General features: G+C 39.8%; 1 protein-coding gene and 4 long non-coding RNA genes across 5 annotated transcripts; 3 read left to right on the top strand and 2 right to left on the bottom strand.

The window, feature by feature from the left end:
* Window positions 1-441: 441 nt before the first annotated feature.
* Window positions 442-178,692, bottom strand: LOC141349226 (molybdenum cofactor biosynthesis protein 1-like). The gene is made up of 11 exons (XM_073869476.1): window positions 178,345-178,692; window positions 152,444-152,582; window positions 150,745-150,912; window positions 141,315-141,479; window positions 138,640-138,701; window positions 51,481-51,597; window positions 33,664-33,771; window positions 31,549-31,659; window positions 31,313-31,433; window positions 30,905-30,967; window positions 442-776 (listed from the first exon to the last, which is right to left on the bottom strand). The coding sequence occupies exons 1-10, from the start codon at window positions 178,468-178,470 to the stop codon at window positions 30,912-30,914; spliced, it is 1,173 nt and encodes a 390-aa protein (XP_073725577.1). The 5' UTR covers window positions 178,471-178,692; the 3' UTR covers window positions 442-776; window positions 30,905-30,911.
* On the top strand, window positions 117,910-119,514 carry LOC129439727 (uncharacterized). The gene is made up of 3 exons (XR_012370524.1): window positions 117,910-118,009; window positions 118,126-118,440; window positions 118,579-119,514. It is a non-coding gene; the product is annotated as an uncharacterized lncRNA (long non-coding RNA).
* Window positions 164,667-166,200, top strand: LOC141365287 (uncharacterized). Its single transcript, XR_012370525.1, has 2 exons — window positions 164,667-164,927; window positions 165,386-166,200. It is a non-coding gene; the product is annotated as an uncharacterized lncRNA (long non-coding RNA).
* A 25,799-nt stretch (window positions 178,693-204,491) lies between the features above and the next one.
* LOC141365288 (uncharacterized) lies at window positions 204,492-208,542 on the bottom strand. Its single transcript, XR_012370526.1, has 3 exons — window positions 208,222-208,542; window positions 208,039-208,107; window positions 204,492-204,833 (listed from the first exon to the last, which is right to left on the bottom strand). It is a non-coding gene; the product is annotated as an uncharacterized lncRNA (long non-coding RNA).
* Window positions 208,543-218,976: 10,434 nt separating this feature from the next.
* LOC141365289 (uncharacterized) lies at window positions 218,977-228,543 on the top strand. The gene is made up of 4 exons (XR_012370527.1): window positions 218,977-219,026; window positions 219,727-219,941; window positions 220,926-221,421; window positions 228,174-228,543. It is a non-coding gene; the product is annotated as an uncharacterized lncRNA (long non-coding RNA).
* The last annotated feature ends 59,815 nt before the right edge of the window (window positions 228,544-288,358 follow it).

Genomic DNA, 288,358 nt, shown 5'->3' on the forward strand with positions numbered 1-288,358 from the left:
ACTTGATTCTGACATTTAATTTGGTTTTTCTAGCTGTTTAGAAGTTTAAATCTTGTTATGTTGATTGTTATATTATTTAATATGATTGTTACAAACTTTTTATTTTTTCCAGGATAAGATGGTTTGCCCTGTAGGCGGGCTTGAGCCTATAAACAGGCTTGCTTGCTAAAATGCATTCAGTTTCATTGTGAACTTACAACTAAGCAGTGTTGCAAACTTGGGCCATTCGGTTTAGCCAAAATAGTACATTGCTGCTCTTTGTTTTCATTTTGTACAGTTTTTATTTATTTTTGTTTTCTCATACACTGTAAATATTTTTGCACCTTAAAATATAAAACACCATTTGGACCCTGCATTAAATTTTTAGTACAGCACGTCATTTCAGCCAACTGGTTGGCTCCCTTACAACCAGGAACAGCTTAACAGCAAATAATTTTAGAATCTTGCATAACACTGGTTTTTATTTTTTAGACAGAATAATTTTAATTACAAGTCTTCAGAAAAAAACAATTCAATTACAAGGCAACTGCAGTTTGAGTAAGGTTAGGTATGCAAATACCATTATTAAATGTACTAAATTAATGAGAAATAATCCACTACAAATGCATTGATAAACAAAGTGATTTGATTCACATGTCGTGCTAATATTCAATTTTAATTTTTTAAACGTCTTAAGTCTTAAAACTTTCATCAAGTTCATCACATTTAGTCTTTTCTGCTGCAGCTGCTGACAGTAACTTCCTGGAACTCTTGAGAGGTTCTATGATCCACAATTGCTGTAAAAAAAAAAGGTTTTATTGAAGTAAATTGAGTTAACCCAACTCTCTTCCTAAAGGGCTCTGCACCAGATTAAAGGTTTTTGGGTCTAGGGTGACATTGCCAATAGCTTGATTTAGGCAATATGTTAACACTGTGTAGTGCAAGATCTCCACCAGATGATGTGTATGAAAATGTACCATTGTGTGTTTGAATATCAACTTGGTTGATTATCCTGATTAATCAAATCTAGTGCTTCAGAGAAAGTGCTTGTGTATTACTAATGGGCATTGCCACACCAATGCTGAATGTTATTTCTTGAAGGGTTGTAGCTGAGGCCGCTGAAAAATTGAAGTGGATTAAAGGAAAATACTGCCTGGGATTGATTCTAAATGCTTGCAGATGCCAGGTGCAATCTTTACCTGTAGAAAAGAATGGGAATATTTTAACACCTTTATTTCCAAATACAAATACTAGTTGTCGTTCATTTTCGCAATTATTCGACTAGTCCAACATTTATGATATTCATTTATTATTTAAATATACATATACAGTGGAGGGGGCATCTGATAACGGTTTGGGTTTCAGCTCTGTGTCCTGCTCGCAGTGAAGCCAATGCACGCCCCTTTAAGAACATCCACACTGATGACCTTGAAGAGAGAGATGGAGATGCAGGCGCTTGGCAGATCTAGCAAGCTTATAGCGGTCCTTACATTTTGGCAAAGTCTTTTGCTTTTTGGACACCATACACCAGGGGTCTTCAAAGTTTTTCAGGGCGGGGACCCCTTAGATGAGAGAGCATGGAGCAGGGACCCCAAGTAAGCAGTAAGGTACGAGAGGCTGCTTTTTCATATTAGGCACAACGCAAAGTGGAGTACAGTACAACTATTGACCAATCCGAATCAAGGACTGGTTTTATAAATAGAAACAAACCATATTGTCACAAAGCCATACTATGTTAAGATAGTAGATTAGCACTTTGCGGTTGTTGTACATGCATAATTTTCTGTGTGTATTTTTTTGTTATAGTAGATTTAGTTCAATTATTATTTTAAGGTATTTGCAGTTTTACATTTTCATTTTACTGTGAGATGGGCAATTACACATTTACCAGAACCTGGGCTTTCGGTTTATAAAGATGACTGATCATGGTGAATGGCACAAAGACTATTCTGGTGCGGATAGAGGTTGTTGTGCTACTTTATAATTCTGATGTCTGTTGCCTTTCTTGTGGATCATCATTGTCAGGAGTTTGATTAATGCAGGTTTATTTTCTGCAAAGCATTATACATGTATCAGACTCAGGAGAATAACATGCAACGAGTCCGCATGCATCCCTGTTGGGAACTTTTTGAGGGGTGGATTTCAACCTGGATCGTGCACAACACACAATCACCCCGTGCATTTCATTAATTTTTAAATGTGAGCGATAATCTTGTCACGTGGGGTGGTGTAATTTGCCTGTTGAATAAGCGCTTTAACAAATACAAATCTGAACAGCGTGAAACAGCCGTCCAAGTTCAGAAATAAAGATGACATGTCGCACTGATTCTAAAATAAAAGAAAGAAAGACACGCATGCCTATAAGATTTATCTGTTTTATGATGCCTTTTCTGTCGCTACGGCTGCCTCCTGAGTGGACATTTATAATCTTCAGATCTTTTATTTTGGTCCACTGGCTAAAGTGAACGCGCGTCTTCAAGCCTATGCGGCTGCGCATCTGCGCAACTTAAAGGGGACATGTAACGTTTGGTACATGTTTTACATTTTAGCAAAAAATTGCTTGTGATTAAACATCATTTGGCGGATCCCCTGCAGATCCGTTGCAGACCCCTAGTTGAAGACCCATGGTGTACACAATTCCAAACGAGCGAACACTTAAATATGTGTCTGATAATGGCGCACGTTAGTCAACGTTAGCGCTAGCAGGCATGGGTAACGTTGTATCCTATACTTCTTATATTTAAAAAAAATTATAAGCTATATTTTTGAGGTTGAAAGAATAATACATCAACGTATGCCTGCAGGGTATGCACTTCAACTATTTGGTTAAAAATTATCACCTCACCTCACATCAATCAAGGACTGCATATTTTTCTGCGACTAATCAACTAATGTTGACAGCAGGAGGCGCAATAACTAAAACTGAATAGTGCACATAAATGCCTTCAGTCCTAGAGTCTAATTAAACATTAATTAGAGCACAGATTGAACACTGTATGTGTAAGTTAATGTAAAACATGCCTGTTCATGATGCCTGCAGGTGGCGCCATGACTGTAACTGAACACTGCCATGTTAATGTGTTCAGTCCAGGACTCCCACCAATCACGCGAAATGAGGCAGATTGGACAACGCACAATCAGTGTAAAAATGTCATGTCCTGTTACCAGCTGGTGGCGCTATGACTGTAACTGAATATTGCCATGTAAATGTGTTCAGTTCAGGGACCTCATTTATCAACAGTGCGTAGAAAATGTTCTATATTTTGCCCTATGAATGAAATTTAGTATTAGTCCAAAAAATCTGTATTTATCAAACGTGCACACAGTTCTTAACCACATCAGTAAGTAATCATTGTTGATAAATCCCATGTGTTCTTAAGCACTATGCTCGTGCACGTTCATGGTCATTTGCATTCCAAAATGCCTCCAATGAACCATATATGGTGACAACATCTCCCTTTATAAGTCACGTGGTTGTGCTTTTTCCTCACCGCAATAATGGGAAATAGAGCGAAAAAGAGGAACTTTACAGACAAAGAAATTGAGTTTCTGGTGGATGAGGTTGAATCCAAAAAACACGCACTGTTTGGTTCACTTAGTGCGGGGAAGAATGACTAAAAAAAATTATCTGCATGGAACATGTTACCAGTATGGTTTATTCCATTGGGTATGGGGAGAGAACACTTCCAGAAATAAAAAAGTGGTTTGACATTAAATTATCAGCCAAAAAAATGCATCACAGCACACCGACGTGAAATCAGTGCAATTGGAAGAGGACAGACAACGACAGAACTTTCCACCTTGGACAGACACATATAGCCAGCATCATCGGCACAATCTTTGAAAATGCGCTGAAGATGCAATGGATGATTTGCCAAGTCTTTCGATAACGCAAGATAAGCCATTGCACTGTGTCAAGCATTAGTCAGAGCTTTCTTTTATTGGGGAAGACACCAATTTGACGACAAATCACAAAAAACCTACTAACTTCAACACTGGTTTGCTGTTACTATATTAACACTAATTGTTTTTAACACCTGCTTGTGGATAATAAATACACATTTCTTTACACACTGGGGATGATCCTGTGTAGTATCGCTATTCTACCACTAGATTCTCTGCGTAAGCATAATCAGAGGTTTGGGCATTACTTCCTTCATTTGCTGTTAAGCTGTTGGGGCAACATTGTGACTTCCGGTCTCAGGGTACGCTGGCGCGCTTTGCTGCCGCTCCTGTTACTGTTTTTATTTGTTTATATCTGTTTATTTTAAGTTCCTTTTAGACTATACTGGAGTAGGCCCTGGATTACTGCGTTGATTCAACTGTCTGTGAGGATTTTAAGAGTTCGAGCTCGTAGTGTGCTACGGAGATTTGCTTGGAAAACGTGCAGTGTTTAACTCCGGTTGAGCTGCAACCCGGTTGTGTGTGGATTGCAGGGGAGAACGCCGCTACGGAGGGTCACCTCACTGGACTTGTCTGCAGTGTGTAAACTTCGGTTCATTGCGTCTGCTGGCTGAGGGTGTGGATTGTACGACACTGTGGTTGGTGTAATACGGAGCTCCATACGCCTTGACTCGTGAACGGACATTCGTCGATCATGGCGCTAAGGTACACTACACGTTAGCTTTTGGCTTTAAAACATAACTATTATTCTCTAGCTAAAGACTCCTATAATCTCTGTCGAGATATTGGTCTGTTACGTCCCAAGCGATATATCCATCGGGGCATGAAGCGCAGCTTTGCTGATACATCCTCTCCTAACATCTTTGCCCCCATTTGCCGACGTAAGACCAACAAACTGTCGCATACTGGTGTGGTTTTTAGTAATTTGATATCGGTTCTGCGCATGGATGTTAAACCTCTGACGGCGCCGTTACAATGTCAGGCCTACGCTGCTTTATTTAATGCGCGATCTGTGAACAATAAAGCATTGCTCTTATCGGATTTTATTACAGACAAAAATCTGGACTTGTTGCTTTTAACTGAAACTTGGCATAAGGGAAACGATGGGTTCCTCTTTAATCAGATCACTCCTGCGGGTTTTGGAGTATTAGATCTTCCAAGATTATCTGGTAGAGGTGGAGGCATCATTGTTGTTTACAACTTAAAACTTTGTACAAGCACTGTGACTGTTCCCCAGTATTCATCATTTGAATGTCTGGTTATTAGTATTTCTGCCCCTGTATCCACCATCATTGCTATAGTCTACAGACCACCTAAGACTAGGACACATGCGGCTTTTATTTCTGAGTTTGCAGACTTTTTGTCAATGCTGGCTTTAAAGTTCGACAGAGTTTTAATTGTGGGAGACTTTAATATCCACGTTGACCGGAGTGATTCAGGCGATGCTAAGGAGTTTCTGTCACTAATTGACTGCTTTAATTTCATGCAGTTTGTTGCTGGCCCAACCCATAATAAGGGTCACACGCTGGATCTTGTGATAGCTAATGGCTCCTTTGTATCACAGTTTTTAACTATTGACATTGGCTTGTCTGATCATTCAGCTGTCTGTTTTAACCTTGAATTATATCACTCAAATGAGCCTACCTCCCGAACAGTATCTTTTCGGAAGTGGAAGTCCATCGATCAGACAGCTTTCTCCAGCTCTGTGGTATCCACCCTAAGTGATCTTCATCAACTACCATTGGAGGAAAAAGTCAACTCAACTTTAGCTGCTAATCTTGACATTTTTGCTCCTCAAAGGTCACGCAAGGTCACTTATGCCCGTTCCGCTCCATGGTATAACGACAATCTGCGCTCAAAAAAGTCTGCTTGTCGGCAAATGGAGCATAAATGGCGCCTTACTGGTCAGAGTGTCTATTATCTAGAGTGGAAGGTCCTTTTGGGGGGCTATCAAACTCTCTTGGAAGCTGAAAGATCATCGTATTACACTCAGACTATTGTAAATAATCAAAATAATCCCAGGCATCTGTTTCAAACCATAAACAAGTTGCTTCAAGTTGATTCTGTAACTCATTTGCCTGGCTCCCAGCAGCTCTGTGATTCTTTCTTACATTTTTTTATCTCAAAGGTTGCTAATACCCGCAAAGAAATTGAGGCTAACTCTGACTATGCAACTTCATTTTTTTATACATCGGGGTTCACTGGTGTTCCTTTAACTCTTTTCTCACTACTTGATTCTGAGGCTCTCACAAGGGAGGTATCAAACACAAAATCATCCACCTGTTTGTTGGATCCAATTCCTATGGATTTATTTAAAGCATGCTTCTCTGTTTGGTGCCCCTTTATCCTTAGTATTATAAATGAATCACTGGAAACTGGAGTCGTACCAGCAGTACTAAAGACTGCTGCTGTTATGCCGGTGCCAAAGAAAGATAATGTTCCTATGGATGATTTTAACAATTTTCGCCCCATTTCTAATCTTCCTTGCTTGGCAAAAGTGCTTGAGCGTGTTGTTGCTTCCCAACTCAGTAATCATCTAATAACTAATAATCTGTTTGAACCTCTTAAGTCAGGTTTTCGCAAATGTCACAGCACTGAAACGGCCTTGGTCAAAGTAACCAATGACCTGCTGATGGCTGCAGACTCTGGAGCTATCTCACTTTTAATTCTTCTGGATCTTAAAGCAGCCTTTGACACTGTGGATCACGGTCTTTTACTTGCTCGACTAGAAACTACATTTGGGGTGTCTGGGACAGTTTTGGAATGGTTCAAATCGTATTTTACTGACCGTTCCCAATTTGTTTCGATGGGTGGCTTTCGCTCTGTTTCTTGTCCGGTTGTTACTGGTGTCCCTCAGGGATCTGTTTTGGGTCCTTTACTTTTTAATATTTATCTATATCCATTTGGGCATCTTCTGCGATCGCTTGGTCTTAATTATCATTTTTATGCTGACGATACCCAAATTTATATCCATTCTAAACCTGGAGAAGATATTGATTCATGTTACCTCGCTGGCTGTATTTCTGAGATTAAACTATGGATGAATAACAACTTTCTGTGCTTGAATGGTGGGAAAACTGAGGTTATGTTAATAGGGTCTCGGCATCGAGTTCGCAAAGCGACTACTCTGACATTGTCTGTTGATGGCACTGTTTTAGAGTCTCAAAGCAAATCAGGAACCTTGGTGTATTTTTTGACACCAGCCTCACTTTTGATTCTTCTGTCCAGAGTACTGTGAAGGCGTCCTTTTTCCATCTCAGAAATATAGCTAGAATACGCCCGATGTTAAGCATATCGGTCGCTGAGAGGTTGATTAATTCTTTTGTGATTTCACGTTTGGACTATTGCAATGCAGTTTTGGCTGGAGTCTCTAAAGCCACAATTAGTAAATTGCAATATGTCCAGAATTCTGCTGCCCGGATCCTGACTGGAACTAGGAAATTTGAACATATCACACCGGTTCTGAAATCTCTGCACTGGCTTCCAGTCAGGTACCGTGTTGATTTTAAGGTCATGATGTTAACCTACAAGGCACTGCATGGCCTAGCTCCGCAGTACTTATCTGATTTATTGACCACTTATTCTCCAAATCGTAGCCTGCGCTCCTCACAGTGTAATTTGCTAGTCGTTCCACAATCACATCTTAAATCTATGGGGCTTTCTCTGTGTATGCTCCCACACTTTGGAACTCTCTTCCTCTTGAACTCAGGGAAGCACAGACTCTTGGATCTTTTAAAGCTCTTCTTAAAACACATCTTTTTAAACTTGCATTTGATTGCTGAGCTTGTGATCATTTTACAGTTATTTTTTACTGTTTTTTATTTTTTTTCTTGCTGAATGTTTTATTGTATTGTGATTTGTTGTACAGCGCTTTGAGAAGCTGCTTTTAAAGGCGCTTTATAAAAATAAAGTTTATTATTATTATTATTGTTTGTGTATATTTACACAAATTTCTACGTATAAGTGCAAGTTCCACACTTTGGTAAATTCCACACTTTGCATAAAACTATTCTTACGCACTCATTACACACACAATTGTTTGTAAGCACAGTTGATAAATGGGGCCCCAGGACTCTTATTAATTATCTAAAATGGTGGGTTAAATCAGACATTGACTGTAAGTGAATGTGAAACATGTCACTTCCTGTTGCCAGCCGGCGGCGCCACGACCACAAGTGACCACCGGCATACAGTTCAGTCCAGGACTCTTATCAATCATGTAAAGTTTGGGACAGATTGGACATTGCATAATCAGTGTAAAACATGTCACTTCCTGTTGCCAGCTGGTGGCGTTATGACCATAAGTGACTATTGGCATGTAGTTCAGTCCAGGACTCTCATCAATCATGTGAAGTTTGGGACAGATCGTACACTGTATGCCTAAGTTTCTGCAACCTGTTTCATAGCGAAACAAGAAGTTTGACAGGCCAGAACAGACAAAGTTTCACATAGAATCAAATCCTTAACAATTTAGCATCACAAAGGCCTTAAGATGAGACTCGCCAAATATGATGATGATCCGACGAAAACTCTAGGAGGAGTTTGTTAAAGTATGATGGCTGTAAATGACAACAACCGAGCCCAAATCTAAGAAAGAAATAAAAATACTTGCTGTTTGGTTTAGGGCAGGGGTTCTCAAAGTTTACATTCAAAGGTTCAAATCTTAATTCTCATAATTTTCATTGGTTCAGAAAAACTGGTTATTACAAATATTGTCAAGCATGGTAATAACTTTTTGTAAATCATTTGTTTATATAACAAATCAACACAAATAGTTTGGACAAAAGTATTTTCAATTAAAGTACATTCATAACAAGTGTATTTTGCATTTAATTAGAGAAATGGCATAGTTTGGCTGTTTCTCAATATGCGTTCTTCAGCGATCTTGCGTCCTTGTGTCCTCACTCTACGTCGTCCTTGTGTCCTCACTCTACATCGTCATTAAGGCTGCACGATAAATCGCACGCGTCTGTCAGGCCCATCTCGTCAGCAATGCCGGTTCCTTGATTAGTACTAAATTGCCATCAGCTGTTTTCAGATGGAGCAGCTTTAACTACACAGAGCCATAGTTCACTGACAATCGGGCAATTTCGCATTAATTATCGCGGACGTATCGCCTGCGATATGTATGCAATATGGCCCAGCTTGTCAGGGAACTACGGCTCTGTGCAGTCAATGTCGCGCCATCCGAAAGCAGCCGCCGGCGACCCAATACCAATCAAGGAACCGGCATCACTGACGCGATGCGCGTGGTATCGCACGCGATTTATCGTGCAGCCCTATCATTAACAGTCGAAGTTCAGTTCCAATTCTCAAGAACACACGTACAGAGGACGCATGAAAATCCCCCGATGAGTTCTTGATATCGAGGATGCATCAAGTGCAGACTTGCGCGCTGAAATCTGGGGAGGTTAGGTGACCAGCAGGAAGATCGCACACATCTCAATTCTCACAAGTGCGTTTTGTGTTCTCGCAAGCTTCTGAGTTCATTCTTCCAAGGTCGCCTGGCAAGACCAGTCTCCACGAGAACGCAAGTCTGTTCTTTGCGTTCTTGGAATTGAGAAACAGCCTTTGTTTTCCATCAGATGCATAAACCGTGGCAAAAAAGTGTGGTTGGTAGACTGGAGACACTGACCTAAATTGGGGTGCACCTATAAATTGGCCAATGAAGCTTGCTATGCTTTTTAATGAATTAGGATGAAATGCCGCTACATCCAAACGGCAGAGGGCGCTCTTGTGCAGAAACTCAATATGCGCTGCAGACGAAGAACCATACACATGCAGCTATGGTGGTACAAAATAAAACGTAGCTCTTCTCCAAGCGGACCTAAAAGAGGAACTATATTTTATGGCGTAATAGCACTTTTGGGAGTACTTCGACTCGGCGCAGTAACACCCTCCCTCTCCCATTATGAGAGTGAGAAGGGGAGCGGACTTTTCAGGCGAGTCGAAGTACTTCCAAAAGTGCTATTACGCCATAAAATATAGTTCCTCTTTTAAATCTGCTTAGAAAAGCACTACGTTTTATTTTGTACCACCAAACCTGCTCGTATAACTACTCGTCTTAAATAGGAAAAACGTTGATGTGTTTGGTCACTTCTAACTTTATCTCTAAATGGTACCATTGAATGAATGGGGCTAAGCTAAATGCTATCGAAGCGTCGCAGCGCGCTCCAGCGCTTACGTGCACGCACACAGATGATAGAGGAATGTATCAACAATTCTTAGTTAAGGTAATAACATATTTTAATATTTAAAATGAGTAGACTATTCCTTTAAGGATATATTCATATTCATTCAAACCTTTTCAGGTATTTTCATGATAATAAAGAATATGTATAATGATTAGTGATCGACCGATACATCGGCCGGCCGATACATCGGGACGATTTTAACAGGTTTTAGGTGTATCGGCATTGGCCGATACGTGGCTTGCGTTCGCTGATAGCTTTTTCCCGGCATTAACCAAGTATGCATACGGCAGCTGTTACGAACACTGGTCATAGGAGTATATAATGCTGATGTTGTTCCATGATTCCATGGTATTTGTAGGGGTTTTATTCAGCGACCACCAGTCTGAAGTTTGGACGCATGCTCATAATGTCACAAGCGAACGCAGGTCATTTGATCAGCCGAACAGCTGATCATAGCTGGACAGGGTGGGTTTTTAATTCTCATCTCCATATGTAGTAGTAAAAGGCTAAAAATCAATATCCATTGCTGATAGTTTCTCGTCATTGTGGAGAGCGCAGTTCATGGTTACATACATTCATATTAGCGTGGAATTTCGCTGAATTTTTGTCAGCGAAAAAATAAGAAATTTGACAATAAGCACTTAGTTCCGAGCAGTTCCCACATGGCTTTTATGTATCCGGAGAACTGTTATTGGGTAAGTTTTGTCAACATCTCCGTTCACTGGGAGGGCAAAGATACATGCACTCTCTCATCCATGTCTCTCTCACTGCACCTCTCTCACGTGCACGCGCTCTACTATCTGACCGAAGTCCGAATACAAATCCTCATGTATTTGTTCAGTTTTGTGCGTTTCAAGCGAGCTGAGGCAAACTAACTATCCCTTGCATTTATTATAGGGCCCTAGGGTGTGTGAGGTACAAAAGTGGGGCAATGCGCATGTTATTCAGAATCATTTTAAGTTGTTTTTTGATCAATATTGCTGTTTACATTTTCCTTGTCTTCTTATGAAAGACATTTGCTCTACAAGAGATTAAGTTATGTGCACTAAAACTTAGACCTAAGGATTAAATAGGTTGTAAATAGTTGGTTACTTTCAAGGAAAAAGTACAGTGTTCCCCTTGTTATGCTGCTTGGTTGCTGCTACTGTGTGCAATAGTGTAATCAGACCCGTCGCCAGACCTCAGTCTTAAGGGGGGCATATGAAATGCATGGGAGGGTACACTTATTATTAGCCTACAGTATACTTATAATAATATATACACTATTCGCGCAGCACGTAATCATCACGTTAAACAACCATCAGCAATATGACCAGATAGCCTATAGCCTACACACCACATTACATATAGAAACAATTTTATGAATATCCATAAATCTATACAACATATTACATGTAACACCAGAGACATCTCTCAAACATTGCATTTTAAAGCAGTCAACAGAGGGATATGCATTGCCATAAGACACGTGCGCGCACACACACACAATCACACGCACGCAGACGTTGAACCTACGGTACTGTGGAGGCAGTGCTGTCGTCTCTCCTGTCCCTCCTGTCAGTACAGCGGCAGGCGGCGTTTCTCCGAGCAGATGCTCCTCATTAATAAAGTGTCGATATCTTCTGAATGTAGTAGTCTGTTAGGCCCGGGGTCGGGCTCCACGGTAGAGGTCTTCACGGGTCCACTTAGATCCGAAAACCCGAGGTCCGGCCCGGCCCGAGACCCGATCGGGTTCGGGTCTAAAAGTTTCACATGTGCCTCGGACACGGGTCGGGTACAACAATAGCGGCATCGGGTCTCGGGTAATTTAAAAAAGAATGTGTTTTTTCTGAACGGACCCGAGAAGACCCAAACTCTCTCGCCTGTGTGCCTCAATGTCCTTTTCAAACCTCTCATCTGTTTGCCAAGAGCGCTTGCGACATTGTGTGGTTGTCGGAAGGTTCATGTTCGTTGAGACAAACATGTCAGTCAATTATAAATGTACATTTTAGCGGTTACGTTGGTGTCGTCGTCAGATAACAAAGTAAAACCAATGGAGCAGCTCGTCAAATTGGTTGCAAGGCCACCGGAGTTTCTTTCTGTCTGACTGCTGTGCGTCTTTTGGAGACTGTTGTTGGGCTTTTAACCATTTGCGGATAATATCCATCTTAAAGCAGTATAGCTAAGCGAAAACTCATCCAGTTTAAAAAAAGTGCGGTAACTGTTGAGCGGGTACACTGACGTAGGCTACGTCACGTACGTGTCGTACGTAGCCTCGTGATAGGCTGTTGCAGTGTAGCTAGATTCCTATCAATCAAACAAAATCACACCATTGTTTTTTATATTTTTAATGTTTTAATTATAAAGAATACAACATTAATGCAACACAAAATTAGCAACATTAATAATTTAAAATGACAGTATTTTTTTAAATACTGGGGGGGCACAAGCGTCCTTGAGGGCGGGCCCGGCCCCCTAAGGCCCGCCCATAGCGACGGGTGTGAGTGTAATTATTTTATTTATGCTTAGTATTTTCAGCAGCACTGAATTTTCTTATTTGTTCTACCTCACCTGTTTTTACTATTTGTTAAATATAGTTCAATAAATATTCCTTTTTTTAAATTAAGAGTTGTAACATTTGGTTTTATCATTGTGTCATTTTTATGATGTAAACTGAATGAGCAAAAGCAGTATCAGCTCCAAATATCGGCTAAAGAAAATCGGCAGCCTGTATCGGTCATCGGCTAAGGCTGATGGAAAAAAATCTGTATCGGCACAAAAAACCCCCGATATCGGTAGATCCCTAATAATGATTACGTTTGACAAGTGTTGCTTTGTCAAATGCATGTTTTAAACGACTCAAACCAACAGTGATTTCAGATTGATAAGGACTTACTGATCAAAAGCCGTAGTACATGAAGTAGCTGTGCATAATATCTGGGTGTGATGGCTACACCGTCACACAGGAAATTTTTAAATAACTCGGACTAGGAATAGGGGTGAACTGTGCACAAAATAACGCGGGGTTAATTGTAACACAGCTATTTTACATATTTATACAAGGCCGAACAATCGGTGCTTTTGGTCTTTTTCTCTTACTATCAGAAGATGATCTCCTATGAATTAGTTAAAAGTTTTGATGTGTTTTGGTTAAGATATAAAATAAAGTGTGTTTTGGTGGCATAAAAGTAAATTTCTTCATCTTATGTTTATTTTTGATTTCTAAGTTTTTTTTTTTTTTTTTTTTTTTTTATTCATGCTTGAGCAGATACAGGCTTTAACAGTTCATGTACCGAGAGCCCATCATGATCTGCAGCTACTCAGGACTGAATATTTAGGATAAGTGACGTAATGCATCAGGAAATTACAGTTTTTATTCTAAGGAGGTGTTTATTTAGTCTCTTCTTAAAGGCCTGAACGTTCCTTGAAGTGATTTCCCCTACTACAGTACAGGGGAGGCAGTTCCAAGTTGTTACAGCCGAATGAAGAAAGCTCCTCCCCAGGCATTTGGTGTTGGACTTGGGGAGTTTTAGAGCGTGACTTGGTCGTGCTCTTCGAGTGGTTCGGCAGCGGAGATCAGGAGGAGGTAGCAATGCTTTGAGATCCTCTGGGCAGTTTTCCGTGTGCATTTTAAAAAGCACAGTTATTGCTGCCACAGTTCTACGATGGCTGAGCTGGCTGATTGCATAAGTTGGGTGTGTAAGTCACCAAATCCAACCTTATATTATTTTAATCACTGTTTTGTTACCTAAAACATAATACCATTTTGAAACATGTCAGCAACTCCTAGTAACTGATAGCTGGGATTGACAAAATTTTTACACAGTGGGGTTAGTTGTAACACAGCGTTGCAACTACTAAGCCTCCAGTTTATAATGATAATGAAATGAAAACAATGTAAATACTATTCATCAAAATGATAACTGTTAAAACAATATATTAGGGGAAATAACTATTACTATATAATATACTATAATATACTATTATAATTTTTTTGTCTTAATTGTGCGGCCCTTTCAAAAAATCTATTTATATGCATTGATGCATAATACAAGGATGGTTAGATGAAGTATCATGAACGGATGAATGGGTGGATATCTATCTATTATAGGCAGATAAACACTCACCTAAAGGATTATTAGGAACACCATACTAATACTGTGTTGGACCCCCTTTCGCCTTCAGAACCTTCAGTTGATGGAGATTTGTGGGATGAACATCCAGGACATGAAGCTCCCGTTCCACCACAAAGATGCTCTATTGGGTTGAAATCTGGTGACTGTGGGGGCCATTTTAGTTCAGTGAACTCGTTGTCATGTTCAAGAAACCATATGAAATGATTTGACCTTTGTGACATGGTGCATTATCCTGCTGGAAGTAGCCATCAGAGGATGGGTACATGGTGGTCACAAAGGGATGGACATGGTCAGAAACAAAGCTCAGGTAGGCCATGGCATTTAAACAATGCCCAATTGGCACTAAGGGGCCTAAAGTGTGCCAAGAAAACATCCCCCACACCATTACACCACCACCACCAGTCTGCACAGTGGTAACAAAGCATGACAGATCCATGTTCTCATCCTTTTTACACCAAATCTGACTCTACCATCTGAATGTCTCAACAGAAATCGAGACTCATCAGACCAGGCAACATTTTTCCAGTCTTCAACTGTCCAATTTTGGTAAGCTTGTGCAAATTATAGCCTCTTTTTCCTATTTGAAATGTAGATGAGTGGTACCCGGTGGGGTCTTCTGCTGTTGTAGCCCATCCGCCTCAAGGTTGTGCGTGTTGTGGCTTCACAAATGCTTTGCTGCATTCCTTGGTTGTAACGAGTGGTTATTTCAGTCAAAGTTGAATCAGTCGGCCCATTCTCCTCTGACCTCTATCATCAACAAGGCATTTTTGCCCATAGGACTGCTGCATACTGGATGTTTTTCCCTTTTCACACCATTCTTTGTAAACCCTAGAAATGGTTTTGCGTGAAAATCCCAGTACCTAACCAGATCGAGAAATACTTAGTCTCCAACTATGCCACGCTCAAAATTTGGATAAACGTTTCATCATTCTATTTACTCATGTTTACATTGAATTCATTCATTTGATTACTAATGTGTAGCCCCTACAGTCACATACACAAATCCTTCCCTGTTATAACAGAGGTAACAAATTTTAACATGTAGGGCCCTATCTTGCACCCAGCGCAATTGACTTTGTCAGTGACGCATATATCATTTCGTATTTTGCACCGGCGCACAGCGGGTTTTTCCCTCCACAGACGCACGTCGGCAAACTAGGGAATGAACTTGCGCTCCCTGGGCGGTTCAGCGCAAAAAAGGAGGCGTGCTCCGGCGCAAACCATCTCTTATGCTATTTTGCAGTTTCAAAAAACAATTGCGCTACTAAACAAAAAAAACTAGTCTAAAGTCAGTGGCGCGTTGCGCGTGGTTCATTATGCTATTTTAAGGGCGCATGCTTGACCATAATGTATAGCGTGCAGAACGCGCATTGCTTATCTAATCTACACAGATGCAACAGTTATTTTTGCAAATCATAAATTGTTACAATAAAAAATATAAGATAATGGAAATCATTAAATCATAAATTGTTACAATAAAAAATATTAATACATGAGATAAGGGAAATCATTGTGGTGAGCATTGTGGTGATAGTTTTTATTTATTTTGTGTGGCAGCGTTAAACAATTATCATGCAAATAACGATTAAAATATTTTCATAAGTTTGTTGTGTGGCTGTATTACGTTTATTTTATCTAAATAATAATTAAAATGTTTTCATAAGAAACCTTCATGTATGTGAACTTGATTTGTAAGTGTACTTTGGGGTTGGACCTTGCTTGCGTTTCTTGTGTCCGATTTCAAAGCCCCCAAACCCTTTCAGCGGTGAGGGTGGACGCAGCGATGTCCTCCTGTGTGCCCGGCGTGCCCGATTTATGCTGGCAAGCTTGGGATCCCCCCGTCTCCTGACATCATTGTAGTGCTTGGCGCAGCTGATGAGACAATTGCGGCTATTTCCTCTCACGCCTGTTTAACCGACGCTGATTTGGGCGGGTTTCTCCCATCCCCAAACAAAACAACTTCTCTGTCTTTGACTGCTCTTATAAGAACGTGGGTCTCCTCGGCTGTGAACCGCTCCTGGCGTGCGCCTGTCAAATCCGTCTTAATAATAGCAACCCGCCATGGAACTTGCGCCCTTGCATTTAAAGGGAATGTTGGATAGCGTTCTGATTGGTTTATTTGACGTTACGCCCAAACCACACCTATGAATAATGAACCTACTTCAGACCAACCCCTTATTGATTTGCGCCCGGCGCAAGACTTATTTCTCCCGCCGGGAAAATAGCAACAGCGCCCAAGATCCGCCCACAAAGTCACTTGCGCTTTGCGCTTCGAACTTGCGTTTCAGATCGTTAAAATAGGGCCCGTAGTGCTAATCTTCCCTGCCTGAACAGAGGATAACCAATTCTTCCCTACTATAGCAGAGAATAACACATATTAGCATGTGATGCTAATCTTCCCTGCCTGAACAGAGGATAACCAAAACTTCCCTACTATAGCAGAGGATAACCAATATTAACCTGTAGTGCTAATCTTCCCTGCCTAAACAGAGGATAACCAATTCTTCCCTGTAGTAACAGAGGCTTCCCTGTTATAATAGAGGTTCACCAATATTAGCATGTGATGCTAATCTTCCCTGCCTAAACAGAGGATTAATCATTCTTTATAGTAACTTAGAAGAGTCAATAATACAGAGCAAATTAGAATGAATGCAAAGCATAACAATTTATTAACCAGGTAGGTAAAACATAATTCAGAAGCCAAATTACAATCCAATTAAAATAAGAATGAATAAAAAGAAAAACCATTGCATACCTGGTAAGAATGAAGATCTGGTTACAGATTCCTCAAAATAAAATAAAAAGAAACATTTCTTTTTATTTTATTCTAGATATAGAAAGATATAGAATTTCTAGATATAGAAAGTCCCGCCGAACTATTTTACATCATTCCCTTAAATATCCAGAGACCCAAAGCATATGGGAATTTGGTACTGATTGGTTGTTGTAAAACTCAGGGCTGTCCTTAGTTTGCATACAGTGGATGATTGGTTTATGTTTAGGATATGAGGTGTCTATCAACATTAGAGGAAGTTTTACTTATACTTTAACATTGAATTCTGTTTTTATATGAGTAAGACCATTGTAACCACTTGCAATGAGATATTTCAATGAAAAACAAATAAGATACAGATTTTAGATTCTTTGTGCATATAGCATTTCATATACAGTTTGCTTTGAGAGAAAAGAATACAAATGTATGACACCCTAAAGGTGTGTCTTTGAAACCCAAATGTGTCTCAGTAAGAAGTCCACTGTGAATCGTGGAGAGTTGCTTTCCCGGGCACTTACTTTGCCCCCATGCAGTGCCCTTTTGGGAGGTGCTATCTTTATTCAGGAAATTGTCTTACAGAGTCCTGGACTGAACACATTTACATGCCAATAGTCAGTTATGGTCATAGCGCCTCCTGCTGGCAACAGGAAGTTACAATGATTATGCAATGTCAGATTTGTCCCAAACTTCACATGATTGATAAGATTCCTGGACTGAACACATCCACATGCCAAAAGTCACTTATGGTCATAGCGCCACCAGCTAATCTAATTAATGTTTAATAAGACTCTAGGACTGAAAGCATTTATGTACACTATTCAGTTTTAGTTATTGCGCCTCCAGTTGCAAAATAACATTGCCCTGTTTCTCCTATATTTACCCAGTTAAATGCATATTCCCCACTGTTTACTGCTCTCCTAAGGCCATCGGCTGGCGGTCATTGCTGCTTGCAGCTTTAATCTTTCATTAGGGCCCGAGCACACACCGGGGTGCGAGGACCCTATTGTTTTTGCTCGGTTTATTATTATTATTATTATTAGGGCCCGAGCACCGAGGAGCAGGCCAGAATGGCCTGCACCGTGGGTGCAAAGCCCTATTGTTTTTGCTCCGTTTATTAGGGCCCGAGCACCGAGGAGCAGGCCAGAATGGCCTGCACCGAAAGGTGCGAAGCCCTATTGTTTTTGCTCGAATTTATTATTAGGGCCCGAGCACCGAGGAGCAGGCCAGAATGGCCTGCACCGAAAGGTGCGAAGCCCTATTGTTTTTGCTCGAATTTATTAGGGCCCGAGCACCGAGGAGCAGGCCAGAATGGCCTGCACCGAAAGGTGCGAAGCCCTATTGTTTTTGCTCGGATTATTATTTTTATTATTAGGGCCCGAGCACCGAGGAGCAGGCCAGAATGGCCTGCACCGAAAGGTGCGAAGCCCTATTGTTTTCCTTAGGATTATTATTAGGGCCCGAGCACCGAGGAGCAGGCCAGAATGGCCTGCACCGAAAGGTGCGAAGCCCTATTGTTTTTGCTCGAATTTATTATTTTTTTATTTTTATTAGGGCCCGAGCACCGAGGAGCAGGCCAGAATGGCCTGCACCGAAAGGTGCGAAGCCCTATTGTTTTTGCTCGAATTTATAATTATTTTTTTTATTTTTTTTTTTTTTAACACTTTTGGGCATTTTGGGTGCCTTAACATACTCGAAAACTCTTGAAATTTGGCACAGCCGTCAGAGTCGTCCGTCATTGCGAACGGGCAAAGGCTGGAACACGGGCGTGGCACAGGGGCTCTGTAGCGCCCCCTGTAATGCAAGAAAAAACATTGGTGCACAGAGCGTGCAAACATGTACGCACATGTACGAGAGTTGGTACGCATATAGATCTCATCGATCCGAACAACTTTCGCCCTCTAACATTTTAGCTCCGCCCAACAGGAAGTCAGCCATTTTGGATTGTTTAAAAAATGCATGCAGTGAACTTTTAAATACTCCTTCTAGGGGATTCATGGGATTGACACCAAACGTGGTGATCATGATGTCAAGACATTGGACTTGCTAAATTGCGAAGGGATTTTTGATATCTTAAACGGTTCTGCCATGGCGAGGCGACAAAGTCATGGCGAATTCAGAAAAACAGGAAGTGTGTAATATCTAAGGCAAAAAAAGTCTTATTGTGATGCCATGCGGTGTGTTTGTTCTTCTGAAGATTCCGATCGCATCGATGTGCCTATTGTGACTCCCGGGTATAGCGCCACCACCAGGCGCCAGGAAGTGTGTCAGTCATGAACTTTTAAATACTTCTCCTAGGGAATTCATACGATTGACACCAAACGTGGTGAACATGATGCTGAGACATTGGACATGCTAAATTGCGAAGGGATTTTTGATATCTTGAACGGTGTTGCCATGGCGAGGCGACAAATTTATGGCGAATTCAGAGAAACAGGAAGTGTCTAATATCTAAAGCAAAAAATGTCTTATTGGGATGAAACGCATTGTGTATGTTCGGCCAAGGATTCCGATCGCATCGATGTGCCTATTGTGAGTTTCGGGTATAGCGCCACCAACAGGCACCAGGAAGTGTGGCAGTCACAAAAGGTGGATTTTTGACAGTTCCATGCGATGTTCTTTTAAATACTCCTCCTAGGATTTTCATGCGATTGACACCAAAAGTGGTCAACATGATGCTGAGGCATTGTAGATAATAAATTGCGAAGGGATTTTTGATATCTTGAATGCTGCTCCCATGGCAACACGTCAAATTTTCCTTTCATTTTCAGGCATATTTAAGCACTTGGCATGCACTTTGGGTGCCTTGACATGCTCGAAAACACCGGGAATTTGGCACAGACCTCAAAGTCATTGGCCATTAGGACCGGGCAAATGCTGGAACACGGGCGTGGCAGTAGTGCTCTGTAGCGCCCCCTATAATGCAAAAAAATTATTGGTGCACAAATCGGGCAAACATGTACGCACATGTACGAGAGTTGGTACGTATATAGATCCCATCGACCCGAACAACTTTCACAATCAAACCTATTAGCTCCGCCTAACAGGAAGTCGGCCATTTTGGATGGTTTCAAAAATGCATACGGTGAACTTTTGAATACTCCTTCTAGGGAATTCATGGGATTGACACCAAACGTGGTGATCATGATGCCGAGACATTGTACTTGCTAAATTGCGAAGGGATTTTTGATATCTCGAACGGTGTTGCCATGGCGAGGCGACAAATTCATGGCGAAATCAGAGAAACAGGAGGTGTCTAATATCTAAGGTAAAAAATGTCTTATTGTGATGACACGCGGGGTGTTTGTTCGTCTGAAGATTCTGATTGCATCGATGTGCCTATTGTGAGTCTCGGGTATAGCGCCACCACCAGGCGCCAGGAAGTGTTGCAGTCACAAAGGTTGATTTTTTGACAGTTCCATGTGATGTTCTTTTAAATACTCCTAGAATGTTTATGCGATTGACACCAAAAGTGGTCAACATGATGCCAAGACATAGTAGATGATAAATTGCGAAGGGATTTTTGACATCTCGAACACTGTTGCCATGGCAACGCTTCAAACTTTACTTTAATTTCAGGCATATTTAAGCCTCTTGGCGTGCTTAGATTAACTTTAAATTTGGCACACACATGAGAGTTGTCGGCTGTTAAGTGTTGACAAAAAGGTCAGATAAAGGTGTGTCTATTTAGTGGCTCACTAGCGCCCCCGTTTGTCTAAATGTGGGGTTTCTTTTACCTACAGTACCCAAATTGGTCAGTAGCAACATAAATAGTCCACCGATATTTACCCACTTAATGCACTTGCCCACCGTGCATCGTTTTCTCAGAGGCACAGTGTGGCGGTAAAAATACGTGCGAGGGCCCGCCATCGCTGCTTGCAGCTATATTTTTTATTTTTTTTTTTTTATTATTTTTATTTTTTTTAACACTTTTGGGCATTTTGGGTGCCTTAACATACTCGAAAACTCTTGAAATTTGGCACAGACGTTAGAGTCGTCCGTCATTGCGAACAGACAAAGGCTGGAACACGGGCGTGGCACGGGGGCTCTGTAGCGCCCCCTGTAATGCAAAAACAAACAGTAGTACGCAGATCGGGCAAACATGTACGCACATTTACGAAAGTTGGTACACATATAGATCTCATCGACCCGAACAACTTTCGCCCTCTAACATTTTAGCTCCGCCCAACAGGAAGTCCGCCATTTTGGATTGTTTAAAAAATGCATGCGGTGAACTTTTGAATACTCCTCCTAGGGGATTCAAGCAAATGACACCAAACGTGGTGATCATGATGTCAAGACATTGGACTTGCTAAATTGCGAAGGGATTTTTGATATCTCGAACGGTGTTGCAATGGCGAAGCGGCAAAGTCATGGCGAAATCAGAGAAACAGAAAGTGTCTAATATCTAAGGCAAAAAATGTCTTATAGTGATGACACGCGGGGTATTTGTTCGTCTGAAGATTCCGATCGCATCGATGTGCCTATTGTAAGTCTCGGGTATAGCGCCACCACCAGGCGCCAGGAAGTGTTGCAGTCACAAAGGTTGATTTTTTTGACAGTTCCATGTGATGTTCTTTTAAATACTCCTCCTAGAATGTTTATGCGATTGACACCAAAAGTAATCAACATGATGCCAAGACATAGTAGATGATAAATTGCGAAGGGATTTTTGATATTTCGAACGTTGTTCCCATGACAACGCGTCAAACTTTACTTTCATTTTAAAGGCATATTTAAGCCCTTCAGTTGCATGCATTGAACTTTTCAATACTCCTTCTAGGATATTCATGCGATTGACACCAAACGTGGTCAACATGATGCTGAGACATTGGAGATGATAAAATGCGAAGGGATTTTTGACATCTCGAACGCTGTTGCCATGGCAACGCATCAAAGTTTACTATTATTTCAGGAATATTTAAGCCTCTTGGCATGCTTAGATTAACTTCAAATTTGGCACACACATCAGAGTTGTCAACTGTTAAGTGTTGACAAACAGGTCAGACATAGGTGTGCCTCTTAAGTCGCTCACTAGCGCCCCCGTTTGTCCAAAATGTGAGGTTTCTTTTACCTACAGTCCCCAATTGGGTCAGTAACAACATAAATAGTCCACCGATATTTACCCACTTGATGCACTTGCCCACCGTGCATCGTTTTCTCGGAGGCACCGTTTAGCGGTAAAAATACGTGCGAGGGCCCGCCATCGCTGCTTGCAGCTATATTTTTTATTTATTATTTTTTTTTTTTTCAACACTTGACCTAATTTGGGTCCCTTAACATACGCGAAAACTCTTGAAATTTGGCACACATGTCAGAGTCCCGTACCACTAGGCTCATGCAAAGGCTGGAACACGGGCGTGGCACAGGGGCTCTGTAGCGCCCCCTGTAATGCAAAAACAAACATTGGTGCACAGATCGGGCAAGCATGTACGCACATGTACGAAAGTTGGTACGCATATAGATCTCATCGACCCGAACAACTTTCGCCCTCTAACATTTTAGCTCCGCCCAACAGGAAGTCCGCCATTTTGGATTGTTTAAAAAATGCATGCGGTGAACTTTTGAATACTCCTCCTAGGGGATTTATGCAAATGACACCAAAAGTGGAGATCATGATGTCAAGACATTGGACTTGCTAAATTGCGAAGGGATTTTTGATATCTCGAACGGTGTTGCCATGGCGAAGCGGCAAAGTCATGGCGAAATCAGAGAAACAGGAAGTGTCTAATATCTATGGCAAAAAATATCTTATTGTGATGCCATGCGGGGTGTTTGTTCGTCTGAAGATTCCGATCGCATCGATGCGCCTATTGTGACTCCCGGGTATAGCGCCACCACCAGGCGGCAGAAAGTGTGTCAGTTACAAAGCTGGATTTTTTTGACAGTTCCATGCAATGTTCTTTTAAATACTCCTTCTAGAAAAATCATGCAATTGACACCAAAAGTGGTCAACATGATGACGAGACATTGTAGATGATAAATTGCGAAGGGATTTTTGATATCTCGAACGCTGTTCCCATGGCAACGTGTCAAACTTTACTTTCATTTTAAAGGCATATTTAAGCATTACAGTTGCATGCGATGTTCTTTTAAATACTCTTTCTAGGTAAATAATGTTATTGACACCAAAAGTGGTCAACATGATGCTGAGACATTGTAGATGATAAATTGCGAAGGAATTTTTGACATCTCGAACGCTGTTCCCATGGCAACACGTCAAACTTTACTTTTATTTCAGGCATATTTAAGGCTCTTGGCGTGCTTAGATTAAATTTAAATTTGGCAAACACATCAGAGTTGTCGGCTGTTAAGTGTTGACAAAAACGTCAGATAAAGGCATGTCTATTTAGTGTCTCACTAGCGCCCCCATTTGTCTAAAATGTGGGGTTTCTTTTACCTACAGTACCTAAATGGATCAGTAGCAACATGAAATAGTCCACTGATATTTACCCACTTGATGCACATGCCCACCGTGCATCGTTTTCTCGGAGGCACCGTGTAGCGTTAAAAAAACGTGCGAGGGCCCGCCATCGCTGCTTGCAGCTATATTTATTATTATTATTTTTTTTTTTATTTTTTTTTTACGTTTCGGGGCAATTTGGGGGCCTTAACATACTCAAAAACTCTTGAAATTTTGCACAGATATCAGAGTCGTCGGCCATCAGGTCCGGGCAAAGGCCGGACCACGGGCGTGGCAAGGGAGCTCTGTAGCGCCCCCTGTAATTCAAAAACAAACATTGGGGCACAGATCGGGCAAAAATGTACGCACATGTACGAGAGTTGGTACACATATAGAACTCATCAACCCGAACAACTTTCGCCCTTAAACCTATTAGCTCCGCCCAACAGGAAGTCGGCCATTTTTGATTGTTTCAAAAACGCATGTGATGAACTTTTAAATACTCCTCCAAGGGGATTTATGCGATTGACACCAAACGCGGTGAACATGATGTCGAGACATTGTACTTGCTAAATTGCGAAGGGATTTTTGATATCTCGAACGGTTCTGCCATGGCAAAGCGACAAAGTCATGGCGAAATCAGAGAAACAGGAAGTGTCTAATATCTAAGTCAAAAAATGTCTTATTGTAATAATACGCAGGACGTTTGTTCGTCTGAAGATTCCGAACGCATCGATGTGCCTATTGTGAGTCTCGGGTATAGCGCCACCACCAGGCGCCAGGAAGTGTGTCAGTCACAAAGGTGGATTTTTTTGACAGTTCCATCCAATGTTCTTTTAAATACTCCTTCTAGGATTTTTATGAGATTGACACCAAAATTGGTCAACATGATGCCGAGACATTGTAGATGATAAATTGCGAAGGAATTTTTGATATCTCCAACGCTGTTCCCATGGCAACACGGCAAATTTTACTTTTATTTCAGGCATATTTAGGGCTCTTGGCGTGCTTAGATTAACCTAAAACTTGGCACACACATCAGAGTTGTTGGCTGTTAAGTGTGCACAAAAAGGTCAGATAAAGGCGTGTCTATTAAGTGGCTCACTAGCACCCCTGTTTGTCTAAAATGTGTTTTTTTTACCTACAGTCCCTAAATGGGTCAGTAACAACATTTAACAGCCCACTGATATTTACCCACTTGATCCACTTGCCCACCATGCATCGTTTTCTCAGAGGCATCGTATAGCGGGAAAATAACGTGCGAGGGCCCGCCATCGCTGCTTGCAGCTATATTTATTTATTTTTTTTATTTATTTTTTTTAATTATTTTTATTTTTTTTAACACTTTTGGGCATTTTGGGTGCCTTAACATACTCGAAAACTCTTGAAATTTGGCACAGACGTTAGAGTCGTCCGTCATTGCGAACAGACAAAGGCTGGAACACGGGCGTGGCACGGGGGCTCTGTAGCGCCCCCTTTAATGCAAAAACAAACAGTAGTACGCAGATCGGGCAAACATGTACGCACATTTACGAAAGTTGGTACACATATAGATCTCATCGACCCGAACAACTTTCGCCCTCTAACATTTTAGCTCTGCCCAACAGGAAGTCTGCCATTTTGGATTGTTTAAAAAATGCATGCGGTGAACTTTTGAATACTCCTCCTAGGGGATTCAAGCAAATGACACTAAACGTGGTGATCATGATGTCAAGACATTGGACTTGCTAAATTGCGAAGGGATTTTTGATATCTCGAACGGTGTTGCAATGGCGAAGCGGCAAAGTCATGGCGAAATCAGAGAAACAGAAAGTGTCTAATATCTAAGGCAAAAAATGTCTTATAGTGATGACACGCGGGGTATTTGTTCGTCTGAAGATTCCGATCGCATCGATGTGCCTATTGTAAGTCTCGGGTATAGCGCCACCACCAGGCGCCAGGAAGTGTTGCAGTCACAAAGGTTGATTTTTTTGACAGTTCCATGTGATGTTCTTTTAAATACTCCTCCTAGAATGTTTATGCGATTGACACCAAAAGTAATCAACATGATGCCAAGACATAGTAGATGATAAATTGCGAAGGGATTTTTGATATTTTGAACGTTGTTCCCATGACAACGCGTCAAACTTTACTTTCATTTTAAAGGCATATTTAAGCCCTTCAGTTGCATGCATTGAACTTTTCAATACTCCTTCTAGGATATTCATGCGATTGACACCAAACGTGGTCAACATGATGCTGAGACATTGGAGATGATAAAATGCGAAGGGATTTTTGACATCTCGAACGCTGTTGCCATGGCAACGCATCAAAGTTTACTATTATTTCAGGAATATTTAAGCCTCTTGGCATGCTTAGATTAACTTCAAATTTGGCACACACATCAGAGTTGTCAACTGTTAAGTGTTGACAAACAGGTCAGACATAGGTGTGCCTCTTAAGTCGCTCACTAGCGCCCCCGTTTGTCCAAAATGTGAGGTTTCTTTTACCTACAGTCCCCAATTGGGTCAGTAACAACATAATAGTCCACCGATATTTACCCACTTGATGCACTTGCCCACCATGCATCGTTTTCTCGGAGGCACCGTGTAGCGGTAAAAATACGTGCGAGGGCCCGCCATCGCTGCTTGCAGCTATATTTTTTTTATTTTTTTTAATTTTTTTAAACACTTTTGGACATTTTGGGTGCCTTAACATACTCGAAAACTCTTGAAATTTGGCACAGACGTCAGAGTCGTCCGTCATTGCAGAAAACCAAAGGCTGGAACACGGGTGTGGCACGGGGGCTCTGTAGCGCCCCCTGTAATACAACAAAAAACATTGATGCACAGATCGGGCAAAAATGTACGCACATGTTTGAGAATTGGTATGCTTATAGATCTCATTAACCCGAACAACTTTCGCCCTCTAACATTTTAGCTCCGCCCAACAGGAAGTCTGCTATTTTGGATTGTTTAAAAATTGCATGCGGTGAACTTTTACATACTCCTGCGAGGGGATTCATGCCAATGACACCAAACGTGGTGATCATGATGTCGAGATATTGTACTTGCTAAATTGCGAAGGGATTTTTGATATCTCGAACGGTTCTGCCATGGCATGGCGACAAAGTTGTGGCGAAATCAGAGCAACAGGAAGTGTCTAATATCTAAGGCAAAAAATGTCTTATTGTGATGCCAAGCGGGGCATTTGTTAGTCTGAACATTCCGGTCGCATCAATGTGCCTATTGTAAGTCTCAGGTATAGCGCCACCACCAGGGGCCAGGAAGTGTGTCAGTCATGAACTTTTAAATACTTCTCCTAGGGAATTCATACGATTGACACCAAACGTGGTGAACATGATGCTGAGACATTGGACTTGCTAAATTGCCAAGGGATTTTTGATATCTCGAACGGTGTTGCCATGGCGAGGTGACAAATTTATGGCGAATTCAGAGAAACAGGAAGTGTCTAATATCTTAAGCAAAAAATGTCTTATAGGAATAAAACGCAGTGTGTATGTTCGGCCAAGGATTCCGATCGCATCGATGTGCCTATTGTGAGTCTCGGGTATAGCGCCACCAGCAGGCACCAGGAAGTGTGGCAGTCACAAAAGGTGGATTTTTGACAGTTGCATGTGGTGAACTTTTAAATACTCCTCCTAGGATTTTCATGCGATTAACACCAAAAGTGGTCAACATGATGCTGAGACATCGTAGATGATAAATTGCGAAGGGATTTTTGATATCTCGAACGCTGTTTCCATGGCAACACGTCAAACTTTACTTTCATTTTCAGGCATATTTAAGCTCTTGGCATGCACTTTGGGTGCCTTAACATACGCAAAAACTCTTGAAATTTGGCACAGACATCAGAGTCGTCCGTCATCGCAGAAAACCAAAGGCTGGAACACGGGCGTGGCACGGAGGCTCTGTAGCGCCCCCTGTAATGCAACAAAAAACATTGATGCACAGATCGGGAAAAAATTTACGCACAGGTACGAGAATTGGTACGCTTATAGATCTCATCGACCCGAACAACTTTCGCCCTCTAACATTTAAGCTCCGCCCAACAGGAAGTCGGCTATTTTGGATTGTTTAAAAAATGCATGCGGTGAACTTTTAAATACTCCTCCTAGAGGATTCATGTGAATGTCACCAAACGTGGTGATCTTTTAAATACTTCTCCTAGGGAATTCATACGATTGACACCAAACGTGGTGAACATGATGCTGAGACATTGGACTTGCTAAATTGCCAAGGGATTTTTGATATCTCGAACGGTGTTGCCATGGCGAGGTGACAAATTTATGGCGAATTCAGAGAAACAGGAAGTGTCTAATATCTTAAGCAAAAAATGTCTTATAGGAATAAAACGCAGTGTGTATGTTCGGCCAAGGATTCCGATCGCATCGATGTGCCTATTGTGAGTCTCGGGTATAGCGCCACCAGCAGGCACCAGGAAGTGTGGCAGTCACAAAAGGTGGATTTTTGACAGTTGCATGTGGTGAACTTTTAAATACTCCTCCTAGGATTTTCATGCGATTAACACCAAAAGTGGTCAACATGATGCTGAGACATCGTAGATGATAAATTGCGAAGGGATTTTTGATATCTCGAACGCTGTTTCCATGGCAACACGTCAAACTTTACTTTCATTTTCAGGCATATTTAAGCTCATGGCATGCACTTTGGGTGCCTTAACATACGCGAAAACTCTTGAAATTTGGCACAGACATCAGAGTCGTCCGTCATCGCAGAAAACCAAAGGCTGGAACACGGGCGTGGCACGGAGGCTCTGTAGCGCCCCCTGTAATGCAACAAAAAACATTGATGCACAGATCGGGAAAAAATTTACGCACAGGTACGAGAATTGGTACGCTTATAGATCTCATCGACCCGAACAACTTTCGCCCTCTAACATTTAAGCTCCGCCCAACAGGAAGTCGGCTATTTTGGATTGTTTAAAAAATGCATGCGGTGAACTTTTAAATACTCCTCCTAGAGGATTCATGTGAATGTCACCAAACGTGGTGATCATGATGTCGAGACATTGGACTTGCTAAATTGCGAAGGGATTTTTGATATCTCGAACGGTTCTGCCATGGCATGGCAACAAAGTTGTGGCGAAATCAGAGAAACAGGAAGTGTCTAATATCTAAGGCAAAAAATGTCTTATTGTAATGACACGCGGGCTGTTTGTTTGTCTGAAGATTCCGATCGCATTGATGTGCCTATTGTGACTCCCGGGTATAGCGCCACCAGCAGGCGCCAAGAAGTGTGTCAGTCACAAAGCTGGATTTTTTTGAAAGATCCATGCACTGTTCTTTTAAATACTCCTTCGAGGATTTTCATGCAATTGACACCAAAAGTGGTCACCATGATGCCGAGACATTGTAGAGGATAAATTGCGAAGGGATTTTTGATATCTCAAACGCTATTCATATGGCAACGCGTCAAACTTTACTTTCATTTTAAAGGCATATTTAAGCCTTTTAGTTGCATACAGTTAACTTTTAAATACTCCTAGGGTTTTCATGCGATTGACACAAGAAGTGGTCAACATGATGCCGAGACATTGTAGATGATCAATTGCGAAGGGATTTTTGATATCTCGAACACTGTTCCCATGGCAATGCATCAAACTTTACTTTCATTTTTACACATATTTAAGGCTGACAGTTACATGCTGTGAACCTTTAAATACTCCTTCTAGAATAATAATGCGATTGACACCAGAAGTGGTCAACATGATGCCGAGATATTGTAGATGATAAATTGCGAAGGGATTTTTGACATCTCAAAAGCTGTTCCCATGGCAACGTGTAAAACTTTACTTTAATTTCAGGCATGTTTAAGGCTCTTTGCGTGCTTAGTTGAACTTTAAATTTGGCACACACATCAGAGTTTTCGGCTGTTAAGTGTTGACAAAAAGGTCAGACATAGGTGTGTCTTTTAAGTGGCTCACTAGTGCCCCTGTTTGTCTAAAATGTGGAGTTTCTTTTACCTACAGTCCCCAAATGGCTCAGAAACAACATTAAATAGCCCACTGATATTTTACCCACTTGATGCCCTTGCCCACCGTGCATCGTTTTCTTGAACGCACCGTGTAGCGGTAAAAAAACGTGCGAGGGCCCGCCATTGCTGCTTGCAGCTATATTTATTATTATTTTCCGAAATGAATCGCATTTTTGAAGGCCTAACCATGCTCAAAAACTCATGAAATTTTGCACACGCGTCAGAAGTGGTGAAAATTTACATGTGGTATAGGCGTCAGAAGTGGGCATGTAGAAATGGCTCGATAGCGCCACCTGCAAAATTTCAAAAGAACAGCCCCCCCACTACGAAAAACTTACAGATACGAAATTTGGTAGGATCATCTAGCACCCCAAGACCTACAAAAAAGTCTCTTGGAGCTAAGCTCTAAACCCCACAGGAAGTCGACCATTTTGAATTTTCTCTGTCATTTTTTGACATTTCCAAGCGTCATACTTTAACAAACTCCTCCCAGAGATTTAATCCGATCATCATCATATTTGGTCGGTCTCATCTAAAGGCCTTTGCGATGGTAAATTGCGGAGCTTTTGACTTTTCGTTGGAGGGTGTGTCCGTGGCAGCCTGACAAATTTCAGCGTTTTCGCCATGAAACAGGAAGTTGTTATAACTCAGGCATTCAATGTCCAATCTGCCCCACACTTCACATGTTTGATAAGGGTCCAGCCCTGAACACATTTCAATGCCACCACTCAGATTCAGTCATAGCGCCACCTAGAGGCAGCAGGAAATGCCATGTTTTACGCTGTGATTTACTGCTCTTAGAGATTTAATCAAATCAACATCATATTTGGTCAGACTGAATTTAAGCCCTTTGCCGTGATAAATTGCGAAGATCTTGACTTTTCGTTGAAGGGCGTGTCCGTGGCAGCCTGGCAAAGTGTGATATTTCGCCATGAAACAGGAAGCTGTTGTAATTCAGGCATACATTATCCGATCAGCCCCCAACTTCACAAGTTTGACAAGGGTCCCGGCCTGAACACGTCAACATAACAACAATCAGGCACAGTCACAGCGCCACCTGCTGCACACAGGCGGTGTGGCACATTTTTTGTCCTTTGAATATCCACCTATATTTACCCACTTTAATTTATATCCCCCTGGTTCACTGCTTAACTAATGCCATAGGGTGGCGGTGCACATGCGTGCGAGGGCCCTTCCATCGCTGCTTGCAGCTTTAATTTGTATTTTGTTTCTTGAGTCACACATCACAAAGTTGTATTTTGTATGTCTAATAAATTATGTATCTGGTAATGTGTTAACTTTTAGGTCAAATTTTAGGCATCTCTACATCAAGAGGCTTCTACGTTCTTTTTTGGTTGTAGAGCCTATCCAGGATTAATATTTGGTTTAAATATAGAGTGCTATTTCAGATGTTTTGCAACTGAAAAATCTATTGAACATGTAATTAAGATTCTACCAGTGTATTTGCCTGCTATATGAGTGAATTAGGTTTAATATTTAATCCAGAGAACTGCAGAAGCAGAGAGTTAAATTGTTTTACGTACAGCCACATCACCCACCAATGAGGATCATCGGCCTGTTCTTCATCTGAGATATATTATTCATCCCTAAAGAAAAGGAGTGAGCATTATCATATACTTCCAACTTAAAGAAAAACTAAACAAAACAGGATTAGACGTAAGACCCGAGTAATTGTGACTAGTGAACTTGTATGGGTGTTACTAAATAGAAGGAGATCTACAAAATACATTGATAAAGAATCAGAAATAAATAAGAATTTAAAAAGTACAATTTTACAGCAGAACTTTTGCTTTTATTATTATGTCTAACAGATATGCAACACTGGAACACTGTCCCACATATTTTTGTCTCATTTAACTGAGATAAGTACTTTTAGGAGTTGAAAAAGTGTTAAAATGAGAACACAATGATATAATGAAGTTTGTGTGTACCAGCATGCTGTTTATTTTTCCTCCGCACTGCCGCCCCTATGATGTGCAAAAGTTCATCTTTAGATGCTCCAGAACGCAGACAATCCCTCAAGGATACCTCAGAGTTCCCAAACAAACACACCTACCGCAAACAGAAACATACAAATAAAACACAAATATACAGTAAAGAGACATTAAAACAAACCAACTTGACATTTGACCTTAAAGAACACCATACAAACTCTACATTCAGATACCTTCAGGTTTCCATCAGCCGTGATTCGTAGACGACTGCATGAGCCACAGAAATTGTCTGACATAGAGGTAATGAATCCCAGCTGGCCCTGAAATCCTGGTACTCTAAATGCCTATTATCATTTAGAGTAAAAAATGAACACACAAGGGTATATTAACTGACAACTGCACAGCAAAATCACCAGTGTTAAATCAACACTGCCGGTGTATATATAGGGACGACCAGGTCTGGTGTTACTTATTGATTTAACACCGCTAATTTTGCTGTGTGCTTTTAAATGTTTACAGTTTACAAAAATAAAATGTCAATTGTGATGTTCAACATCGTTGTCATCATGTTGTCCAAAACCCACATAACTTCCTTTCCTTTATCCCTAACTTTATCTTTATTCTGTTTATTCTGCTCTTTTACAATCAAAGCGGACATGGGACAGGGGCTGTCAAAATAACAAAATAAACATCATTAAAGTTTTCAAAACAACTTGTGTATATTTATAAACCTCTAAACTTCAATAGCAAAAGCCAAACAGTTCAAGTTGCTATTCATTTAAAACTCTTGCAGGATAGCCATAGTAAGCATGTTTATTTTATGAAAATAAAAGTAAAAAGTGAAGCTATTCATCCTTCAAGTAACTCCTGTGTTCTAACAGTAAAAATAAATTTCTGCAAATAAGTAAATAACAAAAATAGTTTAACTTTTATTTGTAGTAAATCGTAACCACAAATTTACTAAAATAACCATAGTTTTAAAATTATGGTTAAATTACTTGTAATCACCCACCAAATAAACATGGTAACTAACTACTTTTACTGTAATAAAGGTCATGTATTATAAAATATGATAAAATATGACATCTACACTGCCAATGCTAGCATTACTCTAAATTCTGCCATTTTTTTAACCTAATGCTGGGTAAATATTGGACAGAAGAACACATGTTGGGTTATATTTATCCAGAATTGGGTTAAAAATCCCAGCAGAATTTAAAGTGATTAAACATTGATTGAAATGAAGATACTATTTATACAAAACAAAATTCACTTTAAAGAAAGTCTTTCTACAAAACAAACGTGACTTTAGAGCACGACTTCTCAGGGCTATCAAAATATATCTGCTGTGTTAGGTAGGAAAAATATTGTAATGTTTTTGCATTCTCTCAGATTTAGTTAGGTAATTATATTGTATGTAATTCGGCGTCGTCTTTCATGAAATGAAGTGAAAGCATAATTACACCCATTATTCCTTTCGTGTTCACGTCTGATATATGCACGCTCCTCTGCACATGCTTCTCACAGCTCCGCTCTTCACAAGTACCCGCTTGCTCTTGTGCTCAGCAAAAAAGCGCGAACTCAAGTCATTTAAAAAAATAAGACTAAGATTGTTTGAGCTTGTCCTTTTTCTCTATCTTATTTAGTAACTTAAGAGAACGAATATATATTTGAGTGAGTTCCAATTTCCTCTTCATTTTAAGCATTTAGTAGCCTAATTTATTTGTAATAAACACTTTAATGGGCTATTTAAAAAGTTTTAGGTTTTTTGTGTTCATTTATATTTCCTGTCACTGTGTGCAGGCTTTTTTTGTATGTCAGCCCAATAACTTTCTTTTACTAAAAAGGCTTAATTAATGTCACGTTGCATTACGATTTAAAGCAGAATCAATAATGTCAAAAATGTGACGTGCAGTCAAGTTCGGGTGTGTGTGTGTGTGTGTGTGTGTATCCCGTTTAATTGAGTGCTCTGACCAATACGCTTGTGATTCGTGAATTTTTGAGTTTTATAGACTTCATATTCATATTAAAAAAGTGATGTACATATGCACATATATGATAAGGTACAGTGTAACATAAAAAGGTTTCTGGAAACCAAGTCCTGGATTCGGGACACCCATAGATTCAGGCCCACATCGACTTGATCCATGGCCACTCATATGTCACGTTCTGCATACAGCACTGGTGCCATTGTTTTTTCTTAAGATGCAGTATTGTTATTTTGTATGGTATGTTTGTTAAAACTACTTAAATGTCCTAATATAACTAAGACTTGGTCTGGATTAACCTAATCCCTCTCTGGGACACTGCCCCATAGAGTTTTAAAAATGTTTTTTGGCTTGGCTGACCTTGGATATGTCGGTTACTTCTCCAGGCACCAGCTCCAAATCGGGCCATTTCTGCTTTATACAGTCCAACATTTCCCGATAGCTCACCATCTTCTTGAAGTTCCATCGGTTACCATCAGAAATAGACCCATGTGTAAAGTTACTTAAACCTACAATAGTACAGTTTATTTTTCACCAAAAAATTTAAAGATTGTAGCTTGAACATTAAACATTTTAAATGTATGTGGAAATTTAAATCTTTTCAAAAATTTAAGGAGCTGGATCGGTTCTGTCATGAGGAATGAACAGGAAAAAAATCCACAATAGGATCACATGCATATGTTAAACACCAGCATCATGTGTCAGCCATAGACATATATACACAGATACCTTAACTCGACTGCTCCATAAAAGCGAGCCATAAATGGGGTATCTATGTACATGTATATATAAATTTATGGCTGTCATTTAAAGCATGTGTTGGCTGCTTTCGTTAACTCTCTTCCGCCATTGACAAGTTATCTTGTCACAGTTCAGAGAATTTTTTAAATAATGTCTTTACTGCCTTTCTGGGCCTTGAAAATTGTAGGTTGCATTGCTGTTTATGGGGGACTCAGAAAGTTTTTTTTTTAAAATATATCTTAATTTGAATTCCAAAGATGAACACAAGTCTTATGGGTGTGAAACAACATGAGAGTGAGTAAACATTTATTGTGGGTATGAGCTGATAGTATTTTCCAGAAAACTAAGAAATACAATTAAAAGTGGTGAATCTTTAACATACTCTGAAAATAACCTTCCCAACTTTGTCTGAAACACTAATTCATTTTAACCCTCTGGGGTCCGAGGGTGTTTTGAGTAACTCACAACATGGCTATTTTAGATAACATCTTCATGATTTCCTAACATTTCGGTTAGGAAAACTGTATCCTATGCTTTCACTTTACTTAAAGCCATCAATAATGCATTTATAGAGATTAATAACTGCATTATGACTAACAATAAGTAACTTATAACATGGTTATAACAATATAAATCAAATCAGTTATTTGAAATACTGTAAAAGTGAATCTGCATGTTTAAGTAAATAGTAACTATAATATAATGACATTACACTGATTTATAAGTAATAACTGATCAGTCATATACTTCCATGAGGGTATTTATAAAGGTGCAGACTGCATTGCTATATAGTGGATTATGTGCATGCACATTAAAATGCAAATGCATCACTTATAAGTTATAATAAAAATATTATAAATGTAACTATACTTGTAAGGGTTTTGTCTTGTGTTCAGTTTGGTTTATTGTTAAAGGGATACTTCACCGATTTAGCATTCAGCTTTGTATCTGTAGAAACCCGGCAGTATTACTGAATGACCATGTTTCCCTCCATCATTTCCCCCTGAGAGGAGAGATATCTGCATTTTGGTTCTGCAAAAAAGTCCTCCGATGATGCAAAAATCGTCATATTACATCATCGGAGGACTTTTTTGCAGAACCAAAATGCAGATATCTCTCCTCTCAGGGGAAAATGAGGGAGGGAAACATGGTCATTCAGTAATACTGCCGGGTTTCTACAGATACAAAGCTGAATGCTAAATCGGTGAAGTATCCCCTTAAGGTCTTTTATTTTGAAACTATGTCATGTCACACTTCACCATTCATTTCCTGTTTGTCAGTATAAAGCCGGTTCAATCTCATCATCTCACTAAGTATCGTTTAGTGTAACAGCTGCAATCCTAAGCGTTCATGGTCACTGTTTGTTTCCTGTTCATGGTTTGTTTTGTATTGTGGTTCATGGTTTTGACCCTTGCCTGTTTATTTGGATTACGGTTATGGATTACCCTTTTGGATGTGTTTAACCGCCTTCGTGGATTTTACTAATAAAACCTCCTGCATATGGATTCATCTCTCTCTCTCACTCGCTTTGTGTAAGCAGCACCTGCATTACAATACTGTTCTTATGGGGTATAGGTGTTTGTGTGTCTTTATACATACAGAGAGTGCAGAATTATTAGGCAAATTGTATTTTTGAGGATTACTTTTGTTTTTGTACAACTACAGTGCTCTCGGTCAATTCAAAATGTTAACAAACCCTCAAACCTAAACATTTAAGTAGTACAAGTGAAATTTTGGCTTTATTAAGAGAATATTTCTATGTACATCATTATTAGGCAACTATTAGTGTGCAGAATTATTAGGCAACTAAATGAAAAACAAAGATTTTATCATCTCACTTGTTTTTTTTTTCAACTGTTAAAGTGAGAATAATAAACAAACTCTACATTTACAAATAAACATTTAATAAAAAATAGAAAATAAAAAAATATATAGACTCACTGAACAATATAGCCACCCTTCTTTTCGATAACAAGCCTTCCATTCACGGATTCAGTCAGTTTCTTGATCTGGTCTGAACCAACATTTTGTGCAGACGCAACCACAGCCTCCCAGACACTGTTCAGAGAGGTGTACTGTTTACCTTCACTGTAAATGTCCTGCTTAAGAAGGGATCAAAAGGTCTCAATAGGGTTTAAGTCAGGTGAAGAAGGGGGCCATGGCATTGGTTTTTCATCTCTGGGGCCTTTGCTGGCCAGCCATGCAGTGGAGTGCTTGTGATGCATGTGATGGAGCGTTGTCTTACAAAATAATCAGTCTGCTTGAAAGATGCAAACTTTTTCCTGTGCCACTGCTTGAAGAAAGTGTCTTCTACATTACAGGCAGGCAGGCACAGACAGGTATTATTAAACATGAGCTTGTTGGACCTTTTTGGGTTGAAAATGGAAATAAAAAACAACTCTCAGACCTACTGCCAATTTTTAGAAGACACTTTCCTCAAGCAGCGGCACAGGAAAAAATCTGCATCTTTCAAGACTTTTTTATGCAAGACAACGCTTCAGCACATGCATCAAAGTACTCAACTGAGTGGCTGGCCAGTAAAGGCCTTAAAGGTGAAAAACTAATGACACCTGAAAAGGCCCCTTCTTCACCTGACTTAAATCCTGTTGAGACCTTTTGGACCCCTTCTTGGGCAGGACATTTGCAGTGAGGGTGGACGGTGCACCTCTCTGGGCAGTGTCTGGGGGGCTGTGGTTGTGGCTGCACGGGGTGTTGGTTCAGACTAGATCGGGAGGCTGGCTGAGTCCGTGAATGGAGGGCTTGTGGCTGTTATCGAAAAGAAGGGTGGCTATATTGGTCACTGAGTCTATATATATATATTTTTTTAATCGTTTTATTTTATTTTTTGTAAATGTAGAGTTTGTTTATTATTCTCACTTTAACAGGTGGAAAAAAAACAAGTGAGATGGTGAAATCTTTGTTTTTCATTGAGTTGCCTAATAATTCTGCACACTAATAGTTGCCTAATAAGGATGTACATAGAAATATTCTCTTAAGAAAGCCAAAATTTCACTTTTACTACTTAAATGTTCAGGTTTGAGGGTTTGTTAACATTTTGAATTGACCAAGAGCACTGTAGTTGTACAATAACAAAAGTAATCCTCAAAAATACAACTTGCCTAATAATTCTGCACTCCCTGTATATGTATAGTAATATCTGCCTATAAATAATTATAAAGGGGGTTATTATTCATTATAAGCGTGGGCTTCATAGAAAGTGTTACCCATTTTTTTTTATAATTTACTAAATATTTAGTATAACGGTGCTGGTCATATAATTAGAATATCATCAAAAAGTTGATGTATTTCACTAATTCCATTCAAAAAGTGAAACTTGTATATTATATTCATTCTTTACACACAGACTGATATATTTCAAATGTTTATTTCTTTTCATTTTGATGATTATAACTGACAACTAAGGAAATCCCAAATTCAGTATCTCAGAAAATCAAAATAATACTTAAGACAAATACAAAGAAAGGATTTCTTTAAAATTTGAAACTGAAAAGTATGAATTTGAAAAGTATGAGCATGTATTGTCACGGTAGGAAATCCTCTGTTTCCTCCGTGTCATGTGTGTGTGTGTTTGTTTGGTCACTCACCTCTGCCATGTGCTCGTTTGATTAAGTGTTGTCACCTGTGTATGATTGCCTCGCTCCAGCTGGTCCTCATTACCCATCTGCTACATATACTCACTCAGTTCTCTTCCTGTTGTCAGATCCTCATTCATGTTCCAGCCACACAGTTTGGATTATCGTCTCCCGTGTTCGTGTATTTGGATTAGTGTTTCGTGTTGTCGTCTTCGTGTGAGTGTTCCGGTCCGTTCCTGGTTTCATCCATTGGCCATCTTCACACTCACCACCGACTTCACCAACCAACACTTCTCACGCCACCGTAGACCTTCGATCACCATTGCCAACATCCTGGACTCAGTCACTTTCTATGTTGTTTCACTGTATTACCATCATTCATAATAAATCTGTGTTGATCGCCTGCGCTTGCTTCCTCCACTTTATTGTATCGTTACAGAAGGATCTGACCATCATGGAAGCAGCAGGCGATCGCTCCCCATCTCCTCTGGAGGAGTTTTTGCAACGCACCGTGGGTCGCATGGATCGTCAAGACAAGGCAATAGATGAGATGGGTCGAGCTTTCCAAGCGATGGTGACGAAGGTTTCCGAGCTCGCTCTCCAGGCTCAACAACATCTTCCACCACCGCCCACCGCGCCCCCCACGCCACCCACACCGCCGATCATCACTGGGGGTTTTCCCCAGTCCGAGCCACACCTCCCCATTCCAGAGAAGTATGCGGGTGAGCCAAGATTTTGTCGATCATTTCTTTCTCATTGTTCTCTGCACTTCGCCTTGCAGCCCCGCACATTCACCACCGAGGAGATGAAGGTGGCGTTCGTACTTTCCCTACTTACGGGGAGGGCTGCCCTCTGGGGGACGGCGGTGTGGGAGAACCAAGATCGCTGCTGTGCTTCGTTCCACACCCTTTCGGAGGAGATGAGACGGGTTTTCGACCGCTCCGTCGCCGGGAGAGAGGCGGCCAGGATTCTAGCGGACCTACGTCAAGATGATAGGTCCGTATCAGACTACTCTATTGAGTTCCGCACCCTGGCGGCGGAGTGTAAGTGGAACGAAGAGGCGCAGTGGGATCATTTCCTGCATGGGTTGGCTGACCGCATCCAGCAGGAGATTCGAGCCGTTGAACTTCCCTCTTCACTCAACGGACTTATCGAACTCACTATCAAGATAGACAACCGGCTCAACCAAGCAGCCAGACGGAGGGAGAGCACCACTCGCACGACCTGTCCAGAGGTTCAGCACCGGCGGCCAGAGGTTGCGGTCAGCCCACCTGGAGATCTGGAACCCATGCAGGTGGGGTGAGCTCGGCTCTCCCGGGAGGAGAGGATCAGGCAGAGATCCCTTGGACTGTGTTTATACTGTGGCAGCCCAGAACATCACATCCAGCGCTGCCCAGTAAAAGGATCAAGCCCGATAGTAAATCTGAGGCTACTATCGGGTGGGATCTCTGCCAGGAAGACCTCATCAACATCGACACTCCTTCCGGTGAGACTACGGTGGTCTACCCACACACTGGATCAGCACGCTTTGGTGGATTCTGGGGCCGAGGGTAGTTTCATGGACATCAACTTCGCACATAAGATCAGGATTCCTCTCACCTCCCTCAAACATCCCATTGCACCGTTTGCACTTGATGGACACAAGCTACCAGTAATCACTCAGACCACCATCCCTGTTTCACTCATCACATCTGGTAATCATACGGAGAACATTTCCTTCCTCATCACAGACTCACCTCAGACTTTCATTGTTCTCGGTCACACTTGGCTCCATCAACACAACCCCAGGATTGATTGGCGTCTCGGATCTGTGGTTAGCTGGAGCGAGGAGTGTCATTTGTCTTGTCTTTTGTCTGCTGGTGTTAATGTTTCTGAGTCTGTGTTTCAGGGGGAAGCAGTGGATATGACTAACGTGCCCGGGGAGTACCACGACCTGAAGGAGGTGTTCAGTAAGTCGCGGGCTGATTCTCTTCCTCCTCATCGTCCCTATGACTGTGCGATAGAGTTATTGCCAGGTACCTCTCCGCCTAAGGGCAAGTTATATTCCTTGTCTATTCCAGAGACGGCGGCCATGGAGAAATATATATCCAGTTCTCTAGCAACGGGGTTCATTCGCCCTTCCTCTTCTCCAGCGGGGGCGGGGTTCTTTTTTGTGGGAAAGAAGGACGGATCCTTGCGACCTTGTATTGATTACCGAGGGCTGAACAACATAACGGTAAAGAATACTTATCCTTTGCCGCTTATGTCTTCAGCTTTTGAGAGGTTGCAGGGAGCGGCCGTTTTCACTAAATTGGACTTACGTAACGCTTATCATTTGGTCCGCATCAGGGAGGGGGACGAATGGAAGACTGCGTTTAACACCCCTCGTGGCCATTTTGAGTACTGCGTGATGCCTTTCGGGCTATCTAACTCGCCGGCAGTCTTCCAAGCACTCGTTAATGACGTGTTGCGAGACATGGTCGATCAGTTCATATATGTTTACCTGGATGACATATTGATTTTTTCTTCGTCTCTCCAGGAACACGTGCAACACATACGACGAGTGCTTCTGCGGTTGCTAGAGAATGGATTGTTTGTCAAGGCGGAGAAATGCGTTTTTCATGCACAGTCTGTTTCTTTTCTAGGACACATCATTTAAACTGAGGGTGTTCGCATGGATCCTGAGAAGGTTAAGGCTGTGGTAGATTGGCCATCCCCAGAGTCTCGCAAGGCCCTGCAGAGATTTCTGGGGTTCGCCAATTTTTATCGGCGTTTCATTCGCAATTTCAGCCAGCTAGCTGCACCTCTGACCGCTTTGACCTCCCCTAGTTTGACGTTCAGGTGGTCAGACGCAGCTGAGGCTGCGTTTGCCAAACTGAAAAGCTGCTTTGTTTCAGCTCCAATTCTTGTCACCCCTGATCGCTCACGTCAATTCATAGTGGAGGTCGACGCGTCAGAGGTGGGGGTAGGAGCAGTGTTATCCCAGCGCGCATCCTCAGACGGAAAGGTTCATCCTTGCGCGTATTATTCTCATCGTTTATCCCCTGCGGAGGTTAACTATGACATTGGCAATCGGGAGTTGTTGGCCGTCAAATTGGCACTGGAGGAATGGCGTCACTGGCTTGAAGGGTCGGGTGTACCTTTCATTGTATGGACGGACCATAAGAATCTCAAATACATTAGAACTGCTAAAAGACTTAACTCCAGGCAGGCTCGGTGGGCATTGTTTTTCGGTCGTTTCGATTTTACACTTTCTTACCGGCCGGGTTCCAAAAACATCAAACCCGATGCTTTATCTATTTTTTTTGAGCGTTCCGATCGTAATGCTACTCCCGAGCCCAATTTACCGGAGACCATCATTATCTCCGCGCTCAGATGGGAGGTCGAATCGAAGGTTTTGACTGCCTTAGAAGGGGTAACACCCCCGGCTCGTTGCCCACCGAACCGTTTATTTGTGCCGGAGGGGTTACGGTCAGACGTTCTCCAGTGGGGTCATTGTTCCAGTGTTGCTTGTCACCCAGGGGTTAGTAGAACTAAATTTCTAGTCAAGCAACGATTTTGGTGGCCTGGTATGGCTCGTGATGTCCACGATTTCGTCTTGGCTTGCTCGGTTTGTGCTGTTGGTAAGACTTCCAATCGACCTCCAGATGGGTTACTCTTACCGCTGTCTGTCCCTTCGAGACCCTGGTCCCACATCTCGCTAGATTTCATTACCGCCCTCCCACTCTCTAAGGGTAATACGGTGATTTTAACCGTAGTGGACCGGTTCTCGAAGGCGGCTCATTTCATTCCCTTGCCCAAATTGCCATCAGCCAAGGAAACAGCGGTAACTGTCATTGACCACGTCTTCCGTATACATGGCCTTCCGACAGACGTGGTTTCTGACAGGGGTCCCCAATTTGTGTCCAAATTTTGGCGAGAATTTTGTAAATCATTAGGGGCGACTGTTAGTCTTTCATCCGGGTTCCATCCCCAGAGCAATGGTCATTCCATTCAAAAAGTGAAACTTGTATATTATATTCATTCTTTACACACAGACTGATATATTTCAAATGTTTATTTCTTTTCATTTTGATGATTATAACTGACAACTAAGGAAATCCCAAATTCAGTATCTCAGAAAATCAAAATAATACTTAAGACAAATACAAAGAAAGGATTTCTTTAAAATTTGAAACTGAAAAGTATGAATTTGAAAAGTATGAGCATGTATTGTCACGGTAGGAAATCCTCTGTTTCCTCCGTGTCATGTGTGTGTGTGTTTGTTTGTTCACTCACCTCTGCCATGTGCTCGTTTGATTAAGTGTTGTCACCTGTGTATGATTGCCTCGCTCCAGCTGGTCCTCATTACCCATCTGCTACATATACTCACTCAGTTCTCTTCCTGTTGTCAGATCCTCATTCATGTTCCAGCCACACAGTTTGGATTATCGTCTCCCGTGTTCGTGTATTTGGATTAGTGTTTCGTGTTGTCGTCTTCGTGTGAGTGTTCCGGTCCGTTCCTGGTTTCATCCATTGGCCATCTTCACACTCACCACCGACTTCACCAACCAACACTTCTCACGCCACCGTAGACCTTCGATCACCATTGCCAACATCCTGGACTCAGTCACTTTCTATGTTGTTTCACTGTATTACCATCATTCATAATAAATCTGTGTTGATCGCCTGCGCTTGCTTCCTCCACTTTATTGTATCGTTACATGTATAGCATAAAGACCTATTACAGATCAGTGGGTGGGACTTACGAAAATGTATGAACACAGACGAAAAAAAAACGATCAGCCGCCATCTTTATGCTAAGCTAAGCTAAACAGACGTTGTGAAGCGAGCCAGACTACAATAACAGCGGAAGTTAATCAATATGATATAGAAGAGGGTGATTTCGCAAGCGTGGTGCTCTAATCTGCTGTTCATTGCACCTTTATGAGCCACAATACAGCAAAGAGCTCAGGCAGATGGAGGAACAGAAGCCTAAAGAGTAGGCCGGAGCCTGGGCTTCGGCTGAGTAGAGGAGCCTAGGGAAGACTGGGCGCGTGTTTGGACATGTTTATTTCACAGACGTGTTTCGGCTTACGAGCAGACGCGCTGCGGAGTACAGTATATGAGCTTGGACGGACTCTCGCTGTGTGCTTTCTATTTAACATTTCTCCATCAGATAAGGATATAAACGTTTGTTTTGTGACTGTTTCGGGGCACTTTCCGCGTGCTTATTTCAAAGACGTGTTTCGGCTTACGAGCACAAGCTCCAAGAGCTGAGGCAGCGCGCCTGTGGAGATATTGTGCAGGGGACGCGTTTGTGTGCAGGATGCAGGGATAAACGGACGTCTGACTGTAAAATGAGTGTTTCTATTTTCTTTGTTATACTAAGGTGGCATTTAGCATATCTGAGCGGTGTTTTATATGTCTATGTGAAAGCAATGAGGCTGATATTACACAGATGTAATTACAGTAAACAAGAGACAAAAAGAAAATTGGTAAAACTAAATAAACATTTAATATGCACACCCTTTTTTAAGTACTTGGAAAGCCATTTGTACTGCGGATCTGAAACCGCACGTTACTGTTTGAATAAGACTTTGCTACACACCAGGACAAAAGTGTTATTGTGTGTAAGACAATGTAACATCACGTTTAAAAGTAAGTCATGATTGGTGTCTGTCAGATAAAGTGGTGGCTATTTTCTTTGTTTTACTAACGTGGCATTTATTTGCACAATAGCATATCTGAGCTGTGTTCCGATTAATAGGAGTGGCTTGCAGAGCTGTGCATTGTGGTGCATAGTGGGAGTTGTAGTTTTTCATACAAATGTGCTCTAAAGTCATGTTCTGTCTTTTCTCCGTCAAATAGGCACAAAACTCTAAATGTATGTTACATTTCGACTACAAATATGACCCACTTTCAACAAAGATTAATGTTCCTATCGATGAAATGGCCCTTTAAAGACTTATTTTTTTAACAAAGCATTTACATAACTCATTTTGTAAATATAATTATTCCGCAATAGTTAGCCTGTGTTGGAACAGTGAGGAAAAAACAGTGAGGAAAATAAATATTTGAACACCCTGCTATTTTGCAAGTTCTCCCCCTTAGAAATCATGGAGGGGTCTGAAAGTGTCAACGTAGGTGCATGTCCACTGTGTGAGACATAATCTAAAAAAATTCCAGAAATTACAATTTTTTAACTATTTGTTTGTATGATACAGCTGCAAATAAGTATTTGAACACATGAGAAAGTCAATGTTAATATTTGGTACAGTAGCCTTTGTTTGCAATTACAGAGGTCAAACGTTTCCAGTAGTTTTTCACCAGGTATGCACACACTGCAGGAGAGATTTTGGCCCACTCCTCCACACAGATCTTCTCTACACAGTCAGGTTTCTGGCCTGTCGCTAAGAAACACGGAGTTTGAGCTCCCTCCAAAGATTCTCTATTGGGTTTAGGTCTGGACACTGGCTAGGCCAAGTCAGAACCTTGATATGCTTCTTACAAAGCCCCTCCTTGGTTATCCTGGCTGTGTGCCTTGGGTCATTGTCATGTTGGAAGACCCAGCCTCGACCCATCTTCTATGTTCTAACTGAGGGAAGGAGGTTGCTCCCCAAAATCTTGCAGTACATGGCCCCGGTCATCCTCTCCTTAATACAGTCAGTCGCCCTGTCCCATGTGCAGAAAAACACCCCCAAAGCATGATGCTACCACCCCCATGCTTCACAGTAGGGATAGTGTTCTTGGGATGGTACTCATTATTCTTCTTCCTCCAAACACATTTAGTGAAATTATGACCAAAAATTATATTATGGTCTCATCTGACCACATGACTTTCTTCCATGACTCCTCTGGATCATCCAAATGGTCATTGGCAAACTTAAGACGGGCATGGACATGTGCTGGTTTAAGCAGGGGAAACCATGACGTCTTAGTGTATTACCAACAGTAACCTTGGAAACGGTGGTCCCAGCTCTTTTCAGGTCATAGACCAGCACCTCCCGTGTAGTTCTGGACTGATTTCTCACCTTTCTAAGGATCATTGAGACCCCACGAGGTGAGATCTTGCATGAGCCACAGTCCGAGGGAGATTGACAGTCATGTTTAGCTTCTTCCATTTGTGACCCGTCACGAAACCAGTGACACAAGTCGGCAGCACAATTTTCGAGATAATGATGATGGACATTTGAGCACTACTTTATACACTAAAGATACCGATCGGAACACGCTGTTATTAGCGACTAGCTTTCATCCTACCCCTCTCAAAAAAGGCCTACCTAAGAGTCAATTTTTCAGATTGAGAAGAATCTGTCATTCAGACACAGATTTTATTGAAAAATCGACAATTATGAGGAAGAGATTCTTAGAAAGAGGGTATCCGGTTGAATGGATCGAGGAGGCTTTTAATATTACATTAAATAAGACACTTGCTGAATTATTAAAAAAGAGAACAAAAAAAGTAAGAAACATTCTTTTTCATTCATTACGACTTACTCTTCTAATTCTTTTGCCATGAGATCTGTTTTCAAAAAATATTGGCATTTGTTATCTTCAGATCCTGAACTCAGTACGGTTTTTCAACATCCTCCACTGATTGTATATAAACGGGCGAAGAATTTAAAAGATCTATTAGTTCATGCACGATTTCAAGGTGATACTCCCATTCCGTCACAAAGATTATTGAGTCCTTTACCAAGTGGCAATTATCGGTGTGGTAATTGCGCTCAATGTAACAACACCACAAAAACATCATTCTTTTGTCATCCCAGAACGGGAAAAAAATTCATGATTAAGTCTGTGATTACCTGTGTCTCTACACATGTTGTATATTTGATTCGTTGTCCTTGCGGACTGGGGTATGTTGGCAAAACTTCACGTCAACTAAAGCAAAGAATCAGTGAACATAAAAGCACCATCAGGAGAAAAGATTTAAATTATCCAGTCGCGGCACACTTTCTATCTCATAATCATGATGTGTCAACCTTACGGTTTTGTGGGATAGAGGTAGTCAGAATGCCACCTAGAGGCGGAAACATTGAATTGCTCTTACAGAGATGAGAACTCTTTTGGATTTTTACTTTAAACACGTTATCTCCTTTCGGGATGAATGATGAGGCAATTTATAATGTAATGTTATAATCTTGAATGTATGAGGAAACATTATTTATTATGATGGTGACTGTATGAAGATGTATTCTACCATTCATTGACCTTTATTGTGAGGATGTGTTCTACTATCTATTGTGATATGACGAGTTTATGAGATTATATTCTATTATTCATTGTAATATGATGAGTTCATTAGTTCTACCATTTATTGTAATGTGATGAGTTTATGATGATGTATTTTTCCATTCACTGTGATTGGTTGTGATGAGCTTATGATGATTTTTTATTGCTCATTGTGATTGGTTTAGTTTTGACCTTAACAATGTGATTGGTCAAGATAATTTTTTTTTTAATACACGGAAGTGACAAATGTATGTAATAGATGTTTTGATGCCTGAAGAAGATCGAAAGATCGAAACGTTGCAATAAATCTTTTAAATTTTTTGCAAGTGGATAGTGTGCGGGACCTCTCTTTTTTATCTGTCTATTTGGACTTTCGAGTCCTTTTTTCCTACGCACCTATCGCACACAGGTGTGCGACGTTTAAGTGATTGAGATAATGAGAAGGAAAGTTTTTTTTTTAATTTGTGATTTTCGTTTTATTGCAGAATCTGTTCGAATTGACATTCCTGAACTGGTTAGAACAAAAAAATAAAGTTCCCTAACTGGTTAATAACATTCCATGTTAGCTGTGGGAAATACAAATAAGTAGGCTGATAATTAGGACATTAAACTTAAATTGTTAGTCTACATAATTTCATTAAGTCTCTTGTCATCAAACATTAAAAAAGGGTAGATTATGAAAATGGCATAACTTTAATTTTGACATGCCTACAATTGTTGAGTGCACTTAAACACGCACACACACACAGACGGAGGACAAATTCCAAATGGCGCTTCAGGAAGAAGATGCAGCTTAAACCGTCGCTCCACATAAAGTGATATTCCCCAGATGTATTCTAATGAACTAAAGTATGAGACACAGTAGCGCAACTCTCTCTCAAGTTTATACATCAAGAGTTCTGATCTTTGAAGGGCATAGGGATAATCACGTTTAATGGGATTGGACTGGACACATCTAACCGCATGTGCGTCTGTGTGTACAGAAAATTGCTCACTTTAGCGCCTTTTTGCGGTTAAATTGTTTAAAATCACTTTGAAACACGTGCAAATGATCAACTTTCACCCTATATAAATATGCAAATTAATCCACGAATCGCATGCAAGACGAAACGTGGGTCTTGATCTGTACGGATCACGGATCAGCTCTAATCCTTTACACCACTAATTAGTAAAAAACAAACATCTTGAGATACTTTGTAGCCTACAATATTTATCTGTTATGATTGAGCATTAGAGACTTGGGCTTGAGTAGGCTACTTGCTGGTGGCAAGCTTCTCATTTCTCAGATGAGTCAATGATGACCGGAAGTGAACTTCACCAAGTATTGCAGAGAAATCTTGTCAAAGAAAAAAAAAGAAAAAGAAAAAAAACAATGGTATTAACCGGTTACCATTATTTTAAATAAATGATTCTGTTCTGGAACATATATTTTTTGAAAGTTTCTGGTTTCGTTTCTGTTCCTTGCAAAACATCACATGTTTCTGGTTTTCATTCCGTGAACAGGTTCAAAGCCTTGTGTTTGAGATAGCAGTTTTTTGTATATTTAAAAAGCGTACATTTTGCGGTTGAAATCGGCATTTTTTCCGGAGATTCTAGCGGGCAGCGGGGGGCGTCATTGGCTGCGTTTACACTTGGCATTAACATGCGACCTGTATCCGGATGTTGTCCACATACACATTGAAAAGACAAGTGTAAACGCATCTGTGATCAGAATGTTATCCGATCTGTGTGTCCTGATGCAGAGGTAGTCGAGGACGCTTTGTGATCGGATCTCAGTGTAATGTAAACGCAATCCAGCCATCGTATCTGCATTTACAGGTCAACGTCACAAAAAAACCCGCACACTATCATCTCCTCTCACTGACAACTGTCAAAAATAAAGCACGTTAGGTCATGGAGCGGAGGTGAGAGATGCATACATTCATATTTGTGAAGCAATGCTAGCTAAGCTTGAAAGTATCTTAATAAATAGATATCCAAAAGCATTTTAACACTGCTGACTGTATTTAACTTATTCAGGCATATGTTTAATATGTTACAACTATTCATAGAGAGATTTAATATTTAATGGCAGAATTCAGGATCGTTATAGTGTTTGAGTTTCCATGGTGACATATCAACGTGAATGTTGCGCTTCTTTCTAGTCAATCGGCTGTTTCTGTCTCATTTAACACATTTTAAGTTACTTTAAAACACGTACAAACCATAATAACATTAACCAAATACATTTATTCAGTGTTGGTTTTATGCAAGGTTACTTATATGTTTTTGTAAATTGCATTACTTCTTACTCACTATGAACAGGAAATTTAGTAAATGGTTAGCTCTTTTAATTAAATCATATTAAAATTACCAGGAAACAAAACTAACAACAGTTTATGGTTAAAATATAAATATACATATAAGTTCAGGCAGAGCCAAAAGCCCGTTATTAAGGCAGAATAAAACAGTGGAGTCAGTCATGTTTCACACGGATTTTGTTGTTGATTTAAAGCATGCAGGTGAAAGTCAAGTTCAGGTAAAGTTAAACAGGACATTCATCCGCGGTGCGGACGCTATAAGGCTTTTAAAGATAAGGCTTTTAAAGCTAAAAAATATAACGTGAACATCACGGTTGTTGGGGTTGCTAGTTATTCTCTGCTGTTGGCTTCTCAGTAGCACTGTACAATACGGGATTGCGGTTAGCGCGAAAAACCTAAATCATGTGGCTAAAGACAGCTGTACCCATTTTGATTGACAGCTATTCATCCAGGGCGTCTCCCAGCACGGGATCCGATCACACATCCGGATACAGAAGCCACTTTGATGTGGACAAATGTAAACGCGCCGTGTCCTGATATACTGATGATCCGATCTGCGTGATCTGATCACCGAGATCGCATGTTAATGCAAAGTGTAAACCCAGCCATTGTCTGTGTATATTTACATACTGGATAAGTGGTTGTTTTTGCCCCCGCCCATAAAGAAAACAGCATGGCCCCTTAATAGGGATAGTTCGCCCAAAAATGAAAACAATGTCATTAATGACTTACCCTTATGTTGTTCTAAACTCGGAAGACCTCCGTTCATCTTCAGAACACAGTTTAAGATGTTTTAACATTAGATTTAGTCCAAGAGCTTTCTGTCCCTTGCTTGAAAATCTATGTAGGTTTTCATGTCCAGAAAGGTAATAAAAACATCATCAAAGTAGTCCATGTGACATCAGTGGGTCAGTTTCAGTTAGAATGTGTTGAAGCATCGAAAATACATTTCAGTCCGAAAATAGTAAGAATTATGACTTTATTCAGCATTGTCTTCTCTTTCGGTTCTGTTGTGAACCGCGTGAAGTGTAATCTCATATACCCTTACATGTTACGATGTAAATAGTCCTCAGATTGTATATTATATTCTATTACCAGACGTTCATGCAGAATCTGATGTAAACAATAGACTATATATCTATATTTCATGGATTATACACATTTGTGGACAAAAATGATAATTGGATGATTCACACGTCTGAAACAGACTGGATTCGACTTGTGATCAACACAAAGTGATGTTTATTTTTGCATGTTGTCATCCGGACTTCTGTCACAAAATACTACATATGGTGCTAGAACATCTGTATCTCAAAACGGCTTTACAGGGGGTATGATTTAACTAAATGAGATGTAAATGAGCCCTATTGTCTCTCCCGGCAGGGAAAAGTTAACTTTCCGTCTTTCTATTTCTTGAATGTGTTACATTCAAATGGCCACAACTTCTCCAAATCTTATCAGATTTCCATGTGTTACAGATCGTTGGAAAGCTTAGAACTTTTGGAATCTGTAAATACCTGAAAATGCCCCAGATCCAACTAGTGTCCCTACTTTCCGTGACTGGTCACAAATGTGTATAATAAAATGTATACAATCTTTTAACTACAATGGCAGGTGTTATGATTTATATCTGCATGTACATGGCACATATTTTGTTGCTTACATTTCTGTGGCAACCCACACAGTTGTGCACTTGCTCTTGACCACACAACAAACTTGTGAAATATGTGATTTATTATTTATTTACTATTAGGGCTGGTCGATAAATCGATTTTATCGATTAACTCGAATGTGTAGTTTAACATCGATTCGTTTGAATGAAATTGGTTTCCTCTTTAACATCTGCCAACGCTTCACTCTGGGCTCCCGTAGTTCTGAGTGGGCTCAGCCCTCCCCCCGCGCGTTCACCATAGAGATACAGAAACAACATGGCAGCGAGCAGGGAAGAACGTGTCCCAAGAAAGGCACAGTGTCATCTGTAATTTGTAATTTGTTCGGTTTTGCGGCGTCAGACGCAAAACAAACAACACCCTGCTGCAAAGTGTGTTAGAAGTCTGTTGCTAGCAAAGGTAATTTACGACCAATTTACTGCAGCACCTTAAACAAAGGCATGCTGTCGAGTGGGAGACATATTGCACCCTGCGAAATGAAAAAGACCGCGGCAGCACAAGCACACATGCCAAATAACAACCTACCTTCTAGAAACATTTACAAACTGTATCCAGTAACGTTAGTGATGCGCGAGGGCGGGTAAAGATGTCACTTTATTGCGGAGCGGGTCATTAAAAACAAAATAAAAAACATGTATGTTGCGTGCAATACCCTGTAGTCTTTATTAAATATTTGGGGATATTTATTTTCATATTTTATTAGGTTCTTTGATAAGGTTAAATTACGTAGGCCTACGTACACATGCCTTGTATGTATATTTTAATAGTCGTAGGGCGGGTTGTAAAAAAGATACAGTGGTGTGTGGCGGGATAAATATTTTATAAATGCGGAACCTGAGGGTTAAAAAAAATCCTGATCCCACATCACCTGTATTCAGTATGATAAAAAGGGGCCAGTTGGAAAAAGATCACGGATGCAGTCGCAATGTATATTGCTAAAGATATGGTCCCCATATATACTGTGGAAATAAAGTTAAAACTTGTTTTGAACAATTTCTTTGCAATCTGCAGATAGTATAGTTTTTTAAGGTGGTGGTGGTGGGGGGGGGGGGTTTGTAAATCGTAAATCTGATTTTTTGTGAAAAAATCTGGGATTTTTATTTTAGGCCATATCACCCAGCCCTATTTACTATTTACTAATGATTTGCTCATTATTTCTTCATGATTTACAAAAACATTTTAAAATGATTTCTAACACAATTGAGACATTAACATTACTTTTAGTCACATATAAGAATAAAATAATAATTATTAAAATAATAATTGCCTAAATGCTTACAATGCACTTATAACTGAGCTTATTATTATAAGTGTGTAAGCTAATATTTTTTCCCATTATGTCTTTAATTATTATTGTCTTTAATATGCATTTAAGCCTTTTTCAAACCATGTGTAACTGTGAAAAGCAATATAGAACTAATCGAATTGTCTTTGGACAAATGGGGGAAACCAAGGTTCCTGAAAGAAACCCACGTTAGCACAGTGCGACATGCAAATTACACCCAGAAAGGCCTACCCATTGTGTCATAAGTATATCAGACAAATTTTTAACAAACACATGGGTGAAATAACGAGAGACTGGTACAGCGTCTGTACGTGCTTTGAAAGTCATTGGACACTTAAAATGCAAAGCTGACCCAATCCTTCAAAACACTTTCCATAATCTTACAACATAATCTTACCATCAAAAGGCATGTATTCTATGAATCTCACATCCAAAGGTTTCTTCTCTGTTAAAGCCACAAAGTCCAGTAACTCGTCTTCATTCAGACCTCTCATGACCACACAGTTTATCTGAAAGCAGTCAACAATGAATTAAAATAACTCAATACTTTGCTCAAAATATTAACAAAATAAAACTGCTCTCATTGAAAAAAAATTATAAACACAACACGGTTTTATAAAAAATCTTTGTTAAATATGTGCCACAATAATTGGCACCTATTAAGTCAAGACTTTGTGCTGCCTTTTTTTTGCCAAGATAACAGCTCTACTCTTTTCCTATCAGAGACCATTCTTCCATACGCAATCTCTCCAGATCCTTCAGATTTCAAGGTCCACTCTTGTGGACTCTCCACTTCAGTTCAACCCACAGGCTTTCTATGGGATTCAAGTCAGGTCAGTGCCTGGGATGGGAAGGGCAAGAACTTGAATTTTTGGTCAGTAAACCATTTTTTTGTGGATTTTGATGTACAGATGTGGCCTTTAATGATGCTGCATACAGCAATTTCGTCCCACATAGTAGGACAAGTATTTTTCTTTGAAGTTAAATAAATGTTTTTGTTTCACAGAATATCCACCAGGTGGCGCATGGAACAACACACCAACGCCTTACAAGGTTTCTCTTAAAGGGATAGTTCGGCCAAAAAACGATATTAAACCCATGATTTACTCACCCCCAAGCTGTCCGAGTTGCATATGTCCATCGTTTTTCAGACAAACACATTTTCGGATATTTTAGAAAATATTTTAGATATTTCTGTTCATTAAATGTTATGTTACGGGGTCCAGCAATAGTCCACGACCTTCAAGTCCAAAAAAGTGCGTCCATCCTTCACAAATTAAATCCAAACGGCTCCAGGATGATAAACAAAGGTCTTCTGTGGGTAATCCGTGCGGTGTTTTTGTAGAAATATCCATATTTAAAATGTTATTAACTTTATAAACTAGCTTCCGGTAGCGCCGCCATTTTGGAGTGATGCGCATTCAGGATGAGAGCTTACGCAGCGTACAGAGTTTCTCTGCTGCTGCTCGGTGCCCCCGCCCTCCGAATTTGTCATACGTCACTAAGAAAAGTGCGTACACTACGCTAATCCTCTCTCCTGAGTCTAAGATGGCGGCGCTACCGGAAGCTAGTTTATAAAGTTAATAACATTTTAAATATGGATATTTCTACAAAAACACCGCACGGATTACCCACAGAAGACCTTTGTTTATCATCCTGGAGCCGTTTGGCTTTAATTTGTGAAGGATGGACGCACTTTTTTGGACTTGAAGGTCGTGGACTATTGCTGGACCCCGTAACATAACATTTAATGAACAGAAATATCCAAAATACTTTCCAAAACATCCGAAAATGTGTTTGTCTGAAAAACGATGGACATATGCAACTCGGACAGCTTGGGGGTGAGTAAATCATGTGTTTAATATCGTTTTTGGCCGAACCATCCCCCTAATTATTTTCAAGATTGTATAACATGCTAATAGATTATTACTTTTGAGTTTTTTTTTATTTCACATCACGTCATGATTGTGAAAAAACATCCACAATAATATATCAATTATAAATAGTAATAGACACACAAATATTTACAGTACTGTATATTGTAATACAGACATTTTAACATTTGAAGTAAATCCAAAAAAAGTTCATCAAAGTTGTCCTAAGACAAGAAGGGGTATTGTTCAAAATGTTTAGACAACGTTAATGAAAGGTTTTTATATGATGTGCTTTGTCATTGTGCTGGTCTCCGGGAGATTATATGTAGCTATGTCTCTCAAGGGTTTTTCCCCTCCTAGGAGTTTTCCCCCTGGACTAGCCAGGAGGGTTTTTCTCCTAGGGTTTTTTTTATGCCCTGGAGAGTCCGCCACCTTTGGCTTAACTTAACTACTTTACTGTATATGTTACATTATTACTATGCTCGTTTTTCTATGCTTTTCCTACATCTATTAATGTAAAGCTGCTTTGAAACCATTAACAATTGTGAACAGCGCTATATAAATAAAATTGAATTGAATAATGAGTGCATGCAAAATATTGAACATCACTTTTTTTAAAAACAAGTAACGTTCTTGACAGCGCATAACAGTTGTACAAAAAAGTAAAGATGATTGTGCGTGCGATGCCCATTTATATGAAGTGCAACAAAGAATTTAGTGTAATCCTACATTAAATGCATTTGACTCTGCGTGTAAAAACCCAGCTAAAGTAATTAGGGCCCGTGCACCGAAAGGTGTGAAGCCCTATTGTTTTTGCTCGAATTTATTAGGGCTCGAGCACCGAGGAGCAGGCCAGCATGGCCTGTACCGAAAAGGGGCAAAGCCCAATTGTTTTTGCTCTAATTATTATTTTTATTAGGGCCAGTACACCGAAAGGTGCGAAGCCCTATTGTTTTTGCTTGGATTTATTGTTTTTTTTACATTTGTGGGCAATTTGGGGGCCTTAACTATAGAGACAGATTAATCTAATTAATAATTCACGCAAAAAACATGATTCACACATGCGTAGACAATTTCACATGCATGAAATCTAATTCACATACACAAATATAAATATATATATTTTCACAAAAAACGACGTACATGCACAAAATAAAAATACATATTCATAAAATATGTTTCACAAACGAAAAAAAACAATTTACAAATGTAGAACTGTGTTTGGAAAGTTTTACGTTTTGAGTTTATCATGACTGTGAATGTACGAATCATCTTTTTCGTGTGTGAATTGCTTTGAATTCGTGTGTGTGTTTTTTGAGACTTTGGTGGCAGCGGGCTTCTCCAACCTGGGTCACTCGTACTCTTTAGCAATCAGATGCAAGCTTACCATTCAACCAATCATAACCCGCAAAGACCGCAGCACTCAAGGAGCTCAGCATTGCACACCTTTTGCGCAATCAACTGAAATGAAGCTTCACGTCATCAACAAAGCATGGCGAACGAAGTGCGGGATATACGTGTAAGTTATTACTTTATTTCATATTGTTTCATAATTTAATATTGCTAAAATAACACATATTACACTCGCTGATTACAAGAGATTCCCGCGATTAACGTGAATGACGTTAATCGTATTGCAAGACAGACTGTAGAAGGAGAAGTGTTTTTTTTTAAGTTAAATCAACAACTTTAAGAGTACGTTAAGTATTTTCATCTCATGCTAAATCCTCGTCTCTGTTTCTGACCAGTTAATATTGATCTTTGTATTATTTATCTATTTAGTTAAATAGTAAACACAATATAGTCTTTATGTTATGCCTAAAGTGTTTGTTTTTGCAATGTACGTACAGGAATAAGATTGTTACTGACTACAAATAGTTTTTCAGTAAGGATCAGGTCACTGCATGAGAGATCATGGTGAGGGCGACTTGTTTCAGGTCGATGAGAAAGTCAAACAACATAAACTGAGTGTGTATGAAAACACAAAAGACAGCTAAAATGCATTTTAAGCAGACGTTTTTGTGGGTTCTACATCTGTGCATAGAACGGCTAAATCTGTTCATAAGTGCTTCAGTTTAATGACAGTAGCCTAGTAAATAGAGTTTACATGTGTCATATTTAGAATCAGTTTACATATAACATTTATTCTTAATTCTTGATATTGTTTAATGTCATTTATTCACAGATTGTATTAAAGGACTCTCACTCTTGTTGTGTAATACTGTCACAGAGCAGTTGTTCTTGTGTTGCTGGGACAGCACATTGTTGCACTACTCAGAGCTTGGCATCAGTGAAGTTCACAGCTGTACTGAAACGGAGGAGAGCTGACACAGACCTAAAACAATGGTAATTTTTATTTAATCTACATTTTACTGTAATGTAGTATTCCAAACTTTGCTGTAATTTTTATTAAATGTTAACATGGCCACTGTGTGTTTTCTGTGTATTTTCAGAGGTTCTGTAAATACAGAGAAGAAAGAAAGGAAGCTTGCTGAGGTATTAAAGGTGCAACACAAACATTTTGCAATGTAATATTTCACACCCACACACACCCACCCACACACACACACCCACCCAGGTTTCCATGTTTTGTGGGGACATTTCATAGACGTAATGCATTTTATACCGTACAAACTGTACGTATATTCTATTCCCCTTACCTACCCCATTCCCTAACCCCAACCATCACAGAAACCCTTCTCCTACTTAACATTTTCAAGAAACATCATTCTGTTTGATTTATAAGCTTGTTTCCTCATGGGGACATCAAAATGTCCCCACAAGGTCACAAAAACACTGGTATTCCTATCTTTGTCCCCACAACGTGATAATTACCAGGTACACACACACACACACACACACACACACACACACACACACACACACCATGCACGCACACAGTGTGAGATCAGGCTCATTTCACTGAAATGTTTATGTAACGGATAAAGTCCATACGAGTGGTTATTACAGAATAATCTGTTACAATGTGCAAAACAATAGTCCTGTCCAGATTGAGGCTGCGGTGTGACATTCAGGACGTCAGACGATTAGAAGTACTGCAAATTGCCATGTAATAAGAAGCAGTATTTCATAAAAAATATGAAAGATTATACAGACTAAAATGATAGGAATTGAACTTTTTTCATTTCAGGAGTACCTTTTAACTCTTTCACCGCCAGCGTTTTTTAAAAAAGTTGCCAGCCAGCGCCAGCGTTTTTAATGATTTTCACAAAAGTTTAATGCCTTCCAGAAAATGTTCTTCTTCAAATATACAAACATACAATATGCCAAATGAAAGAACAGACCCTCCGCCCCCAAAAACAAAACAAAAAACGTTTCATCCTACCTTCAGCAGCTCTTTTGTAATCAGCCTTTGAACATGGGTAGGTTTCTGAAAAAACACCACATTTTGAGCAAAAAGCTGAGATAATTCCACTTCCGCGACAGACCCTCCACAGAGATCCCATTTAGAGCGATCTTTAAAACAGACACGGACATGCAGCAGCTTGCCATAGGGCAAAACTTCCGGTATTAAAAAGAAGGGCGGTATTGCGGAAAGACGGAAATACTCGTCATTGGCGGGGAAGCGTTTTCTCTTGATTGACGAGACAATGGTGGGGAAAGAGTTAAAAGAGTGTCACCTGTAAGCTGCCTAACCTCACAGTCCTCCAAGTAGCAGGGGCATTTAAGGACTTTGCCAGTGCTGTAGCCCCTTTGGTTACCACTATCAGGATGTCACATGTCAATTTTTTTGGTGGATTCTGACTTTGGAAAAGTTTAGCATGGAAATGTGTCATCATAACCAGCAACGCAACCTTAATCGCTATCAAGATGCCCCATAACTACAAACTCTGCAACTATTTGGCTACAGCCTTGACACATCTGTTTGCTTGTTAGTTATTTATATTTACATGTTTACATTTCTGAATTGCGGGCAGTTATTTACAGTATATTACATACATACATTAGTGCAATGTAAATGTTCAAAGTCATTTAGTTTTACATTCATGCAGTGCATGTAACACTGAATAAAAGTTATTTACAGTATATTTACATTCATTACTGCATTGTAAATGTTCAAAGTCATTTATGTTTACATGTTTACATTCATGCAGTGCATGCAACACTGTATGAAAGTTATTTACAGTATATTTAAATACATTACTGCATTGTAAATGTTCGAAGTAATTTATATTTACATGTTTACATTCATGCAGTGCAGGCAACACTGTATTAAAATTATTTACAGTATATTCAAATACATTACTGAATTGCAAATGTTCGAAGTAATTTATATTTACATGTTTACATTCATGTAGTGCAGACAACCCTATATTAAAGTTGTTTACAGTATATTTAAATACATTACTGCATTGCAAATGTGTGAAGTAATTTATATTAGCATTACTGCAGTGCAGGCAACACTGAATAAAAGTTGATTATATACATGTCAATATTATTTATACCTGAACAAAACTAAATGCAATACTTGGTTCACTGGAAAAGCGTCCTTTCTCAGCCAGCGACGCACTTTAAGGGTCAATACTGCCTTACAAAGGCAAAAGGCAGTAACTTTGTTTTTGGTCAAAAATTACTTATTGATATTTTTGAGACATTCAAGACCTTTTTTAATATTTGCATTAGTATCTTTGAGAAAATAAAAATAAAGAAGAAATTAACTGACAACTGAAACTCACTATAAGTCTAAGCACGATCAAATCATCACTTTTAAAATGACTGCAGATCCTTGTACGAGATGTGAGGTTAAATCGCTCACGTCGAATGTTGTAAATCAATTTTCTGCGTGTTTTCGTCCACAAAAAACATTTTGAAACTCATACAGAGTTGAACTTTGAGGAGTCCTCACATAACTGGACACAGCAATGTTCAGCTTAACTACTTTCTTTCCTCTGTTGATATTTAAACTTTCTGGAAGCCATTACTATAATGGTTAACTATATAATGCTATAAATATACTTTAGTTATAAATCGCTCTCAAATGAATTATATGAAATCATTTTGCTGCTAGTACACTCAGATACGAAATGCGCTGGAAGTATTTTTACAGTTGGCAGTTGCAAAATCATTTAAAGGACTGCTTACTGACATCAAGTATAAATATATTTATTAAATATCAGAAATCATGCACATTGAAGTAACAATGTAACAGGTTGAATCAATTTGTTTGAATTTAAGACAGAATTTGTAATTTTACAGTACATAAATGAAATACTGAAATGTACATGAACAAAACTACAGCAGTGTAAGAAAAGAAACTATGTAATTGTTAAATTAAAAGTAAAATTATTCATAAATGTGTAAAGTTTTTAACAGAACAAATGTTTTAAGTTACTCCTTGCGAACAAAGATGTACAAAGGAATCGAACAGCAGAGGATTCATCCATTTGGAAAATGCACATTGTGTCAGGATCTGTCAAAATCATGTGTTTAATTATATCTAGTCTTTGTGTTCAGGGTCCTGGCAGTACCATGTTCTATGTGGGAAATGCGTGCTTTTAGTATTGAATTATTCTGACCACGCATTTCCCGGGTCTCGTCACTTTTTCCCGCTCCCTTACTTGTCATTGATTTCAGCTGTGTCCCTCATTAGTTCTCCCTATTTATTGTCCTTGTGTTTGCTGTTCTGTGCTCGTGCGTCTTGTTGAATCATTGTTACATTCCCTGTCGTGTTCCTGAGTCTTGCTTTTGTGAGTATTTAGTATATTAAGTCTAGTTTGTTATTTGTAGTTTATGTTGGTTCATGTTTAGTTTAATGTTAGTTTAGTGTAGTGTGATCCTGTCTTGTTTTACCCCCTCGTGGGTTTTGTTTTCCCTGTTTGTTGTCAATAAATTATTATTTTTAGTCCTGTCTGCATTTGGGTTCATCATTGTCTGAAATCCTCACTTTACGCACGAGCCAAACCAGAACCCAGCAGACGATGGACAATATCATTGCGTGCCGTGATGTCTTGTTGGGCATGCGACAGAAGGGAGATCCAGTTAAGGATTTCGCTATGGACTTTTTGAAAGCAGCGAAGGGCACCGGATTTAATGAGACTGAACTCAAAATCATCTTTTTCAGCTGCTTGGATGAGCCCCTTACTGAGTCTGAGCAATGGGTCGTCGGACCAATGAACTTCCCGGACTCAGTGGAGCTTATCATGAACCGTGAGTTCAGAGCTCATACCGAGGTTTCTCATCCCGCTCCTCTTCGGGGTGCTCCGGAGGGTCTAGTCATGGGAAGCTTGACTCTCGGCGACTCTGAGTTGGTTTCACCTCATCCTCTCTCTGCCCCACGGCCTCGGAGGAGGAAAAAGGGGAGGGGACCGATTATCCAGCTAGAGGCGCCGCCGCATCGCCCAGAGGCGTCGACGCAGACGCCGCAGCGCCCAGAGGCGTCGACGCAGCCGCCGCAGCCGCCGCAGCGCCCAGAGGCGTCGACGCAGACGCCGCAGCAGCCCCAGCCGTGTGCGCAGCCCCAGCCGTGTGCGCAGCCAGCGCAGCCCCAGCCGTGTGCGCAGCCAGCGCAGCCCCAGCCGTGTGCGCAGCCAGCGCAGCCCCAGCCTTGTGCGCAGCCAGCGCAGCCCCAGCCGTGTGCGCAGCCAGCGCAGCCCCAGCCGTGTGCGCAGCCCCAGCCGTGTGCGCAGCCAGCGCAACCCCAGCCAGGTTTTGCCCATTCCTGTCATGCCTCTTCCAGGACTCACTCTAGATTCACCCGGACTTTTTCTCCACCCTCCCACCATGGACCACAACCTTTGAACTCTGTTGTTTCCCCACCCCCCCTCCCTTGTTTATTATTTTTGTTATCCCACCCTAACCCGTTTGTAATTTTGTCTTGTTTGCCCTTAATGTTATTTGTTATGTTTTCTTGGTTGTTCTCTGTCTGTCAGTTGGTCTTGTCCAGAGTTTAGTGTTCCCCCTGAGGGGCGTCTGGTAGCCGCTCCTTAAGGGGGGGGGTACTGTCAGGATCTGTCAAAATCATGTGTTTAATTATATCTAGTCTTTGTGTTCAGGGTCCTGGCAGTACCATGTTCTATGTGGGAAATGCGTGCTTTTAGTATTGAATTATTCTGACCACGCATTTCCCGGGTCTCGTCACTTTTTCCCGCTCCCTTACTTGTCATTGATTTCAGCTGTGTCCCTCATTAGTTCTCCCTATTTATTAGGGTTTCGAGCACGAAGTGCTGAAAACCTATTGTATTTGTCTGTTTTATTATTATTATTATTTATTATTTTTCCACGCTAAAACACATTGCCCAGCCCAAACCGTAAGTCGTAGAAACTTGCCACTTGGTCATCTGGTTGTATATTAGCAGGCTACTCAGATACAGTGAATCAGCCAAATCGGCCCATAGGTGGCGCTATAGCAATGCCCGACGCGTTTGGGCTCATAACTCCTAAACCGGACATCATACACTCAAGTGTTTGGTATCATTGTAATCCCTGGCTCCAAACTTAAAAAATGTATATCTCCGATTTCATTTCCGGTATGCAAATTTTTTCGCTAATTTGCATAATATGCATTTCTAGCCAAAATGAACTAGTCCTAGGTTTTTCGCCCGATCGGAATCGTTCCAATGCAGGAGAAATCTGTGGAGTGAGTAGGTAAATAATTATCGAACAGAATTTGAAATTTCGCTTCAGGGTCACTAGGGGGCACCAAAACTCCATACAGGAAGTAGCCTATCGTCACTGAAATGGCTATAACTCGTGAACGGTTTGAGATATCTTAACGAGATTTGGTACACATATGTACCAGCTCACTCCGGGATCACAGTAAAAAAGATGCGGATTTTGGCCACTAGGTGGCGCTGTAACAGGCTTGAGATCGGGAATGGCTATTACTACACAACCGTTAGCCCGATACACTTAATATTTTGTATTGTATGTCTTTGTGCAATGTACCATAAGGGTCTAGAAGGACATTGGCGTATCTTCAAAAACATGGCCGTCGTCGGCCAATGAAGGTTGAGGACTGATTTGACAGGGTTAACAAAGGTCGATCGGAACGAAACGCACTGTGCTTCTTCGTGTACTGCTCCTGAAGGCCTGTAAGAATTTTGGTGTCATTTGGCCACTAGGGGGCGTAATACCGTATTTCGGTGCCTGTATCACGTGACGTTTGACGTACACAAACAAACATGACATCATATGATAGATCGGCTCATGACAAAAAACTTTGCCTCTGGAAGCGTTGCTGTCAATCAAACGGTTTGTGAGTTATTGGCGATAACGTTCAAACCTACTTTTGCGAACTAGTCCTTGGTTTTTCGCCCGATCTGAACCTAACCAAGGCTGATTGATTCTGTGGAGTGTGAATATAAATAATTATCAAAAAAAAATTGAAATTTACATTCAATCACGCAAGGAGTGGCCAAAAACCAAACTGGGCGGAGCTTAAAACATTAAAACGGCCATAACTCGAGAGTCGTTTGAGATATCATCACGGGGCTTGAATCATATTTGTAGGTCATCGGTCTTAGGCCGTGATATAAAAAGCTCGCCGATCGGACACTAGATGGTGCTATAACGGGGAAAATGGCACTAAATACTGTGATTATGCAATGGTTACAACTTTCACGCCTATAATTTTATCTGTGGTCAAGAGATTTTCATGGGAGTTGTTTTTTTATCATCCTGAATTGTTTCCAAGTCCTACGATACCAAACATACCAGGTTTTGCCTTATGGTTAGTTCTGCACTGCAAAAACTGTGCTTACAAAACATGCGTAAATAACTCCGAGAGCGTTATTCCGATCGACTCGAAAACACCATAGGAAGAAATTAACTTTACCTTCTGAACAAAAAACTCTATTGGCGTTATGTGAAAATTTCCATCAGAAATGGCCGAAAATTGCAAAAAACGAAAAATTACATTCATTTTTTGTGTTTTCTACACATAAATGGTTATAACTCCGCTATGAAATGACATTTTTCTACCAGATTTGATATGCTGATGTCTCAGCAGAGTCTGAGGCAATACAAAGAAAATTGTTTGCCTACACCAGTAGTTGGCCTCATAATTGAACAAAACCTTTGACATTGAGTAAGCCTAATGGTCATACAATTGTTTCTTCACTAAACTAAAGTGAATAGCCGTGATCCTAGCTACATGTAACACAGTCATGACCCGAGGTTACATGCACGAGTTTGACATAGCGCCACCTAGTGGTTATTTGTTATTTTCACTTAAAAATACTGCAACCTTACATCTAAAATCATGAGTCATCATAGATTGTGCCTTTCATGGCTTTGAGTATAATCATTGGTGGATTGCAGTTCACTCCCTAGCAACCAATGATAATACCCTAGCAACCATTTAGCAAGAGCTGTATCTCAGTATCAGAACATCTTAGAGACATGGGGTTCGGCTATGACGACAACTATGAACAAGTGTGTCTGGTAGCTTACTTTTCATCATTTATTTTGTACAATGCAGCAAATCTACTCAGGCATGCCCTTAAAGGTCATAAGATCCCAAATCGCTTGAACCCAAGCGAATGACTTCACATTAAGCACGTGACATGTTTGTCCTATAGGTGCACGTGTGTTTAAGCATACATAGTCTGTATGAACTGTTTCTGACCATCTCTTTCGTTTTTGTGGATGCTGGATCAGCCTGGTCGACGACGTCTGACATCTTTGATGTGCTGTCCACTGTAAGTCTTTGCGGTCTGCTGCGCTGCTGTTTGTGTCGTATATGCACGTCCGCAGTCTGTTTGAACCATTGATGACCATACCACGACTCAATGGCCTTTTAGTTAAACTAAACACAGCCATTTCTGAATTGTATGTTTCCGTATAAATCTGAATAACTAATTCTCGTTAACAAATTATCCTTATAACTTCACATTAAGGACATTACATGTTTGTCTTATAGGTGCACATGTGTGTAAGCATAAATAGTCTGTATGATCCGCTTTTGACCATCTCTTTCGTTTTTCTGGAGCGAGGTGGTCTATCATTCATTGTGTCTGTATTCGGGTGCAACTCCTCAGCCTGGTAATCGACGTCTGACGTTTTTGACGTGCTTTAATGCTCGAAACCCGACAATTGCTGCTTGCAGCTATATTTGTCCTTGTGTTTGCTGTTCTGTGCTCGTGCGTCTTGTTGAATCATTGTTACATTCCCTGTCGTGTTCCTGAGTCTTGCTTTTGTGAGTATTTAGTATATTAAGTCTAGTTTGTTATTTGTAGTTTATGTTGGTTCATGTTTAGTTTAATGTTAGTTTAGTGTAGTGTGATCCTGTCTTGTTTTACCCCCTCGTGGGTTTTGTTTTCCCTGTTTGTTGTCAATAAATTATTATTTTTAGTCCTGTCTGCATTTGGGTTCATCATTGTCTGAAATCCTCACACATTGCCTGGGGTTTTATTTTCAAGCAGGTAAAATGCATTTAAACCATAGACTGTAAAAAAACATGAAAGTAGTGTCTGTGACGTCACCCACTGGTTTGTGAAGAGCATTTTTGAAGCTTAAAGTAGGCGGTGCGTGCCGTCGCCATCTTGGCCGAATTGCAGTTTAAGTCACTTCCATATTGGCTCCATCAGAGAGACTGGTTGAGAAAAAAGATTGAGAGATCTGCTACATGTTTCCCATGGCCAGGACTAAAGGAAAGGGTTTCGAGGATTCTGTCCAGGGAAGAAAGTCCACCACATTTGTTGCAATGTACAAAACAGAAAAAAAAATTAGTGTTCTGAACTGAATGATCAGATTTAAATATTCAGAAAACCATGTGGGCCAAGTGAATTATCAATTTTATAAAAATTATAATGCTTCCTTTTGCATCCCTGGCCGCATTACCACCACGTGTGAGATTTTTTTCCAAAAATGCAATGGCCTGTTGTCGGTTTGCATAAGACTTTGGTGTTACACTCCTTTAACTGTTGTGCCAACAACAAAGGCTGCAAACCACACAGACTGACAAATAGGATGATCTGACTATAAATAATAAAGTGCTGCAGTACTAAATGCAGCAGATAATTAAGACATTCCCAAGATGTCCTTCGAAAAGAGTAGGGGTGTGCCCGGCATCCTGGCCAAACTTGCCCATTGGCCTACTAATCATCCCTCATACTAATTGGCTATATCACTCGGTCTCCTCTCCATTAATAAGCTGGTGTGTGGTGAGCGGTCTGGCGCAATATAGCTGCCGTCGCATCATCCAGGTGGATGCTGCACATTGGTGGTGGTTGAGGAGATTCCCCCGTTCATATGTAAAGCGCTTTGAGTACTGAGAAAAGTGCTATATAAATGTAAGGTATTATTAAATAGGAATTATTAAATGATATACTTACTGGATGAAGTTGTATGAAGGCCTTGCTAGCCTCATCAATGGATGGACGTAAAAACTCTGCACACTCTAGAAAGAAAGAATGGGAAAACAACATCACATCTAATCTCTGCAAAAAACACAATATCTCTGATACAGTATCAGCCACAGATCAGAGGGTTGGTCAATATAAATTTAAAATCACAGGAGACAACTCAAAAATATTATGAAATGAATATAAAATAGTGACTAAATACGACTCAAGAACACATCTAAATTCATATAACACATATTATAAATGTTTGTTAACCGGTCACTTTCACGCAGCCTCCGTCTTGGTGATAATACGTTTATGTTTTCAAGTTCATATCCAAACACTTAAATTATTATTTAATTTTAAAAGAGAGTGCGAAGCAATATACATATAAGACAGCGGTTCTTGGAAACGCGCTGTTTCGTTTTCATTTATTGACGAGTTACCTGCCGTATCGACGGTGAATTGAGTGCTGCTTGTCCCTGCCTCTCACTGACAGTGTAGATGCCGGTTCCGCGATTCTCCCCCACCGGTAAAGTTAACTTGAGCTCGCGGTCTGTCTTTCCATATCGAATGACGAGAAAGCAACTAGTTTGTCACTAAATTTAAGTTAATAGTGTCGCTATGGCTAAGTTGGGTAAACTCTGCGCGTGTGAGACACAAAAAGCCGAAGTGGGGTTGCGGAGGTCGACTCGGTTCCGGTTTTTACTTGCTTTGTTAAAGGCTTACAGAAATTGTCATGAGTTAATAAATCAACCGTGTGATGGGGATTTTGTAGCATCGATTTTAATAATTTTATTAATATGCCATATTAAACATCTTCGAACGATTAGTCAAGTCAATTTGTGTAAATGGCAATCAGAGGGAACAGTCGTCATTCCTCTAAATTACACCCGTAGTCTTAGTCTTTATAAATTAAACCGTTGCTGTCTCGCCAAATGTTATAATCTTGTTTATAGTCATGAAATGTTCACAAAAACATATAAACTTACCTTGAAACAACTGCTTCCAGTGACTCTTTTACGTGGACCGTTGCTGAGCACATTCAACATCAAGGGCGCGAAGCACCTGAGCCTCTTTAAACAACCCAAGTTTTTTTTGTGTATGTGAATTAGATTTCATGCATGTAAAATTGTCTACGCATGTGTGAATCATGTTTTTTGCGTGAATTATTAATGAGATTAATCTGTCTCCATACTTGACATACTCAAAAACTCTTGAAATTTGGCAGAGACCCGAACAACTTTCGCCCTCAAACATTTTAGCTCCGCCCAACAGGAAGTCGGCCATTTCGGATTGTTTAAAAAAATGCATGCGGTGAACTTTTAAATATTCCTCCTAGGGAATTCATGCGATTGCCACCAAACCAGGTATACATAATGTCGAGACATTGGTCTTGCTAAATTGTTGAGGGATTTTTGATATCTCGAACAGTGCTGCCATGGCGAGGCGACAAATTTATGGCGAAATCAGAGAAACAGGAAGTGTCTAATTTCTAAGGCATCTTAAGATTCCTGAAGATTCCGATCACATCGATGTGCCTATTGTGACTCCAGGGCAGGGACGTACTTGGACTGAAATTCAGCCCGGGACTTTAAGATGGAGAGGCCTTTTACGCGAGTGCCCTTGGTGCACGAGCAGGATTTTTTGCAGTTATTTTAATTCTAGTAGTGTTTTTATGGTATGAAGAGAATCAGATTATGCTGAAGACCTTAAAGAAACTTTAGGATAACACCTGCCTCCTCAGGTTGTATAAGCAAGTCACCACTGCACTAAACACAACCAGGTCAGCAAAACCTAATCTCGAACACATAAGTCACAGTATATCTTGCTAACTACCAGTATGTCATGTGTACAGTCAGTTGGAGTGATAAAATTGTTACAATTACTCACACATACCCACTCAGATAATCAAAAACTACAATACAGTCCCATAAAATAGAGATTGTGTGTGTACTAGGGGTGGAACAATACATGTATTCGTTTCGAACCGAATCGGTACGGGGGTCACGGTTCGGTGCATGAATTTAAACGGAGAATACACGGTATGAAAATAAAAAAACTTGCGTGCAAAATAATTAATGTAATGCGGAACTACTGTTAGATACGCGGGTTCTTTATGGACAGCTAATCTGTTGCCCTGCTTTAGCTCTGAAGCTCTGATTGGCGCCGATGCATCCGAGCTCCGCCTATGTATGCGCTCTATCAGAGACCGTCTACATTCTGTCACTCTGCAGTTTTTTGTCAGGTCGACGCCGGTCCAGTCAGTTAGTGAGCAGAGATAGCGAGGATGGCAAGTGGTGTTCCACAAGAGATTAGACGCTCCGCCAGCCATCGCAAGTTTGGCAAAACTTCAGTTTTCCAGTGAGTAACAATAGTACAGGCAAGAGAGTGGTGGAAAAGACGAGGACTTTGCATCGGCGTTGTTCAGCAGTTGTTAGGTATGTCAGTGGAAATACATCTAATCAGGGCTCTCAAGTCTCACGCATTCACCTTGACAAACACGCATTTCAGTCAGTTCAAACGCCACACTTTGTATTTCTCACGCTGAGAAGTAGGAGATAAATTGTCCTGCTATATACAACAGGCATATGCAGGGCAGTTCTGTCGAGTTCAGCTGCTTTCAGTTTTCAGCTTTCAGTCAACTTTACGCAGCGCCATCAGCGTCAGAGTACCGCGAGAAATCTTGCGGAGGAGGCTGATTTCAAATCGCTCTCGCGTTACTCTGACGTCATCCACTTGTCGTTTCTTGCAGCCCCTCGTGAAGTCGTACACACCTATTAATTCATCCTAAGAGCCTTTTTTTGTTCTTTAGTACATTAATATGGAATAAGGCCAAAATGTAATTTTAAATTGTATTTAGGTAACACTTGTAATACAATTGAACCCATATTTGTATGAAAGATGAGTACAAGATTACTTAAAGTGGTATACATTTTTGAAATACAAGATAGTATGTTAAATGCATTTCAGTTCATATTCATGACATCTCAAAATAACACTGATAAGGACACCTATGTTTTTAAGATTAGCTTAAGTACTAAAAAAAATCTTTAATTTTTGTTTTGCTTTTCCCTCCATTGTACCGAAAGTGAATCGAACCGTGGCGACTGAACCGAGGTACGAACCGAACCGGGACTTCTGTGTACCGTTCCACCCCTAGTGTGTACGTACTCACTTTCAACTCTCCCTGGCTCCACTTCCCCTGTGCTGGACCTTGCCTCTGCTTACTGATTGTACAGCTACATATGCATGAGAAGAACATCAGTAATAAATATGACTAAGAATAATTCCTTTTTTAATTGAATCTGTGCTTTAGTTAGGTTTTAATCTAGTAAGTGGAACTATTGCATTTTATCCTATATGTAAATATGTAATATTGTGCTGTATTTGTCTATTTGTGTGTCCTTAATAAAGCTTTGATTGATTGATTGATTGATATGCCTACCCTGCTGAAAAAAACAGCATCAAACCAGCATGGGAATTATGCTGATCTATGCTGGTTTGATGCTGGTTTAGCTGGTGGTCACCAGCATACCAGCACCAAAACACAACATATGCTGGTCAGGCTGGTATGCTGGTTTATCCAGCAGGGGAATATGATTGCCTACACAGCCCTGCACACGGCCCCATCACTGTTTTTGTACTGGTTCCATTCTCCTCCTCCTCTTGTTCTGCTTTCCTTCCTCCTCCTCATCAATATGACTGCAAGGGTCATCATCAACCTGTCTCTCTCCATCAGTTACCTTAACAGCTAATATACAGACATACAGGGATTCCTTAGACCATTTTACTGTTTGAACACAATGATGACGTGGAAACGTATGCACGCGCATGTTGGCAATGGAAGTATGGCAAGAATCAGCAGTGAAGCAACACAGACAGAGAAAGTTATATTTAAAAGTTGACTATCAAGTTTAGGGCTGCAGCTATCGATTCTTTTTGTAATCGATTAATCCAGCACTGAATCGATCGATTAATCGAGTAATCGAATAATTTTTTGTGTGTTTTTAAACAACCAAAACAAATAATGCATAACGAAAATGACTTGGCTGTAAAATGTTCAAGCATTTGACTTTTATTTCTAAAAAAAAGAGGTATTTGGCTCCAAGAAATAAGCCTATTTATTTCAATTTTTTACCCATTTAGTGTTTATAAGTGCCAGTGCCAACAATTAAACACTTTAATTTATTAATATGCACAACAGGTTTCATGCTGTAATCTAGCCCTGACATCAAAGTAAATATCTGGTTTATGTACATTTCTACACCTGCAGCATTTACCATTAGGCTTTTAACATATAATATATCATTTCTGAGGTGAGCCTATTTGCTATGGTAACAACCTGTGTGTATGCGCGCACGTGCACTTGTGTTTGCGTGAGGAAGAGTGACACCCCAGTCAGACATTCAGTTGCTTCATTGCAGTTTGGTACTGCAGAAATACATACATTACTTTTCAATAGAACGCTGCATTTGGTTTGCATCACTTGCATTGCGGTGCATTTTAAGTTAAGAATCCGTTCGAAAAATCACAACATCACGTCCCGCTGTATACAGTGAATGCATGCAGCTAAAATTATTGTTGCGTGGCTACATAAAAGTTTAAGCATATGTGATGCATTGCGCGATCGGTCTGACTCGCGTGAGAGAATATTATTATTGAACAAAATATGTCAGATTACAAGTTGCCCATATATGATTGCACTGTGGTGCCGTTTTTTGGTACACACACCTGTAGTGCATGCGTGTGTGTCAAGGGGTTCTTTTCTAATCTATACTGTCCTGCAATTGAACGTGAATACGTTTACTACTTAAAAACATCAAAGCTAAACATCATATCTAGTCAAACCGCATAATGACATCGCTACAAATACAGTATGGGATTAAAATCAGCGGAAGCTACGTTACCTTGTTTCATCGACGCTTGGTGAAACAGCAGTGGATGTTTTTAGTTCAGATGCTGAATGTAATGATCCCAAACTTTAGACAGTCTCTCTCTGCCGTTTATGGACATATTCGCTCCGCCATCGCGCCAACTAAATTCAAACTGTACTACGCGCAATGATGTGCTTCCTGAACATTGAACAACGGTCCGTGTGAATCAGATCTCGGCGCGTGTAGGGCGCGTCATAGGAATTTAACGTGGCTTCGTGGCAGAATTTTTGCCTCATTGATTTTTTTGATTCGATTAAATAGAGTAACTCGATGAATAGTTTCAGCCCTATTCATGTTTTTCAACACATCTACCAGATCCGTGTACTATAGTGGAGTGAATAGAAGACATTAGCAGATGGCCAAATATAAAGTGACCATATATACGTATATTAGTATATTATTAGTGCAACCAAATGCAATTACCAGACATTTTGATGCTGGGAAACTGTTTTGATAAACTTACTGAGTTGCCAACACGTTAAAACCACTGGGGAACAACACCACTTCTGTTGCCAAAATGCGCACGCTGGCTATTTCATCAATTTCATAAGCGGGATAATGTAGAGCGAGGCGGTTCTTATAGCGAATACAACCCCGTAAGGCTGATTCAAGCTCCGCTTTGCGTTTCATTTCATTTCAGGTTTATTTAACAGGGACAATGCACATCAATAATACATTTAAGTAATGTACAATGTGCCAGAATTAGCCAAAAGGCTATTTTACATCTGTTGTCCCTGGACAGATCGCATGATGTCACACCTAAAAAGATAAAAATATTATAACCATACAATTTTAATACAATAAAAAGGCAAAATATAAGTACAAGTATACAAAAAAATAAAACAAATAGTCAATATAAAAATTTTGACTCAGCACTTTACACATGAGTGACGATAACACAAGTGGCTCAAGCAAACTGACAGGACGGGAAAGATGTGGTGTCTATGTGTAGTGCTGACAGTCTTGATTATCTATTAGCCATTTCTTTAAGTGAAATTTAAAAGAAGCGTAAGTTTTAAAATTCCTAATGTGTATTGGAATGAGATTCCATTCACGAGCTGCCCTAACTGAAAAGGCTGTTTGGCCAAATGCACTCTTCCTCAATGGAACAATACAATCACCTCTTGTTGCACTCCGTGTAGATCTATGTGTGTTTGGTACAATATTTACGAACTGGTTCAATACACGAGGAGCCAGTTCATGTTGAATTTTGTACATTAGACAGAGATTTGTGAATCTTATCCAATTTTCAAAACTTAAAAGTTTATATTTTTTTAAAACATGACAATGGTGGTGATTTATGGGCTTCCTATCAAGTACTTTAAGAGTTTTTTTATATAATGAAAGTAATGGTTTGCAAGAGGTGTTGTTTGCTTGTGACCAAATTGTGGGGTCCTGATAAGCCTGTCGGGGTTGTACTCGCCACAACAACCGCCTCGCTCTACACCATCCCCTATATATGCCTATATTTAAATGCAAATATAAATTATTTCAGTGTATAATAGATGCATCACTAATTGTGCACCTGTCCTGTTCATGCTGCTGGTCCTTCCTCATCTGCACCTCCTGCCACAGCGTCCTTTTGACTGTGAAAAAGGTCTGTTAATTTGGCGCATTTAGCTGCCTCTTGTGCCAACATTTTTATTTTTTAGGCCCCACCCATTTCTTTCTCTTCTTTTCTTGTTTTTGCAATTGTTACCGTCTTGTCTATGTTGCATTCACACGAATCCAAACCTGACCAAAAGTAAACTCTTTTGATCTGCGCTTTTGAGCCAATCGGATGTGAGGAAAAACGAGGATCAGTCCAAGTTGGGAGGGGCCGCTCTTATCCCCCCTCAAGATTTGAAGAATTGGTTTGGCTCGGTCTGAAACAGACACAGCGTTCCGCTGCAGCTGAGCGCCTGGTCAGGCATTTAAAAAAAAAAACTTTTTGACCTCCGGCCGGTTCGGCCTGAAATGGATTGCTCCCGGAACTCCCGATGGCCAGTCCGCCCCTGCTCCAGGGTATAGCGCCACCACCAGGTTCCAGCAAGTGTGTCAGTCACAAAGGTGGATTTTTTTTACAGTTTCATGCGATGTTCTTTTAACTCTTTCCCCGCCATTGACGAGTTATCTCGTCAATCTGCAATACCGCTATTATCCACCAGGTCTCTTCCACAACTTATAAAAACCAGAAGTATTGCCCTAGGGCAAACAGCTGTATGTCCGTGTATGTTTTAAAGATCGCTTTGCATCTGATCTCTATCAAAAGTCCTTCACAAAAATGGAATTATCTCAGCTTTTTGCTCAACATTTGGTGTTTTTGATGAAACCTACACATATTTGAGAGGTGATAAAAACAGAATACATGAAGGTAGGATGAAACGGATTTTTTTTGTTTAAAAGCAGAGGGTCTGTTCTTTTATTTCATATATTGTATGTTTATATATTTAAAAAGGAGCATTTTCTGGAAGGCATTAAACTTTTGTGAAAATCATGAAAAATGCTGGCGGCGAAAGAGTTAAATACTCCTCCTAGGATATACATGCAATTGACACCAAAAGTGGTCAACATGATGCCGAGACATTGTAGATGTTAAATTGCAAAGGGATTTTTGATATCTCAAACACTGTTCCCATGGCAACGCGTCAAACTTTACTTTCATTTTCAGGCATATTTAAGGCCTTGGCGTGCACTTTGGGTGCCTTAACATGGTCAACCCACCCCACAGTGGACGTTGGCATGAACGATCTATGTACTTACTGTGTTTTTTGGCAGTCTGTAAAACGATATCTCCGAATTCTTGTTAAATTCTTGTTAGTACAGTCTATTGTACAACAGCTTTTTCCACATTTAGACGCATTTTCCCCGTGTTTTCGCTGATTTCACACTGTAAACAAATGCTACCGCTCTGCTTTTGCCACTCAGTGGGCGTAACCGCAGTCACTTTCATCGAAGGTGATGACGGACGCGGAAATAAACAGGCATTTCTCAATGTCAAGGAAGGATCCTCTGAAGCCAGAATTTCGAGGATATTGCGTCATCAACATCCGTCGAAGTACTGTTCCAATGTCGAGGATCCTCGGAATTTCAACCAAGGACTGAGTCCTTCTTTCAAAAAATATCCAATAAACAGGAAAGGATGCATGTGTGTAACCTTCGTGCTCTAAATTCACCCACAATCCTATGCACGCAGTGCTGAAAGTACACCTTTTCACTGACATAATGATGCAATGATGTGCACTTGCTAGCCTGTTCCATTTACATGTTCTCCGAATGCTAAAGAGGAGCCTCGTCTAGACTCTGAAGGAAGTGACTTGTAAGGACCAGTCCTGCCAAGGAAGTATCCTTGACATTGAGAAACACCTAAGGTATACCCCGGCCTTAAATTAGTCGCACGGATGCGTGCACGCACAAAAACATGTCCGGACGCACGCTTCTGTCCGTTTAGCCGCACGCAGCCGCATACAATAGTCCAGGTGATGCCACGCGATTGAGATATCTAATGAAAACATAACAAAACTTAAGTACGTTTCTAAATAATAAGTATAAACTTATTTTGACTCGATCACTATTGGCTCCTGTTAATGGACATCAAAAATGTTTCGGGCATGAGCATGAACTCAAACAATTCTAATATCTGGGATATATGTTGGATGACAGCGAAGGGCGCGTCAACAAACAATTTGCGCATGCCCACCCCCAAAAAATTTCTTAATGAATCTACACGATTCACGTGGATCACCTGTTTTGGCTTCAAAACAGCGAATTTCGCCAAAAGGTGAGGGATTTAGATGCCTGCAGTCAGCTCTCAAACAGAGGAAAAATCTCAGGTAAACCTCTGTCAAGTCTATAGGATTGCATTGTTGCTGAGAAAATAAACACATGTATGTGTTATACTGTACAATATTTATGACATTAATATTTAGTTTCCTAACTGTTGGACACAGTTGGCAGTAACAATGACTGGGATTATTTTAGTATAGCAGTCATAAAATGACCAGAACTTGTTGCAGTATAGGAACAGTGGGTTAAGCATTGTAGGGAATTGTATAGGGAAAAGTGATTTCAAAAAGTCCGAAAAAATAGGGGTCCTGTGCCCCAGTACAGCTTTATGTCTAAAAATTTTGACTCGATCACTATTGGCTCCTGTTAATGGACATCAAAAAATTTTCGGGCAAAGCAGGGAAAGGGAAGCAGAAATGAGAGATGATGAGTTTAAGGGAGTTTAATCCTCACCCAGTCACGTTCATTGAAAACGGGTCAGGGATGGAAAAAGTTAAAAAGGGTGCTCGAGGGGCAAAGTGGCCTCTGATGGGGCCGCAAGGTGGGGGGACCCCCCAGAATAAATATTATGGCCTCATTAGGGGACATGCTGTAACATAACTTGTTTATTCTTTAGGCATGTGATTGCCCAAGGACAAAAAAAGAAGGAAGGAACCCAACTTCCCCGCAGAAACAAAACGCACACCATAACATAAGCAAAAAATACATTATGACCATTATAATAAATTTGTTATTTCTGACGGACAATTTAGATTTTAAATTTCAAATGTAAACATTTGACTAGTAACAGAAACCATGTGTAATTAAATGGGTTGATAAATATGGAAAGCTGTAACAAGTAGCATTCCCTTACTATGTTACATCTGCAATGATTTTATTTTGCCATAATCTGACCATCAGTCGCAAAACCATAAAATTTTAAGTGGCCTTGGAATAAGGTGGACCTGAAGGTCTACATGTAATTTAAAATTACTTCATTCTACAATATAGTACTGGTTAAATTAATAACATTATGGTTTTTGAGTCATGGGTTGAATAATTTTTAGATCAGCAAAAAAGTGATGTAGGAAAATAAAATAAGAACAAATCAAGAAATGATTTATGCTTTTGCATATAAAAAAGAAAAGAAAAAAGTTACAAATAAAGTAAAACCTAACATTATTGATTAGGTAGAGAAACGGTATCAAATAAATATAGCACTGTTTTTTCTATAAATTAAATATAATTGATCTTTTTAAAGCTATAAAGGTGATTTTTCTTTTGTCTTCTGTAGTTTAATTAACATAATGACTTAAACATAAGCATTTCTTATAAGAGGAACAGTCATAAAATGACCAGAACTTGTTGCAGTATAGGAACAGTGGGTTAAGCATTGTAGGGAATTGTATAGGGAAAAGTGTTTTCAAAAAGTCCAAAAAAATAGGGGTCCTGTGCCCCAGTACAGCTTTATGTCTAAAAACGCCTCTGCTCAGTCCCTTAATTCTAATTCTATGTAAAATTGACAGAATTCAAGATACAGATCCAACCGTGAGCTTAGTGTATCGTTACACCCCTAAATATGAATAAAACAATGTGTTGACAATGACATGCATTGCATTTGCACGCTGTCTCCTTTCCTTCCTCTGTATGTGAACAACTCCTCCAGGTGCGGCCATGGGGACTCGTCATCCGGTATTTCTTCGGAATTTTCAATTAATTCAGTGTCTCGAATCTCCATGTCCATAACAGCAAAGATATAAGTTCTTTGATAACACTAACATACACCTTCACAGTAAAGGACGTGCGAGGACGAATAGCTCTCCAGAAACCGGCCTTTTTCCCGGTCCAAATACAAGGGCTTTTATTGGCCTGCCCACGATCAGTTATTTCTATTGGATACCCAAATGCTGGTCAAAGACTTGAATATAGTTTAATTTAAATTGTATAAGTGCTCAGTAACGAATGTGATTTTGAAAGTAGTGAAGTACATTACTTAAAGGTGCAGTGTGTAATTTTTAGAAGGATCTCTTGACAGAAATGCAAAATAATATACAAAACTATATCATCAGTGGTGTATAAAGACCTTTCATAATGAACTGTTATATGTTTATTACCTTAGAATGAGACGTTTTTATCTACATATACCGAGGGTCCCCTTACATGGACGTCGCCATTTTGTGCCGCCATGTTTCTACATAAACCCTTAAAATGGACAAACTTTTTTTTACTAAGTTGTCTCTGATGACATGTTTGTCCGGTGGTGGCTACCGTAGCTTCTCTATGTGACTAAAAAACGAGGGGTAAGCAGTGGACTGAGCCATTGGTTGCACCAGCACCTCACCACTAGATGGCGCTAAAATTTACTCACTGCACCTTTAACTTAATTTGTACTTAAGTACAACACTGTAAAATGTAATAGCTAACTTTACTTAAAAATAAATAGTTATCATAACTAGTTGCTCCATAATTTGTTGACTCTACTAGCTTACAATAAGTTGACACAGCATTTTGGTGAGGAGAGTAATTAAACTGATCATACTTCAGTAACCTTTACTTGAGAAGTATGAGTGTCTCCACACCCTCCCAACAGTTGGTGGCGGTAATGCACCATGCTGGATGCCAACCGCCAATACAAATCAACGAAGAAGAGATTGCACATGCGCAGTTCCTCCTGAGACGTTGGATTTGAACCATCACGCGGCAAAAGAACGTTTGTCTGGATTTGGTTTGAAGGTAAGAGCATGCAAAATGTTAATTTGGAGAGGCCATGCATGTAATACTTCAGTCTGTTTGTAGGTTAAATGTATTTCTACAATTTAGTAAAGTCAGGACTATGTTCTGTTAATGTTCTGAGCTGAGTTTTGTTTGTGAGGTAAGGTTTAAGCTAAAGCTAGCTAACCACCTTGTCATAGTCCCACCTTGTAAATCTCAAATTTCTTAAACTGTAAATATGAATTCATATCGCCAAACGCAATGTGCTTGTTAACTGTTGCGTGCATCGGCTATAACTGGCGATGGCACAGTAAAACTTTAACTTATCTGCTAGCTCAGCTGTTAAGCAGGAGGTCTGGATCAGAATATTCATATATTCATTCGATTTTTAATTTTGAGATTCGAATTTTTTTTCTGTTTTTAACATTAGCGTTAATGCAGAGACTGCCAAGCAGGAAGTGCACTTCACGCTCCCGCTCAAGGTTTGTAACTTACTGTTAATGTGCTCCAATATTAAAGGTGGGATATATTTTTCTATTGAAAGGGCATTTGGTATTTTTGTGATTTTAAAATAATTAAGGTTATTTATTTAACATTTTGGCCCAAGCAGAAAATTAAGGGCACCTCAACTCAGCCTGCAATTATTTAAAATTTTCCCAAAATAACTGCATTACTGAAAAATACTAGATACTAAACCTAAATTAATGAAACTTTCAGAATAGAAAGTTATGATATGAACCAAATAATTATAAAACCCCCTTGACTAATTCTAAGCATAAAATACATAACTTACATATACAATTTGTTATATTCAGATAGCCTGTTGTAATGGAATGAGTAGCAGGGCAATATACATACATGTATCCTTTATGCCTTACAAGCAAGCGTTAATTAGAGCTGATTGGATGCAGAAGTTGCAGTAATATATTCATTTTCGAGGCTTGTGTAATACTAGTTTTCTGGCCAGTGTGACCTAGTGATTTGTTATTAAAACGCATCCAAAATGACTTCATTAAATGCTCATTTGTCTGTTTCTTTAGGTTCTGTCAGAGTTCTTTCGCTTAACCAGCAAAAACCTCAAAATCGAGTTTTTCAAAGAACTGGACAAATACACTCCTCGCTGTCTTGACATTTTCAAGTCCAAGGGTGGATGTACCGGCCAGATACTTAAGGCGTATTTGCATCATCAAATCGCACTGGGGGTACGTTTCTCATGCACATTAATAATTTAATGGTGTCAGCAAAATAGTGTAACCACATTGCATTTTCAGAGCTGTTAATTGATGGTCCTTGACCATTTATGGGTGATATGTATGAAATTATCTTTCAGAATACAGATGTTACTGCTTAGTGAACAGCAGTCCTCCGTGGCCTTCCCATCCTCCTTGGAGATGAGAACAAAGACTTCTTCAAGACATACTTTGTAAGTAGTTTCAGGTGCTAATTTACAGTGGCCGAGTAGGCTTGTCGCGATAGTCGGTGTAACGGTGATTACCAGTGTGTCAGCCTCTTACCGGTTAGATCACTTGCCCACCGCGACACCGTCTTTCACCGTCGTTTTGATATTTTTTTGTAATTAAATAATTTAGTTTCGTTAGAGAGAGCAAACATGAATGTGTCTTCTGCCTGAATTCAGCAGAGCTGAACGCGCATCATCACAGAGCAGCCGGTGTCAGATTTCATTTATTCCTTTCAGAGTGTGTGAGGCGAGCGACTGACCAGACGATGGCAGAAGCCGTATGCTTACTCATTTTTGTTATAATATAGATATATGTTGTTTAAAGGAATAGTCTACTCATTTTCAATATTAAAATATGTTATTACCTTAACTAAGAATTGTTGATACATCCCTCTATCATCTGTGTGCCTGCACGTAAGCGCTGGAGCGCGCTGCGACGCTTCGATAGCATTTAGCTTAGCCCCATTCATTCAATGGTACCATTTAGAGATAAAGTTAGAAGTGACCAAACACATCAGCGTTTTTCCTGTTTGGGACGAGTAGTTATACGAGCAAGTTTGGTGGTAGAAAATAAAACGTAGCGCTTTTCTAAGCGGATTTAAAAGAGGAACTATATTTTATGGTGTAATAGCACTTTTGTGAGTACTTCGACTCGCCTGAAAAGTCCGCTCCCCTTCTCCCTCTCATAATGGGAGAGGGAGGGTGTTACTGCGCCGAGTCGAAGTACTCCCAAAAGTGCTATTACGCCATAAAATATAGTTCCTCTTTTAAATCCGCTTAGAAAAGCGATACGTTTTATTTTGTACCACCAAACTTGCTCGTATAACTACTCGTCTTAAATAGTTAAAACGTTGATGTGTTTGGTCACTTCTAGCTTTGTCTCTGATTGGTACCGTTGAATGAATGGGGCTAAGCTGGATGCTGTCGAGGCGTCGCGGCGCGCTCCAGCGCTTGCGTGCACGCGCACAGATGGCGGAGGGATGTGTCAACTCTTCTTGGTTGGGGTAGTAACATATTTTGGTGTTGAAAATGAGTATACTATTCCTTTAAGACAGCGTACGCAAGCACTGCATTTAAACAGTTGCATCTAATTCAAATTGAAAGTACGCCCCTCCCACCCTGTGAAACCGGTACCATCGGGGTTGTCACGCACCGATTAACCAGTGGGAAAATTCTGTCACCGCAGCAACACTATGGCCGAGAGGGGTCACAACACATGCATTGCAAATGCCACAGCACCTCCAGATTTGTAAACAACAGTGTCATAAAAGTGGCCTATTATTTTCATATATGCCATATGCAATTTCGACATGCAATGCAAACTGCACAGTGGAGCTGGGCCATAAGTTGACTGCGATTCTCATGCGTATCTCATCAGTAAAGCTGGTTTCATGATTAGTAGTAAGTCGCCATCACCTGCTTTCAAATGCAGCAGCATTTACTACACAGAGACGTATTTCACTGAGAAGCTAGGCAAAATCGTGTTCGTAATCGTGGAAAATCGCCTCTGATAATGCATGAGATTTTGCCGAGCTTCTCTGTGAAATACGGCTCTGTGTAGTAAATGCTGCTCCACCTGAAAGCAGGTGATGGTGATTTACTATTAATCACGGAGCCAGCTTTACTGATGAGATGCGCATGAGAATCGCAGTCGATTTCTCGCCCAGCCCTACTGCTCAGTACAATGTGTAATGCATAGGTTATGCTTATTGGAAATTTTAGTTAAAAGGACCTCTGGCTAGTTTAACAAATTAGCCTTTTTGGGTTAGCCCTAACGTTTTGCCCCACAAACGTGATAGAAGAACACCCCAATGTTTTCGTTGTAGCGATATTTAAAGACAGCATTTTTACCCATAATGCATTCTGGACTGATGTAGATGGCTCCAAGCGCTGCTACAAACATAAGGCAAATAAACAATAACGTTATCAAGATAAGCTATTACCTCAGTTAGCGAGCGAAATATACCTTCCTCCGTGTTTACGGCATGTTTAGGCTCAAATTGGAAAGTCTTGAATGGCAGACATTTCGCTCGCTAATTGAGGTAATCGCTTCACTTGATAATGTTATAGTTTATTTGCCTTTTGTTTGTAGCGGCGCTTGGACCGGTCTACGTCACGGTCCATAATGCATTATGGGTCAAACAAACAATGGTGACTTACTAGTAAAAAGGTTGTCTTAAAATATCTCGCTACAACAAAAACATTGGAGGTGGTGTTCTATCACGTTTTTGGAACAAATGGTAGGGCTAACTCAATAAGGCTAATGTGTCATCAGCCAATGCCTCTTCAGATGTAAATATGAGCAGATGTGAGATACCCTCAATTGGTCCTGATCAGAACTACCTATCAACCTTCTTTCTAAAGTGGCTGCTTTGTGTTTTCTACCTAAATGCAAGGTTGTATATCAATGTGGAATTGTGTAATAATATCTCATGTAATTTGTGTTTTTAGGACTGTGATGAACCGGAACTGGCCAACACCTCCATTGAGATCCTAACAGTAATCCCGGAAGGTACCCCACCTCAAGGAACACGCCAACATTTTGGGTTTTTGGCTTGTTCACCAGAATTCCCCGGAGTTGGATGGGTCCATGCATGCCATTTTCATCTCTGTGTGTCCTGTGGCTTTGTCTGGCGCGCCCACCGCTAGCTTGGCTTGGCACAGGGATTGTAGGTGGGTGGCTTCAGCTAGCGTACTGCTCCCTATGGGTGACAAAGTGGCGCAAACATTTTCCTGTTTGTATGTTGTGATTTGTATGGTCACAGGGTGTACAAATAACAAGGTCATGTGAGACACAGCCATCTTCTGGCAGTATACATACAGGGAACTATAGAAGCACTGCTACTTGGGTGGAGTGATTTGTTCGCAGCACCTGAGAAGCCCCCTGGTGAGGAGAGAGTTGTGCTAATCACTCCGCCCAAGTATCAGTGCTTCATCTGAGAATATAGTTTCCTGTATGTATACTGTTAAAAGATGTCTGTCTCATATGGCCTTGTTGTTTGTACACGCTGTGACTATACAAATCGCAACATATAAATAGGAAAATGTTCGTGTTGATTTGTCACTTATTTGGAGCAGTGTGCTAGCTGGAGCCATTTACTTCCGGTCTTTTTGCTGAGCCGGGCTGGCGGTGGGTGCGTCGGACGGAGTTGCAGGGCGCACAGAGATGAAGGAGGTGTGTATGGACTTATCTAACTCTGGGGGATACGGTGAATAAGTTTAAACCCAAAATGTCTGCGTGTTCCTTTAAGGCCCAAAATTCAATCACTCAAAAATCTTCTGTGCAGTGAGTAGTGAAGTTCTTTGTTTTACACACACACACACACACTTACATTTATGGTGTATCTACATTATTGATGGAAATATATCTTTTTTTCTTTTTGTCATTTGGTCTTGGTTTTGTTTAATGGTGAATGTGTGATTTGTTGGGTTTTTATGTCTTTTTTCAAAATTCAAATTCTCTCTTATTGGATGTGCAGTTCACTGTATTGATCTGTTTCAATCAAATAAAGTGTTTCATTGATTCATTCAAACTGTTGTCTCTCTTTGTTTCAACAACTTAAAACTTTTGAGTAAAGTTTACTTGAATATTTTAAGGCAATCGGTTTCCTAAGATTTCCTTAGTAATGTGAACACTTAGCCTTGTAAGGATAACTTGCCTTAATGAGTACTGCTAACTGAACATAACTCAGTTGTCTGAACTGACATTTCCTTAGTGACGGGAGCTAATTATTTTTAAGTTCACTGTACTACCATGACATGAGTTGTCTTGACTAACATTTTTTTTGTCATCATAACTAATGATTTTGCGTTAACTGTACTCAAGTGTACTACCATGATATGAGTTGTCCTAACACATTTCTTCTCAGCTACAACAACTTAAAAATTGATTGTCAACTTTACTTTAAAAATTTGAGGCAATCGGTTTCCTAAGTTTTTTTAAGTAAAGTCAACAAATTACATTTTACAGTGAAGGAAAATTAGACTTAAAAATATACTCATAAAAGTACAAGTACGCGAAAAAAACGACTTAATTACAGTAACGCAAGTAGTTGTAATTCGTTACTTCCACCTCTGACTGCTATATTGTTCCTGAGGAAAAACCGAAACAGACGTCGATGCATAGTTCGGTACAGTTGGCAACCAGTATTATTTACAACCAATACAATCAATGTATTATGTAAATGTTCCAGGATATGCAGGGTTCAGATCTAACCATGAGAGGTTTCTGTTCTTCCATGGACTTTCAAGGCCCAGAAATAGACAGAATTTTCATTTTTGTATTACCCAATCTATTAACACTTTCCCCGTCATTGACGAGCAGAGCCGGACAGTAACGGAGTACTTTACTTGAGTACAGTACTTAAGTACAATTTTGAGGGATCTGTACTTTACTCGAGTATTATTTTTGGGGAGTACTCATGACTTTACTCAAGTACATTTGAGAGGCAAATATTGTACTCTTTACTCCACTACATTTCTATCCATAACCGTGAGTACCCGTTACTTCTTCTAAAAAAAAGGAAAAAAGAAAAATCTCAGAAACACTCGATTTGTTGTTTCCCTTTTCTCAAACGTGATTGGATTGTGCAGGCGCCACTGATTGGGACAGCCTATCAGCTATCACCTTCAGCTTTCCGCCAAAGTCCCAATAGTCAGATTTAGATAAGAGAAGAAATCATGGACGAAACAATGGATGAAGACACAGCAGGTCCATCCTGGGAATGTGACAACCCGTGGCTGCACCTCGCCAGACTATTTTAATTTTCTAAACAAGTTAATGATAGTTTTCGCTTTAAGGGTTTGCTTTGTTTATCAAAACAGAGCTTCATCACCAAAAATTCAACCCCTTGAGAGCGGCAGGGATCACTGGTGATCCCGGATTATTGTTGTTCAAAATTCATTGCTCTTCAAAACATCACACTCTTACTTGATCTGGACAAACTCAGCATCACAAGACAGGTTTAAGACTCCAGCTTCGACATTTGACCACTGTTTGTTATTAAACTGGTTTGCAGTGACACAAATTTCTTAATTTATGCCAGGAGTGCAAAATAATTAATCTGAAACGTTCGTTATTATGAATAGAAATCATCAAACATTCATTCTCGTCTTCTCCGGTTTATTTGTATTCAAATACATAAAATATACAGAATCCACCAGGGCTATTAGTACAATGGTGCGCATATTTGAAGAAATAATGATTAATTATCACATGTTAGTAAAATATTTAGATTTCTATTCATTTTCCACTGAATTATGCGATCTGAAGAGCTCAAAGAGCGAACGGAGTGAGATGTGTGTCTCCTCTTCCGGATTTGTGTCAGATTTGACCTCAGAGCTCTATCATTTGCTGTACAGCTGTCAATCATCTCACTTGGTTCAATGTGCACTGTGGTAGTAGTAATGCAAATTAAAAAATTTACTCTTGTACTCTTGGTACTCAAGTACTTTTAAAAACAAGTACTTTTTACTTTTACTTGAGTAGACATCTGACTGCAGTACTTTTACTTGTACTTGAGTAAAATTTAGCAAGGGGTAACTGTACTCTTACTCAAGTAATGAACCTGTGTACTCTGTCCGCCTCTGTTGACGAGTTATCTCGTCAATTAAGAGAAAACGCTTTACTGCCAATGACGAGAATATACGGCTTTCCGCAATACCGCTATTATCCACTAGGTGGATAACTTCCGCAACTTTTACAACCTAGAAGTAACAACTGACATGAAAGAGAAAGAACTCCGGATATGTTTTAAAGATTGTTCTGCATCTGATCTCTATCAAAAGTCCTTCGCAAAAATTGAAGTATCTCAGCTTTTTGCTCAAAATTTCGTGTTTTTGAAGAAACCTACCCATAAATGAGAGGTGATAAAAGAGAACTAATAAAGGTAGGATTAAACTTTTTTTAAAGCAGAGGGTCTGTTCTTTCATTTGATATATTGTGTTTATTTATTTAAAGAAGAACATTTTCTGGAAAGCATTACACTTTTGTGAAAATCATGAAAAATGCTGGTGCTGGCTGGCAACTTTTTTTTAAAAACACTGGCGGGGAAAGAGCTGAGAAAATAAGCATATTAATATATTCTACATGAACATCATTATACTGGATTTGTTTTACTCTATCAAAATATACTACAACACCATAAGTCTAAAATAATGTTTTTATTAAGGTCAAATTGATGTACTGTGGTGTTTGTATCACATTTCTCCAAATCCTCACAAACACTGTTGTTGATATCTGGAAATGAAGAGTTTCGTTGCAAAACGAGATAACTCTGTTTTTTTAATTGTTCAGAAATATTGTTTTTTTAGTTGTGCATTCAAATTAATATCAATTCAACTGCAGTTGGTTTGTTTTGATTTAAACCTTTATAACTTAAAAAATACATCTAAGTAGCACCATCAAACAAAATAATAACATGATAACATAATAATAAACATGTTTTGACAAAAATGTAAAAAAATTGATTTATCTTGTTTTGCAACGAAACTCTTCAAATGTCTTATCCAATCCTGGTTCTCATAACGTTTCCGATTCCACTTTCAAAGTTCCTGCTCAATTCAGTTCTAGGTCAGGCCTGGGTTTTATCCATATGAATGTGAGAAGTTAGCGCCCAAAAATGGACTTGCTGTGTATTTGGGCAAAAAACACAATGTTGCTGCAGGGAGCGGTTAGTCAATATGGTCTTTGGTACCTTCAATTTGTGCTTTTCGGTAGAGAGAAAGGTCACGCATTGACAACCGGTATTGTACTGGTCACAATACTCCATGGGCTACGAATTCACAAGTCAGAGTTCTCCACTTGAACTTTGTCACTCAGCTACCTGCGAAATATCGTCGCACGAGTTTCCGAAAATCTAGTGTGACCGGCCCTTGAGTCAAATGAATGCTTTGCATATGTGTAAAAACCCAGGAGTATGAGAGTGAGGGAGAGCAGGTTTGCAACCTCCTATAAAACATAAAGAAGAATAAAAAGAGAGAGTGTTCAGCTTTTTTTAAAATTTTCACAAAAGTTAGGCTTTTATAAGTAGGGTGAAAGTGCCAAATAGTAACATCGGAATATGGATTGCTGTAAAAATCGTCATTGGTATAGAAGTGTTTCTCTTAACTGACGAGATACAATCAGTGGATAAAAATGTCGGGGCTTGTTAATACTACGCTCTAAAAAAATCCTGGGTTATTTTTTCTACCCAAATGTTGGGTTAATTTTTTTGGGTTATTTTCGCAGTCTTGGGTAGTTTTTTGGGTAGTTTTATGTAACCCCACCACTGGGTTATTTTCTGGGTAATTTTCACTGAGAGTGGAATCAATACACCCCCTTCCCCACCCGGACTCAACAACCCAGCTCATTGGGTCAAATCAACTCGGCGCAGATTCAGGTGCAGCACACGGGCTGACTGAATTTGAGGTGGATGCAACGCACACTAATATTTGGAGAAATAAGGTTCGTATCAACATATTTATTCATATAACATATATTTTTAAACCTATTTATACACGTATCATAATACCGAGGGCTATATAAAGACGTAAGTGCCATTACATTCAGTTTTACATGGCATTAAATACGCCGCCAGCTTCGTTCGTTTAGGTTGACTTGTTTGATATGCCCGTTGAATAGTAAATACATTTTCTACTGTTTTTGTTTAATGTTTTAAACGTCCCCTTTGGACAAAGCCTTAAGTTTTTTTCTTAACTAACGTTATATGACGACATTTACGTTACTTCAAAGCCCAGTTAACTGTTAACTTAAAACGAGATTAATGTAAGTTAAAGTAAATGCATTCTTTGCTTTTTCAGATTATTAAAATGAGATTTTTGACAATTACAGCCCGTAACAAATCTCTGGTAATTATTTTCTGAAAACCATTTTTTGTACACGAACAGTTAAAGCAGCCCATCCCCCGCTGTACAGCAGTGCTGCTGGGTCAAAACAACCCAATTGCTGGATCATCTGTCGCGTGGATTTTGGATCGTCAGCAGGACTTTACAAGCAGACATTCTTCAGCGGTTCTTTTCTGGTGAAATAAAGGTCTGTATTTGTCTTTGTATCATTCAATCGATACTTATTGGCAAAAGTGTTGTCCAACAACGAGGGCATTTCATTACGTTTAGTCAACAACATCAGTCGAGTGCTTGAAATAACTTTTTGTGAGCAGATGCGCGTTTTTTACCACAAAACGGGGTAATGTTGGACAATATATTTAATATGGTAATAATGGCGATTAACATTGGACTATAATTATACTTTATTATTATGAGTATAGACCGTTCATCGGACGCACGCGTGTCGCGGGTACGCAACTATGCGTCTGGTCTTTACTTCCGGTATAATGGTCTGACTAGTGCCTCAAATGAATTCTGGAACAAATTAACTCTTCAAAAATAACAAATGTTTTGGTTTCCTAAAGGCAGGGGGAAACGGCGATAGCCGATTTGTAGTTAACATTGTATACATTTTAATACACATTTTACTTAGCAACGTTAGCTCAGTGTAGTTTTTATACGCTTTAGCTATGAAATAAGAACTGACGTAATTTACTTGTTGTTTATTTTGCTTGGTATCAGAAATTAACTACTCTAAAAATACTTTGTTGTTATTTATTCTTAGCCGAGTTTACCGGAAGTTGTTTATAAATGACAAGATTCAACTAACTTTAATATGTCCATTAAAGCCTAAGTTAATCACACTCTGTGACATTCAAATCTGTGTCCGTGCTTATCCAGCGAAAGCAGTTTACGTGTATGAAACAAACATTCAGATATATGTTATTCCAGTACTTATTCCAGAAGTACTGGAATAAATCTTTATAGTTCAGATATAAACACTGCTGTCAAAAGAGATTAAATCGTCTTTTCGACAGTGACAATGCTTCAAATATAGTTTCTCTTTAGTACAACATTAATGCCAGCAGGTGGTGACAAGTGAATTTAAGGCGGGGTGCATGATCTCTGAAAGCCAATGTTGACTTTTGAAATCACCTAAACAAATGAATGAGTATGAATGGTTTATTACAGAGGTGGCGAACGTCGGTCCTGGAGAGCCGCAGTCCTGCAGAGTTTAGCTCCAGCTCTAATCAAACACACCTGAACAGGTAATCAAGGTCTTAAGAGTTACTAGAAACCTTCAGACGGGTGAGGTTTAATCAGGGTTGTAGCTAAAAGCGGCAGGGCTGCGGCTCTCCAGGACCGATGTTCGCCACCCCTGGTCTATTATCTATATTGATAGACAAAAATGCATCACTTACAGCTAAAAGTTTGTGTTTTTCTGTTTTAGGTGGTCTGAGTTTTCATGAGTTTCCTAGGCTAACTACCCCAGGCATGGTATGTTAATATACTGTCTTTATCATATGGTAACAAGAGTTTTATTTAGTCTTTTTTAAGAAGTTTTTTTTTGTTATTTTTGCATTTAGATTGCACAAGACTTGTACACATTACACCAGGATGCAGCTCCAAAACTCTTAGAGAAATGGCTCCCTTGATATACCGATAGGATCTTGCATTTTTCTAAACCAGAAGCAAAGCTTCCATGTTCAGTTGAGGAGATGACACAAGGTAAAGTTTCTCCACTATTTTGATATTATGGGCCAGATTTACTAATATCAATTTAATAAAGGCAGCCACTGATAAATTAATGAAGAAAATTTTTGGCAATAATTGCTGTTGGGAGATTTAGCACTTTCTCCACTCATCTTCATTTATTTGAAATGCCAGACATTTAACCAACATTATCTGAACATATTGCTTTTCAATTTCTGCCGCTACAGATGCAAAGGGATATCTTGCATTAAAGCTGCTCCCTGTTTTGCTTCCACCTCCACCCTTCAAAACTGCCAGAAAAAGTCCGGGCCAGAATTGATGATGGCAAAAAAGCTTTCATCGACATTCAGCCTGTAAGTACAAATCAAGAAATTTACTTTAATACTTTATTTACCAAGTATTTAAATAAACTACCATTCAAAAGTTTGGGACATTATGTTAGTGGCTGTCTTAAAGTGGGCAAGATCAATGTGTAATAACTCCCAAACCCATCACCCATACCCACACCCTGACACCCCCCAAGTTTCACCTTAACTCATTTGCACTGTGTGTCCTTTAGGTTGGAACAAATATGATGGAGTACCTCCAGCAGGCTGAAGCATCAGGACTTTACGCTTATTTCCTGTCACTTGAAAATGGACACGAGAAAATGAGTCCCAGGCATTCGTCATCCTTGGAGGAGAAACTTTGGACAAGGCACTTAGATTGGGGTAGTAAAAGCACTACATTCTTGCAAGTAAATGACAAGAGGTTTTTTGAATAGACTGGGTTTCAGGTACAAGAGTTATCATTTTAGTTTTTTTTACAGACTTAAAGGTGCTCTAACCGAATCTGTGTGACGTTACTTTTTGTTGATGTTTGAACTGTTTTCAAACAAACGGAGCATAGCTAACTCCTCCCCTCCCTTCCGTGCTTTCATGAACACGCCCAACCCTCACCCCCAAATCCTTCTTGTCGTTAATTGGCTGGAACACTTTGTTATCCTTTCTGATGGTAGGTTTGGCCACTTTATTTTTATTGCAGTTTGTGGAGCCTGGGCTGTCTACAGAGATCGCGTTTTTACAGTTTGATCAGCAGACAGGCAGCAAGCAGATAGTGAGGAGATGTTTGCTGTATGTAACAAAAAATGTTTTATGGTCTAAAACACGTGAATTCGCTTAGAGCACCTTTAAGGAAGAGTATTACTTGCTGAATATTAATGACATGTTTATGAAATGTTACACTGGCAAAATGCTGTATTTCATAGTTTTTTTTGTGTGTGTTCAAAATGTAGACTAAAACAATACTGCTTTGTAACAAACAGTTGTTCTTAAAGGTATTTTATGAATTTCATGAATTTTTTTAAAATGTTAAAACATATAGGGGCGGTTTCACAGACAAGGATAAGACTAGTCCTAGACTAAAGTAAATGTAAGAGCTGTCCAAACTGAAAACTACTTGCACTGACATATCTTAAAATTCATCAATGCCCTTTGTTTTCCCTCAAAATGTTTTCCACCCCTTACACTTTTGCAATTAGAGGCAAGTGAAGAAATTGTTTAAAAATGGAATTTTATTATTTATTGTATTTATAGTTTTGTATGATCTCCTGAATTTTTGATTGAGCTATTGTGTACAAAGTGTACGTTACACACATTGAATTTGTTACATTACACAAAGTGTAATATGCTAAAAAATATTAATGAAAAATAAAGTTAATACAATGTTGACCTGTTTGTTTATCTTGTGGTTTTTAATTTTAAATGATAATCTTAAAAGGAATAAAAATAACCCTATATACATTTTTAACCCATTTATGAAGTCAAATTAACCCATCATTTTAGTAAAAAATAACCCAAGTTTTGGGTAGAAAAACAACCCATTGGCTGGGTTAAAATTATTAACCCAACTTCTTGGGTTAATTTAACCCCATATGGGTTCTGTCCTATATTTACCCAGCAGTTAGGTTAAAAACAACCCAATTTGGGTTGTTTTTAACCCATTGTTTTTTAGAGTGTATAACAAGCTGATTAGCTCAATCGCGTGTGTTATATTGAGAGACATTTAAAAGATTCTGAGAGGGAGAGAGAGAGAGAGAGAGAGAGAGAGAGAGAGAGAGAGAGAGAGAGAGAGAGATTTGATTTTTAACACCTTTATTACAATAGACAAATCATGTCAATCATTTTATAATAATTCATCATTAACAATTTCACACAATTTCACACAATGCCCCTTTACAACACCAAATTAATTCAAACTTCATAAGATCATGCATAGCTTTATAATACTTAAAATCTATTAAAATTCTAGATTTCACAGAATTACCAAACACAGCTTCTAAACTATTAAAAACACCTTGATCAACTTTCTCCTTTCTTGTAATATAAATCGCCATTTTTGCCTGACCTAAAATAAAATTGAACAATTGACATTGATACTTGTGACTCTGGGAATATTTAAAACCGCAAATGAACGTCTTCATTGAGAAACACTCATTGAAACAATTAAAAAGTCTTTTTAAAACAATAAATAATGATTCCAATCTTGAACACTGCATAAAAGCATGAAAAACAGTTTCCCTTTGTAAACAAAAAGGACAATTCTGATCAGTGACAGGGTTAATTATGGAAACAAATGGATCACTACAATCTGGGCTGATAGACCCCAAAGAGTAATCTGTTAACAATTCCAACTCATTAACAGAAAGGGCTGACTTCCATTTATCAAGTACTCTGGCAACCAAACGGGTAGATCTCACCCCCAGCTGTTTAGTCATTAAGTTCACGTCTTTAAAATCAGCTCCTGCTATCCGTTGTACATGTCCAATAGTTAAAATTCCAGTGTTAATAAGGGTCTCTTCTGTCACAGAATAACCCAGATCTTTGGACAAATCAAAACGTGAACCAAAAATTAATGGCTCTTGCAGCAACCAAAACAAAGAGATCCCAGTTCTTTCCCTTGGTACTTCAAACAAAGCCCAAACTTTAAAAAGATTCCGATAAAAAACAGGAAATTTTGAGAGTTTTAACTTTTGAGGATCCATCCAAAATAAGGCTTTATCCAGCCCCAGTCCTTCAAACTCCCTCAATAAAGAGAGAGATACAATCCTCCAGTTTGCATTTTCTGAGTCTTTTAAAAGTCTTTGTATGAATTGAATTCGAAAAGCTGCTATTCGACTTTGCAGATTTACTAGTCCATGGCCTCCTTCTTCCTTAGGAAGATACAGTACATGTTTTGGCACCCAGTGCAGCTTATCCCAGAAAAAGTCTATTAAAATTGACTGGATCTTTCTTAAAAATTCAGCTAGGGGGTCTACGCAAATCAAGCGATGCCAGAGAGCAGAGGCAATCAAATTATTAATAATCAATATTTGCCCCTTGTAAGACATTTTCGGAAGCAAAAACTTCCACTTATTTAAACGCCCTTTTACCTTTTCAATAACATCTTCAAAATTTTTCTTAACAACATTCTCATTCCCCAAAAAAACTCCCAAATATTTAAAACCATCATTGGCCCATTTTAGACCGGCTGGAAGAATGGGCTCACCACATAACCAGCTCCCAACACTTATGGCCTCACTTTTTTGCCAATTCACTTTTGCTGAAGAAACACTTTTAAACTCTTCCATTAAATGCATCATCATGTTTACATCATTTTGGTCTTTAATTAATACCACCACATCATCAGCATAAGCTGATAATTTAACAGTATAAGTGGAATTCGGCATAACCACACCTGACATCTCTGCTCTTAATTTATTCAAAAGAGGTTCTAAGGCTAACGTGTAGAGCATACCAGATAATGCACAGCCTTGTCTAACCCCTCTTAAAACCTTAAAGGGAGAGCATAAGTCACCATTTATTTTCAACATACTCTCAACGTCACAATACAAGGCTTTAATCATTGATATAAAATTAGGATTAAAACCAAAAGCTTCAAGAACATTCCACAAATAACTGTGCTCGACTCTATCGAAAGCTTTTTCTTGGTCGACTGAAATTAAACCAAAATCTGAAAATGTCTTGCCATTATCCAAAATATCTCTAATAAAAGAAATATTATCAAAAATTTTCCGGCCGGGGACACAATAAGTCTGATCTGAATGAATAATTTGATCTAAAACTCCACCTAATCTATTCGCCAAGGCTTTCGACAATAGTTTATATTCATTACATAACAAACTTATAGGCCTCCAATTCTTAATCTCACTTAAATCTCCCTTTTTCGGGAGTAAAGTAATGATTGCTCTACGGCAGCTCTTTGGTAACTGTCCATCAATTAAACTCTGATTAAGAACTTCTAACAAATCTGGACCAACCTCTGCCCAAAAAGCTTTATAAAAATCTATTGAAATGCCGTCAATCCCGGGCGTTTTTCCATTTTCCATACTTTTAAGAGCTCTCTCTAGTTCCTCCATCGACAGTGCTTTGCTAATTTTAGCATTTGCCTCTTCAGATACCTGTGGCATGTTTTCGAGAAAAACATTGTTCAGACCTTGTGTATCCAGTAATTCACTCTTATATAACTCCTCGTAAAACTTAACCGCTCTCTTCCGAATATCTACAGGATTAAGCAAAAAAAACTCCTGTTTCAGAGCGTAGAGCATGAATAAATCTATTTTGACCATTTTTTCTCTCCATATTAAAAAAGAATTTCGAAGGTGCATCCATGGACTCAATAGTCTGAAAACGTGATCTGATTATGGCACCTTGTGTAGTTAAATCCAACAATTCAGTCAAACAAGCTTTCTTTTTCCTAAAAGATTCTACAAGAGTTTCATTTTTTGTCAAATCAAAACGTTCTTGGAGTTTAATTAAATCTTCTTCTAACTTTCTTATAGACTCAAACTTATCTTGTGTAACGTTGAGAGTATATTGTTGACAAAGTTGTTTAATTTGAGCTTTTACAAACTCCCACCACTGCTGTAAAGTTTGAAAAGAAGACTTCATGAATCGTGCATTTACCCAAAAAGACTTAAAAACATCCTTAAAATGTTTATCACCTAACAATGTATTATTAAAATGCCAATAGGCACTTTTCGGTTTTACACAATCAACAAAAAACTCACATTTTACCATGCTGTGATCAGAAATTCCAACTGGGCATATTAAACAATCTTTAAAAAAATTCAATTGATGCTTGAAACCATAAAATCGATCTAATCTTGCCAAAGATAGCCTATTTTCATATGCATGTACCCAAGTGTATTGTCTTTGTGTATAATGAAAATTCCTCCAAATATCAATAATGTCATGAGATTTCATTAACTGAACTAACCTCTTACGTGACTGCATATGTGGCTCAACATGATTCCTGTCTAAACCATTTTCAGTGCAATTAAAATCTCCCCCCAATAATAAAAACCTATCTGAATCACAATCACTTAAAGTTTTGCACAGAGTGTTTAAAGCAACACTATGTAGTTTCCATGTAAAAATGACTTACAGCTCCCCCATGTGGTTGAAAAGCGCAACAGTGCCTGGTATCAGACACTCTTCTGCAGGCAGTGGGAGGGGCGGGGCGGTGTGCTCTACCCTCCACCGCCACTTTCAGAGTGTGCTTGTAGCAGCTAGGAGGCTGCTCAGGTTGCAGCAACAGTACAATTTGTCCAGTTAAAAGTTGTTCTATCACTGAAAATTTTTTTAGAGACATTATTTAAAGGTCAAAAAACTACATAGTGTTGCTTTAAGAATATCATTCTTATAATTGCAGCATTTGGAGCATAAACACAAATTAATATAAAAGAAACACTGTTTTCATAAGAGACATCAACTTTTAAAAGTCTACCTTTAATAATTTCATCAACTTTAAAAGATGTAGGTATAAAACTTTTCGAAAACAAAATAGCAACTCCACCGCTCAACGAGGTGGAATGGCTTAAAACTGGTAACCCCTCCAATTCCATCTCCCAATCTGAAGCATTTGATAAATCACTATGGGTTTCTTGCATAAATAAAATATCAATCTTCTTCTGTGTCATTATCTCAAACAACTGTGCTCTTTTCCTACTGTCCCTTGCTCCATTAATATTCAAAGAAGCAAAATGTATGACCCCCATAAATAGGAAAAGAAAAAACTCCCACCATAACAGGGAGAGTAAACACGAAGTAGAAAAATAACCCTTAACAATTTTGACTATTTTCGCTGAATTCTGATTGAGCATTTAGTCTGGTAAGTATCTTTTTTAAACGATAACCTTCTTGGTCGGTAAAGCAGTTCTCACTCCTAAAAGTTTTTGCCTTCTCAATGAATTGCATTATATCTGGAAAGAATTCTTCAATTTTAACTCTCCTTACATTTTTTGTCACTTTTAAAAACTCTTTGATGTCAGCAACACTATATACTCGAGTGGAGAATCCACCCTGTGGTAAGCTACCTGAAATACTACATTCAGAGGCTTCACTGTCACTTTCTGTGTCTGTATGGGTCACCTCCCGAACATCCCGTCTTTTAATCGGTTTGCAAGTTTTGCGTTTCTCTAATTTTCTTTTCTGGGGAGTTTTAAATGAAAGATCCTCCAATTCAAGCACAGATTCTTCAATATCCTCATTCATCGCGCTCTGATCGCCAGATTCAACCATACTATTGACCTCTTCCGATTCAATCGTTCGAGCTGCTGTTGTCATACCGCTCTCTAAGAGAGTTTCATTCTCTTTATCTTCAGCAACCGCTAATTTTACACTTTCAACTGGTTTTACTGTTGTCGTCTCATTTGCGTTTTTGTCCACATCTATTAATGCAGCGGGCGCACAAACGACACTTGTTCCCGGCCTTTCCGCATCTACAGCGGGAGTTACGTTCTGCAAATCTCTCACAATTGTACTCAAAGCAACTATATCTTGAACTGTCTCGGCGCTTTTATTTGTTTCATCCACTTTCCTGGGACAATTGCGTACTTGATGTCTATTTTCTCCACAACCAAAACACTTCATTGTGTTTGTTGTGGCGAAAATAACATAATTGAAATTCTCATGATGAAAATTTAGAGTTAAATCCAATTCTTCAACATTATCTTTTAGAATCATATAGACATAATGTCTAAACGACACCACATGTTTCAGAAGAGAAGACTTTACCCCAATTGGAATCATCTTTATTGTTGACACCAATCTACCATATCTGGAAAGCATCTCCGCTAAAACCTCATTCTTAATAAAGGGTGGCACGTTAGCTAACGTTACCCTTTTCGAAGGTGTAGAAAGAGGAAGCACCTATGCAAAAGTGCCGCAAATATCAACACCAGTCTCCACCAGTTGATTCCCCAAATCAATCGTCTTAACGAAAACAACAACAGCACCATTCATCCGCGATGCAGACAGGATATTTCCATAACCAATTAACGTCCCTATAGCTAAGCTACATTCTTCAACACTGAAAACTGAGTCAATTTTTACCGCATGCCGTCTCGTTAAAAACCCGAGATTTTGCACACCTGAAGACGCCATGCTCCCAGTATGCAAAAAACTGGGAGCAGAGAGCCCAGCGAATTGACCACTTTACCAACAACCACAAAGACAACACACCACCAAACAACACAAAAAACAAACACACATAAAAAAGAAATAGAAAATAAGCACTCGTACCTCACACTCTCCAAACGCTTCACGCAAACGCTCCCCGCACTCACTCCGCACATGCGCACAGACAGAGAGAGAGAGAGAGAGAGAGAGAGAGAGAGAGAGAGAGAGAGACTTTTGACTTTTAAGAGCTCTTTTAATTTAAACAATTTTTTACCTTACAAAATCATGTACAAAAAAATTTAAAAATAAATAACATTTCACCAGTCAAACAAAAAATTATCATATTCATCAATTGTCCCTAATGCATCTCTCACACCCCACCTCATCATGAAAAAGGTTACATTATCCACTTGTTTGTAATATGCATATTCAATTTTTACCCTGTATTCTACTAATGATTTAAAAAGAGACAACAACTCAACATCTTGACCTGAGTTTTTACATTGATGCGTTTTTAAAAAGGCTAATTTTGCTTGACCTACTAAAAAGTTGGCCAGCACACACTGTTCACGCCATGCCTGTTTATACTTACACCCAAATATAAAAAGGGTATTTGTAAAAGAGAACCCCAATTTTGAAAATATTTGTTGTAAAAGTACAAAAAGTGTAACCAACCTATAACATTCACAAAAAAGATGAAATATTGTTTCAGGAGCTTTACAAAAAGAACACTCAGCTAAAACCATTTCATTAAATTTAGAAACAAACATATGTGTATCCACTCAACTATGAAGTACTCTCCACTGTAAATCACCACATTTCTTAGGAATAGGATGCTTATACAAAACTCGCCATGAGGGATTGACATCTTTAGGGGCAGAAAAATAAGACCTCCATTTAGTATCTATCCTTTCCTTCAACTGGCAAGCGTGCTCAGATTTAACACAAATATGATAAACAGTTTTCTTCTCTATAGCTTGGAAGTCCAAAACCTCAAAACCCTTTAGTAGAAAACCCTCAGTGTTCTCTTCCAATCCTACATTCTTCGGGACAACTTCTAATGCAGGAAATGTCTTCAGAATTAGACCATCAGTTAAGACAGAATCTATAAATAACATAAAATCTGAGGGGAAACCAGCTTTGAAACGCTTAACAATCCCTTCAACTGTTCTCACTGACCTGATCCCAACCTGATCAGCAAGTGACTGTGCCGTGCGCCACTGACCTCTTGTTATATCAAGCAGGTCTATAACTCTGTTATCAAAATGTTTGTAAATGCAGGAATAACTAGAGTCTGATAATGGGGGCTGTACTTTAAATAGTGGGTTGAAAAACAAGGGTTCTTTACACCCATAATGTTCATCATCCACTCTTGATAATTTTAGCAAGCTCTTAAAAATTCTACCAGTCACCTTGTCAATGACCCCTTCCCAGTTCTTTTCCATATACTGGTCGGTTCCAAGATAAATACCAAGTATTTTAATACCATCTTGGACCCATTTACACTGCTTTGGCAGCTGTGGAGGTCCTGTATCATGCCAATCACCAATTAAGAAAGATTCACATTTTTCCCAATTTATACGTGCAGAAGTAGCTTTCTGAAAAACATTTAAACAAGAAATCACATTGTCAACATCATTTGAATTCCTAATTATCAGAGTAACATCATCAGCATATGCTGTGAGTTTTACATGGGGAATTTTAGGGTATCCAGGGACCCCAACACCATATAGTCTCTCTCTCAGCAGTCTTAATAAAGGCTCAATAGAAATAGCATAGAGTAAACCTGACAGAGGACACCCTTGTCTTATTCCTCTTGTCACTAAAAAAGGTCTTGTTAATGTGCCATTTACTCTTAACATGCTATAAACATCAGTATACATGAGCTTAATGAAAGACACAAAACGTTGACCAAATCCAAAAGCCTCAAGAGTTTTAAATAAATAAAGATGGTCCACTCTATCAAAGGCTTTTTCTTGATCTAAAGCCAGAAAACCTATGTCCAGGTTATGTCTTTTTGCCACTGCAATTATATCCCGAACCAAAAAAAGATTGTCAAAAATGGTTCGGTTAGGAATACAGTACGACTGGTCATTTTGAATAACAGTTTCTATGCAGTCCTTCAGTCTGTTGGTCAAAACTTTTGAGAAGATTTTGAGATCCACACACAACAAGGAAACGGGGCGCCAGTTCTTTAAATAACCAAGATCTCCTTTTTTAGGGATCAAAGTCAATACCTCTCTCCGCCAACTTAGAGGAAGAATCTTTCTTTTAATGCTTTCCCCAAAAACATTGTGCAGATCCTGAACAATTAAGTTCCAAAAAGCTTTATAGAACTCTGCTGGAAGGCTGTCCAACCCAGGTGACTTTGCAGAATTTAGCTCCTTAACAGCTTTCGAAAGTTCAGCCATTGATAAAGATCTCTCAAGATCCGTCTTATCCTTCTCTGACAATTGTGGTAAATCATTTAAAAGTACATCAACTTCTACTTCATTGCATGGCTCTGAACGATATAAATCTTCATAAAAAGCAATAGCCGAAGCATTAACTTCAGTTTGTTCTGTTAATAATCTTCCATCTGGGAGTTTCAATTGATGAAGATATTTATGCTCTCTTTGCTTTTTTTCAAGTCCAAAGAAAAAAGCAGTAGGAGAATCCATATCATTTAAGCGGGTAAACTTAGCCCTTAGAAGCGCTGTTTTGCCTTGCTCTTCAGCCAAGCTACGTAGGAGAAATTTATTCCTCTCAAAAAAATCACTTGAAAAAGAACCCGTAGTATGATTACTGCTTTGTCCAAGAATTTCTTGCTCAATAGCTTTCATTCTTCCTATTAGAGTGCTCCTGCTGTGTGCAGTATACTGCTGACAAAATTTTTTAATCTGCACCTTGCCCACATCCCACCATTGACTTATTGATGGGAAATTAACTCTCTTCTCTCTCCAAGCACTCCAAAAAAGGTGAAAAGAGTGGATAAAGCAGTGATCCTGAAGTAGCCTAATATCAAAGTGCCAGAGTGACTTATAAGATTTGGTGGACTCAACAGAAACAGTCATAGAAATATAATGATGATCTGAGAGAAAAGTAGGTGAAATAGAATTCCTAAAAAATCTTCCCCTATGACATGCTTCAGTATAGAAACGATCAAGCCTAGCTCCAGACATATTATTTGAGTTTACTTTTAGCCAAGTATACTGTCTAAGCCTAGGGAATGCTTCTCTCCACAGATCAACAAAGTTATATGTATCAACTACACCTTTAAGGGTTTTAGCTGAACAAGGATGAGGTTCATTGTGATTCCTATCCAACTCCTGATTTAAAGTACAATTGAAATCCCCCCCCCCAACATGATAATATTGTTCTGGGGACACTGTTCCAACGCATCTGACAATTTTCCAAAAAAATCTATGCGTTCCCTACCTTCATTTGGAGCATACACATTAAACATAGAAAAACTTGTTTCACTCACAGTAACATCCACCCTTAATAATCTTCCTGGTAATATATCAAAACTCTTAAAAATACCACTGACTTGCGGTGAAAACAAAAATGCAACCCCTGCACTAATATTTGTACCATGGCTCAAAAACACATTACCCTTCCAATCATTAATCCACTGTGACTGGTTTCCCAGATCTGTATGAGTTTCCTGAAGTAAGATCACATCCCCTTTTTAAAAGTTAAAAAATTAAAAAGGTCATTCCTTTTTGTTGTACTCCGACAACCATTAATATTTAAAGACCCAATATTAAGGAGCGTCATAAAAATTATTATAAAGGGGTATAAAACGACCCACCGCATTTTATTTATAACACTTTTCATGACCTCAATGTTTTTTCAACCGTGAATTTAAAATTTTTCTCACATTGCTAACAAACTTCTTAAGTCTATAGCGTTTTGGTTGGTCAAGTTCTTCCAAAGTCGTTTTGCGCAAAGCAATGGTAGCAGACTCAACAAAAAGCTCCAAATCTGGAAAATATTTCTCCAATTTAGGCTTTCTCTGATTCTTTGTGACATCAAGAAAATTACTTAACTGCTGAACTGTATAAATAGGAGCTCTTAAATGTGCAGTATTCTCAACTGAATTACCTTGAGAATCTGCATCATTTTCCTCTCCAATATCTGGACATTCACCATCAGAATCAATTTCAGACAGGTTCATCCGCCCTCTGTGACAACAACTCTGCATCGCCCTGTGACAGACAACTGCTTTGTGACTGCGAGGCTTCAAGCTCACCCTGCTCTATCGGGTTTAAATCACTATCCACCTCAACGAGCTCCTCATCAACTCACGCACTTTCATTAACTTGCACAATGGTAACAATAGTGCTGTCCATATTTACATTAACGCGATCTTGTTCCGCTACAGTAGAATAATCAATAGGAGGCACAACTTCAATAGGAGGTACAACTTCATTTTGTACAATATCATCATTACTTTCAGCAATAATATCTACGACAGCCCCCTGTTCTGTCACAATATTGCCGTCTTTCTCTTTCTGCGCCTGCATATTCAAAGGGCACGATTGTCTCATATGACCCTGTTTCCCACAAGTAAAACATTTCATTGAATCTACAGAGATAAAGATCGTATAATCCATTTATCTTTAGCTTCACTGAAACTTCCAAATCTTGGAATTCAGCATTCAAAGTCATGTATGTACAGCGTCTGAATTACATGATATGTTTTAATTCTGGCGTTTTTAAACCTAACGGGATCATTTTAATCGGTCCCATTAGTTTGCCATAACGCACCAGAATACGCTCAAGTGCATCATTAGAGATGAAAGGCGGCACATTAGACAGAATGATTTTTTTCGAGGGGTTAGACAATGGTAGAACCGGAATGAATAAATCTCTCACTGATATGCCATGTTCAACTAAATCATCTACCATATATGTTTCTTTTAGAAAAACCACGACTGCCTTGTTCATTCGTGATGCAGACAAAATGTTTAATGAACCAACTGCATTGCTAATAGCAACTAAACAATCCTCCACCGTCACTGTCTCATCAGACAAACATTTACACCCGTGTCGTGCGGTCAATGCCGCGAAGCCATCAGAATTCGAGCCCATCGCTCTCTCTTAAACCAAAAAAGAGCTCAGCCAGTATACTCTATATTCTAGAAAGGGAACAAAGGAAAAGTTTTGAAAACTCACTCAAGCACGCCGCTCAGCCGCTCACAAACTCTTCTCAAACGCTTCGCACATGCGCAGGAGAGAGAGAGAGAGAGAGAGAGAGAGAGAGAGGTTTAACAGATCTTTATTATTACATTAAATACAGGATTTACAACACTATTATCATATCATTTTCCTTCAACAATAAAACAAAATGAATATATTAAAAAGTGAAACATAAAACTCCATCCATAATAACACATAAAACCTCATTTATACCCCAAATTTCTAAAAAACTCTCAACATTATTAATCAATTTGTAATATGAAAATTCTATTTTTATCCTGCCTTTTACCATACACTTCAACATCATTTCTACATCCGTTGAACCAAGTTCTAGTTCCTTATTTTTCCTAGTTTTTCCACATTGCAAGCTTTGCTGTACCAATTAAATAATTTAATAAACACACTTTACCTCTATCAAGCACTTTGTATTTGAGTCCCCCACATAAAAACTTTATGGGAAAACTCCTCCCCAAAACCCTGAAACCAAGCATCAAGCAGCATAAAAAGGCCTCCAAGTCTCAGACATTCTAAGAACAAATGTTCTATAGTTTCTTCACCACTACAAAATCTACAATCCCCCCAATGGCTGGATTCAGGTGAGCCACATGTCTGTTTGTAGCTATCGCCCTGTGAATAAGCCTCCACTGCAGATCAGCTGTCCGCTTCTCAATAGGAGGCTTATACAGGACTCTCCACCTGTCCCTCACTAGGAAGTCTGGCTCCATTGTCTCTGTCCATTTTGTAAAACTGTGCCTGCTAAGTGAAGTCATATGAAAAACTTTCACTGTGACATAATACAAAGCTTTTTTCGACACAATGTCAAGCTCTTCCAGCTGCGGAGTTTTAAAAGACAATATAGATCCATCACATTCTTCTTCTTGTTCTCTACTAACATTGGGAGAAATCTGTAGCCCTGGAAAACCTCCTTTCGCTGTTGTATGTTTCCCCCAGCAACAAGGCTTCTGTACCTACTTGGCAAAACAGCAAATATCTCATCTCTCAGTTTCGAAGCAATTCTTATTGAGCACAAACCAGATAGTGCTTTAAAAGTGTCCACTGAACTCCAACCACCGTTATCCAATAAATGTCCCAGTTTAGTGACTCCATTCTTAACGAGAGTTCTCCGAATGCTTAATGATGATAAAAACCTGGTCTGAATCAACGGATTATGAAACAAAGGTTCCTCATTAATCCAGTCTCCAAGTTCATCCAAATTTCTCTCCACTTTCAAAACTTTAATCCAAGCTTTTAACAATGATTTGTAAAAAGACGAGAGATTGTCCAGTCTCAACCCATCAATTTTCAATAAAAACAGGTGTTTGTCTAATCCAAGACCTTCAACCTTCTGCAGGAATGCACATGCTGTCTGTGTCCATGATAAATCCTCTTGATAGAGTAATTTCTGCACTGCTTGTAATCGGAAAACAACAATTCGACTCTTTACGTCCACCAGTCCTTGACCTCCTTCGTATACTGGTAAGTACAGCACTGCTGCCCGAGTCCAGTGTTCTCCACTCCAGAAAAAGTCCACAATTGTCCTCTGTATATTACAGATCAAGTCATTTGGTGGTTCCAGAACAATAACTTTATACCACAATGTGGAAGCTGCCAGATTGTTTACCACTAGAACTCTCCCTCTATAGGACAATTGTGGTAATAGCCATTTCCATTTAGACAATCGAGCTACAACCTTCTCCAGCACTCCCTCCCAATTCTTCATTTTAAAACTTTCTTTTCCTAAAAACACCCCTAACACTTTTACACCCTCCCTCCCCCAAATCAATCCTCCTGGAAGTTTCGGAGGTCCGGTATCTCTCCACCTGCCCATTAAAAACCCCTCACTTTTCTCCCAATTAACTCTAGCTGAAGAAGCCATCTCATATTGCCTAATGCTTGTTTCCAAGGCTATAATATCATTTTGTCCTGAAATTAAAACAGTTACATCATCCGCATAAGCGGACATATACACTTTAAAAGTTTCCTTCATACCCGTAATTAAAACACCACCCAAATTTCTCCTTAACTTACACAACAATGGTTCAATTACAAGACTGTATAATTGTCCAGAAAGAGGACAACCCTGTCTAATACCTCTTGTTACTGTTACTGGGGCACTTATTCCTCCACCAACCTTAATTAGCACTGATACATCAGAATATAACAATTTAACATATGAAATAAATTGATCCCCAATTCCAAAACTTTTTAACACATTGAAAAGATAATCATGGTCCACCCTATCAAAGGCTTTTTCCTGATCTATTGACAGGACACCAACATTTAAATCATTTACACAGCCACAATCAATCACATCTCTTAAAAAAAAAATTGTCCATTATTGATCGCTTCGGTATACAATATGTTTGATCTTTATGAATCAACATGTTTAAAACATTTTTAAGCTTATTTGCAATAGATTTTGAGAGTATTTTATAATCTAAACATAATAAAGACACTGGCCTCCAATTCTTTAAATATCCTAAATCTCCTTTTTTTGGTAACAGTGAAATTACAGCCCTTCTACAACTAACAGGAAGAAGTTTATTTTTAAAACATTCTAATACAACTTCATAAAAATCCTCCCCTAATATTCCCCAAAAATGTTTATAAAACTCAGCTGTTAAACCATCAATTCCTGGAGAGCGCCCCCTAGACAACTGCTGCACCGCTTTTGTTAATTCTCCATATGTAATTATACCATCCAAATCTTTTTTATTTTTTTTTTCCAACTGTGGTAAATCTTTAAGCAAGTCTTTGCACTATCATGATCACAATCCTCAGCACTATACAACATAGAATAAAAATCCACCGCCAACTTCCTCATTTCCGTCGGATTTGTTGTTATATTTCCATTTGGGCAACGAAGATGATGCATCTGTTTATACTGAACAGTCTTTTTTTCCAAGTTAAAAAAATATGAAGTTGGAGCGTCCATGTCTTTAATTGAACAGATCCTTGATATCACAAGTGCCCCTTTCACTTGTTCTTGTAACAAAGTCCCCAGTTCTTTCCTTTTCTTATTTAAAATTTTACTATTGTCCTGTACTCTTTTGTTATTTATCAAATCCTCTTCCAAACACTCAATGTCTTTTTGCAAACTTTGAATAGTTTTTTTCACATTTACAGAATTACAAGCAGAAACATTTTGACAAAACTCTCTAATTTGCACTTTGCCCACATCCCACCATTGACTAAGGCTTTCAAAATCACTTTTTCTTTCTTTCCATTTCTCCCCAAACAGCTTAAAACTATCACAAAAAGCATATATTTTAGCATTTTTTCATTAAAATGCCAATAATACCTAGGTTTTAAAGTTTGCTTAATATTAAAATCAAAAATGATCAAATGATGATCAGAAAAACCATTCGGCAATATTGATGCACTCATTACCCTATTTTCCACCAACTTACTTAAATAAAACCTATCCAGTCTAGCCCCACTAACCAGATTTTCTACTACTTTCACCCATGTACATCGTCTTACTCCAATATTCCTTCTTTTCCACACATCTACCAAATCATATTTCCCCATTATGTTAGACAGTAATTTACTAGAGTAACTATGTGACTCTTCACCATTCCTATCAATTAGAAAATTAATAGTACAGTTCCAGTCCCCTCCTAACACTAACCAAGTATCATCATCAAAATTTTGAAGCGCTTTATCTAATTGATTAAAAACTCTTATTCTTTTTCTATCCCATTATTTGGGGCATACACATTAACCAGAACAAAAACATGTCCCCCATACTGTATTTTTAATAAAAGTACCCTTCCTTTTTCAATTTCCTCAGTATATAAAATATTGACATTCAACCCTTTTTTAAATAATATAGCTACTCCCGCACTATTATTTGTCCCATGACTTAATACCAAATTTCCATCCCACCATCTATTCCACTCAATTTCATTATCATCATTGCTATGAGTCTCTTGCAAAAATACAACATTGACCCGATTTATATTTAAAAACTCAGATATTACTGCCAATTTGCCCCTATCTCTTCCTCCATTTATATTTAAAGAGCCCACTTTTAAATTCTCCATAAAAAAGTTGAGATATAAAGTGGACAGAGACAGAAGGACAGAAAGACAACACATAAAAGTCACCCAGTGCTTTTTAGCCATTACTTATTCATTAGAGACGGCCCTTTATTTTTCCTCACCTTCGTAAGAAATTTCTTTAATCTGAATCTCTTTTGTTTGCTCAATGCATCATAACTCACTGTACGCTGCAGTACTTTAATTGAATAAACAAATTTTTCTACATCTGGGAAAAAATCTTTCACCTCTACCACTTTACCAAAGGTTGTATCCAAAAAATCATTAATCTCATCCAACGAATACATCTCCTCCATGTTTTGAGACCCAATCTCAGAGATATCCGAAAGAGTATCATCCTCCCTTAGATCTTCCTCTCTAGCCATCTCAGGACAAACCAGCATACTGTTAATCTCCATAGTAACCACTTCATTCGTCGGAACATCCTCACTTTCCTTACAATCTGATTCAAGACTTTCTCTTATTTCTGTAATCTTGTCAAAAGTCTGTTTTCCATTTCCTACGCTACTACATGATGCAACATCACTTCCATCACTTTCCTTTGTTACATTAAGAGTCGTTTGCTCTCCGTTGGATTCGTTTCTGGCCTCTGAATCAACATTAGGAATCACAGTACGAATCGCACTAGGAGTCATTTGCTCTACATGAGATTCTCTGTTCTCTGAATCAACAGCAGGATTCGATGTATTAACACCGCTACCACCCGCCTTATGTGGACATTAAGATCTTTTATGTCCAACATCTCCACATTCAAAGCATTTTAAACTACCTGTGCTAGCATAAACCATGTATGTCTTCCCTTCATATGAAACTCTGAAAGACACATCCAATTCAGCTTGTTTCAGAAACATTGCCACCTGTATCCTAAACCATATTACATGTTGTAAAGCTGTATTTTTGCACCCCAGTGAAATCGTTTTTAACGTACTAGCAAACTTTCTGTAGTATAATAGTGCACGCTCAATTTCATCATCAGGGATGAACGGGGGAACATTTAAAATTATTACCTTTCGGGTCGGGTTAACTAACGGTGAAATAGCAACAAAAAGTTCACCTAGCGAAATCCTGCTGCTTACTAGACGATTAACCAAATTCTCCTTTAAGAACACTACCACAGCTTTGTTCATTCTTGACGCCGAAGACATGTTCTCATATCCAACTTGTTCTCCAATTGATACTAAAACTTCCTCCACTGCCACACTCGATTCAACCTCACACCTGACGCCATGCTGAAGCGATAGTGACGGTGGCACCGGCGCGTCCTCGCCAGGCCGCGATGCCATCCCAACTCCGCCAGCAATCCTCCCGACGCCGCGCCAAACAAATAATTAAGCACTTCACTTCCTATATTCTTACTTATAAATGATGATCCTCAAAATAAGAAGAAATTAAACGGAATAAACAGTAGAAAAACCACTTTCATTTAGTCTCTGCTCGTGAACACTCACGCTCCCCACTCACCCCGCACATGCGCAACAGAGAGAGAGAGAGAGAGAGAGAGAGAGAGAGAGAGAGAGAGAGAGAGAGAGTAATGTAATGGGTAAACCTTTACAATTAATATTGCATTTATGAGATTTTATACTTTCTTTACATTTTTTTGGCCAAAACCACTATATCATCAAAATTTTAACAAAGACCTGGTTTTATTGACACACCCCAAAGAGAACAACGTGGTCAAGCAGAGGACAACCCAGAAGCTATATGCAAAAGGACCCATACTAGGTACTTTTGAATTTGACAAAACCTGGGACTACAGAACAGTCATGAATAAAATTCATGAGGCATTTAAAGGGAAAATTCCATGTGGCGTGAGGTAAGTTTGTTCAAATTAGCTTGTTAGCAGTAGGGGTGTGATGAGATCTTGTGATATTAAAATGTTGCAAGATATTTTGGTATATCTTCTCAAAGGAAAATACTAGAAATTAAATTTGGTTATATTTTAGAGTAGTCAGTGTGCTGCTTGTATAGCAGTATAGATTTACTGTCCTCTAAAATGACTTAACATACAGCAATTAATGTCAAAATAGGTGACAATAAAAGAGTAATGATATCATGCTTGTACTGTGGTGTTTGTATCACATTTCTCCAAACTACTGGCAACTTGTTTTTTGTAGTCTTTCAGTAAAGAAACCTCAGATTCAGAAGCTTACAGTGTGGACGATGAGGAAGATGAGTGGCCACAACAGTTCTCAAGGTCTTGCAAAAAAACATCAGAAAACGACACCTGTGTTTCAGCAAATGGTCAAACCTCAACAGCAGAGCTACCGGCAACAGAGTCCTGTACCATGGCAAGATCAATTTTATCACAGCCAGAGACAGACGGCCAGGCTCCAACTCCAGCTCAACTCCACTCAAATTCCAGCTTTCATCCATCAAGAGTCCAAACCTTGTCCAACAACCAAAAAGATGCCCCAAAAAGCACCCGATCCTCATCACAATGAAATAGCCTCATCTCAGGACGCTGGCAAAATGATTATGGTACTTACATTAATCTCATAAATGACACAGGGAACTACACTGCGACCAAAATGGTCGCATATGCGACCTTTTGAACTGCCGTTGTGACCCTAATTTTTAATGGGTCGCAAATGTGCTACCTAATGTTTTAGACAATATGCTATGATTTACTATGAGCATTTATTAAAACAGAAATGTGGATTTTAAGAATACGTTTTATAATGTGCTCTGAGCCTTCAACACATTGGCTTCATTTTGCGTGAAAGCACGTCGTGTCTCTCCCTATGAGTGTGCGTTCGCATGCTCTCTGTTTCTCAATGAATTGGGTGGGACGCGAAGCAAGCGCAGTGTCTTCCATGTTTCTGAACTTGCGCAGAGGTCTTTCTTCACTGAGGACACGGGACCCGTATGGTTCCGGGTTTATAATTTAAATGGTCTGTTGGGTCCGGCTAGGTCCTAGTTTAATTACTTTGGGTCCCAAGTCTGATTAATATTGTGTTTATAACCCGAGTCGATCGGAAAACGGCCATGAGCGCTACTGCGCTAAAGCTCGAGTGCGGTTTCTATGGCGATGGTTCTTGTTACGACCACGCGCTGCATTTTTTTTTCTCACATTTTTTTAATAATCTTATTATTAATAAACCATATATTTTCTAAAACCATATACATATTAAGTTTGCACAGAGATTGTAGCAAAAAAGCAGTGCTAATGTCAAGCCAATGCACTGAACGAGTACAGCAATGTAAAGTCTGTCACCGGGACAGCAAGTAGACTTTTAAATCTGAAATAATGAGTGGATTAAGCTTTTTAAATCGGCAAGAGAGAAATAGAAAGATAGAGCAGAAGCAGTCAAAGTGCTAATAGAAATTATTACCATTATAACATCAGTCATAACATCAGTCACATTTATAATCTATAGACCTGCACTGTCTATTAATATACTATACATAGTATTGTAATATATTGAGTTTGATAAAAGGGGTCTAATTGCTTCATATATCAGTAAGTGTTTTCGTGTTGCTTTGACAAACAGTGTCAGCTTTGTTAATGGCAAAGAAAGTTTGGGGTGGTTAGATTAATGAAATATAATGTGAAATTAATATTAATTTTCAATAAATCAAAGTATTGTGTCACACATTATTAGTTCTTCGTCACATGTATAGTAGACCATTATTTGTCAGTAGGTAATGATTGCCCTTTTCACCGGCTACCACCACAAGTAAATTTCAGATCTGTGGGAAACACTGCAACGTTTAAGAAAACAAGGCGGCATGTGGTTTAAAAGATGGCAAGTAAAATAAAAAGCATATCTGTATGCAACACAGTTTCATTATTGTTCATTATTATCCAGAGCGCCTTAATATAACTTGAAAAAAATATGTGCGACCAAATCATATTTTGTGCCAGTAACTGAAAAAGTTGGTAGCGCAAGTGCCACCAGTGGAAAAGGTTAGTGTAGTTCCCTGAAATGACACATCTGATGAAGACTTGTATACAGCTATTATGGCCAGTATTGAGGACCAGACGTAAGTGTAGTTTTTTTTTCTGAACTTTTAACATCATTGTCATCTGGAAAAGTGAAAGTATTTTCAAAGTCCTAATGAAGGTCTGCTAGTTTAAGTACCGGTAGGTGGTTTGTAAGTATATGCTTTATAATGCCTGCATATTCTGCAAAATGGGATTAATTTGACTTTATATAAAAAAAGTATGATATGCTCATAACAATTGCATTGATTTCATTATTTTAGTATTACTCGTGAATAAAATAGCTCATGAATAAAATAAGTGCTTGTTATATGTCATGCAACTAAAAATGGTCCAACAGATAACTTTGGACATTTGGACTTTGGTATTTTTACCCCTAGTATAGCCTGTGTTTTAGGAACATTTGTTTACAGTAGTCTTATATGATATAGCTAACTGATTAGAAAAATGATTGGAGTCCAAACAATATTTTCTGAAGCTTTTTTCTGCATTTGTCATTTTTTTAAAAGAACTTAGCGAAAAGATCACACAAACAGGCACGTCCAAATTCAACATCAATCGTGCTGCAGTGCTTGATGGAGCTATTCGAGGGTTTCGGCGAATGTCATACACAGGGGTGATAGTAGAAAAAAATCCTGAGCCTGAACTTTTTTCCCTGGGAGGTAAGCGGGCCCCTAAGCCAAGACATATGCCCTGATCAACACAATTGTCAAGCGGGATCCAGGGGTGTGCTCCCCTGGGAGAATATTTTGATAAATAGTCAGACATGTTTATATATTTATATTCACAAAAGTCACCAGAATCTATAATTTAAGCCTTAAATGATAGATTCTGGTGACTTTTGTGAATATAAATATATAAACATGTCTGAGACGAACAAACCCAATGCAAGCCAATAGCACCTTTTTGTAGAGCAGAGCTCCTGGGCCTGGTAGGCCTGTTCATAAAGGGATAGTTCACCCAAAAATGAAAATTCTGTTATCATCAACTCAATCTCATGTTGTTACAAACCACCATAAATTGCTTTATTCTGATGAACACAAACGAAGATATTTTGAGTAATGTTTGTAACCAAACTGTTCATGTACCCCATTGACTTCCACCATGGTAGGAAAAAAGAATACTAAGGAAGTGATTGGGGTCAATGAACGGCTTGGCCACAAACATCCCCCAAAACATCCTCGTGCTCATCAGAACAAAGCAATCCATGTGGGCCTGCAACAAAATGAGATTAAGTAAATGATGACAGAATTTTCATTTTTGGGTGAACTATCCCTTTAATCCATCCCTGCTTTTAACTAGTCACTTACCTGCATACTTATTGCTTGTATAGCATACCAAGAAAGGTCAGTGGGTGGGAATTATAATACTCCAAAGTAAACTAGGATTTGATTAGTAGCTTAACCATTCACTTAAGGGCACGAACAAGTAGATATTAATTTTTCTGCAAAATATGCACCTTTAATTTTAATTTTTTTACAGTGCAGTTACAGTGCAACAAACTGTATGTAATACAACACTCAATTTGTTTATTCAAAACAATTTGCTATAAGAGAACAAAAATTAGCAATAATTTAAAGTGCTTCAAGAACTGAAAAACAGTGAGAAATAAATAAAAATAAGCAAATACAGTTTACTACAGAAAACATTAGTGCTGAGGCATTTGCAAAATTAACCTTTTTGCTGACAAGGTGCTGTGTTTTCACACTGCCTGCATCCTCATCATAAAATCGGACCAGTACATTTAAAATCTTATCCATGCTTTTGTCCGTTGCCTCATCAATGTTAAGTGAAAACATGGTATTCTTCAGCTTGTCGGACAAATTTCTTTTAAATTCTGGCGCGATGCCGTGTGTAATGAGATAACCCGCATGCTGCCTCGAGACAGACAGATGCGTCAGAGCGAGTTTATCCTCCGCTAATTTCTTACACAAAGTGACGAGTGGATGAGCGATTGTAAACGACAGATCAAACTCGGCAATGAAGGAGCACAAGCGAATTTTTAAATCAGCCACGCGATCGGTCATTGAGGGTCGGATATCTGCTGTGACGTGTGTTTAATTGCTCTGACAGCTGCTTGATGACTAGGGTCTAACTCGTGCCGTGGCAGCACTTTTTTCCCGCTAGTGCCAAATAATATTTTCCTTGCGCACAAAGTGCAGAAACATGCTCCTGGTTGCCGGAGTTTTTGACACCAGCTTCCAAAGGGCTTTTCGTCTCTACCCACCTCCTCTATCCAAGACCAGCGCCATTTATTCTTTATACCCTTATCGACAAGTTTGGTGTCTTCTCCTGGCTTCATAAAGTTGCACTCCATGACTTTGGTTACGTTTCGCGTTGCCAGTGTGGGAAACACATTCGTAGTGTATGGGAAAACAAAACAAATTTGCACGTGGACTGGAGTGACTGCTGAATCAATCTGATTGGCCAAAACCCAAGACCAGCCCCTACCCTATTACCGATTGGCTGAAGTAGGCCTACTGGTGTGGTTTAAAGTGAAAGCACCTCTCAGATCACGCAAACTCGAACTTTTTTTTTGCAGACACGTCTTTACGCCGGAAATCCGGCGTGGCGCCGGAGCGCTATCAGGCATGCATACAACCCAAACCACACAATGTCAATTTAATTCTCTGATGACAAGGGAACAACTGCAGAGGCTGTTGATCTTGGTGGCCCCCGACATGAATTTTTAAGGCTGCTAATGGAAGCACTTTCTCACTCTGAGACATTTGAGGGACACTTGAACTTGGCTCTTGATTCTTTTGGTATGTATAATTGTATTAAGTTAAAAGAACAATAATATTAAAGTGGCCAGATTCATTTTATATTTGAGGAGCTCTTTTCCAAAACGCAATAAACGCTGTGTGCGCGTGTGAGGTTAACACAAACAGTGTGTAGACGAGAGAGAGAGAGAGAGAGAGAGAGAGAGAGAGACTTTGACTTTTAAAAACCTTTTAATCCACAACACTAGATCAAGGTAAAATGTTTCATATAGCTATTAGCCGTGTACACACACGTACAAATATAAACAAAAAAAAACACACATTCATTTAACCACAGAAAAAAAATAATAATTAATAATAATTATAAAAAAAATACCAATTAAAAATCAATTCTCCAAAATCACCTACTACAACCAGTGCTTCTTTAACACCCCACCTCCAATTAAAGAAAAGCACATTGTCAATATGCTTGTAATAAGTATACTCAATAACAATCCGTGATTCCACTAAGGACTTAAATAGGGATACCAAACCTATATCTTTTCCTGCATTATTCTCCTGATGAGTTTTCAGAATTGCTAATTTTGCTTGACCAATTACAAAATTAGCGAGAACAGACTGCTCTTGTGTAGATCTACTGTAGTGGCATCCCAATATAAATAAGCTATTAGTATACAGAAACCCCAACCTTGTAATTATTTCTCTTAATAATACAAAAAGAGGTACAAGTCTGGAGCAATCACAAAACATATGAAAAACAGTGTCTGAAGCACCACAAAAGGGATAGTTTGATGTAACATTCTCATTCACCTTCGCAATGAACCGATTAGAAGCAATAATACAATGAATCAACCTCCACTGGAGGTATCCACATCTCTTGGGGATGGGAGATTTATACAAAAGTCTCCAAGATGGAGAAAGTTCATCAGATAAAATGAGATCTCCATTTAGTATCAATTTTTCCTTTCAGTTGATTCAAAAATAAGGTTTTAACACATATATGATACAATTTCTTTTTCTCAATACATTCAAACACCAATTCACCATAACCCTTTAGTAAGGACACACAATCAATATTTTCATCAATTCCATACATTTTGGGAAACACTTTTAACTGCGGAAAAGTCTGCAAGACAACACCATTTTTTAAAACATGATTTACAAAATTGTCAATCGATCGAGGAAGGGATGCTTTAAATACCCTAACAAAACCTTCTATAATTCTTAAAGAGATAGAGAGAGAGAGAGAGAGAGAGATAGAGAGAGAGAGAGAGAGAGAGAGAGAGAGAGAGAGAGAGAATTTGAATTTTAACATCGCTTTATTACATACAAAACCATATCACAAACCTAAAATACAATAAGCACCAATGTGACTTATAAAAAATTCACACTGAAAAAGTAAAAACCAAATTACCCTCAATTAGGCAACATAACGCCTCATCACAACACCAAGGGGCGGTTTCCCGGACAGGGATTAGACTAGTCCTAGACTTAAACACTTTTTTGCTTTAAGAGCAGGCCAGCAGCCATATCACCCTGTAGCCCAAGACAGCTTGCCCACTGAAGCTAAGTATGGAGTCTGGTCAGTACTTGGATGGGAGACCTGGAAATCCAGGTTGGTAGAGGTGTTAGTGAGACCAGCAGGGGGTGCTCATCCTGTGGTCTGTCTGGGTCCTAACACCCCAGTATAGTGACAGGGACACTATACTGTCAAAAAGCACCGTCTTTCGGATGAGACGTTAAACCGAGGTCCTGACTCTCTGTGGTCGTTAAAAATCCCAGGATGTTATTCGAAAAGAGTAGGGGTGTGCCCCGGCATCCTGGCCAAACTTGCCCATTGGCCTACTAATCATCCCCCATAGATACTAATCATTGGCTATATCACTCTGTCTCCTCTCCACTAATAAGCTGGTGTGTGGTGGGCGTTCTGGCGCAATATGGCTGCCGTCGCATCATCCAGGTGGATGCTGCACATTGGTGGTGGTTGAGGAGATTCCCCCATTCATATGTAAAGCGCTTTGAGTACTGAGAAAAGCGCTATATAAATGTAACTAATTAATTATTAATTAAGAGCTCTCCAAACTGAAAACAACTTTCACTTACAGATCTTAAAATACATCAGGGCCCTTTGTTTTACTTCAAGATGCACACAGGTAATGTTTTTAGTAAGGCATGTTGTTTAAAACTAGTTATATTTCCTAATTAAACTAAGGCCTAGTCCTGGATTAAGCTAATCCTGGTCCGGGAAACCGCCCCCAAATGTTTTCAAAAGTGACAAAATCGTCCACCAGCTTATAATAATTAAAATCAATCAAAATCCTTGATTGCACCATGTTCGAAAATATAACATTAATATCTTGACTCAAATTTTGCTCAATTTTCTTCTTCCTACTCATGTAGACCGCCATTTTATCCTGGCCCAAGACAAAGTTTAGCATCTGGCATAGATATTTTCTTTTCGCCACATACTTAAAACCTAGAATAAAAACTTCCTGAGAGAGCACTTCCTTGCACCTGCCAAAAATATTCCCCACCAGATTAAACAAAGGTTGTAATCTGGAACAAAGCAAAAACACATGAAAGAGGGTCTCTCTCTCTCTCGGCACAAAAGGGACAAGCAACATTAACATCAAGATTCAGAATTGAAATAAAAGTATTCACAGCAATAGCACAGTGTATCACCCTCCACTGTAAATCACCTATCTTTTTGGCCAACGGTGGTTTGTACAATGCCCTCCACTCAGGTTTCATATCTGCATCCAAATTAAAAAAGCGCGCCAAGGAGTATCAACTTTCATATTTAAAGCCTTTTTGTTAAAAACAATCACACAATGCTTATAAAGTGTTTTTCCAGCACAAGAAAAAAAATCCACATTCTCAAATTCAACAGAATCCAAAAAAACACCAGAAAAACCTACCAAGTCCAATGAGATAAACAAATCAGGAAAGGAGTCCATAAGGTTGTCTTTCACAAATCCAGCACAAAGTTCTTTCAGCAAAGTCCTTTCTGATGACATGAGTGCTGACTGCCACTTTGACAGAAGCTGTGCAACTAAGCGGGTTGATCTAATCTTCAAACATTGGGCTACCGCCTCTTCATTCTTAAAATCAGGTCTGGATATATCCAATAAGTGGCCCAAGGTGATGATTTTATTTTCAATGAGTGCCTTATTGAGTCCCGGGAAATAAGCATTTTCAGATAAATCCAAACGTGATCCATGAATTAACGGTTCTTGTAGGAGCCAATGGAGAGATTTCAATTTATCTGTTTGTTTAAAGTCAAAAAGACTCCAAACTTTAAGAGTGTTCCTGTAAAATACTGGCAAGGTAGAAAAGTTCAACTTCAAAGGGTCCATTAGAAAAATAGTTCTATCCAATCCCAAGCTTTCTGTCTTACGTAAAACCACATAAGCAGCAGCACACCATTTTAAGCTACTTGAACCCATTAGCAACCTTTGAACAAACTGCAACCGGAAAGTTGCTAATCTGCTTTGTAGATGTATTAAGCCATGTCCACCATTCTCTTTGGGTAAAAATAAAATGCTCTGTGGGACCCAGTGCATCTTATCCCAAAAAAATCAACCAATAAAGCTTGAATCTTTGTTATCAAATAAATAGGAGGGTCAACACACATCAATTTATGCCATAATGAGGACGCAACCAAGTTGTTAATGATTAAGATGCGCCCCCTGAATGACATTGCTGGCAATAAATACTTCCATTTATTGAGACGCCAGTCTGACCGGGAGAGCGCACTGGAACTGCCGCCAGGGAGCAAGCGGCAACCGGCGCCACCAGCGCGCCTGACTAGCCGCCTTGTGGGTTGATGAGTCTGAAGAACTGGGCTGGTAGGACTCGGCAGATGGAGGCAGTGGCGTATCGTCTTCCTCAACTCTTGCTTTTTTAAATAACACATTAAAGAAACTTTAGCCATTGTGGCAATCTTAATATTAGCTAAAAAAGCAGTTAGCAAAGTTAGCTGGCTGGCTGCCAGAGCCCGTCGCTCCCCACAGAGTCTACCTGCCAGAAACCCTAGCAACCAATTACGTTCCGGAGGCTTCCTACAACTTGCTTTAACAACTCCATTTTATTTTATACACACACCGGTCAACAATAAATCCGGATTATATTAATATATTTTCTTAAATACATTTGAATAATAAAAATAAACAAAAAATGTATTTTGATTAAACTTGCCTGGGCGGGCCAGGGAGTTATGTGGGCGGGCCATTACTGGCTACGCCCCTGTGACATGGGTCTAAAAAACATTTCATAAAATACAGAGTTTTAGAGGTATCATCTTCAGATTTAAAACAGAACATGGTCAGACCTGTGGCTTTATCTGCAGAGCATTTCTAGATTGCTCCAAGGCCAGTTTCATTTAGATTTTCATAACAATATTTCATACATGTTTGATGGAGTTAATAAAAAAGTATAATTTAAGCTCTCTATAACAACCTTTTTCATTATGACAGTAACTAATTTTCACCTCTTAATAAACTTCCAAGTGTCTGCTTTCAAATGAGACTAAACTTATGCTTTTAGTGCAAAGACTTCATAAACTGTATCTATTTTAGTTTGGCTATGACAGTTTTTGTGGGGGGGTTCAGAAAATGGAAAGAGGGTTAACAGGTTTTAAGCATCTTGGAGATATCAAACAGATCTCTAATCAAATAAACAATCAAAAATCGATCTACCGGGAATGCAATAAGTCTGATCAGTATGGACTACACACTCCATTACCCCTGCCAACCTATTGGCCAATGCTTTGGAGAGCAGTTTATAGTCGGTACAAAGTAACGAAACAGGTCGCCAACACCTAATATCTATTAGGTCGCCTTTCTTCGGGAGGAGGGTTAGCACTGCTCTACGGCATCTCAAAGGTAGTTGGCCTTCCGCCAAACTCTCACTCAGTACATCCAGCAAATCTTTGCACAGTACTGACCAGAAAGACTTGTAAAAGTCAACTGGTAATCCGTCGAGTCCTGGAGCCTTCCCAGACTCCATGCCTTGTAAGGCTTTATACACTTCCTCCATTCTCAAATCACCTGAGATTTCGGTGTTGCCTTCTTGCGACAGCTGAGGCAAATCATCAAAAAAAGTACTATCATCTTTAAAATTATCCCCAATCTCATCTTGATATAAATTTTCATTAAAAAAAGCCGCTCTCCTTCGAATGTCTGCAGGGTCTGTTAAAAAAGTGCCAAATTCAGAGCTTAAGGCATGAATTGCCCCACTCTGCCCATTTTTCTTTTCTAAATTAAAAAAGAATTTTGATGGAGCATCCATCTGGTTTACCCTCTGGAACCGTGACCTGACCAGAGCCCCTTGCGTCTTAGTTCCCAGCAAATCAGCTAACTGGGTCTTTTTGTTTGCCAATACGTCTACAAAATTGCGATCACCAGTTTGTTCAACCAATTTTTGCAAATTTAAAATTTCAGTCTCCAAGATGTTCATATTAAAATTAGTCTCTCTAGTGACGTTTTGCGTATACTGTACACAAAATTGTTTTATTTGGGCTTTGCCATAATCCCACCACTGCCAACGACTTAAATGAGGCTTTTGTGTTCCTAAAATCTGACCAAAACAATGTAAATGTGTCCTTAAAATATTAAAACTGCCAATATGCACTCCTTGGCTTTATAGAATTAACAAACACAAAACACTGTACCATGCTATGATCAGAGAAACCCAATGGAGTGATCATACATCTCCTTACAATATTACATTGGTGCTTAAAACAATAAAAATGATCCAGTCTAGCAAGAGAAATCATGTTATCACGCACATGAGTCCACGTATACTGTCTCTGTGTCCCATTAAATTGCCTCCAAATATCACATAACTCATGCGTCTTAATGAGTTGGATTAAACGATTTCGAGAAGGCATATGAGGCTCAACGTGGTTCCTGTCCAGATTTGACATTGTACAATTAAAATCTCCACCCAGAAAAAAGTAATCATCACCACAAACATTCTGTAATGTGGAACATAATGAGTTTAAAAATAAAACTCTTTCCACTCCTGACGTTGGAATATATACACAAATAAAAACAAAGGAAAAATTATCAAAAGTGGCTCTTACTCTTAAAAGTCTTCCCTTTACTATTTCATCCACCTGATAAGAGGATGGAGTAAAATTTTATAGCGAAAAGAATGACAACTCCTCCGCTGAATGAAGTATTATGACTCAGGACAGAGACCCCATTCCACTCTCTTGCCCAATCAACAGCATTACTTAAATCACTATGCGTCTCTTGCATCAAACAGACATCAATTTTTCTTTGTTTAATCAACTCAAACATTTCTGCTCTTTTTTCATTTCTCTGGCTCCGTTAACATTCATCGTTGCAATATTAACTTCACACATATTCAGAAAAAGAAAAAGAAATAAAAAGAACACCATTCTACGTGAATATATCACATCGAAGGCTAAAAAACTAAACTTTGTCTTCTCCATCATTAGTATTGTCAGCAGTGAGCTTCCTCATTTCTATTTTCTTCAATCTGTACACCTCTTTGTAAATAAACCCTCTGACATAAACAGTGTAGTTTTATTTACAAACTGCTCATTGTCAGAAAAGAACTGATTTACATGTACCCCTCTCTTATTTTTGGCGGCTCTAAGAAAGAGTTTAATGTCATCTACATCATAGTTCACAGCAAAATCACCAGTGTTAAATTTTCAGGGATGGAGTTAAATACCTGTCAGTCATATCCTGTCAGGGATTTTACCGCCATTTTCTTTCAAAGGAGGACTGAAGAGAGCAGGTAAGTCTCATAGTATTCACATGGTTTAGCTAAATTAAACTGTTATTTCTCTGTCTGACTCTACGCAGCCATATGCCAAAAAAACTAAATAAGAGATTTTTCCCATTTTATTTCCACTTTGTTCATTATTTGGTTCAGTTTAATCAGAGCTACCTTGTGTTACGTTGTTCCCTTGTTAGTTTAGTATATAGTTAAACTGCTAGCTAAAAGTCTTAACCAAGAAGGATAACATTAACAGGAGATATGAACGAAAGAATTGAACCATGATAAAACGTGACATGCACTACAAATTGAAGGTGTGAAATTAAGTTAAATGAAAGCTCGTTTATTCACCATATGATGCTCGTTATGAGGTAATCATATAGACTAGATACCGTGAGTTAACGAGGTCGTTTACATGCACGTAAGTGCACGGATATTGGTTAATTATTCAAATTACTGAAAAACACGGAGAAAACCGCAACCGCATCGTCGTGTGTTTTTCTAAGATGTATGCAAACAGGGAAAATATCGCCACTAACAATTGATTATACCTCAGAATATATCATCATTTGTATGCACAGATTGCTGGATTGGATGCATTGTGTGTTGTAAGCTTTTCGTGGCGCTAGATGTCAGACAGATGCAAATGGCAAATACATACGAAAGTGTAAAACGTGTATGGCGAACATTTGTTTTTCTGTCATTATAGATGCTAGTTTGGTGAAAGTACACACTGAGTGCTTCACATCATTCAGAAGAGATGCTGTTTATTAAAGAAGACCTGACATGGATGAATTAAACGGCTGCTAATACTTATAAATTCATTACAGAAGGTAAGTTTATATATTTATATATATAAATAATTTTATTTGACATAATTGAACAGTTAACCAATCTTTTTAGTATATGTAGTTTTGTACATATTATGGTTATTAATCTGGCAAGAAAGTCTCATGACCTGCTGCCAACTTTAATAAAAATATATTATCTTCTCATACATCGTTTTGCTATTGGTATCATATTAAATAGCAATCAAATTGATTACTATTTTGAAAATGTATAAATGAATATTCATATTGTCTTGAGTGCTGTTTTTAATGTAAAAAGAATGTTGAGTTTTCAGAGTCTTTATTGTCATTTTTTTGTGATAGGACCCTACCTGACTATATCTGAATACGGCATACCCATGAATTCTGGAACTGTTATTCCTTAACCCAGTTTGGAGGATAAGAGCTTACCAACTAGTTATGTGAGTACACACAGTCTCTAACAGTATTATACTGAGATGGTTTTGATTCAAAAAACGGTTAAAACTGCACCCTTTTTGGTATTTTCTTGACTCTTTTTGTCTTTGAAAATCTGCAGAAATATGCTGAGGTGATATATTGCAAAATAGCCAACATACAACAATTAAAGGATAATTGCAGACTACATCCTGATGAAGATATGGATGACCCTCTGTCTGGTCAACAGGAGTTTAATATGGTAAGTGTAAATGGGTTTGTTACTTTTACGGTTTTAAAGTTTAACTGTATACTCATGGTGTTTAAATTCTGTTTTGCTAGGACGGGACAGTTATGTGGCAGCTCTTCCCTGGCTCATTCACCTCTTGCCTTCATTTGTGAAAGGAAGAAAGACTGGAGAGGGTCAATGTGCATCTGAAGCTACTGATTGTGCTGTGTAAGTTTTTTTGGTATTTTGTTCTAGTTATTTATTCAGCAGTTAGTTTGGTTGCATTGTTCACCCCATGTAAAAGCATACAAGTTCATAAATACACATCAAATACATTCATCAAATATACTCTTTTAAAACACTTAGGTGATGAGCATCAATCCATGCTTTGAGGGGGATGAATCAGCACAGCCCTGCCTGCTCTTCGTTGGGAACAGAAGTTGCATCCACTGATGCAGCCTTCCACTACATCATGAGTAAAACAACTACAGAACTAATACCAGGTTGGAACGTATTTAAGAAAAATGAAACGTCTTTTGAATTGAAATGTCTGTTTTGTTATGGAAAAATCTTTAGTATTGTGAAGGATAAGCATTTCTGCCTGCCAGTAAGGTAATTGCAGTGTATTTTAATGTTCAGGTTTTGAGTAGGGTGGTTAATTTTTTTTAACTCATTTGATTTATTAAAGACCTTATAAAAGTGGTTTTCATGTCCCTGCGCTGTGGTATAAGATAACTTTCATTATTCCATACTGTATTCTGTTTCTAATTGTAGCTGAGGTATTTAAATAAGAAGTGTGAAATGCAAAGTGTTGTGTGTATCAATGTAAATATTAAATGTGATGCACTTTAATAAAAAGGTTTTGCAAAGGTCAGTGTTTCCGCTATATACATTCAACCGTGGCGGCCCGCCACTCCTAAAACATCCCCGCCACGCCTGCGGTTGTGGATAGAAGGGATACAGCAAACGAAATCTCGTTGGATGAGCACTGTTTTATCCTAATCCTTCAAGCAAACCCAACTTTAAACACAAAATTTCACACGATTGTAGGATGTATTTGTATCTAATTTAGCCAGAACCGCTGTTTTCATCCTAATAATCCTACCTCCAAATCTAATCCTTAACTTTTTGGCATTTGCTGTATACCTTCTAGACAAAACCCACGGCGGCAGCTCGCAAAAAAGCTACCGAAATGTCCGCTCTGCCAGACTGGCTGTCTAGAAATAAATTCCTTTCTGGATTCGCGTTGTTCACTCATTTATAAATAAATCTCCTAAAATATCATAATTTCCTCCATGGGTTTAGTTTCATGCACATATAGATTTAAATCAACAGAGGATGATTAAGCTACGTCTCTGTTTTGAGAAATAATAATAAAATAAATAAGCCTATACGAAATATGTTGCACTTAAATAATTATTAAATTATTAAATTGACAAAACGAATAAAAAAGTTTCTGTTCTTTTTTTGTGACGCGCTCTAAAACCAAAGCAGCAGAAAGCACGTCATGTTTTTAATGATTATAAATAAGCACAATGTTTTCTCCTTATTGTGAGTTTACACAAATAAAAATACATCATTTGAAGTTTCGAATGTTGTTTTACTTTTATCTTTATGACTATAAATTTAGGGTAATTTAAGGTGCAAGGTCATCACGCATATGATGTTCACCGGCGCATATCTACACCAACACAGCGCAGGGCTGCGAGAAAAGACATTATTAAACGTTTGATTTAACATATTACGAGTTTTTTTGGAAAATTCATTTGGAATCACTGTACTTCTATTATCAACTTATCTGGTCATTAGTTATGCAGAATATAGGCTATAAGCGCAGCGCGCTGCTGACCGCTCAGCTGTCCGCTCAGCTGTCAGTCAATCTTCTGTGCTTTAGATCGACACTCACAAAGTTTCACATTAAATGATAAGATATTCAAAAAACAAAAGGCTAAATACTGAATACTACTTATATGCGACTGCAAGACATTAATAGTCGAATCTGTTTGCAAGGAAACTTACATTATTCCCGTGGAAGAGAAGAACGTTGGTAATAGAAACTTGAGGCAGAAGGTGAGACTGTTTTATCTGTTTTCAGACGAAACAGCAGGGTCGGAGTACCCACGGGTGAACCGCATAATATTTGATCTAACGGGTGTAATAATAGACTTTTCGCGAGTCATTTGTGTTGTAGATGCAGGTCGGGACTCAATAGACAAGAGTAAAATGCGGGTCTAACATCCCCAACATCCAAGACCAAAATTCGACTCGTTTTTAAATGGCCCCGTGTTTATTTGTGTTTAAGATCTGTCTGAAGACCGTTAAAGGTTTATATTTAACTGCGCGATTTGCGTTGTGACCTGCTCGGGGTCACAGTCTTTATGTCAAATGGTACGGGTGTGAAATAAAATTGCTGCTGATGTCGGATAACTGGTCGGTTAATCTGTCAATCACAGCGGTGCGGATTATCAAACAGGACTGCATGACTGCAACAGCTCTGTAACGCTAAACACGAGGACGAACTTGCAATGCACACTACATTAAAACTACAATGAAATATCCGAACTATACGTACGTAGCTATGTAACGTTTTTTTAAGAAAATACAGTTTAGATCAAAACATAGAAAAGCAATATGCTATAAATATAAGGAAAAGTAAATGACAGCATGAAAATTACAAAAAAATACATGTTAGTTTACTGTAGCCTATATTTTACTTAAAAAAAAAGTACATTTATAATCATCATGGGCGCCCCCTGCCGCCACAGCTGAAAAAAATCCTAGAGGAAACACTGAAGGTTTTGCAATATTTCTTGTAATTCGTCTTTTATAGAAACAACCCAGTAGCAACAAAAGTGGCTATTAATCAGTATTTTAACACTTAACATTGTTGAATTCACATTACACTGGTGTTGACCTTAAATTAGGAGTGTTAATTTTTAACACTGTATTTCTGTGCCAACACCAGTGTAGTGTGGAAACAACAATGAATAGTGTTGAACAAAGCGTTAACACTACACTTTTGACTAAAATAACACAGTGTAGTGTGGACACATATACACACTTTGCCGGTGTTAAATTTGACACTGTGGGTGTTATTTTAACACCAGTGATTTTGTTTGTTGGAACCAGAAAAGTCATTTTGTGAAAAACTAACACTTGAATCAGAGGACTTATACTTCCACTCCCCATTTCTTCCTCATCAATATCATCTTCCACATCAACTCTTTTTTGCTTTAATCATTTGAGAATCACCAGGTTTTTTTTCTTTTTATTGGAACTTTAAAAGCACTCTGTTCCATTTCTAGTACACTTTCATCGTCAACTAATCTAGGCTGCAAACCCAAAAAAGTGTAACTGCCTTCCGTTATGTCTGCCCCTGCGTCAGACCGAGTTTTTGGGGTTTTTGCAATTTCAGCGTTCAGTGGTGTGTTTTCAGCATTTCCAGTTATTAAACTATCTGTTGTTTCCCGAACAAACGTTTCATCGGGTAATCTCATCTCCACTGTGTTCGCTTTTGCGGTGGGTGGATTTGCATTTGACGGTCCAGCTTGAACCGCATCACTATCACCAGCCACCGAAGAGTTTTTCCTTGGACAGGTACGAATTAAATGACCCACTTCTCCGCAATTGAAACACTTAAACATTTCCGTTGTGGCATAAATAACGTAATCAAACTCGTCTACTTTCAGATGTAACGATAAATCAAGTTTCTCGTTTTCTTTAAGGATCATGTAAACAAAGCGTCTGAAAGAAACAACATGTTTCAAAAGCGGAGAATTACAACCAATCGGGATCATCTTAATAGGCGAAACAATTTTGCCATACCGTGACAAGATTCTCACTAGTGTTTCATCACTAATGAATGTTGGTACATTTGACAGTAGCACTTTTTTAGATGGCATGGATAAAGGACTGGATAAAGTACTGGAATAAAAAGCCCCCCAATGACTATACCAGTTTCAACAACCTCATTTGCTTTGTCAACAGAGCTAAGAAAAAACACATTGGCATTGTTCATTTTCGAAGCGGACATAATGTTTTCATGTCCAACAACCTCTCCTATAGCTATACAACAATCCTCTACGCTCACTGCAGCCGCCACTTTAACACCATGGCGACGCGTGAGTTTACTCAAAACTTGTGACCGCGGGGCCGCCATGCTGACCGTATCAAATACGGTAGCACGCGTCCCAGCCAAACAGTAAATTAGCTAACAACAAAAGATAAACACCCAGCAAGAAGAGAAGTAAGAAAAGGTGAAAAAAACTCACTCACACACTCCAAACCACACTCCTGCAACTCCACTCGCGCTCAACAGTCACACCGGAAGTGAGTGAGAGAGAGAGAGAGAGAGAGAGAGAGAGAGAGAGAGAGACTTTTAAGAGTCCTTTTAATTAAAATAGGGTTATAAATAAATTCAAACAGCAGATTACAATTTCAACAATATACATTTTCATGCATTTAGTACAACCAGTCTTATAATCTCACCAATTGAACACTAAGTTTCCATTTTCATTCACAATCACCAGTGCCTCTCTAACACCCCATCTCCATTCAAAAAAGGCAATATTGTCAGTATATCGATAATATGAATACTCAATAATCACTCGTGTTTTTACCAAGGACTTAAACATAGCTACCATATCAACATCCTGTCCTGCTTTTTTGCACTGATGGGATTTTAAAATGGCTAGCTTAGCTTGACCAATCAAAAAATTGGCAAGAAAACATTGTTGTTGCCATGACCTTCTGTATTTACATCCCAATATAAATAAAGTAATATTGTATAAAAAAACCAATTTTGTAATGAGGTTTTCTAAAATTACAAAAAGAGGGCGAAGTCTTGAACATTCAGAGAACATATGAAACACAGTATCATGAGCATCACAGAAAGGACACAATAAACCACTTCATTAAATTTAACGAAACTAAGCTATTTGAAGCTATAACACAATGGAGTACCCTCCACTGAATATCTCCACATCTCTTAGAAATAGGAGGCTTATATAATACTCTCCAAGATGGATGCATATCTTCACCAAAAGAGAGCTTTGCCCTCCATTTAGTATCGGTCCTTTCTTGCAATTGCCCAACATGTACAGATTTGGCACAAATATAATAAAGAACTTTCTTATCCATATGATGAAAGAACATATCCCCATATCCCTTCAGCAATGTCGTCTGATTAATATCAGAACCAATTCTTTCATCTGTAGGTATCACTCTTAGTTCAGGAAAGTTCTGATGTATAAACCCATTTACCAAAACTAAGTTTATGAAAGAAACTAATGTAGGAGGGAAAGCATCTTTAATGCACTCCATTATCTTCTCCACAATCCTCAGGGATTTGAGTTCAACCTGTGTAGCAATTGATTGCACAGTTCTCCACTGACCTTGAGTTAAATCAATTAAGTCCCTTACTTTACTGACCCCACCATTCAGAAAATTGGGAATTAAAGGGGATACATTAGATGGCAGTTGTATAAGGGGATTAAAAAACAAAGGTTCTAAAATCCCATAATGCACTTCTTTAGTTCTGTAAATATTTAAATACTTCCATGCTTTAATTACTGATAAATAGAAACTAGACCAAAAACACTGTTTCTTGTCCTCAAAGGGTTTGTCTATTAAAAACAACTGTTTATCTAGGCCTACTCCACCTAGATCTGTTAACAAACATAAACCAAATGTAGCCCAGCGTAAATGATCAGAACAATACAGAATCTTCTGCAATGTTTGTAGTCTCATTGCTAATATTTTTGACTCTATGGGCCCTATTTTAACGAACTGAAACGCAAGTCCGAAGCGCAAAGCGCAAGTGACTTTGTGGGCGGATCTTGGGCGCTGTTGCTATTTTCCCGGCGGGAGAATTAAGTCTTGCGCCGGGCGCAAATCAATAAGGGGTTGGTCTGAAGTAGGTTCATTATTCATAGGTGTGGTTTGGGCGTAACGTCAAATAAACCAATCAGAACGCTATCCAACATTCCCTTTAAACGCAAGGGCGCAAGTTCCATGGCGGGTTGCTATTATTATGACGGATTTGACAGGCGCACACCAGGAGCGGTTCACAGCCGAGGAGACCAACGTTCTTGTAAGAGCAGTCAAAGACAGAGAAGTTGGTTTGTATGGGGATGGGAGAAACCAGCCCAAATCAGCGTCGGTTAAACAGGCGTGAGAGGAAATAGCCGCAATTGTCTCATCAGCTGCGCCAAGCACTACAATGAAGTCAGGAGACGGGGGATCCCAAGCTTGCCAGCATAAATCGGGCACGCCGGGCATACAGGAGGACATCGCTGCGTCCACCCTCACCGCTGAAAGGGTTTGGGGGCTTTGAAATCGGACACAAGAAACGCAAGCAAGGTTCAACCCCAAAGTACAAATCAAGTTCACCAACCACATACATAAAGGTTATGAAAACATTTTAATTATTATTTAGATAAAATAAACGTAATACAGCCACACAACAAACTTTAATCGTTATTTGCATGATAATTATTTAACGCTGCCACACAAAATAAATAAAAACTATCACCACGATGCTCACCCGTATCTCATCTGTTAATATTTTTTATTGTAACAATTTATGATTTGCAAAAATAACTGTTGCATCTGTGTAGATTAGATAAGCAATGCGCGTTGTGGTCATTATACATTATGGTCAAGCATGCGCCCTTAAAATAGCATAATGAACCACGCGCAACGCGCCACTGACTTTAGACTAGTTTTTTTTGGTTAGTAGCGCAATTGTTTTTTGAAACTGCAAAATAGCATCAGGGATGGTTTGCGCCGGAGCACGCCTCCTTTTTTGCGCTGAACCACCCAGGGAGCGCAAGTTCATTCCCTAGTTTGCCGACGTGCGTCTGTGGAGGGAAAAACCCGCTGTGCGCCAGTGCAAAATACGAAATGATACATGCGTCACTGACAAAGTCAATTGCGCTGGGTGCAAGATAGGGGCCTATATGTATTAGCCCTTGACCTCCCTCTGCCACAGGAAGGTAAATTATCCCAGGAGTAAGCCAATGAAGACCATTCCAAAAAAATTTAACAAAAGCCTTTTGAATTGTCCCAAGTAATTCCCTAGGAGGATTAAAAACAGTAACTCTGTGCCATAGCATTGAGGCTGCTAGATTATTAATAATCAGGCATCTACCTCTGAAAGAGAGTTGTGGAACAAGCCATTGCCATTTCTGCAATCTGCCAATCACTCGATCTGCTAGACTCTCCCAGTTCTTTTCAGTATATTGAGCTGTCCCAAAATAAACACCCAATATTTTAAAGCCATCCCGAGCCCATTTATACTGTTGTGGCAATTGAGGTGGTCCTTCATTGCACATTTATCCCAGTTTATACATGCAGATGTTGCTTTTTGAAACATATTTAAACAAGAAATAAGTTTGGTAACATCATTAGTACTCTTAATTATGACTGTTACGTCATCTGCATAAGCTGTTAATTTTACTGGGACAACTTCTGGGGAACCTGGGACACCAATACCAGAAAGCTGCTTTCTCAACATAACCAACAACGGCTCAATGGCAATCGAATAAAGAAGCCCAGAAAGAGGGCATCCTTGCCTTATCCCCCTAGTCACAGGGAATGGCCTAGTAAGAGTCCCATTAATCCTCAGCATACTATAAATGTCCCTATACAACAACTTGATAAGAGAGACAAAATGTGGACCAAATCCAAAGGCCTCCAGGGTCTTAAACAAATATTGATGATCCACCCTGTCAAAGGCTTTTTCCTGATCCAGGGAAAGAAACCCAATGTCCAATTTGTGTTTTTTTGTGACTGCAATAATGTCTCTCACTAGAAAAAGGTTATCAAAAATTGTTTGTTTAGGGACACAAAAAGTCTGATCTTCATGAATTACATTTGCCATATATTTTTTAAGCCTATTAGTTATTGTTTTAGATAGTATTTTGAAATCAACACAGATTAAAGAGACGGGTCGCCAGTTTTTGAGGAAACAAAGATCTCCTTTCTTCGGGATCAACGTTAAAACGGCCCTCCGACAACTCAGTGGAAGTATCCCTTGATTAAAACTTTCATGAAGAACTGCATACAAATCCTCTCCAATCAATTTCCAAAATACACGATAAAATTCAGCCGAAAGACCATCAAGGCTAGGTGACTTCCCAGGGCTCAGCTCTTGGACAGCTTCAGAAAGTTCAGCTAAGGAAATAGATTTCTCAAGGATTTTTCGATCTTCATCTGCTAATTTTGGTAGATCATACAAAAGTTGTTCTGTTACTGTTCCATCACACAGTTGAGTACAGTAAAGGTTCTCATAAAAGTTAAGGGCATGAGTACGAATTGTCTGCTGGTCAACTGTCACTCCGCCTTCTGGTAATTTTAATTTATGGAAGCATTTCTGTTCTCTTGGTTTTTTTTCAAGACTGAAGAAAAATGCAGAAGGGGCATCCATATGATTTAACTGAGAATATCTGGTCCTTAAAAGGGCTGTTTTCCCCTGCTCCTCCAATAGGGACTTCAATAGGAATTTCTTCCTCTCTATAGCATCAACAGAGTCACCATAATTAGTCTGTTTAAGGATATCTTCTTCAAGTGCCTTCATTTTTTCTTTCAGGGCTCTAGTGGTATAGGCAGTGTATTGTTGACAAAACATTTTAATGTGTACTTTGCCCATATCCCACCATTGACTTAAACAAGAAAAATTAACTCTCTCCTCTCTCCAAGATTTCCAGAAAAGGTCAAAAGAGTGAATAAAAGAGTGATCCTGTAATAATCTATTATTGAAGTGCCAGTGTGATTTATGTGCTTTTAAAGATATAGCAGAAACAGTTACAGAAATAAAATGATGATCAGACAGAAAAGATGGTGCTATTGAGCTATTATAAAATCTACCTCTATTACTCTTAGCAACATAGAAGCAGTCAAGTCTCGCTCCAGACAAAAAATTTGAATAATTTTTTAACCAAGTATATTGCTTAACACCAGGAAAACTCTCTCTCCACAAATCAACCAAATCATGATATCTGATAACATTTTTTAAAATATCTGCAGAGGTTCATCATGATTCCTATCAAGATCTGGATTTAATGTACAATTAAAATCCCCTCCTACTACAACAATGTTATCCATTGGACACTGTGACAAAGCTTCAGATAATTTTTCAAAAAATACTAAACGCTCTTGTCCAACATTTGGAGCATATATATTTAAAAAAGAGAATCTATTTTGTCCCAAAGTAATATCTACTCTCAGAAGTCTACCAGGTATTATCTCAACCATAACTGGTTGATCACAGACGTATGGAGAAAAAAGTTTAGCAACTCCAGCACTAAGATTAGTACCATGGCTCATTATAATATTTCCCTTCCAATCACAATTCCACTGCGTCTGATTTTGAACATCTGTATGAGTCTCTTGAAGCAAAATAACTTCTTTCTACTTTCTATCTACTTTTTTAACTGTAAATAATTAAATAGAGCAAATCTCTTTGTTGTATCACGACATCCATTGATATTAAAAGATCCAATATGTATAGATGCCATTAGAAAAATAAGGCTAAGATATCCAAGGATCCAGAGAACCAAACTAATACTCATAACCTTATTTATGTCCCTTTAAACAAGCTTTTAATTTTCTTTTTAACAATACTCATGTGTTTTTTGAGCCTGTAACGTTTAGGCTGATCAAGCTCCTCCAGTGTTGCTGTCAACAAAAAGCTGTAAATCAGGGAAAAACTTTTCAAGTTTTGGTTTTCTCTGATTGAAAGTATCATCAAGAAAATCATTTATTTGTTGAACTGTATAAAGAGGACGCTTTATTTTGGAAATCTGACAACTCTCTGCAGATTCTCCTTGAGATTCTGCTATATAAGAGCCCTCACTATCAGAATCCATAGACTGAACTTCACTTCCTTCAATCATCAAAGCCACATCACCCTGTGATACACCGAGTCCTGATTCCTGTGAATCTATTAGCTCGCCAGCAGGGTCCGCTATTTTAGCCCCCTCTACAGGCTGCTCCGGTGCGCTGTTTTCACCAGGAGAATCTGTCTCAGCGATCTCTCCCTCGTCCTGAACTACACCGACATTGACATTAACATTTACATCTGCTTTTGCAGCAATATGTGTAGACTCATTCATTTCAACAACATTACCTCCATCTTTAGAAAGAGAAGATGGTTCGTTTTCCTGATTAGTGCCACCGTTATTATTTCCATCTTCATTATTTATCTGGATAAAAAGCAACGTTAATTGCTCTGCCGTAGGATTATTCACAGTCTCATTATTATTGCTAGCCTCATCATTCTTTGGACATGACTGTTTTGTATGGCCATACATTCCACAACTAAAACACTTCATTGATTCGGTACTGATATAAATTATATAATCTTTACCCAACAAAGTAGTTTTTGCTGACGTATTCAAAGACTGAAATTCTGCATTCAGGATCATAAAAGTCTGACGTCTAAACGACATCACATGTTTAAAATCCGGATTTTTTGTTCCAAAAGGGATCATTTTAATCGGCCCCACTAATTTACCATAGCGTCCTAACATACGCTCGAGTGAATCATTACTGATAAATGGAGGCACATTTGACAGGATAACTCTTTTGGAAGGATTCGACAACGGCAAAACTGGTAAAAAAAAGTATCTCTTACAGATATGCCAAACTCAACTAAATGCTGCACAAAAGACACTTCTCTCAAAAAGACAACAACCGCTTTATTAATCCGTGATGCGGACACAATATTGCGAACGCCAACTTCACTACTAATCGCAATTAAACAATCCTCAACTGTTATTGTCTCGTCAGGTATGCATTTGCACCCATGTTTAGCTGTTAATGAGGCACAACCATCTGAATTTGTCCCCATTTTCACCACCCTTAAGTGACGAAATTGTCAACAACTAGGTCTACACTAGACAAATATGTTTAAACAAACCAGGGAAAAGGAAATAAAGAAAACTCACTCAAACTATCCACAGTTCGCTCAGACGCTCACAACCTCCTCACTATGGGATGATATTAGACTCAAAATTATTAACAAATACATGCACATGTATTTGTAAACTTGAAGCATGTTACAAATGTATTTTACTATCCACGAACAAATGTCTTGAGATTTGAATATGTGAAATTCAGAATTTGAATAAGCGTGTATCGATTTGTACAAATGTACAAATATAAATATGTTATTTTGTATTCAAATATCATAATTTGCGCATGCAAAAAGGGAGATGTGCATTTGTGGATCAGGTGACACGCGTGCATTAATCCCGGTCTGTTCATTTGTATATTGAGACTTTCATTTCGCCGTTTAAAGCATTTTTTTTAGCTAAATACAAACAACTATCAATCAATGAACTAAACAGATGTCTTTCATTTTGTGTCCGCGAATTTTTATATTTACGTGAATGTGCATCGATTTGTACAAACAGAGTCATATTTGTGAATTCAGTTGGCATATATATACATATACATGCAAAAGATCGGGGCGGGCGGCAATACAAGAACGAAATCCAGTAAACAAAGCACAAGGTCGCAGGCGGCAATCCAATAAAATGTAATGTAGCCTACTGTCACTCAGATCAGGATCCTTATTAATGGCAGTAATACAACATCATGTATTACTGCCTTTCATAAGGATCCTGATCTGAGTGACAGTACATTACACACACGGTAAGGTTTTTTTTTTTTTTAATTAAGCTCCTAAATCAAATTACTGATTAAATTACAAATAATGTTACTGAACTAGGTTTGTCGCCGTGAAGGACTTTCCCTTGCGTGGCGCTGTATGCGATTTTACGGCCTTTATTTACTAAAAATATAATTTAAATTCAGAACAACGAGGTGCACTAAGGTAGAAGCAGGGTGCTATGTCTTAACCCTTATGAGAACAAACATCATCGACACAAGCTATACTACAGCTACATTAAAAAATAATACATAAATGAATTAAAGAACATGGTTTAGGCTTGTTAAGTGCACATTTTCAGAGCATCGGTTAATACAGAACACTGCGCTGTAACTGTACAAAACGAATGCAATACACAGGGCACTGCATATTAAATTAGGCCATTTTCAATAATATATTAGTATTCTCATGAAATGCGTACAAATAACACGCAGTGTGATTATCGTGCAATACATAGGCTACATATAATTAAAATTTTGAGTGAATAAGATACGCAATGCCTTCCTGTTCCCTTATGGCTCATCTATTCGTGTTGTTTTATTTATTGGTTTCTCATTTGTCTTGGGTTTGGGGTTAGAGTAAGTTTTTGTAAAATAAAATGATGTCCAAACCCAAACCCCAATTCTAACCCAAACCCAAGTGGCAAAGGTTTAAAAAACAGACAAGAAACTAATGAATAAAACATCACCAAAAGAGGCGCCATTTAAGTGAACAACGCACGCAAAATTGGAATTTGGCGTAGGCTATGTATTGCACGATAATCACACTGCTTGCTATTCATACGCATTTGATGATAATGGGTTGATTAGATAAATTAATGTGTATCTATAAAGTATGAAAACGAATTAATTAGTATTTTGGCTAAATTAAGATGGAGAGATAATTTTTAGTCATTTAGATTTTGTCATCATTTCAGAACAAGCTTAAAGTCTATCTATAACAACTTACATTATATCCTGTGTGTTTCTTGAATATATGTTGAAATATATGCAAGTAAAACAGTACAAAACGAAAACGTTCAACTCATATATATTTAAACTAGTCATTCAGGGATCCAGACTAACTTTTTTGTTTTTAGGAGCACTGTAGCCCCTGACTGAAACTTTTAGGAGCGCTAGCAGAAAATTTAGGGCACACCTTAAATCAGCCTGCAATGCAATTTTTCACATTTTCACAAAATAACTACATTACTGAAAAATACTAAACAGAATATGCTGTTGCAGAACATGTCATATGCACAATTGAAGAAACTTTCAGAGTAGGAAGTCATATACCAAGATTCATACAACCCCCTTAACTAATTCTAGGCATACATAGGCTACAATAAGTTATTTCTAGATAGCATACATGAGATGAGTGGCAGCAGGGCAGCAATATACTTGTATCCTTTACACGTTTCTTATCTTTTATCGCAACCTGATGTAAACCTTTATTCTCATCTATAATGTTGATGTTAATGTAGGCTAAAAGTTGTCCCGCTAAAAGCTAAAAGTTTATCTCTCATCGCTGTAATGTTTAATTTAAATCCGTGCCGGCGCGTCTCCTCACGGTTCTGAGTGAGATGTGTTGACTGAAAGATTTGAATCGACTGAGCACATGGTGATATACGCGATTACGCGTCATGCAATTGAGCGATTAAAACCCGATCGCGCATTCCGTAGTTTTGTTACGGCTGCCCGCACATGCTCGAGTACTTGTAAAAACATTTTGGTCGCAGTCTGGAGACCTTGGTGACCCCCTATTGCCTAGTGCCCCAGGGCACTCACCCAATCCCGACAATCCAGCCCTTGCTGTAGCCTTTGTGATTTAACGAAATTGCCCTCTTACCAATTTAGTTGGCCTTCATGTATGATATGAAAAACAAGAAGGTCATAGCTAGTTTCATGAATTTAACGTAAAAAGGGCCGTTGTTGCGGTTGCATTCATGCGGTTGGCTTGTCAGTAGTGCGGTAAAACAGGATTGCGGTTACCGCGACAGCCCAGCCACCTTGGGGTTTCTTACCAGCATTACTGATAAGGCCTAAGCAAAGCAACTGATTTCAGGTGTTCTGTCAAAGTCTGTTCCCTTCCCTTTAGTGCAGCGTTTTCACGGTCTTTATATATTTAAGATTTGAATGGTTTATACTAAAAAAAACACAATAATTTAATGTATTCTATAATACAGTTTTATTAAATATTTCATACTTTCCACAGTTTTCTATTATGCTATTTTTTATAACCTCTCTACTGGTTGTTTTAAAAATTATTATGTGTACATACTTAATAAATACATAAATATAGCACACACCCATCATGTGAAGTGTTATTAACAGGCTGGTGCATATTAATTTGTATGTATGTAACAAATAATTTTAGAACTAACACGTAGGCTATATATAAAAGGTAAAAAGAAATAATAGAAAACAGGAAATATTATGAAAAAATATAAAATATTTAATAAATGGTATTGTATAATACATGAAAGTATTACTTTTAATATGAAGTGAATTATACTGAAAAAATTATTGACTTACCATTAAAGAACAATAAAGATACATTACATACATGCACACATACACACCTCAGTAGCCAAGCCAAATAAAACTTTTAATATATATATAGATAATAAACTTAATGCTAGTGATGGGATTTATGGCTCTTTTAGGGGATCCGGATCTTGGCGATCCGTTCCTTTCAAAGAGCCGTTCAAAAGAACGGCTCATTTGGCTCTTTTTAAATATTTAGTCAGTTTTAAGAAGCCAGCTTGGGGCATCTCAGTTTGTCCTGTAAAACTGTAAATAATCACTGGGAGGAATGATGAGGTTAGATTTGTAGTCACACACCAATATCTGAGTTTGAATTATTCTGAAATATTGATCATTACCTCGTTTGTCATGTGTAGACTATATTCCATAGGGTTGCACAACATTAGACAGTGACATCACTATTTTGGATTTACCTTTAGTACAAAGTGTGTGTATGTGTAAAGCTACGTTGACTTATGTTATTCATACAATACCTACTCACAAAAAAACAAAAACAAAGCCGGCTGCAATGAATTTCTGTGCAAAATAGCTTTTACTACAAACACTTCCACAATTTAGAATAAATAAAATGGAAATGTCTACATACAGTCCAATATTACTACTATTACTAATGTAAACTTTGCAAATAGGACATCAGCCTCTTCAAGTCTTAAATGAACAACCCCTGCGCTGGGTGCGCCCCTCCCCCTATAACTGTTCTGTCTCACGGATGAGCTAATTTGTGTGCATCTGTGTGAAACACGCAGAGGAAAAAAGAACGACAGAAAGAACGGCTCCCCTCCAGCCGCGACTCGGCTCCCATCGTTCATGTTTGTGAGCCGTTCAAAAGAATCGGTTCGTTCGCGAACGTCACAACTCTACTTAATGCTTTAAAAACACCAGACTAAAGGGAAACACATGCAGGGAGGGAACATAATTCACCGCCATGTGTGAAACTCTGTTATACTGCCGCCTAGTGGTGACTGTTTTCTTAGCACAGCTGTGCTCGTGGATCTTTCAATGCAAACGACGCAACTTAAGTCTCAAAACTCGTGTGAACAGAACAGGATGAATGCACGCGTGTCGCCTGATCCACAAATGCACATCCTCTTTTTTGCGTGTACAAATTGTGAAATAATGATACAAAATATGCCAACTGAATTCACAAATATGACTCTGTTTGTACAAATCGATGCACATTCACGTAAATATAAAAATTCGCGGACACAAAATGAAGACATCTGTTTAGTTCATTCATTGATTGTTGTTTGTATTTAGCTCAAAAAATGCTTTAAACGGCGAAATGAAAGTCTCAATATACAAATGAACAGACCGGAATTAATGCACGCGTGTCACCTGATCCACAAATGCACATCTCCCTTTTTGCATGCGCAAATTATGATATTTGAAATCAAAATAACATATTTGTATTTGTACATTTGTACAAATCGATACACGCTTATTCAAATTCTGAATTTCACATATTCAAATCTCAAGACATTTGTTCGTGGATAGTAAAATACATTTGTAACATGCTTCAAGTTGTGCATGTATTTGTTAATAATTTTGAGTCTAATATCATCCCATACCTCACGCTCACGCTAGCACATGTGCACAGAGAGAGAGAGAGAGAGAGAGAGAGAGAGATGCAAAAGAGGTTCCTAACGCCCTGCGAAGGAGAAAACTGAAATGGTGGAGTGAGTAATAGCAAGTTAGTTATGTGTAATTCTGTTTATTTCATACTGGCTCCAATGTATATCACAATGTGAATAATTTACTTATTTATTTACAGTAGAGTCCCTATATGTTGCATGTTTTCTTATTTGTGTTTTTTAAAGAAAAAACATCAATTTATGGAAAAAAATTGATGGATTTATAGCGTTGGTTTTTTTTGTTTTTTTTTGAAAAAAAAAATTGAATTTATAATCAACAATATTGTTTGATTAAATAATCATTATTCAACATGTTTAGACTGAGCAAAAAACTATTTTAACAGAATAGATTGAATATTCACAAAAGTAAAAAATTTACTTTTTCTGAAAACTATTGAAATGGATTTATAGCGTTTTGGAAAAGAGCTCTTCATTTATTTTGAGCCACAGTGTGATAAAATGTATACTGTTATTTTTCAGCTGTGCGGGATGACAAATTTTTGCAAAAATCTACCATGGCTGAGGGTGGCTTTTATGTTACATTGCCCTGCAATGCTTGTTTAGCAGCTCTTGCGGGAAATAAAATATCTAATTATACAACCAGCTTAGAAGAACTATGAACCTGAAAGGAGAATGGGAGGTGGGGTTGATTGAATTTGAATATCCAACGTCATGGTATACATTTAATGAGAAAGAGGCTATCTTTGTTCTCGACAATGGTATAAAGTATATCACTGATTACACTGCTGAAGGCAAAGAGATTAACATCTTCATCAACAGGGATCAAAAGACATCAAACGTACTTTACAGGATAAAATCCGGATATTATGATGACATTGTTTTCTTGATCAGGGAGATCAATGCAAATCTACCATCGACAGTGAGTTTTGGATTTGACCACGTTAAAAACAAGGTATTTCTAAAAGTACCCCCAAAGACATCACAAAAGTTTTTTTAAAGGTTGGCTGTAATTATAGGATTAAAACCAGGGGTTGCAATAGAGACAAGCCCTCCAACTCATGATAGGCATGGTATCGGACACACGTCTGTGACGTATGCGCCCCATCATGCAGACATAAATGAAGGTTTCTACACTATGTATATATATATATATATATATATATATATATATATATATATATATATATATATATATTTGTTAATAGTGATTTAGTTAATAGTTTTCTCTCAATGCTGTTTGATTAACACGAGTGACAGATACAGGAGCCAATTTAGGTAACTTTAAAGGACTGATCACACCAAAAGTGTTTATGGCAGATGCAGGCGCCCCTTTTTTTAATGATATTCTATGGGCAGGGAGCGTTTGCACACTGTTTATGCGCGCTGAACGCCTTGTGGTTTTTGCGTCATTTGTGTCTTTCCATTGTCCAATCGAATGAGGGGAGAGGCGCGCCTTACGTTGTGGTGCGGGAAGTTTACAGTTGCGTTGAAGAACCGGACTCCACTCGCTCACTCTCTCCTGCGTGTTTGTGCACCTCTCACCCTCAAACAAGGTCAGAGCAAAGGCCCTCTTTTTAAAGTTTCTTATAGCACTGTTGTTTATGTTTCAACGGCGTGTACAAATTAGAGCTGCACGATTCTGTATAAAATGAGAATCACGATTCTTTTGCTTAAAATTAAGATCACGGGTCTTTCACGATTCTCAAGAACTTTGTTAATTTTAAAGATGTACAACATTAAGTTTAACATTAGTTTTTACAGGTGCAAAGAATCATGCTTCTGAAAGTTTCAGATAAGTGTACATAATCTTTAAATTCGGTTAATGTTAATTGTAGATTGATGTATATATTTTATTTAAAGAAAAAAAAATATATATATATTTTAAGAAGACATGGACTAACATTACTTTATGGTAATGAGCTATGACGCGGTTCAGCGGCAAATAATCGCAAGGCGGAAATGCTCTGCAGCAACCAATCAGAAGGCGGAAACCTCCGCTTGAGAGGATTCCAGAGAATGCATTCGCTGGCGGCGTGAACGTCCATCGGGTGAATAAATATACATGCACGCTTAATCATCATGCCCACTACACTTGGGAAAAATACAAGACAACGTAAAGGTAAGTAGTCAAGTGGTGAAGTGCAAAGACAGCAAGTGTGGTTATTTGAACAAGGCCAATGTTTCCCCCTGTGCTAAAAACCCTTTCGAATGGGATAAGATCCGGAATAATATCCTCTTTTTGGTACTAAAACAACATTAAGGTTCTTGTCAGACGTACCTGCGCATTGCTATGCCTCACTCATTCTCTTTAGTTTCTGTTTCTTCTGTCTAACTTCTCGGCGAAAGCATCCGCTGTACCAGTGGAGCGAGCACGAGCACATCTGGCCTGCGCAATAATAAATGGGACGTCAACACGTCATCGCAGCCATTGTGATTGTGTCTTGTTGAGAGAACTCAGAACTGACGAGACTGCGTCTTTCCTCCTTGAAAATATAATTACCTGAATCGTCAAAATGCTGGATTAAGATCGTTTGGGGGGGGGGTCGAATCGAGATCACGATCTTTTAACGATTAATCGTGCAGCTCTAGTACAAATGTTAAGGTTTTGTGACCACACACACAGCAACTTGACGTGGGCGCGTAACCTTGAATGAGAAAATACTAGGTGTGTGCACTCAATCTGCACAGACTGTTTAAACTTCAACTCCGACTCACTCAGGTCCTGTTAGCACCGTATATATTATTAAACTATGCTAGACGAAGTTTAAACACGGAGACACAAATATTAAGCGAAAAATACTACCAAGTGAAATTGCGTTTGTTACCTTTTACTACCTTTCAAGGGCCTGAATTTTGGTAGATTCTTTTTACTACATTTTACAACCGCACGGACAAACTGTGGACTGAACAGCACACTTTTGTTTTATGTCTAAAACCTTTTGTAAAATAAATAGTTGTTCAATTAACTGTAAAAATTGTACCATTTTTGTCATCATTTTTTATACTAATGATTTTCTGCACTCATGTAACTTAATTGATTTGAGTTTAAGGCAATTGGTTTCCTCAAACCATTTGAGTAGCTGTATAGTTATGTGAACTTAATAAGATTTATTAAGTTAACTAAAACCAACTAAGTGGTTTGAACTTAAGCAAACTTAAAATCTTTAAGTTACATTTACTCTAAATAATTGGCTAAACCAACACAAATATATTGTGTCATATGCACTTTAATTCACGAGTTTACAATACTGATATGTTTTAGAACTTAAATGGTTTAAGGCAATCGGTTTCCTCAAATGGTTTAAGTTGAGTTAACTTATCGGGTTTTACAGTGTACACTAGAAACTGTCATGGTCCTGTCAGACATCCATGCTAGATGTAGGTCTGAGTGCATCTGACAGGACCGTGGCAGTATCATGTTCTGTGTGGGGACATGTGGGATCACATTCTGTGTGTGGCTGCCACATGTCCCCGGTGTCTTGTTGCTGTCGTGATCTTGCCAGACCTTAGTGTAGATCAGGTCTATGTTCTGTGGGCAAGGTCAGGGCAGCAGTGTGTGTACGTGGGAACACGTGTGTTCACATCATATCTGTGTGACACGTGTTCCCAGTGTTTTGTGGCTGTCATGGTCTTGCCTGACCTTGGTTATTATCCAGAGGGCAGGACCAGGGCAGCATTGTTTTATGTGGGAATACGTGTTGTTTCACATCATGTATGTGTAACACGTGTTCCCAGTGTCTTGTCACTTTTACCCTACTCCCTTATGTAATCATGTCTTAAGTGATTAATTATGTTCACCTGTTCCCCATTGATGTGCTGTCTATATAATGCCCTTGTGTTCTCTGTGTGGTGTGCGTGCGTTGTTTGTAGAAGCTGTGTTTATGTGTCACCAGTTTTTCAAATCCGAGTTCTTCTCGTGTTCTGTTTATTTTGTGTTCCAACACAGTGTTTCTGTTTCCTTCTGTTTTTACCCCCTCGTGGGTGTTTTAGTTTCTGTTAATAAATAGTTATATTTTCATACATCTTGCGTTTGGGTTCATCTATTATTATTTTCCATTATCCGGTTATACCAACCGTGACAGAAACACCCTAAACATTTTCACTCTTACTAGCCCCTAACTAGCGTTCCAATGAAAGTTTCCATCTCCTTCACCCGCACAACGTCCTTAGACTTATCACAAGTCACTTCTCTGACAGAAGAAGCTAAATTATACTTGTGACATAAAGTGCATATGCCATCATTACATACTGCACTGATTTTAGACAAAAAGTAGATGTACAGCACCAGGAAAAGTTGAAAAAGTAACAAACACAGACATAAAACTCAGCAATAAAAAGTGATGCATGATGGCAAATGAAGTTAGATAAATTAATCAAAAAAATAAGATAAGATTGTGAAATATAACTAAACAAGTTATAACAACAAAGTTATAACAAACAACAAACAAACAAACAAAAAAACAAACAAACACAATCTACACGCCACCACAGAAAAAGGAAGTTAACTTTTTCAACTCATTAGTAACTACATCCTCATGCCTTTATGAAAAAATAAATTAAACCTTGAAAAAGAAAAACATGTCCCCATCAAAAATGTTACAATGTTCTTATTAAATATAACACTAAAGCAGCTTACCTTGACTGGATTGTAGCCCATTTCAATAGCCTTCTCAATGCCTTTTATTACATTATAAAATCCTGCAAATGTTATTGGAGACTGTCGTCATATATTCATATACACTGTATATTTCATTTTTATGTCAATTTCTTCTATTTTCTATCTAGTGCAATGCTTCTCTTCTACAAACATTTTTGAGTATTGATTTTGAGTCAATCGATTAAAATCTTACTGCACTGACCTAAAGGATTATTAGGAACATCTGTTCAATTTCTCATTAATGCAATTATCTAATCAAGCAATCACGTGGCAGTTGCTTTATGCTTTTAGGGGTGTGGTCCTGGTAAAGACAATCTCCAGAATGGGAAAGAAAGGTGATTTAAGCATTTCTGAGCGTGGCATGGTTGTTGGTGCCAGAAGGGCCGGTCTGAGTTTTCACAGTCTGCTCAGTCACTGGGATTTTCACGCACAACCATTTTTAGGGTTTACAAAAAAATGGTGTGAAAAGGGAAAAACATCCAGTATGTAGCCTTGTTGATGCTAGAGGTCAGAGGGTAATGGGCTGATTCAAGCTAATAGAAGAGCAACTTTGACGTTCAAGGTATGCAGCAAAGCATTTGTAAAGCCACAACACGCACAACCTTGTGGCGGATGGGCTACAACAGCAGAAGACCCTACCGGGTACCACTCATCTCCACTACAAATAGGAAAAAGAGGCTACAATTTGCACAAGCTCACCAAAATTGTACAGTTGAAGACTGAAAAAATGTTGCCTGGTCGGATGAGTCTCGATTTCTGTTGAGACATTCAGATGGCAGAGTCAGAATTTGGCGTAAACAGAATGAGAACATGGATCATTCATGCCTTGTTACCACCGTGCAGGCTGGTGGTGGTATAATGGTGAGGGGGATGTTTTCTTGGCACACTTTAGGCCTCTTAGTGCCAATTGGGCATTGTTTAAATGCCACGGCCTACCTGAGCATTGTTTCTGATCATGTCCATCCCTTTTAGGGATGGGCACGAGTACTCGATTGCTCGAGTACTGGTACGTGGCATTGATGATCGATCACGAAAACGATGATCATGTGGGTTTATTTATTTATTTATTGTGGATATGGCGGCATTTGGATGTCTGGTTAGTGTTACAAGCGCATGTGGTAGTAAAGACTGGGTCTGGAGATGTGTGTTTGACATCGTGTTGAGCTACGCAGACCGGCGTATGACATCAGTAACATTGCCATGCATGATTCATAAACAAACAGATAATTCCATGCACCCGTGCCACAGCAACCCGCCGATCCGCGCATTGTGCGGCAGCCCGCCGATCGCGTGAAGCCGGCACTATGGTTTAAAAGGATGCCGTGATTTTCGGAAATACAGTCAGTCAGGTGCAAAATGTACAAGCCCGTCAAAAGTTCAATGGGTTATCATCTCATATTTAAACATCAAATGCCAAGAGATACCAGAGAGCCACACGAGCATTAAGATTTACATCTTGACTGAGAACAGGTAAGGGGATGACACGACACAGCTAATTGCTAAAAGGATAGCAAAAGACTGAAAGCTGTTTAATGTTATGAAGCTTGTGCTTTGACTCGATGTGTTTGAAAACATAGAAGTCTTGCATTTTATTCAGATATATGCACGTTGTACATTTATGTTGTATAAAGGCTTAATATTACGCAGAGTGCGTCATATAGAAAGCGCTTCGGTTTGTGTTTATTAACCCTTTAGTTTCTCTTCATCACGCAACTATTCCTGTAAAAAACATTTAATTTATTAATCATCTAGTATGTGTTGTTCTGTCATAGTTTCGTCAAAAATAAGTTTTATTTGAGTGTTTTTAATAAAAATATTTTCATTTTCACCATGACGTGTACGCCCCGGCCCCAGTTAATCGAGTACTCGTTCTTCAGACCTATGGATTAATCGAAATGAAAAATGACATAAATGCACATCCCTAATCCCTTTATGACCACAATGTCCCCAACCTCTGATGGCTACTTCCAGCAGGATAATGCACCATGTCACAAAGCTTGAATCATTTCAAATTGGTTTCTTGAACATGACAATGAGTTCACTGTACTTAAATGGCCCCCAGAGTCACCAGATCTCAACCCAATAGAGCATCTTTAAGAGGTGGTGAAACGGGAGCTTTGTGCCCTGGATGTGCATTCCACAAATCTCCAACTGCAAAATGCTATCCTATCAATATGGGCCAACATTTCTAAAGAATGCTTTCAGCACCTTGTTTAATCAATGGCACGTAGAATTAAGCCAGTTCTGAAGGCGAAAGGGGGTTAAACACAGTATTAGTATGTTGTTCCTAATAATCCTTTATAATTATATATAAATGTATAATATATATAAAAATATATAAATGTTTTTTTTTAAACTAAAACCTACCTGGGTAGCCATTGAAAATGGCATTGTGCAACAGGTCTTAACATTTCTCACACAAGCTTAAAACAGAGCTAAACTGCTCAATGCCCTCAATGATTTTCACTCCGCTGCTACCTTTGTACAACAAATCAGTTGCCTCCAACTGTCTACACTTCTTTATGCAGGACACTTTTTTCTTTCTTATTTGTATCTTTCTGAATTCTACAAAGTATACAATCTCATGTAAAAACCTAAAGCTAGCTTGCCTAAGTTTTGTAATATGTATTTTGGTAATCAACAGAGTCTTTTACCTTTACGTCTAGTGATGAACTCAAATTTGGCAGGGACTAGAGTGTCTAAGCTGATGTTAAGGAGATCTACTCCAGCCTTCATAAGACCAGGCAGCAGTCTGGTCAAATTCATGCCATTAGTGGTGACAGCAATGGTCTTCAGACCCTCCAACCTTCTCAATTCCACTTAAGAAAAAACAAAAACAAATTAATTATGCATTGTTAAATGCATACAATTATGTATTAAACATGTTTGAACACCGTTTGTGAAGATAAATATAAAAAGTTTGGTTCCAAAACCAGATTAACTCAAATTTCGAAACATGTTTATTATTATGTTGTCATGTTTTTATTGTGTTTTATTGTGCTACTTAGCTGTATTTATTTTTTAGTAATGAAGGCTTAAATCAAAACAATCCAACTGCAGTTTGATTTGATATTATCGGGAATACACAATTAAAAAACAATATTTAAAAAAACCCCCAGAGTTATCTGGTTTTTAAACCTAACTCTTATATAATCTTATGTTGGGCTTGTTTGAAGGATTGTGTTCAGATGAGAAAAAGCACGAGACATGTAGCAAATGACATGTAGCACATGACCAGTGGCCAAAAGCATGAGTATCAGAATTCTCTCACTGTAACATTAATTTGAATGCTTTAACTTAACCGATTTAATTGATTCGATCTCCATTTGGTCCTACTCTGCATAGCTTTGGATACAAGCATAAATACTAAATATAGAATGTAGAGTTAAAATATGCACTATAAATTAGACTTGGAAATGGAAATTCTGGGTCATGCCATGAATGTCTAAACATCTGAACATTGAAGCTGCCTGCTGTGATTGTAAATCACAGCAGGAAAAAAATGAAACAAAAGTGGAACAGGTTCCAACAGGATTCCACTTGATTGCGAAATTCCAAACTTAACATTTAACTGAATAGAAATAACAATAATTCTGGGGTGAAAAAATGGCAAGTAAAAATTTTACAAATAACCAGGTTGCATAACCAGTGTGCACACCCATAAACTAATACTTCTTTAAAGCCCCTTTAGATTTTGTCACAGCATGCAATCTTAAAGTGCCAAACAGATCCAAAATCGAAAATGACCTGTATTGCAGTGTATGATGTAGCTGTCCATAAATGTAAATGATGTAGTTAAACCAAAAAGTGCATGAAGTTATTGGCTTTCTAAAGTAGGGAGTCGAATCTGAATCACTGAAATGAGTCAGCATATAGTTTGAATCTTCTGCCTGTCTCAATCTACGTAGATACGAACACTTAGCATGATAATTGCATGATCAATTATTTTAGTAATCTAGTATTCTACTGATTTTTCTATTGATAAATCAAGTAATCGGATAAAAATAAACATTCTTTAATAAAGAACAATCCTCACTATACAAGAGAAAATAATACTTAAAATGAACTAATTTATGTCAATCTTTTAAACAATTAATATTTTTATTACTATTCATACATATAATTCATTCTTATATACTGGCAAACTCTTAAAGCAATAGTTCATGCAAAAATGAAAATTTCCCCATGATTTATTTACCATCTAGTCATCCGAGATACATATGCCCACCATCTTTCAGAATAACACATTTTCAGTTATTTAAGAAAATGCCCTTGCTCTTCAAAGTTTTATAAATTTGGAAAATGGGGTCCACTTACTTCAAGTCTAAAGAATGTGCATACATGTTTAACAAAATTAATCCAAACCGCTACAGGGGATAAATAAAGGCCATCTAAGGGTAAATTATGTGATTTTGTAATAGAATATTTAAAACTTTCTAAACGAAAATAACTAGCCCCATAAGAGGCCAATGTGCATTATGGGTACCGTACAATGCGCAAGATCCGTTGAGAATAGACTCTCGCAAGAACTTTCATCTCTGTAAAAATTTATATAAGACCACTGCTTTATGTTTAACTGTATAGCAAGCAACATAATGATAAACTTTCACATATACTTAAGATAGATAAGTGAGCTGCATACAGAGTGCGGGACATGGTTGCTTAGCAACGCACAAAGCACAACCTCGCAATCGCTTTGGAAAGAAGAAAGCCTTGCCACACATTTTTAGATGCGACTGTGGAGCCTCTTAAATGTTTACATCAATAATCAAACGAATATGAAACTAAGTAAATAAAAATCCTAATCTCTGATTATATTACATTTTTGACAGAACATTGGGGCCGCAGAGAGGGGGAGTGAGGGACCCAAATGGCTTGCTGGCCAGGAGTTTGAGACCACGGCTCTGAGGCCTTTGAGGTGTTGGAGACCTGTGGAAGTTTTGACCTGCACTGACATTTGTGCTTTTTTCAGTTGATAGTATGTGTTCATTGTTCTGTCACGATTGCATCGCAGGTGCCACAAACTCTTGATTTTTCAATCACTATGCAAAGAGACTTAGATTACTCTGCTGATTTTGGACATACAGATATGATTTATACCTCATTTAAAACGTTAAACATGATGCGCATTCTGTTCTCTCTCCATCAGTGAAGTCCTTTCAGAAACGCATCAAAAAAATAAAGCCAGAAAAAAAGCCAGGACCTCTGTTTTCATCATAATCTAACTTCCAAATCTAATCCTATAAAATTTTCGGTGTTTGCTGTATCACTATTACGTTTGCCAGACTTAAGTAGAGAAATAAGTTCATACCCTGATTGGCGTTGTTGACTCATTTATAAATAATTTCCCCCAAGGGTTTAGTTTCATGCGCAAATAGCATTAAAATCAATAGAACATGATGATTACGTCTATCTTTGGTGAGAAAATTCTAAAATAAATAAGCGTAGACGAAATGTGTTTCACTTACATAATTTGCAAATGAACAAAACGAATTCAAAAGTAGCCTAGCCTATATGAGTTTATTTTTTGTGTGACGCGCTCCAAAACCGATGCAGCACAAAACCCTTTTTTTAAATTATTTAATAAAGCATTTTACAGTTTTTACGCCATTTACAGTTTTGAATGTTGTTTTACTTTTATCTGTATGAGCATAATTTAGGGTAATTTAAGGTAATGCAAGATGCAAGCTCATCACGCGGCAGTATGCCATCACCGGCTTGGGTTTACGCAGGACGGCGAGAAAGAGACATTAAACTTAAAACATTTAACACTCTACTAGAGTTTTTTTGGACATCCCTTTGGAATAACTGCAATTATATCATCAATTTATCAGGTAATTATAAATATAAGCGTTTATTCAAACACTGCTGACTGCTCAGCTGTCAATCTGCCGACCCTCGCAAAATTTCACATTAAATGATAGCCTAATATATTTGTCCAATCATGGCCCTGTGCTTATTTCTGTCCATGTTCTGCATGAAGATCTTTAAAGATTTGCTGAAGTAAATTTCTGGATTGTTAACGATTAAAAACAACAACAACAACAACAACCGTACAGAACCGAAAACTGTGAACCTTGCCACCCCTACTACATAATGCTTGGAATGTCTACTTTAAAATTATGTTTAAATTAGTTCAATAACAACTCAATACACTACATCCCTTACTTAATTTACTATGATTGTTACAGCTAATCAGGGGCGTCGCTAGACCCCTTTTACGTGCCCCAGTGTAAATCTTTTGTGCCCCGATGTAAATCTCAAGTTTAAATTTTAGCAGTTAACTAGTGTGTTCCCTTATAAAGATAATAGCGGCAAAAACTGATCTATATGCACTATATTATGCTTGTAAAAGCAACGCAGCAGTCGCACTGATGCATACACGCACAAATCCATATCCGCGCATCTTTGCGTTCATCCGCGCACAACCGCATTCAAAAGTCCAGGTAACGCCTCACGATTAATTTCGTCAGGATTTATAAGCTAACTCAAAGTAAGTTTCTAAATAATAATGATAATCTTATTTTGACTATGTATACTATACTATGATTACTATGTCATTTACCTTGAAGTTTCTCTTGGTTTTGGCCCACTTTGCCATTGCTTCCTCAATGAAAGATTTTCAGTAGTCCATCTTTGCCAGAAGAGGTCTGCAAGGCATTGTACTTGTTTCCATCGTTTTTTAGTATACAAGTCAGCCTTACTGAATAGTACAGGTGGTAATAGAGGCTTGGATTTCAGATGAAGAAGATGATTTGGTGTTAGGGGTTCGAGGTCATTTGGGTCACCTGATACAGTTGTGATGGGCCGGTCTTTGAGAATGCATTTAAATTCACACAAAGCTGTTTGTATCATATCATCGTCCAGTGTCTGTTGTTTTATTACTGAAAGCAATAACTTTTTCACTAGTCTGATTAGCCTCTCCCAGGCTCCTCCAAAGTGGGCTGCATGTGGTGGATTAAATATCTATTTGACATGATTATTCAGCAATGCTTCTTGAATTTTGTGATAGTCAATCTGGTTGAATACGATCTCCAATTCTTTCTGTGCACCCACAAAATTGGTTCCACAATCTGTTCTGATGATCAGTGCTGGTCCTCTTCAACATAAGAATCGTCGAATAGCATTGATACAAGAGTTTGTGTCAAGTGTATTAGCCACTTCGAGATGAATGGCTTGACTAGCCAGGCAGGTGAATATCACTCCCCATCTTTTCACTAAGAGCAACCTCTCTTGACTTCTATAGGTCCAAAATAGTCAATACCTACATGTGAGAAAGGTGATAGGTCAGAAGCAAAATGCTTCTCTGGTAAGTCAGCCATTTTCTGTTCTCCAACTTTAGCTTGCATTCGTCTGCAGAAGACACAAGATTTTATTATCTTTCTAGCGGAAGAGTTGGCAGTAGGTAACTAGAACCTCTGACCTAACTGTGAGAGCATGTGATTTCTTCCTGAGTGTCCAACCCTTTGATGGATATCACGCAGGATCAATTTGGATATGTGTTGGTTTTTGGTTTTTTAGACTCACCGGCATGGCTGCTTTACTTAGTCTTCCTCCAATTCTTAAAATGCCCTTATCAATGATTGGATCTAGTTTGCATATGGAGCTACCGGATTTGATGGATTTGCCTTCTCTCAAAAGTGTAAGTTCCTGGTCAAAGTAGTGCTGTTGTTCATAGTGAATTATAGATTTCTTGGCTTTGTCCAAGTTTTCTGGTGTCAATGCTTTTTGCTCAATGTTGGAATTAGCTTTTTGATTTCTAAGCATCAGTAGTCTTTTGAGCTTCACCCACCATGCAGTAGCTCTCAAAAGTTTCTTCCATGAAGAATAGTACTCAATAATTCTGGAAGTTGCATTGTTTTGCAGGTTCATGCAGTTCATGGTGATTTCCTTTTTTACCTCTGTATCACTTGGTGAGATGTAACTCAGATCTTCTGGAACCTCAGGCCATTCAGATTCCTCTTTTGTCAAGAAGCTACCGTTCAACCATCTAGAATTCAAGAGGGATTCTATTTGTAATCCACGTGAGGCTTCATCTGCTGGGTTGTCTCCAGAACATACATATCTCCACTGATGAACTTGGGAGAGGTTATGAATCAATGCAATCCTGTTGGCAACATACCGTCACAGCGTCAAGCAATGCTTAGGTTACTTAGCAACAAAAGATGCTCTAAAGCGCCCACAAGCTTTGAAAAGGGGGGAAGTGGCGCGGTCACGTGAAGCAACTGTGCGTATGTGCTTGCCGATTTCGGTGGCTGCTCGAGCTGAGCCCCGGAGCACACAGGAGATTGGCGCATTTCTGCGTGTTTATTCATTGTAGCACTTCCACTCATGAAACAACAAGTGACAAATCTTTTTGGGGTTATAATGTTTCCAGCCGTGCTGAAAACACGTTTTGATGGTGTACTGGTAGCGCAGATTGATACTTTTTTTTGACCAAGAGAGAACAGACGTATCTCAATCTGAAGGCTGCAGCCTCCAGAGGTCGCGGCTGTATATGTCATCAAGCCTGGTTTATTATTTTCAGACATTTGCAAGGCATAAGCATATTACAACAATGTATGACTAACAAAGAATAAGTCAATTTTATAATTGTTAATGTTATAAGTCTTGATGACGTATGCAGCTTGCAAATTCGACCTCCGGAGGCTACAGTCTTCGGCTTGAGAAACGGCCAATATCTTTCTTCATTGTTCCGCCCCCAAGCCAGCGAGTCATCACTGATATCAGTTTCCTTCCCTTGCAAATTAGCACATTAACTCCGCGTCTGCTGGCTGTTTGCGTTAACACGAACCTGAAGACATCTCACTCGGCGAGATTGTACTTTATATTTTTCATAATTTGCGACGTGCACACCACCGCGGGGCACACTTCTTGACCGCCGGTTGACTCCACCACCGCGATGGTAATTACAACCGTCCCAGCCCTAATCTACTTTTACAGCAAGTTTTGGAGCTGCAAGCTCAAGTCTTGGAATGGTCATCAGTTTCAGTGGGACTACTCTCGCTTTTCACAGTGCAAAGGTGATGTGAATGTTTTTGATACCATTTGTAAGAGGGATGGCGAAAACAAAAATATTTCTTGACCAGCCACCGGGCCTCATTAGCCGGTTGAAACCGGTTAACCGATAGGGCTATTAGTTTAAAATATGCTACGCTATTTGAAATAACAGCCATTTCGAGCTGCGCCTGCAATTTCGCAACTCTGTCGCATCTCTCTGCCTCCAGCTCTCACACACACACACACACACACACACACACACACACACACACACACACACACACACACACACACACACACACTCTGGTTTCCATGTTTTGTGGGGACATTCCATAGACGTAATGCATTTTATACCACACAAACTGTATATTCTATTTCCCTTAACTACACCATTCCCTAACCCCAACCATCACACAAGACTTTCTGCTACTTCACATTTTCAATAAACATAATTCTGTTTGATTTATAAGCATGTTTCCTCATGGAGACATCAAAATGTCCCCACAAGGTCACAAAAACACTGGTATATCTTTATGGGGACAATTGGTCCCCACAACGTGATAATTACCAGGTACACACACACACACACACACACACACACACACACACACACACACACACACACAGCCCGGCGTTACCCTTCCACTCACAACACTTTTTTAAATCCCCTACAGCGCGGAACATGCAAACGCAGAGCCGAATCGGAGGACAAATGGCTGCTTAGTTTCGAAATGGTTAAGGTACAAGGTGATCACGTTGAAAATAAAGACGTTTGTGAAGCTCATTTGAAAATTGCCGTGGCTCATTTAAGAAAATGACAGCTCAGAAGAGACGCGCTTTAGTTTGAGGTAGTAACAATAATAAAGAAAGATGATGATCATCATCACCTTAGGCTATCTGTTACAACTGAAATGTAGATGTGATGTATTTTCAAATCTAAGCCCATCTTATGCGGAATGTTGCCTAATAGACTGCAACACGATAAAACCAATGGATAAAACGGGCACCTTCAGAATGCCTAAAGGACGCACCGGCCAAGGCAGGTCTAACTCACTCTGTGCGAGAAAGCCCTTGTCTGTTCTAGAACAAATGCAGCAAATATATTTAATGCTAATGTATGAGGCATATAGGCCTACACTGAGTTGTATTCAATTATGATGAGGTGTGTTCTAGTTAACAATGCAATGCAAGTGAACGCGCAGTGCCGTCGCCTTCATGCACGGACCGGTTATTATATTCTCTGCTATATTTGCTTTTTATTTATTAAATACATGCAATTGGTTGATAGAACATTTATTAAAATTTAGATACAATTTATACAAACGAAATTCACTTTAAAGAAATGCTTTCTACAAAGCAAAACTGAATTAAGTGGTAAAAATCATGTCTGAGGATTTACAAAACTTAATCTGCACTTTACTGTTAGCCTAAAAAGACGTAAATGTTAATTATTTGGAACACAATCTCAAATTGCTGTATTTTATTTACTATTCAAAAAAAGGAATTTACCAAAAAATAGCCGGTAGCATTTACTTTTCACAAACCTTATGAGCCTGTGAAACCAAACGCAGTGACCTCGTGCCAAATGTTTTTTTATGAAAAACTGAGTGTGAGGCATTTGTTCACTTCACACAAAAAGATCTTGGCAAGAGATGACTAACTGTAGTAGCGTTTAGTCCACTATCTATAATAGCCTAAATTAGAGATCATTTTTTTTTATCGAAAACTGACAACTTTGACCGGTTACGTTGATACAGTCAACTATCGGTCAAACGGTCATCGGTTAACATCTCTATTTGTAAGTCTGATGTAACTTACTGTACCATATCCTAACTCGCATCACAAAAGTGATGAAGTTGAGCAGTCTTTACAAAAACAAAATTCTCAGGCATCATACACCTGCCTACTTCAAATCTGCTCAATTGGTTACACCCATTTTGGGGATTTGCGCCTGGATTTGGCCTACCCAATTTCCTATACCCACATGGACAGGTTTACATACAAAAGTTTGGTATCATTTTACAGGAAACCCTTTGGAATTACATAAAACATGGTTGAAAGTGGTAAACATGGCTGTATGTGTTGTCAGTCCGTTAATAAACACAAAACTAAATAGGTGCTTTTGATTTTTTTTCTAAAGTCTTTATTTGAAAGTATATAACTCTGAAAGTATATAACTCTGTATATAACATATATTTCACCAGTATGTACAAAAGCACTGAGGGGAACCAGGATAAGCTAGGTAAAAATATATATTAAGGTATGGTCCTTTATGTGATTATAGGTTAAATAAAATATTTTATATTGATGTAAAAAATATTTGAAAGGGACTATGAACACAACAAACCATCGGCATCTGACACACAGGGTGCTGTTGTTTTAAGCTATCTTCTCGCTTTTAATGTCTGAGCTCCATTTCTCTCTTAACCCTCTCTCTTCCACCTCTTTACTCACTTCATGCTGAATTCCTTTAGTCTTTTCACTTCTTTCTAGCTCTGTCATTCATTTCTATATTTATTTCTTCCACCAAGAACTTTATTTCTCCACAACATCTTTTGTACAGATTATTTTTGTTTAAAAACTCTTGATGTCAGCCTCTCTTTTGATCAAGTATCCTGGAAAATGCGACAAGTATAAGGTATTTTCTTTCTAAACATACACTACACTGAATAGTTTTTCTCCATTTAATGAATACAAAAAAAAAAAAACATTAATTATACCAACCAAAGCGTTAGACTTAGTCATGTGTTTGTGATTAGCGATTAGGCTGGTTGCATTAAATATGTTTGATTAACTACAATGAAGCAATTTACAAGAGTCGTTTGTTTAGACTACGTAGTAATAGAAAGACACGTTTTCTTATCATAATTTACGGGTACATGGTCTTTTATATTATCACATTAAAGCATCACTGCTTTACTATTAAATTAATATTTTATACATTGGTATAGGTACATATACAGGTACATCTGCCTGTGAATGTGTGATATATGGGATATATATGCCCCATAAACCTTCAGTGCATGCACATGTCCAGTGTTTACCAAAGATTCACCATGGCACATTAACTTTTTTAAAGATTACCTATGATATCCAAAATATCTTTCCGAATGAGGGGTTCTCCTCCAGTCAAGCGTATCTTGTTCACCCCCTCTAGCACAAAAAGTCTGGCTAATGTCAGCACCTCCTCTGCTGTTAAAAGCTCAGAGCGAGGTGTGAGTGTAACTCCCTCCTCAGGCATACAGTACTGACCTAGGGGATGGAAGAACATCATTCAATATTAATTTGTATCTTTAACAAAAAGCTAGTAAATAGCCGTAGCTAAAAAAACATTGCATGAAATATGATTAACCTCAAGCTTTATTGAACTCACAATACTAATGAGTCTGAGGCCACTCTGGCATAGCGGATATAAACACCAACACATCTAAACATCAAAATTCTATATTAATGTGTGTCATACTTTTAAAGCAACACTATATAGTTTTTTAACCTTCATAATATATTTCCAAGACCCCTGTGATGGTACATTGACCTTCAATAGGTTGAATTACACGTATGCCATAGCCTGATGGGGTCTGTATCGCTTTTACTGGCACTACGGAACTTACGGGTGCGGGTAGTAACCCAAGCACAAAAATAACAACAAAATTTGACTGCTTTACGGCATACCTCACTTCCGCCCCCCACCCCCATTTCCTCAAGTTCGGACGTGAGAGCCTAACTAGCATTTCTTTGTGCTGTCATGCGGGTGTACTATATGTTGTTATCATGGCCAAAGCAGCAACGAAAACCAAGGCGGCAAAGGTTTTGTCGGAGGAGTCTAGGAAGAGAAAAAGGGAGAGTGACAAAATTAAAGGCTGGACGAGGATAAACATTGGTACAGCGTTTGCTGCTGGCGTGAGCTAAAGGAGGAGAAGGGCTGCCCGACCGATGCTGACTTGGCCGTCATGCTGTTGGACTAGTAAGTATTGAAGAAATTTGGTGTCTGCCTGACTATGTTATGGAAGCTATCTGGTCCTTCATTTATCTTCATGAATCAAGTTATGCTAGTAGATGAGCGAATTATCAATCTGGTAGATAGTAAACGTTAACATGGTAGTTATCGATGGTTATCATGCTATCACCAGTTATCTGTAGCATTCTTGTTCTGACTTGAGCAAGGAAGTGTCAGTCATAAAGGTGTATTTTTTGACAGCTGCATGCGGTGAACTTTTAAATACCCCTCCTAGGATATTCATGCGATTGACACCAAATGTGGTCAACATGATGTTGTCGGCGTGTGGACAAACAGGTCAAACATAGGTGTGCCTCCTAGTCGCGCACTAGCTCCCCCGTTTGTCTAAAATGTGGGTTTTATTTTACCTACAGTCCCTAAATGGGTCAGAAAACTACATTAAATAGCCCACCAATATTTACCCACTTGAAACACTTGCCCAACGTGCATTGTTTTCTCTGAGGCACAGTGTAGCAATAAAAAAAACGTGCGAGGGCCCGCCATCGCTGCTTGCAGCTATATTTTTATTTTAAAATTTATTTACTGAACATTTGTAATCTGTGAACACATCCTTAGTAGTGATAAAATACTTTTAAAGTGTATGGCCTCTAATGGCTTATTCCTTTATTTAACAACAACATGAATTACACAATATGGAGAGCAGGTGTTTTTTTTTTCAATTTACAGTTTTATTAATAGCCACATATGGTACACACACAGTGTCAATTTACAAGAACTGGGAATTAACTTGTTTCTATAAAGAATATGTTGTTATGAGAGACTTACAGCGAAAATTACACTTCTCAGTCAGGGAAATACGAAGGTAATTATGTCTTCGTCCGAAGGAGTCAGTAAGGAATGCTGAAAAGGGCAGGGCATCCTTAAGGTCCTGCCTATGACCACCAGGTACTGTAAGCTCTTTGACCTGCAAAAAAAGTGGGCTGGGATGTTTGGAACTATACAGACAAATTTAAAAAATGATATCAGATAATTTTTTAAAGGCTGTCAGTTTAAAGATCCAATAAAATTACTTGCAGTTTTTGATTCCAGAATAAGGATGGACAATAAAATGATATCTATGAGATTAAATTGTAACAAAATTTCTGTTAATAATGATAAGCTCTGGACATTTTACTACATATGGACAAGTCATATAGCCTATCACACAAATATACCCAACAACGATCAGTCTGTCTGAAGATTTGCTTGTAAGTCAAAGTGCACTTGAGCACGCACCCATTTTTTAGCGCAACATCTCAAAAAAAAATTTAAAAACAGGAACGTAAACCCAACATGCATTATCCTGCTAAGTTAAGGAAATTGTTGACAAACTTAAATGGAACTTAGTTTTACAGTAGTCATATAACAGACAGCATCAATTATGCTTCGAACAGTTGTTTGAGCGTTGATCAATGTACAGTTCGAGCGAATGCTGGTAAAGTGATTAATATTTATCAACCCAGCATCTCATTAATCCTTATTTATATATTGTTATTAGTAGAAGTAGTATTACCTTTGAATAATAATTACTAGTATCTATTGTATTAATTATCCATTATAATCATTAGGGGTGTAACCATACTCCAAACGAACTGAAAAATGGCAATACACCACCCTGGATACGTTTCGCTGTATCCCACCCCCTGCCGCAAAGCACAAAAAAGGCTATAAAAATTTGGCTATAAAAAACCAATAAGAGCTGTATTATGACATGATGGTGTTTTAAAGAAGAACCCAAACCTTAATTAAACATTCAAAATGTATGGTAAAGTGTGTAGAATTTTTTTTTTATATATTTTAGTTTAATTTTAATTCAATTTATATTTTATATATATATATGTATTTATATAATGCTTTTAACAATTGTTTATTATACCAAAACAGCTTTGCATGTAATAGAATAAAAAAGAACCTACAAAAGGAAAAAACAACAGAGCATGGCAGTTTTAAATAAAGTTCAGGATGGAGTATTTGAAGTTACATGGAGTTGTTTCTTATTAAATAATATGAACATAGTCTAGGATGGAGTTCATGCAGGTCTTTGTTTTGGTTAGTAGTAGATCAGTGATGCATATAATAATCCAATTCCAAACAATATACTAGCATTAGCGTATTTACTGAAGAAGTTTTTAGGTTACGATACTACCACAGAAAAATCAAAGAGATGTAACAAAATTGTTAGGATTAAGAGTTAAACCATATTAATTAGATACTACCACAGAAAATTAAAGAATAACAGAAGTAAAAATAGATAAGGTTAAGAATTTAACCATAATAATGAGATTATTAGCAAGGGCGTTAATACAGGCGATGCAGGCATGTCATGAAGTGTCACGCAAATCAGGTAAACAAGCTTCAGCTGGTTCAAAACGCTGCTGCAAGAGGGCTTACTGTGCCTTCACACTAGAGCCCTGCGCGGGACTGTTTTTTTAAACCCGCGCCCGCCCGCACCCGCTGAATTTATGACCAGTCCCGCCCGCTCCCGCAACCTGCGTGTTCCACTCCCGCCCGCGCCTGCAATATTTGTGTCCACTCCCGCCCGCTCCCGCGGATTTTCTCGGAGCTTGTGTAAACTACACAAATGCATGTTCTTCATCGGTTCAGATTAACATCCAGAATAACAGACTTTCAACACTATTGTGTTTAAAATTAGGGATGTGCACGAATGGTCGAATATTTGATCTAAAATAATAATTATAATGGAAAAGATGCTATTGGAATGTTAGTTTGTTTGTTTTTAATGCGCCACCGCAGGGTGAATGCTACTATTCATTTAATGTTTCCACTTCATGTATTGTCTTTTACAGTCTTGTAAATATACATCAAATATAAATTATATATACATGAAAATGTATTTGTGTGTATATCTGATTGTTTTGGCAATTCAGATCGCAGACTAATTTAAGTATTTAGAGTTTTAACACCGGGTTGTTTGTTTTGTCCACCGGCTCAGGTTTAATTTAGACGTGCTTCTCCGCCGCATCAGCGCGCATCATGAGAGATTTGTTAGCGTCTTGTTATGGCTTATTTTATTTTGTTATTACAGCTAAACGGGACAGACATGGAAAACGAAATGGAGAACATTTATTAGCTATATGCGGTGCTCTATGTGGAAAATGAAACAGAACTGCAAATGCCTGTTTAAGCAGAGTTTTCTCCGCTGGCATTAAGAACAGGCTTTCACCGGAGCAAGTAGGCTAAATATGGTTGTCTTTCTTCATAAAAACATGTCAAACCAAATAAAGAAAAAGATATTCATATGCCGACCGTGCAGTCTGTTATAGCCTATGTTTTTTCGTTTGCTCCGGGCTCTTACTTGGTGTTTCGAGTCTGGTTGATAGTGTACTTTATCATGTCCTCAAACTTTAAACTTTGCTTGCGTTTGGTGTTAGAGTATAATACTTGCTATATACTATAATTTCTATAAGATCAAACAGTACTGAATTCGTACTAATGACCACATTGAAACCAATGATTTGACTCAGCCTTCGCTCTGCGTTGGGTTTTACGCAGTTAAAATGACATAATTTTTTAAGCAGTGTTTTGTAACATTAACCGTTAAAACAAAACCTCAGTTTTCAAATGTATACTGCATAATACACATGCATCAAATGATTAATTAAACAAACAAACAAACAGTTTAACTGTTAACAACCGGATTTGTCACTAGTGCTCACCAGTTCTTCCAGACGCGAGGCATATAGTGTATAACAGCATTGAGCATGTGCTCCCCGAAGTTGCCATGGTATGTCCCACATAATGTTTAGCTTAATTTTCTTTTCAACTTCATGTGTTGACCCCATTTCTATTACATGCAAAATCCCACCGGGACCTGCGGGTCTCCCGCAAAAAAATTCTGACCACCCACTCCCGCCCACAGCAAAGGTGAACCCGCCCGCCCCCGCGAGATTTGCGTTGGGTCCCGCGGGAGTCCAATCCCAATGCAGCCCTCTACTTCACACCACCACAGGCGAGAGCGTCAAAGTAGCCGGAAGTAATTCATTTTCAATGAGAGCCGGTGGCGAGCCCCGTCGAGCAGCACGTCATGTATGGTGTGAGTATCGAGGACAGTGGAAATCAGCTCTGACGCGGTTTGGCTGCAACCAATCGGAAGGCGGAAACCTCTGCTTGAGAGGAGTTCAGAGAATGCATTCGAGCATCAGAGCATCCACTACACCTTTTCTATAGCGTCGTTAGTAGGGCAGCCAGAGCTTTTATTGACGCTCTCGCCGGTGGCGGTGTGAAAGCACAGTTACTCTAAGAAGTATGACCACATAAGCCCAATTTTGGCATCTTTACACTGGTTACTTACCAGTTAAACATTGCATAGATTTTAAAATATTGCTAATCACCTATAAAGCCTTAAATGGCCTAGCACCTTCGTATCTTAGAAAACTACTATCAGAATACAATACACTACGTACACTGTGGTCGCAAAACTCTGGTCACTTAATTATCCATAGAATATCAAAAGTGTCTAAAGGTGGTCGATTCTTTTCCTACTTAGCCTCTAAGCTTTGGAATGATTTACCAAAAAAATGTTCGAGAATCTACTTATCCTGCTACAGTTAGCTTGTCCGGAAAAAGCATTCACATAACTCGCCTAGGTAATATACTTATGCCGCAATAGTTAGCCTGTCTGAAACCGAGCAGATTAGGGCTGTAACGATTTATCGTGCAAATGCGCCTTTTCTCAATTAATGAATTTGAATGAATTACGGTGAAATGCCGCCACATCCAAAAGCCAGAGGGCGCTCATGTGCAGAAACTCCAATTGTGCCACGGAAGAAGTAGCATTACAGATGCTATTCCAGGAAATGTCTAGAATGATATTTATATCGGCGTTCTTCAGATTGTTTCATGTATTTTCATGATAATAAAGAATATTTGAATGATTTTATTTAACGAGTGTTACTTTTTTAAATGCACGTTATAAACGACTCCAACTCATAATGATTTTAGATTGATAAGGATTTCTTACTGACCAAAACGCCATAGTACACGCACAAGCTGCACATTAAACACAGAATCGCAGCCTTGCAATGCAGAATCGATTTTAGGCAGGTCTTTTTAATGGGACACGCGTTTTATCGTTACAGCCCTACAGCAGATATTAAACCACAATACTGTGACATGCGAACAGGCCATACACTAATAGGATTTTGTGTCTCTTTACCAGTCTCGTCCTCGATTCTTTAACAACATTATGCACAGCCGATGTCTGACCAATGACCACCGGCTGCCCCGATTAAACTACTTAATCTCATGTGTGTGTGTGTATATATATATATGTATATGTATATGTATATATATGTATGGCCTGCATCGAAAGGTGCGAAACCCTTTTGTTTTTCCTCAAAGTTATTGGGGCCCGAGCACCAAGGAGGCCAAATGGCCTGCACCGAAAGGTGCGAAGCCCTATTATTTTCCTTAGGATTATTATTATTTTTTCAAACACTTTTGGGCACTTGGGTGCCTTAACCTCTTGAAAAACACCTCCACTCTGGCCCAAACCATGAAAAGACCTACTTTCCCTGTGGTATCATTAGATAGAAGACACCTTGAGCTTCATTTTTCAGGTTTCAAAATTATTTTAAGATCAATTTAAAAAAGTCAGAGAGGCTGAAATTGTAATAAAATTTTTTTGCATAACATCTTTTTTAATACTAAAAATCTTAATGAAAAATATATGTGTGAAACCTAGAAATGCAATGATGCCAAAGCCACAAGTCTAAAGAAGTTATGTTTCACGTTTGAAGTCAATAGACCCAAAAATTAGGTTCTTGCAAGAGTTTTTGTAAGACTAGTGCTTTTTCTAAGTGCCAGTCAGCCCCAAAATAAAAGTCTTTTGTTTACATGCATACACGTTCGTTCTTATTCTTATTTATCCTAATGTAAGCGTATAATATTATCCTATTTATCCTAATGTAAGCGTTTCCACACCAGGAAATAAAACGTCACACAAAGATCGTTGGATTCATTATCTTATTGGCTACACGTTCTGTCTATCAATATTTTCCACGAAGTCATTGGAGGAACAAGCGAGTCAGATGACGTCACGATATTTGACAGCGCTGTTTGGATATTATGTATTATACTCCCGCCTACTTTTAGAAATAAAGTTTGGCTGCGGTTTTGAATGCGAGTGTAATCTCATATACAAGTGTAACGATGTAAATAGTCCTCAGATTGTATATTATATTTTATTACGTGCATGTGAAATCGATGTAAACAATGGACAATATATCTATATTTCACGGATTATACGCATTTGTGGACAAAAATGGTCATTGGATGTATTTTGTTGGAGCGTTTTTATGGGTTATTCACACATCTGAAACAGACTGGATTCGATTCGCGATCGTTATATCAACACAAAAGTAAGAGATCACGTTCATATTCTGCATGTTGTCATCTGGACTTCTGTAACAAAATACTATATTTATGATGCTAGAGCATCTGTATATCAAAACAGAGACCATACACAGATGCTAAACCCGTAGACCTTTTAAACAATGTATAGTAACGTTAATATTATTATTGTTTGAGGCAGTAAGCTATATAGATATCGTTAGCAGCGTTAAAAAAAAACTGATGTCTTTCCGCCCCCGAGCTAGTGCACGTCGAGAGGTTAAAATGCTCAAAAACTCTTGAAATTTGGCACAGACGTCAGAGTCGAAGGCCATCAGGTCCGGGTAAAGGCTGGACCACGGGCATGGCAAGGGAGCTCTATAGCGCCCCCTGTAATGCAAAAAAACATTGGTGCACAGATCGGGCAAACATGTACACACATGTACAAGAGATGGTACGTAAATAGATCTCATTGACTTTCGCCCTCAAACCTATTAGCTCCGCCCAACAGGAAGTCAGACATTTTGGATAGTTTAAAAAATGCATGCAGTGAACTTTTAAATACTCCTCCTAGGGGATTCATGCGATTGACACTAAACGTGGTGAACATGATGCTGAGACATTGCACTTGCTAAATAGTGGATACTTTTATTTCAGACATATTTAGGGCCATTGGCATGCTTAGATTAACCTAAAATTTGGCACACACATCGGAGTTGTCGGCTGTTAAGTGTGGACAAAAAGGTCAGACATAGGTGTGCCTCTTAAGTCACTCACTAGCGCCCTGTTTGTCTAAAATGTGGGGTTTCTTTTACCTACTGTCCCCAAATGGGTCCATAACAACATTAAATAGCTCACTGATATTTACCCACTGATGCACTTGCCCACTGTGCATTGTTTTCTCAGACGCACCTAGGGATGAGGAAACCAAGGCCGAAAATCGAAACACCGAAAAGAAATTATGCTGCCAATTATTAGTACCATTGCATTTATGGCTATCACTGTGTACTAACTTTACTAGGGGTTTGACGGATCACAAAACTCATGGTTCGGATCACATTACAGTTTTTGAGGCACGGATTGAATTATTTTTCAGATCAGCATAAACTCAACTCAACTCAACTCAACTTTATTTATATAGCACCACTAAAAACAACGATTGTTGACCAAGGTGCTGTACATTGATCCATAGTATTAACAATAAAATAAAACTAAAAGCATCAATTACACCAGAAAGACAGGACAAATACATAAAAACACTCCAGACACCGCAATATCAACTACACTTGTACGCCAAGGAAAACAAGTAGGTTTTGAGTTTAACCTTAAACTCATGTAGTGTGGTGGCAGTTCTAATAACAGCAGGTAGACTGTTCCATAGTTTTGGTGCAACCACAGAAAACGCTCAATCTCCTCTAGTTTTTAATTTAACCCGCGGAACACTTAACATTCTCTGATTGGATGACCTAAGTGATCTTCCAGGATTATGGATGGAGATTAAGTCAGAAATGTATTCAGGAGCCAGCCCATTCAAAGATTTAAAAACCAGCATAAAAACTTTAAAATCGATTCTAAAACGTATTGGGAGCCAGTGCAGAGACTTAAGCACAGGGGTTATATGCTCTCGTTTGCGCACACCAGTAAGGAGCCTAGCAGCTGCATTCTGCACCATTTGCCGACGATTAAGATTTGCAAAAAAGGGGATAAAGGGGAAAATCTAATAACAAATAAAGAAATTGCAAACTTTTATAAAAAAGAACAAAGTTGCACATTAAATAAGATCTAAAATTAGCATTAGGTACAGAAATCAAAACAGAAATCAAAACTGAAGTGATTTTCTCTTTGTCTTTGGTTGTTTGATTAACATTAATGACACAGACTTAAAGGGAAACTTCACCCATTTGCATTAAGCTTTGTACCGTTAGAACCCCAGTCATGTTTTTGAATGGTCGTGCATCATTCCCTCAGTTTCCCCTGAGAGGGGAGAAATACTGATTTCAGTGAGGCACTTCCTTCTTTCAATGATGTAAAAATCGTCATCGTCACAGACACTCATTCCTCATTTTTCCAAGGTGGGGGCTATGGGTGGGACCCACTCACGCTTCAGACCAATTACAGATCAGTGGGTGGGACTTACGAAAATATACGAACACAGACGGGAAAAAACTATCAGCCGCCATCTTTATGCTAAGCTAAGCTAAAAAGAAGTTGTGGATCTAGTCAGACTTCATGTTACAATAACAGTGGAAGTTAATCAATATTATATAGAAGAGGGTGATTTCGCAAGCGTGATGCTCTAATCCGCTGTACATTGCACCTTTATGAGCCACAATACTGCAAAGAGCTGAGGCAGATGGAGGAACAGAAACCCGAGGAGTAGGCCGGAGCCTGGGCGTTGGCTGGGTAGAGGAGCCGGGGGAAGACACCGCAACCATCGGCCTCTGCTGCGTAGAGAAGCTTGCCTGTTCTCTCGCTGTGTGGCTTCTTTATAACATTTCTGCATCAGATAAGGACATGGACGTTCGTTTGGTGAAGGTTTCGAGGCAACTTTGCGCGCGTTTGGACATGTTTATTTCACATACGGAGTATATGAGCTTGGACAGACTCGCGCTGTGTGCTTTCGGTTTAAGATTTCTGGATCAGATAAGGATATGAACGTTTGTTTTGTTAATGTTTCTGGGCGCGTGCTTATTTCAAAGACGTGTTTCGGTTTACGAGCACAAGCTCCAAGAGCTGAGGCAGCACGTATGTGGAGATATTATGCAGGGGACGCGTTTGTGTGCAGGATGCAGGGGTAAACGGACGTCTAACTAAAGTGAGTGTTTCAATTTTCTTTGTTATACTAAGGTGGCATTTATATACACAATAGCATATCTGAGCGGTGTTTTATATGTCTATATTGTGAGAGCAGTGAGGCTGATATTACACAGATGTAATTACAGTAAACAAGAGACAAAAAGAAAATTGGTAAAACTAAATAAACATTTAAAATGCATACCCTTTTTTAACTACTTGAAAAGACATTTGTACTGCGGATCTGAAACCGCACGTTACTGTTTGAATAAGACTTTGCTACACACCAGGCCAGAGTGTTATTGTGTGTACCACAATGTAACACCACGTTTAAAAGTAAGTCATGATTGGTGTCTGTCAGACACAGTGGTGGTGGCTATTTTCTTTGTTTTACTAACGTGGCATTTATGTACACAATATCATATCTGAGCCGTGTTCCGATTAATGGGAGTGGCTTGCAGTGCTGTGCATTGTGGTGCATAATGGGAGTTGTAGTTTTTCATACAAATGTGCTCTAAAGTCACATTTGGTCTTTTCTCGGTCAAATAGGCACACAATTCTACATTTATGTTACATTTTGACTACAAATATGACTCACTTTCCATAAAGATTAATGTTCCTATCGGTGAAATGGCCCTTTAAGTAGGTTAATTGAGGTTACTGTCTCTTTAAGACCAAATAAGCACAGACTGTTTTCTGACTGTAATATATTCATACACTTAAGACTAGAGGTCGACCGATTCATCGGATTTGCCGATTAATCCTCGCAGATAACGATAACAATAACTATCGTTCATCTGCAAAAATTCCGACTGATAGTTTTTTAGGGGTCAAGCCCAGAATGGGCGAAGACCCCTATTGTATCCATTAGTTTTCTTTTTCTTTTTCTTAACTATTATTCTTCTTCCTGTTCCATTGCGGTCTATGGCAGCCCATAGAACCGTACGTAGGAAAGTTATGAAATTTGGCACACTGACAGAGGCAGTGTTTCCGCTATATACATTCAACCGTGGCGGGCCGCCACGCCTAAAACATCCCCGCCACGCCTGCGGTTGTGGATAGAAAGGATACAGCAAACGAAATCTCGCCGGATGAGCACTGTTTTATCCTAATCCTTCACCCAAACCCAACTCTAAACACAAAATTTCACAGGATTGTAGGATGTATTTGTCTCTCATTTAGCCAGAGCCGCTGTTTTCATCCTAAAAATCCTACCTCCAAATCTAATCCTAAACTTTTCGGCATTTTCTGTATCCCTTCTAGACAAAACCCACGAGGGCAGCTCGCAAAATAAATAAAGCTACCGAAATGTCAGCCCTGCCAGACTGGCTGTTTTAAAGAAATAAATTTCTTTCTGGATTCGCGTTGTTCACTCATTTATAATAAATAAATCTCCTAAAATATCATCATTTCCCCCATGGGTTTAGTTTCATGCACAAATGGATTTAAATCAACAGATGATGATTAGGCTACGTCTCTGTTTTGAGAAATAATAATAAAATAAATAAGCCTACACGAAATATGTTATAATTATCAGATTGACAAAACGAATAAAAAAGTATTTGAGTTGCTGTTCTTTTTTTGTGAGGCGCTGTTAAACCAAAGCAGCAGAAAGCACGTCATATTTTTAATGATTTTAAATAAGCACAAGGTTTTCTCCTTATTGTGAGTTTACACAAATAAAAAAAAAATTCAGTTTCGAATGTTATTTTACTTGTATCTGTATGGCAATAAATTAAGGGTAATATAAGTTGCAAGGTCATCACGCGTATGCTTTTCACATGCGCATATACACGGACGCAGCGCTGGGCTGCGAGAAAGAAGTTTTTTGGACATTCATTTGGAATCACTGTACTCATATTATCAACTTATCAGGCCATTAGTTATTTAGAATATAGACTATAAGCGCAGCGCACTGCTGACCGCTCAGCTGTCAGTCAATCTTCTGTGCTTTAGATCGACCCTCACAAAGTTTCACATTAAATGATAAGATGTTTGTCCAAAAACAAAAGGCTAAACACTGAATACGACTTATATGGGACTGCAAGACATTAATAGTCAAATCTGTTTGGAAGGAAACCTACATTATTCCCGTGGAAGAGACGGACGTTGGAAATAAAAACTTGAGGCAGACAGTGAGACGGTTTCATATATGTTTTCAGACAGCAGGATCGGGGTAACCGCGGGTGAACCGCATAATATTTGATGTAACGGGTGTAATAATATTAACGTGTCATTTGCGTTGTAGATGCAGGTAGGGACTCAATAAGCAAGAGTAGGCTAAACTGCAGGTCTAACATCCAAGACCAAAATTCGACTCGATTCCGATAGGTAGCAGTTTTTAAATGGCTTATTTGTGTTTAAGCTCTGTCTGAAGAACTTTAAAGGTTTATATTTAGCTGCGCGATTTGGGGTGTGACCGGGTCAGGCTCTTTATGTCAAACAGGCCGAGTGTGGAATGCTGGAATAAATTGCTGCTGATGTCGGATAACTGGTCAGGTGTTCTGTCATATCACAGCGGTGCGGATAATCAAACAGGACTGTGCGGGACTTTGCAACAGCTCTGTAACGCTAAACATGAGCACAAACTTGCACACTACATTAAAACTACAATGAAAGATCCATATGAAGCTATAAAACTTACGTATTTTTTAAGAAAATACAGTTTAGATTAAACATAGAAAAGCAATATGCTATAAATATAAGGAAAAGTAAATGACAGCATGAAAGTGATAAAAAAATACATGTTAGTTTACTGTAGCCTATATTCTACATTAAAAATCATCATGGGCGCCCCCTGCCGCCACAGCTGGAAAAAATTATAGAGGAAACACTGAGAGGACAGTCCAAATACTATCCACAGCAATTTTGGAGTGCCTATCTCAAACCCGCAAGCGCCACCGACAGTCCAAAGTTACACTTACGTTTCTGCTTATAACTTCTGATCTGTAAGTCATAAAAATGAAATTCTTGCTTCCTCTGATTCCTTGACTCAAGACGATTCGATTGGACCCGTCATGAAAATTTTTCCGCCATGAAATTTTTTTCGCCATTTTGAATTATTCGTAAAACCTACTTTTGCGAACTCGTCCTAGAGATTTTTGCCAGATTGCCACGAAAATCGGTGTACAGCATTTAGAGACACTCAAGGCAAAAAGTTATTAAAAGAATTTCGATAAACCAATCCGTTGTCATATAGCGCGTCAATGAATTTTACGTAAAGTGCAAAAAAACAGATTTTAGGCTGTATCTTCGTCAAACTTAGGCATATTGACATGAAACTTGGTACTTGAGATGCCAGTCAGGAACTGAGGGTGCATGCACAGTTTCGTTGCAGCGCCACCTAGTGGCCAGACGAATGTTTTATGCGCCTATAACTTTGGCTGTGATTGACGTATTTTCATGGGATTTGTTTTCTTGGAGTTTTGAATAGTTGCCGAGTCCAATGATACCAAACATGCCAGGATTTGCCTTGCGGTTAACCCTGTGCGGCAAAATAGCACTTAAAAAACACGCGCAAATATCTCTTTGAGCTTTATTCGGATTGACTCGAAAACACCATAAGAAGAACAAAGCATTACCTTCTGAACAAAAAACTCTATTTGCGTAATATTAAAATTTCCATCAGAAATGGCCGAAAATTGCAAAAAACTAAAAATTACCTTTAAATTTTGTGTTTTTTACACATAAATGGTTATAACTTCGCAACGAAAATAATTTTTTTCCCCAGATTTGATACGATGATGTATGAGCAGAGTCTGAGGCTACACAAAAAAAATTGTATGCTTTCACCACTAGTTGGCCTTATAATTGAACAAAACCTGTGAAATCAGGCAACTGTTTCTTCACTAAACTAAAGTGTATTCACCTTATTTTTCACGACAACAAGGGCGGCGCCATTGCGCTCATTTTGTCAACGTTCTTCCGGCCGCATAGACGATGAGCAGCTGAGGCAGTGACTGAAGGCGACGCGTTAAGCTTAAAAAGCTCACTCGATCGCCTTTATGTTTCTTTCTTACCAATTTTAAGCCAACTGAGGAACACCCTTATCCCAAGTAAATGGTTCGACTACGATGTTCCGGTAACTTTAAACCACGCCGGGTGTTGAAAAGGTGTCCAGTTTCAGGTAAGCTATCTTAGCTAACTTTGTGCTCGTTCGCCTAAAGTTAGATTTGTGAAGTCCGTTCTACAAATACACTTAAGATCAGTAACGTTAGTTTATAAAATGCATCTATTTGAATGGTTTTATTTGTTCACCTATATTTTTATATTTATGATAGTACAACGAGATATTATAGTACATTCTTACAGTAGCCCACGTGATTCCTACAAGTTACTGACATTTCAGATGCTAGAATGTCAGTTCATTTCTCATTCAGATATTGATAATGACCTATTAAACAACGTATTATTTAACACTGAAGTTAAAGGTTGTGTGTATAATGTTACTGTCTCTTTTTAATGCATCTCTCTCTAATCCACTGTTCTGTTTAAGTATGGGTGCCATTTATATATTAATTCTCATGATGCAAGTTTATTTTAAATACTAACATAAAAATGTTTATGGTTATATTGTTTTCACAGATGCATTGATGTGTAGTGATGCAGTGGACAACTGTGAGGATGATACAATCAACATGTTCCTAAACTGTGATGCAGAAACACAATGGGAGGATCCATCCGTCTCTGACCACAACTACACTTTAAAATCACAAATCAACCTGAAGCAACCTACATCTGATATGGGAAAACAATGGTGCAGTTTCCCTGACAGGGCTTATGCTGGTCCCAGGCTAAAATGCATATTTGAGCTACAATAATTTAAAATCACCTTCTACTGACATACCTCAACATATATGAGTGCCATTGTTTTGTCACAAGATGCGCACCAGTCTTGTTTTTTTTTGTAGGGGTTGTTTGTAAAAACTAAAATGTCCTAATATTATTAAATCCTAGTCCTGTAAACCCTGTCCGAGAAACTACTTCAATGTGTTGAGCTGGCACAAATGTACATATCTCTGCTGAGAAACAACCATCTTTGTGTCAGCTTTACAGAGGGTTGATATTGCATCCATTACACAGTCGCCGCCAAGCACTTTACCAGTACATACACCAACAGCTTCCAGATAAACACTTGGGATCAGCTCCTGATGACTCCGATAAAGCTGTGTCTTAATTTATTGCAGGGTGGTCTTGCTTTACCTGTTGTAAAGTTACATTAAACCTTCATATGTGATCAGATGTCATGCAGTGATATTAAACATTTACAGTGTGATCAGATGTTGTGCAATTATATTAAACCTTTACAATGTGATCAGATGTTGTGCAGTTATATTAAACCTTTACTATGTGATCAGCTGTTACCTGTCATGCAGTTATATTAAACATTTAATATGTGATCAGATGTAACCTGCCATGCAGTTATATAAACCTTTACAGTGTGTTCAGATATTATCTGTAAGGAATTTCTTAAACCATATGTAAACTTTGTAGATTCCACTTAAAAGGATTTAAGTCTCCTGATTTGAAGGAATATGTTGGCAAGTTTGCAAATGAATTCTATCATGGTACCACATAAAAACGAAATAGTTATTGGACTGGCTAAGGTGCACATTTGCTTTAAAAAAGACGAAATCACTGTGTAAATATTGGTAGACATACTTTTCAGTGTTTCCCACAGATCTGAAATTTACTTGTGGTGGTAGCTCGTGAAAAGGGCAATCATTATATCCACCGACAAAAAATGGTCTACTATACATGTGACAAAGAACTAATAATGTGTGACACAACACAATACTTTGATTTATTAAACATTAATATTAATTTCACATTATAGTTCATTAATCTAACCACCCCAAACTTTCTTTGCCATAACCAAAGCTGACACTGTTTGTTAAAGCACCACGAAAACACTTTGTTTTTGCACTGATATATGAAGCAATTTAATGACCCCTTTTATCAAACTCAATTATATACAATACTATGTACAGTATATTAATAGACAGTGCAGGTCTATAGATTATAAATGTGACTGATGTTATAATGTTAATAATTTCTATTAGGCACTTTTACTGCTTCTGCTTTCTATTTCTCTTTTGCCGATTAAAAAAGCTTAATCCACTCATTATTTCAGATTTAAAAGTCTACTTGCTGTCCCGATGACAGACTTTACATTACAGCTTTGCGTTTTTTATATCCTGAGTCAGCTTTGCTCATTCAGTATTAGCACTGCTTTTTGCTACAATCTCTGTGCAAACTGTTTAGATTTTAGTAAAGATATGGTCTATTAATTGTAAGATTATAAAAAAATGAAGCGGCGCGTGGTCGTGACAAGAGCCAGCTGTTATCGCCAAAGAAACCGGATGCACGCTGAAACAGCACTCGAGCTTTGCGCTAGCGGCCGTTCTCCAATCGACTCGGGTTTTACACACAATATTAATCAGACTTGGGACCCGAAGTAATGAACTAGGACCGACCCGGACCCGACTGACCATTTAAAATATAAACCCGGAACTGTACGGGTCCCGCGTCCTCAGTGAAGAAAGACCTCTAATGGTAAAACTCTGCTCAAGTTCAGAAACATGAAAGGATAAAATGTGACACTGAGGTTGCTTCGCGTCGCACCCAATTCATTGAGAAACAGAGAGCACGTGAAAGGACACTCAACGGGAGAGACACAACCTGCTTGCACGCAAAATGAAGCCAACTTGGATGCTATAAACACATATGCACATAAGCATATGCGACCATTTTGGTCACAGTGTAGTTCCCTGCCTGCTCAGTTACCTCAGTATGTGCTGCAGTTGATCCAGTTTGCGCGCTGGATGATGAGCTTATGACACGTGCATCATCTTCACGGTCACCCGGCCCCCACCTTTCTATCTCTCGCGCTCTCTCTCTCTCGCTCGCGCTCTCTCTCTCTCTCGCTCGCGCTCTCTCTCGCGCGCGCTCTCTCTCTCTCTCGCTCGCGCTCTCTCTCTCTCTCGCGCTCTCTCTCTCTCTCGCGCTCGCGCTCTCTCTCTCTCTCTCGCGCTCGCGCTCTCTCGCGCTCGCGCTCTCTCTCTCTCGCGCTCGCGCTCTCTCTCTCTCTCGCGCTCGCGCTCTCTCTCTCTCGCGCTCGCGCTCTCTCTCTCTCGCGCTCGCGCTCTCTCTCTCTCGCGCTCGCGCTCTCTCTCTCTCGCGCTCTCTCTCTCTCGCGCTCGCGCTCTCTCTCTCTCGCGCTCGCGCTCTCTCTCTCTCGCGCTCGCTCTCTCTCGCGCTCGCGCTCTCTCGCGCTCGCGCTCTCTCTCTCTCGCGCTCGCGCTCTCTCGCTCGCGCTCGCGCTCTCTCGCTCGCGCTCTCTCTCTCTCTCGCGCTCTCTCTCTCTCTCTCGCGCTCGCGCTCTCTCTCTCGCGCTCTCTCTCTCGCGCTCGCGCTCTCTCTCTCGCGCTCGCGCTCTCTCTCTCGCGCTCGCGCTCTCTCTCTCGCGCTCTCTCTCTCTAGCGCTCGCGCTCTCTCTCTCTCGCGCTCGCGCTCTCTCTCTCTCTCGCGCTCTCTCTCTCTCGCGCTCGCGCTCTCTCTCTCGCGCTCGCGCTCTCTCTCTCGCGCTCGCGCTCTCTCTCGCGCTCGCGCTCTCTCTCTCGCGCTCGCGCTCGCGCTCTCTCTCGCGCTCTCTCTCTCGCGCTCGCGCTCTCTCTCTCTCTCGCGCTCGCGCTCTCTCTCTCTCTCGCGCTCGCGCTCTCTCTCTCTCTCGCGCTCGCGCTCTCTCTCTCTCTCTCGCTCGCGCTCTCTCTCTCTCTCTCGCTCGCGCTCTCTCTCTCTCTCTCGCTCGCGCTCTCTCTCTCTCTCTCGCTCGCGCTCTCTCTCTCTCTCTCGCTCGCGCTCTCTCTCTCTCTCTCGCTCGCGCTCTCTCTCTCTCTCTCGCTCGCGCTCTCTCTCTCTCTCTCGCTCGCGCTCTCTCTCTCTCTCGCGTTCGCGCTCTCTCTCTCTCTCGCGCTCGCGCTCTCTCTCTCGCTCGCTCTCTCTCGCTCGCTCTCTCTCGCTCGCGCTCGCTCTCTCTCGCTCGCGCTCGCTCTCTCTCGCTCGCGCTCGCTCTCTCTCGCTCGCGCTCGCGCTCTCTCTCTCGCGCTCGCGCTCTCTCTCTCGCGCTCGCGCTCTCTCTCTCGCGCTCGCGCTCTCTCTCTCGCGCTCGCGCTCTCTCTCTCGCGCTCGCGCTCTCTCTCTCTCGCGCTCTCTCTCTCGCGCTCTCTCTCTCTCGCGCTCTCTCTCTCTCGCGCTCTCTCTCTCTCGCGCTCTCTCTCTCTCGCGCTCTCTCTCTCTCGCGCTCGCGCTCTCTCTCTCTCGCGCTCGCGCTCTCTCTCTCTCTCTCTCTCTCTCGCGCTCGCGCTCTCTCTCTCTCTCGCGCTCGCGCTCTCTCTCTCTCTCGCGCTCGCGCTCTCTCTCTCTCTCGCGCTCGCGCTCTCTCTCTCTCTCGCGCTCGCGCTCTCTCTCTCTCTCGCGCTCGCGCTCTCTCTCTCTCTCGCGCTCGCGCTCTCTCTCTCTCTCGCGCTCGCGCTCTCTCTCTCTCTCGCGCTCGCGCTCTCTCTCTCTCTCGCGCTCGCGCTCTCTCAATTCAATTCAATTCAATTCAATTGAGCTTTATTGGCATGACTGTAAACGATACAATGTTGCCAAAGCATTAAACATATATTACACATATTAATACAATGAAAAAAAACATATGTATAAAAAAAAATGAAACAAAAGTACACAACAAAAAATAAACAACAGATAGCAGTTATAAAGGGAAAAGTGAGTTCAACCCTTTTCCCTTATTTGATGGCATGACGCCACATACTGTGCTGCTAGGTGGACACACTCCTCCTTCTCTCCCAAAATGTATGAGAGTTTCTCTAAATTACTCACAAACTGAAACTCAGGAAGAGTACGAGCTATGAGAGTGAAGTATTTTTCTCTTATGCTCGTATATTTACTGCACTCTGTGAGGAAATGAAGCTCATCTTCCACGACTCCATCAGTGCATTGAGAACAAAGTCTGTCTCCTCTTAATCGCCAGTTCTGCTTATGTCGACACGTCTCTATTGACAGCTTGTGTTCGCTCATGCGATACTTTGTTAGGATTTTTCTTTGTCTAAAGTCTTTAATATTAATCAGGTATGATGCCAATTTATAATCAGATTTAATTTTGTAAAAGTAATTTAATTTCTTTATCTGTGTAACTTTGTTCTGCCAATAATGGATGTACTCTTCTTGTGTTCTTCTTTTTGTTTCTTTGACTTTGGCATTCCTGAATTGAATTGTTGAATTTAGTTGATGTTTTTCTTCTAAATAGTGCATTGGGTCGATCTCTGGGTGTTCAGTTCTGTATATAAAAGCACTGTGATGGTAGTTTTCAGGTGGCGTGTCTGACAGATGGAACCAGAACTTAACGGCTCTCTTCTGAATATCACTTAAGAGAGGAAGTCTTCCCAATTCTGCCCTGCAGCCGAGACTTGGAGCATTTCTATGAATTCCCAAAATGTTTTTGCAGAACTCAAGGTGGAAAATTTCAACAGGGTTTTTGTCCCAGGACTCATAGTTCAATTTAAATTTGGGGCCCCAGATTTCGCTTCCATACAAAAGAATTGGTTTAATGATGCTGTCAAAGATCTTCAGCCACAGTTTAATTGGAGGGTTGAATTTAAACAGTGATTTTCTTATGCTGTAATACATCCTGCGTGCCTTGTCAGTCAGTTCTTTCATTGCCATATCAAATTTCCCAGAAGCAGAGATGGTCAGACCCAAATAATTATAACAGGTGACATGATGAAGAATTGTTCCACCAAGTGTAAAAATATGCTTCTTGTCTGTAAGTCGAGGTTTTTTCTGAAAGATCATGACTTTAGACTTCTCCATGTTTATTGGTAATGCCCAGTCGTTACTGTACTTCTCTAAAATAGAGAGGCTTTGGTGTAATCCTTCTTCATTCGGTGACAGTAACAGAAGATCATCAGCGTACAGGAGGCATTTGATTTCTCTCCCATTGAGAGTCAGACCAGGGCAAGAAGATTCTTCAATCGTTGTGGCCAGTTCATTAATAAAGATATTAAATAGAGTTGGGCTGAGACTACAGCCTTGACGCACTCCTCTAGTCTGATTGAAATAATCTGTCCTCTTGTCATTTATTTTAACACAGCATTTGTTCCCGTTGTATATGTCCTTTATGATGTCATATGTCTTTCCTCCGAATCCACTTTGTATTAATTTTAGGAAAAGTCCCTGATGCCACACTGAATCAAAGGCTTTTTTAAAATCGATGAAGCAGCCAAATATTTTCCCCTGTTTAGTTTGATGAACATATTTCTGTATAAGCGTGTGGAGTGTGTAGATGTGATTAGATGTTCTCTGTTTAGGCATGAATCCAATTTGACATTTGTTTAGAGTTTTGTTTTCTTGAATAAAATGAACTAATCTTTCGTTTATAATTGAACAAAACAGTTTTCCAAGGTTACTGCTCACTGTGATGCCCCTGTAGTTATTTGGGTCGTACTTCTCGCCGTGTTTGAATATTGGGGTGATCAGATTTTCTTTCCACATCTCTGGGAATTGTCCAGACTTCAGTACAAGATTGAATAATTTCAGGATAGCATCTTTCAGTTTGGGGCTACTATGTTTCAGCATCTCATTTGAAATCCCATCCAGACCGCATGATTTTTTATTTTTGAGAGATTTGATCTTGTCCGTCAGTTCATTCATTAATATGGGTGTGTCCAGATGATTTAACTGATCCTTTATTGTGTGCTCCAGGATATTTAGCTGTGAGGTCAGAGTTTCCTGAGTAAGGGTTGGCTTGTTTTGTGTATAGAGATTTCCATAATGTTCGGTCCAAATGTTGGGGTCTGTGATATGGATGTGTTTGTCTTTTTTGGATTTATTTAAATTGTTCCATAATTCCCAGAAATAGTTTTGATCGACTGCCTCCTCAATCTTTTTTAGCTTTTTCGTCATATGGTCGGCCTTCTTTCGCATTAGCAGGGACTTGTACGTTTTAAGGGCTTGTTGATATGACGCTCGTGTTTGTTGGTTTTCTGGGTCCCTGTGTTTTTTATTTGATAAGGATCTTAATTCCTTTCTTAATGTTTGGCATTCTTTATCAAACCATTCAGCTTTCACCATTTCTTTTTTCTTCTTGTAAGATCTTCTTTTCTTCAGGGTTTTTCTGATGACTGTAGAAAAAATGTTGCTTAGCTGTTCTGTTGCTAAATTTATGCTTTTCTTTTCTTCTTTAAATGCGGTCAATATAAAAGTGTCAATCATGTTCCTGATACCAGTGCTGTGGAGCTCAGATTCATACTGGGGCGGACTGTCTTTACTCCATAGAAATTTAGTGGGTAAGGAGAACATCTTAGCTTTTTGATGTGAAGATGTCAGATGATTTGTTGATGTGTTCAGACTGATGACTATATGGTTGTGGTCTGATATTGGAAGCTGTGGCATCACTGTGAAGTAGTTGATGTGATTTTGATCAATATCAGTGATGGCGTAATCCACAGTGCTGCTGCCTAATGAAGAACAGTAGGTACATCGGCCCAGAGAATCACCTTTAGTTCTGCCATTAACTATGTGTAAACCCAGACTTTTACAGAGCTGCAGGATTTGTTTTCCACATCTATTTATTGTGTTGTCATAGTTCTGGCGTGTCTTACTAAAATATTTCAGCTGATAGATATTTGTGGTGTTAATATATTTATCTCCAGCTGAAGTGATATGGTCAGGTTCCTTCCCAGTTCTGGCATTCAGGTCTCCCATCAACAGAACTGAGCCCAGAGATTGAAAGTAGAGGATCTCTGACTGTAGGGTTGAAAAGATGTCTTCATCATGATAGGGTGATTCATGTGGAGGGATGTATGTGGCACACAGGTACATATCTTCATTTAAACACAAAAGCTCTTTTTGTAGTTTGATCCAAATGTGTGTTTTTCCTTTTTTCACAGGCTGAATATAATGCCAAAGATGCTCTTTAAACCAGATTATGATTCCTCCTGAATCTCTTCCATGTTTAACATCCTTGTGTTTGACTGATGGTATACTAAACTCTCTATAATTTGGAGGAGTGTGGCTTTTAGGGTCTGAACGACTCCATGTCTCAATTAAAATAATTATATCCGAACTATGTACAATATTAAGAAGATCAGGGTAAGTACTTTTGTCCCCAAATACAGAGGAGCACATTCCCTGAATATTATAGCATGCTATTTTAAATGATGGCATTAGTATATTTACATGTATTTTTTACCAGAATAATGTATGAATTTATAAATCAATCATGTTTTTAAAGAAGATCAAGTAAGTTAAGTGAATTACATTAATAAGTGAAAAAGAAAACATAGTGCCTCAAAATATACAATGTTAAACACATTAAAAAAATAATTGATTTCAAAGTAATGGTTATTTTCCTATCATAATTGCATTGTATGGTAATTAAGTTAAGAGATTATTACATATAATTTTCAGCATGTTCTTGATCTGGCTGAGGTCACTGTTGTCTGTGTTATTTCTACCTGCCACGACAGCGGCGTAGCTCTTCGTCTGACCGGTCATCTTCCCATGTTCATCAAGATGAGCTCTTTGAGGGTCTCTCAGTGCTGTTTCCTTCAGTGTTTTTGCAAACAGTTTCATTCCCTCTTGATGAATGTGGATATGGTCGTATAGATGCTCGTGGGTGATACGCTGGTGGTTTGCTATCTGGACATTGGTCATTGAAGCACAGGCGTTAACTAAATCTTCATTAATTTTTTTGATGATCCTTTGTGGCACATCTTTGCGAGGTAGAAGGGTCGAGACGATGACTTTGGCTCTGGGGTAAATCCTGCAGGCTGTTTTCACCACGTCGGTCAGGGCTGTAGTGACATCCATCCTCCTGGTACTAAGGTCATTTGTTCCCGTATGAAGAATGACGTGCGAAGGTGTTCCTAATACACCCTCACGCAGCAGTCTCAAAGCAGATTGAGAAGTAGGACACCAGAACTTCTTCGCAGATCTTCCTGGAAACAGACGTCTGTGGTTAAGATGATGTCCGTTGGAGTCACAGAGGATGACAATGTTGTCTTTCTTCTTTTGTTCTTTGTTTGTGCTCTTAAATGATATTGTAGCTGGTGGAGGATGCTGTCTGATGTCACTGCTGTTTTTCGTCCTGAGGTTCTGAGACGTTTGAGGAGATTGTGGTGTTGCAGGAGTGATGGAGCTCTGTGATTGTGTGCTGATACACTGCTGATGTTGAGCTGTGGTTGTAACGCAGTCAGGAGTGGAGGTGTTGTATGTTTGTGTACTAACACACTGCTGATGTTGTGTTGTGTTGGTGTTTATCTTGTTTCTGGTTTCCTCCAGCAGTTTCTCCAGTGTGTTGCTATGTTGTTCTCTCCTGACCAGCTCCTCTTTAACAATCTTTAGTTCTCGTCTCAGCTCCTCGTTGGACTCTTCCAGCTGTCTGACAGTAGAGCAGAGCTGCTGTATTTGTTGTATGCCGGGGTGGTTAATCTGATGCTGTAGTTGGCATTGTGTGTTGGTTATTTCTTCTTTAAACAGACAGTAGTCCTGCTCCAGTTCAGCGATGTTGTCTCTTAAGGCCTTTATTTTAGGAGATGCAGGACTGTTGATGTGTCTGTGTGCTTGAGGTGTTGTTGAGCTGGGGTCAGTGATGTTAACTGATGGTTTGCAGGACACATCTTCTGTGAAGCTCTTTCCTTCAATCTCTTTCTCAAGATGATGAACCTCTGTTTTATAGCGTCTAAAATTCTTCTGGAATTCATCAAGACTGGCTTCTGGTCCTTGTACCATAACTGTGCCGTTGTGATAAAGGTTCACAATCATCTTTGTGTCATCGTCTCCTTCCAGATTGAGTTGTCTGCCTTTACTGATGCCACCTTTTCTGCTACAGGCCATATTAGAGCAGAGGACTGTGTGCCATGCTGAAGGGTTTTCAGTGAAGAAGAGCAGATTACACCGAACTCTCTTATCTTCTGATCCACTGTAGTCAGACAGTAGTATCTCTGGATTATCTTTTAAGATCTTCTCTTTTATCCTTTTCTTGTCTTTTATATACTTAATATCTGGTGGATATATTATATCCAGCTCCTCTTCATTTTTAAAAGATGCTTCTGCTCTAACAGTTTTAACTGCCATTGAGCTTTGTATAATTACTATAAACTTGAGGTGCTTCCAAAAATATAATTAGAGGTCTTACCTTAAAAAATCTTCTGCCTCTTTTGTTCGTAATTTAGTAGCCAATCATGTACTTTAAGTTTGAGTCAAAAAACATACATTATCTGGCCAAAAATAATGAAAAAATCAGGAGCTCATTTTGGAGAGGAAGGGTGTTACTGCGCCGAGTCGAAGTACTCCCAAAAGTGCTATTACGCCATAAAATATAGTTCCTCTTTTAAATCCGCTTAGAAAAGCGCTACGTTTTATTTTGTACCACCAAACTTGCTCGTATAACTACTCGTCTTAAATAGGAAAAACGTTGATGTGTTTGGTCACTTCTAACTTTATCTCTAAATGGTACCATTGAATGAATGTGGCTAAGCTAAATGCTATCGAAGCGTCGCAGCGCGCTCCAGCGCTTACGTGCACGCACACAGATGATAGAGGGATGTATCAACAATTCTTAGTTAAGGTAATAACATATTTTAATAGTGAAAATGAGTAGACTATTCCTTTAACAACATAAAAATGTGTTTTGTATAAAAATTTTACCAGCCAATCAATGGTATTAAAGCATTTGGACTGAAATGTGGCTGAGGCGCGCATCCGCCATCCTATCCTAATCTCTTCACGTTTCACTAATTCATGTGTTTAGGGCCACCCCGAGGAGCCATAAAGTAATGAGGCTGGGAAATCTATTCAAAGTATCGTGTGTATTCATTTATTTATCGATATTTTGTGCCAGCATATCGATTCTCGTATCGCCAGAGACAGACCAACGATACATTGCCCTATCGATATATTGTCCCACCCCTAGTTGATAAGCTGGCTAAGGAAGTTCTTAAACACTCAGAAACAGATATTCAAAAATTTAGTTAAAGGGAACATTTAAGAATTCATGGAATTCGGGCATGGAATTGTGATAGCAAGGGCAGGTTTATAATTTTCAACAGCAAGTAGGAAATGGGAAAAATGTTTTTAGGAACAGAAGATACAGTTATTTCATGCATCTGAATATGGCATTCTAGATTGAATCACTCTCTGTTCAAAATAGGAAAACATGAATCAGGTCATTATAGTAATTAGCCACAAACTATAGAACATGTATTAATGAAATTAAAAAATATATATAAAAAGAAAAGTTAAAACTCATCAATGACGTTAAAAACATGGGTGTTGAATCATTCAATTTGACAGGTCTTTTAAAATAACACGTAAAACAAGTATTATATGGTAATATTATAAAATATATAAGGGGGTGGGGGGGTATGCACACCAGAGTTTGAGAACCACAGCATTAAACTAAATGACAACTGCAAAGAAATTGGGCTAGTTCCTAACTTTTCATTTGTAAACAAGAAACAGAGCTGCCTTAATTAGTTAATTTGGCCAGTAAGGTTGCAAGGAAAGAATTAGAAAGCATGGCAAGTACCTGTTCAAGAAGGGTGTTGAAGAAAGGTCAAGCAATAAATAAAGATGTGTCACATCCTCTACATCAGGCATATGAGATGTTGCCATCAGGAAGGAGGTTTAGGCTACCTTATTTTCAAACAAATCGAGCTAGTAAGTCATTTATACCAACTAGCATTATATTGATGAATAAGGAGTACATGTACCTGGAGGACAGCACTTTTAAATAGCAACAAGCACTTTATACCTTGTGGGACTATCATGGTATGCACAGAGTCATATAAAGAGAGAGTTACGAAACGCTTTGATCTCGCGGCCGCGCGGTCACGTGATTCATGTAACGTTCTACAGTTCCTAACCAAGCAGGGCTGTCAATCTGTTTGCATAGGTTTTCAGCTATTTTAGGTAAATATTAGCTTGTAATGTGAATTGATCACTATACTTACTATGTTTATAACGGTTTTTTTTTACTAGGGAGTGATGGAAATACAGTAAATCAGTTAATAAAGATAAACAGTTAATGATGACCCAAAGATAACTGTGGTTATCTATACCAACTACAGCAACACAGTTTATCTTTTATTTTTATAGCAAAAATATGGCTATATAAATGTCTATCAATCTGCTAAAAACATAATTCCTACACTTTTACTATATTAAAATCACAAAAAAGATCGCCAACACGGTTATTTGTAACAGTGAAGCATAACAGAAACACACTAAATTGATAATTAATTGTATTTATAGTACACATTAAATGTTAATATAATTATACATGATTTTCGAGGATACATCACTCGTATTACTTACCAAACACAATGAAACACATAGCAGCATTGTGAAGCAGTGTGACTTTCTTATAAGGCATTTAGCTTCTCGCTGTTGCCCCCTAGTGTTACTCGTAATATAAAAAAAGATAAGTATAAAGTAGATGGCCACCAGTAATAAAATATTAAAGCATTAAATTTATATTATTCACACATTATACACAACTCATTAAAATATAAAAATGTTACTAGTTATTATTAACGATAATCATTACCTACAGCAGAGTTCATAAAATATCACTGTTGACTATATTCATAAAATGTCTGAAAATGTAAAGAGAAACGGTAATTTCATCGATTTACCAGCAGGTGCCATTGAAATGAATGGGCTTCAGTGCTGCGTTTGGAACTATGCGTCACTACATGACACGCTGTTACTTCCGCATTCCATTCTTACAACGGATGTCTATGTGAGTGTCGTAACTCTATTATTATACGACTCTGGGTATGCACAACTGCACTTTGTCCTAGTTATGTGGTGGGGGTCTGAGTTTTTTTTGTCCTGATATTGTGTACATGAGTGAGGGGGTTGTTGGGGCGAGGGAAATTCTTTTTATATATTTTGTTTTGTGTTTGTTTTGTCATTTGTCTAATCGTCATTATGTATTGATGTATCAGGCGTGCTTTATGGTACAGAACAAGTTTCCAAAAGGATAAATAAATAAAACTCATCTTAATTTAAAAACATCTTGTACTGACATATCTTAACATATATGTCAGTGTCACTGTTTTGTCTCAAGCTGCACACCTGTATTATTATTTGTATGGTTTGTTAGTAAATACTACTTAATTGTCCTAAATAATATAGGGCTAGTCCTGGATTAATTTAAAATGTCTGAGGAAACCACCCAATAGTGTTTACTTTAAATACTTAAAATACTAAAAGTCTTGTAAAGGTTTTTGTTACGGTGAATTGTGCTACAAGCAACTCCTTGCACTTAAACCTAAAGACAACTACTATCAAAAATTTGACACTTTTAAAACATTAAATAAGATACTTGCATATTTGCATAACAGAATTACTTAAATAGTTCTGAACATAACTTACCTACTCTGCAACCTTGTACAACAAGTAACACCAAATTTGTCTACTTTAAGTTACAAACCTAAGGTGTTTCCTGCAAGTGTAATAGCTGTCACACATACCTGCAGCAGTCTGTTTTCTTCACGTGCAATACTGGAGTAATGTTGAACTGTTCCCTTTGAGCAGACCTCAGCCGCGCTGTGTGCTCCTAAAATAAGACGGTAAAATCTACTGCAGTTTAAGGCCATCGCACTCACGAAACGTCAGGTTACACTGGAAAAACACATTATCTGAGCCTTATGTAGCTGTGTTAAAGTTGACCAGCAGATCGCCTTGAACAATCACGAGGGTAGGGGTTGTGTCTTTATTTAGCCAACCAGCGCCGAATTATTCTCATTGATTTCTGGGTAGTGAAGTTTAAGCGACTACAAACTACAAACCTGAGGCTGGTAGTCGTCGCATGCAAATTGTGCTGCGTCATGATTCGCGCCGCACAAGCACTGAAAAGTGCAATATTAGGAAGCCAAAACGTCTCGATCGTATGGAAGGCCAACAGGGCAAAAACATGTTAAAAATACGTGTTAACACGCACTACGTGTTAACGCGTAAATCACGTGTTAACACGCACTACGTGTTAACGCGTAGATGCGTGTTAACACGTTAATCACGTGTTAACGCGTTAGAAATCATGGACATGGAGTTTTACCACCATCTAGTGGTGTGGCGAATCTGACCTAAATACACAGAACGGACAGATAGATAGGATTGTAAATTGAAGTATTTTATCCTAAATATATATTTTTAAAAGTAATTAACAGTGAATAATGATCATAAATAGGTTACAGCTTTGACTTTATATAATAATTTTGGTATAATTTAATGTGGTTGACTTTGTTAGCTTTGTGAATTAGGCAATGGTCCCAATTTCTATTTCCTTTGTGTCTAATGTCTTGTTCTTTTAGCACCTGCCTATAGAAATAATTATATTCTTTAAAATAAAGGTGTTAAATTATGACACAGTAGTGTTACACAATTCTTATAAACAGTAGAGGATGATTAATATTGCAAGAAAAACATTCTTTAAACACTACTTAACCACAGGTAATCTAATTAAGTTTATGTTAATAACAATTGGTTAATAGCAAGATTATGAACGTAAATGGAATGTATGCTCAAGCAGATGGTACATCTGCATCATTTGTGAACACACCCACACATTATGATGTTCTACGTATGAAGTCTTTGGACTACCTGCCATCATGATCTGATTGCACTTAAAGCTAGTTCAGCTAGTTTATAAATGCCTTATAAAATTTGTTTTTCACTAGTGTCAAACACATATCCTTAATAATACAGTATAGCAATACCACACTATATAATTACAACCAATTTAGCATATGAACAACAGATGGAACTCTATATGTATGGCCTAATGGGAGAACATCAATGTCAATGTATAGAGCAGTTAGGCTTTAAAACATGCTTTTTGAGTTTAATTAATAATCTTATTTTGTCTGAAGGAGGCTCTCTACTACATACCTTTTAAGCTTTTTTTTACTTTTTGGCACGTGTTGCCTCAGACAAAGTTTCCATATCAGAAAGTATGTGTCATAGATCAATCTGAGGCTTCCAATGGATTAGTCACGCTCAGACCGTTTCTTTGTCATAGTAACTAGAACTACTCTGCAGCAGATACTAGAACAATTATGCAAATGTAATAAACTTTTGATGCTTTTTTCTGTGTATTTTCTGATCTATAAGACACTTTGGATGAATGTATATGTGACCAGTCACGGAAACTAGGGACACAAGTCGGCAGCGCAAGTTTCGAGATAATGAGCAACAAAGTGTTTATTTTCAAAATTTGTGATTTTCGTTTTATTGCAGAATCTGTTAGTTGAGATCACGAAGAAGCCTCTCCGTGTTTGAGATAGCAGTTTTTGTATATTTAAAAGCGTAAATTTTGCGGTTGAAATAGGCTTGTTTTTCCGGAGATTCTAGCGTGCAGCGGGGGGCGTCATTGTCTGGGTGTATTTACATACTGTATAAGCAGCTTGGTTTTCGCTCCCGCCCGCAAAGGGAACAGCGTGACTACTAAATAAGGATAGTTTGCCCAAAAATGAAAATAATGTAAGTAATGACTTACCCTTATGTCGTTCTAAACTCAAAAGACCTCCGTTCATCTTCGGAAAACAGTTTAGGATGTTTTAACGTTAGATTTAGTCCGAGAGCTTTCTGTCCCCTTCATTGAAAATCTATGTACGGTTTCCATGTCCAGAAAGGTAATAAAAACATCATCAAAGTAGTCCATGTGACATCAGTTGGTCAGTAAGAATGTGTTAAAGCATCGAGAATACAGTTTGGTCCAAAAACAGCAAGAATTACAACTTTATTCAGCATTGTCTTCTTTTCCGGCTCGAGCGTGAAGTCACGTGACTGTAGTTCCGTGTCACTGACTTTATGCGGCGCCGCAGTCGGATGATGTCAAAGTACCGCGAAAGCTCTTTAAGAAATCTTATGGAGTAGTTTAATTCGACTCGCTCTCGCGGTACTTTGACGTCAGTTCTTGCATCACAACATGAAGACACACATACACAAAAAGTCACATAAGGCTTGTTCGACTTCATGCGGCGCTGCAAAGATCGACAGCCGGGTGACGTCAAACTACCGCGAGAGTGATCCGCGAAATCATATGGAGGAGTTTGCTTTTAAATCGCTCTCGCGAAACTCTGACGTCATTCGGCTGCCGGTTCTTGTGGCGCCGCATTAAGTCGAACAAGCCTATAGACATTGTTGAATACGTTATATAATTGGCTACATGTTTTGTCTATCAATATTTTCAATGAAGTCATTGGCTGCTGGAGGAACGAGTGAGCGATTGGTTTCATTAAAGTGTGTTTTGCTGTTGAGAACGGGTTGTTTTTCCCGAGATTCTAGCGTGCAGCGGGGGGCGCGGTCATTGTCTGTGTTTATTTACATGCAGCGGCTTTTGATACTTTAGTTATGGACCCGCCCCCCAAGAGAACAGCGTGGCTACTTAAGCAGCACTCTGACAGGCTCAATCTGATATCATTGATATCACAGTGCAAACTTCGGAAATGATAACACCCACAAAGACACCGACAAAGAGAGGTGTGCCCGAACAACTTATTTCATTGGAGGGAACAAGATCTGCAAGAACAGTTTTCTGTTTCTTATGGGGTGAGTTTCCATAAACATTAAAGTTTGTTGTTTTTTGTTCATTGTAAGAACACGTACACGTAGAGTCTCACATTTAGTGCAATTGTTATTAGCCAGCTCAGGTTTCGATTGCCAAAACCCAAAGTTGTTGTTAACCCAGGACTGTGGTTTCGATTGCCAAAACCCCTATTGTTATTAGATAGCTTAGGACTGTGGTTTCGATTGCCCCCATTACTACAATGAGCTTTTAGATGACAATGTGAGCATCTGCTATTAATTTGAATAATGCCTGAATTGACTGATGTTAATGACTTAGCTCACGTATGAAGTATGTGTAACCGTTAAATGTGCATTATAAGTCAAAACTTAAAATATTTTTACGTTTTTTTTATCAGACTTAAACCAGGTCTAACCACAAACTTTTACAGTGAATTAACAGTAAAAGGTATTGGTCAAAATTTACATGGGGGAGCTTTACAGAGGGTATGGCTTATCTCAATGAGATGTAAATGAGCCCTATTGTCCCTCCCTCCCATCAGCTGAGAGGGGTGAAAAAGCACAAACTTTAAAAGCCGTTTTCTCAGCATTAAGAATTTTGGAGTGCCTACCTTCAAATGGCCACAACGTCACCAAATCTTATCAGATTTCCATGTGTTACACATCGTTGGAAAGCTTAGAACTTTCAGGATCTGTGAATAACTCAAAATGTCCCAGATCCGACTTGTGTCCCTACTTTCCGTGACTGGTCACATATGCTAAATGAATAAATGCATATGTGATGACTGGAAAAAAAGAAGAATGGCAATAAGACACATGTCTATAGATTTGATTGGAATTTAAAAAAAAGTGCTTTCTTGTTTTCACCTTTAGTTTTTTTTCCATCTGATCCTTTTTAAGGAAAAGTGACATAATGACCAATGTATGGTAACCCATACTTGAAATGTGACGTCTGTATTTAAAGACGGAGTCCATGATGTTGGAAAGCCAATGTTGATATTTGAAATCACCTAAACAAACACGCCCCTAGCCCAATAGAATCGGGACCTTCTGTTGATAGACCCGCCCCACAAATACGCAACCCGGCATTTAATTTGATTTGATTGGCTAAAAGTGTGTTTTGGTAGTCGGCCAGTCTTCTTTTCCAACGCGTTTTTCAAACATCGTGGACTCCGCCTTTAACCTATCAAGTGAGTGGTGAACACGCACTGCATGTCGTGAACATACACACCCAGAGCAGTACTGCAGTGCCCGGGAAACACTGGGAGACAGGTGGCTGGCTCAAGGCACCTCAGTCGCAACCTGTCAGCCGTGAGACTCGAACCAGCAAAACTCTCAGGTTATAAGGCCGACTCTAACTATTAGACCATGACTGCCTATTATCTTATGATGTAAATATTATGTTATATTTAAGAAGTTAAGCTTTTTTGGTAACTGTTAACAGCCTTTTATCAACAATTCATATTGATACAAAGTAAAAGCGTAAGTGCAAGTTGTTTTTAAATTAAGCGAGCTCAAACATATATTTTAGTCTAATAATTTTAGGATAAGCCCCTAGGATAAGTTAAATAATGAAATGAATATTTATGATGAACACTTGCTGTAAACAAGAAAGATAAAAACAAAAGTTCATACTAACAGTGATTACCCAGCAAACATGAAACGTCTGGGAGACATTCAGATCATGTCTGTATAACGTCTGTTAGTTCAGACCCACTTTTAAACGTCTGCTGGACGTGCAATAAAGGGTCAGTGTCTGGACGTCACTCTTGCACACCTTTTGGATGTCTGTGAACGTGCCAAAAAGGTTCATTGTATGAACGTCAGACTATGACCCCTGATGGATGTCTGTGGACGTGCAAAACAGGGTCAGTGTCTGGACGTCACTCTTGCACCCCTCTTGGATGTCTGTGGACGTGCCAAAAAGGTTCAGTGTATGAACGTCAGACTACGACCTCTTAAGCAGGTCTGTGGACATGCTAAGTAGGATCAGTGTCTGGACGTCACTCTTGCTCCACTTTTGGATGTCTTTGGATGTGCCACAAAGGTTCAGTGAATGAACGTCAGACTACCACCCCTTTTGGATGTCTGTGGACGTGCAAAACAGGGTCAGTGTCTGGACGTCACTCTTGCACCCCTTTTGGGTGTCTGTGGACGTGCCAGAAAGGTTGGGTGTATGATTGTCTATTTGGTTCACACTGTGGGCGTCTGTGGACGTGCAGTACAGGTTCAGCGTATGAACATCAGACTACAACCCCTTGTGGATGTATGTGGACATGCAAAACAGGGTCAGTATCTGGACGTCACTCTTGCACCCTTCTTGGATGTCTGTGGACGTGCCAGAAAGGTTGGTTGTATGATTGTCTATTTGGTTCACACTGTGGGCGTCTGTGGACGTGCAGTACAGGTTCAGCGTATGAACGTCAGACTACGACCCCTTGTGGATGTATGTGGACATGCAAAACAGGGTCAGTATCTGGACGTCACTCTTGCACCCTTCTTGGATGTCTGTGGACGTGCCAGAAAGGTTGGGTGTATGATTGTCTATTTGGTTCACACTGTGGGCGTCTGTGGACGTGCAGTACAGGTTCAGTGTCTGGACGTCACACTTGCACACCTCTTGGATGTCTGTGGACGTGCCAAAAAGGTTCAGTGTATGAACGTCAGACTATGACCCCTTATGGATGTCTGTGGACGTGCCAGAAAGGTTCAATGTATGAACGTCTGTTTGGTTCACCTTATGTATGAATGTAAGACCATGACCCGTTTTGGATGTGTGTGGTTGTGCCAAAATTATTAAATATCTGAATGTTTGACCAGAGACTGTCATGAACGCATATGGAAATATGTTTTTACAATAAAAATATTGTCAAATAGTCTGGAGAAATACCTGCTACATAAAGAATTCACAATTGGCAAATAAAAATATATGTAATTCTTTACTATTTAATATACAGCCTCAAAACTGCAGACCTACCATTTTGCATTTAATCATCATTTCTACTTTGTACTTCCCACTACCTCTATTGCTGTAGGTGTGGTTCTTATGACAGTCAAGTCCAAATTATGCCTCCATGGAACATCTTTTAAACGTTAGACAAAGACGTTATAATGACGTCTTTTGCACATGATTTTGCTCTGTGAGTTCTGAATGCAGATGACACTTTGATTCTTTATACCATTCCAGCATTTATGGCTATATTAATGGCAAGAACTGGTTAATTCATTCAAGTTTTCTTCAGACTCAGGCTGGGGGAGGGACAATTTGACAACTTGCATGTTTTTGGCCAATGTGAGGAAACCGGAGTAAACCCACGCTGACACAGGGAGAACATGCAAACTCTACACAGAAAGGCCACTTAACCAGGGCTCAAACTAGGGACTTTCTTTGCCAGAAAGGTTCAATGTATGAACGTCTGTTTGGTTCACCTTATGTATGAATGCAAGACCATGACCCGTTTTGGATGTGTGTGGTTGTGCCAAAATTATTAAATATCTGAATGTTTGACCAGAGACTGTCATGAACGCATATGGAAATGTGTTTTTACAATAAAAATATTGTCAAATAGTCTGGAGAAATACCTGCTACATAAAGAATTCACAATTGGCAAATAAAAATATATGTAATTCTTTACTATTTAATATACAGCCTCAAAACTGCAGACCTACCATTTTGCATTTAATCATCATTTCTACTTTGTACTTCCCACTACCTCTATTGCTGTAGGTGTGGTTCTTATGACAGTCAAGTCCAAATTATGCCTCCATGGAACATCTTTTAAACGTTAGACAAAGACGTTATAATGACGTCTTTTGCACATGATTTTGCTCTGTGAGTTCTGAATGCAGATGACACTTTGATTCTTTATACCATTCCAGCATTTATGGCTATATTCATGGCAAGAACAGGGATACTTCACCGATTTAGCATTCAGCTTTGTATCTGTAGAAACCCGGCAGTATTACTGAATGACCATGTTTCCCTCCCTCATTTCCCCCTGAGAGGAGAGATATCTGCATTTTGGTTCTGCAAAAAAGTCCTCCGATGATGTAATATGACGATTTTTGCATCATCGGAGGACTTTTTTGCAGAACCAAAATGCAGATATCTCTCCTCTCAGGGGGAAATGATGGAGGGAAACATGGTCATTCAGTAATACTGCCGGGTTTCTACAGATACAAAGCTGAATGCTAAATCGGTGAAGTATCCCTTTAATTCATTCACAAGTTTTCTTCAGACTCAGGCTGGGGGAGGGACAATTTGACAACTTGCATGTTTTTGGCCAATGTGAGGAAACCGGAGTAAACCCACGCTGACACAGGGAGAACATGCAAACTCTACACAGAAAGACCACTTAACCAGGGCTCAAACTAGGAACTTTCTTGCTGTGAGACAACAGTGCTAGCCAGTCTGTCTGGAAGCTAAATGCAAACAGATTATTTTGCTTTTCTGCAAATAAACGTGTGTGTGTGTATATTGGAATTTGTCATTAATGTCAGTAGATGAAATAATGAACAAATTATCTTAGGTGATATTGCAATCTTTCACTATTCTGTCCCAATACATGTTTACAAGCTTCCAATGTTTTGTATGTGTAGAGGGAAAAATATAGCTTTCACGATTAAAAAAAATATAGAGCAATTTCATCGGACAGGTGGCGGTACTGCGCGAAATTGGTGCGACCCGAAAAAGAGAAAGAAGAGATCGTCATAACGGGCTGCTGATGAGAGATAGAGGCTATACGTGAAAAGGTGAGTAAAAACATACATTAAATGTTTTCGATTAATTTTATGTGACATTTAAACTTGTCAACTTGCGCGGGCCCCATTAAAACTGGCAAATATCCGGATCGATGGCTTGGTGTCTTGGTATGTTTTGAAACCGTATTTTTACTCTAAATATGATCACTGGAATTTGTCATGTTAACCCATTTTGTTTGGTGAACAAACTTTCCATGGTCGTGAAAGCACATTTTGTACGTTAAAATGTTGTTTCAAACAAAGCATTTGGAATGGTAAATATCACACTTAGGGTGAAACGATTAAACCAGGCATTTCAAAGCTACTGTAGGCGGTAACGTTATCCCATTCATTATCGCAGGTGAGCGATTGTGAATTGGATATTGCCAGCTTGTCTATAAACTCGCTGCGTCCCAGGCCGCCTACTTCCATACTATATAGTAGTCAAAAAGTACGAGAAGTAGTGCTTTTCGCCTGCTATATGGTGTGGAGGTATGCGGTTTGGGACGCAGCGTACGTAGGTGCTGCTCCATCTGAAATCAGGTGATAGCGATTTATTAATCAAGGAACTAACGAGATGCGCATACCAATCGCATGCGAGTTATCGATAGTTGTACCTAATAACAAATAATTTTGACAAGTGGACATTGCTCCCGTTAAAAAATATTTAATGTTACCGTTTAGCCTATCTTCCTAATATGTTTTTTTGGTTGTTGCTTGTTGATTGATGGAGGACACACACACAGTGGCAGAAACATAATTTGGCGCCTACGTGATACACATGGTTTACGTGGTTTAATATTCAGAATTTGGCTTGCTCGCCACAGACTGGAGATTACGGAACGAAATGCAAATATAAAGGTATGCATGAAAACGACTATTAAAGATTTTTAATATCAAACGCGCCTTGCGCTTTAAATTGCTTAGATCGTTAAAATAGGGCCCAACGTGTCTACAGGGCAAGGGTTTGGGGGCCACTGGTGCTTTGACATTTATTATAAGACATTGCATTAACATTAAGGTGCGGTTTCCTGGACTTATCCTAACGTCAGTCCCAGACTAAAATACAAGTTTGAGCTACCTTAATTTCTCAACATATTTCAGTGCCATTGGTCTGTGTCAAGATGCACACAAGTATTGTTTTTTTTTTAAATGTCCTACTAATGTCTGGTCCTGGTTTAATCTAAATGCTGTCCTGGTAAACGCACATAAAACGCACAGCAGCATGTCATTTCATTTTAAAATGAATCTGATCTGTATGTTCAATAGCAGAAAGGCATATCAAAATAATTATTTTATTATTATTATTATTATTATTATTGATTATTTAATAATATATAGTAATTAGAATCCATAAACGTATAATATTTTGATTGTGTTTTATTTTGGAATATTTTTCTTTATCTCTTTTAGGTTGATGCACTAAAGACTCAAAGGTACGTTTCTTTTCAAGCAGAAACCCTTTCTGTTGTGTGTGGTGCAGCCTGAACCCAAACAATGTCACAGGCACAACCATAAAACTTTTTACCACTTAAGGAAGCACATAAAGGAAGCACATAAATAAATCATTAGCGGACACAGACATATAGTTTGTGTGCAAAGACTGCAACATTTTTACTCTTTGACAGATAGGAAATTAATTATTGCCAACAACTATGAACACAAATTATCAAAACAATACCAGAAGCCCAATTTAAGGCGGGGCTTCTCTGAAGGAATGCCAGTGGGCAAAGTGGTTCTTGAAAAGGATGCAAAAAAATGAATAGAATAAAAGTATTGTTTTCGCTTTTGTTTGTTTTCTTCTTTGAAAGCAGATGTTCTATTCTTTCATTTGATAAATTGTTTGTTTTTATATATAAAAAAAATGCTGGTGGTGAAAAGTTAAACATGCAGGACATATTAATGATACTAGGAGTACTTTAAGCGTGGTTAAAAAAAGCTTTTCTTTTTACATTGTTGCCTTGCAATCAAAAATTACTGACCAGACTGCAAGTTAGTTACCCATTATTCACACATACCCCTGTCGGTTGTGCCACCACAATTAAACTGTAAGTCTGTTTGGGAAACATTAACTCATAATGAGAGATGTAAGAAGTGTTGACATCAAAACCGATTACAGAAGCACACTTCAAAATTGCACTCAAAATTATACTATGTATTACAGATGGCTTATTTAAAAGCATGGCGTAAAAGGAAGGCAGAAATTGATCAGTTCCTGCATTCGGACAGTGACAATGATCAGGAAAGTCAGAGATCAGTGACCGAAAGATCAACCTGTGGATTACATGACAGTGCTAACAGCAGTTTGGAAAGTTTTCATTTGGCAAATGACAGTCTGACAACAGATGAATCAGACTTTAATACTGATGTGGAGTATGTGTCTTCTGATTCAGAAAAATAAGTTCTACATGATGATTCAGAATTAAATAAAAAGGTGCTTACATCAATAGAAGAATGGTATTCTATGAACAGGGATGTAACTTGCGAATGGATGAGGCGTTCAATGCAGTACAGTACAAGAACCATCAAACTGGTGTCAGCCCCTTAATTGCTGCCGGGATTCCTTGTGTTAGCCTATTTGTATTAGACTATATGCATATGGTCACCTTGGGAGTAGTTAGACGGATGCTAATATTCTTGACGCGAGGACCATCACTTTGCCGCTTATCTGTGAGGCAAAAGAAAGAAATATCACAGAAGCTGAATGGACTGAGAGGAAAAATGCCTAGTGAATTTGCTCGGCAGCCCCGTGGTCTGGATGAGCTGGACAGGTGGAAGGCCACGGAATATCGACAGTTTTTGTTGTATACTGGACCAGTTGTACTTAAAAATGTTTTATCTCCTGAAAGATACTACCATTTCCTGTGCTTGACAGTAGCCATGTCAATTATGTTGGAATCAGATGAGAGCACTCGCAATGCATACCTTCAATATGCCCAAGAACTCCTGTCACACTTTGTCTTACGCTGTGCTGACCTGTACGGCAAGTATTTTTCAGTGTACAATGTACATGGACTGATACACCTTCATGAAGATGTTCAACACTTCAATTGCTCATTGAATGATATTTCCTGTTTTCCTTTTGAAAATCATCTCCAAAATATCAAAAAACATGTACGGAGTGGAAAAAATCCCCTACTACAGGTGACCATGTGGAGGATGAAGTTAAGGAAAATGACACAGACGTTAGGAGGAAAAAGACCAAACGCAAGTTTGATGGCTTTGTTCTTGGTAAGCCCCTATATCTGTTGAATTTGTCTTGATAATATAACTCTGTACACTGAATTCGTGTCACTTTTAAACTCGTAATTAATGCATGTTATAAAATGTTAATTTGTACAATTACAGAATCTGACGTGTTGGAGAAGGAAAAAGAGAACACGACCTGTGATTCCCAAGATGACCTTCCTCTCCCAAGTACTTCTAATGGAATTGCTATGTCATTAGATTACAGAGTTAGTTCTCATTATTTTAATGAGTGATGCTTCTATTTATTTTATGTACTTCATCTATAAGGTACCACTATCAAGTCGCCCTCCTTTCCCATTCCACCAACAAAGGTGATAAAGTCGACCCAGATTGAGTCTGCTGGATCTTGCAGAAAGCTCACTGGTAGTAAGTATACATCACCTGAATGTAATACTTTATACATATTTTGTTTCTTGCATAATATAACATGAAGGTGGTTAATATTAATCATGGACAAGCTTAATTTCAGACTCTAGACATTCAAAGTCAGCAGTTTCCCACCATGAACAGGGTGCTAAGTCCAGGGACAAGTCCACAGGCAGTAAGTATTCATCACATGAAATCAGTCACCTTGAATACCAAATATTTTTTTTATATATAATAAACCATATAATCAACCATGTGCTTTGTGAATTCAGTTGAATGTCTAAGTATATTTCTTCCTTTTGTTTTTATTACTCCCATGAACCTGCCTTTTATTGTTAATTAACTCTGTGATTTGTTCTTTAGACCCTGGACATTCAAAAGGAAATACCAGCCAATCTAGGGGTGATGGGTGCAGTTATCGGTCCAGGCACGGCAGCGGCCGGTCCAGTCACGGCAGCCGCCGGTCCAGTCACGGCAGCCGCCGGTCCAGTCACGGCAGCCGCCGGTCCAGTCACGGCAGCCGCCGGTCCAGTCACGGCAGCCGCCGGTCCAGTCACGGCAGCCGCCGGTCCAGTCACGGCAGCCGCGGGTCCAGTGACGGCAGCGGCCGGTCCAGTCACGGCAGCCGCCGGTCCAGTCACCATTTGTTTAAGAACGGTACTCATCTGAACACTTATGCAAGTTACTGTGGCAAGAGCGTAAATGTTCTGAAATAGCAGCTGTGTTTTTACGTAGTGCATATTGGCTATATTAGCCGTATAAGATAACATAGGTTCTACTAGAGTTCTACTATTATGACTAGCAAAATAATATTTTACAATTTTTTTGTCTTTCAGCTTACCAAAGTGTTCAAAGTCAAACTCTGGCAGGTCTTTCTTAGAAAATTGTCGCATTTCACCTGCACATGAATCTGGTTGTACAGGCTCTAGTAATAGAACAGAGTTAAGATTTCCATTGGACATGGCAAGTAAGTACCTAACTGTTGGAGCTCGTATTAAAAGCACCACAACAGAATTGAACAAGACATAAAGCATTAGCAGGTTTAACTTGGTACATCCAATAACAGTAGCAAAGTTTTCCGATTGACTTTCTTGCTAGCAGTTTAAACTAACATGGACAGTTTTATATACATGTTGTTTTTTTTTTGTAGAATTTCAGAAAAAAGTATTAACAAAATTGGTGGACATCCACATGGAGGTTAGAAGGCTGGGAAGAAGCGAGCCTTCCCTTTCATCCACCCATATTGAGCAACTGGAAACTTTAGAAGAGTTTGAGAGAGAGGAGGAACGCCTCAAGGACAAGCAAGCCTTGGAATCTCTGGTATGATCTGCAAGGCACACATGACACATTTGAACTGCTCTATATATAAATGTCTATAAGGCTGACCGTTATACACTGTAGAATTTTATGCTCTGTGGTACAGTATATCAGTTAAACTTGTTATAGGCTATTGTTTTTTTAAGATGATTGTAATATACCCGCTCTCTTTAAAGGTGTTGCAACTCTCAAGAATTGGAGGGAAAGATGTCAGAGATTGTGTGCACAAAATTCTTGACAGGTATTTTCATCAGTATCCACAAATGCATAGCTTTCCAAACAAATTACATTTTCCCATTACAGTTTGCCAGTTGTAAATTGTAAGTAAACTATGGGAAAACAAGAGCTCCAGACAATTGCATTGACTTCCATGTTTACATTTCCTAAAAGGGTAAATTGGTAAAAAAAAATATGAATAAAACAACTACCCTGAAATGCAATCATGAAACTGCAGAGAAACCTGACGTGGAAGGTTTTTTATTTTCATTTTTTTATGTTTGAAATATTAATTTGGATAATAGTTATGCACATAGTTTACTTTCTAAACGGAGCTTTTGTTTCTTCAGGCTGTTTACCAACCGGGTGATGGCCAAATTTAACATGAAGGGGAAAGGGAAGAAGCAGAAACTTCCTCTGGAAAAAAGTGAAACTTACAAAGCAATTACAGGTACACATACTTTTTTCCTCATTTCATTTGTTTTACACCAACTGCAATGTAACTAAGTTGGTATTCTTTACATGTTTAGAATGTTTGTTTGTTTTCTCTTGCAGCTGCTGTAATGAAATGGGACAAGACAGCTACAGAGGCAACAATAAACCATCATGCAGCAGAACATCTGAAACATGCACCGGGGAGGAAGGGAGGGGGAGGGCATACAGTGTTGCAAAGTAACTAAGTATAATGTGTATATATAAAACTATGTTAAAGTTACATTTAAATATGAATTTAAATTTAAAATAAAATTAGGGCTGTCAAAATTAACGCGTTAATAACGCGTTAACGCAAATTCGTTTTAACGCCACTAATTTTTTTAACGGAGATTAACGCAACGCGCAATTTCTGTTTGACCCTTGGTCCAGCCCATAGTTGAATGAACAGAGACGCATGCTGCGTCCGAAAACTCAAGGCAGTGACTCGTTGCCTCGCTGCCTCATGAGGAAATGACTTCGGAGGCATGAAGGTAGCTCAGAGAAAGACTTTCGGACACACTTCTAAGGCAGCGTGTTTGAAATTTAAACAGAGAGCGCCTTTGTGATAACTAATCCCATATATGACAACTGCAATACTAATTTCTCGCTAGAAATGCAATTAAAAGGTGTAAAAAGTGAAAACATACCTTTATTTTCACTAAATTGGTGGTCCAGTCGCATCCTTGGCCGCCATTTTATTTTTTTGAACTCGACCGGACTCGACCAATCACATTCTTAATGCACGTCCACGAATAGGTATCTCAGGAGACAGGAAGTAAACCAAACATTGAATTCGGACATGCCTTAATGCCTTGCTGCCTTGGAAAGCTGCCTCAGAAGGCAGCAATTTAGAGTTTTCGGACGCAGCCGCAGACAAATGTGACTCTCTCTAAATGAGTAAAAGGTTTTCATAGAAATAAGAACATTAAGCAAATCGTCTACCAAATCCAATGCTCTAAATGCTCGTTGGACATCTGATATGATCTTTATTTATACGTCTGAGAGGTGTAACGTTACCGTCCTCCTAATGCTTAATCTAATACAAAAATGCGTCTCAATTCATTTTGGTTTCGCTTTTATGCATGACTTAGAAAATAGACTGCAGGACTTGCTTGATGTTAAAAGAGTCATTAAGAGAGATAAAGTTCGGTACCTGATTAATGTTAAAGAGTTATTAAGAGCGACAAGACTCAAAAGCGATCCCCTCACGCTGACTGACTGATATCTGAAGCGCGTGCACACAGACGCGCGAGTGCGCGACCCGGATATATAGACATCTACACAAAATTACAGTTTTACAAATATCTGTTTTGATAAGAATTCACGCAGGTAGGCTCTATAATCTGTTATGTTTTAAGTAAATGTTTGGTTAACTGTTGGGTAAAACTATCTGATGTGTAACATTATATTAGACCACTTAGATTTTAAGCAGTCTGTCTCAATGTCAATCAAACAAAAGGAAAAAAAGTTGAACATACATTGATGATGTTTTTGCTTTGTGTGTGCTAAATCTTTTAGTTTTACCAGTGATTTTAAGGTATTGATGTGGTAATATAATGTACGGATGTGGAAATTTTTGTGGTAATTTGACTCTTTCAACTTCAAACACGTGTAGTTCTGTCATATTTTGTTATATTTCAACAAATCATGCATTGTTCTATGTTTTAATAGAGAATGTCAAAATATGAACAACTATTTTTTTAAAATTTGCTAATTCCGACTCAACTTGCCTGCACAGGTCACAAATGATGCAGCAGCAAACAAAAATGGAGAAAGAAAAATCTTCTAAAAAGGAAAATTCATATACAAAACAATGGCTGATGATCCTGTTAAAAATGTAAACAGGCTGTTGTTAACATACATTTGCATAAAGCATCTATATATGTATATATGATTAGAATATTAAAAACCTGAAAAGTGTTAAATTAGGGTAAATTTAGAATGGATAAAAATGTGCGATTAATTTGCGATTAATCGCAGTTAACTCATGAAATCATGCGATTAATCTAGATTAATTTTTTTAATCTATTGACAGCCCTAAATAAAATATTACACACACACACACACACACACACAAGGTTTACCAGACTTATCCGTTCACATTTCATGTCATGTACCTTTTTGAGTTAATTGATGTCAGTAAACTGTGTGTGGTGTTGTTGTTGTTTTTTTTAAACAGCTTAAGTTTTGAGGATAACCTTATTAAAGACTGGCAAAATGTTATTGTCATGAAATGTTTTATTTGTGTACTTAAAAAAAGAGATGTCATGTAATAAAAAAATTCTTTGCATACCTATAGTTCTTGAATGGGTACATGTCAGCCAAGGGGCCAGATATTATTTTAAAGTGTGCACACTGTCTTTACTCTAAGCTTTTAGTCATCCACCATAAAGTACCTGTAGACGTGTTGATGTCCAAAGCCTTGTGTAGCCCCTATGAGGCTTCTTAGGGATGACTACTCACTGAAAAGCAACAATGCACTAGGCCAGATAGATCAGAAGACAACACGGTTCGTAGGAGGCAATGGCACACACACACATACGTATATATATATATAGTTTGAATGTAAATGTTTATGTATGTTATGTTTATAATTGTTACCAAAGAAAAGAAAATTTTAGTATGACACTATCACAATATAAACAAATTAAAATAAAAGGAATGTAAAAGAAAGCAAACCAACTCTAAAAGTAGAGTAACAATTCGTATAATTAACGAAATAAACTCAAATACCAAGAAACTCCTTGGAGTGTTTAGTTCAACAAGGCACAAAAATAAAGTATATCAGTTCAAATGAGATTAATAATTTCTCTTTCTTCAGTTCCTTAGAATGAATGTTCCAGTGCTTCAATAATCAAACCTTCAATAATCCAGTGAAACAATTTGTAGAAATTGCAACACAGATATCAACAGAAGAAAAGTAGGTGTCTCATGGTGGCTCGCCATCTCACACTATGCACATTCGAAGTTCCAGATTAATGCAGTCCACAGTTAAGAGATCCAGAATCTGATTTCTCAGATAACAAAACTGGCCTGTGCACAACACACAGGATACACACTTAATCAATGTATACATCACATGCATCTCTCATTATACATACACTTTAAACTTTTATACATATCTACTTTCATATAATACACACATTTATTCAATATAAACAGAACATTTATCCTTTAACACATGAACATAGTATTAAATCATACATTTTCACATATATACTTAAAATAATCATACAAAACTCACCGATTCCCTCATATAAAAAAAATATATTTTTATCTCCTTTAGATTTTCACCAGATGATGACCGGATGGCCCACATCATAGGATTTCAACACGAAAACAGCACGTGGATAACAAAACAAAAGGTAAGTTCTACTAAGATCTGTTACATTTTATTTTTCAACAAAATAATGACAAAATAACTTACAGTTTTATCTTCCAGGTGTATTTTGCAAATAAACCTCTCAAAAATCCAACTTTATCAAAGATTTGAGCAACATGTGGCTCATGCTTCAGCTCTCATGCTCTCTATCTTTCCCCTTTCCAGCAGCTTCTGCCTAGGGCGGCGTCCGCGGGACCTACTTACACGCAACTGGCGGCCCAGTTGGGCAGTGCAGCTCAATATCACAAATCAGAACAAGTTTACAACAAAAACTTTTTCTTTAGTTTTTTTTCCCTTTAGTGCTATATATTTTTCTTTGTTTTTACTTATAATGTAAATAAACCATCCTTGATATAAACTTTATCTTCATTTCACTACTTAGACTCTTCTTCATTTTCACTTATCATTCAATAAAATTATTCATCTTATCACTACCTCAGACTACAAATGTTTTTGAGCCTGGGTTACACCCTCCCCCCTTAACCCTCTGGGGTCCGACCAGTTTGCGACACTGTCAGAGGTTCTGACATGCTCTTACATATGGTCTTTTTTAGTTGCTTTAAAACATATTAATGGCAAGTGTGTTCATACCACTGTGTTCAGCACAAACTGGGCTAAAATATTATATGAGCTACATGTATGTACATGTTTGTATTTTTGAGAGAAAAAGGTTTATGCGTGGTTTTTAAAAAAGCTAAAATTTTAAGTCACTGATATAAGTCCACAAAACCCATACTAAACATGTTTTAACAAGACTTTTTAAAACAGAATCTAGTAGTCTAGAGTTTTTTCTTTAAAATGATGTGAAAATCATCCTGCCTACTCATTCACATAAACCAGTATATTGATTTAGAAATTGTAAGACACTTTTTGTTTAGAGGGGCCGTATGCGAGAAGGATTGATTGACAGCTAGCAAACAAAGGCTCGCATAATGAGCTGCATAATGATCTGCATAATGAGGGAGGAGGGAACTACAGTAATGAATGTGAGGACAAATGAACATGTTTGTTTGAGGTTTATTAAGAAGTTAACAATATAATCAAAATAGAAATGAAGGTCAGTAAGACCCTATTTAAAAACTTAACTTGTATAAGAAACTGATAAACAACAGAGCTGTAAACTTCATGTGGCTCATGTTACCATACAACTTTATGTCCAAAGAGTGTGAATATGTTTTTCCACTTCATAGTTTACTGATGAGAGGGATGCAGACCTGTAAGAGAGTTATGAACAGCTGTTAGCATAAATTGTCCACAGAAATACCCTTACATACATAACTGATGGGTAAATGATAGCACTTGTAACGGTGGTCGCCTAAACTCAATATACTCAATATACTGTATAAAAAAAACTTGGCCTAGGCGGGTTTCGAACCCGGGTCTACCACGTGGCGGCCTAACGCACTACCACTGCGCCACCATTTATAAATTTATAATTAAAAAAAAGGCGAGTCTCCGTGTAAACAACGCGGAGCTCATAATAAAACGGTGTCGCGTGTAAAGCGCAATGTATGGAATGCGTTGCATGTAAACAATATCATATTACAGCAGACCCCCCCAGTGCAGCATTACTCAAAGTTGCCATGAAGGATACGAAAGTGTCTACTGTACAGCATGTAACAATGAAATCCGCCATTACTGTACGTGATCACGCGTACTCGTTTGTAAATAAGCATGTAAACATGGAATCTTACAGCACACACTTAAAAGACACAGCAGTGCAGTATTACTCAAAGTTGCCATGAAGGATACGAAAGTGTATAACTGTGTCTAACACTGTACAGCAAACAATGAAATCCGCCATTACGTGATCACGCGTAAGTTACTCGTTTGTAAACAATGCGAACGTTTTTCAATCCGAAGCCTGCAGTCTGTTGAGGTTGCTTATGTAGGCTGAACTGCACAAGCCATAACATATTACATGATAGTAAATATAAATGAAGACAAATGACTTACAGTTTCTTCAGGAATATATCCGCCTCCATTGCGCCTTCCATTGTTCTTCTTCTTAGGTAACGTTAAAGATAAACGCTTCTCTTCCTCAATGTCCAAACATAAATGAAGATATTCCTCACGTGTGTGTATAAAGTTTATAATCCAAACATGCGCTAAAGTCTTTAAATCTTATCAAACATTACGCTTTGCTGGTTTGAACAGCTCGTCTCTTCATTACCATGTCAACAGCGTGTGGGCGTGACCGCATTAGAGATAATGAGCTCAGCCAGGGAAAACGGTACACTCTTTACTTCAATGCAGATTATATAAACAGGAAATATTTGTTTTTGATAATAATTAGCTTGTTTAAAAGTAGACATTTCAGGCTTTCTTTGGATATGTGTATTATGTTTGTGTGAAGAGTATTCGCGGAGTTTCAACTAATTTTTGTAACGTGATTTGAGAGACAGCTGGCGGAGACAGAAATGTCTGAATGAGCACCCTGTTTATTTTCTTTATTTGAAAAAAACACAAAGATCTGTTGTTATTGTGAATTTACACTAATTAAAGAGTAACCTTCATAGTTTCAAATGATGTCAAAAACGTAAGTGTTTGATTATTAATGATGGAGTATTTTAAGTTGATTCTGCTATGATAAGGAGAAAACACGTCAAAACGCGTCCCCGCGTTTTTGGACCCCTGGGGGTTAAAATCTTGCAAGTCCCTTTGCACATCCTTAGTGAGTACATACTCTTGAGACACAGGACAACTCAGTTGGGAATGTTCTTGCAAGGACTCTGAAAAAGCATCATTCAGACCTTGAAGAAGGGACTGAACTATTGTAATCAGAGGATTTCCTAATTTAGGGTAAGTCAAGACCTTAGGTTTCTCTCTAATTCTGGTAGATCTTCTTAGCTCATTTCCATCTATGATCTCCTCAGGTTTTTGGACTCCTGTACAAGTTTCAGCAACTTTAACATTGTTTGATTCCTCTCCAGCTGAACCAGATCTATCTATGGGCGATTCTCTATGAACACTTGATTCACTTGACACCAAGGTAGCTGAATGAGTTAGCTGGACTGTGTTCTCTCTTTCAGGTTCGACTTCAAGACTCAGAGGTAAGTTTCCTTCAGGATCTCCAGGTAAGTTTTCTTCAGGATCTCCATGTAAGTTTTCTTCAGGATCTCCAGGTAAGTTTTCTTCAGGCTGAACCTCACCATTTGGGCTTTCATTCTCGGAGCACGCCTTCAAGAACTTAACAGTATTCCTCTCAGGATGCGTAACTTCAGAAGTGTGAAGTGTGTAAGACTCATGTACAACATCTAATTGGGGTCCTAAATAGTAAACCTCCTCATCTGAGTCAGGAATATTTTCAGAATCTTCACAGACTGCTCTACTACGAGTTTTACGCTTTGGAACTGGACTTGGTGACTCATGCTCCTTTACATCAGAAGAGAGGGTTCCGCAAGGAAGTAATAAGTCACGATGTAAAGTCCGAATGGGCCCGGTTTGAAACTCAGGACACACTTTGTACACAGGTAAATCACCATGTTGATCAATCACAACGTAGACCATTTCTTCCCATTTGTCGGCAAGTTTATTCTTTCCTCTCAATCTGACATTTCTCACGAGAACTCTGTCACCTTTTTCCAATACTGATGCAACAACATGTCTATCATAGCGAGCTTTATTTTTCCCAGCCATCTTTTTGGAATTTTCGACTGCGATCCGAAAACTTTCCTTGAGGTTTGACTTTAGGTTCTTTACATACTGAGAGTGTGTCACATCCATCTTGTCTTTTATGGGTAATCCAAATGCTAGATCTACTGGAAGCCTAGGTTGTCGCCCAAACATTAGCTCATAAGGGCTAAACCCGGTGGTTTCATTTCTGGTACAGTTGTAAGCGTGTACGAGTGGCTTTACAAACTCTTTCCAGCAACTTTTCTTCTTGGCTTCCAAAGTTCCAAGGATGTTTAGCAAAGTCCTGTTGAATCTTTCAACTGGGTTTCCCCTCGGATGGTATGGGGTTGTCCTGACTTTCCGCACTCCAGCAATATCACACAATTCCTTAATTAGCTGCGACTCAAAATCAGGGCCTTGATCGCTGTGAAGGTGTTCTGGATAGCCATAGTAACATATGAACTGCTCCCACAGACACTTCGCAACAGTCTTGGCTTTTTGGTTTGGAGTAGGAATAGCCAGGGCATATTTAGTAAAGTGATCTGTTATTACCAACACATCCTTAGTGTTGCTGTGATCAGGCTCAAGTGTAAGAAAGTCCATGCATACTAACTGTAAAGGCCGGTTGGTTGTAATGTTCACTAGTGGTGCAGCCTTTTCAGGTAGGACCTTTCGCCGTATACATCGACCACATGTTCTGATCTTATACTCTATGTCCGAAGCCATTTTGGGCCAATAGAAACGGTTCCGCACCAACTCTAAAGTACGGTCAATTCCCATATGACCAAGGTCATCATGTAGATATTTAAGGACGTCGGAATGATATTCTTCCGGCAGAACCAACTGATATGTTGTCTTATCAGCTACACTTCTTCGATAGAACTCCATCATGGAACTCCAACCGTTCCTTTTCTCTGAGAAGGTAAGGTAACCTAGGAAGAGCATCACGGACAGTTCTTGAAGGAAATTCTCCAGTCTGAATTTGGGTGATAACTTCTCTGATACAGGGATCGGCCAGTTGAGCTCTTTGGATCTCTAAAGAAGATAGATGGGGAATACTTGGTAATCCCCCACAATGGTCTTCTTGTGAGTAAACATCAGGCACTGCAGCTGTCTGCATTGTCAGAGAACTAATGAAGGTAACAGGTAAGTCGTGCACATACTCTGACTGTTGGGTAAGACGACTGTCACATATGGCTCTGACTACTTCACTGCTAATTTTTCTCTCTCCTGCCTCTTCAGTGAGCCGTTCAACAAAGGTAAGTATTTGGTTCTGTTCATTGTGAGAGGCATCATCTACAGAAAGGTTTGTATGAGGTCGGCGAGACAATCCATCAGCGTCAATGTTTTGCCTCTTGCACCTGTACTGCAGCTTAAAGTCATAAGTAGAGAGCGCAGCTAACCACCTATACCCTGCTGCATCAAGCTTGGCAGTGGAAAGGACATAGGTTAGGGGGTTACTATCTGTCACTACTGTGAAGGTGCTGCCATAAAGGAAATCATGGAATTTCTCTGTGACCGCCCATTTTAACGCTAGGAATTCTAATTTATGGGCGGGATACTTGGATTCGCTGGATGAGAGTCCCCGACTTGCATAAGCAACTACCCTCATTTGCCCGTCCTGCTCTTGGTATAAAGCGGCACCTAGCCCTGATGTGCTAGCATCTGTGTGCAGAACATATGGTAATTTTGGGTTAGCGAATGCTAATACGGGAGCAGTAGTGAGTTCCTCAATTATTTGATCAAATGCTCTTTGGCAAGTAGTTGTCCATCTACTGCTGAAAGAATCCTTCGGGTTCCAATACTGTCCACTTTTATTTGGCTTTGTGTCCCGACGAGCAGGGGGGTATCCTGAAGTTAAGTCATTTAGGGGCTTGACTTTTTTCGAGAAATCTCTGACAAAACGGCGGTAATAACCTACAAATCCTAGAAAGGATCGAAGTTCTTTCAGATTCCTAGGAACCGGCCAGGTTTTGACAGCTGCCACTTTGTCTGGATCGGTCTGCACACCTTTGTCGGACACTATATGTCCAAGGTACCTGACTGAGGACTGTGCAAAGATGCATTTCTCTGGAGCAAGTTTTAAGCCATATTCCTTGAGCCTGTTTAAGACCCTGAATAGCCTTTCTTCATGCTCATTCAAATCTTTGGAGAACACAATTATATCATCAATAAACACAAAAACTTCACGGAGATTTATGTCTGCCATGCACTTCTCCATGATTCTCTTAAAAGTGCTTGTTGCATTAGTGACCCCTTGTGGCATACGGTTGAATTCGTAGAATCCCAAGGGACACACAAACGCGGTCTTTGCCTTATCCTTCTCCTCGACCTCAATTTGGTAAAATCCAGACTTCAGGTCAAGTACCGAGAACCACTTGGATCCTGTCAAAGCCATGAAGGTATCCTCCAGTTTTGGAAGTGCATAAGCATCTTTTATGGTTCGTTGGTTCAGTTTCCGGTAGTCTATACATAATCTGACATCACCACTTTTCTTTTTCACAACGACAATTGGTGAGGAATAAGGGGACACAGATTCTCGTATGACTCCTGCATCGAGCAACTCCTGTAGATGTTTCTTTACAGCTTCCATATCCTCTGGATGTATAGGCCTGACCCGATGTTTAAAAGGGGTCTCATCCGTGAGGTTGATTTTATGTTTAACTTTGTCAGTGCACCCGAAATCTTGAGAATGTAAAGAAAAGACTTCTGGCATTTCCCTTAACCGACGGGTAAGCCTGTCTTTCCATTCTGGCGGAATGGACGAATCTCCAAAATTGAATTCAAGAGAAGACTTCAGAGGGGGTTCTGTATCAACCTCACTGGCTGACTGTTTACTAGGATTCACAGACTGAACAGCCTTTAGTTCAGCCACAATACATCTGGAAGGAATGGTGATGTCATGAGCGGTGGGATTAAAAATCACCACAGGTAAGTAACAAGGGTTAAACTCCCCAAGGGTAGCTATGCATTTCTTTACAATCAAGCCACCAGGTAAGGAAGAAAAGGTTGGGTGTTCAACAACTACCCATTTGTCAGGGTACACTCTTTGAACAGATGCTGTTCCACAAAGAACTGTGCTTTGACCAGCTGGAATTACTTGGGGTTGCTTCTCAGGTAAACGCACCAGCCCGACATTTCCTTCCACAGCCTGGTTTTGGCGCAACTCCAAGATTTTAAGAACTTGCTTGTACCCAAAAGAGGGTGAAAAGTAACGAGGTTTTTGATGTGAAAAGTCCTTATATAGCTCATCCAAGGTATTTGTGCCAATCAATGCAGATGTCTGAAAGGCAGATGGAAGATCAGGGATAACAAGAGCTAAGGTAGGTACATCCATGTTGACTCCAACAAATACTCTAGGAAAGGTGATGGTGAGTTCGACATAACCAAGGTAGGGGACATTTTGACCGTTGGCACTCTCAACCTCAAGTAAATTACCTAAAGAATGAATTTGTTGGTCACTTAGGTTCCTATTATAGAAAGACTGCGTGATGGTGGTAACTTGCGAACCAGTATCGAGCAAACAGTCACACATTACTCCTGCTATGTTCACTTGGGTGGTGCATCTGGCTCCAATTAATCCTCTGGGTAACATTGGTTGTCATAAATTACTCTGTGCTCGAGCTATCAACACTTTTTGTGGTTTGGGACACTTTGATTTGGTTCCAGTTCCTGTTTGTCCCGCAGCAGGAACTGCTTTCAGTTTGACTGCGGCTTAAGGTTGCCATACTGCAAATCCCATTCGCTTTGACGCTTTTTGAGTTGTTCTCTTTTTTCTGCTACTAACATGGGATTAGGATCATTTGAGCAGGAGCTGGCAATATGCCCCTCCTCTCCACACCTAAAGCAGTAACCTGGCTTAGGTCTAGCTGGCTGTGATTTGTCTGAAATTTTGTCTTTTCTCTTAGAACTACTCTCAGGTTTGACAGCACTAATCTTTGGGTTTTGCTTCTCTTTGGACTGTTTTGAAGTTAGCACTGCGAGCTGCTTTTGGAGCTGTGTTATTTGGCTTCCTAACTGAGCAGTAACGGAATGTAACTGGGTCACATCATCACTAATGGCTGTTTGAGAATTTACTACAACACGCGGCTTAGGATTACCTAAGTGTTGTTTCATCCGTACATTTTTTGAAGCTTGTTTGCTCTCCTCAGTACGTAACATTGTCATCAGCTCAGCAAAGGACGGAGGTGAGTTCTTTTTCTGCTCTAATTGCAACTCTAGAAGCAAAGGGCTTTCCCAACATCCCCTGCAAAACTGTTTAAGCAGATGTTTGTCGACCTCTGAACTAAGTACTCCACCACGTCGCATGGTGGTCTGCAATGCCACATGCAGTCGTTGTAGGTAGGCAGATGGCTTTTCACCTGGGTTCTGGAATGTATTTAGAAATTTGGCGAATAATTCATCACCATCCTCAATGGGAGCAAAAGCAGAGTCAAGTAGCTGAATGTAAGCTGAAGGCGTCGCTGTGGGACTAAGAGATTTCACAATGTCTGCTGCTGGGGACAAAAGACTTTCAAAGATTCTACGAACTCTGTGGAAATCAGATACTGTTGGGTCTTGAAAGAGAAGTTCAGCACTGGTGCGCCAGGTTTCATAATCAGCCTCATTGGGTGGGGAACTCGCCCAGAGAAAGCGCGGAGCCGCAATGGTGAATTCCCAGTCATTGCAAAGTCACTTGTGCGTACAAGGTGCTCCACTACAACTTTTTGCACTGCAGGTGGGTTTAAGTCACTTACAGTGAATGATGGGGACCTTGGGCTTGCGGCTGCAGATGCTGGTGGAACAGTGTGATGTTGTGCAGCATTTGTTGGCACTTGAGACTGCTTAAGGGTGAACTCAGTTTGGGGAGGATCTGCTGAATGAACAGGTAATGACTCGTCAGCTCCCACAAGGGTAGGTTCAAGACATGGCTTTTGGATAATTGTCTCCTGAATATGATCTAGCATTCCCTTCAGAACATCCTCAAAGCTTTCCCCACTACGACTCACTAATTCTTTCAGATCATTGAGATAACTTTGGGTTGTGGTTTTTCCCAGCTTCTGAATATAAGTGTCTGATAGAGCTGTTACATGAAAAGAGATGTCAGGATTATCTTCTGCTTGCTGAACATAGGGAAGCATTTCCTGGAGGTTTTGGACTGCTAGTCCAGAGCTGAATTCAACTATTAAAGACTTCTTTGACTCTAAGCTAGGATCAATCACCGGGATAGATCTATTAACCTCCCCATACTGCGCCAGGAAGCCTAATATTTCTTCATCCACTTCAGTATCAGTTATGCCGCTAATTAAAACAGCATTTGGAACTTTCACGCCCTCTTTCTCTACAACCTCCATTTGTTTTTTTTCACTACTTCTACAACTGTTTCCAAAATGGTTAACTCCCTCCAAAAAATGGGAACTTTAAACAAACATTAGTAAGTGTGTGTGTTTTCCTTTGCCTCCTGACTGGCTCGCCACGAATATGTAGCCCCTATGAGGCTTCTTAGGGATGACTACTCACTGAAATGCAACAATGCACTAGGCCAGATAGATCAGAAGACAACAAGGTTCGTAGGAGGCAATGGCGCACACACACACACACACACACGTATATATATATAGTTTGAATGTAAATGTTTATGTATGTTATGTTTATAATTGTTACCAAAGAAAAGAAAATTTTAGTATGACACTATCACAATATAAACAAATTAAAATAAAAGGAATGTAAAAGAAAGCAAACCAACTCTAAAAGTAGAGTAACAATTCGTATAATTAACGAAATAAACTCAAATACCAAGAAACTCCTTGGAGTGTATAGTTCAACAAGGCACAAAAATCAAGTATATCAGTTCAAATGAGATTAATAATTTCTCTTTCTTCAGTTCCTTAGAATGAATGTTCCAGTGCTTCAATAATCAAACCTTCAATAATCCAGTGAAACAATTTGTAGAAATTGCAACGCAGATATCAACAGAAGAAAAGTAGGTGTCTCATGGTGGCTCGCCATCTCACACTATGCACATTCGAAGTTCCAGATTAATGCAGTCCACAGTTAAGAGATCCAGAATCTGATTTCTCAAATAACAAAACTGGCCTGTGCACAACACACAGGATACACACTTAATCAATGTATACATCACATGCATCTCTCATTATAGATACACTTTAAACTTTTATACATATCTACTTTCATATAATACACACATTTATTCAATATAAACAGAACATTTATCCTTTAACACATGAACATAGTATTAAATCATACATTTTCACATACAGTGGATATAAAAAGTCTACACACCCCTGTTAAAATGGCAGGTTTTTGTGATTTAAAAAATGAAAACAAGATGAATCATTTTGGAACCTGTTCCAACTTAATTCCGTACTTCCAACCTATATATTAACCCTTTAGGCGCCAGAGGTTTTTTCCTAAAACATTTAATTTTGACATGTTACTTTCAAAAGGCTATATCTTAAACGTGATAAGAGATAGAGACTTTCTGTAAATTAGAGAAATATTAAGGATGAAACACTTTATGGAGGGAAATAAAAATTAATTAAATTTAATCATTAAATTTGCATATTATGACGTCATATGTGGCAGCCATCTTGAATTTTCATGAAAAGTCACATGTTTGAATGATAAAATGCAGCACTTCTTTCCCCCCAAAATGTCCCTCACCTTCTGTATGCTATATTGCACAATACTGAATGCTCAGGTAAATAGTAGGTAGTAAACAAACTGATCTGCGCGCCGATAGACTAACGTTATGCATAATGGCTCCTCTCTGCCCCGTGTAATGTAACTCCGCCTCTGCTCCTGCTACGGCTCTTTGATTCGGCTCTTTCGGCTCAAGCACTGGCTCTACATTTTAGTGATGGCAGTCCGGCTCTTTTCATAGATTCGGCTCTTCTGACTCGGCTCCCTTAGAAGAGCCGGCTCCCCTGCATGCGTCTGAAGATTCGGCTCTGCTCGTTCGCTACAAAGAATCAGCTCTTAGAGCCGCTCGTTCGCCAACGACCCATCACTAATGGCCAGATCTTCCTCGCATGCGCCCCGAGTGGAGAGAATTTGCACAGCTTGGACTATTGCCTTTACTGTCGCCGTGATTGTGTGCACGGGACGGAGCACTGGAAGTCGTCCGCTCGCCCGACAAACTCCCAGGGCCCGTCGGGAAGACGCAGCTCGCTCTACATTGCTTGCACGGTAAAAAGACTGGACGCGCATATTACCTCCAGCCTCATTCCCCACACCTGTAACACGCCCGCTAACCCGATGAATTCTCCGACCCCGTGTAACATTCCCACCACTGACATTGGGCAAAGGATTCATCATGTGCTTGGTGTATAACTTAGCTACACTTTCACTTTGTCCAGCCGCACGATTGCAAAGCAGGGGCGCGTCTGAATCGTGGTCACTAAATGAATCACCAGCATCTTCTGAAGGCAGATATTCCCCTTCATAATCATTGTCAGCGAATATAAGACCCAATACTTCATTGCAGGTAAGCTTTTTTGATGCCATTATATTATCATGTATTGAAAAAAACTCGCTGAGGTTATCGCTCTGATAAAATGACTCACTTGCACACTAGCTTTGCTGTTGCGCACTTCAATGCGCTCTTGCTCTAATAGTTTGTATAGAAGCATGATGTGTTTCTGAGTCGGGTATAAAGTATGACATGTCTGCCATCTAGTGGAGGGGGGGGGTGAACGAAATTTGACACCCTATGTGACAAAATCGGCAGTTACATTCAGTGACGCATCTTGTCGACAAAAGTCGACCGTGGCGCCTAGAGGGCTAAAGCTAATAACAATAAGAAAACTTTGGTGGTGAAAAAATGGCAAGTAAAGTTGTACAATAACCAGGTTGCATAAGTGTGCACACCCTTAAACTAAAACTTAGTTTAAGCACCTTTAGATTTTATCACAGTATTCAATCTTAATGGGAATGCGTCAATCAATTTCACACTTTTGAATTTGCAATATTTTGCCATTTCTCCTTTCAAAAGCATTTTAAATCTGTCAAATTGGTTGGGTGTCTCCTGTGCACAGCCCTCTTCAGATCACCCCATAGATTTTGGATGGGATTTAGATCCGGACTCTTGTTGGGCCATTCCAAAACCTTGATCTTGTTTTGGTGAAGTAATTCCTTTGTTGATTAGATGTGTGCTTTCTGTCATTGTCATGCTGTGAGGTGAAATTTCTCTTCATTTTAAGTGTTTTGGCAGAAGCCTTTAGGTTTTGGGCCAAAATTGACGGGTATTTGGAGCTATTCATTATTCCATACACCCTGATTAAAACCCCAGTTCCAGCTGAAGAAAAGCAGCCACAAAGTATGATGCTGTCACCTTCATGCTTTACTCTGGGCATGGTGTTCATTTGGTGATGTGATGTGGGTTTTATTGCACCAAATATATATTTTGGTATAATGGCCCAAGTTCAACTTTGGTCTCAATTGACTATAATACATTATTCCACATGGATTTGGGATATAGAAATATTTGTTTTTACAAACTTTAGATGGACTTGATGATATTTTTGGTTAAAAAATGCAAATAGCCCAAACATGAAGAATTCAGGAGATTTTTGTCACATGTAGGGAGCAAAAAGTACTTGCCAGATATTGTTACAATTCTTTAAATGTTGCTGTAGGCCTCTCAGCAGCCTTCCTTACCATTTTTTTCCTGGTTTTCTCATAAATTTTAGGTGGATGCCTGGTCTTAGTAATGTCAATGTCGTGCCATATTTTCTCCACTTGTGGATTATTGTTTTTACAGTATTCCATGGTAAATTCAGTGTCTTGGAAATGTTTTTAACCCTCTGTTGATTGATATTTTTCAACAATGGGATCATGTATCTGCTGAGTAAGCTCTACACAGACAATGTTTTTTTCAGTGGGATGATACATAAAAAAAACCTTTAGGACCAGGCACACTATATTAATAGTTAAAAAGTAATTTTAATTGATGAGAGGTATGTACTACTTCATATTTAACTTAAGTCTAAATGTGATTGGTTGCTTTTGAACACTGCCACAATCACTATTGTAAAAGGGTGTGCACACTTATGCAACCTGGTTATTGTACAACTTTACTTGCCATTTTTTCACCACAAAATTATTCTTAATGTTAATTACTTTAATATATAGGTTTGAAGTAGGGAATTAAGTTGGAACAGGTTCCAAAATGATTCATCTTGGTTTCATTTTATAAATCACAAAAACATGCAATTTAAACAGGGGTGTGTAGACTTTTTATATCCACTGTATATACTCAAAATAATCATACAAAACTCACCGATTCCCTCATATAACAAAAATATATTTTTATCTCCTTCAGATTTTCACCAGATGATTACCGGATGGCCTACATCATAGGATTTCAACACGAAAACAGCACGTGGATAACAAAACAAAAGGTAAGTTCTACTAAGATCTGTTACATTTTATTTTTCAACAAAATAATGACAAAATAACTTACAGTTTTATCTTCCAGGTGTATTTTGCAAATAAACCTCTCAAAAATCCAACTTTATCAAAGATTTGAGCAACATGTGGCTCATGCTTCAGCTCTCATGCTCTCTATCTTTCCCCTTTCCAGCAGCTTCTGCCTAGGGCGGAGTCAGCGTGACCTACTTACACGCAACTGGCTGCCCAGTTGTGCAGTGCAGATCAATATCACAAATCAGAACAAGTTTACAACAAAAACTTTTTCTTTAGTTTTTTTTCCCTTTAGTGCTATATATTTTTCTTTGTTTTTACTTATATTGTAAATAAACCATCCTTGATAGAAACTTTATCTTCATTTTAATACTTAGACTCTTCTTCATTTTCACTTATCATTCAATAAAATTATTCATTTTATCACTACCTCAGACTACAAATGTTTTTGAGCCTGGGTTACACCTGTGTAGTATATTTGATGGTATTGATGGTAAGACAGGACTGAACTGTGGCCTCTGGCTACTCAGTGGACGTCTTTTGAACGTTCAACAGGGATGTCAGTGAGACGTTTAATTTCAACACATATAAGACGTCTAAAAAAGACGTCACAAAAACTTCATTCTGGCTACTTAGTGGACGTCTTTTAAACGTTTAACAGGCATGTCAGTGAGACGTTTAATTTCAACACATATAAGACGTCTAAAAAAGACGTCACAAAAACTTCATTCTGGCGACTCAGTGGACGTCTTTTAAACGTTCAACAGGCATGTCAGTGAGACGTTTAATTTCAACACATATAAGACGTCTAAAAAAGACGTCACAAAAACTTCATTCTGGCTACTCAGTGGATGTCTTTTAAACATTCAACAGGCATGTCAGTGAGACGTTTAATTTCAACACATATAAGACGTCTAAAAAAGACGTCACAAAAACTTCATTCTGGCTACTCAGTGGACGTCTTTTAAACGTTCAACAGGCATGTCAGTGAGACGTTTAATTTCAACACATATAAGACGTCTAAAAAAGACGTCGCAAAAACTTCATTCTGGCTATTCAGTGGACGTCTTTTGAACCTTCAAAAGGCATGTCAGTGAGACGTTTAATTTCAACACATATAAGACGTCTAAAAAAGACGTCGCAAAAACTTTCATTCTGGCTACTCAGTGGACGTCTTTTGAACGTTCAAAAGGCATGTCAGTGAGACGTTTAATTTCAACACATATAAGACGTCTAAAAAAGACGTCGCAAAAACTTTCATCCTGGCTACTCAGTGGACGTCTTTTGAACGTTCAAAAGGCATGTCAGTGAGACGTTTAATTTCAACATATATAAGACGTCTAAAAAAGACGTTGTAAAAACTTTCATTCCGGCTACTCAGTGGACGTCTTTTAAACGGTAGACAAAGACGTTATAATGACGTCTTTTGGACGTGTTTTTGTTTAGTGGGTAGTTTTACCTTTACTTAGCTGAGCACTTGACCCCAAAAAATTTATTGTTTGTGTTGATGCATTGTGATAGTTTGTAGGAAGAATACAAAAAAATCTGTGGTAATTTTTAACACCTTGGGTGTGGATCTAAGCAGTGTTGATTAAACTCTGGAGATTTTGCTGAAATTAGAAATAGTTTCAACTACCCTAACCTAAAGGACAGGTAAGGAAAATAACAGGACAAAGAGTACACTTCTATTAGTAATCATAATAACTTCTTACATTGAACTGATTATACTTTGATTTCTGTAATTTTGTTATTATATTTGTGTGTAAGTATGAACAGGGTAGGGAGAACTACTTCAACATAATTTCCAATACAGTTACAAATAACCTTAAAGAGATGCAGTAACCTAATTCAAGTATCACAAAATGAAAGTAATCAAGACTTACCTTTAGACTACTTCTGTAATGAACTCTGTCTGTGTACCCTGTCTTGTACTCTTATTTTGAAGTCATGTCTGTGTCATCCAATTCAATTCAATTCAATTTTATTTATATAGCGCTTTTCACAATACTCAATTGTTTCAAAGCAGCTTTACATTAATAGAAGCAGTAAAAGCACAGAAAAAATGACAGATAGCACAACATAATACACAATAGCATAAGCTGTCAAATTTGCTGAGGCTATGACTCGACATTATGAACGAGCGTATTACTAATGTAACGTCTAGGAGAAGATGCTAAATTAAGCCCAAGCAGGCTACCTCCCCGGGGTAAAAAACCCCCTAGGAGAAAAAAAAAAAAAAACCCCGGGTTGTTGAGCCGAGGAAAAAAAAAAATAAAAAGTCCTAGGAGGGAAAAACCCTTGGGAGATATATATGTATATAAACACATATAAACGGATAAGGAGATTAAGCGGGGATTAAGCGGGGTTTAAGCGGGTTCTGCCGGTGGTCGTTGGTCAGGCATCAGCTGGGCATCACAGTGATGGACGACCAGTAGATCAGAGGTGAGTCGACTTTCACATCTACCGGAACTGGGTCTGTTTGTCCCATTGTCCTCAGGGTCGAGGACAGGACAGGGAGAGAAAAACAAAATCATATTAGCGTAGGGGCCGTTCACATGTAATGCAAGTGTCACACAGTGATGTGGTTTAATCAGCTTAGTTTCAGACAGACTAACTATTGCGGCATAATTATATTATCCACAGTTGAGGATTTTGCAAATTGGGGGCCCACTGCGACGGTATATATGGTAACTAAGGGTCACCTTTTGATTTTAAGAGAAAGAGAAAATGAAACCTGTCGACCCGTTTGACTAAGGCCTGTAACCCCACTGTCGTCGTTAATGCAGGTTCAGTGGCAAACGGGTCTATATTGCATGCTATTTACAAGATCATGAGAAAACGCCAACATCGCAACCTGGCCATACGTGCCAACCCGTTTGACTAAGGCTGGAGGCCCCACTGTCGTCGTTAATGCAGGTTCAGTGGCAAACGGGTCTGTATGGCATACTATTCACAAGACACAAAAAAGCGCCAAAATCGCAACCCGACCATACGTGCCAACCCGTTTGACTAAGGCTGGAAGCCCCACTGTCGTCGTTAATGCAGGTTCAGTGGCAAACGGGTCTGTATGGCATAGTATTCGCAATATAAAGAAAGCGCCAAAAGCCCAACCCAACCATACGTGCCAACCCGTTTGACTAAGGCTGGATGCCCCACTGACGCCGTTAATGCACGATCAGTGGCAAACGGGTTTGTATGGCATACTATTCACAAGAACACGAAAGTTCCAAAATCGCAATCCGACTATACGTTAAGATAAGGTTTTTATTTATTTATTTGGTTGGTCTGTTTTATGACCGCGAGTGCTTTGTTCGGTACAAATAACTATTTCGAGTTAAGTACTTTTACTAGACAAATTATGCGAATGCTTTGTTGAAGAGAAAAGTTTTAAGTCTAGATTTAAAATTATCGACTGTGTCTGATTCTCGGACATCGGTTGGTAAATCATTCCAGAGCTTAGGGGCTAAGTAGGAAAATGACCTTCCACTTTTAGACACTTTTGATAGTCTAGGGATAATCAAGAGACCAGAATTTTGTGACCGTAGTGTGCGTGATGGATTGTATTCTGATAGTAATTCTCTAAGGTATGAGGGTGCTAGGCCATTTAAAGCTTTGTAGGTGAGTAGTGATATTTTAAATTGTATGCGATATTTAACTGGTAGCCAGTGTAAAGATGCCAGAATTGGGCTTATGTGGTCGTACTTTTTAGATCGAGTAAGTACCCTTGCGGAAGCGTTTTGAACTAGCTGAAGCTTGTTTACTTGATTTGCATGGCATCCCCCGAGTAGCGAGTTACAATAGTCTATTCTAGAGGTCATAAAAGCATGGATAAGCTTCTCTGCGTCAGATGTAGACAGTATATGGCGTATTTTCGAGATATTTCTAAGGTGGAAGAAAGCTGTACGGCAGACGTTGGCGATATGACTATCGAAGGATAAATTGCTGTCGAACATCACACCTAAGTTCCTTACCGTGGAAGATGGCACCACAGTGCAGCCATCTATGTGCAACGTGTAATCTGACATATTATGTTTGTAGCGATTCGGTTCAATAATAAGTATCTCTGTCTTATTGGAGTTCAGCTTAAGAAAGTTATGTGCCATCCAGTCACTAACATCGCTAAGGCAGTCTGTTAGCTTAGAAAACGTGTGTGTTTCGCTGGGATGTGAGGAGATGTAAAGCTGGGTATCATCCGCATAGCAGTGAAAACTTATGTTATGTTTCCTGATAATGTCTCCTAGAGGTAACATGTATAACGAGAACAGGATAGGACCTAAAACCGATCCCTGCGGTACACCGTATTTAACCAGGGAGTGATATGACTCTTCCTCGTTTACATAAACAAAGTGATAGCGATTGGTTAGATACGACCTAAACCATGCTAGCGCCAGACCACTGATACCAACATAGTTTTCTAGTCTATTGAGTAAGATTGTATGATCTATTGTGTCAAAGGCCGCACTAAGGTCTAATAATATAAGAATTGAGATTTCACCACGATCGGATGTTAATAGGAGGTCATTTGTAACTCTAAGCAACGCTGTCTCTGTGCTATGGTGGGGCCTGAATCCTGATTGGAACTTTTCATATGTACTATTATTTGTCAAAAATGTGCGTAACTGGCTTGCCACTACCTTTTCTAATATTTTCGAAAGAAAAGGGAGATTTGAGATTGGTCTAAAGTTATTAAGCTCTCCCTGATCAAGCTGTGGTTTTTTAATCAGCGGTTTAATAACTGCTAGTTTGAAAGATGTTGGAACGTATCCTATTTCTAGCGATGAGTTAAAGATATTTAGAACCGGGGTTGACACTACAGGAAATACCTCTTTAAGTAGTTTTGTGGGAACGGGGTCTAATATACAGGACGATGATTTGGATGACGTTACTAGTTTAGAGAGCTCTTCTATTGTAGTAGGTTTAAATGAATCAAGATGTTCGTGTGGTAGTCTAGTGTTAAGTGAACTAACGGGTAGAGTGGTGGCTGCCTGTGTAGCTACGATGTTTTCCTACATCCATGTCTGTAGTTCTTTGTAGTTCTTTTGTTCATTGGTCCGTGTGATGATTGTTCCCCAGGTGTGTCTTGTTTTCCCTGATGACTCTGTGTATTTAAGCCTAGTGTTTCCAGTGTCTGATGTCGATCGTTACTTGATGTTATGGTGTTTCGTGTTCCGTGTTCTTGGTTCCTTGTGGGACTTCCTGATATGTTTTTGCTTGTTTGTTGCTATTTTAATAAAACCTCACTGCATTTGGATCCGCATCCTGTCTTACCTGGATTATAATCACAACAGAACGATCGACCAAAAATAGGATCCAGCAGTACTCCTTGTTCCCGTGTGCGTCTCAGGGATTCCAGTATGCTTCGTTGTGACGGCATCCGAGTTCAGGTTTGTCCTCCCTCCACGGAGGAGGAGTGGTGGGACAGACTAGCGGACCTTACTGCCCTCCATCAGCGGGGGCAGACTGTGGGTTGTTTTGCTCAAATCTTTTGGACATTGGCGTCTGGTTTGGGTCTCCGCGATATGGAACTTAATTACATATTTAATGATTGTTTGGACGAGCCTCTGCCCTGATGGAAAATGGCCGGGCTCGAGGAGATGGAGTTTTTTTTTAATTTGCCCGTTACGTGGATAAGCTTGGTGAAAGGTATGCACGATTCACGCCCGAGTCACTTGAGTGCATGTCCACTGCCCCCGTGCATAAGACTGTCACTTCCGTGCCGGTGAACGCTACCCCCTCGCGTTGCTCACGTCACCGGTGGCGGAGGAAGAAACCCATGCCCGAGCGACCCGCTGTTAGTGCGGACGCTAATTCCCCGAGTCCTGTTTCCCCTGAGTCAGCGCCCGTGCTCAAGATGGCCGCCACGACATTCCACTCCATGCTTCAGTTCGCTGCTGTTAATCCGGCCCCAGTATTCGAGTTTGCCACAACCATACCAGCTCCGATTTTCCACAAAGCCACCATCATCACTGTTCCAGCTGTTAAAGGTGCAGTAGTAACACCTACACCCATTGTCAAGATGGCTCCCACACCCGAACAAACTCACAAAATGACTGACACACCCACTCCACTTCACCAACTTGCATTGATGAACCCTCCAGCACTGCCAAAAATCCGACATTAATTCACCAGTTTGATGGATGTACCATTGATATCCGTACGGGTGGCCGGGGTGCCCCGTCCTGTTGTTTCCAGCTCCGTGGTGCATACTAAATCTGAGGTATGTTCTCTGCACTCAGTAATTTCCATATTTGGCATGGCTCTGTGGAGTGTGTGGTAGCGTACTGCTCTTCTGTCTCTTATGATGACTTCCAGTAACCCACTGAATCATCTGAATCTCCCGAGTCCTCTGAGCCGAGTGAATCTCCCGAGTCCTCTGAGCCGAGTGAATCTCCCGAGTCCTCTGAGCCGAGTGAATCTCCCGAGTCCTCTGAGCCGAGTGAATCTCCCGAGTCCTCTGAGCCGAGTGAATCTCCCGAGTCCTCTGAGCCGAGTGAATCTCCCGAGTCCTCCGAGCCGAGTGAATCTCCCGAGTCCTCCGAGCCGAGTGAATCTCCCGAGTCCTCCGAGCCGAGTGAATCTCCCGAGTCCTCCGAGCCGAGTGAATCTCCCGAGTCCTCCGAGCCGAGTGAATCTCCCGAGTCCTCTGAGTTCCCCGAGTCCCCTGAATCTTCTGAGTCCCCCGAGCCGAGTGAGTCTTCTGATTCCCCTGAGCCGAGTGAGTCTTCTGATTCCCCTGAGCCAAGTGAGTCATATGATTCCCCTGAGCCGAGTGAGTCATCTGATTCCCCTGAGCCGAGTGGGTCATCTGTGCCGAGTGGGTCATCTGTGCCGAGTGGGTCATCTGTGCCGAGTGGGTCATCTGTGCCGAGTGAGTCCCGTGTGCCTCTTTGGTCAGCTAGTGTGGCCACCCCGAAGCTCCAGAGACTTTCTATTGTCACCAGAACTATGGCCAGTACAGAACTCTCTGACTATCCCACGATGGCTGTCCCCAAGCTCCTTGCCCTCACTGCCTGGTCCATGATGACAATATGTGAACTCACTGCCCTGTCTAACCAGGCCCAGAGGGCCTCTCTCTGTTGTTCCTCTCTACCCAGGTTCCTGGTACCACCAGCACCACCCTGGTATCCAGTCCCCCTCTGTGCTCTGCCGGCTCCGCCCTGGGTTCCTGCTCTGCCAGCTGCGCCCTGGGTTCCTGCTCTGCCGGCTCCGCCCTGGTTGCCAGGTCTGCCGGCTCCTCCCTGGTCCCAGTCTCCGCCCGTGACTCCGCCTAGGTCCCTGTCTTCGCCCGGGGCTCCGCCCTGGCTCCTGCCTCCGCCCTGGCTCCAGCCTCCGCCCACCTGGACTTTATTGTGGACTCTCTGGGAGCGTCTGGAAGCCGCTCTTAGGGGGGGCTATGTAATGAACTCTGTCTGTGTACCCTGTCTTGTACTCTTATTTTGAAGTCATGTCTGTGTCATCCATGTCTGTAGTTCTTTGTAGTTCTTTTGTTCATTGGTCGTGTGATGATTGTTCCCCAGGTGTGTCTTGTTTTCCCTGATTACTCTGTGTATTTAAGCCTAGTGTTTCCAGTGTCTGATGTCGATCGTTACTTGATGTTATGGTGTTTCATGTTCCGTGTTCTTGGTTCCTTGTGGGACTTCCTGATATGTTTTTGCTTGTTTGTTGCTATTTTAATAAAACCTCACTGCATTTGGATCCGCATCCTGTCTTACCTGGATTATAATCACAACAACTTCAATGTCAAATATGTAAATAAACTTAATAGAAAAGCATCAGAAGAGTCTTTCAAACTCCAAGCAGATATGAGACAGATAGGCTACTCACTACAGGGGGCTGCAAGAATAAAACAAAAATATTTATTTTTGATTATGCCCTCGATAATCATGATAATTAATGTTGATTAATAAACTACATTAAAATGCTTAATTGCATTTTTATAGGTAATTCATTTTATAGGCTAAAACGTTTGAATGGTTTTTGCTTGCTTACTAATTCAAGACATCACACTGACTTTCTGAGTGACATAGAAACAAAAGGTTTTTCAAACTTGGACTAAATTGTATAGAAATTGGCTACACTACACAATAAAACTCCCTTTATAATGGATGACGTGGGAATTACTTGGCCTGTCTGACCTTTGGATTATAATCAGTACAATCAATGTACAGTAGAGAACACGGCAAAATTGTATTGGGAGCAATTTAGGGGCGGTTTCCCGGACAGGGATTACACTAGTCCTAGACTAAAATAAATGTAAGAGCTGTACAAAAAATAAAAATGCATTGACATATCTTAAAATACATCAGTGCTCTTTGTTTTGCCTTAAAATGCACACAAGTAATGTTTTTAGTAAGGTATGTTTGTTTATTTTTTCCTAATTAGGCTTAATCCTGGTTTAAGAAAACCCCTGTCCGGGAAAACACCACTTAATGTTTGTCATTTAGGGGCGGTTTCCCGGACCAGGATTAGCTTAATCCAGGACTAGGCCTTAGTATAATTAGGAAATATAACTAGTTTTAACAAACATGCCTTACTAAAAACATTACCTGTGTGCATTTTGAGGTAAAACAAAGGGCACTGATGTATTTTAAGATCTGTCAGTGCAAGTTGTTTTCAGTTTAGAGAGCTCTTAAAAGTGTTTAAGTCTAGGACTAGTCTAATCCCTGTCCGGGAAACTGCCCCTTAGTGTTTTGCATTTGTAGCGAATTTATGTGGGAGGAGGGGAATAACGTTATTTGAAACACTATGAACCTCCGACCGAAACACTACGGGGATTCCCAAGGGAATCTTAGATTTTAGCTCAAAAGGGAATATTATGTATAATTAACTGTAATTAACTATACAAATTTATCAGGTTTTACCTGGCGTAGCAGAATTAATAATAACAATTAATTCATATGTTCGTCCACCGAAGACATATATCCATAATCGTATATTAACGTCTAAGAAATGTTAATTTCATGGCCTTTAAAATTAACCCTACTCACTGATATACAGTGCTACTCGCAGCTTGTAGCTGGATCAAAAGGCAGAAATAGTGACTTTAATTTCATGAGCATTGAACACAGAAACAATTCAATTGTGAAAATGCAAACCGGTTTATTAACTATAAAATGAAGTACACATAACGACTAACTAAACATACACACGTACAACAACATAAAACATAGATGAGAAAGAAAAGATTGAAAAAAACTAGAGAGAGTAAAAGATTGGCAATAGCACTATTGCTTAACATCTGCACAAACCATCGGATAATCTCAAAGGATCGCCTTAATTTTCATAAGGGTAAAGCTTGAACATCAGCGAGTAAAACGAGTTTATACTTGCGTTTGGCTCTTTGTGATGCGGTGCGAAGTTTCTTATGCTCGCGGTGCGAGCAAGGAGAGAGAGAGAAAATCCAGGTGTGTTCGTTTAAGATGGAAGTCCGTTAAGTTGTTTCGTAGGGCGGATTGGTCCGCGGGATTTTCCGAACTCTAGCGCAAAGCCAGGAAAGACTGTCCCCAAGAGTAGGACAGGGCTCAGAGAAAAGATGATGAATCCGAGGGACTCTGGGTGAGTCTCAGCGAGTTTCCAAACTGCGCTGGCGGGTTACCTGAGTAACCAGGCGACTGAGCGCTCATGAGTGAACTAAGCCACTTACTGAGATACTGAGCGATTGAGCGAACTGAGCGAATTGAGCAATTGAGCAATGATGGCTTGGGCGATAGGCCGTTTTGTCCTTTCACGCTCCCAGCCCATTTTAGGTGAATGACCAATGTGCGAAGTGTTTGATCGCGTGGGGAAACAAGCCTTTGTTCTTTCAGACATCACATTTGCGTAATTGCATAATGATAAAAGTTTGTTTCCATAACTCTTCAAATCGATATTAAATGACATTGATGCGGCTTATGGTAACATGATACATAGAAATGATTGGGAAATAAAGAGTAGATTAATTTGATACTAGACAAGACATGGGTTTAAGATCACGTTGAATAATAATTTCATACCTAAGATATGAATCATGCTACAGTGAACAAAATCTAACTAAAGTGTTAACACACAGTTACATCACACATACATGATCATGCAGTAAAGGGATATAACATATATATACATTTAAACAGCTCATTGTGATCTTTAAACGTGGTTTCATCAGAGACATATCGTCTGTGCCCCCTGCTGTGTCTCTGGCGATTGTCACTCTCAGGTTTCTCTGGTGGAATTCCTTTGAACCTCCTTTTACGACGGCATTTGTTTTAATTGTCGCCCACTTTACAGCCTTGATAGGTGATAGAGGAGACAGGGTTATCTAATTATCACAATTTTAGGGCTCTTGAAATCCAGATGCCCAATGGCCTCTATTAGACTCCGAGCCATTTGCTACACGTTCATATTCTTAACTTTGGACATAGATTTATTAATATATTATTAAAATGATAAGATCATTAATGCATTGTCGGTAAACCATGCTTTCAATGAAACTGGCTTTAAAAACAATAACTTGTTTTAGTCATTTGTGCATTGCATGTTGTTACCACTAATGAGCACAAGATGGCAGATGACTTCTTCGCCACTATCATTTTGAGTTGTATTTTAAAGAAAGATTTACAAAAAAATAGTATGCAATGGTTTTACTATAGCCAACTTATTAAATGAAGATCCAAAATCAGGAAGTCAAATGCAGTTTGAGATTTATTAAGAATAGTGTGTTATATAACAGGATATAGAAGAGGCAGATCATTATTTTCACACTCTATCACAGCAGGTGCACCTTTAAAGTTGGTTCGTAACCCGCCATTAAACCAAAAGAAGAAGATGAAGATTGTAACGTCAGCTGAGGTGGCTCATCGTAAGCATTAGGTAAGCGCTTGCTCACAAGCTTATTAATAATTATATTGCAGCGAATGCGTTACGACAGGCACTGTCATCCTGACACCACACTGTCGTTTTGTTTGAATAATTAATGATATAGTGATCCAAGCACTACGTCGAGTTTGCCGTAAGCTTACCTCATAGCCATCATAAGCCAGGTACGCTAACGTAACGTAACCACACGGAAGAGCCAAAAAGTACTATGGAGGAATACAAACACAAAAGAAGCAGCAGTAACAACAACAGAAAACAGTTTTGTTAGATAAATGGCCTTGGGCAAAAGTCTTTATAACTGCAATCACATAAGTTAGTGGAAACAGTGTCAGGCTTTCCCAGATCGAGACAATATAGTGAGGTAAAATTTTAGTGCTGTTTAAATGAATGCGTTGTGTTTGTTATTCATTTAAACATATGAACATAAAGTTATGACTAATGACAAACTGGCAAGAGAGTTAATAACACAGATCTGTCCAAATATGAGGGAAACTATATTTATATTACTTTGTAGGCCTACTGTGTAGCATTATTAGAGTAAGTTGGTCTATATAATTTCCTTGTTGATTTTACATTAATACTATGATTTTACATTTGAATAACCATTGTTTCAAAAATCATAAAAACAAATCTGATTCTAGTTATTACTAATACAAGCAACTTTTATGGTTCTCTATATGCTTGTCTTTCACAGATTATTCACCCAGTGTTTATTCACAAGATTGACCGAAGCTTATTTTGATGACCAAATTATGAACAATGACCCACCCTGAGGCTGTAAGAGTGTGCCTGATGAGAGAATGCATACTTGAAGCAGTTATAGGACTTAATATATTCAAGAAGACCAAGCGATCCTTATAGGACTTCATGCAAAGCAATTTACTCCAGACCGCACAACTGGACATACAGGTACTTTTTAAAAAGCTCATTATTCTTCTTAACTTAAACATGCATGCTTATTCTTTCTGCTATTGTCTGTTTTATTATTAGTAAACAGTTTTGTTTTAAATTGTTAAAACATCTTTATCCTTTTTCAGATTATATTTTTGTTAAAGATTTTTATTATCTACATGTCATGTCTGTGTTTATTTCAAGTGCAAACAGTAGAACTGTCACAAATGAATATATCTATGACTTTGCACTTAATTTATACATTTTTAAGCATTTAAGGTCAAAATCAGAGTGTAACTTTTACTTTTCATACTAAATGAAATATTCAGCCCCAAATAGCACTTGATTACAGAAGAGTTTTCACTTGTTAACCTGACCGATACAGCAACCATCACACCAAACATTCCAAAACCTGTTTCATTAGATAGAAACAATCAATGAATTTGGGCAACCAGTATCTGATTGAATACTATAGCTAAAAGTGTGTCACAGCTTTGTTCTGATCAGTTGTTTCTGTTTATGTGTTTTGTATGCTGTGTGTTTTGTCATTGGTTTGTTTTGACAGGTGGCCATGCACGTACCAGTCATTGTCTTAAGCCCAGGATACACTGCAAGATTTTTGCTCTCCTATAATATCATTACCTTATCACACTGTGCGACATGGATCATTTAAACTTGGGTACGACAAGCATGTAGACTGTATAATGATGACACCTATTGACTCATAGGTTGTGATGACTGTGACTCCAGTTAAGTGCAATGTCACCAGCATGTGCTAGTGTTAAACAAATACTGGTACGCTGGTCGACATAGGACCACCGAAGAGCCACGATCACAGAAATGACCACAAATGTTTCACGATGGTAATCTTTCGTTTGGGTCCGCCAAAAATCATGCAGTGTATCCCAGGCTATATTCTCCCCTCCGTCTAGTCATCATCTCATTAATTATGAGATGCGCTGTCAGTGCTTTTTCTTTCTGACTCTTCTCTGTTCTCTCCAGATTGTGCCCTGATGCCATCTGCCCCGTTCTCCCAGCCTCATCTTCCCTCTCTATGCCTAGCTTCACATCGGTTGGCTCTTCTTTGGCTCTCTTCATCCCGTCTGCCTGCCTCGCTGCTCTCCCTGATAACATTTCCTGACTGATGCCTTGCACTCTGACTCTTTCTGCAAGGTGCCATTCTCAGCAGTGACTCAATTTAGTGCCACCCTGCTGCTTGGTGAGTCTCTGCATTCTGGAATTGAGTGCTTTTTCTTTCTGACTCTTCTCTGTTCTCTCCAGATTGTGCCCTGATGCCATCTGCCCCGTTCTCCCAGCCTCATCTTCCCTCTCTATGCCTAGCTTCACATCGGTTGGCTCTTCTTTGGCTCTCTTCATCCCGTCTGCCTGCCTCGCTGCTCTCCCTGATAACATTTCCTGACTGATGCCTTGCACTCTGACTCTTTCTGCAAGGTGCCATTCTCAGCAGTGATTCAATTTAGTGCCACCCTGCTGCTTGGTGAGTCTCTGCATTCTGGAATTGAGACTTTCATTGCCCATTCAATAAACTGTTTTGTGCCTACAGTTGAGTCTGTGACTTTTTTTTGACCAAGTGATGTAAGTAAGGTCTCAACTTTATACCTTTTAATATTGATTTCTAGTTACACAGTTGTCTTTATGATGGGCCTTTTTTAGAGAGTCTGTATTTCTGTTTCCTATGTCAGTACTACCTATTACAATGTTTTTGGTTGAAAACAATTATATGCCTGTCATGATTTCGGTCTTATTGGCTGCTTTGTCTTTGTTTCACTATGTGTTGTGTTTTTGTTTTGACAGCTCCACACGTGCGCGTCCTCCACCTGGTGATCTCATTACCTCTGACTTCTCTCACCGGCGTCCCGCACCTGATTCTCATTATTGTCCAATCCGGTTTGATTTAAATTCCCCTCGTTTCCTTTTTTCTTTGCAAGGTCGTCTTTGTATGTTCGTGCCCGCTAGCGTTGCTAGTTCTTGTCTAGTCTGAGCTCTGAAAGTTTTCTGATTTTTATCTGTGCTTTCTGCTGCCTTTGCCCCTTAGATTCCCTGTCCCGTTTTCACTCTGTTGTGGATTATTATCAGTCTTCGTCCTCCATCCCAGCTGGTTGTCTCTTCCTCGCTGCTTTCAAGTTTAACCCGACTGGTGTGGCAACAGTCGTGTTTCTCCCTCTGCATCAGTGAAGCTCCGGACGCCGTCCAGTGGCTCGTGCTGACCGGGAGCGTGCGCTGTCCAGCACTTAGTCAGCTGAAGACTCCGTGAGCCATCTCTCTCTCTCTGTGCCCCACCAGGAAGCTCTCTCTGTGCCCCGTGAGGATTTCATCGTTTGTCTACGGAATTAGTGGATGTCCTACAGCCCTGCTGTGTTTCCCACTTAGAGTGTTTTTGCCATACATACACAGAGTGTTTTTGCCATAAATACATTGAGTGTTTTTGCCATACATATCTTACGTTTTTCATGAAGACATTGAGTGTTTGCCATACATATTTTTACATACATTACATGAAGACATAGAGTGTTCTGTCTCTTATACATACCCACTGATTGTTACCTTCATACCTGATTAAAACCCTCTGCACTGGGATTCCTGACTTGTGTGGTTCCTGACAGGACGAACTTGCCAGTATGGATCCCGCGGAGGTTGATGCTCTCCGGTCGGCGCTCGCCCAGCAGGGCTCATGGTTGGGACAACACTCGGCTCGCCTCACCACAACATCTCAAGAGGTTGAGGATTTATCTGCCCGTATGGCTGACCTTTCCTCTCGGCTTGACCAGGTCAGTCATGATGCCACCCAACCCAGTCAGCCGTCGCAGACAGAGCCTCATGTTACAGCCCCACCTCCATATGATGGTAATCCTGCCTCCTGTCGGGCTTTTCTGTCACAATGCTCTTTGGTTTTTGCCCTCCAGCCCGCCGCTATTCTTCAGAGCGCACCCGGGTTACGTATGTGATTACCCTTCTGGTTGGCAAGGCACGCGAGTGGGCTACGGCCGTGTGGGATGCCCGCGATACTTGCTGCCGGTCTTTTGATGAATTTCGTGAAGAAATGGAGAAGCTCTTCGACCGTTCGGTGCGCGGGGACCCCGCTGCAGCTCGACTGGCACATCTTATTCAGGGAAGACTCACAGTTACTGAGTATGCCATAGAGTTTAAGACCCTAGCGGCTGCCTGCCACTGGAATAAAGCGGCTCTCCAAGCCCAGTTTGTTGAGGGGTTGTCCGATGATCTCCAGGACCAGATTGCTGTTCATGATCTTCCTCCCTCGCTGGATGCTATTATTGATCTTGCTCTCCGGATCGAAGCCCGGAGATTGCTTCGCAATCAGCGACGCTCCATTCGTCAGCGAGTGTTTACAGATGAGACCACCACTTCCCCCTCTTCTTCACCTTTACCATCAGCTGAGCCAGAGCCCATGCAGCTGGGGCGCATGCGCCTGTCACAGAGAGAGAGAGAAAGGCGTTTACAGAAGGCTCTGTGCTTGTATTGCGGGAAACCCGGACATTTTGCTAAGGTCTGCCCGTTAAAAGCCGCTGCCCATCAGTGAATACGGGAGTCCTGGTGGGCGCCACTTCTTCAAAACTCTCCCCTGTTTCCAGTACCCAACTCCCCGTCATGTTGTCCTTCGCTGGGCGTGATTACCCGTCCACTGCCCTTCTCGACTCTGGTGCGGAGGGCAACTTCATTGATGAAGCTGTGGTTCGCGCCTGGAGTGTTCCGATTGTCCCTCTCCAATCCCCTTTGGATGTCTGGTCCCTTAAGGGGCAGCAGATGGCACGGATTACACATTGCACTTCTCCTGTGAGTCTCTCTGTGTCTGGTAATCATCGTGAAGAGATTGTGTTGCATATCCTTCATGCTTCTCTATCTCCTATTATTTTAGGGCATGGATGGTTAGCCCAACACAATCCTCACGTTGATTGGCAGCATAGTATTATTTTGTCTTGGTCCCAGTCTTGTCATGTGTCATCTCTAGGTTCTGCTGTTTCTGGTTCTGTTCTTTCTCTTCCTCAGGTTCCGGCGGTCGATTTGACCGGGGTCCCGGCGGAGTATGCGGATATCGCTCAGGTGTTTAGTAAAGCCCGGGCCACCTCCCTTCCTCCTCACCGGCCATATGATTGCGCTATTGATCTCCTCCCCGGCACTTCTCCGCCTAAAGGTAGACTTTATTCTTTATCGGGTCCTGAGAGAGAGGCTATGGACCAGTATATTAATGATGCCCTGCGTGCTGGTCTCATCCGTCCCTCCACCTCGCCCGCAGGGGCGGGGTTTTTCTTTGTTGAAAAGAAAGACGGCTCCCTGCGTCCTTGTATTGATTATAGGGGTTTGAATGACATTACTGTTAAGAATAGGTACCCCCTTCCTTTAATGTCTACTGCGTTTGAGCTCTTGCAGGGAGCGAAGGTCTTTACTAAGCTAGATTTACGCACTGCCTATCACCTTGTGCGTATAAGAGAGGGAGATGAGTGGAAGACAGCATTTAATACCCCTACTGGACACTTTAAGTACTGCGTTTTGCCGTTCGGGCTTTGTAACGCTCCCTCAGTCTTCCAAACTCTGGTCAATGATGTGTTGAGAGACATGATTAACAAATTTGTCTTTGTGTACATAGATGATATTCTCATCTTTTCTCCCTCTATGCAGGAACACACTCAGCATGTCCGCCAAATCTTACGCCGGTTGTTAGAGAATAAGTTGTATGTTAAGGCGGAGAAGTGCGAATTCCATCGTAAGTCAGTTTCATTCTTGGGTTTTGTTGTTGCCCCAGGTGAGATCCATCCCGACCCAGCCAAGATCAAAGCGGTTGCCGAATGGCCAGTCCCCGAGTCCCGTAAGGATTTATTAAGATTTCTGGGCTTCGCCAATTTTTACCGGCGATTTATCAGAAATTATGGTCAGGTTGCTCAACCTCTTACTGCTCTCACTTCTACTAAGGAGAGGTTTGTCTGGAATTCTAGTGCTCAGGAGGCCTTTGATAATTTAAAGTCCCGGTTTATCTCTCCTCCTGTTCTCTCTATTCCAGACCCGGCTGCTCAATTCATTGTGGAGGTGGATGCTTCGGATGTCGGGGTAGGCACCGTTTTGTCTCAGCGGTCTGCTAAGGATGGCAAGGTGCATCCTTGTGCCTTTTTCTCCCATCGGTTAAACCCAGCAGAACAAAATTATGACATAGGTAATCGGGAGCTGCTGGCCGTCAGACTGGCTTTGGGTGAGTGGCGTCACTGGTTGGAGGGGACCTCGGAGCCCTTCCTGGTCTGGACGGATCATAAAAATCTCGAATATATCCGTTCAGCCAGGAGGTTATCTTCTCGTCAGGCTCGTTGGGCACTCTTCTTTGACAGATTTAACTTCACTCTCTCGTACCGGCCAGGTTCAAAGAATACTGAGCCCGATGCTCTCTCTCGTGTGTTCGAAAGTCCCGGTTCTGCTGGGGACGAAACCATCCTCCCTGAGGAGCGGGTGGTGGGTGCCCTGCGCTGGGGAATAGAACAACGGGTGAGACGGGCCGGTCGGGAGGGGGAAGTGCCAGAGGGGTGCCCAGCGGGTCGATTGTGGGTTCTGAATGCGCTTCGCTCCGAGGTCATCCGGTGGGGTCACGAGTCCAAGTTTGTTTGCCATCCGGGGGTTCGGAGAACGTTGGCTACCATTCGTCAGCGTTTCTGGTGGCCCTCTATGGGTCCCGATGTCAGACAGTTTGTGTTAGCCTGTCAGGTTTGTACCCGTAATAAGGCCTCTCATCAAGCCCCTATTGGTCTGCTTAAACCGTTACCCATTCCCTCTCATCCTTGGTCACATATCGCTATCGATTTTGTAACCAATTTACCTAATTCTAAGGGAAACACTGTTGTTTTGCCCATTGTTGACCGCTTCTCCAAGGCGGCTCACTTTGTCCCTTTGCCCAAATTGCCCACTGCTAAGGAAACTGCCCAGGTTATGATCGAACACGTCTTTCGCTTACATGGTCTGCCTACAGACGTTGTTTCAGGTAGGGGTCCTCAGTTTATTTCTCGTTTCTGGCAGGAATTTTGTAGACAAATAGGCTCCACAGCTAGCTTGTCTTTGGGGTATCATCCTCAGACCAACGGGCAATGTGAACGGGCTAACCAAGATTTAGGTAGAGCTCTCCGCTGTCTGACATCGCAATATCCGAGTTCCTGGTGCCAACAGTTACCCTGGGTCGAATACGCCCATAATTCTCTCCCTGTTTCTTCTCTTAACATGTCCCCTTTTGAGGCGTCCATGAGGTTTCAACCTCCTTTATTCCCGTCACAAGAACCTGATGCGGTGGTTCCGTCTGCGCTAGCTTTCGTCCGTCGTTGCAAACGCACCTGGAGAAAGGCTAGATTTACATTACGCCAGGTTTCCAGACGAACCAAAGCCGCGGCCGATCGTCACCGTAGAACCGCGCCCCGTTTTATCTGTGGGCAGAAAGTATGGCTTTCGTCCAAGGATTTACCTCTCCGTGAGCCTTCTCGCAAGCTGGCTCCACGATTCCTTGGGCCATACAGCATAGTTAAGGTTATTAATCCTGTAACGGTCCAGCTCAGATTGCCCCCAGCACTCGGTCGGGTTCATCCAGTTTTTCATGTGTCTAAACTGAAACCTGTGTATTTTTCCCACCTTAATCCTGTTCCCTCTGCCCCCACCCCTCCCACTCCTCAGCTTGTAGATGGTGCCCCCGTGTATTCAGTTAAGTCTTTACTGGATGTGCGTCGCCGGGGTAGGGGATTTCAATATCTCGTAGACTGGGAAGGATATGGTCCGGAGGAGAGGTGTTGGGTACCGGCCCGGGACATTCTGGACCCTGGGTTGATAGAGGATCTCCGCCGGCGATGGGGTGAGCCTCCTCATGGACCGCCCGGTGGCGGTCGTGGGGGGGGAGTCCTGTCATGATTTCGGTCTTATTGGCTGCTCTGTCTTTGTTTTACTATGTGTTGTGTTTTTGTTTTCAATAAATACAAAAATGCAGTCTGCACACTGAAAAATAGTGCTCCATACAAAAGTTTATTTAATTAATTAAAAGGCAACGTTTCGACCCTCAGGTCTTCATCAGGCAACAAATTTGGGTTCATGTGATGTGCACACCACTTCTGTGTGTTTTTGTTTTGACAGCTCCACACGTGCGCGTCTTCCACCTGGTGATCTCATTACCTCTGACTTCTCTCACCGGCGTCCCGCACCTGATTCTTATTATTGTCCAATCCGGTTTGATTTAAATTCCCCTCGTTTCCTTTGTTCTTTGCAAGTTCGTCTTTGTATGTTCGTGCCCGCTAGCGTTGCTAGTTCTTGTCTAGTCTGAGCTCTGAAAGTTTTCTGATTTTATCTGTGCTTTCTGCTGCCTTTGCCCCTTAGATTCCCTGTCCCGTTTTCACTCAGTTGTGGATTATTATCAGTCTTTGTCCTCCATCCCAGCTGGTTGTCTCTTCTTCGCTGCTTTCAAGTTTAACCCGACTGGTGTGGCAACAGTCGTGTTTCTCCCTCTGCATCAGTGAAGCTCCGGACGCCGTCCAGTGGCTCGTGCTGACCGGGAGCGTGCGCCGTCCAGCACTTAGTCAGCTGAAGACTCCGTGAGCCATCTCTCTCTCTCTGTGCCCCACCAGGAAGCTCTCTCTGTGCCCCGTGAGGATTTCATCGTTTGTCTACGGAATTAGTGGATGTCCTACAGCCCTGCTGTGTTTCCCACTTAGAGTGTTTTTGCCATACATACACAGAGTGTTTTTGCCATACATACATTGAGTGTTTTTGCCATACATATCTTACGTTTTTCATGAAGACATTGAGTGTTTGCCATACATATTTTTACATACATTACATGAAGACATAGAGTGTTTTGTCTCTTATACATACCCACTGATTGTTACCTTCATACCTGATTAAAACCCTCTGCACTGGGATTCCTGACTTGTGTGGTTCCTGACAATGCCTTTGTTGCCAATGTTTGTTGTTTATGGGTTTTATTAATAATCAAATATTAAATAAGATTAATTTATAACTGAGCAAAAAAAAAAATCCTTTTGGAGTTTATATTCCATTATAATTTGCCTAATTCTTACTAGAGTAATAAAGTTCAGTTTTCTTTGTCATTTATGTTTTTACTACAGTACATTCTGATTGTATGAAGTTATAAGACTTAACAGTTTACAGGCTGTGATGTGCATTAGGCCTACATATACTAACATTCCTAGGTAACCCATTTCCCAGGGCAGCACAATAAACTTTACCATTTATGTGTTGCAGGCATTGCACTTCTGAGGTCATCACCATCTTTCTTCAGCCAACCAAAACAATTCTCACCAACCACCCCGGCTCTGCTAAGCTTGATGTTGGAGGTCTGCTGTTTTTGAAGCAGGGGACCACTGTCCATTAAAGGCTTTCTAAACCATTTAACAAAATCACAAAAGATAGGGTAGTTCATACTCCATGTGATGTGCCATACAATGGAAGGGCCATCACATCTGGATACTGCAAAGAACAATTTACTAACTTGTCAATTATTAAATGAAGAAATGCAATGGAAAAGCAAAGATATTTCTTTCCCTGGGGATTTTGAGTCTTAAATTTAGTAATTACTGTTTTATGGCATAAATAAAAGTTAAATATTATGTTATTTTAAAAGCATCATGTATCTTTTTTCATTCCTTATGTATTCTACTAGTAGTGTGTCAGGCACTTTAACCCTTATGAAAAAAGCCAATGAAAATAGAGAGCATAATATCAAAACAACTGTTTATTTGCACATGCAACATTAAACTATGGTATACATCTCTGTTTCATTACAATATTGAAAAGGATGAGTATTTGGAGTCTACAGTAGGCTACTGCTTGCTCCATCTCCAGCAAAGATAAAAACATCCCAAGAAAAAGGACTCATTCACATAGTATTTCTCCTTTTACAACCGCGACACATTTTACACAGACAACACAGCATCTGGAGGACGTATATGATCCTCACCAGTGTTATTTATTGTTTTTTTCCTGTGTGTGTCTAATGATAATAAAAAATTATAATTGATCAATTATACTTTGAAGGATAAAGCAAAGCTACTAAATTTACTATAAAGCTATCTAAACCAATAGCAGCTTCATAAGACTTAAGGTGGTTATCAAAGGGACTAACAAACAAATATAATGCATATGGGTTGACCTATATGACATAATGCCCTGTTTTCATTTGTCAGTTACCAGTTAGGCTTTAGAAACATGATAAAGTTAAAGTGTATTTAAAAATATAGTTTGGAGAAATGTGTGAAAGTGGTCATGGATTTCAAGGGTTGAACGGTGTAATGGTTTTGTTCTGTGTTCTGTGTATTTTTGTATTTTGGACTTTTATTTTGATACCCTGCTCTGTTCTGGCTTTTGTTTTGGTATACGTCCTGCCATGTTTCACTTCACACTTCCTGTCTGTTTTGTATATAAGTCACTTCCTGTTCACCTGTTAGCTGCTGAATATTATACATAGTAAGCCTGTCTGTTACCTGTCTGATACCTGTTACCTGAATTCTGTTTTGTTATCTGTTTATCTGTTTTACCTGTTACCTGGATCTGCCTGTTTTTTGACCTGTGCCTGTTGTTTTGGATTTTGCCTGTACTGCCGCCTGCCCTGACACATTGCCTGTATTTTGGATTACGTTTGTTGGATTAACCCTGTTTGGATTTGGTTGCTGGCCCTTTATGGGATTTTACTAATAAACACCTTTTGCATATGGATTCCCCTTCTCTTTGCTTTCATTAAAGCATCCGTTACAGAATATTCAGCCTAAACCGGAATCCAGCGAAGGATTGAAATTTCCCACCAGCACCATGACTCCAGCAGATCAACTTGTTTGTCTCCGCCAGAACCACCGCCCTATTGAGGAGTTTGTAGAAGAGTTTTGTGAACTACAACATCAGGTAGATTTCAAAGACTCTTTCCTGAAAGATATTTTTTATTGTGGGTTAGATCGAGACATTTCCCGTGCTATGCCACTCCATACACCACACTGGACTTTAGAACATTATATTGATTATGCTCTGTGTTTGTGTGGCTCTCCCTTCACTGTCGGTGTTGTGAATAGCAAACCAGAGGCTATTCACAACACGCCAAGCCCTGCTATGCCTGTTTTGTCTATGCCTGTTCCTAAAATGGCCGCCACCATGCCTGTTCCTAAAATGGCTGCCACCATGCCTGTTCGTAAAATGGCTGCCACCATGCCGGTTCCTAAAATGGCCGCCATCCTGCCTGTCTCTGCACTTGCACCTGTTTGTGAGAGAGCTACCGTCATCCCAGCACCTGTAATTCAGAGGGCCATCGTCACCACACCTGCACTGATGAGGGCTATTGATCACCCTGCACCTGCCGTGAAGATGGCCGCCATGCCTAAATCTTCCCCTGAAGTATGTCTCTTGGATTTTAGACTCTCAGAATTTGCCATAGCCCTGTGGTGCGTTTTGTCTGCCGTTTGTTCTGCTGTTCCCCATGTTTCTCAAGGCCCTGAACCCGAACCCCTGGACTCATCTGATCTGCCCGTCTCATCTGATCTGCCCGTCTCATCTGATCTGCCCGTCTCATCTGATCTGCCCGTCTCATCTGATCTGCCCGTCTCATCTGATCTGCCCGTCTCATCTGATCTGCCCGACTCATCTGATCTGCCCGACTCATCTGATCTGCCCGACTCATCTGATCTGCCCGACTCATCTGATTCGTCTGTCCTGCCCGACTCATCTGATTCGTCTGTCCTGCCCGACTCATCTGATTCGTCTGTCCTGCCCGACTCATCTGATTCGTCTGTCCTGCCCGACTCATCTGATTCGTCTGTCCTGCCCGACTCATCTTGCTTACCTGGCTCACCTGTCCCGTCTGATTCACCTGGCTCAACTGACTCATCTGATTCGTCTGGTCCACCATCTGGAATATCATCACCCTGGTCCACGGAAGCTTTCCCAAGTTTTTTTTTGGGGGGGGGGGGTAGTACCCGGACACAGGAAGGAGGCAGAGGACACCAAGGCGGAGGCCGAAGTGTGCTCGGACCCTTCCTTTCCTTGTGTTCCAGGTCTATTCCTGCCTCATGATCTAGCTCCATGTCTGCCCCATGACCCAGGTCCATGCCTGCCCCATGACCCAGGTCCAAGCCTGCCCCATGACCCAGGTCCAAGCCTGCCCCATGACCCAGGTCCAAGCCTGCCCCATGACCCAGGCCCGCATCTGCCCCATGACCCAGGCCCGCATCCGCCCCATGACCCAGGCCCGCATCTGCCCCATGACCCAGGCCTGCATCTGCCCCATGACCCAGGCCCACATCTGCCCCATGATCCAGGACCATGCTGGCCCCACAACCCTGGACCATCCTGGCCATATGACCCAGGACCTCTCCTGAACTGCCCTGCCTTCGCCAAGAGGTCCTGGCCCGCCCGCCCACCCTCTATTGGACTGTATGTTTTGTTTGTTGGGCTCCGGGAGTCGCCCTTTAGAGGGGGGGGGTTCTGTAATGGTTTTGTTCTGTGTTCTGTGTATTTTTGTATTTTGGACTTTTATTTTGATACCCTGCTCTGTTCTGACTTTTATTTTGATATTCATCATGCCATGTTTCAGTTCACACTTCCTGTCTGTTTTGTGTATATAAGTCACTTCCTGTTCACCTGTTCCCTGCTGAATATCATACATAGTAAGCCTGTCTGTTACCTGTCTGATACCTGTTACCTGAATTCTGTTTTGTTATCTGTTTATCTGTTTTACCTGTTACCTGGATCTGCCTGTTTTTTGACCTGTGCCTGTTATTTTGGATTTTGCCTGTACTGCCGCCTGCCCTGACACATTGCCTGTATTTTGGATTACGTTTGTTGGATTAACCCTGTTTGGATTTGGTTGCTGGCCCTTTATGGGATTTTACTAATAAACACCTTTTGCACATGGATTCACCTTCTCATCGCTTTCTTTAAAGCATCCGTTACAAACGGTTATAGTTAACTGTTTAAAAATATGTAGTTGTAGCCTACTAATGCTTTTATAAAATGCTCAAAATATATTTTAGATTACATCCTGTGATATCCAAGCCTTGTTTGTTTCTGTGTTTTCAAAGCTCCACACCAGTAGGTGGTGGTAAAGAAAACAGTGTAGGTACGTGTTAACGCGTAAATCACGTGTTAACACGCATTTACGCGTTAACGCGTAGTGCGTGTTAACACGTATTTTTAAGATGTTTTTGCCCTGTTGGCCTTCCATACGATCGCCCCCCAGTGACTGGTCCCAGCATAGATATCACATAGAAGCTGTGTCCCAATTCAAGGGCTGCGACCTTCTAAGGACGTATTTTAAGACCGATTGCGTCACAGCAGCGCGACTTGAGGCGGCTAAGGAGGTCCCAATTCAAAGGATGCTTAGAATGAAGCCTCAAAATGCTTCCTCATTTCCCCGCGATGAAGGATAGAACGAATGGATCCTTAACAGCCGAGGATATCCCAAGATTCATTGCGCGCCTGAAACAGCTGCATATAACGGCTGGATATTCTAAAATAAACAATTAAAACGTTCATTAAATAAAAGTGTGTATTTATAAAAAAAAAGTTTGTCACTGTTTTAGTATTATAAGTTATGTTTTGTGTTAATATTATTATTTTTATGATGCATATATTTCTAAGGTTGATTAATTTAATATACTGTTGAATAGTTTAATCTACATCAGCATGTCATATTTCTTAAACTAAATTAATATTTTTCTGATTTCATATTTATTTTAATAAGTCAGAAACGTTTCCGCTATGTCCTGCTGACAGGCGCGTGCAGCAGGTGACGCCAATTATGGGTCGTCCGAAGGTTAGACCGTCTCATTTCAGTTCTCTTCGTGAACTTCTGAGGCTGCCACCTTGAAAGACCGAGTGCTCATCTTTAAGGTCCCATGCTTATAAGGTCGCAGCCCTTGAATTGGGACAGAGCTAGAGACAGAGTGCAGCGCGTCATAACCTGAAAACCACACCTACCGGGGGGGAAACAATCCAACCTTCTCCATTAGGTGTGTTCGAGATCATCAGGTGTTGTGTCGAACTCAGTTCCCCCTATGTTTCCCTTTAGTGTAGTGCTTTTATGGCGTTTTCATCACGTTACATTTAGAAAGATTAAAGATTTGAATTGGTTATACTAAAAAGGCATAATATCATGTATTTTATAATACAATTGATTAAATATTTCATACATTTGACAGTTTTCTATTAGGGTATTTCTTTTAAAATATAGCCTGTCTTTTTCTTTTTTTCCTTTACTGGTTGTTTTAAAAATGTAATGTTTGCATACATAATTAAATAAAAATTATACATATAATATGATTCATACTGTAAAAATAATTGACTTACCATTAAGAACAATACAGATACATTACAGAAATGCACACATATACATCTCAGTAGCCATTAAAACTTTAAATATATAAGTAAAAAAACCTATAACGTGATAAAAACGCCATAAAAACACTACACTGAAGGGAAAAATAGGGGGAACATAGGGGGAACAGACTTCGACACAACACCGTCAAGCCGGACACCTGCTGCTTGCCGTAGTGACGTGTGCGCCGTGTTTCCTGGTTTTTAATCGCGAATGAAGTGAATTAGATGCTGAATTTGATACAAACAAATCTTTTAATAAAAAGTTGCAACCAAAAACATTTAATATTGAATATGTTGCTTGCTGCTTATACTGTATACCCGAAAATAACGGGAAACAAGCCTATATTATTAAAATACCAATAGAGTTTGTTATTTTCATTTTTATTTTATTACACGACACAATATAACATATTTGTCATGAATCTGGTATTCTCTGTCTGCCTTTTTGTCACATACTCATATACACACACATACACATGCTTATTCACACATACACACATCCTATCACTCACACACCCCCCTTCATTTTCAGTTGGTTATCATTCTCTCTCTCCCTCTCTCTCCCCTCTCACCTGTGTGTCATTGCAATCTGCGCTCGCGCTGTGTGAAATCTCCAGACTGCCTTTGTTACCTTTTATTAAAGACTCTAATTCCCTGTGATATCTGCCTCGGAATTTTCTTCATTATAACAGAATAATCCGACCACGAATATGGATTCTGCAGAGGAGAAATCTGTGTTTTCAGCAGTCGAGGTACAAGGGGCCATGCTTGGCAGGCATGAGGAACAACTGGCCGCCGCACATCAGGCTGTGGGGAGTCTTTCCGCTCAGGTGGCCGATTTGTCTGCTCGTTTACTCCATCTTCATCAGGAGGCGGCCGTGCCATCTAATCGACACCAGTCCACGGAACCTAGGGTTAACAACCCATCCAGTTATGCCGATGAGCCCACTGAATGCAGAGCTTTTCTCATCCAATGTGAGGTTGTCTTTTCTCTTCAGCCTCAGACATATGCGGAGGATCGAGCTCGCATTGCCTTTGTTCTCTCCCTCTTGACGGGTCGAGCACGCAAGTGGGGAACATCTGTGTGGGAGGCGAACCCCACATGCTGCCGCAAGTACAGTCTTTTCAAGGAGGAGATGACTAAGGTTTTCGATCGGTCCGTATTTGGCAGTGAAGCTTCTCGTCTCCTCGCCACTCTTCGTCAGGGAAGGAGATCTGTGGCCGACTTTGCTATAGAGTTTCATACTCTTGCCTCTACCAGTGGGTGGAACGACCCTGCCCTGGTCACTCGTTTCCTGGAGGGTCTGAGTTTGGAGCTCAGGGAGGAGATTTATGCTCGAGGCGCTCCTGCTGAGCTCGACCCGTTGATTGACCTGGCTATCCATCTGGACCGGTGTTTCGAGCAGAGAAGACGAGCTCGCACTCCCAGCTCTGTCGTTGACACTTTTTCTTCGGCTGCCCCTTCCCGTCACTCGGCTGACACCGAGCCCATGCAGTTGGGCAGTGTGCGCATCTCTTCGGAGGAGCGTCAGCGCCGTATCATCAACCGCCTCTGTCTCTACTGTGGCACTGCTGGGCATTTCCCCTCCAACTGTCCTTTAAAAGTCAGGGCTCGCCAGTAGACGGAGGAGTACTGGTGAGCGCGTCTGTCATCTCCTCTTCCCCCCGGTCCCGGACTATGATCCCTGCAACTCTCCGCTGGTTTGGGCACTCCGCCGCTGGACTTGCTCTCATTGAAGATGCCATTGGTCGATTTGCCTCAAGCCACCTCAGTCTTCGCTCTGGATGGCAGAAAACTCACCACTGTTCGCCGTACTACCTGTCCGGTTAGTCTTATTGTTTCCGGTAATCATCAAGAGACTATTTCTTTTTTTATTTTTCAATCTCCCTTTACCCCCATTGTGTTAGGGCATCCTTGGCTTGTTCTTCATAATCCTCAGATAGACTGGGTTAAGGGGGGTGTTCATTCATGGAGATTGTCTTGTCATAGTAATTGTTTAGTGTCTGCTGTGTCTCCCGTGACCTCTGTTTCTGTTTTCCAGGAGGAACCAGGTGATTTGTCTGGGGTACCGGAGGAGTACCATGATCTGCGATCTGTCTTCAGCCGTTCCCGGGCGGTTTCTCTGCCGCCTCACCGTCCTTACGATTGCGCTATTGATCTCCATCCCAACACCACGCCCCCCCGCGGTAGACTTTATTCTCTCTCTGCGCCCGAACGAGAGACTCTGGAGAAATATATCACAGTCTCTTGACGCGGGGATTATTGTTCCATCTTCGTCTCCTGCCGGCGCTGGTTTCTTTTTTGTCAAGAAAAAGGATGGGTCTTTGCATCCGTGTATCGATTATCGAGGGCTGAACGAAATAACGGTAAAGAATCGTTATCCTTTGCCTCTTATGTCGTCAGCCTTCGAAATCTTACAGGGCGCAAAGATCTTTACTAAATTGGATTTGCGTAACGCCTACCATCTAGTGCGCATTAGGGAGGGGGACGAGTGGAAGACCGCTTTTAATACCCCTGTCGGTCACTTTGAGTACCGGGTCCTACCGTTCGGTCTCGTAAACGCTCCGTCCGTCTTTCAGGCTTTAATTAACGATGTTCTGAGAGACATGCTTAACGTCTTTGTATTCGTGTATATAGACGATATACTTATTTTTTCACCGTCTCCCCAGGTACACGTACAACACGTTTGCCGGGTCTTACAGCGCTTGCTAGAGAATCGCCTTTTTGTTAAGGCTGAGAAGTGTGTCTTTCACGCTCAATAGGTCACGTTTCTCGGTTCGGTTTTTTCAGGGGAGGGGATTCGTATGGATCCTGATAAGGTCCAGGCGGTTCTAAATTGGCCGGTTCCCGAGTTGCGCTTCAGAGATTTCTGGGGTTTGCAAATTTTTACCGACGCTTTATTCAAGGTTTTAGTCAGGTTGCCGCCCCCCTCACTGCCCTCACCTCATCCAAGAGCAGGTTTTCTTGGTCCGAGGCTGCTCAATTTGCGTTCGATCATCTTAAGAGACTTTTTACCTCCGCACCTATCCTGATCACGCCTGATCCTAAGCGTCAATTTATTGTGGAGGTCAATGCCTCTAATATTGGAGTCGGAGCTGTCTTGTCGCAGCGCTCCCCCCAGGATGATCACATTCATCCTTGCGCTTTTTATTCGCATCGTCTTTCTCCCGCGCAATGCAACTATGACATTGGTAACCGAGAGCTTTTGGCGATCCGTCTCGCGCTCGGTGAATGGCAACATTGGCTCGAGGGAGCCAGTGTTCCATTCATTGTCTGGACGGATCATCGCAACTTAGAGTATATTCGTTCGGCTAAGCGCCTGAGCGCTCGTCAGGCTCGCTGGGCTTTATTTTTCAACCGGTTTAATTTTTCTATTTCCTTTAGATCGGGTTCGAAGAATCAGAAGCCTGACGCTCTTTCCCGGCAGTTCGATCCTCCAGAGGGAGTCCCGACCTATGAGGGGATTTTACCTCAACACTGTGTGGTCGGGGCAGCCGTCTGGGGGGTGGAACGGACGGTTAAGCGAGCACTCTCTCAGATTAGGAGACCCCTTCCCTCTCCCGAGGGAACTTTATATGTACCCGAGTCTGTCTGTCCGTCAGTCCTTCGTTGGGGTCATACTTCTAAATTGGTCGCTCACCCGGGGGTGAGAGGTACGTTAGCCGCGATCTGTCAGAGATTTTGGTGGCCCACTCGTGAGCGCAACGTTCTATTTGCGCCCAGGCTAAGTCCAGTAATAACCCTCCGGCGGGTCTTCTCAGACCTCTTCCTATTCCCACACGTCCTTGGTCTCATATCGCCATGGACTTTGTTACCGGTCTCCCTATCTCAGCTGGGAATACGGTCATTCTCACCGCCGTAGACCGTTTTTCTAAGGCTGCCCATTTTATTCCGCTTCCTAAATTACCATCTGCTAAGGAGACAGCTCAGATTATGGTGGATCACGTTTTTAAAATCCACGGTCTCCCCTTGGACATTATGTCTGATAGAGGTCCGCAGTTTGCCTCTCAGTTTTGGAGGGAATTCTGTCGCCAGATTGGGGCTTCCCCCAGTCTGTCGTCAGGATTCCATCCTCAGACCAATGGCCAGGCCGAACGGACAAATCAGATTTTGGGTCGCATGTTGCGTAGTCTTACCGCCTCTAGTCCTGCGTCATGGTGTGATCAGCTGTCATGGGCTGAATACGCCCATAATTTCCTCCCTTCATCCGCTACCGGTTTCTCTCCGTTTGAGGGTTGCCTCGGTTACCAGCCGCCTATTTTTTCTGCTCAGGAGTCTCTAGTCTCGGTCCCGTCTGTCGAAGCGTTTATTAAGCGATGTAAGCGTACCTGGAGGAGAGTGAGATCCAAATTGTGTCAGACTAGAGAACGCACGCGTCGAGCTGCCAACCGCCGCAGAATTCGGTCCCCTAGATATATCTGCGGTCAGAAGGTTTGGTTGTCCACCCGAAATCTCCCTATTCAGGAGACATCTCGCAAGCTATTGCCCCGTTTTGTTGGTCCATTCTCCATTGTCAAAGTCATTAGTCCTGTCGCTGTTAAGCTCAAGCTATTCGGTCGGTTACGCCGCGTTCATCCAGTCTTTCATGTTTCGTGTATTAAACCGGTCATTCATGTGCCCACTCGTCCCCCCCTTCCCCCTCCTCCCCTTGATGAGGGGGAATCTATTTACAGAGTTCGCAGACTTCTCGATGTTCGTCCTCGGGGCCGTGGCCACCAGTTTTTGGTTGACTGGGAGGGCTACGGTCCAGAGGAGAGGCAGTGGATTCCAGCCCGGGACGTTCTGGATCGATCGCTCATTGATGACTTCTACCGGTCCCGTCAGCCCCCTCCCGCGAGCGCCTAGAGGCGCTCGTTGGGGGTGGGGTACTGTCATGAATTTGTTTTTCTCTATCTGCCTTTTTGTCACATACTCATATACACACACATAGACATGCTTATTCACACATACACACATCCTATCACTCACACACACCCCTTCATTTTCAGTTGGTTATCATTCTCTCTCTCCCTCTCTCTCCCCTCTCACCTGTGTGTCATTGCAATCTGCGCTCGCGCTGATTGCTTTGACACCTGTTCCCACTCTGCCTTTAGCATTTATCTGGTGGCTGTTTTGGCAGTCTCTTTGTCGGATTATTGAATTACACATGTTTTCTGTATACTCTACAGCTTTATCGTGTCGTGTCATAGGAGTAACTCACCTGGTCCTGTCTTGTCTGTCCTGTCCAGTGTCTCCTTTAAGTTCATTGAGGTTCAGCTGCGTGTGAAGCTGAGGAGAATTCTCCGTGCCTGATTTATTGACTGCTGCGCTCCAGGCCAGCTCCAGGGATTAGATCTGTGTCGTTTTCCCGGATCGGGACTCAAGTATCTTTGTTTCATTCCAGTGCTGTGTGAAATCTCCAGACTGCCTTTGTTATCTTTTATTAAAGACTCTAATTCCCTGTGATATCTGCCTTGGAATTTTCTTCATTATAACAATATTTAAGCATATTACCGTGTTTTTTTTCCTGTTTAAAACAAAAATGTATAATGTTTATTAGTGGAACTAAAGGTTGGATTAAACTTGAAACGCACGTGATCGTTGTCATCAGTGAGGTAACCAATCACGTAAAGCTATGTCGTCATCACAACTCCGTGCATCCGCTCTGGAGAAGCTGCACCGGCTGAGCTAGCCGGCTACTCTCGAAACGCTCTCGCGGTACTTAAAAACCAGAGTCGTATAATAATAGAGTTACGACACTCATAGACGTCCGTTGTAAGAATGGAATGCGGAAGTAACAGCGTGTCATGGAGTGACGCATACGCACAACCGGCGCAACGTCATAGAATGTCTCTGAACAGGTTCACGCCCACTTTTGGGGGAAATCAGACTAGACCTTAATAACTTATGAAATCACTCAGATTAAACATGTTGAGTAATTATCTGTCCACCCTGCCTGCCATAGAGCGCGAAAGATACATTAACATATTTAATTTGGTCAATGTGAAAACATGTCTCTTTCATTCTCCCAGCGTCAAATTTGTGTAACAACGCTCCCTATTGGCCAGAGGTGTCTTACCCGGACATTTACTCGTACCTCATCGAGTCAACAGGGAAGCAAGTGAATGATTTTACTTCGTATTTGAAAGTTACTTCGTATTTATTTATTATGTCTTTATATTTAGAGTAATGAGTGCACTTTTCCGTCCAGCCATACAACTAACTGGCTTAGCGATATTTCCAGCAATCACTGGATGGCGTTGTTGCACAAATTTGACGCTGTGAGAAAGAAAGGGACATGTTTTTATATTGACCAAATTAAATGTGTTAATGTATCTTTCGGGCTCTATGGCAGGCAGGGTGGACAGATAAATACTCGACATGTTTAATCTGAGTGATTTCATAAGTTATTTACGCCTGCCGGCTGTGTAAAAACGTTGCTTTGTTCCGCTATTTTGAATGGAAGCCAATGGAAGGTCTGCTTTTTATCCCCAAAAAGGGGCGGTGACGAAATTTACAGTCAAGTTCCCGGATGTGCCGGTAGTCCGTATAGTTACAAATGCAGCACTGAACCCCATTCATTTCAATGGCACCTGCTGGTAAATCGATGAAATTACCATTTCTCTTTACATTTTCGGACATTTTATGAATATAGTCAACAGTGATATTTTATGAACTCTGCTGTAGGTAATGATTATCGTTAATAATAACTAGTACAATTTTTATATTTTAATGAGTTGTGTATAATGTGTGAATAATATAGATTTAATGGTTTAATATTTTATTACTGGTGGCCATCTACTTTATACTTATCTTTTTTTATATATTATGAGTAACACTAGGGGGCAACAGCGACAAGCTAAATGCCTTATAAGAAAGTCACACTGCTTCACAATGCTGCTATGTGTTTCATTGTGTTTGGTAAGTAATACGAGTGATGTATCCTCGAAAATCATGTATAATTATATTAACATTAACCGGGTTCAAGATGGAGTAAGACGTGAGTTTTGTAGCTCCGCTGATTTTCACTCGAACTTCATTAAAACAAGACAACATAAAGCTAGTAGTGCTTGCGAACTGTTCATAGGGTTACAAACGCTTAACATTAATCGCAATTCTCCTGCCTAAATGCCGTTGAAGAAACAAGGAAAGAAAGATGTCGCTGGAGGAGAAAGTGCGGCCGAACCAGCGGGTTCGTTGGAAGAGGCCAGTGCAACCGAAGGCAATAACCCGGTGCTGCTTGCTATTGAATCTCTCCGATTAGAGCTGGGCAAAGTTAAGACTGATATTAAAGAAAGTTTGAAAGAAGAGATGGCGACGCTGGAGAGGAAAATTGATGCAAAATTTGATGCAATGCAGTTAATTATAAATGACCATCGCACTACTCTCGAACATCTTGAACAGAACGCTACAGCCTCGTCAGATGCGGTTACGAAACTACAAGCGCATGTTAAAAGTTTGTCCGAGCAGGTGTCAGAATTAACAGAGAAATGCATCGATCTGGAAGGCCGCTCTAAGAGGCAAAATATAAGAATCGCGGGGATCCGAGAAGGATTGGAAAACGGTCAAGGTGCTAGAGAATTTGTAGCTAAGCTGCTGATGGAGGTGCTTGAATTAGATGAGCTGCCTGTGCTGGATCGCGCGCATCGGGCTCTACGCTCCCGGCCTGATAACAATGACCCTCCGCGTCAGTTTATTGCACGAGTGCATCAGGGCCACACAATGGAAAAAATCATGCGTAAAGTATCATCACAAAGACAGCTAACCTTTAACGGTCGCTCCATCCAGATCTTCAGAGATTACCCGGCGGCTGGGGTAAAACGTCTAGCTGCCTTTGCCAAAGTAAGACAGATCCTGCGGGATAAACCCGGGGTGAAGTTTGGAATCTTGTATCCAGCGAAACTTCGGGTGACGTACAGCGAAGGAGAGAAGCTTTTCACCGACGTGAATGAAGCATGGAAATTTGCTATTGAACAGTTTGGCGCAGATAAGTAAATATTGGAAAAGTACTCCAAGATTAATATCTGTTGTTTTGTAGAAGTTTCAGTTATGTAGCGGACTTATGTTGGACTTGTGTGTGAAGTCTCTGCAAGTAATATGCGAAGGTCGGCTTTAACCTTCAATTTTTTGTTTTTTATTATACGTTTTTGTTGCCTTATACTTCGTGGTAAGTTTTGCTGTACATGTGTTTTGGTAACAGCTAAACATGTTCTGTTAACTAATGTTTTGTTGGGAGGGTGGGATAGTGCTAAATGGTATCATGATGACAACTACATGTGTGTTGGTAATTGGTTAGAACAGATTATAATTACTGTGTATGTTAAATAATTTAAATGCAAAAGGGGCGTGTTTAAGTTTCTCTACTTGGAATGTTAAAGGAGTGAATGAACCAGTTAAGAGGGGGAAAATATTATCTCATTTAAAATCACTGTCTGCAGATATTATGTTTCTACAAGAGACCCACTTGAAACGTACTGCACATGTTAGACTGAGATGCAAATGGATTGGACAAATATATCATTCCAATTTCTGTGCCAAATCTAGAGGAACAGCTATCCTTATTCGTAAAGGAGTCCCATTTAAACATAATTTGACTATTTCAGATAAAGAAGGGAGATATGTAATTGTTGTTGGGGAAGTATTCTCTGTGCCATTAACACTAGTCAATATTTATGGACCAAATGCTGACAATCCTGAGTTTTTCAAAAAAGTTCTGGATTTAATTCCATCTAGCTCAGACACAAATCTTATAATTGGGGGTGACTTTAATTGTGTTCTTGATCCATATTTGGACAAGTCTTCCACAAAAATAGTTAGTTCCAACTCCACAAAATTTCTGAATGCTTATATAAGTAACTCTAACATGTTTGATGTATGGCGATCTCTCTATCCATCAGCTAGAGATTACTCATTTCATTCGCAAGTACATAACATCTATACCCGAATAGATTATTTTATTTTGGATGGTAAACTTATGCCCCAGGTCTGCTCGGCTAGATACCATAATATAGTTATCTCTGATCACAGTCCAGTGACCTTCTCTATTAAGATTGATAATATGGAGAAACCACAAAGAAATTGGAGACTTAATTCTCATTTACTTACAAATAAGGTTTTTATCAATCACTTAAAACAGGATATACATTTTTTTTTTTAATTAAATGACAAACCTGACACTTCTATGGGGGTACTATGGGACACATTTAAAGCATACATTAGGGGGTGTATTATTTCCTATCAAGCATTTCAAAGAAAGAAAAATAGGGCTGAACTAGAGCTATTAGAAGTTCAAATTCGCGATTTAGAAGTGGAAAATGCTAAACACCCATGTATGGAAAAATATAAAAAAATTTGTGCACTTAAATATAAAGTGAATGAAATTCTCGCTTCCAAAATTTTAAAATCCTTTCAGTATGTAAAGCAAAAATACTTCGAATTTGGTGATAAACCTCAGAAACTCTTAGCTCGACATCTCCGTAAATCAGTAGCTGAACGTACAATATACAAAATTAAATCAGACACTGGAAATTTCCTAACGTCCTCTAAAGATATAAATAGTAAGTTTCAAACATTTTATGAGTCACTGTATTCATCTAAAGGAAATATAGATCCTTCAGTAATAGTACAGTTTCTATATCAACAGAACCTACCCGCATTAAATCAAGAACAAGCTGAAGAGTTAGGTGCAGAAATTACTATTAAAGAAATTTCAGATAATATAAAATCTCTAAAAGGATGTAAAACTGCTGGGCCGGACGGATTTTGTAACGAATTTTACAAAGCCTACTATGAATTACTATCACCTTATTTATATAGGGTTTACAAACAAGCATTTATAGATCAGTCTCTGCCCTCTTCCCTAAATGAGGCAATTATTATTGTAATCCCAAAAAAAGGAAGGAACCCAGAAGAACTTGGCTCTTATAGGCCGATTTCACTTCTAAATACAGATCAAAAAATTCTGGCAAAAATTTTGGCATGCAGACTAAATATAGTGATAAGTAACTTGGTGCATCCAGATCAAAATGGCTTTATACCAAAGCGTAACTCTTCGTCTAATCTTAGGCGTCTCTTTAATATTTTGTATTCGTCCAAAGCCCAGAAACAAGATTTTGCCATTCTCTCATTGGATGCAGAAAAGGCATTTGATCAAATTGAGTGGCCTTACCTATTTGCTGTACTGAAGAAGTTTAATCTTGGAGATAATTTCATCTCATGGATTAGAGTGTTGTACTCTAATCCGTGTGCAAGAATTCTCACAAATCAATCAATATCTTCTCGTTTTGAATTACACAGAGGCACAAGACAGGGCTGCTCGATGTCACCTCTTTTGTTTGCATTAGCGATTGAGCCTCTAGCTCAGGCTATTAGAGCCCATTCAGGTATTAAAGGCCATAAAACTAAAAACACTGATAATAAATTGGCATTATACGCAGATGATGTAATTTTATTTATTTCTGATCCCAATAGTAGCATTCCAAATATCCTTAATTTGATTAATTACTATGGCACATTTGCAGGATATAAAATTAATTGGGACAAGAGTGTGTTGATGCCAGTTACTATCAAGGACTCGTCTTGGCTTCAGGGATTGCCCTTTAAGGTTACCTCAGAACAATTTACATATCTAGGAATTGAGGTGACAAAAAAGTTTTCCAATCTGGTTAAAGCCAATTTTCAACCCCTGCTGTCGAAATTTAATTCCTTGATTGGTTTTTGGAGAACACTCCCTCTATCTCTGGTGGGAAGGGTAAATGCGATCAAGATGATTTTTCTCCCACAATTTTTATATGTGGTACAGAACATTCCTGTATTTCTGCCCAAATCCTTTTTCAAAAAGTTAGACTCTATCTTGGTCCCATTTGTTTGGAATTATAAAGCCCACAGGATTTCGAAACAACACCTGTGTAAAATTAAAATACAGGGAGGACTCGCGCTACCTAATTTTCTCTTTTATTATTGGGCTGCGAATCTGAGGTTCTTGACTTCGTGGATAGATTTAACACCGGTGTGGGATAGTTGGTTGGGGCTGGAACAGGAAGAATGTGCCCCATATTCTATTAATGCAATTCTTTTATCACCCAAAGGTATAGTTAGTTCACTTTATAATCACAATCCTGTTATTCATAATTCTATTCGTATTTGGAAACAATTACTGACACATTTTAAATTTACACAAATGTCATTTCTGTTATCAATTTCAGCTAACCCTGCTTTTTGCCCTTCGGTATTGGATAATGTATTTGAGATTTGGAAAAAGTTAGGGTTATGGAAAATAGGGGATTTATATGTGAATGGAAAATTTGCCTCATTTCAGCAGTTGTGTGAAAAATACAATATCCCCTCTAATCACTTCTTTAGGTACCTCCAGATTAGAGACTTTGTGAAGTCTAACATTTCTAATTATGCCACAACTTCACCTATGTATTTGGACACATTGTTGGAAAGAGGTCTTCGAGGGGGTAGTACCATTTCGTTGTTTTACAACGCTTTAGAACAGGTGAAAAGTCCATCTATGGAGAAAATTAAAGCTGCCTGGGAAGAGGAACTTGCAGTAGAAATTTCTAGTGAAATTTGGGAACAAAGTCTGGAACTGGTCCACAGATGTTCCGTTAATGCAAGACACTGTCTCATTCAATTTAAAGTGCTTCACAGGCTTCATTATTCCAAGTGTAAATTAAATAAAATTTTCCCAGATGTGTCGGTAGTATGTGACAAATGTCAAATTTTAGACGCTAACCTGTCACACAGCTATGCCATGTGTCCAAAATTACAAAGTTTCTGGATCAAAATTTTCCAGGTATTTTCAGATACATTGGATACTCTTATTGAACCTGATCCTATATTAATTATATTTGGAATTTCAGAAGAATTTTTGAAACTTACTCGGGTACAACAACAGTTTGTTTCATATGGAATAATAACTGCTAAAAAACTTATTCTTTTGTTCTGGAAGAAAAAGGAAGTGCCAGCTCTTAAATTATGGTTGACAGAAATGTCAAGCACACTACATCTGGAGAGAATTAGATATATGCTAATGGATAAGACTTTGATATTTGGAAAAATTTGGTCCCCTTTTATTTCCTTTTTGCAATCTTGTGATTGATTAATTTGTTTACCAGGCCTACTTGACTTATTATTACCATTGGATAGCACTTAGGGGTTGTATTTTTTAGGTGGGGAGGGTAATTTTAGTTATATTTTCTGTTTAATAGTTATTTTGATGTCTTCTGTGTATGGGTTTTGTATTTTTTCTTTTAATGTGTATTTGTTAAATGTAAGTTTTGTTTGGCATAAAATGTAATTACAATGGACTGGCGGTTAAAATTCCTAATAAAAATATTTAACAACAAAAGATAAACGCTTCTCTTCCTCAATGTCCAGACATAAATGAAGATATTCCTTACGTGTGTGTATAAAGTTTATAATCCAAACATGCGGTAAAGTCTTTAAATCTGATAAAACTTTACGCTTTGTTTATTATTGTTGGAACTGCTGTCTCTTCATTACCATGTCAACAGCCTGAGGGCGTGGCCGCATTAGAGATAATGAGCTCAGCCAGGAAAAACTGTACTCTCTTTACTTCAATGCAGATTATATAAACAGGAAATATTTGTTTTTGATTATAATTAACTTGTTTAAAAGTAGACATTTCAGGCTTTCTTTGGATATGTGTATTATGTTTGTGTGACGAGTATTCGCGGAGTTTCAACTGATTTTTGTAAGGTGTTTTAAGAGACAGCTGGCGGAGACAGAAATGTCTGAATGCGCACCCTGTTTATTTTCTTTATTTGACAAAAACACAAAGATCTCTTGTTATTGTGAATGTGAACTAATTAAAGAGGACCCTTCAGAGTTTCAAATGATGTCAAACACGTAAGTGTTTGATTATTAATGATGGAGTATTTTAAGTTGATTCTGCTATGATAAGGAGAAAACACGTCAAAACGCGTCCCCGCGTTTTTGGACCCCTGGGGGTTAAAAGAATCACTACTGTCTTATGTTCCTGCGTGTAGGGTTGCCACCTGTCCCGGTTTTACCGGGATCGTCCTTCTTTTTAATAACCTGTCCCGGGAAATTTATCAACTCTCCCGGGACACTGAATGTCCCAGTTTTCGAAAAGCTATGTAAATATGAAATTTAGCGCGCGCACGGCAGAGAGGGAGACCTTGCGTCTGTGTGTGTGTTTGCCTCATTTAGCGCATGTAAGACAGAGAGCATCCTGATTGGCCTGTTTCAGGACACCAACCAATCAATTGTCAGTGTGGGCGGGCTTTTATCTCTTCTCCCGAACCAAACTAATCAGTGTATCTAGAAACAGGAGCGCCATGGCAGAGGGAGAGTGCCCCAAAAGCGAAAATATAAGACACATTTTACACCAGACTACACGAAAGTGTATCCCTGTCTTAAAAGACTTAAAATCTTGCATGGTGTAGAGTTTGTAACAGTGATTTCAGCTTTTCCCATGGCGGGTTAAATGATTGTAAAATACATGTTGAGGTGAGTTCAACAAGTTTAATTTAATTTGCATATTTGCTAGTTGCTATTTAGACGTGTTTAAAGTTGCAATGGAATATAAATAAAAACAGTTTACATAAATAGTATAAGCAGCTTTAATAAATTGTAAACCTGATTTACATATTTTAACATAATGAACAAATAATTGGGTAACACTTTACAATAAGGTTCATTAGTTAACACATGAACTAATAATCAGTGGCGGAGCCAGAGGGGTGTCCAGGGTGGCACTGGACACCCTTGACATGTCACTGGCCACCCCGTGTGCCACCCCAAATTTAATGCGCTACTTTCACTTTATTTTCGACGTGCGGCAGCGCAGCACATTGTTAAAAACAAACATTATGAATATTAACCCTCCCTGCGGTCGCGGCGCAAGCTCTTTATTTTTCAATCAATGCGCAAAGAGACTTGGTTTTGGACATACAGATATGATTTATACATCATTTAAAACGTTAAAGTGTCATTTTTTGTGTGTCTATAAAAACTGAATGTTGTGCTTTTCACAAAATTAAGAAATACATAATGCGCGTTCTGTTATCTCTCCATCAGTGACGTCTTTTCAAAAACGCGTCAGAAAAATTACTGTAACTTAACGAATACTTTTCATACCATCAGAAGATAAATGTCATGTCTACATAATGCTTGGAATCTCTTTAAAATTATGTAAGTGAAGTCATACATTGCTAATACTACATGATATCACCGTATATGCTGGAAGTGTGGTAATTTTCTTGTGGACTGAATAAAGTCTAAGATTGCCAATTCTTTTAACAACAAAACCCAGAACCGTGTTTTCATTCTTGACGTGATCTTTATAGGCTACTGTATGATTGTTAATTCGACTGGATTGCCACATTGAACTTGAAAGCGTGACGCGCATATCCGTGCTCGTGCACAGCCAGAGCTTAGACGACTGTTCGCGTCTTTTTGGCTTAAACGGACAAATGCTCATATGTCAAAATGGCTGGTGATTTTCATACTAAACATTTGGTTACTGTACGTCTTAAACAAATAAATATTTTATTGCATTCGGTCTTAGCCTAACCTGTTAAAGTCTCTCTGTCATTAAAGTTAATTAAATATCAAAAGAAAAAAGAAAACCTTTGCATCTTCTGTATCTTCGTAAATAAAGATTAATCCAACCATCCTTTGTGTTAAGCTCTGCTATTTAAAGTAAGTTTAAGGTTTATCATGGAGTTTAGATTTCCTGATCTTTTGCTTCATTAAAGGGATAGTTCACTAAATGAAAATCCTGTCATCATTTTTACATCCTTATGTTTTTCTAAACCTGTACCAGGGCTCAAAATTAACTTTTTTATTTGGTAGCACTGGTGCTCCCAACTTTAAAGAGTTAGGAGCACCAGCAAAAATTTTGGCGCATTTATCCAAAAATTAAAAAGCACCACAACTACAATGTACATGTTAATAGATTTATTTTATTAAAAATAAAACACCACCACCGGGCTTTACACATCCTATGGCCAGCATTTAAAAGTTGGTCTTTTATTTTATTTTATTTTTTGCTGCATAAATTCCTAAATTAATACCCAAATGCTGTTGAAATAGTATAGCAGCAATAATAATTAAACAATTACAGGTAACATGATTAAGATTACATAGAAAATCTAGCAAACACGTAAAACACTGATTAATTGTGACATTACAAAAGTGACCCTAATATAGAAGGCTAATATATATTGGTATTGATAACTGCATTACCAGGATGCTTTTACTACTAAATAGGCAATGTTTTAAAAAATACAATAAAAACATACCATCAGCATTGTCGTATTCCACCGCAACATGGACCACAAGGATGTTTGTCGAATGTCCATTCACCAGCGCATGCGCACATACACCATCAAACACACTTTGACAGACAGGAGGTCGGTGTCTCCATCAATAATAAACACATTTGTCATGACACGTCTTGTGTTTTTGGCACTTTCGCCATGTTTAAGCAAGGTACGTCTGGCGCTTAAAATGTTTTGATTCCGCCATTAACGCCGTTTTACAGGATTTACAGTAAACACAGTAAGTTACATTTTCATAGCAAAGACACTCGAAATCTTTAAGCCACTCTCTCTGAAAGGTTTAACGTCAACTCGTATTTTCCGGTGGTGGAGTTACATTTGAATCCGGATCGTCGTCATAAAATACAGTAATAACCTTGGCTGTAATCGGCTCGCTCTCGTCATGCTCGCGACGCGTTCGTCTTTTCACATTTCCGCGCTCCACGGCAACAAGGAATGACTGACGCTCATATTAGCCAATCTGCGGTCTTCATTAAACGCAAGAACTTAATGGTGAAATTTGATTGGTTATGTATCGTTGGAGAGAACACTGAACCTGGGACAGCGCCAGCCTTTATATCTATGGCGCCAGCACGCAGGATCACAATCAACTCGCGTCACAACAAAATGGGCAGTCGCACAAATGCTCCCAAATATATTTTAAGGTCGCACAGATTAAATTTCGGTCGCATATGCGACCAAAATGGTCGCAATTTCGAGCCCTGTGTACGTATAACTTTTTTCTGATGAACACAAAAGAAGATACTTTGATAAATGATGGTATGCACACAACTGTAACCATTGACTTCCATAGTAGGAATAAAAACAACATGATGGAATTCAATGGATATACCATTAATTGTATGCTTACCATCATTTATTAAAATATCTTCTTTTGTGTTTATTAAAATAAAATACAGGTTTAGAACAACATGAGGGTGAGTAAATGATGACAGAATTTTCATTTTTGGGTGAATCCCTTTAACAGACAGTAAATCAGATGTAAGAAATACAGTAGAAAGATTTAAAATTCACCCTTATTATGTTTACATCTAATGCGATCAAAAGATTAATTTATGTTTCTTGACACATGGTTACACGTCATTTTCTTTTATGGACTATGGACCCCCTAAAGTAGCTTTGGCCACCCCCTGGCCACCCCATTAAAAAAATTCTAGTTCCGCCACTGCTAATAATAAACTGCACTTATAGCATAAAGCAATTTTTTATCTTTGTTAATGTTAATAATACATTTATTTAAATCTTGTTAACATTAGTTAATGCACTGTGAACTAACATGAATAAACCATGAACAGCTGTATTTTTATTTACTAACGTTATCAAAGATTAACAAATACAGTAACAAATGTACTGCTCATGGTTAGTTCATGTTAGTTAATACATTAACTAATGTTAACAAATAAGAATTAAAAAAAGACAATTGTAAAGTGTTGCCAATAATTGCATAGGCCTATAGAAATATTATGCTATGGGGGGGGGGGGGGGCTTGTGAGCAAACCAATTGGCCGGGTCATCGATATGTCCAGGTTTTTTATCAGACATGGGTGGCAACCCTACCTGCGTGTCACCTGGACCTCCAATCCAAAAACCTGATGAAACTCTTCTATCAGAAAGGAGGACAGCTAGCAAAAAGACTTTAAACAATTAATGATCAAATGACAGAAGTAAGTAATATAGATTCATAGACATAAAAATGTGTAAACATTGTTGGAAGTACAGAACATTTAGTATGTTTTAGTTACAACATCTTTTGGCACACGGGTCATTAAAACACCTGGGAAGATTTAAAGGGGTAGTTTACCCAAAAATAAAAATTTTCATCACTTACTCCGTATCATGTTGTTACAAACCTGTATAAATGTCTTAGTTCTGATGAACACTAAGGAAGATATTTTGAGGAATGTTTGTAACCAAACCAATCATAAGCCCCATTCACTTCCATAGTGGGGAAAAATAATACTATTGAAGTGAATGGGGCTCATGAACAGTTTGGTTGCAAACATTACTCAAAATAAATATCTTCCTTCGTGTTCATCAGTACAAAGACATTTATACAGGTCTGTAACAACATGAGAATGAGAAAATGAGAGAATTCCCTTTTGATGTGATTGTCAGGTATGGTAGCACACACTCGAAATGTGGCCTCTTTATTTAACTCATCCCAGTGTAGTGAACACACAGACACACACACACACACACACACACACATCCAGAGCAGTGGACAGTGCAGCTGCCTTGCTTTGTATCCCATGTATTTGTAACCAATTGTAACATGCAGTGGCAATGCACATGGGTCTGTATTCTTACATTTATATTTGTTTGCATTGTACTAATTTCCAATGACACTTTTATTGTAACCTTTTTTCTGTTTCTTTAACTACATTTGTTTGTTTTGTACAGGGCATGGATGAAGTCAGCATCAGTGTGGTCATTTGAAGACACCAATGTTGGGATTTGTGCTCTCAAACAACATGCTTCTTGTGATGAAGAAGAGGATCTTTGTATAGTCCTGGAAGCCATGAAGGTGTTGCAACATCGTGCCATGTTGTTTGAGCTGATGTATGCCTTAAACCTAAGCTATCCTCTATCCTGATCTCAGCTTTATTTTTGAGGAAATCCAAAAGATTTTAATGGAACTGCATTGAGAGTAACTTTAACGAACAGTTGGTTAAAAGTTTCCTCACATAAATATATGCTGTATGTAAAAGGCGTAGGACCATGAAATGTTCAGCGCGTTCATGTCCGCTCTGTAAAAAGATTGAGAATGGCAGGCATGCAAACTTTCCTGCTGAATTGACAAGTTGTAACGTGTTGTCCCTGTGTTCATTTGTGTTTTGGTTTAATTCATATGTCTCTGTGTATTCTGTGGTTTACTTGTGTACCCTTGTTTCTAGTTGTATCTCCTCATGTTGATTAGTGTCTCCGCCCCCTTGTTTGTTACCATGGTTACTCATTGTTCTCATGCTCTTCCCTTTGTTTGTTGTCTTAGTTACTGATTGTATCTGCTCTGTTATTGGTCATTGTCATGCATTTATACCTTGCCTGTTCATTCATTGTTTGTCTTCATTGTATGATGTTGCCTGTCTCTAGTGTGCCCGAGGTTATGTTTAGCTTTATTTACCTGTATAATTTGATAAATAACTGCATTTGGATCCGCCTTCTGCCTCATCGTGTTGCTACCCGTGACAGAACGAACGACCAAATAAGGATCCAGCAGTGTCCATTTCCCGTGTTTTTTCCAAGTTCCCTGGTGTGTCCCTAGTGTCTGTATGCTCCGTGTCGGCAGTGTCCGAGTGCAGGTTTCGCTCCCCACCACGGAAGAAGAATGGTAGGATGCACTCACGGACCTGATTTCCCTCCGGCAACAGGCGCAACCCGTGAGTTGTTTTGCCTCTACTTTCTGGACCTTGGCAAACGATTTAGATCTTAGTGAAACGGAACTTAAGTACATGTTTAATGATAGTTTGGATGAGGCTCTGCCGCGATGAAAGATGGCCGTGCTTGAGTATATGGAGTTTTTTTTATTCGCCCGTTACGTGGACAAGCGTGGCGGAAGGTATGCACGATTCACGCCCGAGTCACTTGAGTTCATGTCCGCTGCCCCGTGCATAAGACTGTTGTGACTTCCGTGCCGGTGAACGCTACCCCCTCGCGTTGCTCACGTCACCGACGGCGGAGGAAGAAACCCATGCCCGAGCGACCCGCTGTTAGCACGGACGCTGTTCTCCCGAGTCCTGTTCTCCCTGTGTCAGCGCCCGACTCTGTGCTCAAGATGGCCACCACCTCATCCCACTCCATGCTTCAGACTGCCATTATTCTACCTGCCCCGGTTTTCGAGTTTACCACAACCATACCAGCTCCGGTTTTTAAGAAAGCCACCATCACTGTACCGGTTGTTAAAGGTGCAGTAGTGACACCTACACCCATTCCCAAAATAGCTCCCATACCTGAGCCACTTCACAAAATGGCTGCCACACCCACACTTCACCAAACGACTGCCTTGCTGAACTCTCCAGCGCTGCCTAAGTTCCAACGTTTAATCGCCAGTCTGGTGGATACCCCATTGGTATCTGTACGGGTGGCTGGGGTTCCCCGTCCTGTGGTCTCCAGCTCTGTGGTGTCTGTTAAGTCTGAGGTATGTTCTCCGCATTCTGCACTTCCCATATTTGGCATGGCTCTATGGTGTGTGTGGTCCGCGTTCTGCGCTTCTGTCTCCTGTGATGCTTTCCAGGATCCTGAATCGGAAGTATCTGAGTCATCTGAGCCGAGTGGGTCTTCTGAGCCGAGCGAGTCTTCTGAGCCGAGCGAGTCTTCTGAGCCGAGCGAGTCTTCTGAGCCCTCTGAGCCGAGCGAGTCTTCTGAGCCCTCTGAGCCGAGCGAGTCTTCTGAGCCCTCTGAGCCGAGCGAGTCTTCTGAGCCCTCTGAGCCGAGCGAGCCTTCTGAGCCCTCTGAGCCGAGCCAGTCTTCTGAGCCCTCTAAGCCGAGCGAATCTTCTGAGCCCTCTGAGCCGAGCGAGGCTTCTGAGCCCCTGTTACAGGCTGAGATGGTTATTCCCGAGTCCCCTGTGCCACATTGGTCAGCCAGTGTGGTCACCGCTAAGCGCCAGAGACTCTTTACTGTAAGCGAAAAGTTGGCTGATTATGAACTCTGTCCTCAGCATAACATGGCTCCTTGTGAACTTTCTGTCCTGTCTAAAATGGCCAGTATTGAACTATCTGCCTGTCCCAAGGTGGCTGTTCCTGAACTCGATGAACTCTCTGCCTGGTACAACTGGTCTGTGCCTGATATCTGGTCCCCCCTTGTGTTGTGCTTCTCTGGCTTTCCCAGCCTCTCTACCCTGTCTCTATTTGCAGGCCCCGGGCTCCGCCCTGGTTTCCTGCTCTGCTGGCTCCGCCCTGGTTTCCTGCTCTGCCGGCTCCGCCCTGGGTTCCTGCTCTGCCGGCTCCGCCCTGGGTTCCTGCTCTGCCGGCTCCGCCCTGGCTACCTGCTCTGCCCGTGGCTCCGCCCTGGCTACCTGCTCTGCCCGCGGCTCCACCCTGGCTACCTGGTCTGCCCGCGGCTCCGCCCTGGCTACCTGCTCTGCCCGCGGCTCCGCCTTGGCCCCAGCATCCGCCCGCGGCCCTGCCCGGGCTCCTGCCTCCGCCCGTGGCTCCACCTGGGCTCTAGCCTCTGGACTTTCATGGTCCTGGCCCACCATCCCTCCCCCGGTTCCACCTCCATTCCACCGCCCACCTAGACTTATGTACTTTGGGTTTTTTGGTGGGGCGTCTGGAAGCCGCCCCTTTGAGGGGGGCTATGTAACGTGTTGTCCCTGTGTTCATTTGTGTTTTGGTTTAATTCATATGTCTCTGTATTCTGTGGTTTACTTGTGTACCCTTGTTTCTAGTTGTATCTCCTCATGTTGATTAGTGTCTCCACCCCCTTGTTTGTTACCATGTTTACTCATTGTTCTCATGCTCTTCCCCTTGTTTATTGTCTTAGTTACTGATTGTGTCTGCTCTGTTACTGGTCATTGTCATGCATTTATAACTTGCCTGTTCATTCATTGTTTGTCGTTCGTTGTATGATGTTGCCTGTCTCTAGTGTGCCTGAGTTTATGTTTAGCTTTATTTACCTGTATAATTTTATAAATAACTGCATTTGGATCCGCCTTCTGCCTCATCGTGTTGCTACCCGTGACACAAGTGACACCTGTTGTAAAGATATTTTTTGAAACAACAACAAAAAAACCTGTGGATTAACATTGGTAACCTTTCTGTTTTTCCATGAGATAGAAACAGTTGTTGGAGGCAAAAGGTTTGAAAGGGTTGTTGCAGTGTTTCTTTTGGCAAGGTAGGTACACAGTATGATTCTATTCAGATGGTTTCAGATATTTTATTTTGATTGAACATTGTGTTGCTTATGTATGTAGTTTGTGTACCTTCATGAATTAGCATAACAATATTTATGTTTTCAAAATTACAAGCGAACTACTAAGTCTACACAACTGAAAATGTGCTGTATCCAATTCTGATTTAAAATTCTGATTATGTTCGTTATTTTGGTAAGTTATTCACTTTGTACTGCAAAGTTCTATTCTATTCTATTCTATTCTATTCTATTCTATTCTATTTACATATTTACCAGTTTTCCCCATGAAAGGTTTGCACAATTGATGACACTGTGGAACTGTTCAAATTAGGGTGTAGTCCTCCGATTGCTGCAGACAAACTATATGTTCCCAAACTTGATTGGTTGATTTGATTCCAATTTTATTGCAATGGTAGACATTACAATCATTCCATGTCAGATATTTATGGAATATACATGTTGTAGACAGATTTTAATACTTGAATGGATCATTTTTAATTTGATTACTTACACAATGAAAGAATATTGAGAGGTTTTGAAAGTTTGACAGTTTTGCTGAGAATTAAATTAGTTTTGCCAACATGCCATATTAATTTAGTTATTGTGCAAACTGTGACATTTGTACCTCTCTTTGCACTCATGTGCCAAAACACTTGCAATTGGTTTAAATCAATAAGAAATTCCTGATCATTTGATGTTAACAAGAGACTAATTGTTCAGAGATTTTGTTTAGACAAAAATTCACATTTGAAAAATTGAGCTAAACTGTAAATAGATTAGAAGAGGCATTTTAAAAGGATTTAAAAAGAGACAAAGACAGAGGCATTATTCATCATGACAAATCATGAATCATGTTACAGTTTGATACAGTGTGGTATAAGACAAATTGTTTGAAAAATAAAATGGACACTTGTCTTATTCAAAATTATACAGAATCATTCTCTATACAAAATTCTGTTTTGGATTTACCTTAAGCCCATGGTTCCAAATAGTGTTTAAGCCCCTCTCAGATATATCATTTGCCTGCAACTTCTTATAGGATGTAGGCTATTTTAAACAATGTAATTAATACAGAACTGCAACTTCCAACATGATCTTACAAAGTTCTGTGGGATAGTCACAGAATTTTTTTGTTCATTTTTTCGACCGGGAGATCAGGTTGGCAACTTCATTGTGTGACAAAACTATCAGCAAAACTATGGTTTTACTACACTAACCATAGGTATGATGACAAAATTTTCCAGTATCGGTTAAGGATTGAGAAAGTTATGATATTTTTAATATTAGAAATCAGAGAAAAAGTTATATATAGATGTTAATGGGAGGTGTGTTACCAAAAATGCTGCTTATTCACATGTTTTTGCTTGTAACTTTCTCATTTCATCAGATATTTGCATGAAATTTTAACAGACGGTAGAATTGTGTTAGTTCTTTCAAATTAAATCATGAACATTTACTGTTTCGGTTGGAACGGGCCATTTAGTTGAAATTTGTTTGTCTTATTCAGACTCAGACCCATGGTTTTTAGAACGATGCCTGCAATTCTGATGTTCAGAAAGGAGATTTGCAAATCTACCACCACAAACGTGACTACCAAATTTTTGCAATTTATTTAAATAATTTCTCCTCCATAGGTTTCTGTGAAATTTCGTCAGTACCAAGATAAAAGATATATATTTTGTCATACCTTCATTAGTGCCCTCAGTCTAGCGGAAGCACACCTACCGGTTGAAAGTTCAGGGGAATTACAGTTAAGACCCATTGAACTGTGATGATAAATGAAGACCAGAAGTCAGAGATAAATTTAATAAGAAATTTTACTGAAGAGAATTCTTTGCAGATCATTTAGCAGAAGTCAGCAGCAACACTCAGCTCATGCATTCCAATACAGAAGGATTTGTACTCTAACAGAGATAATAAAATACGTCATTATGTCAAATGTCATGATTCTGATTGGTTAAACTATAGATACATTTAGAGAACTTCCACACATGGACATCCAGTTCTGAGCATATCTGAGTAATAGTATGACAGCAAACAGTCCAATTAAGGCACAGCATGACCTGTGAAGGCCACCATCTTTAGTCCGACCTTCCTCAGAGCACTGGTTGTTTAGGAAGTGTAATAAAAACATTATGATAAGAAGTGCATTCTCACAGAAAGCAGAGTTATATTTGAGGACTATGCAACAAGTAATTGTTTTACTTGTAATCTTAACACTGAGAAACAAGCTTATTTCATAATCATAAAGAATTTACTCCAATCACTTTAATATCTGGGATGATAAATATTGATTAGTATTTGATTAATAAGTATTTAAAATAATTTAGGGATATGAAGAAGAGGAGGCAGATATCAGGAATGCAATCCTTCAAAAGTGACACAAATTTTTAAACAGTTGCTGTAAAATAAAAACACATCAGGACTGAAAGTTCAAAATATCAATTCTTTGCATATTTTTTGTAGTATTTAGTAAAAAAATTACTACAACCATGTGGTGAGAAGTGGATATTGCATTACATGCATTACACGCAAGTAACACGCCGGTTGAAACCCAGAAGTTCGACGGGCGTACTCGCGATGTCAGCATTGCTACTAACCATGGTTTAACTATGGTTTTTCAAAACCACAATTGTCAAAACCATGGTACTTTTCTCGTTAACATGGTTTTACTACAGTAACCATGTTTTTTTGGTTTTAACTGTAGTTAATCCACGGTTACTTTTGTAAGGGCTTAATGTAAATTACAGCTTAATATATTTTTTTTATTTTTACTACATTACATAAAAAAATGCTTGTGCTGCTTTTTTGTCCCTGGTGTTACCTATATTTTATTCTGGCTTCCCAGAATGTAATTTGACTAATTAATTTGCATACATAATCAAAGACAGAAAAAGTTAATGTAATATTAAGAAATTGTCTTGATTAGTATTAATTTACTTTAAACAGGCATGCGTAAAATTCTATTGTGTGACCTTTTTCTATTTCTACCATGTGTTTTTTGTTATAATTGAAATAATTAGAAATAATTGAGGTTGAGTGATCAAAATTGAATGATGATATCCTTAATGCTTACTAATGAATGCAGCAACAGTTAGGTAGATACAAAAAACATATTCTATGAAACTGGGCAACTATAATGCCAGAAAACCAATATGCCATGCAGTAACACCAGTGATGCAATGTAACAACAGTGACAAAACATACGATTATTTCAAACAATTTTTATGCATTTATTAGTAACATTTTACATGACAATTAATCTCATATTTCATAAATGTGTACATTTAATATGAACAATAAAATAAAGGTTATTGGTCAGATTAAGACCAAAAGATGAAGCCTCGTAAGTGTCGTAAAACTCTGCAAACATGCTGAGTGTGTACTTGCATAGAGGGGGAAAAGATGAGAATGTCATCCAGGTACACAAAGACAAACTTATTAATCATGTCTCTCAGCACCTCATTAACCAGAGCCTGGAAGACGGACAGAGCGTTCGTTAGCCCGAACGGTAAAACGGAGTATTCAAAATGTCCGGAAGGTGTATTAAACGTCGTCTTCCACTCATCGCTCTCTCTCTGATGCGCACCAGATGATAGGCAGTGATGGGAATAATGGCGTTATAAGTAATTGGCGTTAGAAACTGCGTTATTTTTTTTCAGTAACGAGTAATCAAATAAATTACTGTTTCCCCCGTTATAACGCCGTTATCGTTACTGACATTAAAATGCTGCACGTTAATAAACTTGATCTCACTGTAGTGATTTTCACCCACGTATGCTCGCTCTCTCAGCCAAACACTGTTTTTCTCTTGTGTGTGTTTGTTGTGAGAAACATAACTGATGATGATTGGTGTGTGTGTGTGTTAGAGGGGGTAGGAGAACCCCATAGCTGATGATGATTGGCTTAATTTCCATCGTTAGCCAACCAGAGGCTAGTTCACAAACAGACACGCACACTCGCACAGTCCGAGCGAACAGTGTAAAAAAGTCTGAGCAACTTTGTCACTTTGTCGTTAGATTTAGCAACTTTCTATCACTTTAGCGACTTTATAGGACAAATCTAGCTATCTTTTCTGGCGTGGTTGGAGGCTTTTGTAGACTGACATGAAAATACGCGTCGTTTTCTCTTCTCAACGAGCAGCGGTGCTGCTGCTGTGCCCCATATCAAAGCACTGACATGCAAGCCCGTTCATCGCGCGTCAATCACTCCGAAAACACCGGCGACAGGGCGATGGCAAGTACAACAAGCTCAAAGGTAGCGGTCGCAAACACAAAGTATAAAGCACTACTTTTCCATTGTTGAGGTGAAAGGCAAGAATGTTTGTGTAATGTGCAACTTATGCCCATGAAGAAAAAGTCTCTCCATGTCTGTGGCAAGTAATTCTGATCTAATAAAGCACCTCACATCGTCACATGCTGCCACAAAATTTGTGATTTCTCTTTAGTATCTATTTTAGTCATTTAACATATTTAATTTTGTAAGGGGCATTCAAGTTATTTGAAATATTAGAATTTTTTAAGTAACGCAGTAATTACTTTTCCTGGTAATTAATTACTTTTATAATAATGTAACGCAGTTACTAACTTAGTTACTATTTGTGAGAAGTACTTTTTTAAAGTAACGTTCCCAACACTGATGATAAGCATTGCGCAGGTCTTATTTGGTGAAGAATAGCGCTCCCTGCAGAAGTTAAATGGCAGTAGACATCTACTGATTCATGAATTCTTTGTTAACTGTATGTTAACTTGTCTTTGGCTGTAGACATGGTGGCGGCTATCATGGTTGGGGTCGCAGGCATGGCAGGGCTGCAGGCATGGTGGCGGCCATCTTGGCTGGGGCTGCAGGTACGGCGCCGGCCATCTCGGCTGGTGCTGCAGGCACGGCGACGGCCATCTTGGGAAGTGGCTCAAGCCTGGCAGCCATCTTGTGAACAGGCTCATGTGTGGCAGCCATCTTGTGAACAGGCTCAGGCATGGAAGATGATTCAGGAGACTCAGGTTCCTGGGCTGCAATAAAGTCAGAACAGTGAGTGGCCCAAACAAACCACAGAGCCATGGCAAATACAGGAAGCACATCAGACAGTGGACATACCTCAGACACCACGGAGACCACAGAACTGGGATCACCAGAATAGGAACACCAGCCAACCACACTGACATATGGAGTGTCTGCCAAACTCAAAATCAGCGGTCTGGTCCTGCAGTTCACCAGAGATGTTGTAGAGGTGGCAATCTCGAGAACTGGCTTAGGTGTATCAGGAACAGTCCTTTCAGCCGTCTCGGCTGTGAGCTCTGGCTAAACAGTCACAATGTGTGGAGGCTCAGGTGTAGAAATCACAGTGGGAGTGTGGAGCTCCTCATCCACGGTTCCCACAGTGAAACGAGAGCCACATAACAATAAAGCACAGGCTATAAATTCCAATAAGGTACTTACTTCGTACCCCCATGGCATTAAGCACAAAAGGGACAAGGGACAATAAGTAGAATTTCCCCCCATCTAGTGGTGAAATTGTAATATTGCTCTCTAGCGCCTCGCTTTTCCAAATGCGTGTTGCAACTACAGTAGCTGTTATGTACTCACTGATCTCCTTGTCCGTTTCATGTGTTCTGCGTTGTGGAAACGTGTTGGTAGGCTAGTGCTTTTTATCCCTCTCTGCTATTATAGTTTATCAACATTGCGGAACGACATGGAAGCCTCCTTGGACTTACCTGTTCAATGTAAGTACAGAGAAGAAATTCTAAGCTTACAAAGAAAAGTCAGATAATTGGCAGAGGTCATTTGACACCAATGAGGACATGTATAAAAATGTATAAAACACTTCAAATCCTACTTACTGTCTCTTTAGGTCAAGTTTCTCAGACACAGAAAACTATGGTGGCCTTGAAGTGCAAAAAAAATACAATGGTAAATTACTTATTTACAAGATTAAAAATTAATTTACACAGGTTTTTTTTTACAAATTTACAATTTTTAACAAATGTACAAGTGTTTAAACAAATTTAAAAAATTGTAACAAATGTACAAGTTTTTTAACAAATTTTCAATGAGTGAACAAATTTACAATTTTTTTAACCAATTTACAAGTTTTAAAGCAAATGTACATTTTTATACGGAAAGGGTAGATACAATATGCTGATGTCACGCATCCGAGCCTCCGGTGGGAAGAAACCCGGAAGTATCAGAACTGACTTCCAAATCCACCTGGAACGCATTTACTTTGAAGAGAAATGGGAGTCAGTAAAAATTAAGTTGTGCTCGTTCTTTTTTAACTACTGGCTGCCCAACCTATGCTTATAAACATGCACTGCACACATTAGAGTCGTGTTAAGTAAATAATTGTACAGTTTTAGAACAACTCATTTTTACATTAACCTCCTCTACACGGTGGACCCTGTACCGGGTCCAAAATCACTTAATATGACTTAATATAAAATCTTCCTTTAATTTATAATGGTCTGTCATGGACCCAGTACCACATATGAGATACTGTTCGAAAGCTTAGAATCTCTACTTTCTGCAGATATGCATCACTTTGACATATATTTAACTTTATGAAAGTTATTTACACTTAAAGAAACTTAATTTCTCTCATTGTTCAAAATACAGTTTTATTTATAAATGAACTTCAATGTATATTGTCTCAAGTATAAAAAATATATATGTACATTTTTAGAACCAGTCATATTTACATTAAAGGCCAATGGGTACTAACACACTTTTTTTTTACACAGGGCCATGTAGTTTTGGATTTTTTCCCCTAATAATAAAAACCTTCATTTAAAAACTGCATGTTGTGTTCACTTTTGTCATCTTTGACTAATATTAAAATTTGTTTGATGATCTGAAACATTAAAGTATGCAACTCTTTTTCACACCACTGTATTTGTTCCTGTATTGAACAAATTTGTTCCTATGTCACATTTTCTACTGTACAAATTGTAACAATAAAGCAAAGTAAAAACATTTAAATGAAAAAAGTCTGTTTTGGGGATTAACACTAGAAGCGCCAGAATTCCAAAACTACTAGAACCGCCGTGAGCAGTCATTTTGACCGCTAGATTATAAACTCTATAATATCTAAATAAATTACCCAAATGAGAGATTAATGCATTAATTGTGTAAGGATATTTAAAAAAAAAACAAATAACACCAACATGTACATTTTTGTTTAGTTAAAAAAGATAATTATACATAGAAATATTATTAATAGAAATATTCGCATCATTTCATATAGTAAAATGTAATTATATATTCAGTATTTCTCTCTATTTAACATAACTTAGAACAACAAAATAACATTTAAAAAGATATATTGTTCTAGAATACAGCCTCTGGCCATCTACACGTACCGCCTTTCACAGAGTATGCCCGTGCCATCTGATCTAAGACATCCACCCCATACTTGGTGTTGTTGTAATACGTCACAGACTCCGGCTTTGCTTTCGGCCCATTGGTGATGCACACATTCTTCCTCGGGTTTCCCTGGTAAATGGTTAGCGTCGCATCTGCACATTTTAGCACTTTTGTGCTATACAGCTCCGCTTGCTCTTTTGCGGAGGGGGGCAACTCACGCTTACTTTTTCCCATGGTGCCAACCACGCTGGTCTTCTTGGCCTGTAGGGCGGTGGCCAGTTTCAGTGAAGTGAAGAAATCATCCGTTGTAATATTTCTTCCCCTACCCAAGAATGGCTCCGCCAGTTTCAGCACCACACTCTCTTCCACGAGCTGACCTCTGCTCCGTGCCTCTTCTTTACCCAGAAATAGAGCCCCGTTTATCATGTATTTCGAACAGACATCTGCAGCCAGCCAAAATTTGATGCCAAATTTATCAGGCTTATTGCCCATGTACTGAAGAATGAATCTGCACCAGGCTTTGGTGGGAAACAGCTGCTTATCTATGGTTATATCCCCACCAGGCTTGTAACAGGCTATGCTGTTCTGAATAAACTTGTTCCAAGTGGCCGATACCAGGGCAAACCTGTCATCCTGCAGATGCACACGTCGGGTCTCTTTTTTATCGAACTGCAGGAATCTCATTATCTCCCTGAAGCTATTTCTGGCTATCGTTTCTTTGAAAAACGGGAAGCCCCATTTTTCCGACCAAAGGCTCCCCAAATCTATGTTCTTCGCACCCTGTGCTCCACGGATATATAACAGAGCTATGAAGGCTTTCAGTTCAGCCACTGTCAGGTCCCATGAGCTGTCACCACGGTGCTGATGTGCCTCAGCCACAGTGCAGTCCCTGATGTGTTTCAGCATACCATCGTCAAACAAACACAGAAAGGCTGTGAGCGCATCTTCGATGTTGCGCTTCGCGTGCGCGGTGGGGCCAGCAGCTTCAGTTAGGACATTTTGGCTCTGCCTTCTCCCTGGACGTTCAGTTGACTGAAGGACAGTCCACATTGTCCCATCCTTTCCCATTTCCACAGCCACCTCGGGATGAGATGACTCTACAGGCTGGTTCAACTTTCGATTTCGGTTCTCAGGTCGGTTTTTATACTCGATTCTCGATTCAACTAAATGAATATAGATTTAACACTCTGGGATCGACTGCAGCGTGGGCGCTGCAAACGCTTTATTTTTCAATCACTCCGCAAAGAGACTTAAATTACTCTGCTGATTTTGGAGTCACGTGATGCGCCCAGAGTAGTTAGACGTAACTAAGCGAGCTCTCTAGAAATTGTCTATAATAACATTTGAAATAAGCACTGAAACTTCGTTTAAATAGTGGGAATTTATTACCTGGTACTGGTGATCAACGTGGAATTATGGAGCGTCGTCCAAAACCCAAGAAAGACAAGCATAAAACCGCCGAAACTACAGAGAAAAAGACCCCGCAAAATGGCGCCGAGATGAACGTCTCTGAGGGGGAAAGTACTGCAAGCATGATTGCCGCCGCACTTAAGGAGTTTCGTGAGGTAATCGGGAGTGTTAAAGCTCACGTAACACACGCTGTTTCTGCATTTCTGATGTTAATCTGGAGTACCTATAGAGTAGTATGACATCCTTTATATCTCTGAAGAGTCTTTAGTTTAATCAGATTTATAAAAGAAAGATTAGCTTTACCGAATCTTTCCGATAACGTACGAAAAAATAAAAGGAGGAGTTACTACCGCAGGAGGAGCGAGTACGAGTCATGCAACACTATACAACACTGTTTTAACTTATGATTCACTACATGTTCGTGTCATTTATATAATATACACGCGCCTATTTCCAACATAAGACAGAAGTCTTACTTAACACGTGTAACTCGTCATGACCCGGTTCTGAAAATCCACAGCATCAAACACACACGCAAAACTCCACTGCTAATCCGGATAATAAACTATATCCATTGTTTTCATAAGGCTGGATGTCTTCTCCTTACATCCAAAAACACACTTCTTCTTGTGCCATTGTTGACTTTTGAAATTAAACAAAGCTGAGTGGCGTGATAAGCTGTTAGCAAGCTCTAGCGTCTCCCGCTGACTGACGGCTGGGCGGGGTTTTACGGGGGAAGTTTTCCGGCGGAAGCCCATATAAAGAAGTGATACGTATCGAAAACCCCTGAAACTTCAGTTAGAACTGTAATCGAAAAAAACTAGCCGAAACTTGTACGAACCCTGGCGAAGTGCATTCGGCACAGAAATACTCTGAAACATGCCCAACTGCGGTTTTGACACTTTGCCTACGTTTAGCATGAGGAAACAACTCTATAACTGTGTTAATAAGTCAGAATGCTTGAAATACCATTAAACCCCCCCTTTAAGCAGGAACTAATTTCCCAGATGTCAGAGCTTCGCAACTCCATCCAGGGCTCTATTGATGCCCTCACGGTGTCTGTCTCCTCTACGCAGACCCGAGTTGCCGTTGCTGAGCAAAGAATCAGCGATGTGGAAGACACAATTTCTGGAAATGAGTGGTCCCTCAGTCTCCTCCAAAAAGATAACGCGGTTCTCAAAAATAAGCTGGAATACATGGAAAATTATAGCAGAAGGAATAACATCCGCTTGGTTGGGCTGAGTGAGGGAGTGGAAGGCCGCGACACGGTTGAATTTTTCAGCACATGGCTACCGAATGTTTTGGGAGAAGAAAACTTCAGAATTCCGCTCGTCATCGAGCGCGCCCACCGACTCCCGGCGGCGCGAATCCCAGGAAAGGCTCCGCGGCACATCCTTATCCGACTTCTGAGATTCCAGGATCGTGAAAGCATTTTACGTATTGCCAGAGAAAAAGCTCCAATTTCATTTGAAGGAAAGAGAATCAGCTTCTATCCGGATTTCTCTTCGGAGGTGATGAGCCGTAGAAAAGAAATGATTCCAGCTCTCAAAGCATTAAAGGAAAAGAACGTTAAATGTCATCTCGTGTATCCCGCTCGTATCCGAATTCTCACGGCGGATGGTGGAGCACGGATCTGTTACACACCGGACGAAGCATTAAAATTTCTGACGGATCACGCCTATCTTTTTGAACGAAGTTAAATTGAGGCTTGCACGCACCCGCGGTGCTCCGGCAGAATTAACCGGAGTTCCGGTGAGTGCCTGTATGTTCACATTTAATTCGAAGGATTCCACCTGACTAAACCAGACACTAATTTTACATGGATGGATAATACGATTTTTGTTTATTATTATTTATAATTTAGTTCAATATGTTTGGGATCACTATACTTTACAAAGTGACTTTTGGGTTTTCAGTGCATTTTAGGTGTAAGGAGAGCTTACGGACTTTATTTGTTTAAGAAAGTTAGAGCGACTTTATCGTTTCTCAACAGAGTGTTTTTTTCCTTGGTTGCTGTATAGTTCTGGTTCAGCAGCTATTCTGTGTTTATATATGTGTTTATATATGTGTTTTTTCCTTTTGTTTGTTAGTTTTCCTGAGAGGTACTTTTTGGCATTTCAAATCTGTGACATTGGTTCGATCTGGATGGAGACAATTAAACATGAGGTTATTCAATATGGTGATATTGCGAGCACGGGTTATACACGATAAAACCATTGAAATCTGTGACGTTTAATGTGAAAGGTCTACATAGTCCGGTTAAAAGGAAAAAAGTCTATATGTACCTTAAAAAAATTGGGGGCAGAGATAGTTTTCTTACAAGAAACTCATTTAACAGACCCAGAGCATATAAAATTAAAAAGGGAATGGGTCGGTCAAGTGTTTGCATCGTCGTTTAACTCCAAGTCAAGAAGGACGGCAATATTGATAAATAAAAATATCCCTTTTACGGTTACGACGATATGTCATGATACAAGGCCATATGTATTCTGAACAGTGGACGATGCTGAATATGTATGCTCCAAATATTGACGATCATTTGTTTATGCAGAATATTTTTCTCCAAATTGCTCAAGCACCAGGTTCACTCTTGGTAGGAGGAGATTTAAATTTTTTTCTAGATAATGTACTAGATAGATCTTCTACTAAACCAATGCCTCTCTCCAAAGCAGCTAAATCTACCATTGCTTTTATGAAAGATCTTAACCTTACTGATGTTTGGAGACAGGAACACCCACAAGATAGAGACTACTCATTTTTTTCACATCCTCATGGTACACATACTCGTATAGATTACTTTTGTCCACTCAACTTTTATATCGTGTGTTAAATGTTGAATATCTCCCTCGATTACTGAGTGACCATTCTCCGTTGGTAATGTCATTGACCATTCCAGAAAAAACAGGTGGTACATATAGGTGGAGGCTTAATCCCACCCTTCTTAAACAGCCTGAATTCCATAAATTCATAAGAGAACAGATTGATATTTTTACTTCTACAAATAAACCTTCATGTCCCAATAGCTTTCTACTATGGGACACTTTAAAGGCTTTTCTTAGGGGTCAATGTATTGCTTACACTAAAGGGTTAATAAAAACAAAAAATTCCAAACTGAATACTTTGGAATCTGAAATTTTAGCTCTTGAAAAATTATACCATAAGTCACAGACAAAGGATGTTTATAAGGAATTACTAAATAAAAAAATGGAATATAATAAATTGAACAACTATCAGGTAGAGAAAGCTATTACCTATTCTAAGCAGCGTTATTATGAGCTTGGTGAGAAAGCACACAAAGTTTTGGCTTGGCAATTGAAACGAGATGAACAGAAACGAACGATAAATGCTATAAATACTGGTAATATGGAAACATACAACCCTGTAGAGATTAACAATGCGTTTAAGCAGTATTATACAGAGTTATATACTTCTCAAATGTGTACAGATCATTCACAAATGGATACTTTCCTATCCTCAATCAATCTACCATATCTTTCAGAGGAAGACAGACTTAGTTTGGATGAACCTTTCTCTGCCCCTGAGCTAATTGAAGCAATCAATCTATTACCTAATAATAAATCACCGGGTGAGGATGGCTTCCCAGCTGAATTTTTTAAAGGATTTAAAGATTTGATTGTGCCATATTTAATGGTCCTTAATCAGTCTAGGGTGAACAAATGTTTTCCAGACTATTTCTCTAATGCAACAATTTCAGTAATATACACGAAAGGTAAGGATCAGATAAAATGTGCCTCTTATAGGCCAATTTCACTCCTTAATGTGGATTATAAATTAGTTACAAAAATGGTAGCTAAAAGATTAGAAACCCGACTCCCCCATGAATAAACCCGGACCAAACTAGTTTTGTAAATGTAAGGTTATCTGCAAACAATCTGAGGAGATTTTTTAATGTAATTTACACTGCTAAACAAAAACATATACCGGGAGTAGCTGTTTTTCTAGATGCCGAAAAGGCTTTTGATCGGGTAGAGTGGTTCTATTTGTTTGAAGTATTGAAAAAGTTTGGATTCGGAGAAGCATTTATACACCTAATTCAATCACTTTATAAATCTCCAAAGGCTAAAATTGTTACAAATGGAAATATTTCTACCTCCTTCTCTCTGTACCGGGGATGTAGACAAGCATGCCCCCTTAGCCCAGCTCTCTTTGCTCTCACTATCGAACCTTTAGCCGAGGCTATTAGATGTAATCCCGATATAAAGGGCTTTGATATTGGTCACGAAACTCACAAAATATCATTGTTTGCCGATGATATCCTTTTGTTCCTAACTAATCCAGTAGAATCCTTATCAAAATTACAGAATGTGTTACAATTATACAGTACTTTTTCCGGATATAAAGTTAATATTGACAAAAGTGAAATTTTGCCATTATCAGGGTTTAATTATACTTCACTGGATACTTTTTCCTTTAAGTGCTCACCTACAGGCATTAAATATCTAGGTATTCAAGTAGATGGTAATCTGAAGAATCTCTATAAACTTAATTTGGCTAATCTTTTAGAAAAAATTGGTAAAGATTTAACGAAGTGGATGGATCTACCACTTACATTATTTGGTAGAATAAATGTAGTGAAAATGAATATTTTGCCCAAAACTTTATACATGTTTCAAACTCTTCCAATATCAATCCCTAATTACTTTTTCACGTCTCTTAACGGAATGATAAGATCATTTATTTGGCATCGAAAAACTCCTAGGGTTGGCCTTGATAAACTGACTTTGGACTACAACAAAGGAGGACTGAAGCTTCCCAATTTTAATATGTATTATTGGGCAGCCCAATCCAGGTATTTGGCTCAGATGTTTGCTGGTACCCCTTATCCGTCTTGGCTTAATATGGAGACATCTGGTATAAAAGAAGAGTGCCCTGCAAATATATTATATACATGGGATAACAAATTGATTAAAACAAGAACCAGTAACCCAATGATTATTCAATCAGTTCAGATCTGGTATAAACTGCAGTCGTTGTTCGGGCAGGAGACCTTTCTTTCCCCTAAAACACCTTTATGGGGAAATAGATTGCTCCCAAAAAATGTTAGAAATTGGGCAGACAAGGGAATTATACGTTTGGAACACTGCTTTGAAGATAGTGTTTTAATGTCATTCGAACAGTTAAGGAATAAATACAACTTGAGTAATAAAGATTTCTTTAGTTATTTGCAATTACGAGATTGTTTAAGGGCAAAATCCAAAACATATCCCAATATACCTGAATTGACAGTTATGGAACAACTCTGCTTTTCGGATAAGCCACTGTTTAAAATAATTTCAAGAATATATGAAGCTCTGATGTCAAGCCAGCCTTTAGAGGACTTAGATAAATCCAAAAAAAGATGGGAGCAGGATTTGGAGATAACGATAGATGACAATCTGTGGAGTCAGTTATGCAAAGATGGGGTCACCACAACTTTGAATTCCAGATATAGATTAATCCAGTTTAATTTCTTACACCAGCTGTATTATACTCCATCCAGATTGCATAAATTTAAAAATAGCATTTCACCCCTTTGCTTTAGATGTGGTACAGAAGAAGGAACATTTTTGCATTCTACCTGGCTGTGCCCTAAAGTGAAGGTATTTTGGGTACAAGTATGTGATATTATATCACAGATCCTTGGAAGTGATTTTCCATTGGATCCAGAGATATGTTTATTAGGTAATTTTGCTAACTCTAATATCCAAAATAATCAAGCTATTAAGCTTACTGAAATCTTGTTGATAATAGCAAAGAAATGTATTGCTTTGAAATGGAAAGCAAATTTTAATGTCCCAATTGGTTTGTGGTTGTCAGAAATTTGCAACTGTGTACCATTAGAAAAGATTACATATACCTTGAGGGGGAGAAGTGAATTATTTTATAAAACTTGGGCTGCCAAGCTTACATGGAACGTCAGCTGTGAACGGAACATCTGGAACCCTAAACTCCGAAGAAGGTAGCCGCCTCTTTTTCCTTGGTACTGATTCTGACTCACTCTCTGATGAGGATGAATTCTTGTCTTGCACACAGGAAAGGTCGCTGTCACTTTCCACCTCAGATAGCGCCCCTGCATCAGAGTCATCACTGTCCAGATTGTAAAGCATCTCCATGGCCATGGCAGCGGTCATATTTCTCTTTATTCTATTATTTGTATCAGACATTTTTTTAAACGGTCCCTCTAAACTCTTTATAAACCTATTTTTTTAAGTCAATAATAATGTGTAGTTCAAGAAATTATATTTGTAATCAAATGAGCATATGCTAAAAGTACTGGAGACGCTGACAGAGACAATAAACCATGGGAAAGAACAATAGAATCGCCAGAGATTTAGAGCGGTTGCTCTAAATGACCTCTATGGCTTAAATAGGTAGAAATGGTCATATTTTCTGTGCCTTTTATGTAATTTATATAAAATCTATTGCAAGTTAAAATAAAAACACTTTTAGGAAAAGTCACAAACCAGCAATATTGTATGTTTTAATTTAAGTTATTTTACATATACATTTCAAAACTGTCGTTTTGACCGTCATGGAGGTTCTAGTGTTAAAGGACTTTTTCACCCAAAATATAGATGCGTTTGTTTTTTTATTGGAACAGATTTGTAGAAATTCAATATTACATTGCTTACAATTGGATGCAGTGAATGGGTGCCGTGAGAATAAAGAGTCAAAACTTTGCACCTCTTGTGAAGTGAAAAGATGCATGTTTGGACGTTAGCCCATGTTATGCATAATTGACTGACTGTTGCCTTTGACAGATTAAAGGTCCCGTTTTTCCTGTGTTTTTAAAATATGATTGTGTTTATGGTGTGCAATATAACGTGTTCATGTTTTGTATGTAAAAAACGCAGTATTTCTCACATAAATACTTATCGCTATAGCGCTATTTTCACTGTCCTAAAAACGGGCTGATGTCTTCCTTGTTCTTTGAAGTCCCTCCTTCAGAAATACATATCAAGTTCTGATTGTGTACTGTAGCTTGTTTAGTGTACTGTGATTCAGCAGCAGCTCAGCTTAGCCAGAGCCATTTGAGCTTAGCTGGCGACAGACATATAACTGTGGGCGGTGGGAGGTTGTAAAAAAAAACTTTTCTTTGGATGTCATTCAACCAGGAAGTAGAGGGCTGTAGTCCAAACCGGCCATTCACTGTAGGCTATGAAAGGGGAATTCTATTGAAGAAAATATAGCGCTTGGCATTGAATTTTAAGCTTTATAATTTTACAGGTTGTGACACCGTCACACAAGAAACATGTTGTACCGCTCATTTTATACATTATATTGTGGTTTTATGTATATTTGAGTTTTAAATAGGTTTTACATGTTTTCTTAGCCATTTTATTCCATTTTATTCCTTTTGCTATTTTATGTGTTTATGTCTTTTATTTTGTTTGGGTTGCCTGTCATGTGAGTAATCACATGACAGGAAACAATGCCAGTATAAAAGGAAGCAGCAGAAGCACATTGTTAGCAGATGCTAAAGCTAAACCTCTGTTGGATTGTGGAGTTACCTATCATTGTGGACTTACCCTTCCAAGCACGTTTTGTGGATTACACTTTTATTGTATATACACTGGAGGACACTTTGAACACTTGGACTTTTAGCACACTTGGACTTTTAGATTGTTTTAGGTTTGGTTTTTTATATTCCTTTCTTTTAACAGTCTTGAGTTTTTAGTGTGTTGTTTTAAGTCTTGTGTTTGTAAATACACTTATTTAAGTTGATTACACTTGTTTGTCTCATCATTTTAACTCTTTTAATCTCACACAGTAAAATCTGACCCCTTATATATATTTTGTGACACAACCGATAGGGCTGATTGTTACATAGTGGTGGCCCGTACGGGGATCGTTTTAAAGATTTTATAAGCTGTGTTGAGAAAAAAGTTAAAAGATGACGACCAATTCTTTCAATGCTGCTTCTTTTAAAACATCTGCTGGTTTTAATGATGAACGGATTTTATGTAAATGTGAGTGTACAAAACTGCGTGCTGAACTATCTGAACTTAAGAACATTGTTTTAAAACTGGAGAAGGATTTTAAAGACTCTGTTGAAAGTCATTTTAACCGTGAAGTGTTTTTTAGAGAAAGTGTGGATTTTAAAATCTGTAAGCTGGAGGAATCTGTGAAGGATGCCATGGCCACACTGGAGAGAGAGGTGGTCGAGTGTTTTAAGAGGAGGGACAACAAGTTGGCAAAAGAGCTGAAGAAAGAGAGAGCTTCAGTTGCTACAGTCTCTCCACCTGCATCGACTGCCAGCCCAGTGCCTCCCACGATCTCCCCTGGTATTCCTCCTACCAACAGTTCCACCATTTCTACTACTTCACGGACAGTCAACAGAGCCATGGACAGAGACCACTGTGCCACAGTACCAGCAGGGCCAGATTTCCACTTCACCTTCTCCGTCCTCCCCTTCTCCAGACAGGAACTTTGCAGCATGCAGGCTAGGGACGACATACTCCAAGGACTTACCATCTCTCCACCCACCGCCCAGACCACCATCCTCAGCGTGAGGAGCCACCAGGGCCTGCTGTATCGTCATATCCAGAAGGAAGATGGCCAGGGCAAGATACAACTCATCATACCTCAAGCCCTGGTCCCCCAGACGATACAGCACCTCCATTACAGGTCTGAGGAGAGGCATCAAGGAAAGCTGAAAACTCTCCTCAGGATCCTGGAGGTGGCCTGGTGGCCTACAATCCGCAAAGACGTCTGGGCATTCATCACCAACTGCGAGTCTTGTGGTGTGGAGAACAAGGAGTATGTTGTCACCAACTCACATAAGCAACCACAACATCAGCATCACCACCGTTCATCTGCTAACATCCATCATCAGACCCACAAGCCGGAAAAGAGGAAACACCAGGGGGAATGGCGTGCCAGCGGAGCTGGGTGTAATAGAACTCTGGGAGGAAAGGTACCGTCTACCCAGGGGCACTCGGGCTGGTATTGGATTCCACCTCTCTACTGGATTTCCACAGATTCCTCCGGCAAGCTAGTGCCGATGTGGGCGGGCCTAGCAAAGACTATGAACCAAGGACATTTGAATGCACAGGTGCGAAAGGATACCCATTTCATGGACAATGGCTGACGGTAACTTTTAAAGGTCTAGTTCCTTCCACGAGGCGGTAAGCTAAGGGGGGGGACTATGTGACACCGTCACACAAGAAACATGTTGTACCGCTCATTTTATACATTATATTGTGGTTTTATGTATATTTGAGTTTTAAATAGGTTTTACATGTTTTCTTAGCCATTTTATTCCATTTTATTCCTTTTGCTATTTTATGTGTTTATGTCTTTTATTTTGTTTGGGTTGCCTGTCATGTGAGTAATCACATGACAGGAAACAATGCCAGTATAAAAGGAAGCAGCAGAAGCACATTGTTAGCATATGCTAAAGCTAAACCTCTGTTGGATTGTGGAGTTACCTATCATTGTGGACTTACCCTTCCAAGCACGTTTTGTGGATTACACTTTTATTGTATATACACTGGAGGACACTTTGAACACTTGGACTTTTAGCACACTTGGACTTTTAGATTGTTTTAGGTTTGGTTTTTTATATTCCTTTCTTTTAACAGTCTTGAGTTTTTAGTGTGTTGTTTTAAGTCTTGTGTTTGTAAATACACTTATTTAAGTTGATTACACTTGTTTGTCTCATCATTTTAACTCTTTTAATCTCACACAGTAAAATCTGACCCCTTATATATATTTTGTGACACAACCGATAGGGCTGATTGTTACAAGGTATTATTTATGCTTTTAACAGCAACATTACACACTAACTAAAGTTTAAAAAATGGGATCAGGAAAAATGGTACATTTTAAACCTTACAGCTAAAGCCCCTGCCTCATACGGCAGAGAAACAAGAAAAACTGATCCAACGCACAAATGTTGCGAGCATGATGTTGTGCTCTTCCATAATAGGAGATGTTTCCAGGTAATCATGGTCTTGCAAACCACTGTTAGATCTGTGTATTGAGAAAGAGGAAATTGCATGTAAAAAAAGAAAGATCAAAGAGGTCATAATATTTATTTACATGTTCTAACTTTCATCAATGAATTACATTTTTTATTTTTTTTATTTAACCCCCAGGGGGCCAGAAACGCGGCGCTGTGTTTTGACCTGTTTTCTCCTTATAATAGCAGAATCAACTTAAAATACTCCATCATTAATAATCATACACTTACGTGTTTGACATTATTTGAAACTGTGAAGGGTCTTCTTTTATTTGTGTACATTCACAATAACAACAGATCTTTGTGTTTTTGTCAAATAAAGAATAAAGAGGGTGCGCATTCAGACCTTTCTGTCTCCGCCAGCTGTCTCTCAAAACACGTTACAAAAATCTATTGAAACGCCGCGAATACTCGTCACACAAACATGATACACATATCCAAAGAAAGCCTGAAATGTCTAATTTTAAACAAGCGAATTATAATCGAAAACAAATATTGACTGTTTGTATTATCTGCATTGAAGTAAAAGAGTACTGTTTTTCCTGTCTGACTTCATTATCTTTAATGCGGCCACGGCCACAGGCGGTACCCACTGTTGACATGGTAATGAACAGACGAGCAGTTCAAACGATAACAAATAAAGCGTAAAGTTTTATCAGATTTAAAGACTTTACCGCATGTTTGGATTATAAACTTTATACACACATGTGAGGAAGATCTTCTGTCTGGACATTGAGGAAGAGAAGCTTTTATCTTTAAAGTTAACGTTACCTAAGAAGAAGAACAATGGAAGACGCACTGGAGGAAGATATATACTTGAAGTAAGTAACAGTTAATTTATCCTCATTTATATTTGCTATCATGTAATATGCTTATGGCTTGTGCAGTTCAGCCTACAAAAGCAACCTCTGCAGACTGCACGCTTCAGATTGAAAAACTTTCGCATTATTTAAAAACGAGGACGCGTGTAATGGCGGATAACTGTTACATGCTGTACAGTGTTAGACACAGTAATTCACTTTCGTATCGTTCACTGCGGGATCTTTTAAGTGTGTGCTGTAATATGATTACATATTGTTTACATGCAACGCAATTCCATACATTGCGCTTTACATGCGACACCTGTTTTTATGAGTGCCGCGTTGTTTACGCGAATACTCGCGCACATGGTCACCATATGCGATGTGTTTTTAAAATTCATAAGCGCTTACAGAAACGAGTTAAAAACATCTGAAAACAGCTTTTTATAAAACGAATCACTGCAGATGTTTATCTGAGATGTTCTGAAGTGAGTGACGCTGACAGACGAATGACGCAGAGAGACGAGTGAGGTCGCAGGCCGGAGCTCCGTTAAGCTTATCATCTAAATCCTATTTTTTATCCTATCTTACTCCTATCTATATAATATAACTTATTCGTTTATCATAGGAATATTTACCTTGACGATTACTGAATTGTATTACTAAGCGAAACGATTTTATCACTAGTAACACCCAGTGTTAGCATATAGCCCGTTAGCATATAACCCGCTAGCATCACCAGTCAGTGCCGGCCAAAGCTAGCATTTCTTACCGTCTGTTTACTGTAAACCTGCCTTGTTTGGCGATCTAATGGTGGATTCATCCGATGTATGCTTTTCTGACCTGTCCACACCAGATCGGGAAGCTGTGAAGGAGGTGCTGCCCGGCCTTTGCAGAGTCAGCGTGCCTCACATCACCCTGGCCACAGACGTTCGCAGGCGACCGAGGCGTGCTGCAGCTTCACGGACCGCGTTCGGGTGAACGGAGACGCCATTGCCCAGCATGAAAACGGTAAGGCTCCGCTTGTTATTGTAACCTGCACTACTTGCCACATGTACAGTTAAGCTTCATCCGTCAGCATAGAGGGTTTTACATGTGCTAAGTGTATTGAAGTAGTAAGGCTGATGGAGAAGGTTGCAGAACTAGAAGCGTGCATCCGAACGCTAGTTAAGCATAATAAAACCGCTAATGTTAATGTTACAAACACTGTTTCAGGTGCGCCTAGTGTTAAGTGTAATACACATGGCTCGGTTCCGACTTCAGAGTCAAGACGGCTGACTAACTGGGTGACTGTCAGGCGGCATAGTCACATTTGGCACCCAAATTACGCTCCTGTAGTTATATCAAACAGATTTTCTCCACTCAGCAATACACCGGCTGAGACGTCTGTTAAAAGTGCCCTGGTTATTGGAGATTCTATACTCAGGAACTTTAACATTGAGGCACCAGCCACCATAGTCGATTGTATACCGGGAGCCAAAGCGTCTGACATTAGATCCAAACTTAAAGTGCTGGCTAATGCTAAACGTAAGTTTTCTAAGATTGTTATTCACGCCGGCACGAATGACACCAGACTCCGCCAGTCGGAGATCACTAAAGATACTATTAAAGAGGTGTGTGAAATTGCAAAAACAATGTCAGACAATGTAATATGCTCTGATCCTCTCCCCGCCTATCGGGGGGATGAAACCTACAGTAGATTAGTGTCTCTTCATGGCTGGATGTCAAAGCGGAGCCCTCAGCATAACGTAGGGTTTATAGACAATTGGAAGCATTTCTGGGGAAGACCTGACCTCCTAAAGAGAGATGGACTCCATCCGTCTCCGGAAGGAAGTGCTATACTCTCTAGAAATCTGACCAATAGTCTTACTTTTGATATTGTCTGACTACCCAGGGCCCAGGTCAGGAAACAGACAGATGGGTAAGTAATGGGTTAGCTGCCTTGACATGTCAAGATCACATATATCCCAGCACATAGAGCCTTTTTTACCAGAGTACCAACACATCTCGACTGTTTCTGTTCCTCGAACAAATAAATACAGAGCACCGTTTACCTCGTCTCGCACAAATCTTATTAACATAAAATTAGAACACATACATTAAAGGCAGGATAGGCAGGAATAATCTAAAAAAACTTTTTTACAAATTTGTTTAAACTGTCTTTATATATCAATACATAAGTAAAATGTAAGTACTCTGAAAAAGAGAGTATAAAAATCGAGTGTCTGTAGACCTCTCACCACTGTTTTAAACACAGATCATTTTTTCCATTCACTCCACCCCCTCCCTTCTGGGTTTCTTCTAAAGCCACGCCCCAAAACACATGAACGCGAGACACCGACAGCTTTGCTGGGAGAAGGATTTACCTCAGACAAGCGGAGAGGAAGGAGCGCGGTGCAAGTAATAACATCATGTCACAATCACATGTAATTATACACCTAACTTTATCAGTAGGAATATAAACAGATAGGATGCCTTCTAGTACTCACTATTAAGCCAGTGTTTTGCATGGAAGAGTTTCCGTGATGAAAGCATTGTTGACTCTGATGAGGACTACACTCCGCAGACAATACCGCTACGTCGCATCGCCGACTCGAGGAAAAGCCACGTGATATTTACTCTCATTTGATTGCTTCGTTTATTCCCCTTTTGCCTTGTTTGCCTTCGCTGACTGGATATGCAGGTACTGTGAGTTCTGAATTCACTTTCTGGGAGTTCTGAATGCAATTTCTCTGCCATGCTTGTGCTCTTTCTAGAGTGCCTCGTGCACGTTCAAATCAATTGGGTGTGCGCATGTCTGGGCAGATCCCATAGCAACGGGTGGTGCCATGGTAGCGAGAGAGAGTGATATTCGCGCAAGCTAATCATTTGTTTCGTCCCGAATGGAAATAATTAGCTGTGTTTAAACAGTCGTGAGAGGTCTACAGACACTTGAGTTTTATGGCGCTTTTCCATTGCATAGTACCCCACAGTTTGGTTTAGTTTGTGTCGGGTCAGCTTACTTTTGGGAGCTTTTCCATTGGGTGCAGTACGTAGTACCCGATACTTTTTTTCGTACCACCTCGGTTGGGGTTCCAAGCGACCCGAGCTGACACCAAACGTGACGCGAAAACACTGTAGATCACTGATTGGTTTGAGAGAATCGTCACGTCATCGCTATAATGTAAAAGATTAGCTTTACCTCAATGCTAGCTTGCGCTGTCTCGAGCAAACATGTTGTCATCTGCTCTGCTATAAGTTCCCAAAGCGATGAAAAACGTCTACAGGTTGAGAATCAGCGACACCATAACAGTTTTTTCCAGACTTGCAGTTTGTGGCGGAATATTTGCGACGAGCACGTCAGCATTATATGCTTAAATGCAACCTAAATGAGGCTCCGCGGAGCGCCGTCGCGGGTGTTTGTACAGAAACTGTCATGTGAGACAGAGGTATAGTGATAAACGCAATGTGCAATATCTGTTTGTGGTGGTCAATTTTAATTTTGTGGCGGACTGAGAAATAAATAACTGTATGGGAAAATACAACGAAGCTCTCACTTGTATGATGTCACAGCAGGCAGCGCAAATATAATGACACGCCTATAATCCCTCCCACTGCGAAGTGATACTAAACTCCATGGAAAAGCTAACCACGCCAAAGTGAGGTGAGCTGACCCGACCCAAACTAAACTAAACCGTGGGGTACTATGCAATGGAAAAGCGCCATTATACTCTCTTTTTCAGAGTACTTACATTTTAATTATGTATTTGTATATAGAGACAGTTTAAACAAATTTGTAAAAAAGTTTTTTAGATAATTCCTGCCTACCCTGCCTTTAACAGATGAAACTCAAATTTTAAAATTCGGCCTTCTTAACATTAGATCGCTTACCAATAAAGAACCTATTATCAATGAAATAATTACAGACCAAAACTTAGATGCACTCTGTTTAACAGAGACCTGGCTTAAAGCAGACAATTACATCAGTTTAAACAAATCCACCCCCCAAGACTATTATTATAAACAGGTTCCTCATTTAAAAGGGAGAGGGGGTGGTGTAGCTACAATATAGAACAAAATATTTAAAGTAAACCATAAATCCAAACTAAAATTTAATTTGTTTGAAATAATACTGTTAAATATGGAAATAACTGATCATAACAACAAACAGCTTTCGTTCATTTTAGCTACCATCTACAGGCCTCCGGGCCACCACACAGATTTTCTTAAAGAAATAGCAGATAAAGCTCTTATCGTTGGTGATTTTAATATCCATGTGGATAACCCAAAAGATCCATTAGGATATGTGTTTATGGATGTTCTAAATTCTCTCGGTATTAAACAAAACGTGTCAGGGCCCACGCATACTCGTAAGCACACGTTAGACTTAATTCTGTCACTCGGACTCAATATTAATGACATCGAAATATTACCCCAGAGCGATGCAGTTTCAGACCATTGCCTTGTGTCATACACTGCACTTCTAGATATGATCACTCAGTCTACAACATGCTACAGATTAGCCAGAACAATAATTTCCACCACTAAAGATAGCTTTATTAGCACTCTCAAATGAAACATGTAGCAGATAACCGTGAAGATCTGGATATTATAATAGAAAACCTGAACAACCTTTGTTCTAGCACGTTGGATGCCATTGCTCCCATTCGGAAAAACAGAATCAAAGAAAAACCGCCAGCTCCATGATATGACCATCATACTACAGCCCTTAAAAAAGTAGCTAGAAAAATGGAAAGAAACTACCGAAGCACAAAGTTAGAGGTATGGCGTTCAGCATGGAAAGAGAGTGTTCAACACTACAGACAGGCTATAAAAACCACCAGATCTACCTATCTCAGTACGCTTATTAAAGAAAATCATAACAACCCTCGTTTCCTCTTTAGCACAGTTGCGAAACTGACTAGAAACAAAGAACAAACAGAAACCAATAGTAAACTCCAACACAATAGTAACGACTTCATGAATTTCTTTACCAAAAAAATTATGGTTTTTAGGGAAAACATAGAAACTACGCAAGCAGCCACCACTCTACCCAACAGTACATTTAACACTAGATTACCATACGAACATCTTGAGTCATTTAAACCTACTACAATAGAAGAGCTCTCTAAATTAGTAACGTCATCCAAATCATCGTCATGTATATTAGACCCCGTTCCCACAAAATTACTTAAAGAAGGTATTTCATGTAGTGTCAGACACAGTACAAAATATCTTTAACTCATCTCTAGAACTAGGATACGTTCCAACAGCTTTCACACTAGCAGTTATTAGACTGCTCATTAAAAAACCAAACCTTGACCAGGGAGATCTTAGCTCTTTCCACGCCATTGACGAGATATCTCGTCAATCAAGAGTAGGGCTGGGACAACGCGTCGACGTAATCGACGACGTCGACGCAAAAAATACGTCGACGCAAAATATGCGCGTCGATTCGTCAGACCCAAAAAGGCGGCGCCGTAGAATACGTCAGACCCAAAAAGGCGGCGCCGTAGAATAGTAGCAACGCGAGTGGCTTCAGTCCAAGCCGGTTTCACACAGCAAGTGTGAGCAGTACGTGCAGCGCGTGTTTTTTTCAGCGCCCGTGTTAACAAGCATGCACCCCGCCGCATGAGCAGCGCGAGCTCGCGGCTCTGTAGCAACAGTGCTGCAATCGTTTCTGCGTCGGTTCTGCTGCGCTGCTCATGCTCAATTAAAGTGAAAGTGCTTTGTTTGTGGTTTAAATGCTCGTGGATTGACGCGAAAAAGTGTCATTTTACCCTAAAATCATGAATGTGAAGTGTGTTTTAAACAGTCATGACTTTGAGCAATTTAACAGAAAGCAATGAAATATGTCACTGTTGCCAGAAGACTGCGCTTTCATTCACTCTCTGTACAGCAGTAAATGAGTCCTAATCTATCTTAACAAACTTAAGAGAAAGAGATTTAATAATATATGTGATTCTTAAGTCTATAATTGTGCTTATATCTTTCATTAAATGGACTAGAACAGCACGAAAACAATGTGGATTAAACAAATCAAGTTATAAAAGTTACACTGACCATCAAAAGGCACATTGAAGAGGTTCTGCTCATAAATGCATGTAAAATAAAGTAATTTGAACTTCAGATTTTTATACTGTTACTAAACTGCACAGTATGAGCTGCAAACGCTTTATTGAATGCTACCTCTGACTAAGAATGCAGTATTTTGCACTTGTATAGTCTTTTTTTATTTTGAAATTTTAAGAGCAATGAACATATATTGAAATGTTTACATTCAGATATGTAAATCAGCATGTATAAATTGCTATTAGTTAATTAATGGGGAGATAATCGAGAATCGAATCGAAGTCGAATCGGACTGATAAAATGAATCGTTAGATTAATCGATGCATCGAAGAAATAATCGCTAGATTAATCGTTTAAAAATAATAGTTTATCCCAGCCCTAATCAAGAGAAAACGCTTCCCCGCCAATGACGAGTATTTCCGTCTTTCCGCAATACCGCTATTATCCACTAGGTGGCGCCCTTCCACAACTTTTTAAACCCGAAAGTATTGCCCTATGGCAAGCTGCTGCATGTCCGTGTCTGTTTTAAAGATCGCTCTGAATGGGATCTCTATGAAAAGTCTGTCACAAAAATGGGATTATCTCTGCTTTTTGCTCAAAATGTGGTGTTTTTGTAGAAACCTACCCCTATTCAAAAGCTGATTACAAAAGAACTACTCAAGGTAGGATAAAACGTTTATTTTTTGTTTGAAAGCAGATGGTCTGTTCTTTCATTTGGTATATTGTATGTTTATATATCTGAAGAAGAACATTTTCTGGAAGGCATTAAACTTTGGTGAAAATTAGGGCTGGGTTTTGTTAGGAATTTCACAATTCGATTCCGATTCTTGAGGCTTCGATTCAATTCGATTCGATTAAATTCGATATTGATTTGTTTGCTTCAATATCGATTCAATAATAAGTAGATACACAAGTAGATACACAAGGACTGACAGTCCCGTGGGAAGAAGCCATCGAAGAGGCATCTGAAAGGAAAAGGTTGCGATATGCAGAGTTGGCTGCCGAAGCAGAGGACCGGGGCTGGAAGGTAAGCGTGCGTCCAGTGGAAGTGGGCTGCAGGGGCTTTGTTGCTAGTTCCACCACAAGGCTACTAAAGGAGGTTGGAGTCAGAGGACAGGCACAGCGAAAAACCATCAAAGACCTTGCAACCGCTGCTGAAAGAAGCAGTCACTGGCTGTGGCTGAAGCGGAAGGAGACCGTATGGGCAGCCAAATGACCTCATGGAGCCTCTAGTGCAACACACACCCAGGTCTGATCAGCTTGTGGTGGGCCATCCTCGGGTGAGGGTGTATTGTGGTAAAAGGCTGAAACACCCTATGAGGCCGGGGTGCACAACTGATGATGTGGTGTATTGGAGGCACCAGGTTTTTTTTCCCTCCTCCTCCTCAATCCAACCCCACTCAAGAGAACGTTTCCAACAACAACTCTGTTAATTATCAAGGGATTCTAACATCTAGTCCTAGTAAGCATAATGAACTCTGGGTTGAAACCAGTGACTGCTGCGAAAGGGCAGCTGACAACCGGGGAAAGACCTGGTGACGGCCTGAAGAGACTGCTGGCAGGAGGGAATAGACCCCAACGGGGCTGGCATGGGCTAGCTACCCATGTTGGCAGGGTCCGGTCACAATACAATGACTCGAATCCACCCAACCAATGCTACGAAAAATGTAAGAGGAAAAATACCCCCTGAGTCTACGAGAGCGGGGTGACTGCAAGATGACTCATTGGCTGATCACACGATAACAGACCTTGGAACGGATACGACGACGACACAGATAATTAGCAAAACAGTTGATGGACTAACAGCACTGGCAGGACACAAACTACAAAGTTGTATATGTGGTTGGAATAAGTTTACATCGGAGAAGGGTCTCAAGATCCATCAAGGCAGGAAAAAGTGCTTAAAAGAGCTTACCAAGGGACCCCGCATTGACCAATACTTCCTTAGAGGTAGGGAAAATCAGTCGGATGAAGCCCAGTGGCAGGATACTCACCACAGTCCACAGGGTATCAGTATCCCAGACGAAGCTCTGTCAAGTACAGCTCCACCAATGGACAGGAGCCCAGACCCCTTCCAGTCACAGCCGGCAGTAGAGAGGAAGATGAATGGACGGAAGCCTCAGATATTGTGGCCTAAATCCTGCCAGAAAAAGGAGTGGGAAACCATCGACACAGACCTCATCCATCTGCTTGAAGGGATGAAAGGGGATGTTGAAAGAAAATTGGAAAAGATAGGAGAGATCATCTACCGCTATGGCACAGAGAGGTTCGGAGTGAAACGCAAGGAACACAGTACTCAGAAGGAACCTACAGCCCATATTAAGTCCAGGAGGCAGCAAGAGATTGAGCGACTGGTGAAAGAGAGAAGATGCTTAAGGAGACAGTGGAGGAAGGCCCCAGAAGTGGAAAGGGCAGGAATTGAGGTATTGCAGGGTGTCAGCAAGCAGCGCCTTGCAACCCTGCGAAGAGCAGAATGCTTGAGAAAGCAACGTAAAAAGAAAGAGAGAGCAAGGACAGCCTTCTATAGAGATCCCTACAAGTTTGCCAAAGACCTCTTTGTAAAGGAGAAAACCGGGACTCTTAATGTAACTGTGAGGGAACTGAAGGAGCACTTGAGGAAGACCTACTCTGACAATCAAAGGCATGTGCCAGCCACCATTCCAGATGACATGCCACCAATCCAACCACCTGAGCACCAGTTGGACACAAGACCCCCAACCTGGAGCGAAAGATGAGAACACAGTAAAGCGGGCAAGAACAGCATCAGCTCCTTCCCACGCAGTAGCGAGGTCTCTTAACGGCTTCTTAGAGTCAGCTCGCGGTTTTACGGCTCGTTGCCTCTAAGTGCAGCTGTCTAGTGTTCAACGATTACAGAGCTTCATGCCCCTCCCCTCCTGGAGCGGCGCGATCTCATTCGTCTGCTCGATAGGGCGGACACGGCGCTATTGGAGCACTAAGAACACTTTTTATAAGAGCCTAACCGGCCTGAGTCTGTCTCACTTCGGTAGAGCTCACTATTCGTCTGCCCGGTCATTTCTCTCTGGCTTAGACGGAATCAGAGGCAGAACAAATTTGTTTATAATATGCTGAGGCCCGAATACCTTCCTTTATTCAGTCCTGTCCTATATCAGTGCGCTGAATATTGGTACATTTCTTATATATCCTGGTTTTTCTGCCCTTTTAATAAACGGCAAAACTGCGAGCCTCACGGCAGACTTCCTCTCTGCGTGATGGGTCCAGTCTGACATCAAACCACCTAGACATACTGCTCTGCTCTGTGAGCCGCTCTGGTCACCGTCACTACTGAGGCTCGTGCACCTGAACAGCCGAGCTCTGGTCTTCGCAGCATAGCTGCGTCGACAGAGAACAGACTGTCTGGGAGAGGAAGGGTTAACTCGCGCCTCGGCTGGACTACCCTGAAATGTTTTCTGTGTGCTGTTTATCTAAAAAACATACTGTGTAATACTGTCGGTTATGCGACCTCACTGTAGTGGCAAACGGTATTGAATTCCTCTAAGAGCAATTTTCGTGCTTACTATACTGTGTATTGACACCCCACGGCTGTACGGTGTCTCTAAACACTTTTTGCCTTACCGACAAGCAGTCAGAAATACGCACACACGGCCCGCCGTTCATAATTGTATCGACGCTCGCCTGGTTTGGCGATCCTCTCCCGGGACACCGGGCTGGATTCTAAACAATAATTCAGACGCTTTCTCGCTGAAATTCGCTCGCAGCCCACCTCAGTTTCTCCGCTATGATACTGACGGTGCAAGTGAGCCTGGTCTTGCGGCTGTTATTGTCTCTTCCTAGAGAGACGGCAGCCTCAGACTTTTTCATGGCTCCAAGCGTTTGAATCGTCCCCTCTCCGGACGACCACTCAAAGGCTTACAGCCAAGCGGTTTATGACGTTTTTCGGCCATATGGCTGGTTTATATCAGTGGATCCGAAGACGCTCACACCTCCGCTCCGCTCCAATACTCTGAGAAATTAAAGGTAATATCAACCTCAAGTGAGCTTGCTACCCGCCACAATGAGTTTCGTTTATGACGCTCGGAAGCGAGCTTAACACCAGAACGCGCTCACAATCAGACGCGCAGCATCTCGTTTAAGGCGGGCTCACGTACCCCCCTAACGAGCCCCAAAAAGCTGAATATTGTGGCATTCTGTTCATAAGACCACTTCAGTTTGACAAGCAAAGGTCCCGCCCCGAGCTGACGGCCGGGAAGCTTATGCTGAGTTACACACGGCTGCATGAAGTGCTATCGTTACGAGCTCGCCCAGCATCTGCTGTGGGTTAAACATGCCTTGCGACGGCAATCAGCCTTCGGCGCGTGGAACGCCCGTTTGTCTCATATCAATCACCTTGTACTGTACATACAGTCCATTTAAGGGGATGATTTTAGCACTGCAGCACTCTCGACCGTGTTATTGTGATAATGCGGTCGAGCAAACTACGGTGTTTTCATTATTCACCGAGCCAGGCTGAGATCTCCCCCCTGTACAAGCTGACAAGTCATCTCATTTATAAACTCATTGCATTGCTTTTATAAGTTATGTTCAATCAGAGTGATATGCATCTCGTGCTTAAACCACCAAGATGCAGACATATTAACCCGTTACGATGGGCGTGTGGAGATTGCATCCGTGAGACACGACCTACATTACGTGCCTTATGACACGTTGACACGAGCTGCTAGGACCCCTTATGCGAGGAGTCCTTATGCAAAGTCTGATCTATTTCTGTCTAGAGACAGCGAAAAGTCTAAACCCCCGCGAATTGTGGTGTGGAACACTTTTCTCCTCACTACAGAGGCTCGTGCACGGCGGCTCTCTCCCCCTACGCTATATCTATGTGGCGGCGATAACAGCGAACCACGCTTTTAAGACCGACCATTCATTTAAATTCACAAGCCTGTCATCTCTCAGATGCGGGCGGCGGTGATAACAGCGAACCACGCTTTTACAGCCGGCCATTCACTAATTCATAAGCCTGTCATCTCTCAGATACGGACGGTGCCCGTCGCAACTGTCCAAGGTCCTGAATGACAGACACGTCTGACGTACATCAGACGATCAGCTGTTCGTCTGCATCACAGATCACTCACTAGCGCACCTGTCAATACAGGTTATTTATGGATCGTTGAAGTTATCACCTCCCGCAACAATGATGCTCACTCGTGGTTAATCTACTCCATGTATGGATTAGCTCTACCTTGGGCATGGTCTTAGAGGTTTCTCATTTGACATTTGTGACACGGCCGGCTGGTCCCCACCATCCATGTTGCCAATTTTACAGCTTCGACATCCCTGCCTTGCGCACTACTGGGGTTTGTTGCATTAAAGGTGCACCCGTAAGATCACCTGTATGGATCGTTGAAGCCATTGTGCTGGCTCATGCCTTCCTCAATAAGCTATGATGTTAGAACCCACTCTCTGCGAAGTTGGCTTCATCATGGGCTTGGTTTACAGGAGTATCTATTTTTGATATCTGCAATGCAGCCGGCTGGTCTTCGCCGTCTACGTTTGTCAGATTTTAAAGCTTAGACGTCCCTGCCCTACGAGCACAGGTTCTCTCGGCTTAACCATGCACGCGCATTCATGCTCTTTATATGTACATCGGGGTGCACTCAGCGAGCTCACCAACGTGACTCTGGACTTACTTGTTCTCGCACACCAGCGGCGCGCTCTGTGATCTCGCTGTCTTGTGCTAGGTAATGTGCTTCCTGGTGCGTTTAATACCTCTGTATGCGCGTTAACATTTTATATGGTGCTTACACTTTGCTTTAAAGCTGTGAACATGCTGGATATAGGGCCACATACAGTGTCTCTCCGGTAAGGCACTTCAGTCCGTTGTGTATGCATGGCATGATGAGATTACGTTCCCCCATAGCGTCAGCAACTGACGCAATGCGAAGTGAACCGTATTGAAAGGGAACGCTTAGATTACTCACGTAACCCCGGTTCCCTGAAATAACGGGAACGAAGCATTGCGTCTCTTGCCATGCTACAAACGTCTACGCAGCGAGTGTTATTCGGCTGCGCGCTTCAGTCGAATAATAATGAGCTCTTGACGCTTGATCCCGTGCTTATATATGGACGTGTGCCATCCCGTGCGCGGGCTCAAACGTCATTGGTCTGTATTTTTTACAGACGTTTACCAATAGGATTCAATCGCGGAGTAAACAGGAGTTTCCCCCCATAGCGTCAGCAACTGACGCAATGCTTAGTTCCCGTTATTTCAGGGAACCGGGGTTACGTGAGTAACCTAAGCGTTCAGGCCCCACCATAGCACAGAGACAGCACTGCTTTTAACAAAAAGTTAAAGTGGTGAAATCTCAATCCTTATATTACTAGACCTTAGTGCAGCCTTTGACACAAGAGATCACAGAATTAGAGCCCTGCATTTCAGCCCAAGCCCGACGGGGCCCAACCTGTTTACTCCCTTCAGGTCGGGTTTCGGGCCAATTTTAACGTCACAGCAGATATGCGGGCCGGACCTCGGGCTTATTTAGGCTTCTTCATCTTTTTATATTTTTCAATTTAATTAAAAGAACCTTTTGACAGACATTGATAATTGCAAAACAAACATAGGAAGACGTCTAACCTATCGCATGAGTCCGCTACGCACAGCCACACATTTACAATGCAGCTGTTGCGTATTTAACAGCAGGACCTTCAGCGCACCGAGAAAAATTAGGACTAGATTTAAACCTTGGATACTGCACATAATCTATGCAGACAGCATCCAAGACACAATCTATTAAAGACTTCTCCCTGTATTAATTTCGTGTAAAAAGGCTGTGTCTTTATTTCTTGTTTAGATCGATTTTTTTCTTAGTTTAACTGTTGGATGGATACATGAATAGACATGTTCTGTGGTAAGTCCTTACATTTAAAAAAAATGTATATGCATAGCGAAGTTGTAAGATAAGGCAACATGCATGTTTATTCCGTTTCATGTTTATTTCGTTTCGTTTTGTATAGCCCTTTTTATTTTTTTATTTCTGCACCCGTTGCAACTGCGAGCAGCAGAGCAACCTGCCTTCGCTTTTTAAAAATAGTGTGTGTTCATAATAAACGTTTAAACTAACATTGTGATATGCTGAAAATATATATTTTATATAGTTGTTATTATAGGCAAGTGAAGTGTTGTTGACAGGCTCAATTCATCAAACATGTTGTCAACTTGCTGTCGGCCGCTAACCGCTTGGTTATCATAAAAAACGAACAAACAAAAATGCTCTAAAATGTCAATAAAAAAAAGAAATATAACTATTTTGCCATTTAAAACAAAACTGAACTGCTTTAATTGCTGCAAGAGTAGTACAGCTGTAGGAATCTGTGTAAGGACTTATTTTTTGCTATTTCTGCGGATTTCTTTTGCAAAATCTATGCGGAATTTTGCAGAATGATTTAAAATGTTTTAAAACGATCCGAGAGAATTTGCGCTGTGAATATTACAAAACAATAAAATATTTTATAACTATATTATACATTTTATTAAAGGATTACCCTAAATTAAACTGGACCAACATGAACCAACAGATAATGAATAATGTGCTGTCACGACCATAGAGTTTTATATAATGTACATATATTACTCTCTACAGTGTAAGAGTAAAAAGAAAAGGCTTCTCATAATGAATGTAATGTATAGCAAGATAATTTCATCAGTTTAACAACACAATGTATATATATTTATCTTGTAAACACGGATTTTAAATAATAATAATTGTCGCGTCACGTAGCAAGAGAGACGATAGAGATCTCATTAACTTCTCCGCAGTAAGTTTTATTTCAAATTCAAGTTTTACATATTAAATAGGCTATTAAAAAGTTTGTGCTTCTCTCATAAAAACCTCACAGCAGACAGCACAGACTTCTACTCACAAACATACGCGATGCAGTGACTATATCTGCGGACACAGATTCCTAATGGAGAGAATTAAAAAGTTCGGACTCGGGTCGGACTCGGGCTGAGAATTCTGATAAGCTGTCGGACAAGGGCCGGGCTAGGGCTTAAACGTCTCGGGCAAGGGCCGGGTCAGGGCCTAGATTTCAGGCATGTGCAGGGCTCTACACAGAATCTTACTCAATAGACTAGAAAACTATGTTGGCATCAGTAGTCAGGCGTGTAAGGTACCACCCACAAGCCCAACGACAGATACAAGTGGAGTGGGTGAAGGGGACTCGTGTTCGTTCCTTCCTCAGCGCTTCTAGAAGAATAATTCCATATCATGATTAAATTAATTTCTTTGATCTCTGTGTTTAAATTATAATCTGACTCCAATTTAATATACTAAGAATTTAGTGCATTATTC

The sequence above is a fragment of the Misgurnus anguillicaudatus genome, chromosome 7 (assembly GCF_027580225.2).
Source record: "Misgurnus anguillicaudatus chromosome 7, ASM2758022v2, whole genome shotgun sequence".
NCBI lineage: Eukaryota > Metazoa > Chordata > Actinopteri > Cypriniformes > Cobitidae > Misgurnus > Misgurnus anguillicaudatus.

Coding starts and splice junctions, on each gene's coding strand:
- LOC141349226 (XM_073869476.1), bottom strand. CDS start 178,470: ATGGCCTTAAACTGCAGTAGATTTTACCGTCTTATTTTAGGAGCACAC. Junction 138,702..141,314: donor GTTCATCACTAGACGTAAAG/GTAAAAGACTCT, acceptor TAACATTTGCAG/GATTTTATAATGTAATAAAA. Junction 51,598..138,639: donor TGGGCTACAATCCAGTCAAG/GTAAGCTGCTTT, acceptor GACTGCTTTCAG/ATAAACTGTGTGGTCATGAG.